This window comes from Callospermophilus lateralis, chromosome 14 (genome assembly GCF_048772815.1).
Source record: "Callospermophilus lateralis isolate mCalLat2 chromosome 14, mCalLat2.hap1, whole genome shotgun sequence".
NCBI lineage: Eukaryota > Metazoa > Chordata > Mammalia > Rodentia > Sciuridae > Callospermophilus > Callospermophilus lateralis.
The window spans coordinates 42,740,108-43,028,465 of record NC_135318.1 but is presented as its reverse complement, the minus strand read 5'-3'; the positions used below and the strand labels follow the sequence as shown (position 1 = coordinate 43,028,465).

At 35.8% G+C, this 288,358-nt stretch overlaps 5 protein-coding genes, 1 non-coding gene and 2 pseudogenes across 7 annotated transcripts in view; 4 read left to right on the top strand and 4 right to left on the bottom strand.

The window, feature by feature from the left end:
• The window catches only part of Psme4 (proteasome activator subunit 4), a 97,680-nt gene extending 7,055 nt beyond the window's left edge, over positions 1-90,625 (top strand). Inside the window, exons 2-47 of the mRNA XM_076833980.2 lie at positions 9,622-9,762; positions 10,342-10,458; positions 21,751-21,795; positions 23,868-24,017; positions 24,584-24,647; positions 25,369-25,443; positions 26,649-26,771; positions 28,782-28,874; positions 29,535-29,800; positions 32,272-32,458; positions 33,432-33,521; positions 34,308-34,372; positions 34,584-34,734; positions 36,767-36,865; positions 37,078-37,147; positions 37,602-37,669; positions 38,417-38,632; positions 39,635-39,792; positions 40,883-40,978; positions 48,045-48,100; positions 49,521-49,577; positions 49,804-49,859; positions 49,949-50,047; positions 51,438-51,500; positions 51,634-51,729; positions 53,072-53,203; positions 55,564-55,773; positions 58,598-58,734; positions 59,769-59,822; positions 60,201-60,330; positions 60,976-61,057; positions 62,931-63,084; positions 64,097-64,166; positions 65,484-65,609; positions 66,080-66,232; positions 68,690-68,794; positions 69,899-69,990; positions 71,595-71,726; positions 72,074-72,282; positions 74,594-74,679; positions 81,684-81,812; positions 82,693-82,848; positions 86,184-86,346; positions 87,563-87,696; positions 88,369-88,506; positions 89,160-90,625. Coding sequence (XP_076690095.1) covers positions 9,622-9,762; positions 10,342-10,458; positions 21,751-21,795; positions 23,868-24,017; positions 24,584-24,647; positions 25,369-25,443; positions 26,649-26,771; positions 28,782-28,874; positions 29,535-29,800; positions 32,272-32,458; positions 33,432-33,521; positions 34,308-34,372; positions 34,584-34,734; positions 36,767-36,865; positions 37,078-37,147; positions 37,602-37,669; positions 38,417-38,632; positions 39,635-39,792; positions 40,883-40,978; positions 48,045-48,100; positions 49,521-49,577; positions 49,804-49,859; positions 49,949-50,047; positions 51,438-51,500; positions 51,634-51,729; positions 53,072-53,203; positions 55,564-55,773; positions 58,598-58,734; positions 59,769-59,822; positions 60,201-60,330; positions 60,976-61,057; positions 62,931-63,084; positions 64,097-64,166; positions 65,484-65,609; positions 66,080-66,232; positions 68,690-68,794; positions 69,899-69,990; positions 71,595-71,726; positions 72,074-72,282; positions 74,594-74,679; positions 81,684-81,812; positions 82,693-82,848; positions 86,184-86,346; positions 87,563-87,696; positions 88,369-88,503 — 5,290 coding nt within the window. The 3' untranslated portion in view covers positions 88,504-88,506; positions 89,160-90,625. The remainder of the gene's footprint in view (positions 1-9,621; positions 9,763-10,341; positions 10,459-21,750; positions 21,796-23,867; positions 24,018-24,583; positions 24,648-25,368; positions 25,444-26,648; positions 26,772-28,781; positions 28,875-29,534; positions 29,801-32,271; positions 32,459-33,431; positions 33,522-34,307; positions 34,373-34,583; positions 34,735-36,766; positions 36,866-37,077; positions 37,148-37,601; positions 37,670-38,416; positions 38,633-39,634; positions 39,793-40,882; positions 40,979-48,044; positions 48,101-49,520; positions 49,578-49,803; positions 49,860-49,948; positions 50,048-51,437; positions 51,501-51,633; positions 51,730-53,071; positions 53,204-55,563; positions 55,774-58,597; positions 58,735-59,768; positions 59,823-60,200; positions 60,331-60,975; positions 61,058-62,930; positions 63,085-64,096; positions 64,167-65,483; positions 65,610-66,079; positions 66,233-68,689; positions 68,795-69,898; positions 69,991-71,594; positions 71,727-72,073; positions 72,283-74,593; positions 74,680-81,683; positions 81,813-82,692; positions 82,849-86,183; positions 86,347-87,562; positions 87,697-88,368; positions 88,507-89,159) is intronic.
• On the bottom strand, positions 55,990-56,488 carry LOC143380671 (cysteine and glycine-rich protein 2-like; annotated as a pseudogene).
• Positions 90,626-101,923: 11,298 nt separating the features above from the next.
• Positions 101,924-103,549, top strand: Gpr75 (G protein-coupled receptor 75). The gene has a single exon (XM_076833924.2). It carries the CDS (start codon positions 101,924-101,926, stop codon positions 103,547-103,549), a length of 1,626 nt encoding a protein of 541 aa, XP_076690039.2.
• Positions 103,550-116,299: 12,750 nt separating this feature from the next.
• Positions 116,300-142,583, bottom strand: Erlec1 (endoplasmic reticulum lectin 1). 2 transcript variants are annotated; one of them, XM_076832708.2, is made up of 14 exons: positions 142,244-142,583; positions 135,437-135,541; positions 134,229-134,309; positions 133,259-133,336; positions 133,063-133,126; positions 132,313-132,347; positions 129,878-130,101; positions 129,667-129,796; positions 126,363-126,524; positions 125,274-125,333; positions 120,774-120,898; positions 118,733-118,810; positions 118,436-118,511; positions 116,301-117,181 (listed from the first exon to the last, which is right to left on the bottom strand). In XM_076832708.2, the coding sequence occupies exons 1-14, from the start codon at positions 142,403-142,405 to the stop codon at positions 117,110-117,112; spliced, it is 1,452 nt and encodes a 483-aa protein (XP_076688823.1). In that variant the 5' UTR covers positions 142,406-142,583; the 3' UTR covers positions 116,301-117,109. The 2 variants fall into 2 exon arrangements, with proteins under 2 accessions (XP_076688824.1, XP_076688823.1); XM_076832709.2 differs by lacking the exon at positions 118,733-118,810 and having other exon boundaries at positions 116,300-117,181.
• Positions 142,584-142,661: 78 nt separating this feature from the next.
• Positions 142,662-249,334, top strand: Asb3 (ankyrin repeat and SOCS box containing 3). Its single transcript, XM_076833036.2, is given in 11 exon segments — positions 142,662-142,799; positions 174,585-174,793; positions 184,751-184,909; positions 202,288-202,400; positions 203,012-203,147; positions 208,843-209,020; positions 211,524-211,721; positions 222,607-222,864; positions 228,243-228,376; positions 248,677-248,838; positions 248,841-249,334. Coding segments are annotated over 10 exon segments (1,584 nt in total). The 5' UTR covers positions 142,662-142,799; positions 174,585-174,597; the 3' UTR covers positions 248,891-249,334.
• Chac2 (ChaC glutathione specific gamma-glutamylcyclotransferase 2) lies at positions 159,484-169,447 on the bottom strand. The gene is made up of 3 exons (XM_076833106.2): positions 169,203-169,447; positions 161,967-162,002; positions 159,484-160,917 (listed from the first exon to the last, which is right to left on the bottom strand). The coding sequence occupies exons 1-3, from the start codon at positions 169,335-169,337 to the stop codon at positions 160,534-160,536; spliced, it is 555 nt and encodes a 184-aa protein (XP_076689221.1). The 5' UTR covers positions 169,338-169,447; the 3' UTR covers positions 159,484-160,533.
• Positions 160,132-160,238, bottom strand: LOC143380802 (U6 spliceosomal RNA). Its single transcript, XR_013088686.1, has one exon. It is a non-coding gene; the product is annotated as a U6 spliceosomal RNA (small nuclear RNA).
• A 96-nt stretch (positions 249,335-249,430) lies between the features above and the next one.
• Positions 249,431-253,503, top strand: LOC143380215 (bolA-like protein 2 pseudogene; annotated as a pseudogene).
• Positions 253,504-288,358: the final 34,855 nt, after the last annotated feature.

Below are 288,358 nucleotides of genomic sequence, written 5' to 3'. Positions count from 1 at the left end.
GGGTGGTGGTGATGGTGGTGATTGAACCCAGGTGTGCTTTCCCCAGTTGGCTTTTTTTTTTTTTGGAGGTGGTGGGGGCTTGAATCTGTCATCTTCCTGCTTTAGTCTCCTGAGGCATTCACCAGGCTTACAGGTCTGATAATTGTGCATGACTTAAATTCTAAATGTATTATATATTTAAAAATTTGCATTCTGACCATGGGTTTTTGTTGTTGTTGTTGATTTTGTTTTGTTTTTGCAGTGCTGAGGATTTAACCTAGGGCCTCCTGCATGGGCATGCAGGGCAAGTGCTCTACCACTGAGCCACATCCTCAAACCTTGACCAGTGTGTTTTAATGCTTTGCGTTGAGGCACTAGGAAAGGAACTTAGAAAATAATAAATTATCATTTGATGATCTGAGAACTTAAAGTCACTTTAAACACTCCCCCCCAAGTGTTCTTTGCTTCATTGCTGTGTTGTAAAATAACATTGTAATTAAAATACATGTTATTAAGTGGAGGCAAATTTTTATTTTATTGTATTTTTATGGATGCTTATTTATTAGTAATACATCTTCTAAAATAGTTTTGAAACTTTTCTCTTAAGTGAGATTCTTTCCCCTCCTTTAAATATAGAATCCAAATATGTTTTCCTTTAACCATTGTATAAAATTAGTGTCTAAACAACAAACTGAGAACATGGTAATAAAAGCAACGCCACACAAATAAAAGGAGCAGCAGAAATTACAAGAAGATGATCTGATTGTTGAGACCCCTGCTGAAGTGTGAAAAGCAACACATAAGTCTTACCATTTGGAATCTTGAGGTTGACTACTTCCATATTCAGCCTATGTGGAGTATTTATTCCCTTTCAGTGCACTCTCTTGATCCCTTGTTCATGCTTTTGTATTGTTTCTACGCATATTCCTTTCTGTATTGAGTTTTTTTCACCCGTTCAACCTTCTACCCCTAGCATTTAATAGTTGGATATGCATTCATGGATACTCATTAATATTAGAATTATCTTTTAAGAGAGATAATTTTTTAATATTTATTTATTTTTTTAAAGTTTTCGGTGGACACAACATCTTTATTTTATTTTTATGTGGTGCTGAGGATCGAACCCAGCATCCCGCGTATGACAGGTGAGCGCGCTACCACTTGAACCACATCCCCAGCCCAACCTTTTTTCTTTATAAACTAAAACATTACAAAAATCTAGGAAATTGTTAATTTTGTATTCAAAATGAAGAAAGTGAATCTCAGAGATTGATTTTAATACTGGGCTCAAAAGAAAGGAAATGTATAAGATATATAACCAAAGGATTGGAGGGAATGAACATTTTGGTCAAGAAAGAGATTAGTGTGTTTTATAATCCAAAAAGAGGTATCCAAAACTGGAATTTAGCAAAATAGATTATGCAAGTGTTTCACTTTAAAATAAATCTATAATAGTTGTTGTGGTGAAGGACTTAGTGTTAGAAAATTTAGCTGTAGTTATAATTTTTTTGATAGGTAAACCATTATGTATTAGTAATGCTAATTTGGCCTTTTTTTTTTTTAACTATATCTGGCTCTTAAATATTTGAGATTAAAGATAAAGATTTTTCCTTTCTAAGAAAAAAAATTACCACTGTTAACACAGTGTGGAATGGGTATAAAAATAGTACTGTATTGCAGACAAGTTGAAGATTGCTTAAGAATTATTAAAAATATTTTATAATCTTCTGTTTTCTAATGGCAGGCAGTCTAAATGGAATATAGAATAGAACATACGTGGGTGTTTCTTTTTCTGGTGATTTTCTTTTTTAAGCAAATTATAAAGTAGAAGGTTTTAGAGCAAGAAATCATATTAGTGCAGTCTTTTTCTTGTGAGTGTGTATATTTGGACTTGTAGTTTTTTTCTTTGTTACTGTAGTAATATGATGAATGGATTGGGAAATTTTGGCAGATTCCTGAATAGTTCACTTGGGATAGTTGGTGTTTTGAGGGAGGTAGATCACTTCTAGAGACCCTAATTAATAAAACATCAAATATCTGTAAACATTGAACAAATGGAGTTGCCTCTTTTGTATAAGGCAAGGGAAAAGTTACCATGTAACTGATCCAGAAATGATTTAGACAGGTGATTTTTTAAAAAATCATAATTTAAAGGCAGAATTATCTTAAGATCTTTTCACTTTTTTTGCGGGCGGGGGGTTGTAATCTTTCATCTGCACATAATTCTTGAAATACTGAGTCATTACCAAGTGAGTTTGCAAATAAGTTTGATTTTTTATTTTAACCACTTCTTGTTTTGAGTGAAGTAGACTAGGATTATTAGAGTACATTCAGCAATAATAAAGATGACTGTTCATTTCCTTTGTTTTAGTTTTATATGGGTATGTGTGTGTACCAGATTATATTTGTTACTGTGGATTGTGACCAAAAAATTTTTTTAAAGCTACAGATGTAATGGGTATCATGCTGTAATTAAAAGTAATCACCTGGTACTTGTTGAGATACAAGAGATGAAAATGCAGTTACAACAGTTTAAAAATATCAGTAACCTGAGGGTTAGAGCATTAGTGAAATGTTGAATGAGTGACATAGATAGCACCTACCATATACTGAGAGGTCTTATTGTGGCAGCACTATGCTAAGTGCTTTGCATTCATTATTTCATTTAATTCTCACAAATAAGCCTATGAACTACAGATATATTATTCAAACTTTACCTCTGAAGAAATGAGGCTTAATGAAGGTGTCTTGAGTCTGCTTGGGCTACTCTCAGTATCATACATGGAGTGTAATCCCAGCTTAAACAACTTTTATTTCTCCCTGGAGGTCTGAAATCTTGAGATTGTAGTGTCAGCATGGATGAGTTCTGACCTAGTGGGGAAGGGAGCTTTTTCTGACTCTTCTTTATTGAACATTAATCCCAAGACTGATTACCTCACCAGAGACTAGTCTCAGAATACTTTGATGTTGGGAATTAGTATTTCAACATATGAATTGAGGGGAGGTAGTGCATAAGCATTCAATCATTAGTAGAGGCTTTTTAAAAATGTGTAGTTTACTTGATGACTACAGAGATCTTGCTCTTTACCACTGTGTTGGTTTTCAGAAAAAAGTTTTCTGGCTATGTGGCCTGGGAATTCCACCCAGGGGAAGGATCACAGTTAGCTTTCAGGTAGGATTTAGTTAGGTAAGGAGGAACTCAAAGAAAGCCATTTAATTTGGGGGCACAAAGATGAATGGGCAAATTGATATGACTGTACTCAAAGCATTATTGAAATAACCAATTACCTGTCTCTCTTTCTAAGGTGTATGCTCTAGGGTCATTTGTTATTTGTTTTTATGTTCCTTTGCCTGATGCCATGTCTAGCTCATAAATGACACAAGAAAAGCATTTCAAGAAGTTATTTCCTTTATCCATTCCTCAAGAGAGAAACAACTGGGAAAAGAATAATGACATTGCTATTATGTATTAATTGTAAGTGACTTTATTAATCTAGAAATAGGGTCAATTTAAAATAGTCACAGAGTATAACTCTGCTCTCTTGATACGCTGGAAGTCCAGTGAGTTTTGTGCAGCCTGTGGTGGATGGAGATAAAGAGAAATATGTACCTTTGGTCTTTTTGTCCATTTGGAGTCATCATTGTAAAGATGATAGTGGGCTGGGTCCCAGTGTCTTCGGAGTCTGAGGCAGGAGGATCCTGAGTTCAAAGCCAGCCTCAGCAAAAAAGCTCTAAACAACTCAGTGATACCCAGTCTCTAAATAATATATAAATTAGAGCTGGGGATGTGGTTCAGTGGTTCAGTGTCCCTGAGTTCAACCCGCCCCCCCCACCAAAAAAAAAAAAAGATAATAGTTGGTTTTAGGCATTTGGGAAATCTTTTTTTTTTTTTTGTAATTGTGTATGGACAGCATACCTTTATTTTATTATTATGCGGTGCCCCTCATGCATGCTAGGCAGGGGCTCTGCCACTGAGCTACAGCTCCAGTCCGGAAATCTCTATTTTTGAAATCAGTTGGTTTAATGTGTTCAGATATTTACTGTTGGTTTGAGTTCTTTTTTTGAAAATTAGTCCTATTGAGCTGTTTGTAATTATAGAAGCCAGTATATTCCTCAAAACACACTGGTAGCACTTTTGGTCATTTGGAAAAAGTGTCTCAAATGTTCACTTGGTTTCATTTCTGATTAGAGCTGTGGGTTCAGTAGGTGTAGAAGCATGGTCCCTTATACCAAGTAGCTGTCAGTCACCAAAGGAAACAACATAATGTGTGCATACAAAACTATAATATGAAGTAGAACATGAAAAATAGTTATTTGGTATAACTTATTGTGGGGCTAAGAGGACAGAGATAGTGCTTTTGTTTGGGAATGGAGGAAGACTGTGAAGGAGGGATTTGTTGAAGGATAGATAGGCTTCTAAGGATGTGAACAGATAATTCACATGAAAATAATTATATAATGAGCAAACTTCTTAAAATTATCTAGGCTTATAATTAATTAAAGAAATAGGAATTGAGTTGGATGTGGTAGTACACAGTTGTAATCCCAGCAACTCAAAGAGGCTGAGACTGGAGGATTGCAAGTTTGATGCTAGTCTGGGCAACTTGGTAAGACCCTGTCTCAAAGTCAAAAATAAAACAAGGGTGGGGGCTGCTGGGGTTGTGACTCAGTGGTAGAGTGCTTGCCTAGCACATGTGAGGCCCTGGGTTTGATTCTCAGCACCAAATATAAATAAATAAAATAAAGGTCCATTGACAACTAAAAAAATACTAAAAGAAAAAAAATAATAAAAAAAATAAAACAGGCTGGAGATGTATTTAGCTCTGTGGTAAAGTGTCCTTGGATTCAATCCCCAATACCAAAAAAAAAAAAAAGGAGATATTAATTTAAATGGATTATATTGATATTACATTTTTAATGATTTTCATGGACTTTAAAAAGCATATGTTGTTCTAATCCATCTGGGGAACTTATGAAAAACTGGTAATCAGAGCCCCACTCCAGTAATAGTTAAGTCATTATTTTTCATACATTCATCAGTTGTCTCTGTTTTCGTAGCCATATGAAGGAACCTGGGTTTTTCAGACACACAGAAAATTAAATGACTTTCCCAGTAGATTGACATAGAGAAGTTTGAATTCTCAGCAAATAAAAATGTAGAACCAAGCTGTTCTAGATTGCTTGGATACTATGTTGAAATCAATAAATATCCTTTCCAGGGGCTGGAGGTGGGGCTGGGGCTCAGTAGCAGAGCACTTGCCTAGCATGTGTGAGGTACTGGGTTCAATCCTTAGCACCGCATACAAAAATAAATAAAATAAAGGCATGCTGTCCATCTACAACTACAAAAGAAAAAAAAAAAAGAATCCTACCCAGAGTTGATTATAATGTTGGGAGTTGCAAAGCAAGTTTGAATGAAAACATAGGATACTCTTGTTTTTTTCTTTTCTTTTTTTTCCCTTTTTAGTACTAGGGATTGAACCCAGGGGTGGTTTCCCATGGAACTAACTAAGAGAGGAGAGATGGGCTTACTGAGTAAACCCTTACTGTGAGATAATTATGTGTAATTATATGTATTATATGTAATAGTGAGGGTCTTGTTCCTGGAATAAAATCAAAGTAATTTATTTTTTATTCTCTAGTTTTTCCCTGCTACTTTTGGCTCTCTCTCTTTAATATATATATTTTTTTGTTTGGTGGACCCTTGGAAAGAGAAGGAAAAGACTGGAACTGATACAGGTACAGGAAAGTGTATATTTATTTGCTTTGGGTATGAAGAGTGGTGAGTTGAAGTGAGTATATGAAATTATTTGGAGTTTTGTTCTTTTTTTTTTTTTTTTTTTTGGTGGCACTGGGGACTGAACCCAGGGCCTTGAGCATGCGAGGCAAGCACTCTACTAACTGAGCTATATCCCCAGCCCCTTGTTTATAAATTTCATGGGTCATGGGCTCAGTGGTAGAGTACTTGCTAGTGTGAGTCACTGGGTTTTATCCTTAGCTCCACATATAAATAAATAAATAAACAGATAGATAAATAAATAAATAAAAGAAATAAAGGTGTTGTGTCCATCTACAGCTAAAAATTCATGGGTCATGGTATCTCTTCTTATTGTATAATACTTGTCATTTAGCACTAGCCATGAGCTATTAAAGGATAATTTATTTCGTTTCATTTTATTTGTGGTACTCAGGGCCTCACACATGCTAGGCAAGTACTATACCACTGAGTTTTTTTTTTTTTATTTATTTTATTTTTTTTAGTTGTAGATGGACACAATAACTTTATTTTATTTATTTATTTCTGTGTGGTGCTTAGGATTGAATCCAGTGCCTCATCCGTGCTAGATGAGCACTTTACCAGTGAGCCACAACCCTAGCCCACCACCGAGCTTTTTAAATTTTATTTTGAGACAGGATCTCATTGAGTTGCCTAGGCTGATCTCAAACCTCCAGTCCTCCTGCTTTGGCCTCCTGAGTAGCTGAGATTATTAGGTGTGGCCCACAGCCTGGCTATAAGAGACATTTTAAAATGTCCTTAATATTATTATTTATTCAAATGTTTTTATTTTAGTAAGACTTTATTGTTTTAACATGTAATTCCTGCATTAGATAAGTTGCTAGTTAATCTTTTTTTAAAAGTATTTCTTTAGTTGTCAATGAACCTTTTTAAAATTTATTTCTATGTGGTACTGAGAATTGAACCCAGTGCCTCACATGTGCTAGGCAAGCGCTCTACCACTGAGCTTCAACTCTAGCTCTTCTTCTTAACTTAAAAGAAGACCCATTTATTCATTTTACTTTTATGTCAGTACTCTTTTGAGCTTTTGGGGAAAAAAAAAAGTCTTTGGGTTGTATTTTGAGTAATGCTTGAGAAAAGAACTGCTTGCTGGTTGGTGAGGAATTAGGGGAAATAAAAGGTTTCTGAGGAATTCCCCAATGTTTAGCTTTTTTCAGCAGCTCTAGTCCTTCAAAGAATACACCCCCCACCCTTAATTTCTTTTATAGTATCAAAATTTGGGTTATGTTAATTTTGTGTCTCTAGTGTGACAAAGGTGTCTGTCTATTGCAATAGAGCAATATTGTAGCTAAGTTATAAAGCAGTGTTGATCCAATTTTTTCATAAAAGTATTTATAGGGGAGAGTGTATAACTATAGGGGCATCTGGAATCTTGGCAAGATTTGAAGTAGTTACTAAATTAGGGAATATTTCTTTGAACTCTCCTGTTTCATCTTTGTGCCAGTTTTTTCCTTTTTAAGACAACCTTTTTTTTTTTTTTTTTTTTTTTTTTTTTTGTAGATGGACACAATACCTTTATTTTATTGATTTATTTCTTTGTGGTACTGAGGATCGAATCCAGTTCCTCACAAGTGCTTGGCCACTGAGCTACAACCATAGCCCTGTCAGTGCCATTTTTTAAGAATAGCTTTTGAATGATTCTTTCAGCTCTAATTTTAGAATAAAATCAAAGGTCGGGGGAGGCTTCAGGAAGTTACTACTGTGTTTATATAGCAGCCTCAAGTATCATTGGTAACCCTGGGATTGAGATTTTTAATATAATGTCTTTGCTAATCCATATGCTTTACTAGTATAGGGTGGTTAAGAAACTTTTATAGTAATAATAGGCAAAGTCGAAATGATCTGCAGTCTCATTGTTTTTCCCCATATAATGTTCAGTCTTTTAGGAACTAAGGTGAGATGATGGGATTATTCCTGAAACCACAGAAAAGAGCTGAAAAAAATTTAGAATTGTTTGAGAAAATAAGAAAGACTTCTCTGAGTGGACCAGATATTTTGAGTTGTTTCTGGAAGATAGAAATGCACTAAGGTGCCCTAACTTTCAAAATTAGGCATAGTTTTAATTTGATTTTTAGCTGTTGGGGGAGTATTAAAGATCATGTGAGGAATAGTAATGTTCTCATTTTTTTTTTTTTTAGAGAGAGAGAGAGAGAGAGAATTTCAATATTTTTTAGTTTTTGGCAGGCACAACATCTTTGTTTGTATGTGGTGCTGAGGATCGAACCTGGGCCGCACTCATGCCGGGCGAGCGTGCTACCGCTTGAGCCACATCCCCAGCCTTGTTCTCATTTCTTTTGACTTGTGTGTATTTGTAAAACAACCCTCCTCAAAGGGGTATGAATTTAAATAGACAGTGATTCGTTCTAAATAAATTTGAGTTTAATAACTTTTGACTCCTTAAATATTCTATGAGCACTCATTGAATTTTGAAACACCTTTTTTCTTAAATTTGCTTATGTTTGGTACTTTTGTTTACATTGTTTCTCTAAAAGTTAAAAATTTGAAAATGTATGTTTTTGAGGTAAAATGCTCAATTGTTTTTGATAGTAATTATAATTGAATTAATGCTTGGAAACATAACTGTATGTTCTGTAATTTGCTATATTGTTTCAAGATTCTAAGCAGACCATATCCATTCTTGCTTATTTTAATTTAATTAATTTTTTACAGTACTGGTGTTTAAACCCAGGGTTTTTGAATGCTAGGCAAGTGCTCACCAGTGAACTACATCCCCAGTCCTTATTATTTTATTTTGAGGCAGAGTTTCATTAAGCTGTCTATACTAGCTTTGAACTTGTGATCCTTCTGTCCCAGCCTCACAAGTAGTTGGGATTACAGGAGAATGCTACCACACTGGGCTAGCATATCTTTTTATTTTTTATTTTTTTGTTACTGGGAATTAAAGTTGGGTGTGCTTTACCACTGTGCTATATCACCCAGCCCTTTTTTATTATGAGAGGGTGTCACAAAGTTGTTGAGGCTGTACTTGAATTTGGAATCATCCTGTCTCAGATGCCTGAGTTGCTGGGTTACAAGCACACACCAGTTTATCATATCCATTCCTAAAACAAAGTGAATAGTACAGTAAACTGGATTTGTGCTTTTGTATTTTTTACCTTTAATTATGTTGTAGTATGCTGTTTTTAAGTAGTTTCAGGGACTTACAACTGAAGACCAGTTATGAAGACCAGTTATCATAGCAGTAAGACAGTATAGTTTTAATTGGCCATCAAGTAATGATGAGAACAGGTTTATTATAAACCCTTTGCTGTTAAAATACTTATTTGGTAATCTCTTGAAATACAGAATGATTCTTTGCTGTATATGATTAGAATGAAAAAATGCTTAAATCAGAGATACTTGAAATTAAGATGTCACCACACCTCTTATGTGTTTGTGGTTAAAAGAAAACCGCATAACATAAATATACCCTCTTAACAATTTTTAAGTGTATGGTACAGTATTATTAGCTCTATGTTTGTTGTAAACAAGTCTCTAAAATTTTTTAATCTTGCATGACTAAAACTCTATACCAGTTGAATAACAACTATTCCCCTCTTGGCAAATTCCGTTCTAGTTTCTGTTTCTGAGTTTGATTGCTTTAGGTACCTCATATAAATGTAGTATTTGTCTTTTTTAAGTGGTTGACTTAACTTCATTCAGGGTTCATCCATGTTATATTATATGACAGAATTTCCTTCTTAACCTGAACAACCCATTGTATATCACATTTTCTTTAATCATTCACCACTGTATAGACAATTTAATTGCTTATACATCTTAACTAATATAGATTATGTAATGAGGAACACAAACATCATTATTTGGCTTATCTTTTCTTGCAGATATATTCGACTTTATGGGAGAAAATTTAGCAAAGAAGATCATGTTCTTTTTATTAAGTTATTGTATGAACTGGTATCAATTCCCAAACTGGAAATCAGCATGATGCAGGGATTTGCCCGTCTCTTGATCAACTTGTTAAAGTAAGTTCATTTTCTATGATTTCTGCTAAGGTTTTAATTTTTGTTTGTTTTTCTTTTTGAGGTTTCAGTAAATGAGAGCCACTTTGGGAAAAGATCACAGAAAACATTAGCATAGATTTAATTTTGTGTATCAATTAACCTTTTAAATAAAAATTTTTATCTCTATGAAATCTTCTTTTCCATAGCACACATTCAAGTTTATATTGTGTGATTCTTTCATTTATCCTTATTATTTCCCCATATTGGTTATATTTTCCTGGAAGACAGGGGCCATTATGTTCTTTGGCAATCCAAGAGCACTCAGCACAGTGTTGCAAACATTAAATACCCCATAAATAGTGTGGTAAAATAGGAAATTTGTTTGTAATAGTGGTGGCATAAATTTAAATGCCCCTTTTAATTTAGTCCTTTTTGAGCAGCCGAAAGAATCTGGTGTATTGTTCTAATATTATGTTCTGCCAGTGAGTGTCTGAATGGGGAAAAGCAAAAGCTACTGTGATTAACTGTGCTTTTTATGTAGTATGTGTGACACACACACACACGCACACACGCACACACGTTTTTTCTCTTTTTGACTAGGAAAAAGGAACTTCTTTCAAGAGATGATTTGGAGTTACCTTGGAGACCACTTTATGACATGGTAGAAAGAATATTATATTCCAAGACAGAGCACCTGGGATTAAATTGGTTTCCTAAGTAAGTACTTCTGATAAAGTACTTCTTGGGGGGCGGGGCACTTGACTTGAGGGGATTGATCATGATTGAAGAATATTGGATCTCTTGAAATAAGCAATCAAATACACATTTTTATATGTTCATTTTAATGTAACTTGACTCCTTAGAAAATTCATTGCCTTCTTGAAATTATCTGAAAGCACACCTCTCAAGGCTTTCCCACCAAGATACCTCTAACATCCAGTGTCACATAATAACCGAAGAAAATAAGAGCAGTGGGATAGGCCTGTAATCCAGCAACTTTGGAGGCTGAGGAAGGAGGATTGCAAATTTAAAGCTAGTCTCTGCAACTTAGGGAGACCCTGTCACAAAATAAAAATAGAAAGGACTGGAGGTGTAGATGAGTGGTAGAGCACCCCTGGGGTCTATCCCCAGTACCACAAAAGAAAAAAGAAAAAAGACTGTAAAATGTGCGTTACTTCTAATGATACAAATTAGATTTCAAGAAATATCTCTTCCTTTCCTTTCTTTCCTGGCGATTTAACTCAGGGGGTCTCTATCCCTGGGCCATACACCCAACCCTTTTTTATTTTTGAGACCGGTTTTTGCCAGCTTGCTCAGGCTGGACTTGAACTTGTGGTCCTCCTGCCTCAGCCTCCTGAGTTGCTGAGATTACAGGTGTGCCACTATACCTGGCTTTAGCATTTTTCATTATATATCCGGTGTGTGTATTTCTTTCTTTCTTTTTTTTTTTGGGAGGGGGAGTCTTATCTTTTTTGGAACTGAGTGTTGTATTGAACCCAGGGCTTTTGTGTGTGTGAGGCAGGCGTTTTGCCACTGAGCCAAGGCCTCCATGTGTTTTAATTCTTCTAGTAAAATGGATGCTTCAAGAAGATTCTTTGCATATTCCAGAGCACTCATATTTCTAAAGACATACATTCCTAGTTAAAGAATGTCAGTTTGAGTGGTTGACTGTTTTTAGAATCTAAACACAGACCAGTCTAACTGCACAGACCTTGGTTTATACCATTTCCTGGTAATGTTCAGAATTGTTACTGATTATTGACTTCTGGGACATATGTTCCAACTCTTTAAGACTTCTACTTTTTGTAAGTTTTGTATTTTATTTTGAATGTACAGAGTACAATATAATCACCTGTCCTTTTAGGTTAATAGTGATTCAGACTTGACTGCTTAATGTCATTTCTCTTTGTTAACAGGGGTTCAGTTGTGACATAGCCCTTAATTTTCTCAATTTTAGCATTTTTGGATTTAAATGCTCTCAAATATGTGATTAGGTTTATTTTTAGGGACTTTTTTCTCCACTTTTTAAATAGCTATTGCCTTTCTTTATCTAGAACTGTCTAGAATTATTTGTCATATGTGTAAGTACTCATTACCTGAAGAGTACCATTTTATGTCTATTAATTTTTTTGTACTAGAGATTGAACCTAGGGTCCCTTAATTACTGAGCCACATCCCCAGCCCTTGTTTTTTTTTTTTTTTTTTTTTTTTTGGGAGACAGAATCTTACTAAGTTGTTGAGGGCCTTGCTAAGTTGCTGAGGCTAGTTTTGAACCTGCAGTTCTCCATCCCCCATTACAGGCATGTGCCACCATGCCCAACATCTTTTTTCTCTTGTCTTTAAATATGTATTCCTGTAGTTTATTTCTCAGTCTTAGACATGTATCCATTACCTCATTATTTCCTGTAGCCTCCTTAGTTAATTTCATTTAAACCAGGGTGAACTCCCAGGCTTCACTTAGATCAGTGATCTGTGTTCCTTACCATAGACTTTTAAAAAAATGACTGCAGATGGTAGATTATAAAAGATTTTCAGTTCATAGACAAGTGGTGAAAAATGAAATTATATAAATAGAAAGGGTTAAAAAATGACTATAGGTGATCCTGAACTTTGGCCCTAGCTGGATTTTGGACAGTGGTCTCAAGAAGAGTGATCAGAATCATTTATTTTCTGAAGGTTTTATATATTAAAACAAGGAAACTTTATTGCTACCATAAAGGTAATAAATCATCATGAAACTGATACAATGTGTAAAATATGCGTTTATAAATTTTGCTATGCAAACTCAAAATTTAATATAAAAGCATTATAAAGATTGGTTTTGAGGGGCTAGGGTTAATAAGTCAGTGGTAGAGTGCTTGCCTAGCATGTGTGAGGCATTGGGTTCGATTCTTAGCACCACATATAAATAAATAAAATAAAATTAGGTCCATAAAAAATTCCTTTTGAATACTCTTTCCCTCAAGGAGGATGGCATGAATTGACTTGATTAAGCCTTCTTTAAATATGAGCTCAAAGATTGATTGGCATCACTACTTCATGGATTTCAGGGACCTTAGCGCACTGAGGTTATCTTTCTGAAACTTTTCTGGCTTATTTTTTTGACTGTCTTTGAAAGTCATTAGTGAGAGGTAAGGGAATTCAGTTGGTTTGGTGCTTTCTTGTCCTTCAGTATGTCCTGTTCTTAAAACATCCTATGCCAGCATTATCCTTCTGTCTTGCCTCCTCTTATAAGAGGCAGCTTCTTCTTACAAAGTCCTGGGTGAGCACTAATAAATGTCTGGCTTTCTTCTTCAGTAAGTAGTCCCAACTGTTTTGCCACAACATTTTCTGTTAGTGCCTGTTGGTTGGTACTTTTCATTTTCTAACCCTGAAATTTTGATATCTTGCTTATGGTGTCTGAAGCATCAAATTGTCCTTGCTTTTATGGAAACCTTTCTGCTTTAAAATTTCACCACAAACACACACACACACACACACACACACACACACACACACAGTCACACACACTTCCTCCCTCCCTCCCTCCCTCCCTCCCTTCCTCCCTTCCTTCCTTCCTTTGTATTGGAATTTGAACCCAGCAGTTTGCTCTGCCTCTGACCTACATCCCTGGCCCTTTTTATTTTTTATTTTGATATGGTTTTGCTAGTTGCCCAAGCTGACCTGGAACTTGTGATCTTCCTGCCTCAGCCTCCAAAGGTATGTGTCATCATATCTGACTGCTCTTAGCATTGTATTTTTTTGGTACTTGGGATTGAAACCAGAGGTGCTTAACCACTGAACCACAACCTCAACCCTTTTTTTTGTTTTGTTTTTTTGGAGATAAGGTCTCATCAAGTTGCTTAGGGCCTTTCTAAGTTGCTGAGGCTGGCCTTGAATTTTCATCCTCCTGCCTTAGCCTCCTGAGTTGCTGGGATTACAGATGCTTATCACTGCACCTGGTGCTCTTAGTGTTCTTAGTATTTTAAAGAAATAGTGTGGTTCTGCTGAAATCTTTAATTGATTTAAATAAGTAACTCAACTCTGATTGATTCACCACTCCATTGTTGTATATTTTTAATTAATTATTTAAAATAAAATTTACAAATGATATAATTTTTAATAGCTATTTCCTTTTATTATCTAGAACTGTCTAGAATTATTTGTCATATGCTTAAGTACTCATTACCTGAAGAGTAGTACCATTTTATGTCTCTAGTAATTTTTTTCTCTTGTATTTTTTGGTACTAGAGAGTGAATCTAGGGTCCCTTAATCACTGAGCCACATCCTAGCCCTTGGGAGTGTGGTAGTGTAGTTCAGTATAGGATGTGTGGTTATTATTTTTTTTTTTAAATATTTTTTTATTTTTTTAGTTATCGGCAGACACATCATCTTGTTGATATGTGGTGCTGAGGATCGAACCCGGGCCGCACGCATGCCAGACGAGCACGCTACCGCTTGAGCCACATCCCCAACCGGATGTGTGGTTATTAGCACGTACCAGGGCATGGATTTAGTCCCCAGCACCTAATAATAATATCACTTAATATCACTACTATTATTATTTTAACCTACTTATGCTCATTATGTCTATTCAGTGGCAAATATTATTATTATTATTATTATTAAACCTAAAAAGAGAAATAATAGGAAAGTAGTTCATTATAAAACATTTATGTCTCATCATGCACATGTATATTGTGTCATTACATAAAAAGACACAATATAGTATTCATATTTTGCACCTACTTAATCTGAATATGTGGATATTTTTCTAAAATGCTTTCTAGACAAGTGCACAGACCCCAACCCTTACCCCTACCCCCACACCATGGTACTGGGAATTGAACCTGGGACAACCTAAGGCCTCATCCAAAATACTAGCCAAGTGTTTTACCACTGAACTACACCTCCATTCCCTTCCCCTCACTCCCAAGTACATTCTACATGTGGTTTAGGGACTCAACTAATTTTTGCTACCTTTTACCTTGGATTCAAATAATCAAAAATTTCTGCCTCATTCTTCAGTCCTTATTACTGGTTCAGTACTCTTTGCCTTATCTTACTTTTAATTTGTAAGACCCAGGCCTTCTCATTTCCAATCCAGTAGTCTTTTCTTTGTATCAGTGCTTCTTAGCATTTTCACTAACACCCTCTTCATGTCCCTAAGGTGTTAACTAAAGAGGTCCTGGAATGAGATATTTCTTGGAAGTTTCATGTATTCTCTTAAATATTCATATTTGCAGTAGGTTTATTAGGTAATGTTTTTATAAGCAAACATTTCTCTGTATATCTATGACTAAAATTGATGTTCTAGGAAGATGAGCTATATTGTTCCAGTGGTGTGAAGTTATTTCACACAGGGCTGTGTACCTTCACTATACAGAGTATATGTTATAAAGTACAGCATCATTGCTTGAGTATTTTCTTTGAAATGATAAGTTGTTCAAGTTTAAAGGGTTCAGAAAGAATACTGGTAATCTCCCAGAAACTCAGAAGCTGAGACAGGAGGATTCAAGTTCTAAGCTAGCATTAGCAAAAGCAAGGTGCTAAGCAATTTAGTGAAACCCTGACTCTAAATAAAATACAGAAATGGGCGTGCCCCTGAGTTCAATCCACAGTACCCGCCCCCCAATTAAAAAAAATATATTGGGAATCTGAACCTACTTTTAAGAGGACTTGGTGAGAAGCTGCACTATAAGAAAAAATTAGAAATTTAGTGTCTCTGTATAAGTTTAAAAATAGGCTAAGCATTGTGGTGCACATCTGTAATCCCAGTGACTTGGGAGGTGGAAACAGAAGGATCAAAAGTCCAAGCTAGCCTGGGCAAAATAGTGAGAACCTGTCTCCAAAAACAAACAAAAAAAGAATATGGTACTTAAAAACATTTTGCAAGACTGTGATTCTCTATAATTATTCTCTCTAGTCCTTTTACTGTTATATTTTTGTTTTCTTTTGAAAGTAACACCTTTATTTCTATTCAGATTATTCTGTATATAATTATAAAAATTCAGTTTGAAAGATTTTCACAGTGTTTTGGTTCTTGGTCTTTCTTCATCACACTTGCCTTGAATTGAGGATTCCAGTAGTCTTTGAAGAAGTGGGAAGCCATACAGTGACACTTTCTTCCTCACTCCTCCAAGCAATCCTTTGTTCTCTGAATTTCTAATAATTTTTTAATTGCTTTTCTGCTTAACGTTCTGTTTCATGCACTAATACAGCAGTGCTTTAAATTTACAATCACTGGATAAAATTACTCTTTACAGACATTTTATTTCCAAAACCCCTTAGCTTAAAAAGAGCCACTTATATGGCATGCTTATTTATACTGGTATTTTTGTTTTGAGTATTTTCATCTTAGATGTATTCTGACACATTTTACAACAGTTTTGTCAGCTGACTGCATGTGTTCATACTATTTTTAGAATACTATTTTTATAATCTAACTGAAAGATTGCTTCATTTGTTAACTATTTGTCTTTCAAATCTAAAAGTTGTATCTTTTATGTGTTTGTCTTTTCTGAAATGACTGTTTAGCTTGCCATGCATTTCAGGATTATTTGGAGCAAAGGTTAACTTCTTTCTCTCTGCTTTTCTCCTTTTCCCTTCCCTTCTTTTCTTCTCCCAGGCTCTTTTTCTTTTTCTCTCCCTTCTGTTTTTTTTTCCCTCTCTGTCTCAAGGGCAAAAGACCTTTTTCTTCACTCATCTATTTCTGCTTTCTACTGGAGAAAGAAATCATCAGGGTTTTTAATTTGATACAAAAAGCAGAATTGGAAAGGAGATAAGTAACTATGAACTTGACACTAGCAATATAACAAATGATTATTGTTTACTTCATAAAAAAAAGCACAAATTGAAAGTTAGGGGGCTGGGGATGTGGCTCAGGCGGTAGCGCGCTCGCCTGGCATGCGTGCGGCCCGGGTTCGATCCTCAGCACCACATACAAACAAAGATGTTATGTCCGCCGATAACTAAAAAATAAAAATATTTTAAAAATTCTCTCTCTCTCCTCTCTCTCTCAAAAAAAAAATTAAAAAAAAAAGAAAGTTAGAAATATAGGAAGCACACACATTATGTAGAGTATTGCTGCTAACAAAATGTATGGGAATTATACTTAGATCAATTTTTACAAATGGGTGCAGGTAACTCTTGTTTTTTTTTTTTTTTTTTTTTTAAGAGAGAATTTTTAATATTTATTTTTTAGTTATCGGCGGACACAACATCTTTGTATGTGGTGCTGAGGATCGAACCTGGGCTGCACGCATGCCAGGCGAGCGTGCTACTGCTTGAGCCACATCCCCAGCCCAACTCTTGTTTTTTTTTTTAAATATTATTATTATTTTGGTAGGATATTGAACCGAGGGTCACTTTGCCACTGAACTATATTCCCAGCCCTTTTTATATTTTATTTAGAGACAGGATCTCCCTGAGTTGCTTAGGGCCTCAGCCTCCTGAATCGTTGGGATTATGGGCATGTATCCAGCAGTAAATATTGATTATTAATATGGTATTTGCAATGTTTGGGGATTTTTTTTTTTTAAATGGTAGTTGTAGGGATTGAACCCAAGGCCCCCACATATACCAGGCCGTCACTCTTATCACCAAGCTAAGTCCCCAATCCCTGCAGTGATTTTTTTTTTAATATTTATTTATTTTTTTAGTTTTCGGTGGACACAACATCTTTATTTTATTTTTTATGTGGTGCTAAGGATCGAACCCAGTGCCCCCACATGCCAGGCGAGTGCGCTACCGCTTGAGTCACATCCCCAGCCCACCCTGTAGTGATTTTTTAATACATTGAGAAACATTCTGTTTACTTAAAAAAAAAGTTGTTTTTGTTTTTTGTTTTGTTTTGTTTTTTTTTTTTGCAGTATTAGGGATTAAACCCACTTCCATGCAAATGCTAGGCATATGCTTTATAACTAAGTTGTATTCTGAGCCCTTTTTATTTTTATTTTTACATTTTTGAGAGAGAGTATTCCTCAGTTGGCTAGGCTGACTTCAAACTTTTGATCCTCTTCTGTCTCCAAAGTAGTTGGAATTAGAGAAGTGGAACACCATGCCTAACTGTATAAATGATTTTTTAAATGATTTTTAATATGATATGTTGTGTCTGTGGTACAGTGATGTTTTTTAAATAACTGTTTCTTTCTTACAGTTTTTAGAATTAAACTTAGTAGGCAAGTGCTCTACAATTGAGTTATGTATCTAACCCTAAAAAAGCCTATCTTAGGGGAAAAAAAAGAATAAAAAACTTAGTAATTATTAGTTATTATAATCAGGTTTGTTATCACTTAGAGTAGTTATAAATGGTTTTTTTTACAAATGGTAAGATTACTATAGTTTTCTGCATTTGCCATAGAGAGGTACTTTTCTCTAATTTTAATGAGAAAACAGTGCTCGCTTCATTAGTGATAAAGATGTTATTTGTAACTTTGTTTATGGTGTAATTACCTTGACTTTAATTTCGTATGAAACGACTACTTGCTCATTTAACTAATATAAGATTTTGAAAGATAGGGTATATGGAAAATATTTAACTGATTTATGGCAGGTTTTGTTTATATTTAGAGAAAGTAAAACTGACTCCTCCTATGTGCTTGCATAAAAAAAAAAGAATACTGTATAGGCAATTCCAATTAAATTATGAGGAGATTAAGGCAGAGAAATGCAGAATGTTGTTGATATAGCTTCCCATTTCACTTATGAAAAAGTAAACATTATTCTGAAATCCTTTTTTAATGTGTGGTACTAAGAATTGAACCCAGGGGTTAATTCCCAGTCCTTTTTAAATTTTTTTTTGAGACAGAGGGTCTCTTAAGTTGCTGAGGCTGGCCTGGAATTTGCAGTCCTTCTGTCTCAACTTGCCAAGTCGCTGGGATCACAAGTGTGTACCACCACATCTGGCCTGAGGTCAAATTTTAGTTTAAACAAAGCTGCAAGTACTTCTGGCTATGAGCAGTTCAGTTTATTCTCCTATTATTTACTATACATTTCTTTGGTTTAGAGGTGAATATTGTCATGATAGTTAAATAAAACCATGGAGATAAGACTCAAAACTCAAATTTATATAAAATTCACTACATCAATAACTGGAGGCTAAGGTGATTGACTGTCTTCACGCTTCTTTGCTACATAGTTAGCATTTATTAGTGTGTCATAAGGAATGTTATCGTAAGGAGAAATTGCGATCCAGAGAGAATGCACTCAGTCAATGGTCGAAACTGGAATAAGAACTCACTTTCTGCCCCAATAATACAGTAGCATTTGAAGAATTTCCCATTTTGATGTGATTTCCTAAATCATTAATTAATAGCCACTCAGAGGTGATAGAATCAATGTAAAAACAAAATGAGCACAAAATTTCAATTCTTACAGACATCAAGAATGCAGTTTATTTTAGCTAAATGTGAAGCAGTAATTGTTAACATTTATTGTGTTTAATTCTGGGTCACTTAATAACTGACTTATATATTATCTTATTAAATTTTTGTAAAAGTTCTATGAGAGGTAGGTATTGTTGCTCATTGATGAAAAAACTGTGGTATAATATTGTACTACTAGGAAGTAGAAGAATTTGTATTCATATTCAGATCTGTCTAACGTAAGCCCAAACTGTGAACCATTATATGATATTCTTTTCAACTTAACATGCCATTTCTAGGATGAATTGGGGTATGAGAAAATCCATCCAAAGCTTAGTCACTCTGTAGATCCCTTTTGATTAAAAAAAGAGTGTTCTGAATTGTTATCACTTTAGTATTATAAATACTAAATCACTTTAGTATTATAAATTTCCAACAATTACAAAGTATGTAGTGATTATTCACTCCCTCTAAAACTTAATGAAATATAGTCTAGTAGCATCTAGCCTTAACCTTTTATTTTATTTTTAAACAGAAACATTGTTCCCTTCATCTTGAGAGATTACAAGAATCACAAAAGGTCACTATACAGATATCACAGGTTAGAGAGATTGTACCCTTTTCTGGATAAACAGCATAAATCCAATGGTACAGGCCTTATGTATAAGAAGGGGTTGAAATCAGCCTTATTTAGGTGAATTAAATCACATTCCCACAAACCCTAGTCCTCATAATAAGTGAAGTATCGATACCAAGTGTTAATTAACTAGTGAAAACTTGTAGCTGTGCAGCATTTTATGACTTGCTTTCTAGAATCAGTTTTGACATTAAGTCAAAATTCGTTGGTGTAGGAAGTTACTTAGAAGCAACAGGTTTTTGGGGTTACACTGTCTCAAACCAGTTGTCACAGAAGGAGTGTTAAAAAAAGTTAGTGGGAACACAAACATTAGGAAGTTGTAGAATTGTATATCTTCAGCTTAATTCTCTGGAAAGACAGTTTATCATTTTAGAATTATTTTTTCAAAATCCGCATTTAAATTGGCCTATTATTTAGTTTGGAACTATAGATGGCTCTTCAAACCTTGCCTGTTTATTCTAAAATTTGTTCCTAAATTGTTCTTCAATCTAAACTAAAAGAAGACCCAAGATCTGTGCTATTTGTTGTCCTGATAGAATTTATTTATTGAATATTGTAAATAAATGGATAAGTATAAATGTGTATAAATATATGAACAGACAGGCTTGTTATAAGCACCTTGGAAACGTTTGAAGTAAAAATCAGAGCCGTGGTCTTCAGGGAGCTTTAAGTGCAGTTGAGAGAAGTTTGCCCATTTTTTAACCTGGCAAACTTAGATTTTTTTCTAAACTGTGTTTCTGACTTGCTTAGATTTTTTTTTTCTTGTTGTTTTATTTGGTTTTGCTTTGTTTTCCCTGCAAGAAAGTAGAGAGCCTAGCTCTCTGTTGATCAGAAAAAGTGCTTCATGATGGCTTTCTGGTCATGTGGCTCTCTGTTTAATTTAGAAGTCAACTCATGATTATCTCCTGGTTTCTTCTTCATTTAATTTTTCTGAGTAGTTTTAAAATTAAAATGATTCTTATTGCTCCCAAATAAAGAGATTATAGTTTTCTGTATTGGTAGTATAATATTGGTTATGCATGCTGAGTCTGTTATTCCTTGAAACTAGTTTCTTTGCAGTTTAGTTCTTTAGCTTTCAGAGAAGTTAAACCTTTGGACTAGGGAATTCAAAGAAGGTTAATGAGACTGTTAGATGGAAACACTGCCTGAACATTACCTTTTTCCTCCATATATATACATATTTTTTTATTTGTTTGTTTGAAATTTGAGAACTTTATTTTTACTCATACCTACCATCCTATAAGCAATCACATTTATTTTAAAATTTCAGTTCAAAATTACCTACTGTCCCTGTTTGGCTTGTTTGCAATGTGACTTCTTTTGACTATATTTCTAGCTAATATTTAAAATATTCCACTCTGGTCATGTATTTAAACTAGTATACATTGGCCTTTTCATTAAAACAGAAATGTTCATTATAAGTTTATATGCTAATTTGTTTTGATATTCCCTTGAGGTTCTGAAATGTTGAAAAATAAGTTCCAGCTTTTCATTTTACTCATCTAACTTTGCTAGTAGCCGGTCAAAGAGATGGCTGCTGTTTTTGATAATTGTTGCTGGCAATAAAGTGCCTTGGAGGATTATGGAACTCTTGTTAATTGATTACAAAATTTATTTCTGACAGTTGCTCATAGAAGCTTACCGGATTTGGTATGTCTGCTGTTTGTATTTTGATGTACATGCAGCATAATAAAAATTGAAGTTTCAAGTCACTGAGCACACTTCATGTGTTGATAAGTATGCTCATTGCTCCCTACTTTGTAAAGATTGAAAATAATTTGGCCTTTTTCCAGTGTAATGTTTTCTTTATAGCAGAGAAGGAGCAAAATGAGGGCAGAGGAAATAGTAGATTAGGAGTTTAGGTAGTTAATCCTTGCAGTTCTATTGTAAGAAAGAGAAGGGTTAGTTATTACATGTAAACAAATAATAGCTGAATATATGAACATATCTTAGAAATTGCTTAAATACTATTAATGTTCTTTAAAATAGCCCAATCTAATTTATCAAATGGCTTTTTCCTCCTCCAGTTCTGTAGAAAATGTTCTCAAAACACTCGTGAAAAGCTGCCGACCGTAAGTAGCTTCTCAATTTATAAAGCCTCTTGTGTCTGTGGGCCTTCCCCCAACTTTAGTATGTTTTGAAGAGAAAATTAAAGGTATAAATAGTTTCCAACATTGTGATGTTAGTCACCTAATGTAGCATATCATTCCCAGCTCTTGAACTGAATTTTTCATGTTTTATTTATAAATTTAGAAAATTTTAAGTTACCCATTATAAAGGATACTGTAAATTATATATAGCTATCTTTATTTGAAAGGTTTTCCTTAAGTATTATTTGTTATTCAGATCAGAATATTTTCTAAAATGAGCACTTTAGATATTACATTAAAATATTATGACAAGAATGTAGCCTAATTTTTTCCTAAGTATGTTCTGTTTCAGAATATTTAATTCTGAATTCTTACATTCTTATGATAAATGTCCTATATTATGATTAAAAATGAATATGGATAGAATTTAAGTCACGTCCAATTTTAGGTATTTGATCTATAGTCTTGTTTTCTTTTGATGGTGGTGCTAGGGATGGAACCCAGTACTTCATTCATCTGAGCAACCAATCTACCACTGAGCCACATCCGCAGTCCTGAACTATATTTTTCTTATCCAGCCATTCTAAGGCTTTTTTCTTGCTATAGATACAGTGGTAGTGCAGATATTTATCACTGGCCTGTTATACTACTTAGTCTTGCGCAAATGTATTTTCAGCATATGTAATGTCTCCCTCATAAAAGGCTTAAGATCTAACCTAAGTCACAAGCCACCAATGAGCAGTGACGTTTTTTAGGCAGTTACCATATTAGCCTATGTTTCCTCACTGAAACTTAACTATTACCAAGGTACATACTTGTTCTTGGGTAATTTATAGAACTCCCAGTTTTTTTATTTTGGATTATTAGATTTATGTATGAAATTCTTGAAGTTGAAACATAGTGTTTATTTTTTGTTTTGTTTTAACCCATTACACATAATGCTTGGTGAACTCAACAGAAATATTACTAGAAATGTAATTCACATAAAAGATTGAAGTATGATTTACATTAACACAGGTTTAGGAAAATATAGCAGGATTCATAGTATGTTGGGTAAGCCAAAAATATAAGTAGATCTGCAGGATATTCCCAATTTCCTTGGGTAGAATTCATATTTCTCAGACATTATTTCTTGTTTTAAACCTCTTAAGTTGAATGGGCAACTATACATGTGTCATCTTTAGCCATTTACCTTAATATTGTACGTATATGCACACTTGAGAGTTTAATTTTGTTACATAACTGCCCCAGGATGCTTCTGGCCATGTCACATAATTGCAGAATATTAGAATCTTTAGTACCAGATTCTTAGTTCAGTCTTCTGGTACACAGAAGGACTTAGTAGTTCCATGAGGGTAAAAAGTGTCCAGAGATTCATCCAAAAGGGGTCAAGAGTCCAGATGTGGTAGCCCACACATGTAGTAATACCGGTGACTCAGGAGGCTGAGGCAGAAGGATCAGAAGTTAGAGGCTAGCTTCAGCAACTTAGTGGAACCCTGTCTCAAAATAAAAATAAGATAAAAGGCTAAAGATGTAGCTCAGAGGTAAAGCATCCCTTTGTTCAATTTCCAGTATCAAACAAATAAACAAGAATAACAAAGGGTCCCAGACACCTCTGGACTGATGCCAGTTTTACTCACTTACTGATTTCCATTTCTTATGTAGAATGGGCTCATATAAGACTTTCTTAAAATTACTAGTACATAATTTTGTGGGTGATTGAAGGGTTTTTAATCTAATTTTACCAACTTCACAGAAGTTTTTTAAAGATTTTTTTGACAAAAGAGAATTTATTTTATCCCAGGTGTATTAGGATATATATTTTATTTTTAGTAAAAATGTGTGTTATTTGTGGGCTATCTTGACATTTGTGGTATGTGATATACTTTATAAAATCCACAACCTTCCTTTTTGTGGTGCTAGAGATTGAACCCAAGTGCTCTACATCTGAGCTAAACATCTCATCTCTTCCTTCCCGTTTTTGGTCAGTCATGTATTGATGTTGTAGAGTTTTTAGCCAATGATCAGACACATGAAAACTTTCTTTTTTTTAGGTATTTTCCAGCAGATGCAACAGCAGAAATGCTAGAGGAATGGCGGCCTTTAATGTGTCCTTTTGATGTAACGATGCAAAAGGCCATCACTTATTTTGAAATATTTCTTCCTACCTCCCTTCCTCCAGAACTTCATCATAAAGGTTTTAAGTAAGTATATACGTATATTAACAAATTCAGTAACATAGCAGGAAATACACATATGAACAACCCAGTAAAGCAGTAAGTTTAAATTTGTAAACTCATCCATTATGTTTATTATAGAAGTGTGTGAAGGCTAAAAGAGTTGAAAAGAAGATTGTAAATGAAGAGAAAATAAGGCTGTGTGACAAGACAAATAAAAACAAGGGCTTTAGGAAATTAAGAAAGAAAGGAAAAGAAAATAGTAAGAACAAATAGTAACAGGAAGACATTAATGGACAGAGTCAGGGGAGAGAAAGAAAATTGGAAACAGCTATTAGGAGTTGACAGTAATAATTTAACAGTACAACAGATGTTTTAATAGATGAGATCACATTTTATAGCATAAATTAGGAAGGGAATATTCAGACAAGAAATATTCCATTATTTTGTTAAGTTTGTAACTTTCAGTATTATTTTTTCTAGGTTGTGTAGTTATCAGTAAGAATAATAGATTTAAAAAATACAATGGATACCTGGCTTTGAACCACTTTCTATAATCACTTGCTATTCATAACAACATTTTTCTTCTTCAGACTTTGGTTTGATGAATTAATTGGCCTTTGGGTTTCAGTGCAAAATCTCCCACAGTGGGAGGGGGTGAGTATCCTGTTTTTCTTGTTTTATTATGTTTTTGTTTGGAGATAAATAGATCACTTGACAAGTAACTTCAGTTTGTTAGAATTGCCGTTAGCAATGTTATGATCAATTCTTTTTCATTTTATTTACTATTTTTCTAATAAAAGTAGACATCTACTTATCAATATTTAGGAGTATGAGCATATATTACAAAGTGCATAAAGTATAAAAAAATATTTTCTTTGTAACCTACACTAGATAGTGTTGGACACATGATGGATTTTTTTTTTAAGTTGAGGAGCCAGCCTTTATTTATTTATTTATTTATTTATTTTACTTTTTAAAGAAAGAGTGAGGAGAGAGAGGAAGAGAGAATTTTTTCAATATTTATTTTTTAGTATTTGGCGGACACAACATCTTTGTCTGTATGTGGTGCTGAGGATCGAACCCGGGCCACATCCCCAGCCCACATGATGGATTTTTTTAAAAAACATTTTATTGGATTAAAATTTCCTTTTCTGTTTTGTATTGTTGATGATGTTTTGTCATTTCTTTTTAGAAGCATCTTAGATGCAAAATGAGTGACATAAATCAGAACTTAAATTTGGATATTTAAAAAAAAATCTGTCAAATTGTGCTAATGACTGCTAGTAAGAACAAATGATTAAGGGGGCAGGACTATGATATTTTAAAGCAGCAAGAAATACTCTCCTTAACTTTGTTTTGTTTTGTTTATTTTCAGCAACTGGTAAATCTCTTTGCTCGATTGGCTACAGATAATATAGGGTACATAGATTGGGATCCATATGTACCAAAGGTAATTAAAAACATTTTAACATATATACAACAGCACTGACAATCAACTTTGTGTTGTAAAGGAGAAGTGTTTTTTGTATACTAATGCCCAGTGCCACATAATTTTTTTTTTTTTTTTTTTTTGGGTCTTAGTAAAAATAGAGATGAGCCAATCTTTTCAGTAAGCAACTGAAACATCAGGGTATCAAGAGTACATGATTTTTGTCTTTCCTATAAGGACATGAACTATAAGTTTCAGAGTGAGTATAGAAGTACTAAGTATATTAAGGGTGTCATGGATTCATACCTTTGAAAGCAAATTTTGGGCATTATATTTGATTACTACTATTAAGGGGTTACACACTTTTTAAATCACAATATGTATTTTTCTATAGTAAACTAAGGTAGAGTGTCTCTAGGTTCAGGTGTTTCTTAATATTGCATCTTTGATATTTCACCTGTAGAATCACTTCTGGAACATTAGTAGGACTAGAGATAGGACATCCAGGTGTTTTTGATGTATATACTGATGTTAGAACAGGACTGGAAGTAAGAGAAAGGCTCTGGTTGCCTTGGTTTGTTCTTTCTCTTGCCATTGGCTATTAAAACTAATTGAAAGGAGAAGTACTTCCCCCCCATCTTTGGGCATCTATCAAAGAAGATATAGATTTAAAACATAAATTTAATTGCATTACAATGAAATTATTATGTGACTGATTAAAATACAAATACTTAAGGGAAAAATGAAGCCAGCATTAAAATTTTGAAATAGAAAAGTAATTGGCTAGAGATACTTAAATTTTAGTTGGTGTTGTTGTGCATCCTGGGCATGGAACAGGAGCATAGGAATGATAATTTGTGTATGTGTAGAGAGAGGCAGGTGGGTAAAAAATTTTCATGTCTAACCACATATTGTTTTGCCTTTTTATGTTGAACTATAAATCTCATTAATTTTGGGGGACATGGATACAGCTGATTATTATCCTTGTGCCTGTGACCTATGTCATATGGTGTATCTATTAATATTTATGTATTGTTTTTTAAAATTAAAGCAAATGACTAAACAATTATAATGTTGCTTAAAAACCTCCAAGATGAGATGAGAGTATACTCAATATCACTAATGTATAGCACTAAGCTATTTAAGAAATTAATTTTGATACCTGTAAGTATTTATTCTTAATTCTTATCCTTTAAAAAAAATCTTTTTTTTTTTTTTTTTTAAAGATATTTACAAGAATTTTGAGAAGTTTGAACCTCCCAGTGGGAAGCAGTCAAGTGTTAGTTCCAAGATTTTTAACAAATGCTTATGATATAGGCCATGCTGTGATATGGATCACTGCCATGATGGTTTGTAATAAATAAATTTGTCATCTCTATTTTGCCTTACCCATACAAAAAATTGAAGTCCATGTTTGTGGTTTGGTTGGTCACTTGAATCTTGGATATATTGTTTCTTGCTTGCTTGTTTTCATGTTCTGAGGATTGAACCCAGGGCCTGGGGCTTGCTAAGATTCTTGGATATTTTCTTATGTTGTTCATTTCTGATGATGTTCATGTATATCGGATCTAGAATGTAGTCATAATCTACCATTTGTAAATCTTCTTAACCAATGTATCTTACAAATAGGATGAAAAGTTTATGAGGAATTCAAAATGTCAAACATTTTTTACAGATGTGGAACCAGACTCAGATAAGACACTCTCCTAAGATAGGATTATAACTCAGAACTGACCAGAAATCCCATTATTCTTTCATTGTTAATATTCACATAAATTATTATTGAAAACAAAATTTTGCAATTATCTTAGTGAAGGGAAAAGTATGAAGGATGAATTTATTGTCATCATTGAAGAAAATAAAAAATATGTCATAAGTTTAGATTTTGGTGTCATCTCAGGAATGCAGTTTTAGAACAACTATGATTTTCTGACTTAAGGTTGATATATTGCTTCTAGAGCTCTCTCCTTGAATTGTTCTGTTTGACATCATTTTTGTGGAAAAGACCAAGTGATTGTTACAAGCTTATAGCAAGAAATCCAAGCTCCCCATTGTTCTTACTATTTTATTGTTAAGAGGGGAAATCCCATTTTCCTAACATTCAGTAAGAGATGAATACAACAACTTCATGTTTGCTTACTATCTTATATAGGCAATAAGGTGAAACTCACTTTTTGGGAGCCACATAACTAGATGGTGATTAATGTAAGCCTTGAGTTCATTTTGCTCTGCCTTCCCACACAGTTCTCATTGGTGGCTACATTTTGTGTTAAATGTAAAAAGAAAATTAAAAAAAATGAAACTGGTCATGGTGACACATTCCTATCATCCCAGCTGCTAGGGAGACTGAGGCAGAAAAATTGTTTGAGACCAGCTTGAGCAACAATAGCAAGACCTATCTCAAAATAAATTTTCAAAGGGGTCTGAGGATGTAGCTTGGTGGTAGAGTGCTGGCTTACCTGGGTTCAGTTCCCATTATTGGAAAAACAGCCCCAACAATAAAATCTATAATGCTAATTATTGCCAGAAGTTTGAAGATTTTTGCATTTTGCTATAAAATTATTATGGTCTCTGGCCTATTCTAGATACTGGATTTAGAAGCATGAACATGGATTTCATTTAGCAGCTAGTCATGTTCCTAATATAATTTGACATTTTAGTTTACTTTTGTGCTGTGTCTTGAAAGATCACCACAAGACAAAGATTTTAAGTTCAAATTGTAGTTCTCTATCAACTTGATAGAAGAAAGCTATCTTTTTTCCCCTCATTTTCCTTCCAAGTTATGTTGTTTGATTAATTTTTTTGTGTTTGTTTTAGTAATAGATTGAAAAATAAAAATAATTTTCTTATTTGAGTAAAAAATAGGGCCCAGTATAACAAATTTGGACATTTTAAACCTTTGGAAGTAACCATAAAATATATAACTACATTTATGTAAAGCATCCCTTACCATTCCAAAGGATGAGGAATTCATTTAATGATTCATTTAAGAAATGCCTTATGTGCTTCATATTAGCCATCATTAGTTATTTTTGGATAATGATCTTAGTAATAAATTTTAGTATGCATGATATTTTACTTCAGAACTCTAAAATATACTATTAAGTTGAAAAATACACTTCCCCCCCAAGTGTTTAATTTAGTTGCTTTTATTTTTAGTAGAATGTTTTAAATTGCTTTGCATGCGATTCATTGGGGAATTGTTTTGACCCTTACTTAGAGGTAGAATTGATTTTTGTCATCAATATGAGGTGAACCACATTATAGATTTGTATATATAGGCCTGGGCCTGTTGACCCTGTCTCCTTTTTTTGCAGTGTAATGGAGATATTGACATTTTTATTCTTTTATTTGAATAGGGTGGACCAAGTAAGCTAGTGCAAAAACACTTAGCTGGTTTGTTTAACAGCATCACGTCTTTTTACCATCCTTCAAATAATGGGCGCTGGCTGGTGAGTATGTTCAATTTGGTCTATAGTATTTAAAAAATTTAAAAATATGGTCATACTTAACTGTTGCCTAGTAAGTTATTACTTTCATAGAACATACAGAAATAAGACATACTGCTATGGGTTACTGATGAGAAACTGCAGTATTTTGCAAAAGACAATAACAAAAATGCCATAGGATCATCTTTTCTATTTTATCATGTCAGCAGATTTTTTTTTCTTTTTTACTTCCTCAAAATGACTTTTTATGCAACAGAAAATTTATGTGTTGCTAGAAATTCTTAAAACTAGAATTTGAAATTCATTTTTATTTTATTTATTTGGTACTTGAGAATTGAGCAAGGGACCTTTTTATTTTTATTTTGAGACAGGATCTCGCTAAAATTACTGAGGTTCTTGCTGAATGCTGAGACTGGCCTCAAACTTCCTATCCGCTGAGTCACTGGGATAACAGGCATGCACCACCATGCTTGGCAAAACTCATTTTTTATTAATTGTTCTCAATATTTAATTGATAGTGTTTAATTCTATACAGTTTTGCAATAATCTTTGTATTTAGAGCTGTTATTTCAAAAATCCTTTCTTGAGTGGATAGAAAAGAGCCATAAATATCTACAAGAGAAAGTTGCAACTACCTAGAACTTTTTGTTTCTTTGTTCCCAGAACAAGTTAATGAAACTACTTCAGCGATTGCCAAACAGTGTTGTTAGAAGATTGCATCGTGAAAGATACAAGAAGCCCTCTTGGTTAACTCCTGTGCCTGATAGCCATAAGCTTACTGATCAAGATGTTACAGACTTTGTACAATGCATTATTCAGCCTGTTCTTTTGGCTATGTTTAGCAAAACTGGTAGTCTAGAAGCAGCCCAGGCTCTGCAGAATCTTGCACTCATGAGACCTGAGTTAGTAATACCCCCTGTGCTTGAAAGGTAAGTGCTATACTTGTTTAGTGGAAGGTTCAACTATAGCTAAGTTACTCTTGTTATCTGTTCCTTTTCCTTTCTGTGGAATCTGTTTTCCATTTTCAGGGCTTTTATCTATTTTTAGAGGAGAAACGAGGTTTTAACATGATTCATAACTTGATAAAGGTTTATTAGGGAGAAAAAAATGAAAGGGAAAGGAATAGTGTAAGTATTTTGGATACCTGCATAGGATAGTTACCAGTTTTTTTTTTCATAAATTTAGATCTATTTTTTCCCTTCAAAATGTGTCACTAAGTATTGAGAATGTGAGAATGTGGCAGTGAATCAGTGATAACAGGAAAATTTCATTATCTTAATTATTTTTATGTACTGTATAATCTTTGGTGTATTGTATTTACAGTATAAATTTGATTGCATTTGTTTTATTTTGTGTGTTAAAACAGTATTTAAAGTAGCTCTCTAATTGCCTAGTTACTCTCATAATCTAGGAATAGTGTATCCTAAGAAGGAGATTTTGTTTTTTGAGTGTCCAAGAAATTATTACTTCAGCTTTCTATTAAGCGTTGTCTTTTTCTGCTATCTGAACTTGAACCTTACTGTTTTTCTCTAAAATGTCTTTGAAAGGTAAAAGGAAACATGGTAGTTTTTGGATCCCAGAGTGATTTACAATTGAATTTCATAAGAATTTATGTAGGGGTCCTTAGTGAAGGAATCCAGACCACAGTCTATTTGAACCTACTGTTGAGTCAGGATGTGTAATATGGTCACAGTTACTTGTGGAGGAACAAACTATTTACCAAAATGTGGCTCCATTACCTATACATTTCAGTTGCTTTATGATGCAGTTTCACCCTGTTTTCATTACAATGAATATTCAAGTTAGGTTGTACCTTACTTTCTAAGCCTCATTTCTTTGGAAGTGATGGGGGTGTAACTGAGAGCCCCCACCCAAATACATTCTAGGCAAACACTGTACCACTCACTTGGTGTACATGTCTTGGAACAATGAAACTCTTGAACTCATAGAGATAATTAGTAAATGGTATAGAGAAGGTAGACAATTTCCCCTATCTTCAGTTCACAGTGTCCTTTGCTCCTTGATCTCTACTGGGTAATAGAAGCTAATAGTTATGGTAGGTTCGTTGATGTTCCCTAGGGAGGAGGGACTTCAGCTATTTTCATAGCTGAAATTTTGGAGGAGGATTTCAGTGTTTTTTACTTTTCCTTTTTTTTTTGGTACCCAGGTTTGAACTCAGGGGTAAACAAAATTGTGTACATTGGTCACATCTTTCTTCTTTAGTTCTCAATGTTTGGATAAATTTAATATATTGAGCAATATTGTGTGGGCTTAGCCAAAATGTCATTTTTTTGAGACTTTGAACTGTAATTTTGTGCTGTGTTATGACATGACTTATTTTTAGGTTTTTTTCCTTTTATAAATGCAGAACTTAAAATAAAGCTGTAAGCCCCACATGGTAGTGTACACTTTAGAGTTTTGCATTTCGAAAGATTTTTCAGTGTAATGTGCTTCCTTCATTTTTTACAATAGGACATAGGTTTTTTTTTTTTTTAAAAGTCTTAGTTATAAATTTCCTTCCTTTCTCCACATAATACATAATGAAATTTCCCATATAAGTGGAATTTAAAATAACTATATTTTGGATACCCTTGCCCTCTTAAAATAGATTGATATTGTTAGCTTTTAAATACTTCGTGACGAAACATCACATTTTTCTTTTTTCTTTTTTTTAATTAAATCTTTGTTGTCAATTCATTAGTTACCTTGTTATTCACATTTGTCTTTGTCTTATTCCCCACAGTTCTCTCTCTCTCTCTAGTGCCAGGAATATTATCATGTTTTGTATAACTGATTTGTGATTTTAAGCCTTTTTTAAAAAGAGCAGGTTACATTTCAGTGAGATTGTATTTCCTATAAAAGTGATGAGTGGGTATTTGTACCTTATTCCTGTATTTTAATTTATTATTATTATTATTAGGTACTGGAGTGAATCCAGGGGCACTCAACCACTGAGCCACATCCCCAGCCCTTTTTTGTATTTTATTTAAAGACAGGGTCTCAACTGAGTTACTTAGGACCTTGCTAAGTTGCCTCAACCTCCTGAGCCGCTTGAATTATAAGCGTGTCCCACTATACTCAGTTTCTAATTTATTATTCTTAATTGAACCATTAGGTTAGTATAATGTGGATTAAGGTGGATAAAATAACTCAAGTTCATTAGTTTATGCTCTTCTTCATGTAGAATTTGCATGGATAGAGTTGACAATAATAGGGGAATGGAAAAAGATGTATCAGTCTATACTTTTTTGTGCATGTACTTTTCCTTTATATGTGTGATTCTATTAACATTGACTGCAAATTTTCACTCCAGATACTCTGTTGATTTATTTTTTACATCACAATGCAGTATATGAATTTAGTATATTTAATGTTATAAAATTCTGTTTTCAAACTGTAGAACATATCCTGCATTAGAGACATTAACAGAACCTCACCAGCTCACAGCTACTTTAAGTTGTGTAATTGGAGTAGCCCGAAGTTTGGTATCAGGGGGCAGATGGTTTCCTGAAGGTCCAACACATATGCTACCTCTGTTAATGAGAGCATTGCCTGGGGTGGATCCAAATGACTTTAGTAAATGCATGGTGAGCATATTGATGATTTTTTTTTTTTTGATTCTGTGTTTATATTTTGTAAAAGAACATCTTGAATTTAAAATCTGAAGTTCTTTATAACACCATTCATCATAAAATCTGTTAATGATAACAGCATTACATATGTTGGTGCCTAAGTTTAGATTTATGAGAAATTGTTGTAGCTTATACCTTCCTTTGTTATGTAATTTGCCTGTATATATTTAATGACAGTAAGAGGGTTTTTTTTGGGGGGTTTGGGTTTTTTTTGTTTGTTTGTTTCTTTGTTGGGTTGTTGTTTTTGTGGTGCTGGGAATTGCATCCATCCCCAGCCATGATCATATGATTTTTTAAAAAAATTTTTAGTTATATATGACAGAATGTATTTTGGCCAAATACACGTATATAAAGAATAACTTATTCTATTAAGTTCCCACTTTTGTGGTGATTATAATGGTGTTTTAAAGCTCATTAGGTATTTACTATTTTTCCTTAAACAGATATTTTTAAAACTACCCCATGTTTTGATCATTTACCTTTTCCTTCATCTATGAGCATAAAGGGAATGTGAAGAAAAATGCCAACTTCTGCTTATATACAGCTAGTATCATTTTTCTCATTTTCCCTTTCTGGTTTTCTAGGTTCTGCATGAGCATTTTATTTTTACCCTTAGTTAAAATAGTATTATACTTGAGGTGGAAAACTAAACAACTTTTCAGTAACAAAAGATTGGAGAACTTTGTGCCTAAACCTAATAAGTAACTATATGGAAAATAAATTTAGTATAACTTCATTATTGAAGTGACAGCCAGTTAAGTTTTGGGTACTTAAAAATGTGAAATTCTAAGGGAAAAATATTCAGAAAGATTGTTGCGGGATTTCCCTCAAGATAATTTTGGAGAGGGGAGCTGTTTAGCTTATGGTATGCTTGAATTGAAATAAAATTATATGATTAATGTTGAAAATTCTTTGCATCTTCCCACAGATCACATTCCAGTTTATAGCAACATTTTCTACTCTGGTGCCTTTAGTAGATTGTTCATCTGTACTGCAGGAAAGGGATGACCTAACAGAAGTAAGGATGCTGTCTGGTTAAAAATGATTAAATTCATTTCTAATTCTTAAAGCATGTGTGTTCTTAATGTATATTAGATAGTTTTAAAACAAACTTGGATAACTGTACAAAAGTTTCATTTACTAGAATGGTATAAATAAAATGCCAAACTATCACTGGGTAAGATAGTCTGTGTAGCACCTACCATAGGAAGTGGGTCAAAGTTTTTTCTATCAACCTAGGAATAAACTCTCCCAGTATTGGCATCTAATGAAAAGAGACTTTGCAGGGAGGGTTATGGTAGTTTTTTTCACAACTATTTTCTGTATTATAATCATGTTAATACTTGATTTGCTTCACTTGGATATCAAGTAGTGAGTCACCATTCTTTGTATACTAGCAGTTTTAACTCTAATTGGTAATAAAGTTGACTACTTTTTCTTTTTTTAATATTTATTTTTTAGTCGTAGTTGAAGACAGTTCCTTTATTTCATTTAGTTTTATGTGGTGCCAAGGGTCAAACCCAGGGCCTTGTGTGTACTAAGTGAGCACTCTACCGCTGAGCCACAATCCCAGCCCTTATGTTGTTTTTGACCCTTGTAAAATGTGTTAATTACCTTTTGTTTGGTTCCTAGAAAGTAGTGGATTGAGTTGTTCTAAATTGATGTGTGATTATGGTATTGTTTCTCATAGTATCCAACACAATAATTGAGTGTTAAATCTGTTTTAGGCCATAATTTGGTTTTGTTAGTTCAGAGAAAAAAAAAATCAAAGGCTATTTGTAATCTCCACATTTGGGTGTTACAGGTGGAACGAGAACTGTGTTCCGCCACAGCTGAATTTGAAGATTTCGTCTTGCAGTTTATGGACAGGTGAGCACCAGCTAGTAGCCTAGGCTTGTCTTTCTTTTGATATTTGGAAAATGGCTGTTCTACCCTAGACAGAAATTTCTCCCTATCACTTGAAAAGTGATAGATATTTAATTTGTAAAAAAAAAAAAAAGAAGAAGAAGCTTATCTAATTATCATCAAATGTTAAACCAGGTTTTAGTTGCTAAAATTATATTTTGTATGGATTATTTAGATGCTTTGGACTTATAGAAAGTAGTACATTGGAGCAAACAAGAGAAGAGACCGAAACTGAGAAAATGACTCACTTGGAGAGTTTGGTTGAATTAGGTCTGTCTTCTACGTTTAGCACAATCCTGACACAATGTTCCAAAGAAATATTTATGGTAAGAAGATTATTCCTTTTAGTTTTATTTGATGTTTTAGAATTGAGTGTCAGTTACTTTAAGTGTATATACCATGCCAGATCCCTTTCTATACTAAGGTTTAAAAAACCTATACAGTTGGTCCTTGATATTCACAAATTTTCAATTTGCAAATCTTCCCACTTGCTTAACTTTGTGACCCCCAAATCAATGCTTTTGTGAGAACTTGTGTAAAATGACAAAAAATTTGAATTAACTCATACAGGGTCCTGGCCTAAGGTTGAACAAGGCCACACTTCACATTCTTTTTCCATTCTTCTAACATTTATGTGTCCTTTAAACTTTTTAATGCCATATTGGTTTGCATTTTCATTAGTGATTTTGCTATTTTAAAATGTTAAAATGGCCAGGTATGGTGGCATACCCCTGTAATCTCAGCAACTTAGCGAGACCTTGTCTCAAAAAGTAAAAAGGGCCAGGGATACAGATCAGTAGTACAGTGCCCCTGGGTTCAATCCCCAGCATGGTGGGGGTGGTGGGGTGTTAAAAATGGTTCCCAAGAATGTAATGCTTAACTAAGGTCTAGTATTCCTAAGCCTAAGAGTTGTGCTGTGCTTAATGGGAAAAAAACAGGCATGAGTTTTACAGTTGTTAACTGTGCGTTCAATGTTAATGAATCAAAAATAAGTATTAAATGAGTGTCCGTAAACAGATACACACCTAAAACAGGTTTATGTACTGATCACTTGAAAAAAATGTTGTGACCAGAGGCTCACAACAACCTAATGCTATATTTATCTTAGAAGCATTCCCAGCAACTTTACAGAACATAACTACCATGAATAATGAGAAATGACTATTTTGTAAAAATTTACATTTAAATATAATTAGGAGAGGAGTTTTGGGAATTATTTATGCCATCACATGATAGAAATCATATCCTTTGAATAAATGGCAGGTGGTGGTAACTGGGGATTGAACTCAGGGCACTCGACCACTGCATCACATACCCAGCCCTATTTTGTATTTTATTTAGAAACAGGGTCTCACTGAGTTGCTCAGAACCTCGCTAAGTTGCTGAGCCTGGCTTTGAATTTGAGATCCTCCTGCCTCAGCCTCCCAGGCTGCTGAGATCTAAGGGTACGACCTGGCCTTTGAGTAAATTTTGGCAAATTAGAAACAGTTGTCCCCATAAGGCATTTGATATTTGATACTGGTTGATACCTAAATTTTTACAGTGTGGCCTTTAAGAATACTCTTTATGGGGCTGGGGTTATGGCTCAGAGGTAGTGTGCTTGCCTGGCATGTGTGAGGCAGTGAGTTCGATTCTCAGCACATATAAATAAATTAAATAAAGGCCCACCAATAACTTAAATAAATAAATAATTTTAAAAATGGTCTTTATTTGTACCTCTTTTATTTTTTCCTCTGAGATTATCACTGTTTAACATGTTCATCCTGGCTCAGAGCCAAACTGCCATCCAACTGCATGATAATTACTAAGATTATGTTAGTATAAAGAAATGAACATAAATCATCTCTTGTTTAACAGAGTAAAAGTTGTTTATAGTTTTCAGCATTGTTAATCCAAGTTTAGAACTCATTTCTTCATTTAGCCAACAAGTACAAATTCTGTGACATGATTATAAAATTAAACAGGCAGCTTCAAATCTTTTTAAAGCAGGGGTAGTTTTATAGTTGTTAGAAGGACAGATTTTAAGTGTTAACATACTTCAGAAATTTCCACTTTTTGGGTTAACCGTGGTAATTAAACAGCATTTGCTTCTATTAGCTACTGTTTTGTTCATAGGGTTTTTATAGCAAGTAAAATCTTATTCCTTAAATGTTTTGTTCAAGTTAGGATTGTCTTCACAGATTGTTCTTAGACCTGAATGTAACATTATTAAGCAAATTGTATAAAATCAGATGGCTACTTGCTTACTTGTTATTTTTAGTGTAGTATATTTATCATTTTCTTTTATATTCCATAAGATGTTTAATTTTCTTAAAAGTGATGATTAGGCATTTTCATTTTTTTAATATATCTTAACAGGTGGCCCTTCAGAAGGTTTTTAATTTTTCTATTTCACATATATTTGAAACAAGAGTGGCAGGCCGCATGGTGGCAGACATGTGCCGTGCTGCTGTAAAGGTGAGTTTAGTTTTTTGAACTAATGAATTAATGTCTCAACAACTAATAAGTTTGTGTGGTTAATTATTTCAGAAGTGCTTGTATTGAAAATACATAGTGTGTCAGTAGCTGCTTACAGCCCCCCTTTGCCACTAAAAACAATGCTAGTGTATATTTTGTGACTGTTAAATGTTTGCCTTTCATAAAAGTTATTTTTGTAAATATGTTTTCAGTGCTGCCCAGAAGAAGCTTTGAAGCTATTTGTTCCCCACTGCTGTAGTGTTATAACTCAACTTACAATGAGTAAGTCATAAAATTAATATTCTGTCTTTACAAGTCCAGATATATTTTTTTCTTCAGTTTTAGAACTCTGTTAATGAAAATATATTCCTTGAACCTCTGCAGCATTTTACTTTCTTTATTTTGGGGAAGGAATTGCCTCCCCCAAAATGACTCATCCTTGTTGGCAGGTAGCTTAGAAGTTGTACTCTATTTAATTAATATTTATTACTTTGTTAAAGTATCACTTATTCTTTGAGAGAGAGAGAGGCAGAATTCTTGTTTGGTATGTGTACTCAAGTTTATTTTCTACCTCCTAAGTTGCTATGGCAGGCCTCAAACTTGAGATCTTCCTTCATCAGCCTTTGAAGTCACTGGGATTATAAAATGTGTGCTACTGCACTGGCTAATTGAAATATTTTAAAATTATTTAGTCATATGCATATTTTTTTCATCTGATAGTATTTTGCTATTTTAGATGATGATGTGTTGAATGAAGAAGAGCTAGATAAGGAGTTACTATGGAATCTTCAACTTTTATCAGAGGTATTGTAAGTTTTTGGAAGAACATATTAACATGCTTTTAAGCCCTTTCTGACAAATTGGTTTTAAAATGTGGAAAGCCAAAAGTTTGAAGTTTCTTGATATAACTTGAAAAAGTCAGAACTCTCCTTTTATCAAAGAAGTGTACATTTTTTATTACTATTGCAGTAGTACTAATAAAAAACCTATTTGATTTTTTATTGATTAACTCTGGTGTGAACAACTCATTAATTGCAAATTTTTTTGGAATCATTCAGATATAAAATTTGGCCATCAGTCAAATTTCAGTTTCCATTATGAGACAGTTCAACAGTTTAAGTTTCGTCTCTTAAAAGATAGATACCCATTCTTTTTTCTTTTCCCATTTCCCCTTTTCATTTTTTTCTTTTCATCCCCCCTTCCTTCTTTCTCTCCTTCCCTTCTTTGTGGTACTAGGGATAAAAGCCAGGGCATTATATATTCCAAACAAGTACTCTACCTCTAAGCTACATCCCCAACCAGAGATAGACCCTTTTGAAAGGAATATTATTTTGGCACATGAAAGCCTAAGCTCAGAAAATGTGTTTTAATGTCTAAATAGAATTAAATTATTAGATTACAGTTTAAATGGCAATCCTAAATTAAACTCATTTTTAAGAAGCACTATTTTAAGGCTACTTTAGTGGCTAAGCACTGAATTTTGCATTAATTATTTGTTGTTGATCTTTTAACTAAAATATCTTCAACTCTTTTTTCCCCCCCTATTTTTAGATTACCCGAGTGGATGGGAAGAAGTTGCTTCTTTATAGGGAGCAGCTTGTAAAGATTCTCCAAAGAACCCTACATTTAACCTGTAAGCAGGGTTACACTCTGTCTTGTAACCTTTTGCATCATCTTCTTCGTTCTACTACACTTATCTACCCTACAGAATACTGCAGTGTACCAGGTGGCTTTGACAAACCTCCTTCTGAATACTTTCCTATCAAGGCAAGCATTTTAAATAATTTAGGATATAAGAATAAATTGGCTTCATTTCCTGAGCAATTCAAAATGTGTTTCTTTTCTTGTATATAGAGATTTCAGTTTTTTGTTTTAAAATAAATTATTAAAACTATTGTTATAATGTATTAAACTTGTGTCTCACTTCAAATAGAGCTAAAACTCTAGTTTTCTGTTTATACATAAAACAACTTGGTTTGCCATGTATAATTCTGTAATTCTGTGTAATTTTGTTGTTTCACTAACTAACTGCACATAAACTTGCTGTCACTCTTTTTAATATAATGTTAAGTGGCTCTTCGAGGTGAATTTTCTTTTTAAATGGTACTGAGTATTGAACTTAGGGCCTGTTGCATGCTAGGCAAGTGCTCTGTCACTGAGCTTACAGCATTTTAGATACTTAATTTATGTATTTATTTATTTTGTGGCTCTGGGGATTGAACTTGGACCTTGAGCATGGTAGCACTCTACCACTGAACTTCCCAAATCTTTCATTTTGTGAGGCAAGGGTGTATAGTAGGGATTGAATTCAAGAGCACTCTACCACTGAGCTACTTCCCCAGCCCTTTCATTTTTTGAGATGGGGCCCTTCTGAGATTTACAGTCCTCCTATCTCAGCCTCCCAAGTAGCTAGGATTATAGATGTGTGACATCATGGCCAACCCCTAGCTCCCACTCCTTTTAAACTTTTTTTGGGACAGCCTCTTACTAAGTTGCCAAAGCTGGCCTCGAATTTGTGATTTTTCTTCCTCAGCCTCCTGAATCACTGGGATTACACATGTGGGGGTGCCACCACACCAGCCCTGTGATCCTTTTTTTTTACAAGTGGTAATGAAAGGGTGATACGATGTTTGCGATGTTTATGGTGATATGCCACTCTTTTTGCATATTATTTGGTTAGGTTTGGATTATTTCTTTGAAGCCCTTTAAATCATTTTAGACATGTTTATTTTCAGCTTCTCAAGGTAATTAAGAAATGTTCTTTTCTAGGATTGGGGTAAGCCTGGGGACTTGTGGAATCTAGGAATTCAGTGGCATGTTCCATCTTCAGAGGAAGTTTCTTTTGCTTTCTATTTGTTGGACTCCTTTCTTCAGCCTGAGCTCGACAAACTTCAGCGTTGTGGGGATGGAGAACTTGAAATGTCTAGGTTGGCTTTCTTTTATAATTAATCAGTATCATTTAATTGCGATCTAAAAGAATCTTTATGCTTTTCTCTTTTCTGTGGGCATATCTGATGTATTTATATTCACTGTTTTGAAAACTGCCATAAATGTACTTAAAAAAACATTTGAAATAGTGTGGTATAACAAAGTTGAGCAAGATTTAAACATTTTAAAAAGAAAACTCAGGGTTTTTTCATCCTAATTTGTAGTAGAAACTGTTTTTTGTTTAGCAATTTGACTTCTTTCTTTTGAAAGTGCGTAGATATATACCTTTGAAAGAAAAATCCCTTTTTCCTTGACTGAGTTTAGATTTTGTTATTTCTTTTTAGTAATTCACATTGTTGATGTTAATGTTATTTAGAGAAATATTTCTGTGATTTTTTTTTTTTTTCTTGTATAGGTGTTTAACAAGAAATAGTTACTTTGAGACCATTAGACTTTGATAGTCTGAATTTTTGAAAGGTTCTTTCTTGGGGGGTACTTGAGATGGAATCCAGGGGTGCTTTGCCTCTGAACCACATTCCCAGCCCTCTTTATATTTATTTATTTATTTATTTTTTTCCTCTTTATATTTAAATGGAGGCAGGATCTAACTGATTTACTTAGCCCTTCAAGGCCCTGGGTTCAATTCTCAGTCCCCAGAATGGGGTGGGGGGTGATAAGGATTAAGCTGGAAGATCTTCTGCAGTGCTGTTTACCCCTATTGTTAGTGGTAGTGGTTGAAAGAGTCACTACACAAAGGACAGTTTCACTTGTTATTATTATTTAGAGCCTGTTTAAATGCAGGTAGGTCTAGTATTAACAATAAATATATTTAATTGTTCAATATTATTTGAAACAGAATATTTTGGAGGATCAAACCCAGGGCCTTGTGCTCGCTAGGCAATGCTCTGCCACTGATGTACATCTGCAGCTTTAATTATCCTATACTTTTAATTAAGTTGGTAAACTGAAGATGTAATTTTATATATCCCCTTTTGATAAAGTTTGTATGTTTTAAGACTCTAGAAATCTTATTTAATGAGAATTTTGGAATCTTCTAAAACATGATAATATTTTTTTCCTCTTATCTAGAGATGATATTCTACAGAGTCTGACTATAGTGCACAACTGTTTAATTGGCTCAGGGAACCTCCTACCTCCACTGAAAGGAGATCCAGTTACTAATTTGTAAGTAAAAATAACTATTTATTTAATACTGTTTTTCCATTTGGCATACATTTTAAGTTTGAGTCACTTAATGACCTACTGATGGTGTATTTTTGCTGTTGTTCCTGTATTACTTTAACCTTTTTTATTCGTAATTGTTAGGTCAACAATATCTAAGTCATAATTTAGGTCTCTAAACTTTTAAAGCCTTTATTTAGATTTTTATAATGATATCAAAAGAACAACTGGATGTTTGTGAGTTAAAAAGTATTAATGTGAGCTGGGTGTGGCAGCGCATGAGTATAATCCCAACAGCTTGGAGGCTGAAGCAGGAGGATTGCAAGTTTGATGCCAGCCTGGGCTTAGTGAGACCTTGTCTCAAAATAAAAATAAAAAGGGCTGGGACTAAAGCTCAGGCCGAAAGTATCCCTGGGTTCTATCCCTCGTACTGGCAAAAAAAAAAAAAAAAAAAGAAAGAAAGAAAAAAAGAAAGAGTGGATATACTCGGTTCATCTGTTAGTTTACTGAGTTACTAAGTAAATACTCTTTCTCTAAAATGGGGGAGCGAGGATGCTTCTTTCTTTTGCCTGCAGTCAACATTGCTTTAGAATTTTATAGCACAAAAATATATGGATTGTTTTTAATAAAAATTTCTTCAGTATTATGAATTTGAACTGTATTATTTTAATTGCTTTTCAGCATTCTACTATTATGAATTTCTCAATTCATTCTTCATGCTACCATTTAAGCTGAAAAAACTGAGTTAGAATGAAATCAGGATGTGATAGCTTAAGTTTTAGAAGCAGATAATTACTAGTTTCAGTAATCTAAAGAGCTTCATTTTTCAACATCTTATTACTGAGCAAGGTTGAAAATCACATTAAAATGAATAAATAACTCTTCAGAATACACAAAAAAGGGAGAAGTATTTGCTGATTTTGCAACAAAAATCTTAAAAAAGCTTCAAGGAGCTGTTTAAAAATATAGTTTACTTGTCTTTTTCATATTTTGTATAGACATTTTTTAGAGTCATAATCCCTACTGCTGGTCATTCCTGGTTTCTATAATTCCCATTCATGTCACTCTGAAAACTTTGTATGCACAGCCATTAAACTTTTTAGATTATTTGTTAAGTTTAAGAAGATGTAGGGTCATTTTAGGTTAAGGAAAATTGTTTTAAGTTTGCCTGGGAATTTTTTCAGATTCTTAAAATAACTTTTGGGTTTTATGAGTTTTATAATTGAAATTATATATATAATTTATTATTTATAATTGAGATTATATATAAAACTTTATTTTTAAAAAAGATTGATTTTAAACAATATTTTAAAAATAAGAGGCCTATAGACATTTCTTTGATCCTCTCTTTTCACCCCACCTTGATGATCTTAGTGTAAAAATAATAACTTAATCATTTTATGGCATGTAAAAAGTTAATTTACACGTAACAAATTTAGTATATCAGTAAATTGAGTTCTATATGAAATTATTGACAGTGAGAATCATGGTCATTTAAACCAATAACATATGTAAGAGGAAAAGCACGTATCTTCTGGGGTAGAAAATTTTTAGTACTGAATGATCATCAGGATGCAATTGCAAAAGGGTCAGCTAAAGATATTTATAGGTTTTCCTTGTGGTTTATATTAGGATATTGGTCTATTTATGCCATGTGCACTATAATAGTGAGCAGAAGTGAAAAATCTGTGTCCTTTTAAGTAGATGTTCATTATGATAGAAGCTCATGTATTTGATTATTTATTATAAAGCCAATTAGATTTTTTATATAATGAAATCCATTTTCAATAAGGAAAAGAATATATCCTGAAAATTTTAAATACCGTAGAATAAATAGTCCATATTACTATTCATTATAAGCTATGAAATTGTTACTATATCTTAAGCAGTTTTCCCAAAAAAGTTGAAAAGGGAAGATAAATTTAAATGGAAAAGTTTTGTTTCTTAAAATCTTCTGTAATATAATGAAATCATATTAAGTATATTCAATAACAAAAATAATAATATATTGAAGTGCATTTTAAAATAAAAAATATAAAATATTTTCTAAACTTCAATATTTGTAGGTTATCAACTAATATATATTAAGGTTTTTTTTTGTAGTTACTTTATGTAGGCTAATTATATAAAGTAGAATCTAAAATAAACAATCCTGTCTTTTCATTTGAATTGCCAAAAGAGGGAGTTTATAAAGTCTTCCTTTAACTTTTAAGTAGGTCTTAGCAGAATTCTTTCCATTTTATAGTTTGTGTCCTATATATAACATTTTGACTTTTTTTTTTTTGAAGAAGTTGTTTCATAAAAATAGCCTTTAAAATAGCTATAATGCTTATTCTACTATAGTTTAATACTTGGTAAAAATCTACTGTCTAGCTTTATTTGAAAAAAAAAATCTAATAAAATAAGTGATCACTTCATTGTTCCATGATATAAAATTGCACTGCTTAGTGAGAAGAAAGAATATGTGTAGTATAATTCATAGATTTTCCACAGGTCAGTTTAAAACAGAAGAGAAGACTTGACTGAGGACATTACTTACTCCATAGAAGCAGAGGACAATTGTGCTAGATGGGAGAGCAGAGGATGCATATTTGTTATGAATGCTAAAGTGTATTGCCTGAGATGCTTAAGAAAATACCTCGTTAATGGCAACTTGATTGTGGAATTATGAGATGCTATTTGTCTTCTGAAAAATTAGATCAGTTTTGAGAAGTACATAGCAACTCAAGTTTTTTTTTTTATTTAAACATTTATCATTTAAGTTTTAGTTGGGTAAAATATTCTAACTTCTATAATTACTGTCAGTCAGATTAGTCAGTATTGTTTCCCTTCTGTATGTATTTGTGGTATACTAGTTGTCTTCTGGGAAATTACAGTAATGATAAAGTAGAAGCTTAGTTTACTTTTGGGTTAACCTATAAGTAAATCTAATTTTCGTTCCTAATATATTTGAGTATGTGGTGTGGTCTTAATCTCCTTGTTAGGGAGATTGCTGCTAAATTTGAAAACCTATTTTATGTGCTGTGTGATTGGAAACTGACAAAAAATTAAAAGCTAAATCCTGAGTATAAAAGTGAATGACCTACCTAATGGTGTCCTCATTGTAATTTTGGGTCTTTAGCAGTGTAGAGTTACTAAATTCTTGTTCTTACTATAAACTTACAGTGTTGTCAAGTATGGGTATAATAAGGATCTTGAGAGTACTCAAGGGTAAAATTTTTTAGTTTAGTATACCTTAATTTAAATTTTTAACAGTTTTGTTAGATACTGCAGGTTGCTGAATTAATCTTAAAGTGGAATCTCCCTATTTTGCTCTTGGAACTTTCAGTTAATTTTTTAAGAGAATTGTTAGGGGTATAATTTATACTCATGGTTCTACCTTTGTAGTTGTGGAAGTTGGATCATGTCTTTCCAGTAATACAGGAGTTTTAGACACTTGCCTTTAATTCTGAAATTGTCATTTTCTCCTTTTTCAGTCCACTCTTGTTTAATCTCTTGAGGCCTAATCAGCTATCACAGCATACACAGAACTAACATCTTAAAAAAAACAGGGTTACTCAAGGTAGAGGAGTTACCATTTTTCATCTCAAAATACATCTTTACTTTGTGCCCCCTTTTCTCTGATAGATCTATTAAATCATTCTTAGTTAAATTATTCTTAGGCTCTCAGTTTTTACTAACTTTTCACTAAAAAAAAAAAAATAATAATAATAATAAAATTCTTAGGTCTAAGAGTGAGACCAATTCATTGATATGTGAAAGGATGTGTTGCTTTTGCAATGAGGGGCAGGGCTAGCTAACCTCTCTTGGCACCTCCAGGAAACTACCCAGCTCTGCTGGGGAAGCTGCACACAGAAAAGGAAACAGTTACTACTCCACGGTGAGTAACCCTGTTTTCTGCTTATTTCACCTTCTGACTGTTTTCATTGATTTTTTTAAAAAGCTTTGTGTGTCAGATGTGGAAATAGTTTCTATTTTGAGAGTAATTTTAAATCTCCTAGTATAAAAAGTTTCTCATTCCTTAACAACCCTTTGTTCACATGGTAGAGTAAGAACCAATTGTGTTTATGGCAGTGATTGATGCTCAAGGATTGAATTGGGAACAGAACACAAAAATAGGCCAACAGAGGCTTGTGAGATACTTGTATCTTTAAAGGGGGAAAAATCCTGTTAGTGAATTGGTTTTATGTCTTTTGTTTGTTTTCATTTGGAAGGGGAGGGATATTTGGGAAGGGTAAGATGTTCTTAAACAGAAACAGGAAAAATTTTATATTATTGCATATAGCTGTTACACGCCAATTTACTTAATCTTCATTTGCATTTTTTATTTGTATTGTGTAATTTGCTTTTGTGATTAGTTGGTACTTCCTTTTTTTACCATTCTCTCTTTCTCACCAGTGATTATTCTACTCTAACCAAATCTAAAGAAGATTGCCATCTAGTGATACAAATAACACAATAGTGGAAAATTCATAAGTCTTTTAAGTCATTCAAACATTTTAATCCATATTGTTATAAATTGGGTGGTCTGCTACTGTCTGGGAGCTGTGAAACTGGTTTAATATTATTATTGTATAGATGGTATTATTTATAGTATTTTACATTGGAGTTATTTTTTAGAATTTTGTTTAGTTCAAGAGGTCAAATGATAGTAGTTTGAAGACGAATGATGGTAATTGACTTAAATTATAGATGCTACTATACCTTTCAATCAGAACATAGATCTGCTCTCCAGCAGTCTGTTCAGCTAAGAACATATACATAATTGATAAGAGTAGTTTTATTTTTATTTTATTTTATTTGTGATGTTGGAGATCAAACCCAGGGCTTCAAACATGATAGACAAGGGCCATACCACAGACTAGATCCCTATTCCTAAAACAGTTTTAAATATCAGTGAGTACATTCTAGGTGCATGTAGACTTCTAAGGCAGCCACAAAGAAAGAGAGAGGGAGGGAGGGAAGAATAGATATGTATATATACAAATTTTTCATATATTTCTTGGGTAATAGAGATTTCTTTTACAAAATTATTTGGTTAAAGATCAGAAGAAATATTTAATTTAAATATCTATTTATACTTACCAACAAATGTTTGCTATAAAACATGCCAGTGCAGTTGGTGTTTAATTAATTTGGGGTAGATAAGGAGATCAAATTAAAACTGAATCTTAGATAAATTGGCATCAAAGGAACTTGTGGTAGATGACAGAATTATTGAAATGTATATCTGAACACATTATCTATCTATATAAATTTCAGGTTTTTAAAGCAGAGGAAGTAAATATTTTAAAGTCATGTACAAGGTGCCATCTTTTGAAAATAGCATAAATGATAATATTTCTTGAAATTTTCTGATTGGAAATTAATTCAAAGCGATACATAGATTAAAGAAATTAGCATTAGGCCTCTTAGATGAAACTTGTTTTGAATGTGATTACAGTACTGGAGCCAGAAATGCACTTCACATGTTTTTATTGTATGCATTTCAAGTGATAATATTAATGATAATCTTGTTTGATATAAAAAAAATTTTGGAGACTAATGTACTATAGATTGCTTTTTATTCTTATTTGTAAGAATAATGGGACTGATTAAAATTCATGCTTGATTCAGTTACCTATGGTATTAGGTATAATGCTGGGTGAGATAGACTTGTATTTCTATTTTAGAAAATCATTTAGGTTTGTAGCATCTGTGAAGAGGCATCCATGACAATATGTGTTCTAGCAGGAAAGAGGAGCATGTTACTCTGAGCACAGATCTTTTCTCTTTAATTAGTGAAATCTAATTTCAATAGACTTGAAGTTCATTGTAAAAGAAACTGATTTTACCTTTTAGTAGATAGATTTTAGATATATTTTTGGATTATATTTACAAGATGCTTAATTTTGCAAGTTGCCAGAGATTGAAACTTCTTAGAAGTTTAGTAAATTTGAACTTAAAAGTCTCAGAAAAGCAAATTAGCATATTTTACAATAAAGTATTAGTGAACTTTGAAGTGAATTAGAGAAAAAGAAGCCATTCTTTGTTTTTACTCTGTAGTTTGGTTTTGAAACCTGGGAAAGTGTTACTGCTATCCTAGGCACCAGATTATGTGAGGAACATATTTAAATAACTGTCATTTATGTAATCATAACGTTTTTAAAATAGAGATAACTCATAACTCATTTAATTTCAATACTGTGGCGGGGGGTATGTTGGGTGTATTTTCATGTTAAGAGCTGCACAATTCATTGATGATGAATAATAATGTTATAATTTCTATTTATTAATTAGCCTTGTATTGGACCTGCTCTCTGTTCATGCTTCTTTGGTGTTCATATCCATGTTCCTCGTTTTAGAAAGCATCATCTTAGTTTAAACCCAGCTATTAGATTGAATCTCATTATTTTGAAATAAAATGTTGAAAATTGAAGTATACTGTTCATTGATGAAAACATATATTTCAGATGCATAGATTCTTATTCTCTGTTCACATACACAAAGGTGACTTTTAACCTTTTAATGATTTGACTAGCTGCGTCTGGTTTTGATAACAATTTTTGTGGGAGATCTTTAGGAAATGCAGTATTTTTACATGTCAGTTTCTTAAAAAGCAGTAGCATTTCACTGTAGATATTAGGACATATCCATTTTTGCTAGTTTTAAAAGGGAGATAATAAGTATATAAAATTGTTCTGCTATATGTATATACTGGAATAAAATTTTGAGTTTTAACCATTATTATATAATTAATGAAGCCAAAATTTCTTTGTATAAATATTTATCATCATCAGATTTAAGCTTTTACATTTGAATATTGAATTAATGATATTCTGTTCCTTTTGGGAGATGAATTTTTACCCTGAAGACACTAAGTTTATATTTTCTTTAATATGGTTCTTACTGAAGTAGACAGCATTACTCTTCGGAAGTTTAAAGAATTGAAATATTGAAGATTGGAAGTCTTTGTGTTAAAAGATCATTATCTTTCTGTTATTTTAAATATTTTAGTGATGAGACTTTTCCCCTTTCATCTCTTTTATTGGTATTATCAATAAATGGAAGCACTCTTGTTTCTATACAGGGTACCAAGTATGGTGTCCTTGGAGGAGACGAAGTTGTACACTGGACTTGAATATGGTATGTGAGCCCTAATCTGAGTGAAAATGTGAGAACTATTTTTGTCTATTAGGATTAAAATTGAATAGTTTTGTAATTTTGATTTTCCTAAACTTTCTTTGATTCATAAAATGAATGAATTTCACAGTAATCATTTTTGGGTGAAAATGGAAAATTATATAAACAATAATTCGTAAAAGATAGAAATTGTGTCAGTGAATATGAATACTTTCTGAGCAGACAGGCATGTTTTCCTATATCAGAGGGTTTACTTATGTTTAAAATTCTTCTTGAGACTGATACACTTGATGTAAATGATAATATTATGACCCTTATTTTCTAATAATCTTTGTATCTTTCTGTTAAAGTAAGTTACATTTTTATTTTATGTGTATGTCATTCTGGGGAACAAACCCAGGGCCTTGTGCATGTTAAGTCAAGTGCTCTACCAGAAGCTACACCTCCAAATGTTAAATTTTTTATTAATATATATATGAAACTGGGCTGGGGATGTAACTCTATGGTAGAGTGTTTGCTTAGCATGTTCAAGACTCTAGATTCAAGCCACAGTGCCTAATTTTTCCCCTGAAATTAAGAATAGACTAAATATTTTATGTGTTAATATTCCGAATCCAACATTAACAGAAATTTAGCACACTTCTGTACAGGTGGATTATTACTAGAGTCATTTACATACATTAATTGATAAAGTAAAATTGCTTGATTTGGGGTCCAGAAATTCTGTACATTTGTGTTTTCTAGTTAGTGATTAGAGCATTGGAAATACCCACAGAGATGTTTTTTCTCTCCTTTTCCATCTTGCTTTCTTCACCTTCCCACTAACAAAATTTTGTAAGCTAGTCATCTTATGATATGTGGAATGTTCTATAATGTACAGGGGATTAAACCTGGGGCATTCCACCACTGAGCTATACACTCAGCCTGTTTTGTTTTTATTTTGAGACAGGGTCTTGCTGATTTTCAGAAGCTGACCTTAAACTTGTTATCCTCCTGCCTGAGCCTCCCAGGTTTAAACATGGCTGTTTTGAAAGTTATTCAGTGTCATGACTAGTCATTAATCCAACTGTGATAAAAAGCACAACCATTTGGATTTTGCCTATGTGTTATATTCATTTCCTTTTCTGCTTCTCCCTTCTTTTTTTCTGCTTTCTCTCCCTGCCCCCACAGTACTGGGGATTAAAAACAAACAAAGTCCTAGCATGTTAGATAAATGCTCTACCACTGACCTACATCTGTCAGCCTTTTTGTATTATTTTATTTTCAAACAAGGTGATCCTTCTGCCTCAGCCTCTCTAGTAAGCTAGCATTATAGGTGTGGGCCACAATGCCCAGCTTTATACCTTAACATAAACTATTGATATGAAATTCAGTAGTGTGAGGAACATTCTAAAGATCCTTCTCTTGTTTTTTTAAAAAACAGATCTATCCAGAGAGAACCACCGAGAAGCAATTGCTAGGGTCATAAGGAAACTTCTTAGTAAGTATATATATATATGTGTGTGTGTGTGTGTGTGTGTGTATATTCCATTTATCCATACTAATAGATGTTTATGAATTTAATTCTATAGCATGTGTTTTTGTTTAACATGTATTATTTTAAATTGTGAGGATATTGGGCAGTGTTTTCTTCCTGAATCAATGGATTGGGGTTTTTCTAGTAATTTAAAATATTTTAACCAAATATTTTTCTTTTCCCTTTGTAGACCACATACTTGATAATTCAGAAGATGATACCAAGTCATTATTTCTAATCATAAAGGTATGTTTTCCATATTATAGTTCTATAATTAATATGATCACGCTTACCTTCATGATTTGTAAATAAAATTTGAAATTCTTTTTTCACAGATTGTTGGAGACCTTTTACAATTCCAAGGATCTCACAAGCATGAATTTGACTCTAGATGGAAAAGTTTTAACTTAGTAAAGAAATCAATGGAAAATCGGGTCAGTCTGAGTAAATTTTTTTTTTTTTTTTTGAAGAGATGCTTAACAGCCCTAATTTGTATATTTTTATTTATCATACAGAAGAAGTTTCCCCTAGAAGTAAAAATAGATTTAAAATATTGCATAAAGGATAAAAACATTATGGTACAGATCACATGAATCCTAAAAAAATAGTGTATTTTACTAATTCAGAATCATCTGTCACTTTCCATGATCCATCTGTGAACTCTCCATAGGAATTTGGACAACAGCATTTGGGCTGTCTTGTGAGAATGTAAAGAAATAAAAAAACTAGGAGGAATTGTCCACAGGCATGAACTTTGTGTAATCTGAGGAAGATACATCTTGTGTTATATTTGAGCTCCAGTAGGAGTTATTGTAAGCTTCTCTGGGAGCACAGAAGAAAGAGAACCTAAGTGGAAAACTGTTTATAGCAATGTTCTTCTATGGGAGACTTTTACTGAAGTTGAATCTATAAAGCTTGTATATTAATTGTGCTAGCTGTTGTAGACAAGCAAATGTTCTTCCAAGAACTACGTTCCTAACCCTAAAAGTTCTTTAACTATCTAATTGAATATTGGAAAGCTCTGCAACCTCAGTGAAAAGTAAATACTAAGAGATTGAGAGTAGAAACTGAGAGTGCAGTTGAATCATAATAGGCAAGATGAAAAAAACAGAGTCTGTATCTAGTCACTGGTATTAGGATGGAGATAAGTGTGTTTTGAAAAAGATAGAACTATGGGTATTTTAATGTGGTAAAGCTGTGAGTAATAATCTGAGTCTCAAGTGTCTTATCTTTGGTGACTGGGTGGAAGATTGTGGGGGCAAAAGGTTACATGATGATTTTTAGAAATATAAAAGATATATTCCATAGTATACCTATGCACTTAACAAGAAGGGCTATTCATAGACATTAATAGAATTGAGCAATTTTCTTGAAAGGCTGCTTTTGAACTTTCAGTATTTAAATGAATAAGGATCAACTCTTGTTCTCCCATGCATGGGTTCTCATTAATAAATGGTCAGAAATAAGCAGCCTATTTAAAAGGGAAGAGATTTTTATTAGCCATAAAATTAATTGAGATAATATATATTTTAAGCATAAGTCTAATGACTTTTTTTTTTTTTTTTTTTTTTTTTTTGGTGGTGCTAGGGATTGAACTAGGGGCCTAGCACATGCTAGGCATGCTCTCTACCAGAGCCACATCCCTAGCCCCAGGCCTAATGACTTTTGAATGAAAGAAATACTTTTACCACGCACCTGGCCACCCATGGACCTTTTTCAAACTGTTTTTTGTTTGTTTTGTTTTGTTTTTTAAGTATTCAGAGGAATTCATTGTTGAAGTCATTTAGGAAAAAATGTTCAAGTGTTTACTACTTTATTTTCCAGCTTCATGGGAAAAAACAACATATCAGAGCACTATTGATTGACAGAGTAATGCTGCAGCATGAGGTAAATATCTTTTTGAGTCATGACAACTTTTTAAAATGCCAGTTTTCCAGATAAATATTTAGTTGTGATTTTCATAATTAAGTGAACTTTCAGTAAACATTTCAAGATCTGATTTACATCGTTGTTTTCTTAGCTACGAACACTAACTGTTGAGGGTTGTGAGTACAAAAAGATACATCAAGATATGATCAGAGATCTTCTCCGATTATCTACAAGTTCATATAGTCAGGTAAGGCTTATCCACATTCACATTCTAATTTGACTATATGGAATTGGTATATCCCTATTTTAACAATTGAGTTTAAAAATTTTCCCACAGGCAACTACCAAGAAGTTAGAAAACAATAACTGATATTTAGGCTCCCTGAAACTCATTGTTATTGAAAATACCTTTAAAATTCCACATATTTTCAAACTTTGTGGGTTTTTTTTGTTGTTGTTGTTATTGTTTTTGTGGGGGGAGAATGTACCAGGGATTAAATTCAGGGCCACTTGACCATTGAGCCCTATTTTGTATTTTATTTAGAGACAGGTCACCTTGCTTTTGCTGAGGCTGGTTTTGAACACACAATCCTCCTGCCTCACCCTCCCGAGTCCCTGGAATTACAGTCTTGCTCCCCTGTGCCCAGCTTAAGCTTTTTTTTTTCTTTTTCTTTTTTTAAGTAAAACATTACTTGTACTGTCGGTAATTAATTGCTTCTCCAAAAAAAATTTTTTTTTATTTAAAGATTGTATAGCATGAGATTGCTTAATTAGGTTTTGAAAGCTACTGTATGAAGGCCATATAATTCCTCCTCAGCATTATGCTTGTGTTTCAGGGAGCCACTATCAGGAGACTTGGGGGTCAGTTCTTTAAGCATAGGACCAAGAAATAACCTCCAAGCACAAAAACTAGAAAAAGCAGAGCGATTCATGTACAATGAACTGTTCTATCCCTGTAAAGTAATATAGATTAGGCGACTAGTTTTTCACAGATCCTTCTAAAATAATGTTTTAAGAATTTGAAATATATAGAATGTGTTTATTTTATTCTGATCACTTATCTGTTACTATTGAACTAGACCCATAGGTTACAATTTTTTACTGAATATTTGGGTTCAAAATGTATGAAGCTTATACTTAAGGTTTGCATTGAGAAGTCTGCAAGTTCTTTGTTTCTTTTGCACTTATGCTTCTCCTAGAAAAAGTCTTAATTTTCCTGTGTGGACAAAAGAGAAAATCTGACACTGCTTATGTAGAGTGACTCAGAATAAAATGTTTGTTAGTTTGCTGCTTAATTTTAGCCATATTTTTAGCTACATTACTTAACGAATGATTATTGATCTCATTCATTCTCCGCTTTATCAAACTATTTATAACAGTACAAATCTTTTAAACCATGAATGTGGTTGATGGCAATGTGCTTTTCTTTTGGTAATCATTTACTTTTTTTTTTTTTTTTTTTTTAGGGGAGGTGTATGTACTTCAACATATTTTTCTATTAGACACAAAAATTATCACTTTGGTTTTGATAATTCAGTTGGAATCTTTTGTAGTTTATCTATGTTCTTTGCTTTTAATACTTCCTCCAGGTCAGAAATAAGGCTCAGCAAACATTTTTTGCTGCTTTAGGAGCATATAACTTCTGTTGCAGAGATATTATTCCCTTGGTTTTGGAGTTTTTACGTCCTGACAGACAAGATGTCACACAACAGCAATTTAAGGTACAGGATTTCATGTTTTTGTTTTGCTCAGCAGAATTTCAACTATAGAGAAGAATTTTCCATGTATGCACCATTTAGATTCTATATTTTGGGGCTAGGGATGTCACTCAGTGGTAGAGTGTATACCTGGCATCCATGAAGCCCTTGGTTTGATCCCCAGCTCTGCAAAACAAAAGGCCAGTTCTATATTTAAATTTTATATTTGCTTTATCACATATTTACCCACCTACTATCTTATTTTTTGATATATTTAAAAGTAAATGAAAGACACTGGTACAATTCACCTTTTAAATAGTTACAATCTCATTTTTTCTTCATAATCATTTATTTATTTATCTATGATTGTAATCAGTATTATCATGGAGAAAATATAGGATGCAGACTTTTTTGAGTAAAACAGTTATGAGTGGTAGTGATTGAGTAGACTAGCTGAACCATGGGAAAGGTGGATGAAAAACTACCAAGTTGAGAGTAGCAACTGAGTGAGTTTATCTGACTAGAGCAGAAAAAGAAGGAAATAACTTAAGGCAAATATTACATCTCAGAGACGAAGTAGAGTCTAGATAAGATACATTGATTACTTATAAGAGAGAAATGGATTGATTGTTACTTAGGAGAGAGAATGGATAGGACTTGGTGAATTAATATGAGGGTACTAAAAAGGAGGTGTCAATTCTGGATTGTATAACTGGTTATTTGGCATATCAGAGAGGGAGAAAAAAACAGACTCTATTGAATTAGTATGTTTAATTTGGTTCCTGTTAACTAAGAGGCAATATCAAGAAGGAATTAGACATCTGAATTTAAAGATAACATTTCCGTATATGCTGATGATAATTGAAACCTTTGGATGTCAGTTGGAGAACCTAGAAATAGAATGAGAAGAGGACCAAGGGGTGTGTACTGAGAAGCTCTTTTAGATGCAAAGTCGAACAGGTACCTGTAGTCCCAGCTCCTCAGGAGGTTTAGGAGAGAGCATCACTTGAGCTTATGAATTTAAGCCCAGCCTGTACCTCATAGTTAAATACTATCTGAAAAAAGAACACCATCCTCCTGCAAAAAAAAAAAAAAAAAACCAAAAAAAAAAAACACACAAAACTGTTGGAAGCCAAGAGCTTGAGATGGAGAAGTCAGAAAATTATCATTATCATGAAATGAGGAGGAATCACAGAAGGCAGAGAGATCTTTCCAGAAGAATGACTCAGTAACAACAGCTTCCTAAAGTGAATTAAGATGAGCACTAAACATTCTAAACATGTTCCTTGAAGTTATATTGTAAGGCACTGATCATCAAATAGCCCAGTGTCAGTTACTACACTGCTTTTGTAAATAAAGTTTTATTGGAACACAACCATGTCCATTCGTTTTTGTATCATGTGTAGCTACTTTCATGCTGTAGTGACAGAGATGATAAGTTGTGACAGAGGCCTTGTAACAGAAGAAGTTTGCTGATCCCCAATATTGAATGTTGTAGAAAGTCCGACTCATTGGATAGTATATGGCCGCATTTATTGAGAACAGTATATATGGACAAAATTTGAGAGGTGAAATGAGATCCACATTGAAAAATATCTATTAGGTCAGCAAAATTGAGGTTATCAGTGACCTTAGGAAGAACTTGTAGAAGAATGAAATACATACGGGGCAGGTAAGAAAGGAGATTGGAATCAAGTTATAGTGAATGTTTTGCAAATAAAATGTTTTGATACTAATAACTCTTTTTTATGGAAAAGAGGTTATCTTAGAAAGGGTACCCTCTAAATAAATTGGACATTATGGCATAGGCCTGTGATCTTAAGTACTCAGGAGAATCACTTGAGCCCATGGGTTTGGGATCAGCCTGGGCAATATAGTCAGACCTCATCTTAAAAAAGAAAAGAAAGTGTAGTTGCTGCCATCAGATTCATTCTGTTATTGGACTTTTATGAGTAAAATGTTTATAGTATAATTAGCCAAGTTTTTATATACCTAGTAAAATACTTGCCAATTGGGTTTTAATTACTTTTAATAAATTATTTCAAGGCTTATGCCATAAGATACTGAATGGCACATTTCATGGCCTTTATGAAATAGTAAAAGAATATTAGATTGGAATCTGTGTTCTTAGAAACAGCCATATATTTCTGTATTACCTTATTAATAGTCATTGTTTCAGCAAACCCTCTATTAAATGACTTAGAAAAGGTATTAGTGGATAACACTAATTCAGGTTCTAAAAGTAACATGTTAAATTAGTGAACCTATTTTATGAACCAATATCAAGCATTTAATCATTGTAAATTTAAAAACAACATGAATATGTGTTTGTTGCTACTGAATAATGTCTCTTCTTTTCCATATAAATTTAATTTTTCCTACAGGGTGCTTTGTATTGTCTCCTTGGAAATCACAGTGGTGTGTGTTTGGCAAACCTTCATGATTGGGACTGTATTGTGCAGACGTGGCCAGCAATTGTTTCTTCAGGGCTTAGCCAAGCAATGTCACTAGAAAAGCCATCAATTGTGAGACTGTTTGATGATCTTGCAGAAAAGATTCACAGGCAATATGAAACAATTGGCTTGGACTTCACAGTAAGCAAAAACATTTTTTCATTTGAGTTTTTTTTTTTTTAAGCTAAAGTTTTATGTAAAACATAAAGAATTGCTTCCTGAAAATGCTGATGAATTAAGTAAAAGGATACAGTACTCTCTTCCTACAAGTTAGCCAACTTATCCAAGTACAGGGTAATATACAGCACTTAATGTTGGTAGAATTTCACAGTAGTGTTACAAAATCATCTGTCTAGATTATGAAGAGATTCTCAAGTGTCCGATGCATAGTTTTTGGTTACCACCTTTACTGAGCAAGAACAGGGCTCCTGCTTCTTGGCCATAGCCAAATCCCTCAGAGCCAAAGTTCTTAACATAGCATCTTTTTTTTTTTTTTTCTTTGTGCATAGCATCCTTTGCAGTAGATTTCACTTTCTTTCTCAGAGTTATTAATTTAAAACTCTTCTCACATTGGGCATGTTGAAAATATTTTTTGTGCCAGGGCTTTCCAGCTCCAATTATCTTCTTGGCGGCATAAACAGAATCCCCACATCCTGAACATTTCCCAGCACCTCCGTATTTCAGATCAGATTAGAAGTGTTTGGATTTGTTGTAGACCTGTGAGGTTGAACACTCTGTAGCTAGATGCCCAGCCTCTTACCGCCATCCATGTTGAGCGTGCCAGTGCCCTGGCTGTAACCATATCCTTTTGGCCCATACTTTTTTCCATAGCAGGATTTGCAGTACATCTCATCATGAATTGCCACTGTTATGCATTCTAAATTTTTCCTGCAAATCATGCACAGAAAGCAGCAGCTATGGAAGCTCCTCTCATCACACTGCATGGTACACTGCCCTCCCACAGGCCCCATACTTATTTCCACCTCTCCAGACAGGCATTCCTAGTCGGAGGTTAGGTGCAAACACTGTGTGGATGGGAGAAAGCTCCCAGCTAGCTGGGAGTCTTTCATTTGAGTTTAATGGAAAGACTGCCTTACTTAAATAAATGCCTTTTATTTTTCAGATATATTTTCAGCAATAATATTAGTGGCTTTTGCAGTGATTTTTTTCTTTGTGGGCTGGGGGGAACAAAGGGGATTGAACTCAGATGCAGTTGACCACTGGGCCGTCCCCAATTCCTTTTATATTTTTATTTTTAGAGACAGGGTCTCATTAAGTTGCCTAGGGCCTCACTAAGTTTCTGAGGGTGTCTTTGAACTTTTGATCCTCCTGCCTCAGTCTCCTGAGTAGCTAGGAGTATAGGCATGTGCCACTGTACCCAGCTGCAGCGATTTAAAAAAAGACATTTGTTTTCTGTTTCCATTTTGTGGTTTTATTGATCATTACTGTAAATAACAAGGTAGAATAGCAAGTTTGCGCATGTACAGGAGAGGGCCAGGCCATTTTTTACCAAAAGGCAACTGTGGATTATTACATTGTTGTGTTCTCTGTTATTTTGTGTGTGTTCATAGCCTCGTTTTTCAAAAAGTTGATTATATTACAGGAGGTTGGTCATATCCAATGTAGTAAAAGATTGGCCTCTGGGTTCATAATTTATAGTGTGGGATTTTTAAATAAAATAGTTTATTCCTTCATTTTGTTGGAAATTTGGGTTTTGTTTTTTTTTTTAGTTTTATGGATTTTATTTTTTTAAATACACGACAGCGGAATGCATTACAATTCTTATTACACATATAACACACATAAACAGATGAAAAATTGTGGTATATTTGTGTAATAAGAATTGTAATGCAAAAAAAAAGTACATGTATAAAGGCATGCATTGGCATGAACATACTCTATATAGTGTGGGGTATTAAAATTGAATGATTTTGAAATAGGTAAGAATATAAAGATATATAAAATATAAAAATATAAAGAATATAAAAATAAGTAAGAATATAAAGTTCATTAGTGTGCAAATGGAGAGATGTAGCAGATCATATTAAGAACTTCTCAAATGCCATAGGCATACCCCCTCAGAATGTAAGGGTGAATTAAAGAAGGTTGAAAGTAGCTGAATCCCCCTTTCCTAAGGTGATTATGATTCAGATCCCTTCCCACTGCTTTAAATGTATTTCATTTTGATCAAACTCAGTCTTGCTATTTGCAATTTTTACTAGATTGTGCTTTTTATTTTTTTTTATTTTTTAAATTTTTCTTTTAGTTGTCAATGGACTTATTTTATGCAGTGCTGAAAATTGAACCCAGTGCCTCACACTTGCTAAGGCAAGTGCTCTACCACTGAGCCACACCCCCACCCCTATGCTTTTTAAAAAAATTTAAATTGAAATATAAGTCACGGGCCATAAAATTACCTTTAGTAGTTATCTTATTCATGTATGTTCATAAAAATATATTCACACAGTCATATAACTGTTATTGCTCCAATTCTAGAAGATTTCATCATCCAAAAAGAAGCCTGAACCCAATAATAATTTCACTTCCCATTCCCCCATACCACTAACCCTTGGAAATCACTACTCTACTTTCTAGATACTTCAGGGCCGGGGTTGTAGCTTAGTAAAAGAGCACTTGCCTAGTACCTGTGAGGTGCTGGGTCCAATCCTCAGCACCACATATAAGTAAATAAAATAAAGGTATTGTGTCCATCTACAACTGAAAATATTTTTTAAAAAATAGATACTTCAAGGGCTGGGGTTGTGGCTCAGCAGTAGAGCACTTGCCTCACATGTGTGAGGCACTGGATTCTATCCTCAGCACCACATAAAAACAAATAAACAAAGATATAAAAATAGATACTTCATATAAATGGAATCATAAAATGTTACTTATTTTGCTTAGCATAACATTTTTAAGGTTCATCCATGTTGTATGTAACAGAATTCTCTTTTTTCCCAATAAGATTCCAAAGTCATGTGTTGCAATAGCAGAATTACTTCAACAGTCACCGAATCCTTCTATCAACCAGATATCACTTAGCCCAGAAAAAATTAAGGAAGGGCTTAAACGCCAACAAGAAAAGAATGCTGATGCTCTAAGGTAATTGATGAATGGTCTGATAAGATAGATGACATGTTTACTTGACTTTTGAGAAAATACAAAAGAGTTGGGAAATAATTATTGCAAAGAGCTCTAATTTTTATTTTTAATCTATGGAGATTGAAAATTAGCATTGTAAAAATAAAGGTTAATTGTATTCCAACTTTTTCATGGGAAGTGTTGTTGTTTCTGTTATTAAATCCTAAGTTGAAGTTCAACATATGTATTGCTTAATAGCTCTTAACAATAATTTGTTTTTTATCATATTTGGTATCAGAGTATTTTTGCACTTTTGAAAATAGAGTGGTTTGATAACATTCAAGCAGGAGCCTTTCTAACTTGATTTTGGCCATGCCTTGTAGTATATGTAGTATATGATTATGCCTATATACTTTTTTTTTAATAGACAAGTATCATTTTTTAAAAAAGCATTTTTTTTTTGTAGTTGTAAATGTTCAGAATGCTTTTTTTTTTTTTTTTTTTTTTAATGTGATGTTGAGGATTGAACCCAGGGCCTCACAGATGCTAGGCAAATGCTCTGCCACTGAGCTACAGCCCCAACCCGCCTATATACTTTTTGAGACAGGGTCTGTCTATGTTGCTCAAGCTGCCCTTTTACTCCTGAGCTCAAGTGATCCTCCTGCCTCAGCTTCTCTTGAGTACTAGAACTAATAGGTACACACCTCTGTTCAGGCTTTTTTTTTCTAAAAAGTCTTTAGAAACTCTTATAGCCTATCTAATTTCAGATAGCCAACATAACATATATGATAGACCATTCCTAATTGGATGCTAGTTATAGATTTACTTTTCACTTCAGAATGTCTGCTCAGAAACAACTGTTATTCTCTGTACCCAGCCCTTCTTGTTCTCCCAGTCTGTTTTTATTTGGCTGGCTTCTTACTAGGCCTTTTTTACAATCTGGTGTTGAGAAATATAGTAAGGATGAATTTGGTTAGAATTTGAGTTTATGTTATTTGATATTTTTCTTAGTATTGTAGTAAAACAATACCTCACCTGAATTTTATTTTATTAAGGAACTATGAGAATTTGGTAAACACTTTACTGGATGGTGTGGAACAAAGAAATCTGTGAGTACAAAAAGCCCCCCTCTCCACACCTTGTAACATGGTGCCAGCTAATCGTACTTAAAACCTTGTGTGTGCCAGACAAGCGTTCTACCATTGAGCTATGTCCCCAGCCCTTAAAAAAAAAAAAAAATGATGAAGACATTTATCTTAGATGTATAGAGAATTTCTACATGGAAGACTGTGACTGACTATGTCACAAAAAATCATAATCTGAATTGTGTGTTTAGAAGAAAACTAAACGGGAAAGGGATGGAGGAGAGGTTTGGGGTTAATTATGGCATTATTGTTCTTCGGTAGTTTAATTCTTGAGAAACTTTATATTGCAAATACCAATATTTTTTATGAGTAGTGTGCTTTTTGACTTGTCCCCCTTTTAAGGCCCTGGAAATTTGAACATATAGGCATTGGACTTCTGTCTCTACTCTTGAGAGATGATCGAGTATTGCCTCTTCGTGCCATACGTTTTTTTGTTGAGAATCTCAACCATGATGCAATTGTAGTTCGAAAGGTAAATACTTTTTTTAGCTACTAAATTGGGTGTGAGAATATTCATCTCATTGAAGCATGCAGTTTCTTTACATGCATATATACATACCCTATAAACACATTGAAGATTATTAACTTGAAATCTCTCTTTGTTGATTCAGAGACAATAGTAATTCATTCAGTAAATATGAGGGCATGTTCAGGCATTCTACATTCAACACTGAAGATACAGTAGGGAAAATGTTTGTAGGCTAATCAGAAAGACTGACTTTGAAAATTTAGAAAATTAGGTGTGCACAAGGGGAAAAATATACAGCATAACTTTTTTTTTTTTTTTTATTTTGCTCTCAAAGTATTATTGGCTTAAAGAAGGGTACTATCTAGTATATTGGAGAAAAATTCTTAAAAAGATGCTTAGGCTGAGATGTGAAAAATGAGCAGATAGTAGCCGAACAAAGAAAAGGTTGAAGTTCTAAAGAACTTGGGTTAAGATTGAAGAATGGCAGTTGCCAATGACTCATTCCCAGTCAGATCTCACATTCTTACCATCTGTTATTGGCGGAAGTGTTTTTGTAAGAAATAAAATCCAGCAGCTGTTTTGGGTAAAGCAGTCAGTCTTTTAAGAGGTTTTAAAAATTTTGATTCTTGTATGGCACCTGTTTTCTAGATGGCTATCTCAGCTGTTACTGGAATTCTCAAGCAGCTAAAGAGAACACACAAAAAGTTAACTATCAACCCTTATGAAATCAGTAAGTATTACCAAAAATAATTAGTAGTGCTTTTCAATAAAATCTATACATTTTTCTTGATATGTATAAATTATGGTTCTTGGTCTTAAGTATTGTTCTATAGATATTAACACAACTTATGAGAACAGTGACGGTATGAGACAGTGACAGTATGAGACAGTATGAGAATAGTAACGTAAGTATTTACAAAAGTAGATTGACTCTGTGTCTTCACTTTGTTTTTATTTTTGTTGTGCTGGGGGTTGAACCTAGGGAAGTGCTCTATCACTGAGCCACACCCCCAACCCTTTGTTTTTTTAATATAGGTATCTCTAATCTTATTTATTTATTTATTTGTTTTTTGGTGGGGTTCTTTTTTTTTTGTCTTTTTTGGAACTGGGGATCAAACCCAGGGCTTTGCCACTGAGCTACATCCCAGACCAAATATAGGTATCTCTAAGATGCACATTTGGGCAAATATACACTATCTACATTATTTTTTTCACTTACAGAACAATTATACTAATTATTTACTCAGCTGTATTTCAGAAGCTGTATTTCAGAAGATTAAAATAGCTGTTATCGCTTCATTAAAAGTTTTTCTTTGAGTGATGAGATTAGGGACAAATTTGATTTTCTTCTTTATACCTTACTGTATCATCAATATGTTTCAAAAGGAAAACCTTTCTTTTTCCTGATAAATGAACCAATCATTGGTTAAAACATTGCATTTAATGACCACATCTCCTTTGTTTATTTCTTTTCTTTCTTTTTTTTTTTTTTTTTTAATATTTACTTTTTTTTTTAGTTTTCGGCAGACACAACATCTTTATTTGTATGTGGTGCTGAGGATCAAACCCGGGCCGCATGCATGCCAGGCGAGCGAGCTACCACTTGAGCCACATCCCCAGCCCTCCTTTGTTTATTTCTAAATTAGAGCACAGATTGAGAAAAAAGCTTAAAATTTTTTTCCCGTTTATGAAGGACATTTACTGGGATAACTGACAATTTCAATAATATATGTTGCTAAAATGATTGTATAGGATCATTCATTGAAAGATTTGTTTAGGCTAGGAAATGAATATTCTTATTTATAGTACACACAGAAATACCTTGTAGGTAAAGGGACAATATGAGTTTCAACTAAAATTGTTCTCTAAATTTGTGTATATATGTGAAGAGAAAGAGAATGTCAAAATTTGAGGTATATGAGTGAAGGATATGTGGGGATTTCTTAAGGTCTGTACATTTAAAATTAATTCAAAGCTAAATTTTTTAACAAAATTAATCCTTCTAATTTTGCTGATAGGAAGAAGTTTGTTGCATAATTCTTCCCCCAAATAAGTATTCTAAAATCATTTAGTGGATAATCATATCTTTTTTCCTCTGGTTTAAGTTACTCCCTTAATTGCTCATTTATATGTAGGGTTTTTTGTTGTTGTTGTTGTTATTGTTGTTTTGTTTTTTGCAGTGCTGGCTATCATACCTAAGGCCTCATGTATGCTAAGCAAGTGCTCTGCCGTGGAACTGCACCTCCAACCCTATGTGGTCTTTTGAGAGAATTTTATTAGATGGTGCCTTGTTATAAAGACAGTTATAGTAGCACTATTGATTTGAAAATAATTTTATAAACATTATTTTGGCAGAGGGTGTTACCGGGGAAAACCCAGGGGTGTGTAACTGTTGAGCCACAACCCCAGCCCTTTTTATATTTTTATTTAGAGGCAGGGTCTTGCTAAGTTGCTTAGGGCCTCGCTAAATAGCTGAGGCAGGCTTGGAACTCGCAATTCTTGTGCCCCAGCCTCCCAAGCTGCTGGAATTACAGGCATATGCTACCACGCCTAGCTGTGTATAAATGTTTTTAATCAAATTTGATTGTTTTTTGTTTTTTTAGGTGGATATCCTAAACCCACCCAAATTCTTGCTGGTGATAGGCCTGATAATCATTGGCTGCATTATAATAGCAAAAGTATACCAAGAACTAAAAAAGAATGGGAGTCAAGTTGCTTTGTTGAAAAAACTCACTGGGGATACTATACTTGGCCAAAGTAAGTTCCAACTTAGCATATACCTCATCATTAAAAAGCTTTTGATGTGATTTATCAGAGTTGGATGTCTATGGAGGTTCAGAGACACTTGAAGGTTTTTCTCCTTCCCTCTTCCTCTCTTTCTTTTGCTCTGCCAGTGTGTGTCTCATTCTTGCTTCTTTCCTTGTATTAAAAGTCCTAGCCTTTTTTCTTTTTTTTTTTTTAAATAGGAAATATCATGCTCCAAACATTCCTTATTTTAATTATTTGTTTTTATGTGGTGCTGAGGATCAAACCCAGTGCCTCACACATGCCAGGCAAGCGCTCCACCACTGGAGTATATAACCCAGCCCAAGTCCTAGCTTTTCTTAATACCATAATTATATTGCAAAAGAGTTTATTAATAGCTGCTGTAAGGGCTGGGGATGTGGCTCAAGCGGTAGCACGCTCGCCTGGTATGCGTGCGGCCCTGGGTTCGATTCTCAGCATCACATACAAACAAAGATTTTGTGTCTGCCGAAAACTTAAAAAAAAAAAGCTGCTTTAAATATATTCCTATTTATAATGTGTCCACTTGTAAATTAGACCATAAAATACTTCACTATTGATTCCATTAATTTATGTCAGTCAAGGACACAATGATATGATAGACTTTTTAGACCAAGACTTTTTGGCAGGGGAGAGTGGTGTACCCAGGATTGAACTCGGGACACTTGGCCATTGAGCCACATCCACACTGACTTTTTTGGAATTTTATTTACAGACAGAGTCTCTCTTTGTTGTTGTTGTTTAGTGCCTCTCTTTGTCTCAGGCTGTCTTTGAACTCTCACTCTTCCTGCCTCAGCCTTTGGAGCCACTGGGATTACAGGCATGTGCCACCATGCCCAGCTTACACTGAGACTTTCATTGACATTCATAACTTGAAACTTAACATCACTTAGACTTTATTAAAAGTTCCTGCTAATATTTTTCATCTGTGTTGTTCTAATTTTTTTTCCTTTATATATTACAAATATAAACTCTTACTGTGTAGGAATATGGTTGTTTATGCTGGTGTGGAAGAGCAGCCTAAGCTTGGCAGAAGCAGGGAGGATATGACAGAGGTAAGCATTCATTTCACCATGATTTCAAAAAATTCGCATCTTACTGTAAGATTTATTTCAATTCCAGTTCAGATCATTTTTACTAGTTTAGATATCTCAGTGAATGTGTACTACTGTCCCAACACCTATTACTGCCAATTTACACAGGTCTCAATGTATCTAAGGCTACTCTGAATTTAGCGAGCGTTCTGCTTAGCACTCCCTTGGGTGCTGCTTTTGTGTAGTTAGTTGCTAGTTCTTATCAGTTTTGTCTGGTACATAGTTTTTTGTTTTTTCCCTCTATAATGGGATTTTACTCAGCTTTAAAAAGGATAGGAATTCTAATCATTTTAAAGAAACTATAAGTAAAAACCATAAAATAATAAGACCAAAACTTAATTTTCATAATAGAGAGTACCAGTACCAGTGAAATTCATAGAGTGGTGATTTCAGGGGCTGGGTAGAGTAGAAAATGAGTTGGCAAAAGGGTATAGAGCTCCAAGATGAAAAGACTTTGGGACATTTGTTGCACAATAATGTGAATGACCACCGAACTATACACTTAAACATTTATGAGGATAATCTCGTTATCTGTATTTTATAAGTTGTTTTTTAAAAATATAGTTCACAGTGATAAATCAGATCATATTTCTGTCTGAGGTTTTTCTATTTTATGTATTTATCTGGTGTGAATTTTCTGGGGCGTTTTTGGCTAAAAGATCTTCTGCACTCATAAGGCCTTTCTCCAGCAGAATTCTCCTGTGCTTAATGAAGCTGGAATTGATACAAGCTTCTTGAAGTCAAAGACACTTGCTGATTTTTAACCATATTGCATATAAATGATGGGTACTGAGTAAATAGATGTTCATAGATTAAAGCCAAAACTACTTACTCTTCCTTGAACTTGTTACATTTATCACATTGAGAAATAATGAGTTTTAAGTTTATGTCTTCATAATAATAGTGATCCAACTTAGCTGATTCTGAAGAAAGTTTTCCTTTTAATTTTTGGTGTCATGCAAATACAGGCAACATAATTAAGTTTTCATTTCTCAAGCAGAATGTTTGTTGATTTAATTCACAGAATGAGATATGATACCCAGACTTAAAGACGTCAAGAAAAACTTCCACCTATTCTTAAGGATGTAGCAATTTTAGAAGGGAGGTATTTATTTTGGTTCTAGAAAACATTATAGTTTTTGTGAGAACTAAAAATTCTTCAGAACAAAATAACAGCCTTCCATTGAATCAAAATCTTACAATTTTAAAAAGTTTTCAGAATCATGTTTTTAAATAGATTTTAATTCCTGAACATTGTTCTTTTTTTTAACTTTATAGGCAGAACAGATTATATTTGATCATTTTTCTGATCCTAAATTTGTTGAACAGTTAATTACTTTTCTATCTTTAGAAGACAGAAAAGGAAAAGATAAGTTTAATCCCCGACGTTTTTGCCTCTTTAAGGTAACTATATTATTTATATATTGTCTTCTTAAAGTTCAGTGACTGTTTTGTTTGTAGGTTTATAAGGTTTAAATATTGGATCAAAGTTTGAATTTAGCCATCTGTCTTCATAAACATGGCACTGGAATTTATATTAATCATTGATCTTGGCTTAACTTCAAGATTTTTATTTTAATGAATGCAGGAAACTTTTTAGTGTTGTAATGAAGCAAAAGTAATACTATGCATTTTATTCTTTTTTCGGGGGGTGTGTAATTTTTTTAAACAAAAGATTATTAATGTCTTATTTAGTTACATTTTAATGTGATAGGTAAAATGGCAGCCTTATCATTTTAACTCAGACATTGTTAAAGCAGTTCTAAAGGGGAGAATGCTTAGAATCTGAAGCACCATTATGTAAAAAATAATAATCACTTGACTCTAAATTAAGGAAGAATTACCTAATTACTGAATTTTCTTTGTTTTTGTAGGGTATATTTAGAAATTTTGATGATGCCTTTCTGCCAGTTCTGAAGCCCCATTTAGAACGTTTGGTTGCAGATTCTCATGAAAGTACCCAGCGATGTGTTGCAGAAATTATAGCTGGTTTAATCCGAGGTTCTAAGCATTGGACATTTGAAAAGGTGATGTAATTTTATAGTATATGTTTATATAGAATTCTTACCACAATTGTTATTGATACCTAAAAGTGAAATGATATTGATCTATAAAATGTGGTATATATTGTTTGAGCATGTGCTAAAAACTTGCGATCAATAGACAACATTCAATTGTCATTAAAAATTGGAGTTATTTGCTAAAATAGTGGAGAAGGATTGTCAGGATATATCATAGAAAAAGAAAATAATTCTGTTTTCTCTTAAAAGTAGGAAAATCTTGGAGACTGTTTATATTGTATTTTCATCATTTAGCTGGTGCTGCATATGGGCTTCTCCTTTCATGAAGCCTCTCTTGCCTCACAAATCCTTTTTGTAAGCATCTTTGCTCCTCTGTATTTCCCTTCCCAAATTGCTAACAGTTTAAGTTGGAACTCCTTTTTTAGAATATCACTCTTTTAATTGTAAGAGTTAGTTGCACACCCTGCCCTAAGGTTAATTGGTTAAGAAAATGCATAGACTGAAAAGAACATGGTCAAATATAAGGAATGCTTAAATATGAGATAGGCCACTGTTTCTTCAAAGAGAACATATTTGTTTGGGGCCATCTTTAGGAGTGTTAAACATGTTGCACATGTCTTTGTCCTATCTTTACTAGAGCACTTTGTGGTGGGGGGAGGGACGGGCAGTACTATGGATTGGACCTATGGTCCAAGCCCTTTCTGTTTTTAAATTTTCAGACAGGGTCTCTCTAAGTTGCCCAGGCTGACCTTGAGCTTGTGAACCTCTTGCTTCAGCCTCCCAAGTAGCTGGGATTATAGACATGCACCACCATGTTCAGCTTGAGCCACTTTTGAGTTACCTATTTTCCAAATCATATCTCATCCTTCTTTTTAAAAAACTGCCTGATGCTTTTGGCAGAAATTTTATCTCAAACCCTCCCTCCCTGTTTGTCTTAAAAAACAAACAAACAAACAAAAAACCCCAACTTTTTAGTCCAGCCAGACATGGTGGCACATGCTTGTAATCTCAGTGACTTGAGAGCATGAGGCAGGAGGATTATAAATTTGAGGTCAGCCTCAGCAAATTTTGTGAGGCTGTAAGCAACTTGGTGAGACCCTGTCTCAAAATAAAAAGGGCTGGCTATCTCAGTAATAGAGCATCCCTAGTTTCAATACTCTATACTACAAACAATTTAAAAATAATAATAATTAAATAAAGTCCAGTGAACTTGCAGCATGGGCATCATTTGGGAACTTGTTAGAAAAGGAAGATCTCAGCCCCTCACCCCCAGATTAATCATAATCTGCATTTTTATCAAGATCACAGTTGGGATTCTCATTAACTTTTGAGAAGCACACACATATATATTCAGTCTCTGTACAGCGAAACAGTTTTTAAAAGGCTATTTATGATAAATACTTACAATTTAAAGATTATACCCCAGGCTAAATCCTAAATTATATTAAAATGTCATTGCCTTCTATTTTAAGATTCAGTCAAATGGCCTTGATAAACATATAAAAGTTAAAAATTGTGATTTTATTTAGTCCAGTGTACTGTTACTAAAAAATTTAAGAGGACCCCCTCCACCTATTCTCTGAGAAATAAATGTACATCATAAACACTATACACTCCCTGACTTTTAGAATCTTATCCAGAAGGGGAATAGATATGTAAATAAGTATGTTGCATATAGTATGGTAAATGTAACATGAGACAGTCTTGGTTTAGGCCTGGAGTGGAGTTTTGGCATCACTATTAAGGCTCCCTTTCACTTTATTTTTTATTTTTTGTGATTTATTTATTTATTTATTTTTATTTTATTGGTTTATACTGTTCACACACACATAACAGCAGGATTCATTTTGACATAATTATAAATGCATGGGATATAATTTGCTCCAAATAAAGTCCCCAGTATTTGCCTTTACCCTCCCCTTCTTCCCTCCCCCTGTTTCCTTTTCTCAACTCTACTGATCTATTTATTTACCTTTTTTTGTGTGGGGGGGTAAAATTAGTATCTTGTGGATATACATAATGATAAGTATAGTATATTCATATATGTACATTGGGAAGTTAGGTCAGATTCATTCCACTGTTTTTCCCTTATTCTGTCTCCTCCCTCCTCCTCAATCCCCTTCTTCTTATCCCTGATCTTTTATTTTCACCCCACCCTCCTCACCCACCCCATTTTTTTCCCCTCTATTTTTCCTTCTAAAAAGAGGACTGCTCAGTAGGACAGATTTTATAAGGAACCATATGAAGTTTCTCCTCTTTTTCCTGTATAGTGTTTTGGGGAGAAATTTTGACCTGTACCTAAATATATACAATGAGAAAATGCTGAATTGCTTTCTTGGATTATTTGTATTTTCTAGAAAATAATTTAAATGATCTATCAGTTTATGCGTTTCCAGGAAGAGCTATTTAAGAAAAATGTTCTGAGTATTGCTCACTTTTACCCATGTGTTTTGTTTTGAGTAGGTGGAGAAGCTTTGGGAGCTTCTGTGCCCTCTGCTTAGAACAGCTTTGTCCAACATTACAGTAGAAACTTATAATGACTGGGGAACTTGCATAGCAACATCCTGTGTAAGTTCTCCTGCTTCCTTGTCTTACATAACTGCTCAGATTTTTTTATGCCCTGTGTCCAAATGTAAACCTCATTATGCCACTTGAATCTTAAATCTTGTTCATAGGTTTCTCATCCTCCAAAGGATTTTGATATCTTCTCTACTTATAGTATTTTTATTTTTTATCTTCTCTACTTATAGTATTTTTATTACAGTGCTGGGTTGGAACCCAGGCATTTGTGCATGCTAGACAAGTGCTGTACCATTGACCTATCTCCCTGGCCATTTTTGTTTTTTAACATTTTATTTTGAGACAGGGTTTCACTAGTTTGCCCAAGCTGGCCTTGAATTTGCAATCCTCTTGCCTCTGCCTCCTAACAGTTGGGTGGCACTCCACCAGCAGAATGCATTTTTAATTTGTCGAGTCAAATCACATATTTGAAATGTAGTTGACATATACTAAAATTCACACAGAACAAGGTTATAGGTGTTATTTTTGACTCCACGTATGTTCATAGCTCAGCACACTTCAATTTAAGGACAATCCATGTACCTAACAATTTGTCCCTATTGACATGAGCTATGAGAAGAATTACATTTGTTTGTTGTTTTAATGGACAGCATGCCTTTATTTTAATTTTTATTCTAATTTGTTATATATAACAGCAGAACGCATTACAATTCATATTATATGTATAGAGCACAATTTTTCATATCTCTGGTTGGTTGTACACAAAGTAGAGTCACACCATTCGTGTCTTCATACGTGTGCACATACATGTACATTACAAGGGTAATGATGTCCATCTCATTCCACCGACTTTCCTACCCTTATGCCCCCTCCCTTCTCCTCCCTCCCCTTTAGCATGAGTTTATTTTATTTGCTTATTTTTATGTGGTGCTGAGGATCAATCCCACTGCCTCACATGTGCAAGGCAAGCACTCTGCCACTGAGCTACAGCCCCAGCTGCAGCCCCAGCCCCTACATTTGTATTTGACTGATCAGTTTTAGTTTTAATCCTGTATGTTTATGCATTTTTAATATTTCTAAAATAACTAGATACAATTTATTTATAAAATTATAGGTCCTGGGTTTAATTATTACTTTATATCTTCTACACAGGAAAGCAGAGATCCTCGGAAACTTCATTGGCTTTTTGAGCTCTTATTGGAATCACCATTGAGTGGTGAAGGAGGATCCTTTGTAGATGCATGGTAAATAAAAAGAAGACTTAGTTAATACCAAAGATTTTGTGTTAGTGAATTGTCTATGGTCCTAAGTAGTAGACGAAGTAATTACTTTCTTCTGGATGACAGTGTGATACAGTTCATCATAACTTGTAATTCTTACTTAATCTATTTCTCAGTTAGGAACAAGTAGGAAAAATGTAGGCAACCCTAGCATTTCCAGTGTATGGCAGATATAGCCTCTCACTGTCATATCTTCTAATAGGATTCTTTTTTTTTTTTTCCTTGACAGTTACTAACTTCTTTATCACATCTTATTTTTCACTTCTCTTGTTAAGAAAAATATAAAGAAAAGTGGCTGAGGATGTAGCTTAGTGGTAGAGTGCTTGCCTAACTGCGCAAGTTCAATCCCCAGCACTGTAAACATAATAAATAAATAAAAATAAAGAAGAGAGTAATCGGGGCTTGAATTGTAGCTCAGTGGTAGAGCACTTGACTCGCACGCATGATACCCTGGGTTCGATCCTCAGCACCACATAAGATAAATAAACATAAAGATATTGTATCCATCTACAATTTTTTTAAAAAAGAGAGTAATTATTCCAGGCACAGTGTTACATGCCTATATTCCTAGTGAACTAGGGAGGGTGAGGCAGGAGGTTCATAAGTATAAAGCCAGCCTAAGCAATTTAGTGAGACCCTGTCTCAAAAAGGGCTGGGGATATGGCTCAGTAGCTCAGTAGTTAAGTACCCCTGGAGCCCCCACCCTCCATAAAAGGAGAGTAATCATTTCAAGGAAAACTGCACAATTTGGTAGGCCAAGTGAAACTTGAGAAAGATAGTTGACAATAGAAAAAAAAAGTCAACAAATCTCATTAAAACAAAGAATAGATATTTAGTTTGTGAAAAACCTTGAATGATAATTGTTTTTTCCAGTGGTACAGAGGATTGAACCCAGAGGCACTTTACCACTGAGGTACATCCTAGTGCTTAGTGCTCACGTGCTCCCCACCCCCCCTTTTTTGTCTTGAGAGAGATTATGCTAAATTGTCCAGGCTAGCTCTTCATACAATCCTTCAGCCTCAGCCTCCTAAGTAGCTGGGATTACAGGCATGAACCACCATGCCCAGCTTGAATTCTAATTTTTAAAGATTGTCCAGGGGGTTGTTTTTTGTTTGTGTTTGTTTTTGTTTTTATACCAGGGATTGAACCAAGGGTACTTCCACAGAGCCACATTCCTGGCCCTTTTTTTTTTATATGGAGACAGGTCTTGCTGAGTTGCTTAGAGCCTTACTGAGTACTGAGGCTGACTTTGAATTTGCAATTCTCCTGCCTCAGCCTCCCAAACTGCAGGCATTAGGGGCATGTGGCACCACGCCCAGTCAAGAGTTTTTTTCCCCAGTTGTATAGTAGTGGAAATTAAATGTGATACAGAAAAAAATGATGTAGGCAATGTAAAAACAACAACAACAAAACTTCATAAAGATGGCATTTTAAAAATATAGATTTGTCATTATCTATTAAGTGATTACATGGAAGGAGTTTTATATGAAATCCAGACATTGTTTATATTGTTGATACGTAAATGCAGAAAGGGGCAATAACACAATGCTTCTCTCCTTTAATTTTAGTCGACTTTATGTACTGCAAGGTGGCCTTGCCCAGCAAGAGTGGAGAGTGCCTGAATTATTGCACAGACTACTGAAGTACTTGGAACCCAAACTTACCCAGGTTTACAAAAATGTCAGGGAAAGAATAGGGAGGTAGGTATTATTTTCTCAGTGGTACAGCATTACTCCTGAGTTCTTTTTGTTAAAGTTTTAATATCTAACAATACATGCTCATTATTTCCTGGTGAGTTTCATTGTTTCTTCTTCCTCAAATTTTGCTTGCTGTTATGTTGTGGGAAACAAGACAAAGCACTCTTGAATATAAACTAGGAAGGCAGTCTGATCAGAGGCCAAAGGTCAACAATCACTGTACCCTGTGTTACACATAGAGACGATCTCCAGGAATTATCTTGGGAAAATTAATTTTGGTTGGGTCACAATTTTTGAACATCAGTTTGAATGTTAATATGGGATGTCTTATTATGTAATTCATTTAACAGTGTGCTGACCTACATATTCATGATAGATGTTTCTTTGCCAAATACTGCGCCAACAACATCCCCTTGTATTCCTGAGTTTACTGCTCGAATTTTAGAGAAATTAAAACCCCTTATGGATGTGGATGAAGAAATTCAGAACCATGTTATGGAAGAAAATGGAATTGGTGAAGAAGATGAACGAACTCAGGGCATTAAACTCTTAAAAACTAGTGAGTAGCTAAAGTTTCTAGAAATTCATTTGAAAACACATTTATTTTGATTCTCCTTTGGAGTTTTTTCCCACTATTTTTTATTTGCTAAAATATGCATGGTGTGAAATTTATGTATTTAAGCATACATTGGCATGAAGTGTATTCACACTGTTGTGTAACTATCACCACTGTCTGTTTCCACAGTTCTTTTTATTATGTAAAACTGAAACTGAGTTCCCATTAAAAAAAAAAAAATAGCTTCTCATTCTTCCTCCTGTAACTCCTACCCACCATCATTTTACTCTGTCTCTATGAGTTTGCCTTATGCTAGGTAGCTCATATCATACAATATTAAATCAGACAATATTGGTCCTTTTAGATCTGGTGTATTTCATGTTGCACAGTATTTTATGCTTAATCCATGTTGTAGCATGAATTAAAAAAATGAATTCCTACTATTTTCTTCATACATTTGTCTGTTAATAGGAATATGGATTGTTTTCTACCTTTATCATGAGTAATGTTACTTTCAGTGTTGGTATGTAACTATCTTTGTTAGTTTCTGCTTTCAGTTTTTTTGAGGGTATACCTAAAAGTGGAATTACTGGACTTTATGATACTACTCTTTATCTCTTTGAATGTCAAATTGCTTTCTACAACAGCTGTACCATTTCACTTTGCAGTCATCAAATGCACAAGGGTTCTGATTTCTCCATATCCTTGCCAACACTTGTTATTTTCTGGGTTTGTCTCGACCCCTCTGCCCACTTTTCTATATAGCCATAGTAATGGGAACAAAGAGATATCTATCATCTTTTCTAGTTTTGATTTACATTTACCTAATAAGTGATGTTGAACATCATTTTCTGTATTTATTGGCCATTTGTATATTTTCTTTGGAGGAATGTTAGCTCATGTTCTTTGCCCACTTTTAGGTTGTTTTGTTACTGGTTGCTATTTACCTGTAGGTTTTTGTGTGTGTGTGTGGGGGGGGGGTGCTGGGGATTGAACCCAGAGCATTGCGCATGTGAGGCAAGCACTCAACTGAGTGCATACCAACTGAGCTATATCCCCAGCCCTTACCTGTAGTTTTTTCCTTTGTTGTTTTAGGTGCTGGGAAATGATCCTAGGAACAGTTGACCACTGAGCTAGACTGTCCTTTTAAATTTTTTATTCTGAGATTGTCTGTCTAAATTGATGAGGCTAGCCTAGATCTTGAAATCTTTCTGCTTCTGAGTTGCTGGGATGTACAGGCAGGCATGCACCACCATACCCAGCATCTTGTACTTCTTTTAATTCTGGATATCAGTACTTTATTGGGTAGACAGTTCATAAATACTGTGTTTCTTTTTCTTTTTGGTACCAGGGATTGAATCCAAGGGTACTTGACCACTGAGCATTATCTCCTTTTTATTTTTTAAACTCTCTTGGTAATGTCCTTTGTTGCACAGAGTTCAGGGTTTTTGTTTTGATTTGATACCATGGATTACACCTAGAATCCTTTAGCCACTGAGCAACACCCCCCAGCCCTTTTTATTTTTTCAGGCAGGGTCTTACTAAGTTGTTTAGGGCCTCACTAAGTTGCTAAAGCTGGATTTGAACTTGCGATTCTCCTATGCACCCTACTAGATTGCTGAGATTATTGGGTGTGTGCCATGTGTCAGGCACAAAAGTTCAGTTTTGATAAGCTCTAATTTATCTGCTTTTTCTTTTGTTTCCTGGGACAACAAGGCCAAAGATAGTTTTGGTTCTTCAGGTTTGTCTTTTGTTTTTGTATCTAAAATACTATCAAGAATTCTTAGTATAAGCCACTTGGTCATTATTTTATCCACTTTAGGATTCTTAAATGTTAGTTTTAATATATACTGTGTTTTGGGTTGTTAATAATTTGTAGATTGTTTCATTCTCTCTTGAGGAATTGTGTCAGTATGCTGGATTGGTTGATGGTCTTTATTATGGGTTGTTATACTCCTGATCGATTAGTGTCTAATATGTGAAGTATCATATGTGATCTCTTTCATAACATGAAAGAGTTGTGGGTGTGGGCATATAGTACAGTGGTAGAGTGCTTGCCTAGCATGTATGAGGCACTAGGCTCAACATCACATAAAAATAAACAAGTAAAATAAAGTTATCGTGTGCTTCTAGAACTAACACTCTCTCTCCCCCCCCCCTCTCTCTCTCTCTCTCTCTCTCTATATATATATATATATATATATATATATATATATATATAGAAAGAGTTGTCAGAGTGACCATTTGACATTAGCATTAAAATATCACTTACTTTGTGGTCTCTAATTGATTCTGCATGTTTATTTCCAAATAGTATTGAAGTGGCTGATGGCAAGTGCAGGCAGATCCTTCTCTACAGCAGTCACAGAACAACTTCAGCTTCTGCCATTGTTTTTTAAGGTAAGGTTATGGTTGAAATCAGTACATCCCTTTTGACCTGCAAAAGGAAGTGTGCGAGAGTGAGGTTGGGGAGAAAGGTGATTTGAATCAATTTGAAACTTGTGAAAGACTTAAATCATTACATAATTACTAGTACTCATATCTTACCTGGGTATAATAATATTGAGGATGAGAATCGTCTTTAGTCCATCATGGTAAATGGGGCCTGAGATATAAAGTACCACAGCAGTTTGTTTTCCAGATAGATGAGTTGTATAGTATTTGAACATAGAGGCATTTAAAAGAAACTTGCTGCTTATTAAACTGTAGGAGGACCACATGAGTAATTTGAAAGGGGATCAGAATTTTCATTTTGAACATGTTTGAGATGTTTATTTTGTGATGATGCTTGTAAGTGAAGATAATGTTTGGGCATTTGGAGTTCAGGTATAAACATAGTTAGAGTTGTAGTTCAATGGAAGAGCACTTACCTAGCATATGTGAGGCACTGGGTTCGATTCTCAGCACCATATACAAATAAATAAAATAAACAACTAGCTGTCTATCAACAACTAAAAACTATTTAATCCATCCATCCATCCATCACACTGAATGAGATATCAACTAATTGGTGTAAATGGAAAAAAGAAGGTCAAAGATGGAATGAGTCTTCACAAACATGGAGAAAGTTCAATTTAAGTATGCCCCGTAACATTTAAAAATCAGTTATGCTTGTGTGATTATGGGTAGCCAACATATATTTCAGAGGAGAGACCAGTGAATAATAGCTTAACACATGGCTTCCCCCCCACTTTTTTTTTTAATGTAAATGAGTTTAAGGAAATTTTCAGTAATTATATATAAATTTCCTTTTCTCTCTCTCTCTCTCTCTCTCTCTCTCTCTCTCTCTCTCTCTCTCTCTCTCTCTGGGCAGGGGGAGTACCAGGGATTGAACTCAAGGGGCATTCAACCACTGAGCCACATCCCCAGCCCTATTTTGTATTTTATTTAGAGACAGGTCTCACTGAGTTGCTTAGCACCTTGCTGTTGCTGAGGCTGGCTTTGAACTCAAGATCCTCCTGTCTCAATCTCCCAAGCTGCTAGGATTACAGCCGTTGTGTCACTGCACCTGGCCAGCCGGACTGGCTGCTCCTCTCTCCCTCCCTCCCTCCCTCCCTCTTTCCCTCCCCCCCCCTTTATAAAAGTTAAATGTTTGTTAAGGGAAAATTTGGAAAGCTGAAGGGAAAAAAATAAATAAACCACCATCTATCATTAATTATTCCCCTACATTTTTTTTAACTTATTGTTATTTTATAGAAGTAATATATGCTGCTGGGCATGGGGGCATGTACCTGTAATCCCAGCAGCTCGGGAGGCTGAGGCAGGAGGATAGAGAGTTCAAATCCAGCCTGAGCAAAAGCGAGGCACTAAGCAACTCAGTGAGACCCTATCTTTAAATAAAATACAAAATAGGGCTGGGGGTGTGACTTATTGGTGGAGTGCCCTTGAATTTAATCCCAAAGTACCCCCCAAAGTAGTCCCCAAAGTAAGTACATGCTTAATTTAAAAAGTCTAGAATGTAAAGATGGGCCAGACTCTTTAAATTGTGTGTCTATACCTCAAAGAAAGCTGATATGCAATTTTTTATTTGTATTTCTCCAGATGCTATTTTTGTATACAGTTTTTTAAAAAATAAGATCATGCAGTTGTTCTTTAGTTCCTTTTTTGTACCTAAACTATATAGTATATGCTTTCCCAGATGAATAAGTAGATATTTTATACTTTCTTATGTAGCTCATAAAACTTAATACCCAATTTACCCTAAAGTAGTTTGTACTTGGTTTTATTGCTGTTACTCACTACGTAGGCAGCCAGAGGTGGAGAGTGTAGTGTTTAACAGCATGAACTGTGGACCCAGGCAGACTTGGCTGATGAATTAATTCTGTAACCATAAGCAAGTAACTTAACCTCTCAGAACATTTTTTTCTGCTCATATGTAAAAAGGGAGTAATAAAAATCACTCACCTCCTAGGGGTGTTATGAAAATTAAGTGAATTTGTAATAAGTATTCCTCACTATCCAAATTGAGAAGTGAGTGGCAGAATTAAATAACAGGAGTGCCATGTCATCTCAATTTTCTGTTCCTTGCATTGCTGTTAACAAATGCCAAAGAGTTCAGATGAAATATGATAATGCACTAATCTGTTGGATCTAAACAAAGAGTAAGGGGTACCTAGGTGTGCAAAAGTATTTGAGTTGTGTCAGGCACAAGATTAACATGAGAGTGCTCTTATTGGTTAGTGATTTAAAATAAATGACTTTTTACATAATATGTGTGCTGTACTTTTATTTTTGGAAGATAAGTCACCATAAGTGAAAACATGATACCAATTCCATTTTGACAAACTATTGTAAGAAACATGGTACATAGGCTGTTTTATTTAAAATGTTTATTTCATCCCAGATAAAGCAGTTTTATATTCATCAAAATCAAGAAATCTTTGAAATACATATATATCAAAGTAAAAGTTTGAATATTTTTTCCATTTTCATTTTAAAACCTTTATATTTATATATCTTAAGATTTTAAGGAAAATGATTTTGTAAACAAAAATAGTTGTGAGATCTTTGGATTTGGGGTGTGTAGACTTTTTGATTGTGACCTACAAGTTACTGAACTTATAAGACTGTCTTTTAACTTTTTAAAGTGATAATATTAGTATCCCTCATAGAATTGTTACAAGGATGAAGTGAAATAATTCCTATAAAGCAGAGAGCTCAGTTTGAAGTACATACTTATATTGCTATGTCAGTATTATTTAACTGAATCTTAATTTGATTCCCAGTACCACAAAAGAAAAAAAAAATTCCTCTACTGTAGAATAATAGTTTTGCATATGTCACATGTAGAAAAAGATTGCAAATATTGTGGTAATTGGTGTACAGTTACTTTTCGTGGATAGCATTTCTTTGGGAAAATTATTTTGCCCAAAAATTACTGAAAAAGAGCCTGTAATCCTTTGTTAGCTAAATAGTTTAATAGCTAAATAGTAGTTTCTTAGGGCTAACAGTTTACTGTCATTTTTTTTTTCCCCTGATGGTACTGGGATTAAACCATTACCAGAATCAGTGCTCTACTACTGAGATATACCCTCCAGCCATTTAAAATTTTGAAACAGGCTCTTGCTTTATTACTCAGACTGGTCTCAAACTTGCAGTTCTCCAGCCTCATTTATTTTGTAAGTTTTTAATAATTTAACGTTCTAAACTTTTGCTAGTTCAAAAAAAATTTTAAATAGCTTTTGTTTTTTATCACTTTTATATTTTTATTGCTTACATTTGTATTTGCTTTTTATTTTATGCCAGCTAAGTATCCCTAGTTTGAAAACCAAAAATGTTCCCAAATCCAAAACTCTTTTGAGTGTTGACATGTTGTCACAAGTGGAAAATTTCACGTGACCTCATGTGTTGATGGGTCAAAGACAGGCACATAGTTTATTCAGCATCCTCAAGGGAATCAGCTCTTTCAGCTGCTATAGCCAAACTTCATTTCATGCAAGGCATTATTTAAAATATTGTGTAAATTACCCTGGGCTATGTGTATATGAGGTATATATGAAACAAAAATGAATTTCATAGTTATACTTGGGTCCTATCTCCAGGATAACACATAATGTGTATGTAGATATTCCAAATTTTTAAAACTCAAAATTTGAAACATTTCAGACCCCAAACATATCACAAAAGTGATACTCCACATGTATAAAGTATTTTTGACCTCCATTTTTTTCCATTGATCTATTTCTCTTCCTCTGCCAATTACTGAGGTTTTTCTCTGGTAATATCTCGATATCTAGTTCACATTTATCTGTTCTTCCTCTCACCTTTCTCAAAATTAGTATATTGTTCAAAATGTCTTCACATATACTCTGTTTTTAAATACTATAGTATGAAGATATATATAAATGGTACAGCAATTGTTTATAAGAATTTGTATTCTCATGCCCCTTTCCTCTTCTACTAGTCCTTGGAATCACCACTTTTAAGCCTTTGTGTACTTGTCTGTAAAGAAGTACTCTTACTGCTTTTTCTTGATTAACCAAATTAAGACATGATGGTGTGGTTGAATTATAAGCCTGTTATATATTTCCTTGTCAAAAATCTTATTTATTTATTTTGGGGGAGTGGTACTGGGGATTAAATTCAAGGGCACTCAATCATTGAGCCACATCCCCAGCCCTATTTTGTATTCTATTTAGAGACAGAGTCTCATTGAGAGGCTTAGTGCCTCACTTTTGCTGAGGCTGACTTTGAACTCTATCCTCCTGCCTTAGCCTCTCAAAGTGTTGGGATTACATGTATGGGCCACCTTGCCTGGCTTTTATATGTGGTGCTGAAGATCAAACCCAGTGCCTCACACATGATACACAGTGTTCTACCACTGAGCTACAACCTCAGCCCCTTAAGGTGCTTTTTATTTACTGTTTTTAAAATTTGTTTTAGGGACAACTTCTTCAGTGACTGATGTTAAAGAATATACTTCTGGAGAACATAGCATCCCTATTTGTTTTAATGAAGAAATCAGATTTGTTTTGTACCATATACTGTTTAATGCCATTTTTATATTATATATGGTTTTTTCGTTTGTTTGTTTGTTTTGGGTGGTGCTAGGTATCAAATCTGGATCTCATATATGGTAGGGAAGCACTTCTCCAGCCACTGTCCTCAGCCCAAATCCCTTATATTTTTGGGGGTATTTAAAAAATATGGCTTTAAAGTTTTATTTAGTTCTTATTTGTCTAGGAAAGCCTTGTTTTAATAAAATTGATTTCCATCAAACCCTATACAAATTGTCATAGTGGATTCATATATTTAGGATTGTTCCTAGACTGCCTTCACAGAATTTTTGCTGAAGGCAGGCCAAGAGTGGTCAGATAGCAGTGGTGGGAAATGAAGAATGTGATCAGATGTGGCTGGGGGTTCTTATTCAACTGAATTAGTGGGAGTCTGCTAAAATTAGACACTGTAGGCCAAAAAGTGGAGATCATGGATGGAGCCTATTCAGAAAGAGGACTTCAAAGAGCCTAAAACTTGTCAAGGAGAGGCTTCCTACATGGTCAAATTCCTCTTTGTTATAGACATGCAAAAAAATTTGATAATACTGAACTTTGCCTGTTTCTCCTAAATTGATATAATCCCTGGTATGTTTGATGAAAATTTATTTCTTTTCACAAATTAAAACCATACTGTATAATTTTTCATTTTTCACCCATCCTAATTGTGAAAAAAATCTAGTGTTGGTTACCAAATGGTGTGAATCTCTGAAGAAATCAGCAATAAAGAAGGGCATAGGGCAATGTCTAGCAAAAGCACACACAATGCATTTTCATCATTTCTGATGACAATGAACTTCTATCTTTCTATACAAAGGTGTACCAATAAAGATGTGAAATGACTAGGCACAAAGACATGGTAAAAAGTCTGGAAACAGTTCTAGTGTCTATTGCCTCTGGATAGGACCTGGTGAAATGAACTGTGGAACATCCTTTTAGGTGGACACAATATCTTATGTGGTGCTAAGGATCGAACCCAGTGCCTCGTGTACTAGGCAAGCACTCTACCACTGAGCCACAATCCCAGCCCATGGAATATCCTTTTGTTTAGATATCCTACAGTTTGAATCATTCCATAGCAATAGGAATGAATACACAGAATAGTAATTTTTAATAATACAGAAAATCAGGTATGGTTTCTAAATAAAAAACAACCAGGTCTTAGAGAAATGACTCGTTTCATGTTTGGAGCAAGAAATGCACATGGTAAATCTAGGTCATCTTGCTATACCAGAAACCAAGATTCTTGTATTAAGGACTCAGGATCCAATTTGAGGTTTTTGATAGAGAAAAGGGAAATGAGCACCAGTGTACAGAGTAACTAAAGTGAACTAAAGCCATCAAATTTATTGAAATTAATTGATTTATAATACTTTTTTTTTAAACCGTTGTTCACATTTGTAGGACAAATAGGAAATAATTATTCAGAATAAGGGAAACCTTTTCTATTTATGTGTGTTTTAGGTAATAAGGAGGAATGATTATCACCATTTTGCAAACCTATACTACTTTTATAATGGTTCATCACAAAAAGAAAATTAAATATCTGTGAAGAAACATCGCTCAATGTTGTGCCCAAACTTCAATAAAATCAAACGTCAAGGTCCAGTGGGTCATTTACAGGACTTATTAGAGCCAGCGTGTGCCAATACAGGAGTAGAATCAGAGAAGGCCACAGTGGGATAAATTACAAAACAGGATATCAGGAAATTTTAAATGAGAGCTTTAAAACATTTCAGCTAGCCAGGAACAGTGGCACATACCTGCAATCTCAGCAAAGAGGAGGCTGAGGCAGGAGGGTCGTAAGTTTAAGGCCAGCCTCAGCAATTTAGTGAGATCCTGACTTAAAAAATAAAAAGTAGAAAGAACTGGGGATATAGACATATAAAACTATATATAGGGTTCAAAACTATCCCTCTCCCAACCCCCAGAAAAAAATCCAGCTAAACACAGTGTGTGACCATTATGTTGAATGGTTCCAGAAAGCCAATTGTAATAACATTGATACTATAATGGGGTGTGTGTGGGGGGGGTAGTTTGACCACTACCAAATATTTCATAAATAGTTTTATGTATGAATATGTACTTAACAGGTCTCTTTTTTAAAGAGATGTTTCAGAGATAATACAATGAAGTATTTATGGGTGAAGAATATCTGGGGTTTGCATCACATAATTTACTTGGGAGAAGGAGAGCCAGAGGGAAGAAAAAAATGAAAAAAAAAATAGTCACGAGTTTGTCTTTGTTGAAATAATTAGTTTACAGGGAGTTCATTATGCTTCTTTAGTTTTGGGTATGTTTGAAATTTTTCCATAGAAGTTGTTAAAAGTAAAATGTAATTTTGGTATATAGAATGCCCTTGTTTTTATTGGCAGTTATTGTTCAATTTATGTTGTTATTGTTGTTCTCTAGATTGCCCCCGTGGAAAATGACAATAGCTATGATGAACTGAAAAGAGATGCAAAACTTTGTTTATCATTAATGTCTCAGGGGTTGCTTTACCCTCATCAAGTGCCTTTGGTACTTCAGGTGCTAAACCAAGTAAGAGTGTTTAACTACAATATTCATATCTTTTGGTTAGGATCCTAGTTTACCATTCTAAGAATTTCACAGTATCAGCTGTAGTATACACAGTAACTTATTTTTTTTCCTTTTGTTTTGATTTTCATTTTAGTACAAGAAGCAATATGTGTTGACCAAAGAAACAGATCTGTATTCTATACCTAGCTCTGCCATCAACTTCTTTTACCTTGGTCAAATCACACAAGCCAAAAGTTACCTACATACACAAAGAACTAATTATTGAACTTCATTGAATATGAAATGCTTATGAGGGATGGGAGTAGTGATTCCCTTTTGCCATTTCCCCTTTATTTTATTCACTTTTATTTCCTGGTCTATGCTAGAGACCTATAGTGGTTGGATATATTTCTGGCTGCAATTAGTATACTGTATGTTTAGTTTTGTCTAGGGTAATATATGTGTTATATAATATAAAAATGAACATGCTCATAGTTTTTAGATTTTTAGTTTAATGGCCACTGAAAAATATTTTCAACAGACTAAAATGGTCCATAATTTTTGTAGTGGAATTTAGTTGTTCTTAATCTTATTTGCTTTTAGATGCTAACTGCCACTGAGAGTAAAATAATGTGCATTTCTTAGAAGAATTTATAGTCATTAATTGTAAATAATTCTCCTAAAATTGACTTATACCTTTGTGTTCATTTGCTGTTACTCAGTCATCATACATTCTGAATAACTACCTGAAATAGAACAACTTTTTATGCAGAAGGAAATATTAGATTAACTTGCCCTAACTATACTGTGAAAGTAGAATTAAATTAGAATATTATGTTATTTATAGGCATCTCATACTCCTGTTAGTACTATTATCATTATTTATATGTTTTTCTCACAGACAGCAAGAAGCAGTTCTTGGCATGCGAGATATACAGTACTGACCTACCTCCAGACCATGGTGTTTTATAACCTCTTTATTTTCCTAAACAATGAAGATGCAGTTAAAGACATCAGGTGGCTTGTTATAAACCTTTTGGAGGATGAGCAATTAGAGGTAAAGTTTATGTTACAACAAATTAAAATTAAAGAACCCATCATGGTCTTTCTTTGCAGAAATATTTGTACCTTATAAGATATAAATTATTAAAAGTAACTTGAATTTTAACAGATCTATGTGAGTAGTCTAATTGATTAGTACCCTAATCATGATTTTCTGTGGTTCAAATGGGAAAATAAAATACTGGACATACTTTTAATGTGTCTTCTCTTTGAAACTGTGCAAATAATATTTACAAACCGCAGAGTTTTCTATGTATTAGGGAATGATAATCACCCCACATAGTGATTTTTAAGAGATTAATGGAAACATGCATGAAAGCAATTTGAAGAGAGTACAAGCCTGCACTTTCACTCTCAAGTGTGTTGTCCAGTAAACTGAAGATAGAACTGCTATCCTTTTTTGGTTTTTCTTTGATAAAGAAATTCAAGTCAACTTTTATGGTGAGATTATATTAATGTTTGGTATAAAAAGATAGTTTTACTTCAAATAGCCTAATATAAGGAAAGCATGTTGTAATAATGGGGAATAAGACACTTTTGGGGCTCAAAAAAGTGGTAAAGTGCTTGCCTACTAACATGCCCAAGGCCCTGGATTCAACCCTTAATACCATCCAAAAAAGGGGGGAAAATATGTATATGCACACAAATACACGGAGTGTGTGTGTGTGTGTGTGTGTGTGTGTGTGTGTGTGTGTATTCATTTCTTGGGGAAAATGTAATTGAATTTTTGTGAAAATTTTACTTCTTTTATGCTTTATTTTATATATTTATTTTTGAGCACTCAGAATAGATTATTTCCATAAGTGCTGAGAGCCACTGGCACTAAGGCCAAATTTGGGGGCCAACAGAGGTGAGGCAAAGAACCTTACCCCCCACACACACTGTCACCAAGGCCAAATTTGGGGGCCAACAGAGGTGAGGCAAAGAACCTCCCCCCAACCCACTGGTGCAAAGGCCTATCCACAAGTATGGCTGTATGCTGAACCAGTAGTCAATGCTGGGTATGATCCAATTGCAGTGGTACCAACCTAAGACAAGAGGCTGACGCCTTGAGGTCAGCTATGTAGAATTGGACAACCTAAGACAGGCACGGTCCCTTAACTACATGCTTGGTGTTTAATTAAACAGAAGGCGGGGATGCTGAGAGCCATAGCTGAGTGGGAATGACACATGGCATTTTTGCCAGAAGGGAGTGGTGAGGAGTGATGAGAGGTGATGAGAGGTGACGCCAGCAAGCCATTGAGATGATGGGTCTTACTGAGTTGCTTAGAGCCTCACTTTTGCTGAGGATGGCTTTGAACTCTCTGTCCCTTGCCTTAGTCTCCAGAGCCACTGGAATTACAGGCGTGTGCCACCACGCCTGGCATAACGTCAGTTTTTAGAGTATGTATTAGTCAACTTTCTGTCATATTAACAAATACCCAAAACAATGTACTTATCAAGATAAAAAGTTTTGTTTTGACTTACTGTTTTAGAGGTTTCTTTCAGTCCATGATCTGTTGGCCCTGTTGCTTTAGGCCTCTTGCAGGGCAGTACATCATGGAAGAAATGTGGTTGAGCAAAACTACTAATCTCATCTCTACAAAGTGAAAAAAGAAGGAGCTTGAGTCCCACTATGTCCCCTGTGACATCTCCAGTGACTTAAAGACCTCCCACTAAGGTTCTACCACCTCCCAATAGGGCCAAGTGCTTTTTGGAATTTTTTGTTTTCTCTCTCTCTCTCTCTCTCTTTCTCCCCTTCCCTCCCTTCCTCCCTCCCTCCCTCCCTCCCCACAGAGCCACACCCCCATCCCTTTTTGTTTTGAGTCAGGGCCTTGCTAAATTGTTGAGGCTGCCTTTGAACTCAGGATCCTCCTGCCTCAGTCTCCCGAGTCTCTGGGATTACAGGCATGTGCTACTGCGCCCGACAGTGTCAACCTTTTTTTTTTTCCCCCTAAATTTTATTTGTTCTAATTAGTTACACATGACAGTAGAATTCATTTTGACACATTATAGGTAAATGGAGTGTAGCTTCTGGTTCTTCTGGTTGCACATGATATAAGTTACACAGATCATGTAATCATATATGTACATAGGGTAATAATGTCCTGTTCATTCTACAATCATTCCTGCCCCCATAGCCCCTCCCTTCCCTCCACTTTCCTCTATCTAGTCCAAAATACCTCTGTTCTCTGCTCCGTTGTGAATTAGCATCTGCACATCAGGGAAAATATTGAGTGCCAGGCTTTTAATACGTGGGCCTTTGGGGGACATTTAAGATCCAAACTCTAGCAGAACACTTGCATTAAAATTTACTGTTTTTTGCAAGTTTCTATTAGAACATCCTTATTATATACATTTTACTTTTTTTATATAGTAGGCTTATTAAACATATTTCTTAAATAAGCACAACCATGATATTTATTAAAGCCATTATATATGTTTAAAGCAACTGTGATCCTAAATAGCAGTGGTAATTAGCTAATCCTATTCATGATAGTATTGAGAAAAAAAAAACTGGGGGCGCATATGGGGGGATTAAACCCAGTGTTTTACCAGTGAACTGTACTTCAGTCCCTTTTAAAATTTTTTTGAGACAGTGTCTCACTAAATTGCTTATATTGGCCTAGAATTTTAGATCCTCCTGCCTGAGCTTCACAAATCAATGAGATTACAGGCATCTACCACTACACCCAAATATGACAAATATCTTTTTGAAGAAAAATCTTACTGAATTTAAAGGAAAATTTTAGAAGTGGAGGGGCATATCCTATATTTAAGGCTAAGTAAGGGGTCTAGAGATATGTAATTTGGTGGAGTGTTTGCCTAGCATGTAGAAGGCCCTGGGTTTGATTTCCCCAGCCTTGCCAAAAAAAAAAAAAAAAGAAGAAAGCTAAATAAATTATTTTTCCTCACCTTATAAAATTAATTGTATATACACGGTGAACTCTGGACAGAGCACCCCAGAAGTATACCCTACTACTAAGAAAGAGAATAATTCTGGTGGAGGTATTGAGATAATTTATTAGTATCTTGGAAGAAAAGAAAAAGAAGTTAGAATGTCTCGCTACAGTATATTCTAGATATAGTAAAAATGCATGCCTGCGTCCCATGCGTGTATGTGTGTGTGTGTGTGTGTGTGTGTGTGTGTGTGTGTGTGTCTATCTCTGTTGGGATTGAACCCAGAAATTGATTGTTAAACACTTTGATGAAATTTCCAAAGAGAATATGCAAAATTTGCATAACATTTCCAGGGAAGGTCCCCACCCCGGGTCCCATATTTCCCCTTTGTTCTCTATTGTTTCCTCAGGCTTAGAATCTCAGTTCTAATATAAATTATTATTCCTACAGGTTCGAGAAATGGCTGCTACCACCTTAAGTGGTCTGTTACAGTGTAATTTCCTTACCATGGACAGTCCTATGCAGATTCATTTTGAGCAACTTTGCAAAACAAAACTACCTAAGAAAAGAAAGCGAGACCCTGGTTCTGTAGGAGATACCATTCCTTCTGCAGGTAATGTTGCTGGTATACAACACCCATACCCTTTTGGAAGTTAACCAGACTTAAACTTGTATGTGCCCAGGTTTTTGCTAATACTGGGAATAGTTATCCCTGGCATGTAAAAGCTAAAATTGAGATAGCTATAAAGAAAACTGTATATGGCTACATAAAACTCTTTTAATAAATGAAGTCTACAACATAGATTGTATTTAAAACATACTGAAATGACTGTGACACTACAATCTTAAAGGATCACCATTGTATATGCAGACCATTAAAATGTCATTGTTAGCAGAGTTATACTTAACTGATCATTTATTGAAAGAATGAGAAGAGTCATTACGGAGTTTTCAATGTAATTAATATAAAGAAACCAAATGAGAATAACATATAACTACTATGTTTAAAGAGAAGTTTACATGTAAAGAAGCATCTGACCTTTCCACTGCTAACAAGAATAGAAAATACATGGGAAGATTAGTAAGTAGGAAATTAATTGAATTTGTGGAAAGTGCTTGGAATTGGCAGCTATTAAGTGCTGAGTATATTAATAATGTCATATAGTTAATAGCAGATTTCAGTAAAGTACCATTACTCTACTTTGTTTGCTTGAAGTCTATTATTTAATAATGAAGTACCAAACTCTTTTATATCAAATGGCATTGTTTGTTTATTTCAAAGTCTCTTTTTGTTATCTATACTTAACTGTCCATGTTTCGTGTACACACACACAATATTGCTTACAAAAACATGTGTACATGCAGCTTTGTTAAGTAACTGTGAGGTTTGAGTGGTGATGCACAGCCATAATCCCAGCAACTCAGGAGGCTGACAGGCAGGAGGATTCTAATTTAAGTCCAGCTTTTGCAGCTTTATGAGATTCTTTCTCAAAATAAAAAGGGCTGAGGAGGTAGTTTAGTGGTAGAGCTCCCTTAGGTTCAATGCCCAGTCCCCACCCCCCCCCCAAAAAAAAAGGGAAAAAAATTAACTTAGGGCTGGGTTGTAACATTTTGGTAGAGTGCTTGTCTAGCATGTGCAAGGCCCTTGGTTCCATCCCCAGTGTCCCCCCCCCCCAAAAAAAAGGTAATTTGAAGTGTGTATGTGCTTGAAGATTCATTTTAAATGCAGAAATTCACACTTTGAAAACATTTAGCATAATTTCATTTCATTGTAATGAATGCTATAAGGCCATACATATTTGCCATATATATTGTTGTTTTCTTTTCAGAGTTGGTGAAACGCCATGCTGGGGTGCTAGGACTTGGTGCATGTGTTCTTTCAAGCCCTTACAATGTTCCCACCTGGATGCCCCAGCTACTTATGAATCTCAGTGCACATTTGAATGATCCTCAGCCTATTGAGGTACGATTAGTTATTCCTTGTTTGTTTGCATGTATGATATCAATGTTTTATAAGAAACCATTTATATTTATAATTTTCTATATACCCTGAACTTGCTGCTTTGATACAACTACTGCCTCTGCCAGGACTAAGTCTGCTTTCCATTAATTATTAACTCTTGCAGAGACTTCAATCCCATGTTTATTTGAGATCTTTATATAGCAAGAAAATTACTGTAGCTTCTGCCCTTCAGTGGAAGTATTGTCAGTAGTGTCTGGATAGTTCAATTTTATCCTTCTATTTTTCTAACATATCTGGAAAGTATTTCACAGGAAGCTAATGTTAAATAGGAGATAGTGGTGGTATTATATAGTAGTGAACAGCTCTGTTCCTAGATTTAACATTTCAAAATACAAATGATTTAGTATTTCTCAACCTTTGTAAATAGATTTAAGTTGTACTGAAACTGGTCTAATAGTGTAAGTTCCAGTGGGTTGTCCTAAAGTGAAGTTAGTAATTCTACAGATGTGTAATGATTTTGGAAAACAAGATTGGCTTGGTTTTGTAGCATTATGTCACAATTTATGAGATCTGGAATCAGCTATGGATTATTACTTAGCTAAAGGTACAGTATATACAACCCTGGTTGTTCAGAGATGTTAAAATGTATGATGTGGGTTGCCTTCTCTACAGATGACTGTAAAAAAGACCTTATCCAATTTTCGAAGGACACACCATGACAACTGGCAAGAACACAAACAGCAATTCACTGATGACCAACTGCTTGTTCTCACGGATCTCCTTGTGTCACCATGCTATTATGCATAGGAGGTAAGTCAACAAAGTTCTGAATTTAAAGACAGTGAAATCCTCAGGCAAATGTCATTCTTTGGTGACTGAGAGGTGGATATTTTTATGTATGTGTTCTTAAATTTTTGCTGTCATTTTTATATTTGCTTAGATAAAGTTGGGGAGTATTTGTTTTTAAACATGGCTTTTGGGATTGGGGTTGTAGCTCATTGTCAGAGCACATAGCTTAGCATTTATAAGGCCCTGGGTTCAGTCCCCAGAACTAATATAAACATACAAACATGGCTTTTGCTATGGCCACTGGAAATAAGTTCCCAAAGGATTTTCCCTTCATGGCTTATTGTTTTAAATGTTAAGCAGAAAATTGATGTGACCTCTTTTGGATCTTTGTAAGTGAGTATTCTTAGTAGCATGGGAAGAGTAAGGTAAAAGATCCATACAAGATCTTTTGCCTCTTGTATGGAGGTATGGATGTTCTAGGTTGCCCTGAGCACTATGGATTCTACAGAGTTGTGAGAATATTTATCTGGCTTCTGAAGTATTTATTACCTATTCTTTAGAAAGGAATGGTCCAGAAGCCTTTTATTGGGATAGGAAAAATAAAATACAATTTATTGGGTTTTTAGGGTTGAGTGTCTTGTTACCTAATTGAAATTTTTTCCTTCCTGATACAGATGACTAGTCCTCACTTCAGGCTCTTTTCATCAAAAACTCCAGATCCTCAGGTACCATCTGTGGTGGCTCTCTGCAGGTTTAAAACTCTGCCTTTGTTGAGCTCTCATAATTTTGATGATTTCCATGTTTGGTCTCATTAGTCTGTGTCCACAGGTTCTCAGCTGCCATTTGGTTTCTTGATTTGTCCATAGTGTTTCCAGAATATACTTTTTGTTTGAGGCATCTGACAAAGTCACAAAGTCTCAGACTAGAAATTATTACCCAGTATGAACATGGCATCTAAGACCAAACAGTCTAGGAACTCATTAAGAAAAAAAAAAAAATTTTTTTTTTTTTGAATGGAGAAAACCCATCATTAATACAAGTCCTGTCATTTCACTCATCTCAAATTATTTTGAATTTTCCCAAATGGCTGTTGGATGGTAGTAGGGCAGTGGGCCATAAATCTGAAGCCTTGAGAGCATTGGAGAGCCAGAAGAGGAAAGGAAAAGAGGAGGGCAACTCTTGAACCTTACCGATGACTGATGAATTGCTGGACCAAGTCATAGAAGCAAAGTCTGTTTCCCAGACTGGAGTTTTTGGTGCTGAATAGAGCCAGTTGCTGAAAGAAAAAAAACGGGGGTTTGTTGAATAAATTTTTGATTGATTGTTGTGTGTGTATACAATGTGTGATTTTGAAAATAAACAGCAACAACAGTAAACATCCTGACTGGTTGGTTTTTACCTGTATTCTTTACAAATATTGTTTGACCCACTTTGAAAACTGTTATATGTTTCACCTAATGGAAGACTGCTGTGTTTGTGGAAATTCTGTGATTTTTTTTTCTTTTATTTTCTGCAGAATCGTTGAGACTAATAAGGCTTGGTATTTAATTGACTTGTTTAATATATGTTACATAGATGTAAAAGATTGTATAAACTATAGCGATAGCATTGGCAAGACTTTGTACAGATGCAGCCTTTCACACGACACCATTGTGTAGTTAATTTGTAAAGATTCACATGTAGCTCTTTATTATAGTGATTTGGGGCTTTTGTACCCATTGAATGCCTTTTTTTTTTTTTTAAGTTATTTTCTTCATGTTACAAAAACTGAAATGTCGGATTTTTTTTTTTAGTTCATTTATCATTAGAATGTCTGAATTTTTATGTAACTTGTGTGTGCATCCCAAATTGCTAACACATGTTTGCCTATAACAGATTTATAGAGTGCAAGGTATCTTCTAGATTGAAATAATTCACAAGTTGGTGAATGTCATAACACACCCTGTACAGTCTTCCTTAAAGGAACACCACAACATTTTTTAGTATCTATCTGCTGAATGACTCAATCTAAGCACAGCAGTGGTCCTGGTACAGTATTTAAGTGTCAGCATACACAGGTGTAATCCCTGTATAGAGTAGTGCCAAACTGATTATTTCAATTGTGTAACTAGTTAAAACCCAATAAATGTATTGTTTTTAACACCTGGCTTTTGTCTTCATTAACAGGAGAAGACAGTTCTGTAGGCAGTGGCTCTTGTGGATTCCTATTGCCATCCCAGATTTGGATCTAGAATTCATTCCCTCTGACCAAAATGAATTCAGATTATACCCTGTATAGTCCAGTAGCTTCTAGCCTTATGTGTCTTTACATTTAATCAAATGAGAAATTCATTTTCTCAGTTTCAACTAGGGACATTTTAAGCACTTTTTAGCCACATGACTAGTGGTTATTATCACATTGAGTAGCACAGATGAACTTTTCCATCATCACTAAAATTTCTGTTGAATAGCACTAACCTAGAAGATTTTTCCTCAAATCAATATGCCTGCCTAAGAATCATGAGGGAATTTTATTAAAATTCTTATTCCCATTTCATGGTATCAATGTCTTCCATTATATTTTGACCAGTTTAGCTTTTTTAACTTAAAACTATATGAAATTATACTTCAGCAGTGGTTCCTAAGTGGAAACTAATTTTAAAAAAAGATACTGGGTGCCCTAGTATGTTTCTCTTCTAAAATCCCTCCGGAGGGGGCTCAGGCATCATCTTTTTAAAGCTCTGATTCAGTTGTGCTGCCGGGATTGAGACCATTGATAAAATCCTTTAAGTCTCACTGTAGACTTAAAACAGGGTACCTTAGCCTGAGTAATATGCTCCCCAGGTGACTCTGATGTCAGGTTTGGATGCTGCTTATTATCTTGATATTTTCCCCTGTATTATAATGCAAATTTTCTATCAGTGGCCTCAGAAATGAAAGGGGGAAAGGAAGAATTGGATGGCTGATGTTGTCTAAAGTAGTTCTTAAAATGGGATTGGAAGCAGGCATGGAATAGAGTGTAGGTTTCTATAAGCTTCATGAGAAGGAAAGGAGAAAACCTCTTAGAGGTTGTAAAATTTTAATCTTAGTTTTTTTTTTTTTTTTAAAGAGAATTTTTTTAATATTTATTTTTTTTAGTTCTCGGCAGACACAACATCTTTGTATGTGGTGCTGAGGCTCGAACCCGGGTCGCACATATGCCAGGCGAGCGCGCTACCGCTTGAGCCACATCCCCAGCCCCTTAATCTTAGGTTTTGAATAGACCCTATGCAAAACAAATTGTGTTTCAGAATTTAGGAGGGAATTTTACTCATCTGACTTTTTGGTACTGGGGATTGAGCTCAGAAGCACTCAACAACTAAGCCACATCCCCAGCCCTATTTTATATTTGATTTAGAGACAAGGTTTCATTGAGTTGCTTAATGTCTCACTGTTGGGAAGGCTGGTTTTGAACTCACAATCCTGCCTAAGCCTCCCTAACCACTGGGATTACAGGTGGGTGCCACTGCTACTCGCTACTCACCAGTTATTTATTTATTTTGCTGGTGGTGCTGGGGATTGAACCCAGGGCCTTGTGCATGCACGGCAAGCACTCATATGAGCTGTATCTCCAGCCTACCACCTATTCTTTTTGTTATTGTTGTTTAAATATTTTTAGTTGTAGATGGACATAGTAACTTTATTTGTTTATTTTTATGTGGTACTGAGGATTGAACCTAGGGCCTCACACATGTGCAAGGCAAGCATCTACCACTGAGCTACAACCCAGTCCCTCACCTGTTCTTTTAATGCAAATGACTAATAATTTAGGTGCCACTGTGTACAGTACATGAGAAAAATGTTTTTGAATATACGACATACTCAGCATTGCCAAGCTCTTTAATGTTGTTGGTTTTGTTGTACTGGGGAATGAACCCAAAGATTTTTAATCACTGACCTACATCCCCAGTCCTTTTTATTTTGATACAGGGTCTGTCACTTAAGTTGCTGAGCTGAGGCTGGCCTCAAACCTGTGGTCCTCCTGCCTCAGTCTCCTAAATCGCCTGGGTTACAGGCGTGCTCTACCACATCTGGCAATTTGGGTGATTAGTGTGGTCAGAGACCAATGAGAATTTTGTTTTATTGGAAATATTTTTTCTTCTTCTACATAGCCATATTTATAAGTGCTTTTATGGACTTTTGTCTTAATATATCATGATTGCTTCTGAGTATTCCCCTATTGAACATCAAGGTTGTTTTCTGTTCCAATTGCATTGTAATGCTCATTTCCATACCTCTATGCCTTAAACCTTTTGTTGGAGCAATTCCAAGGAGTCAGATTTTTAGGTCAAAATCTAAACATTTAATAGCTTTTATGTGTTTTCTTCAAGTGGACATGTATCAATTCGCATTGTAATTACAGTTTGTATTTGAAAGCTGGTGTCACTGCAGATTGGTAGCCCATTTGTGTTCTAACATTATTATTTGCAGGTTTCCCATTTTTTGACTACTAAGACAGTGTTCTCTCCAGGCGTAGCACACTTCACTTACAGATTTTGTATGTATTCTTAGGTTAGGTGTAGCCTTGCTGAATGGTCCTTACCAGTTCTGGAACTTTGGTAGGTTTTAATTTCCTCTTTTACATCTTTAGAATGTTTCATAAAATGTGAAATACCCCCCCACACACACCCCATTGAGATCCTTTCTCACATAGGTGTAACCCATGGCAGCAATCCAACCTGAACCAATTGTAACCTCCGCCTCTCATATGGCCAAATGTCTAGAAATGAGCTAGCAAGATTTAACTCATTAAGAGGCATGTAACTTTGATCAGAATATCTATTCTAAATGCCAGCTAATGGGTCTTTTTTTTAAAAAAAAATATTTTTTAGTTGTAGTTGTCAATACTTTTATTATTTATTTATTTATTTATTTGGTGCTGAGGATAGAACCTAGGGCCTTGAATGCGCTAGGCGAGTGCTCTACCTCTGAGCCACAACCCCAGCCAGCTAATGGGTCTTTTTTGATTTTTTCCTAGAGCCCAAAGTCACCAATACCAACAACATGTTAGGCTGTTACATTGTATCAAGCACAGTGGCACATGCTTATAATCCCAGCAGCTGGGAGGTTGAGGCAGGAGGATCACAAGTTCAAAGCCAGTCTCAGCAACTAGGCCAGGCCATAAGTAATTTAGCCAGACTTTGTCTCAAAATATAAAAAGGACTGGGGCTGGAGCTCAGTGGTTCACTCCTTTGTACCAAAAGAACGATTACATTGCAAGTGTTTTGGAGAATGAAGCTTTATTTATTTTTTATTTTGGGGGTACTAGGGATTGAAATCCAGGGCACTTTACCACTGAGCTACAAACCCAGTGCTTGTTATTTTGAAACTGGGTCATGCTAAATTGCTGAGGCTGGCTTTGAATTTGGGATCCTCCTCCTGAGCAGCTGGGATTACAGGTGTGTGCCACCATGCCTGGCTGAAGTGTGGTCTATGTACAAATCATTTAGAACATTTTCTTAAAGTTATTTATAAACAATTCTGATTGCATAGTCAACCACTGGACAAAATAACCTAGGGAATTGGGAAAGAAATTTGCATAGGGCTGGGGATGTGGCTCAAGCGGTAGCGCCCTTGCCTGGCATGCGTGCGGCCCCGGTTCGATCCTCAGCACCACATACAAACAAAGATGTTGTGTCCCCCGAGAACTAAGAAATAAATAATAAAATTCTCTCTCTCTCTCTCTCTCTCTCTCTCTCTCCCTCAAAAAAAAAAAAAGAAATTTGCATAAATCAAATTCTTTGGTATTTGTTGGTTATGATCCTTAGAAAGAAAAACTCTTAGCCAAAATGGAGATTGCCCTAGCAACATTCCAACTAAGTATTTCGCCTGAATGTAATAAACGTTCCTGTTTTCTGGTACCAAGTGAAGGAAAGGGCAAATGGTATCCCTGAGGAGGTTAGAGAAATAGTAAACTCATTATGAATTATTTTGCAAGTTGTGTAGACTTAGGAGAATGGGAAGATGGCAGTTTTTTGTTCTTACCAAAGTAAGCCTAGCTGGATACATTGCATTGTTGCTTTTAAAGATTTTTTTTTTTACATTTTTTGATAGTATTAAACAACAAATATCCCATGATTTCTTATTTATTTCCATGGTCCCCCCCCCCAGTTCTTCTTCTTCCCCTTGTTAAGTTTCTTCAGTAAATTCATTGATATCTTGAGAGACTTAGGCAAGTTAGAGTTGGTTTGATTTAAATTCTGTTATAATGACTATAAATTCTATGCCGCCAGCCAGGCACAGTGGCACACCTGTAATCCAGGCTGAGGCAAGAGGATCGCAGGTTCGAGGCCAGTCTCAGCAATTTAGCGAGATCCTGTCTCAAAAGATTAAACGGTCAGGGAATGCGTCTTAGTTGTCAAGTGGCCCTGAGTTCCATCCCCTGTACCAAATAAATAAATTCTACGCCGCAAAGTTTCAAATTAGACGCCTCCGCCGATCTTGTCTAGGAAGAAAAAATACTGCAGCATATGGAGAAGCTAGACAGGCTGGCTTCAACACACAGGGACTTGGGGAGGTGGGCGGCGGGCACGGTAGGAATCCCTGGAACCCTGCTGCACTCCAGTCGGTCCTCTAAGGCGAGCCCCTTGCTCTCCCCCTCCTTTCTTCCCACTTCGCTTGCCCCTTTCCTGCGCTCTACTTCAGCCTCTGCCTATGGCGGAATCCAGGCTCCCCCCACGGCAAAACGGCGAGCAGAAAAGGGATTCTGGCTCAAGCGCCCGGCGAGCCGCAGAGTTGGGCGGCGGGAGCGGGCGACCTCGGGGCACCAGGAGACCCGCGCGGGGGACAGGCGGGGCTCGGCCTGAGTGTCGGACCGAGGGGGTGGCGCCCTCCGCGTCTCCGTGACTGCGCCTCCGCGCCCCCGCGCCCCCGTCTCGGCGAGGCTCCCAGGATGCGCGGAGGCGGCGGCGATGGCGATGATTCCTCCAGCCCTGCATCATCCAGGGTGCCGGGCGGAGCTGGGGTCCCGGCTGCGAGATGGAGGAGGAGGGGAGGCGCTGCGGCCACCCGGCAGGTGAGAGGTCGCGGGCTCTTTGGAGGAGGACGAGCCACCGGGACTGGGGAGGCCAGGCCTCCAGGAGGCCGGCGGGTGAAGGAGGAGCGCGGCGGTGCTGGGCCAGGCCGAGCCGCCCGGCGCACCTGTGCTGGTGCGGCCTTGGGAAAAGCCTTCTCTCCCGTCCTTCCCAGCTCCCAGGCCCTGCTGGACCGGTAGAAACCCCAAGCTACTGCAGGTGCCTGGACTTAGCTCTCCTCATTGCACCAACCTTCAGCTGATTCTTCTACAAGCGTCTTTGAATAGGCTTAGGCCCTCTTTACCATCATCTCTCCCACAATTCAAGATTCCTCACCCATCGCCTGTCCCTGGTCGGCGCCAACCTCCCCTCTCCCCGGTCTCCCACTCCACTTGTTCTCAGGCTGGGATCCTGCCTCAGCCTTCCCATTTCTCCCAGCAAGTGACCCAGATCTGACCTTACCTACCCCATCAGGTGCTCAGGGCTTCAAAAGGTACTTCATCTGGGTAAAAGAGGCAGAGATTTGAAATGATCCAAATCTAGCCTGAATCTTAGTGACCTTGGGCAAGTTATCTGACCTCCCTGAGGTTTTCCTGATCAATACAAATACAATGAGCATATTAAATTCACTATGTCTCTGTGAGGGTTAGGCTCTGAAAATACCTGCCTTGAGGGAACTTAAGACATTATGAGAGAAAAAAAAAACTTAGTTGGAAGAATCCAGATCATGATTTGTAAAGGCACATATAAAACATCTTAATGTTTACTAAAAAATTAAAACAGCACACTAGCAAGGGCTCTTCATACATTTTAATGAGAAATAATCACCTTGGTGTGATACATTTCAATTTTCTGTCTTACTAGTAGTTTATTATGGACTCTCCTCAGTAGTTAAAAAAAAAAATGCATGTAAATTCATTCTTATTGTGGCTAGTGTGCACACTTAAAACTGTGTCTCAGCTTAAAAATTTTTGGATTCTATGGCTTTAATCACATCTTCCAGGACCTGTTTATAGTCCCAAGGAGAAAAGAGTAGCTTGGATGCTGGCATTGAAAATAACCTTGGTAACATTTAGGATATTAAACAGATATTGATTTGCTCCCCTCCCCAGTTTTGTATTTCTGCCATCATAATTTTGTTCTCATTTTGTGATTTTGGTCTCCTCTTAAAAGTTCTAGGATTTAGTACTAAGACTTTCCCTCCATTTCCTTTATTGCTTCTACAATTCCTCTACCAAAACCTTTTCTTCTGTCTTCTTTTTCACTGGTTTCTCCTCCAAGCCCTTGATTCCTTCTTTTGTTCTAGTTATCCCAGTAAGAGTCATCTGTAATTACTTTATACTAGAACTGTAATCGTTAGAAGTTATACAGAAGTTTCTATATATCTAATATAACTATATATAAATATGTATATGCAAGTATACATATAAAGATATATGTGTATATTTATAGATGTATTAGAATTTTGTGTTCCAGGAATTTTTCAATTAAGAAGGGATTACAATACCTACTTCATAGGATTATTGTGAGGATGAAATAAAGTTTGGTAACTTTTATAAAACTTCTACCATGGAGCCTAGTGTATAATAACCACCCGATATACTATAGCTACTACTCTTATGACATGGGGATTCCTCCCTTGATCTCTTTATTCTTTTGTTTAGTATGGTGGTAAAGAATGTGGGGCTTGTGGCACAAGTGTGTAATCCCAGCACTCAGGAGGCTGAAGCAGGAGAATCCCAAGTTCAAGGTCAGTCTCTGCAATTTAGTGAGACCCTGTCTTGAAATGAAAAAAAGGACTGAGGATGTAACTCAGTAATTAAGCACTTCTAGCTAGGTTCAATTTTGATACCAAAAAAAAAAGGGCTGGAGATATAGTTCAGTTGGTAGAGTACTTGCCTCACATGTACAAGGCCCTGGTTCAATCCCCAGCACCAGAAAAAAACAAAAAACAGACTTTGAAAAGCAATTGCTTAAGCCAGCTTCAGCAAAAATGAGGCACTAAGCAACTCAGTGAGACCCTGTCTCTAAATAAAATACAAAATAGGGCTGGAGATATGACTCAGTGGTCAAGTGCCCCTGAGTTCGGTCCCTAGTACCCAAAAAATAAAGAAAAGCAATTGCTGGGCTGGGGATATAGCTCAGTTGGTAGAGTGCTTGCCTAGCATACACAAGGCCCTGGGTTAAAAGCAATTGCTTAGGTTCAAATCCAAACTCTGTTACATTGTTAAATGATATGTCAGTTTTCTCATCTGCAAAATGCTGATGTTATACAATTTCAGGATTGTGAGAATTTAAAATTCGTAGTGGAAAGCACTGAGAACAGTGCCTGGCACATCATAAGCACTCTGTAAAATAAAAATGCTAATAACAATACTGATGAGTACATTGCCATTATTATTTCCTGACATAGAATTTTTTATTTTTTAAAATTAATTGAAAAATTTAAAATTTATTGACAAAACATAGCTGCACAAAGTGAAAGTTGCTCTTCAATGCCTACAAATAATCTTTTTTTCCTCTTTTATCCTTGAGTAATGTTGGTGCCTCATCATCTCATTTTCCCGACCCCTTTCCTATTATCTCCTCATCTGGGGTCCTCATAACTTCCATCATTCCACATCTTCATTATTACCCATTTATTTCTCTGAGCACTCCAATTCCAGATGCTCTAAGTTTCCCAGGCCAAATTCTTGCTTCTGTTTTCATTCCTCTTGATTTGTCTACTTCCAAAGAGGAAACCTTTGGTTGGAGGCAGAGGGGTGGCAATAAGACACTAGTATTCTGTTCTTCCTGCCTCTTTAAATGGGCTTCTTCCACTTGCTTTTTCATAAATTAACACCAATCTTCCAATTCAGTTTTTTAAAAGGTTTGAAAAACTTATAAAATGTTTTATTAGTGTACATCAATTATATAGAATAATGGGTTTCTTTTTTACTTTCTTTCATTTTTTTTGGTATCAGGACTTGAACTCAGAGGTACTCGACCACTGAGCCACTTCCCCAACGCTATTTTGTATTTTATTTAGACACAGAGTCTCACTGAGTTGCTTAGAGCTTCACTGTTGCAGAGGCTGGCTTTGAACTTAACAGTTCTCCTGCCTTAGCCTCCTGAGCCTCTGGGGTTACAACAGGGCACCACCGCACCCAGTGAATAATGAGTTTCTTGGTTTTATTTCTTTTTTTGTGTTTTGTGTTTTGTTGTTGTTGTTGTTGTTGTTGTTGTTTTGTACTGGAGATTGAACCCAGGGATGTTTTATCATCGAATGACATTCCCAGTCCTTTTCTGTGAATTTTGAGATATGGTGTCACTAAGTTGCTGAGGCTGGCCCTGAATTTGTAATCCTTCTGCCTCTGGAGTCACTGGGATTATTGGCTAGAATAATGGGTTTCATTGTGTCATACTTGTATATGCATATCAATTAACAATTTTGAGAGGGTACTGGCAGTTTAACCCTGGGACACTTAACTGAGCTATATCCCCAGCCCTTTTTATTTATTTTTTATTTTGAGACAGCATCCTAAGTTGCTTAGAGCCTCACTAAATTGCTGAGTCTGGCTCTGAACTGTGATTACAAGCATGCACCATCACTCCTGGCAATAATTTTTTTACAAGCAGCAAAATGTCTTTTTTTTTTTTTTTGCTACAAAAATATTAGAAGGGCTCAGAAACAGGAATGCAGTCTTTAATTGGAAACAATAAGAGCTATCCATTATTATTTAATTCTAATTATCAAGAAATAGGGCTGGGGTTGTGGCTCAACAGTAGAGCCACTCGCCTGGAATGTGCAAGGCCCTGGGTTCGATCCTCAGCACCACATAAAAATAAATACAATAAAGGTATTGTGTCCAACTACAACTAAAAAATCAATATTAAAATAAATAAATAAATAAAATAAATATGATATTGTGTCCAACAAAAAAATAAATTTTTTTAAAAAAAGAAACAAAGGTTCAGGATTTACATTTTTTGTCCCATAGAATTTTTTTTTTCGTACTAGAAGTTGAACCCATAGATGTTTAACCATTGAGTCACATCCTCACACCTTTTTATTATTTTTTTTTTATTTTGAGACAGAGTCTCACTAAGTTGCTAAGGATAGCTTTGAACTTGTGATTCTCCTGTCTTAGCCTCCTAAATCCCTGGGATTACAGGTGGGCACCTACACACCCGGCTCCTATAGAACTTTTAAAAAGGAAAGCTGCAGAAAAGTTGGTTTCACTTTCCAGTGGAGAAATTCACTATTCTGTCAAGATCTGCACGCACTACAAGGCATGTAGTGGGAATGTAGAAGAAGCTATCTTCTCTCTTGAAAGACACCAGTCAGTTATATGGACCTTCTAGAGCTAATGTTTGTCTGGTACTGTTACATGATGAGAGGCTTCTGTTTTGGGTAGTCCACAGCTGCTGCTTGGGGCCCCTGTTACCCCTCACGGACTTGGCCCATTCTTCTGCTCCACCTTGATTCAGCGACTAAAGGGTTGACAACTAGAGGCCTCTGGGGTGTAGCTTGAGCTGGTGGTTAAATATTCTGAACATCATCTGTGGGCCTCCCCATTGCCATTGGTGGTTCCAACAATGTTGGACCGAAGCAAATGCTTGTTGGTTGGCAAGAATAACGCACTGAACAACTTGGTCTGTTCTGCTGGGAGCATCTTTGGGAGCAGGATGGACACCAGGTCACCACAGGTCTTTGGGACAATGCAGACGATTATGTGAGTGTACATTAGATTTCATTGTATAGTAGAAATAAAAAGGGGGCAAAGAGAGCAAGAGGCTGTGTCTTATCTTCACATGTAGCATAAGGCAGGTCCGTGGTGTGCATATAATTAGTGTGCTGTGGTGTGCATATAATTAGTGTGCATTGAGTGAGTGTGCGCTCCTGCTTTGTCAGGAGGATATTCCTGTTGAAATAATGGCAACTCACATTTATCACATTACTTAGAGTTTACAAAGTAGTGTGTGTTCTCTACACCCTCCCTTACCCCCCCATCCCTCCCACCCCCCATCCCCCCCACCCTCCACCCCCCACCCCCCCATCCCACCCCATCCCCTCCATCCCCCCCATTCCCCCCCCTCTTTGAGACACTAGGGATCAAACCCAGGGCCTTTTGCATACTTGGCAAGCTCAGAACCACATCCCATCCCCCTAAGTGGTTCTTTGAACCACTTTTATTCCACTTCTTAAAAAAAACTTTATTCCACTTATACTTTTTATTCCACTATATATTTTTATTTTTATGCCACTGTTATTCCAGATACTCTTTGTTACTTTGATTTTTCCCCCTCAGAAATGGAGGGAATTGCCCCCAAAATCTCAATATGGGAAAAGAAAGAAATATTGGAAAATAAAGGATTGTTCCTAGGAAAAGAAAGAGGATTTGTTAGTGATATACGGGAACCTAAATGTAAGGCCACATCATGCACCAACCCTGATCATATTTAAAGCATATGCTGTTTTTTGCCCCAGTCCCTCTGCTGCAAAGACCTCCTTCCCTTCTCCCCAGCCTGGGTCCCACTGCCTGCCCCTCACCTTTCACCCAGTTAGCTTCTACTTGCTACTCCCTTTCTCCTTTCCCAGCTCCTTCCTGGGTTGGATTAGTTGCCTCTTTTCTCCTTCCATAGCACACTGCAACCACAGTAGGCTGCAGTTACATTGTTAGATTGATTTTCTACAGCTATGCCATGATTTCTGAAGGAGAGGTTATGTTCATGTGTATTTTCAGTGCCTGGCATGGAAATGTTTCCAAAAGTATCATCTGCACAGCCCTCTGTCAGAATATCAAGGGGTGAAGCCCGGAATCTGCCCTGTAATGAAAAACTTTTTTTCTTTTTCTTTCTTTCTTTTTTCTTTTTTTTTTTTTTTTTTTTTTTTTTTTTGGTATTGTGGGTTGAAGCCAAAAACATTTTACCACTCTTTACCACTGAGCTACATCCCCAGCCTTTTTATTTTTTATTTAAGTTGCTGAGGCTCGCCTCAAACTTGTAATCCTCTTGCCTCAGCTTCCTGGGTTGTTGGGATTACAGCTTGTGCCACCACTCACTAAACTTTTTAACATGCTCCCCAGGTGATACTAAGTTAACCCTGTTTGGAAACCACTGTGTTGTAAGACTAAATTACTTGGATGGATATATTGGGAGGGTTCATCTCTTTATCTGTGTTGGACTTTGTGAAGAGAAGCTGCTTTCCATGTATGAGGCCGGGGCTGAGAAATTGTAATGCTTTCGTAGACAATAATGAGATCATGTAGTAACCCCTTTCTGTGTCTGGGTGTGCATTTTTGTGTACAGGCTTATCTGTCTTGGGCCTCTTTTGTCACACGTCGCTCATCTGTGAGTTGAGGCTCTGACTGTCTTCCCACTGAGCTTTTTTGGAGAACAGAAGGAAGAGACATTTCTCTCTGAAGATGAACTCAACAGACCCCCTTCAGGATGCCCCCAATGCCACCTTGCTGCACGTGCCTCACCCGCAGGGAGGCAATGACACCTCTCTCCGGGAGGATCTTCAGGACCTCATCCACATGGCCACCTTGGTGACCTGCACTTTTCTGCTTGCCATCATCTTCTGCCTAGGCTCTTACGGCAACTTCATTGTCTTCTTGTCCTTCTTTGACCCAGCCTTCAGAAAATTCAGAACCAATTTTGATTTCATGATCCTGAACCTGTCCTTCTGTGACCTCTTCATCTGCGGGGTGACGGCGCCCATGTTCACCTTTGTGTTGTTCTTCAGCTCAGCCAGTGGCATCCCGGATGCTTTCTGCTTCGCCTTCCATCTCACCAGTTCCGGCTTCATCATCATGTCCCTCAAGACGGTGGCAGTGATTGCCCTGCACCGCCTCCGCATGGTGCTGGGGAAGCAGCCTGATCGCACAGCCTCCTTTCCTTGCACCTTGCTCCTCACACTGCTTCTCTGGGCCACCAGTTTCACCCTCGCCACCTTGGCGACCCTGAAGACCAATAAATCCCACCTCTGCCTTCCCATGTCCAGTCTGGTGGCTGGAGAAGGGAGAGCCATTCTGTCTCTCTATGTGGTCGACTTCACCTTCTGCATCGCCGTGGTGTCTGTCTCCTACATCATGATCGCACAGACCCTGAGGAAGAATGCGCAGGTCAGAAAGTGCCTCCCGGTCATCACTGTCGATGCTTCCAGACCACAGCCTTTCATGGGGGCTCCCGCCAAGGGAGGCGGAGATCCCCTCCAGTGCACCGTGCCGGCCCTCTACAGGAACCAGAGTTACAACAAACTGCAGCACGTTCCCACGCACGGGTACACCAAGAGTCCCAGCCAGCTGCCAGCCCCTGCAGCCAGCCGACTCCAGCTGGTATCAGCCATCAACCTCTCCACTGCCAAGGATTCCAAAGCCGTGGTCACCTGCGTGGTCATTGTGCTGTCGGTCCTGGTGTGCTGTCTTCCGCTGGGGATTTCCTTGGTGCAGGTGGTCCTGTCCAACAGTGGCAGCTTCATCCTTTACCAGTTTGAACTGTTTGGATTCACCCTGATATTTTTCAAGTCAGGATTAAACCCTTTCATATATTCTCGGAACAGTGCTGGCCTGAGAAGGAAAGTGCTCTGGTGCCTCCAGTACATTGGCCTGGGGGTTTTCTGCTGCAAACAGAAGACCCGACTTCGAGCCATGGGAAAAGGGAACCTCGAAGTCAACAGAAACAAATCCTCCCATCATGAAACAAACTCGGCCTACATGTTGTCTCCAAAGCCGCAGAAGAAATTTGTGGATCAGGCTTGTGGCCCGAGCCATTCAAAGGAAAGTGTGGTAAGTCCCAAGATCTCTGCTGGACATCAGCACTGTGGTCAGAGCAGCTCCACCCCCATCAACACTCGGATCGAACCCTACTACAGCATCTATAACAGCAGCCCTTCCCAGGAGGAGAGCAGCCCACGCCACTTGCAGCCAATCAACTCTTTTGGATTTGCAAGCTCCTATATTGCCATGCATTATCACACCACCAACGACCTAATAATGCAGGAGTACGACAGCACTTCAGCCAAGCAGATTCCAGTCCCCTCGGTTTAAAGTCAGGGAGGCCAGAGAATCTTGTGCAAATGTTTTATTTTTATTTTTTGCCTTCTCACCCTGTTTGATTTTTTGAGAGCCGCGCAGATCAAAACTTCAAGATTCAGCCGAAAAGTTGGCAGTTGGGACTTTTCTTTTGTCTGAAATATTAATGTCTTGATTTGATTTGTAATTTCTTGACATTTTAAGATATGGTGTAAAAGTTTATTTAGCTTTTTAACCCGGACCTGTTACCCAGTCTTTTGTGCTGAACCTTTAAATAGAGGCCAGGAATGCTGATGGTTATATTCAAGTAGGAAATCCACGGACTGGTTGTAATTCTCTGAGTCAGTATTATGGGTCTATAAAGATATTGCTGGATTTTTTTTTTTTTTTTTTTTTTTTTTTTTTGGTGCTGGGGATTGAACCCAGGCCCTTGCACATGCTAAGCATGAACTGTAGCACTGAGCTGCACTCTCAGCTCTCGATATGGATTTAAAAAAAAAAAAAAATAGACGAACTTGAAGGTATGAGTTGATTTTTTTGTTTGGTTTGTTTTTGTTTTCTTGGTATGGGGGACTGAACTCAGAAGTACTCTATCTCTGAGCTACAACCTTAACTCTTTTTAAATTTTGTTTTCAGACAGGGTCTTGCTAAGTTGCTAAGTTGCTGGCCTCCAACTTATGATCCTTCTGCCTCAGCCTCCTGAAGGTGTTATTCTTTTAAGAATGTAAAATTTGATTCTTTGAAGTCCTGAAATAGGGATTAATACACTTTTTGGTAAGCAGGTTTATTTGAATAAAAATAACATTGTTAAAACAACAAAAAAATCACAAATATGTTACCTATATTTTTGTCCTTCTCAAAAATTCACACACAAGTACTTTCCTTTTATAAGACACTCAACTAAGAATTTAGTGTATGATTATTGCCATTTCTTATTAGAGACATTATTATTCTGTGTCAATTGGGGTAGCTGTATAGTTCTTTAAATTTTTTATTTTTTGGTACTGGAAATTTAACCCAAGGTACTTTACCATTGAGCTACGTCCTCAGCCCTTTTTATTTTATTTTTATTGAGACAGTGTTTCACTAATTTTTTGAGGGTTGACTAAGTTGCTGAAGCTGGCCTCAAACTTGTTATCCTCCTGTCTCAGCCTCCCTAATTGCTGAGATTATAGGTATGCACCACCGCCTCTGGCTGTATAGTTCTTTTCAAAAGAAAGATATTTTAGCTTGTTACAAGTGAATTACTATATTTTGGAACGATCTTATCCAAGAATCCTAGTGCATGGGGACTGCCCCTATAGTATAGGCGTTGTTCTTGGAGAGGGTTGTTATGTGGGAGACAGTGTGAACTATTGTGTCATTCATTAGGCTATCTTGGCATAGAGATGGGATTGGGAGGTTTTCCTACAGTGTAAGAATATTTATTAAGTACCTGTCAGTATTCAAGTAACTACTTAGAAATAACTCCTTTTTCTTTATTTTTGTATCATTGTGGTAGAAAAATTATCAAGGTGATATATTTTCAAACTGTTTATTTTTCCTCCCACTAATCTTTTTTTTTTTTTTTTTTTTTTTTTTTTTTGGCCAAATGGGGATTGAACCCACGGCCTTGTACACACTAGCAGCCACTAAGCAACTTCCCCAATACCCCACTCTTTTTTTTTTTTTTTTTGAGCCAGGGTCTCTCACTAAATTGCCCAAGCTGGCCTCAAACTTGTGGTCCCCCTGCCTTGGCCTCCCAGTAGCTGGGATTACAGGAGTACGCCCCATGACTCCCAGAACCTTAACCTGGAAAGTAGATTAAGTATCTCTGTACCTGAAACCAATTTTATTCTTTACTCTGTGATTCTTAGGATAACAATGTGAACTTACACTTTTATGTAAAATATTTTCATTATACAGTCAGTACTTGACCGCCCTGGAATTTTGGAACTGAACTATTAGACTCAAGCATCACACTCCAAAACCTATCTTTATAAATTGTTGTATTCAAGAATTACTGTTGCACATTGGGGGAAGTACTTTGTTCTTTTGAATGAAAGACACTCAATTCATAGTCCCCCTCCCTGAGCCTGTTCCTAAGTAGAGGTCCTGGGAGGCCTGGGACAGAGAGTAGATTTTCAACTAGTGTTCACTTTCACCTCATCTAGTGCCTCACACCCTCCAGTATTTACCCCGTCATTTCTATTTCTGAGATTGAAGTATGAACTATAGGATTTATTTGGTTTTTAAATTCACCTTTCAGGACTGACTACCCTGCCTTCTCCTTTTCTCTCTTCCTCCCTCCCTTCTCTTCCTTTCTTCCTTTGGTTTTGCTATCGAATTTTATAACAGAAGATAACATATTCACTCTCTCATCATTTTTTTTGGGAGGGGGGTAATTGAATGCTGTTTTTGGAAGTCACTATTACCTATTTCAATCGTGCTTTTATATTTTAATACAACACTGTACTTATTTATTAATACTCCCATGAGATAGGTTAATATATATCTCTTTTTAACAAAGAATTAAGAAATCTAACATCCTCTCCCAAGACAACTTGAAGGACTGTGTCAAATTAAGAAACAGAGCTTTGTCTTAAGTCAGAAGCTAGTGGTCCAATCAACCAAACACCTTTATAATTCATAACATAAGTCAAGAAAATACTTCCCACGTTTTTAAGGTATATGTTTTTGGACAGGCATTTCAAATGTGATTTCATAAAAGGTTATAACAAAAGCAATTTCTATGTATAAAACTTTAAATGTCAGATTTCCTGTGTGACCTTTGAGTTTGAGATATTTTGACCAGCATGGGGCCCTTCTTTGGGAAGTAAAAATTATAGCATAAAGAAAACTAAGCATGTGCATATAAGGTATTCAGTTCTTTATACTCATTAAGAAATTATTGATTTAACTTGCATGAAATACATAGTGAGCTAGATTCTTAGCTCCCCTTCACATCTATATCTGTAAGTAGATATAGATATTTAGACAGAACTTATCTCTACATAAGTTATGTATGTCTATGTATACTTATATAGTAGTTATAAGGTATAGATAGACATATATAACTTCTCTTTATAAGGGCTAAAATGAGAACTAAGAGTAATGAGAATTCAATTGAATATGATTAACTTGCAGGGTATATTAACTAGTTCTCTTGATGCTTTACTGTGATGCAAAGTATGTGAGGTCTTTAAAACATTTTATAATAACTGTTCTTATGTTAACCATTAGGCCAGATTTGTATTTCTGATGCTTTTAATGTACTTTTAAAATAAAGTTTGGAAAATAAAAATATTGAAAATCCTAACATTTTGAACATCACGTTTCAATATGATGACTTTCCTGTTCAAACATTTAAAAACCATGAGAGCATGGCAGTTGGCATGTTTTGTTTTGTTGCTACTGGAGATTGAACCCAGGGGCACTTTACTACAGAGCTACATCCCCAGTCCTTTTAATTTTTTATTTCAATCAGGATCTCACTACGCTGCTGAGGCTGGCCTTAGACTTAATGATCCTCCTGCCTCAGCTTCCTGAGTCTCCATTATTACAGGCGTGCACCACCACACCAGACTGAATACTCTGTTTTTTTTTTTTTTTAATTATTCTCCATAATGTGGCTTCTCCTCTTCCCAGACTGCCCTCTGTTCACAGTTCAGGGGCCATGTGTACCTGGAGACTGCAGAGGGATCTTTGACTCTCCCAGAAACACTCACTTTTTCTCTTTATTCACCTAAAGCAGTTGCTTTTCTTTTCCATTAAGGAAAAGATGCCTGGGAGCCTCTTAAAAGAGATCTGCTCCGTGCTCTCCTACTGAAGTGGAAGAAGGAAAACAAGGCTTAGTTAGACACCAAGCCCTGTGGAGTGGTGAGAGGAGAGGCTCTTCTGTCAGGGAGGGAGGCTTTAGAGAGGCCAGGCCTAGACCACCCAGAGGACTCTGCTTCTGCGATTGACTGGAGAATGTGCTCAGTGTGCATCAGCCCGATGTTGAGAATGTGCTCGAAGCTGTGAGGGGCAAGAATGGCGAAGACACTGGCCACTTGAAGTTTGATGGGTTTATTTTGAGGTGATGGAGAAAGAAAACAAGGAACTGAGAGGAGAATATCTCTTCCTTTCTGCCCCCAGCCCCAAAGATGACTCTGTACATTGAGAAGCAGATGCTGGCAGTGATTATGTTGATACTGAGTCTCTGGGCTTTCAATACCAGCATCAGTGAATGTATATCTCAAATGTATATCTCTAGTCTGACCTCTCCCTGGACTCCATGCTGGTCTGTCCAATTGCCTATTTAACATCTCTGCTTGGATCTCTAATAGGCCTCTCAAAATTTAACAGACATGAAACTGAACTTTTGGTTCAACATGATTCCCCCCACAAACTTTCTCCTCCCTCTATTTTGTCACTTCAGTAAAGGACACGCAGATACACAGCAGCACAGCTCAATTTGGTGTCCTTGACTCCTTTCTTTCTCCTGCATGCTGCATCCGATCTGTTGGACAAATGTTGAATCACCTCACAAATATACTCTGAATCCAGCTATTTCTCCTTCCATCCCCACGCCTTCTGGCCCATGTCTCCAAAGTCTCTCACCTGGACTTTTAAACTGGTCTCACAACAATGTACCAGCCTTTCTTTTTGTGTGTGTGTGTGCTATGGTCTCTTGCCTATGTCACAGCGATCCTCTTAAAGACATAAATGTCACTCTCCTGTTTATAGCCTTCTGGTGGCTTTCCAGTCTACCCCACTGAGTACAAACTTTGAGGTGCTTGTCATGGCCTGTGTTGCCCTAATCATCTGGTCTCTGGTTTCCTCTCTCTGTCCATTTCCTTTCTTTCACACCCTGCCCAACATGCTCAGGCTGCATAGGCTTTGGGGCCATTTCTCACATGCCTCAATTTTATCCCATGTCTGGGACTTCCCCCCCAAATCTTTCAACCTGGAATGATATCCCCAGGGGCCTTTCCTAGTCCCCTATTCAGTGTGGCTCTCTATTCCGTCAGTCTCTCTCTCCATCTCACCTGATTTTTTCATAGTCCTTATTTGTTTCCTGACATTATGTTACTCTGTTGGTCTGCTCAGGTTGCCGCGTACCATAGACTGGGTGACTTACACAACAAAAACTTATTTTCTCCTGGTCTGGAAGCTGGAAGTCCAAGATCTAGGTACTATCAGAGCTCATTCCTGATGAGGCTTTCTTTCTGACTTTTAGGTGACTGCCTTCTTTGCAGTGTGGCTTTACATGGCAGACAGGGAGGAAGCCAGCTCTTTTGTGTCTCTTTTTATAAGGGCGCTTATCCCATCATGAGGGCCCTACCCTTATGACCTCATTTAACCTTAATTACCTTCTTAAAGGCTCTCTCTCCAAATATAGTCACATAAGGAGTTACAACTTGAAAATATGAATGTGGGGGAACACAGTTCATACCTCAACAGTTATATATAATTGCTTACTCGCTGTCTCCTCCCTAGAATCAAGCTCTACTGGGCAAAGACTGTCTATTTTGTTCAGCATAATATCCTTAGTACCTTTCAGCCCTAGTGGGCTGTTGAATAAATGAGTCAAACAATAAATGAATGAGTGAATGAAGCCTGAAAGTCCTGTTGACACATCTATTTCTGGCTGGCTTACAATTTCCCCATGTTTGGTATTTTCTGTATCCTTCTCTATTTTCCCAGAGTGACTGTCAATCAGCAGGGTGACCTATGTCCTGATGTAGGAGGACTACAAGGTCCTGTTCCTGGCTCTTTACTCAGGGAACTGTTATCCAGCTCTGAGGGTATCTTTTTCTAAGGTACAGACCCGGCTGCCCAGAGGCTTCCAGACAATCTGTGTTCATTCACCCTGAAATTCCTTAACTCGTGATGGTGCCTGAAGTTATTGAAGATGAAACAAAATCCTTCTGCACCCACGAAGGAATTGCAGAAGAGAAGGGATAAGATTGGAGAGGGATACTACTGATTATTATAAAATATACCACAATTTGAATAAAGGTGAACATTTAGGGAAATTTTACTTTCCACAAGAAATAGTTAATAGGCAGTCTCTTTGGGTCCAATGCCTTTGAGATGAATTTTACCAAAGTATCACTTCATTACTTACGGACAACTCAGTCACCTTTACTTCCCCCCACCCAAATAAAGCAGAGTATCAACACCCTTCTCTGGTGTTGAGCTGGTTCATGGGTTTCTCTGAGTTCGTTTATGTGAAGGTTTGCTCTTTCGACATGGTGCTGCTCCTTCAGCTCCCTGTAGCGTGCTGATGAGTGGGGGATCTTTCTGTTGATTCTCAGTGTGGGAATCTTGATTTTCATGCCAAGTCTGGTGTTCTGCAGAATGCAGCTTGTTCAGATGCCAGGGAGGCCTTACAAAATTGAGCAATTCACAAAGGGTGCTCTATGCCTGTCTCCTGCGACCAACGTACTAGGAGAGGTTTCATAACCTGTGTCAATGCTGTAGAATATTTTCCACAAGCAGAATATCTGGATTATTTGGCTGTAGGAACAACATATGTCAAAGAAATTGTAAAAACTAATATTATTAATATGAATGAGGAAAGATAAAGGAAGCTTTTTGTTTTTTTAGGAGTTCGGAGTACCTCTGAATTGGAGTATTTTCAGTTCATAGAGTAGGGAAAATACAACAGAGGAAAGAATACATCCACTGTACTCTTTTGGTAGGCAACTACAAAGGTTGAATGTAGCTCGGTGGTAGAGGGCTTGCCCAGTATGTGAGGCCCTAGGTCCATCTGAAGCCACATACACACACATATACATGGGTATATGGAACCCCAAGAATATGGCTGTAAGACAGGGAAAAAATTACATGAAGACAAAACAAATTGATAAAAAATTCTATTCCTTTTCTTTTCTGAGTCATTGTAAAAATGCAGGAAATTTTCCCCCCTCAAACTACCAAACACAGGCCCCCAAAAGTGTTAATCTTCAGGTGTAGTGGCACCCACCTATAAACCCAGTGACTCAGGAGGCTGAGACAGGAGAATCTCAAGTTTGATGCCATCAACTTAGCGATAACTTGTCTCAAAATAAAAAGTTCTGGGGTTGTGGCTCAGTGGTAAAGCACCCCTGTGCTCAATTCCAGTTACCTCTCCCTTACCAACCCCCCAAAAAGTGGTATTTCATAAAAATAACATACTGGAGAAAAATGACTCTCTCTCTCTCTCTCTCTCTCTCTCTCTCTCCATATATATATATATATATATATATATGTATTTCTCTTGCCAGGACAAAATTAATTTCCCTCATTTTACAGGCCCTGTTGCTGAGCTTGTCTGTGTGTTCTCTCAGGTGGGAGGTGATAACAGAGTGGTTCCTGGGGCAGGAGATGTTTCTATAAATAGAAAGCATTGTAGCATAAGTTTATGAATATAGACTCTGGAATCTGAATGAAGAAAAGTGTTAGTTCAGCCACTTGTAGTTAGCTTAACCCTGAGTCTCATTTTGCTTCTCTGTGGTTAAAGACATAAGTGTACCTCATAAGATTGTCATTGTAGGCTATATGGTGGTTAGCCTAGTGCCTGGTACTTAATTGATGTTCAGTATGTGATAGCTGTCATTTTTGTTATTATAAAAGCACATTCTGGAAGTCGCCTGTCTTCCTGAAAGTCAGGAAATAATGACCTCTGGGTTTAGCTCAGCGGTACAGTGCTTACCTAGCAGCAAGTTCACTGTTTTGGGCTTTATTACTGAGTGATTTCAGAGAGTAGGTTCAACTTGCTGGGTTTTCAAACACTAAATTGTTGGACTTTTAAAAAGTTTGACTTTTAATATTATGTATTTACTCAATAAAAACTATTTTAAGAATAGGAAGCTATATAATATTTCTTAAATTCAAGGCAAAGCATACTTTATTAAATTGAAAGGTACTAGAAAGAAGTTTAACAGATTTGAAATATATAGTACATGATTAGTTGTGAGATTTAACAATATTTTACACTCTTACAAATATCTTTGGTTATCATCTCCAGAAAATTCTGTCTGATTTACTTGCTTTGGGTGGACATTTTTTGCATCAGATGTAAAACATACTAAAATGCTTTACAATTTACAAATAAGTGTGGATGCAGGACACGAAAGTCTTATATTTCATTTATTAATAATTTGATCTTGTTTCTGTTTTTTAAATTTTGAGACTGTCAGACTTACCTTCATTTTCTCTAAATGTTAAAGAGTGGAGTTCTAGTCGTCTTCAAACTATAGATTCTTCCAAGAGCTAACCATAAATATATTCTTTTTTCCCCATCAACGTGAAAAAGCACTGTGAGATACTAAGACCTCAGTGATTGGAGCCATGGTTGGTGAGAATAACCTTTAACCTCTATACCAGAATTCAGATTTGTGTATACCTGATAATGTATTCTTAATGCTAATATATAAAGTGACAATTCCATGTTTCTGGAATGTGACAGGGACATTAATTAACCTACAATGCTGTAATTTGGTGAAAGTGAAAGATAAAGGAAGGTATCCCCACCAACTCTTTTCTTCTATATATGTAATGCCCTCCTCAGACAATTTTGTGTTTCTGACTCATGAATGACAGCATCAGACCACATTACTATGTGATACTGTGGCTTAATTCTTCTTTAACAGATGGAAAATGAAAATTTCTAATATTTTCTTCTCACAACCTACTGGATCATCTTGCCTGCTTAAACAACCTGCTTTTGAGACTATTTGGCATGAGATAAAGCATCCCCTTCTGGTATAGTGGTTGATGGCTGCTCTACTATGCCTGCCAAACAAGTAAAGAAAAGAAGTGGAGAAACGAATTTTCTCTTAAGCCAGGTCACCATGGCAACATATTTTGAAAACTTTTACCTCAATAGCTCATTGTAATCTACAACATCCTAACTTGTTGAGCCCCTAAGCAATTTAGTGAGATCCTGTCTTAAAATAAAAAAAGAAAAAGGGCTGGGGATGTGTCTCAGTGGTTATGCACCCTTGGGTTCAATCCCCAGTACCACCACCAACAACAAAAAACCCCCAAATCCATGCATATGAAAGATAATTCTATTTTTACATTTAAATGAAAATATAAGAAACTAGGAATATTCTAGAAATAAAGTTGAAAGTCAGATTTAGGTGGCTAGTATTCATTTTAATTTGAAGCTCCAGTTGCAAATACTAACAATTCAAGATTTGGGCCTTGATTTTGTGGTAAAGAAAAAAGGCTTAAGTCTTTTTATGCTAGTGTTTTGGACCTACTGGGTCAATAATTGAGCCTTATGAAGTACTAGATAGTTTAAATGTGGTCATAAATGAGGCCAGGTCTGTGTATCTGATTAAATGCGAAGGTTATTTCACCAGGGACCGTACACAGGCGCACTATTCTGGTTTGAGAGAATTTGTTGCCAACATTCCTTTCATCAAGAATACAGACTATGGCTAGGCTATCAGCCCCACCTACTGGCATTTTGAGGAAGAGCAGATAAAGCTAAAAGAAAAGTCTTTTAGTCTTCTAAAGAGTCTGATTTGGTAGATCAACCACTTTAACAGACTTCACCTGGAGAGAGACAATGAGAAGGTTGACTCTCAAAAAACCTTTATTATTTTGAATTAATGACTCCTATTTTAAAGCATCTTTCTTGGTAAGCTATTCCAATACAGTATGTGTGTGTATGTATGTGTGTGTATACATGTGTGTGAGTGTACACACACACACACACACACAGTAATGGTCAATTTGAATCCTCAACTTGATTGGATTAAGAGATGCAGAAGATTAAAGGCTTCTGAATGTGGCCAGGGGGCTGTGTCTGGGAATGATTGGCATGTGGAATAGCCAACTGAAATGGAGATACTCCCTAAGCACGGTCAGCACCCTGCAATAGGCTGGAGACTTGTATGGAATAAAAGTTGGAAGAACAGGGAAGCAGAAGCAGATGCAAGCTCCTTTCTTGTCGTGGGGGTTCTTGATTGCTGCTGTGATCACCTGAGGAGCTCCTTCAATCTTCCAACTAGGACTCTGCCAGTGATTCTCCAGGGAGTTTCCAGAGCTTTTGTACTCGGACTGGGGAATCATCATTAATCTCTCTTGTTCTGAGGCTTCAGCCTCTTGAACTGCACTGCTACTGGTTCCTCCAGCTCTCCAGCCTGCATTGTGGACTATCCAGCTTCCGGTTGTGTAAGCCAATCTAATAAATCCCCTTTTTATAATCATACCTCCTGTTGGTTCTGTTCCTCTAGAGAACCCAAGAGTTTGGTCTAAATATTCTCAAATTGCTTTCTGGCACTGAACTTTCATAATTCTAATTACCTCCTTTTTATAGTCTAAATGTGAGGACAATTATATTGTTTTAATTCATTGATAATAAGCTGTTTCTGCCACTTGATGTCCCCCGAGATGATGTGATGTGCTGCCTCTTCACATCGACAGGTCATCTGTCCAGGGATGCAACCTTCAAATCTGTGAGTAAAAACAAACAAACAAAAAAACACAAAACCCCAATCCCCTTTTTAAGTTGATTGAGATACAGTTGGAAAACTGACCAACTTAGTAGCTTTGGTCTTCGATATTATTGTGTTATGGGAGACAAGGGCAGTATTAAGAAGGAAGTTAATCCTTATTAGGAAGTAGTAGGCTAGGCTTTTTCATAAAGTTAGTAACTGATACCACTTTATTTATTCTTTGAGGTTCTAGGTAATACAATCACCTTAAGAAATAAGTATTCTCTCTATAAAAGATGTATTGAAGCCTGAAGAGGCTCCACTGATCTGTCCAGGCTTACATAGTTGTTATAAGAAACATATTTGTTCTTTGTCCCAGAGCTCTTAAAACCCTAGTAATTTCCTGAGTGATATGAGTATCTTTTGTTAGTTGGGTGTAGTGGCAGTGCATGCTGTAAGCCCAGCTGTTGAGGAAGCTGAGGCAGGAGGATCACAAGTTGGAAACGAGCCTCAGCAATTTAGCAAGGCCCCAAGCAACTTAGCAAGACCCTCTCTTGAAATAAAAAGGGCTAAGGATGTGACTCAGTAGTTAAGCGCACCTGAGTTCAATTCCTGATACCAAAAAACAAAAACAAAAACAAAAACAAAAACAAAAAAAACAAAACAAAACAAAACAAAAACTCTTGTTATTCACAGTGAGCTCCCTGGGCTTAAACTAGAGTTTATATGCTAATGAGGTGACTTAGAGTGAGACTCTTAGCCTCTGGATGTTACTGTTCATCAGGGGGTAGGGGAGAGTCTAGAGACTCAGTTCTATAAACATTTGAACTCTTTGAGATCCTGTTTTTTGTGGTGCTTGGGTTTGAACCTTGGGCCTTGCACATGGTGCATTCCTTCTGAGCAATATATCCATCTCACTCTTGAGGTTTAATAAGCTCCCATATTATTGAACATATAGAGGTTCTTTTTTTTTTTTGTACTGGAACTTGAACTCAAGGGCACTCCAGCAGCCACATCCCCAGCCCTTTTTGATATTTTTTAGAGACAGGTCTCACCAAGTTGCTGAGTGCCTCACCCTCGATGAGGCTGGCTTTTAGACTCTTAATCCCCCTGAGAATTCTGAGCCACTAGGATTGAAGCTGTGGACCACCTTGCTTGGTTCTGGGAGGGTGCCATACCTAACAAGGGCATGGAAGCTCTATGTTCTTCTCAACCCCATTCCTTGTTTTATGTCTCTTCTGTCTGGCTGATCAGAGTAGTATCCTTTAGGACAAACTGGTAAACTAAGTAAGTTCTGTGCACCATTCTAGTGGTTTTTTGAGCCCAAGGAGGGGTCCTGGGAACCTGACATGGCTGGTTGGTCAAAAGTACTGGAGGCACAGACTTGCAACTGGAATCTGAAGTCGTGATAGTCTTGGGGGGGAAAAGCCCTTTTACTTGTGAGATTTGATGTGAAGTCCTAGTAGAGCTAGAATTGAATGGAATTATTGGATACCTGCTGATGTTGGAGGGAAAAAAAAAAAAAAACCAGACATTCTGGTGACATCAAATGTTTGTTCTATGCTGTGTGCAGTTGTTTTATCATAGCTCATACACAGTAAGTTAAAAAGAGAATCTATGTATAGGTCTGAATTTAAAGTGCATGCTCAGCGGGGGCTGTAGCTTAGTGACAAAAGTGCTTACCCAGCATGTGTGAGGCACTGGGTTCGATCCTCAACACCACATAAAAATAAACAAAATAAAGGCATTCTGGCATTCTGTCCATCTACAAAAAAAAAAAAAAAAAAAAAAAAAAAATTAAAAAAGTGCATGCTTTCTGTATTCTGCTTCCTACTAAAATCTACAAATAATCCTAAAATAGTTAATTTTTAAAAAAAATATTTTTTAGGTATAGATGAACACAACACAATGCCTTTACTTTTATGTGGTGTTGAGGATCCAACCCGGGTCCTGCCCGTGCTAGGGGAGCGCTCTACCACTGATCCACAATCCCAGCCCTCCTTAGCCCTTTTTATTTTTGATTTTTGAGGCAGGGTCTTGCAAAGTTGTTTAGGGCCTAAGTTGCTGAGGTTGGTCTAGAACTTGCAATCCTCCTGCCTCAGCCTCCCCAGCTGTTGGGATTACAGGTGTGTGCCATTGTGCCTGGCTTCCCACCCCCGCCCCCCCCATGCTAGGTATTGAACCAAGGTCTGTGCATGCTAAGCAGACAATCTAAGCAGACACTCTACCATTGAACTAACCCCAGTCTCATATGCCCACTTTTCTGTCCTTGTTCAGAAAGACGTGTTCAAAATATGTGCAATGGGATAAAGAAGAAAAGAAAGGAACTTAATAATCTTCCATTGATTACATGACAACACTGCTTGTGGACATTTTATTTACTTTAAAATAAATATTGTACTATAAAATTGTCCAGACCTAAGATCTGTAGTATACAGTAGACAAGTAAAATGGATAGCCAGCACAGTGTGTTTTGTTAGAGTAAATCATTTTAAATCAGGGATTAATCAATTGTCTACACCAGATACTCTGGGAGTAAACACACTCAAGATGAAGAAAGAAATATATAAAAGTTTGGAGAGAGAAGCAACCTATCACAAGTTAAGTTTCTTCAGAGTAACAGTGGTAAAGAAAACTCAGCTGTGAGACTACTGTGTGCCCATTTCTCGTTCAATGCCTGGCAGAGAGCAGCTGTTATATAAAGTTTGTTGAAAGGATTTCAGGCACTAGAATTTACATATTTTACAGGGTCTCTCATTTAAACAACCTCCTATATCTTTCTTCATTATCTTTACTTCATTAGCTGTTTATACATAATTACATAATAAATCTATTATTTAAAATCTTTTCAGTAAGTACAACCATTATAACATTTGAATAGGCTGGACTCCAACTTGCTTGGATGAGGTTTATTTCAGAATCACATCATCCAAGCAAAGACATAACATAAATCCATTCATAAGACACAACAAAAATGAAAAAAGTGAGACAAATGTCTGCCTTAGAAGTTTATCAATAACCTCTTATATACACATATATATTCACAAAGTGGTTTAGAGTCCTTTTAGATGATCCTTTAGATGAGGTTCAATGGCTGAGAACGCTATAATGAGACACATGGTCAGAAAGAAATCATGACTTTCAATGATCTTTTTTTTTCCTTCAGCTTTAATGTCCTTTAGTTGGGGAGAGAAAGAAGTCCATTTTCATCTGCTGTATCTAAGATTTTACAGATCACTGGAGATTCAACCTAAAGAAAAAAAGAACAACAAAGCCATTAAAAAGTTGCATACTTTATTTAGTATTATTTTGCTAAATGAATACATTTGCTAAATGTGTATGAGTCCTTGTTTTGGATAAACCATCCAACATCATACCTACAAAATTAAAACAATTTTTAGTCATGTATATAAAATATGAGATAGGAGACAAGGGAGAAAAAGTGTGAAGGACAGGAATAAGAAATCGCTAGATCTTATATGTCAAAAATGATAGAATATTATGGAAAAATAATTAGTTGTATTTAAAAGGCAAAGAAAAACGTAACTCAAAGATGGGCCAGATGTTGAAATTATCAGTTATAACAGTTATAAAAAATATGATGAAGCTGGGCATGGTAGTGCATGCCTAATCCCAGACCCTGTCTAGAAACAACAACAACAAAAGGGCTCAGTGGTTAAGTGCCCTGGGTTCAATCCCCTGTACCAAAAAAACAAAACAAAACAAAACAAAAAAACCCAAACCTATAACAGAAACAAAATATGATGACGACAACATTAGAAAAGGCAGATAACATGTATGACTGAAGGGAATTTCAGCAGATAAAAAGGAAACCATAGAAAAAGAACCAAATGGAAATTTTAGAGATGAAAAATTTATCACAGATGAATTCATTCAATGCACTGGACAGAGTGGGGAAATACGGGGAAATAATTTATAACTTGAGACTGGTTAATGGAAGGGAACCAAACTGAGCCAGATTTGTATCCCAGTGATTTGAGAGACTAACAGAAGGAGGATTACAAGCTCAAGGCCAGCTTGGGTAATTTAGCAAGATCCTGTCTCAAAAAAAAAAAAACTAAAAAAAAAAAAAAAAAAAAAAAAAAACAACAACAAAAGAACTCAATGGTAGACTGCTTGCCTAGTATACGCCAGGTTCAATCCCCAGTACCAGCAAGTCAGCATGGAGGAGGGATTAGAAAGCGGTATTTTTTGGAGAGGGGGATAAGGTGTGTTTAATGGAAAGAGATATGAGAAAATTTTCTTCAATAACAGATACTTTGTTTTGGATGACAATATATGTTAAAGTACAAATTCAACATTTAAGACCTGTACATTTTATTTGATGTAAATTAAACCTCAATTAGACATGTCAGGTCTTACAGAAGTAGTATGGGCACCATATATTAAGTCTTGGAGTCTAATGAAGGTCCTTTTCAGACTTAGTGCAAAAAATTAAAATGAGGTCCAAAACTGAATTTTTTATTATTTTCTTTTTACTTACCCCAAGAATATACTGACAGGAGTGAGGCTCTAGCATATACACAGTAACAGCATGGGGAGAATCTGATTCTTTACACCTAAAATAGAGAGTACTTTAAGGCACTGCCCAAATGATACAAAATAAGATTATTTTTTATAGTTATCAACTTAGCCTACAAAGATCTATTCAAGTGAGCCAGCATAATCTCATGCAATTTAAATAATATAATTTAATAATTATTCATAATTATATTTTATATTTATAGAAGACTTGGTAAAGGAGAAAGGTATAAAGCACGAGTTGATAATTTCAACTTACTTTAGTTTTACAGTCACCTGTCTTGGTTTGTCAGTTATATCACAAATATCCCCATTTCCATAAAAATGTGAAACCATCCTAAATTGGAGAAACAAGCTTTATTAAACTAAAAATATCATAATTCTGTAATAGTAATGGGTAAGGAATAACTGTAATGGGTTGGATAAGATGACGGTGATGAGGGTTTTTGGGGTTCTTTCACAGGGACAGTCTTTATATATTTATAAAGAGAATATAAATTAGAGATACTGTATTCAATTTGTATAGCATTTCTATATAAATAAATGAGGTTAGACTCCTTTAAAAAAAGTTGTTTTAAAAAGTTATCCATTTTCCCAACCAATTATATTGTTTGTTTTGTAGAACAATTGTTTTTGTCCCCCATCACGCTAATCCTGTTGCAATACTGTACTGTAAGTGATCCAAGAGATAAGTCTAGGTAGGCCAAGCTATAAATCTCAAATGTGCAATATCCCCCCAAAAGCTTTTGATTTTGTTAGTTTTATCTTCCTATACTTCAAAATTTGTTGTACATGATACCATAAAAAATTTTCACACAAAACACATATAAGCATAAAACAGACTATTGAGTATGTTAGAATATTTATTTATTTATTTTTAAAAGATCTTTCTTTTTAAAAAATTTTTTAGAAATTGATGGACTTTTATTTTATTCATATATTTGTATATGATGCTGAGAATTGAACCAGTGCCTTACAATGCTAGGCAAGTGCTCTACCACTGAGCCACCAACCCAGCCCCGTTAGAATATTTAAATGACTATATCATGATTTTGCTAACATTGATTTTTGGCTTGCCTGAAAAGTCAGCACATTCTGAAAACAATCTCTCAACACTACACCAATGTATCATCTGAGAAGGACCAGGAATGAGTATTTAAGCCAGAGACAGTGGTGCATGCAGCTTCCCAGCAGCTTGGGAGGCTGAAGCAGGAGGATCACAAGTTTGAGATCAGCACTAGCAACTTAAAATAAAATAAAAACAGGGATGGGGATGTAGCTCAGTGGTAGAGCACCTCTGGGTTTGATCCCTAACTCACCCCCCAAAATTTAAAATTTACTGGGCAAGAAACTACGAGAAAAATTAAAGCTTAGTTTTCCTTGGGGAACTGGGGATATAGCTCAGTTGGTCGAGTGCTTGCCTTGCATGTACAAGACCCTGGGTTCAATCTCTAGCACCATTAAAAAAACAAAAACAAAAACTTAGTTTTCCTTGGGAAATGAGATTAATTTATTTGTTATATAAAAATATACCCACATAGCCCAAAAGAGATATGAGATAGTTTTTTTTCAATTTAAATTTTTTTTTTAAATATTTACTTTTTAGTTTTCGGCGGACACAACATCTTTGTTTGTATGTGGTGCTGAGGATCGAACCCGGGCCACACGCATACCAGGCGAGCGTGCTACCACTTGAGCCACATCCCAAGCCTATGAGATAGTTTTAAATAAAGCTACTAATCAATTATTTTCAACCATTTATGTTACAAAAACTGCACAACAAAAGGAAATGCCAGAGTATATTTAAATAGAATAATAGAATTAAATAAACATTACCCATGAAAGAGGCAAATGCTTTATAGTCTCAGTTCTAATAGAACTGAGTCATTGTCACTAATACCACTGCCAATCATTAGCCTATTACCGCCATCACAAAGGCAGCAGCCAAAGTTTACTGCATGCTATTGCCAGGCACTGCCCTTCACAGGAATTACTTCACTTACATGTGATAAGGATCATATGCGGCAATACCATTAGACAAGAGAAATGAAACTAAAAAGATATGTAATTTACCTAAGGTAATAAGTGAAGAGCCAGCCAGCATTTCAGTCCAGGTGGCCAGGCTCCAGAGACTGTGGTCTTACCAATTATACTGTTTTGGTTCTCCACAAAAAGAAAATAATCTAAAAGATGACCCCTGAAAAAATCCTGACCTAGGATCTTGCTTATATGTTTATGTTTATCAATATTCTGGGTTTTAAAAGTTCTCAGATCCAAAGACAAATAAAGGTAGTCTTTACCTGACTGTTTGGGTGCCGTCGTCCTGAAGATGATATGCTCTAGCAGTATTCTTCTTGGCCCACTCAATATGCTCTTCTTGGTTCCATGTCCCCACAACCACCGAGGTTTTCCCACTATCTTTGTCCTAATACATGAAAAAATATTTTTAATAATGCATGCCTGACATCATCACAAAACGTTTATGCTGACAACCCGACCCTCTTACAGGGTCTAGTCTTTATTTTCATCTGTACACAGGATATGGGACTTAGATGTAACGATGTTAGTCAAACTCAGTGAGTAGACGTTACTTCTTCATTTTCTGTTTCTCTGAATAATGACAACTAATTTGTAGTTGGGCTAGATCTAGATGTAGCTGTTTCTAACTCTACATCTTCTCACTCTTTTCCATCTATCAGTCCTATAAAGTCTTTCCTGGAGATTTTTTTTTTTGGCATCAGATTCTTTCTTTACATTTTCACTGCTAGCACGCCATCCCTACAACCAAAAGTGTAATCTATCATTCCTAGATTTCACAACTACATATTACTATGATTCTTCCCCATCCTGCTTTATTATTTTTTAAATACTGTGTACTTATATGGATCTTATGTGTACACGTCCTTCTTTATCTTTTCTTCTTCTCCTTCCTATGTCTTTGCCTTCCTCTTTTTCTTTCCTTCAAATTCTAGGCCAGGCAACAATATACTCCTCATTAGTAGAATGAAAAATCCCTTCAATGGTAAATGAAACAGGCAAGGCCACTGCTTACAATAAGCTAATGAAAGACACAGCTATTATATATTTTATTTTTTTCAGCAACTAGACTTTAAGTTCCTAGACAGAGATTAGAGCAGCAAAATGAAGTGTTTAAGAGGTTAGACAGGGAGCAGAATTGCCTGTGTTTGAATTTCAGCTTTACTATTTACTACCTATGTGATTTTAGGCGAGTTACTAAAGTATGTTTTCTGTTTCTTCATCATACCTTGTTACGAGGATTAAATGAGATAATATGTATTAAGTTCTTAGTGCCCAGCAAAAAATGAACACCATATATTTTTTTGATACTGGGGATTGAACCCAGTGGCACTTTACCACTAAATTTTGAGACAGGGGGCTGGGGATGTGGCTCAAGCGGTAGCGCACTCGCCTGGCCTGCATGCGGCCCGGGTTCGATCCTCAGCACCATATACAAAACAAAGATGTTGTGTCCGCCAATAACTAAAAAAATAAATGTTAAAATTCTCTCTCTCTCTCTCCCCCTCTCTCACTCTCTCTTTAAAAAAAAAAAAAAAATTTGAGACAGTTTCTCACTAAGTTGCTGAAGAGCTCACTAAACGGTTGAGGCGGACTTTGAACTTGCCATTCTTCTGCTTTAGCCTCCTGAATTGCTGGGATTATAGGTGTGTGCTACTGCGCCTGGTGAGCACTGTATTTGTTAGTTACTATTATTTTTCTATCTCCCAAAGCACTGAACAAAGTCCCTCAGAAAGCTCTAGGTTATATGACCTTGGACAAATTAAGTTTGGTAAAACCTATAGTGTTGTTAAATGTATGTGAAAACCACCATTTTATTGGGAGTGTTAACTGCTGGTCTTCTGGGAGGTAATTTTTCATCATGCATGTACATTGCTAGAAATGTGTTTTCTGAATATACAGGCAAAAGTACAGCAACAGAACTATTTAAAAATTTCACTAAATCACTATCGCTACAAAAACTGAAAGAACTTAAAGGTCCATCAGTAGGGTCTGGTTAAATACACTGTTAAGCAGAGTCATAATTCTATGTAAGTGCTGGAAAGAATGAGATGTAAAAATATCTCCAAGATGATAAGTGAAAAGAACGAGTACAAAGTAGTGCATAATCCCTTCTGTAGAAATAAAAAGACCATACCAAAATTTAAGCACTTGCATTTTTTTCTTATAGACAGTTAACTATGAAAATGTTAACAGCACTTATTTTTGGGAAGAGGGAGGATGGCAAAAAAGAAATTAACTTTTTATTTTTAATTTCTGGCATATACTCCTTCAATTAAAAAAGTCATTGAGGGTCATCTGGATTTCAATTGTATGGCACTTCATCCTTTTTCTGTAGTAACAAATGTTTTTAGAAAGAAAACATGTGTGAAGAAGAACGAACAAATGGAAAGAATGCTTAAATGAAACTTCTCAAGTTTAAGTGAAGAAAAAATAGCTTATAAATGCCTCATGTTTTGGATAATTTTAATGTGGAAGGTGAATTGTATGATCCTTCTTATAATTTTTTTTTTTTTTTTGGTAGCAGGGATTGAGCCTAGGGGCGCTTAACCACTGAACCACATACCCAACCCTTTTTTTTTTTTTTTATCTTGAGACAGGGTCTCACTAAGTTGCTTAGGGTTTTTGCTAAGCTGCTGAGGCTGGCTTTGAACCTACAATCCTCTTGCCTCAGCCTCCCAGCCACTGGGATTATAGGCGTGCACCACCATGCTCAGCTTTTCTTGGAATTTAAGATAAGCTTAAAACATCTTGTATAGGAAAATACAATATTTAAAAAATACTAATTATAATCTTTTTCAGGGAATGAAAAAAAGCCTTTAGGAGCAGCCAAGCCAATATTTATTTATTTAGGTACTGGTAATTGAACTCAGAGATGCTTTACCATTGAGCAATATCCCCAGTCTTTTTATTTTTTATTTTGAGACAGGGTCTCGCCTAGTTGCTCGGGGCTTCCCTCAGTTGCTGAGACTGGCTTTGAACTTGTGATTCTCTTGCCTCAGCTTCCTGAGTTGCTGGAATTACATGTGTGCCCTACTATGACTGGCCCAGTATTTATTTGTTAATTTTTTGTGGCACTGTGGCTTGAACACATGGGCAGGTGCATATTAGGCAAGTGCTCTACCACTGAGTTACTTTTTTATTTTTTATTTTGAGATAGGGTCTCCCTAAGTTGCTGAGGCTTGCCTTGAACTTGTAATCATCCTTCCTCAACTTCCCCAGTAGCTGGGACTATAAATGTGTATCACTGTGCCTGGTGAGGCCAATTTTATTAATTAGAGTTTGTCTTCAATGTTTGCCAGTTACCTTAACAAACAAAATACAACTATCAACAAATAAAATTATTGGAGTTTGAATCTCAGAATTTAAGTAGGTTGGATCAACATGGGAGAATATACTATCTTATTTAGAGAAGAAAAAATAACAGGAAGAGGGCTGGGGATGTGGCTCAAGCGGTATCGCGCCCGCTTGGCATGTGTGTGGCCTGGGTTCGATCCTCAGCACCACATACAAGCAAAGATGTTGTGTGCGCCGAAAACTAAAAAATAAATAATAAAATTCTCTTTAAAAAAAAAAAAAAAACAAAAAAACAGGAAGAATAAAAACTTACATATGTACTTTTTTTTTTTTTGTACCAGGGATTGAACCTGGTACTGAGTCACATCCCTACCCGTTTTTATTTTTAAACAGGGTCTCGATAAGTTGCTTATGGCCTTGCTAAATTGCTGAGGCTGACCTCCAACTTGTGATCCTCCTGTCTCAGCCTCCCAAGCCACTGGGATGATAGGTGTGAGCCTATCATCATATGTAAATCTTATATGTAAATCTTAAAACACTTTAAATTTAGATGAAATAGTATCTTCTTTTTAGCTGAGAAACTTGCTAAGTTTACCCAATTTTACATATTTATATGTGTGTGTATGTGTAGTTAAGGGATTAAACCCAGGAGTGTTCTTCTGCCTCTGAGTTATATCCCCAACCCTTTTAAAAATTTTATCTGGAGACTGTATCTTGATAAATAGCCCAGGCTTGCCTTGAACTTTTGATCTTCCTGCCTCAGCCTCCTGAGTAGCTGGGATTGCAGATATGTGACCCTGTACCTGGCTGATTCTATGGTTAATATACCATTTTGCCATTCATTTTCTTAATTTAAAGGTGAATTATATAAATGATTAATTTTTTGATCAAAGCTAAGAAGGAACAGACACAATAGCCCATCATTCTACCAGGCTCTTAGTAATATAAGTATATGACTAGTTAGTAAGCAGTGTTACTTCAAGATGATTTAGTTACAATTAGGTTTTTTTTTTTTTTTTTTACTTTCCAAAATCTGGTAATACTTTGGTTAGTACTTTCCATGTTAATATCATCTCACAATTAAAAATAATATCGATTTCCCTCCTTTATTCTTTTCCCCCAATATCACTAGGGATTCAACCCAGAGAGGCTGTACTGAGCTACATCTTTAGCCCTTTGATTTCGAGACAGGGTCTTACAAGTTGTCCAGGCTGGCCTTAAATTTATGATCCTCCTATCTCAGCCTCCTGAGTGGCTGGGATTTACAGGTGTGCATCACTATTCCTTGCCTCTCTTTTTTTTTCTACAAAAGATTTTAAAAACTTTAATCCAAGGCAGGAAAAGTAGTTTAGGGGCATAACGCTTGTCTAGCATGCATAAGGCCCTGGGTTCAGTTCCTAACATTAAACAACAACAAAACGTCCTTTAACCTAGTGATAGAATGATATAGAAGTGCTTTTCTATACCTCATGGTACTGATGTACATGTTTTCCATAGCAGAATTCATATTTCCACCAACCAACACCCTAAAGGAAAGAAAACATAGTGTATAAAATGATGCAAAGACAAAGGGGTATTGTGGACTGACTTAACACTACCCATGATAGTGATGAAAATATAGGTAACTTTTTGGGCTGGGGATGTGGCTCAAGCGGTAATGCGCTCGCCTGGCATGCGTGTGGCCCGGGTTCGATCCTCAGCACCACATACAAACAAAGATGTTGTGTCCACCGAAAACTAAAAAATAAATATTAAAAAAAAAAATTATCTCTCTCTCTCTCTAAAAAAAGAAAATATAGGTAATTTTTATAACCTGTAACAGCAATAATATGGTTGAAAATTAGAAATCACCGAGAAATAAGAAAAGATAAATACAAAGAATAAATGCTGCAATGACTTTGTAAATAAGATGAAAAAAAATTCTACTTTTAAATGTATTTCCCACTGGTGCAGGGGCAAAATTTTACCTTTGTAAAGGAAGATGTTAACTCCAGTTTAAATTGTGATCTCTATATAACCAAAATGTAGGACATAAAATCAACCAGAATCATACATGATTGCCACAGGAAAGGTGGTATTTTACCGTGAATAAGGAGAATATATTGGTAATGGATTAGATGATAGAAACGTGAAGTATGAGATTCCACAGAGAAAATGTCCATCTGAATTCACCTGAAGATTCTGCCATTCCTGTATAGACATAAACCTCCCCCCACCCTGCTTTTTAATTTATATTTTTGGTACCAGGAATAAACCACACCCTGCTGCCATTTTTTTTTTTTTTTTTTTTGGTACCAGCACTTAACCACTCACCGCATCCCCAGCTCTTTTTGTATTTTATTTAGAGACACGGTCTCACTGAGTTGCTGTTGCTGAAGCTAGCTTTGAACTTGTGATCCTATTGCCTCAGCCTCTGGAGCCACTGGGATTATAGATGTGCACCACTGTGCCTCCCTGACATAAACCTTTTTGCAGTGTTGCTAGTGACCATTGATTAAATAACTGACAGGTAAAAGTCGTCAGATAAAATTTTAAACTGAAGGTCCACTTCTTACCCCATGGAAGCAGTAAGAACCACTAAGGAACTCTTTTATGAGTTGATCATCTGTCAGTTTGGATATGTGGGTTGTTCCAACAGTGAGCATTGGCTGAGAGCCAATAGCAATAGGTTTGTGAATCGCTGGAAATCTCTCTTCTTTAGTTGATTGCATATCTTCCTAAAATTAAGCAGACATATTTAAGAGATTTTATACCACATTTAATTTTTCAGTGATAATTTGTTATTTTTAAACTGTAGCACATTTGTAAAATAAGAGTTCTGCTTATTTTAATGTGTTACAAGAAAATGGACTTTGCAACACTTAGTAGTATAGAAAAAGTGCTAAATAAATGTTAGTTTCATCTGCCAGTTAGGAGTATGGAGACCATTCCAAACATAAAGGGAGAATTTTCATTTCATATATCTTGTCTCATTATTCTTACTAGGTACTTTTGATACTTGGTAGGCTTTGTGTCCATACATTTAGTTTTAGAGAAGCGTAAAATAATAATGAACAGAGTTAAGATGAGATGGGTGAGGGCTGGGGTTGTGGCTCAGTGGTAGAGCGCTTGCCTAGCGCGTGTGAGGCCCTAGGTTTGATCTTCAGCAACTTATAAAATAAAATAAAGATACTGTGTCCATCTACAACTAAAAAATACATATTAAAAAAATAGATGAGATGGGTGAGAATGAATATGAAATGTTGGTTACAGGTATTCAATATAGTAGAATCTGCTTGTTGCCCTGGAGGAACATGAAATTTAGTAGGGAAGACTCAAATGAACTTTGACCAGGATTGAAATATTAAGATTTCATGGGCTGGAGTTGTGGCTCAGTGGTAGAGTGCTTGCCTGGCCTGTGTGTGAGGCCCTGAGTTCAATCCTCAGCACCACATATAAATAAATAAATAAAACAAAAAAATCCATTTACAATTTAAAAAATATTAAAAAAAGATTTCACAAAGAGAAAACTCTTGATTAATTCTTAAAACATGAATAATAATTCATGATTTATGTCTATATCTGTGTATGTGTTTAGTGCTTACATGTACATACATGGGGACTGGAGGAAGAAGTAAAAGCAAAGGTATTTGACTATATTATTTAAAACTCAAGAAATAAGCAGGCACTATATTGTGGGTAACTACAGCTCAGATGTGTGGGCATTATGTTATAGATATTAAGAAAAGATATGCTGTGATCATTTTTAATTTTGGTGCAGAGGATTGAACCCAGGGACTTACTTATGGGAAACACATACTGTACTATTCAGCTCCAGTGCCGTGTTATCATATTTTAGGTATTTATTTAGATTTATTTTTATTTAATTAAATTTTTTTTTTTTTTTTTTTTTTTTTGTATTGGAAACTGAACCCTGAGGTACTCTACCAATGAATGACACCCTCAGCCCTTTTTTATTTTTATTTTGAGAGAGTCTCACTAAATTGCTGAGGTTGGCCTTGAACTTGTGATCCTCCTGCCTCAACCCCCTGAGTCGCTGAGATATAGGAGTGCACCACTGTGTCCAGCTTTATCTATGAAGGCTTTTAAAAAAATTGGTTTTTCTTAACTGACAGATAAAACAACATATATTCAAAGAAAAGTAATTGAGTACTTTTTCTTGGAAGATTAATGATAGTTGGGATTTATGATTTGGACTGGGTTAATTTTAGTACTTATGTCACTACAAGAAGGCCAGAAGAGAATTCTAGTGCAAAACTTTTAATATAGTACTCCAAAATCAAACCAGGAATTAATGTTAAGATCACTTTTCTTTTCCTATCGGATTGACAGTGTTGGTCAGAGTATATATGATGCAAAAGGTACTCAGGAGGAAGGGACGAAATAGGCCTTTGCTAAATAGTTAAACCACTGTTAAGTACTCATAACATACCTGGCATCTTGCAGGGAGCTGGAAATTCCACAGTAAATAAAACATACTTTCTTTTGCTCTCCAGTTTAATGTAATAACCATATGTAAAACAATAAGATTTCGCCATGGAAGTGCTATAATAAAAGACTGATAAAATACTAGGCCAACGAAGTATAAAAATTTCTCCCTTCTTGGACTAATCCAATGGAAATCCTGGCTCATTTCTTAAAAAAAAGTGTCAGTGAAATTACACCTTATATAAGTTTTAAGGTGAAAGGGAAGGAGGGGATGAAGCAATAGTAAAAAGAGGAAAACAGTATCTTCAAAGGCAGGGGGCCAGAAAGAACATGGTTCTTGTAGGAAACTCTAAGTTCTTTAAAACATCTGGGATAAAGCGAATGGTGATGAAAGATGAGGCTGAGACCAAATCACAAAGAAGCATGCATTTTTTGAACAGTGATTTTATCCTCCGGTATAGATCATGTTAACCACCAAAGATTACATATATAATAAAAGCTCATTTTAGGAAAAGCATTTTCATAAGCTGTGTGGGAAGAATTAGAAAGTGGCTGGGCACAGTGGCTCACATCTATAATCCCAGCAGTTTGGGAAGCTGAGACAGGAGAATTTTGAGTTCAAACAGCCTCAGCAAAAGTGAGGTGCTAAATAACTCAGACCCTGTCTCTAAATAAAATACAAAATAGGGCTGGTGATGTGGCTCAGTGGTTGAGTGGCCCTGATTTCAATCACCTGTAACCCCCCTGCCAAAAAAATAACTTAAAACAAAAACAACAACAACAACAAAAAACAAGAATTAGAAAGGGGATATGTGAGATTGGTTCTAGCCCTAGGAGATGAGGTCCTGAACTACTGAGAGGATTGAAGAGCATTTAGAAGATAACACTGATGGCTCTTAGTGAATGATAAGAGTTAGAGATAAAAGAAGAGATGGGTAAGACAAATGACACAAATATTTGACTTGTTCAATATCAGTATGAAAGAAAAAAAAGATGGAAGATGACTAAAAATTTACATGGCTAGGTCTAGAAGTGAAAAGTGATGAAAAGGGAAGATAGTGCATCACAAGGGGAAAGCAGCATACAGAAGTGGTTGAAGAACACTGATAACTAAAGAATAAACAGTATCAGGGGGTGGACATAGGGCTGTGGTCTGTTCTTCTAAGAGGCTTAGCTGGGACAACCACCTACATAATTAAGTTTAGTATAAGTACTATGAAATTTTAACTACAAAAGAATGTTAAAAATAGTTCCTGAAAAGTATAAGACTTAGGAAAAGAACTGAAATCAATGAAAGGAACTGAAAGTTAAAAATCTGTGCTAAAATATATTGTTTTACAACTATGCTATAGGAATCATCAAAATATTGATATATGTTCTGAAATCTGGAAAAGGAAGCATTGAGAAACTATCATTAGATAATTCTTATACCTCTTTATTTCTCCTAAAAGGCACCCGTAGTATTTCTTCCTGCTGCTCCAACTGTCTCAGAGTGAGGGGTTTAAATGGAGATCCTGGCAGTGATTGGCAAAATATGTCATTCACAGGAGATGCTCTGAACCTGTTCAGTAAGAAGAAAGCATTAAAGCGAAGCACAGAATACTTTAGAGCATGTGTTTAAAATATTAAATGCACATCCTACCTATATTTAGGATGATTGCACAAGAGTGGTGTCAAAATGACAACTTCATATTCACAAGTTGTAACTTCAGCTACTGAAAGAATTTCATGCTTAGATTCAGGATGACATATGTACATCACAGTACTTGATCTGGGCCGGTTCTGTTTCAAACTACAAGGTGTACCATTTCCCATTCCCACAGGATAGTAGGGTGTCATCTGACCTTCGATATTTTTAGTGGGAATCTTAAAAAAACAGAGTATAAAGACTTTTCATTAGAAATTGAGGTGGGGTTGAGGGTGGAAGAAGCACTTATGATTCTAAAAGGAAGAAAACTACATTTTACTTAGAAAGGTAACATTTATTTTCAAGTTCATTTTCTAATGTTTTGATTTTGAAGTTCTTATTTGAGTAAGTGTGTAACTTAATATAGCAAAAAGAAAAATCATTTGATGCTAAAATTAAGATGTTAATTTAATATGCATTTATATAAAGAGCTACAAGATAATATGAGTTATCCTCAATGATAAGATGTAAGAACTTACTATACTGGGCTGTTTATAGCTTTCACTGAACTCAATAGAGAATGGCTGTTGAGAGTTTAGATTCTACAAGTCTGAAGGTTTATTTATCAAAAACTTGGGTGAAACAGTAAAAACACGTATCTTCTAAAATAGTACTTTAACTCCTAAATTAAATCTATTCAAGTCTAGGAAAAGAAAATTAAGAGAAGACAAGGATTCTTTAAGAGTTATCTCACATGCTTTTTTCCTATAAGAACAAAAGTCTACTATAATGAACTTTTTTTTGTTGTTGTTTTGGGTACCGGGGATTGAACTCGGGGGCACTCGACCACTGAGCTACATCCCCAGCCCTATTTTTTGGATTTTATTTAGAGGCAGGGTCTATGAGGGTTTAGTGCCTCGGTTTTTGCTAAGGCTGGCTTTGAACTCTCGATCCTTCTGTCTCAGCCTCCTGAGCTGCTGGGATTATAGGTGTGGGCTACCGCAGCTGGCAACTTTTTTTTTTTTTTTTATAGCTTTATTTTATTTATTTATTTTTATGTGATACTGAGGATTGAACCCAGGGCTTCACATGTGCTAGGCAAGTGCTCTACCACTGAGCCACAACCCCAACCCTAATATAATAAACTTTAAAAAGATATTGTTAATAATCTGAGTAAGCTTTTAGAGGCAGAAATCTCATCTTGCATCACTTTGTACCATCAGTGCCTCATTCAAAACAGGCAATAAATGTTTCCTGGGAAAAATATTTTGAGAATTTCTCGTATGCTATTGTCTGAAATTAGAATCTTGGTCTTGAAGTTTTAAATTTACTGGCTTATTACTACCATTATGAATTTGATTAAATAAATAAATAATTGTTGGAAAATTAAACATTAGCTTTTGTTACAGGTTTGGCAGTGTCAGGCTTAAAACTGGGGCTCAACTAATATTAGTTTTCTGCCTTTACCCTCTTCTTACTTTTCCTTTATCATTTCATACTTTGAATTCCATCTTGCTATCCTTCAGAGTCATAGTGAATACATATTTTATCTCAAAGGTAGAACGTCAAATTAAATCTTTTGAAACAGGATTCAAAGAGCACTCCTTGAACCATACGGTATTTAAAAACTGTGTAGCTAATTACAACAAATAAAAAAAAATAAAAATCATGATTAGGCACTTTGAGGAATCATTCTTTTTAAATAATACTATTTTTTTTTGCCATTACTTATTCACTTACTTAATAAACCTTTATAAAGTACCTGCAGTATGTGTGACACATTGCTTTGCACTGTGGAGTGAAGAGATTAAAAAAAAAAAACAAAACAGTCTCTGCTTTGAAGATGCTTGCTGTCTGGTAGCTTGTTATTTACATATATAGTTTATCTGTTTTATAGGGGGTGAGGAGCAGATGGGAGGAAAAAAATACAAAAGCTCTTACTGTAATTTTTTTGGGTAGTGCAGTGTGTGAACCCAGGGTTCACATATATATATACCACTGGGCTATATCCCCAGTTCTTTTTTATTTCAAGACAGGGTCTCACTAAATTGCTTAAGGCCTTGCTAGACTGGCTTGGAACTTGTGAGCCTCTTGCCTCAGTCCTGTGTCATTGGGGATATAGTCTTGTGCCACTGCACCTGGCCTATACTTGTTTTCAGTGCTGAGTAGAGGGAACCACTGTTAAGCACTCAAGTGTCATACTGGTATTACAGAATCTTTTCCCAGACACATCATTGATAGATTTACCTATTTTGGTAAGTAAACAGAAGGATTCCAATGTAACTTTTCTCAGAAAAATCAAATATGTTGTATATTTTCTTGTACCTAATCCTTGAGTTATTCTATAGATAAAGACGTAAAGACTATATTCTAAGGTCAACTAAGTTGTATAAATTCATACCTCACAAACAATAAATGTTAAGAGTAAAAAATTAACATTTGTCACTTGCCTCACTGGATTTTTCCTTTTCTTCTGCTTCTCGCTCTGTGGAATAATACAACAGAAAGGGAAATGTAAAGAACGAGCAGTAACATATATAACATACAAATGACTAAGTTTTTAACCAATTTTATAATCTTAAACTTCCTTAAGAAGATCCAAAACATACATATGATTTTGTCTTACTACTTTTAATTTTGGTGGTGCAGGGAATTGAATTCAGATCCTTGTGCATGCTACAGAGTCACCCTACCACTGAGCTACACCCCCAACTACTTTCAGTTTCCTTGAAATAGTTTTTGTACAAAAGGATAGTCACATTAAATCTTCACAACTTTGCATAGGGAATACTCAATTTCATGAAGAAAATATGGTCATAATAATATTCTTTTGAAGTATTTTATCTTAGTGAAAAGTTAACTGACCAATCTGAACAATATAGAATAATAGATATATTTCAACATTTGAGGAATACATCTATTTCCATGTATAAAAACATTGCTTAAACCAAGCAAAAGACTAACACTAAGATGAATATTCTACTAGATTTTGAAAATTTCATTAATAAGTAGAAAAAAAGCATATTTGTCAAATTAGAAAATAACAAAAACAAAGACTTCAAAAAAGTTTTCTAAGGGACAGCTCAGAAACATGTTTTAAAATTCACACAGTCTCCAATTAAATCTCTTAAATTTCAATTTGAATGTTAATGTTAAACCAAATTCCAGAATTACTATCAAATCACTGTGTAGAGACCAACCTTTTTCAGATAGAAGGTTCTTAGCCAACATATTCCCAAGGTAGTACTCATGAATATTTATTTTCTATATTAAAAAAAAATACAGTAAGTATTTTGCAAATACATTTTTCAGGATACAACTTTAAAACTATCAATTTCATTATGAAACTTCTCATTTATTATGTTGTACACTTTATATTTTGAAGAAAAAATATACCTGGCCAGTTTCTTTCTCTTCATGGTACTGTCGAATGTGTTTTCCATGACATACTTCATAAGTCCAATAAGACTCAATCTAAGAAAGATGAATATATTTAAAAGTATATTTAAAAGTCATATAACTCATTTGAATTACTTTTAATTTTTATTTTATTTTTCATATTTTAATTTTTTTATGCAAATGCAGCACAGCACGACTTTTCATTTTTCTGGTCGTATATGATGTAGAGCCACACCATTGGAACCATCATACCAATGGTACAGGGGTAATAATGTCCATCCCATCCCACCCCCCCACCATCTCTCTTCCCACTCCTCAACCCAAAGTTCCTCCATTCTTCCCTTGTACCCGCCCTCTGCCCCCTTATGGCTCAGCATCCTATCAGAGAAACCATTTGCCCTATGGTTTTTTGGGATTGGCTTACTTCACTTAGCATGTTTGAATTACTTTTTGATACTTTAAAATGTAGTAGGTTTCCCTAAGGATTTACAGTAAAGTTTCATTAAATTACACTTATAATTATGCCTCAAGAAAAACTGAAATTTCAGAAACCTATTCATTATTTCCATTGATTAGCTCTATGTAAGAATTATATAAAGGAAATTGATCTATAATATACCTGAGTCTATAATAACTACCTTGTTTAGGGATAATTTTCTACATGCCTTAAACATAATAATTAGCATTTTAAATTAAAATTCGATTAGGTAAAGAAACTTCCTTTGAACTGAAAAACATTCAAAGTAGTTCGATAAATGATGATTTAATATTGGTATTATTAAACATCTGCTGCATCTACTGTTATTAGGAATTTAAATGAACAAAATTCTATTTAGCAATAACTCTGATTTGCAACTAACTTAAAATTTGATATAACAAAGTAAAAAGAAATGCAGAAGTAATTTCAGGGGTCTACTGGCTGCTCGAAATTTATTTTCTAGTTATCAAATGAACATAAAATACATACTCTGTAGGAACAACTGCTTTGTTTAAACAGGGGTTCCAAAAGCTCTCTTGGATTAGGGCCTTTATAATCCTTTTCTTCTTCCTAAGAAAGAACTATAGTTTAATACTTACAATTTTCTAGAACTTCAACCAACTCTGCTGTTTGGGTATTAACTCACTGGTTAAATCACAAATGCTTAGAAATAAAAGAAGAAAAAAGTCAAAATCTTTAACAAGATCCTATAGTATGCCACTTCTTTCAAATGAATTGAAGTATAAAGTATGGAGCCACAGAATACCATAGCTTTCATTATTTCAACTTTAAAAAAAGGTTTTTAAGATCAGTTTTCTGAATAATTCTTACAAACCTATTTCAGAAATTTTAAGTGCTGTAACTCAAACAAATTCTAGCTATAAAAAAGTTTTAGAATGGTTGGATGTTGTAGGATATACTGGAAAGTTTTAAGATACTTTTTGGTTTCCTATATTTTTACATTTCAGACTTGAATGCCATGTGTATGTGTGTGGTTATGTACGCGTATATTTGTGTCTTAAGGACATTTAAAACAAAATAAACAGGTGTCTTGGACAGATTTCAAATCTGAACAAAACTTGAAAGTACTGAGTTTAATGTTTCTATTTTACAGATTATATAATTGGCTTAATAATTTCATTGAGCGGAAGAATTAAGTTTCAGATTTGTTCAAGGTTCCACAGCTAACTATAGCCTATACCTCAGCCTCCTGGCTCCTAGGCTGGTGTCCTTTCCATTTTACCATGCTGCCTCTCCTGTTTCATCTTGAAAGAAGTCTTTTTTTCCTTTGCCTTGAAGGATGGATAAGAGGCAGTTAGGGCATTTTAGGAGAAAGAAAAGGGAATGAGCTAAGGTAGTGAGAATGCATAAGGTACCTAAAGATTTATTTATAAGAAATTCTTTATAAAAACTATCATATATAATATTAAAAATTATATCTTGTTTTAAAACCCTCATTTCTAGAGAAGAAAGCAAGTGTGGAGTTAAATTTTCATCTAAAACACTAATAATTGACTACTAATTTTTCCAAAATGAATCGCAAAATCAAAGAATTCAGGAATAATAAAAGTGAAAAAGACTTTCATGCTAAAACAGGGTATTACAAATCTCATTACTCTCTTTTAAAGTATGTGGTTACAATGTTTAAATAAGTATCTTTGGTAATAGGAATTATCAATCTATTTATAAAAACTTACCTCGTCCCCACTTGTCACAAGGGGAAGTATGCATTTATATTTTTCTTTATGTGCAGTTGTCATGATGACATAATTATCTTCTTTGTACAAAACTCCAGTTGTGGGCTAGAAATAGAATAAAAAATAAACACTACTTTCCCCAGTTAAATTTTATCATATCAAATAGAGCAAAGGTTCCTCAAACTAATTTATCATTTCAACAGAAGTTTTTTTCTTTTTTAAAAGGGGCACTTGATCAGTGAGCCACATCCCCATTCCTTTATTTTTATTACTTTTCATAAATCTTGAGATAGGGTCTCACTAACTTGCTTTGGGCCTTGCTAAGTTGTTGAGGCTATCCTTGAACTTGTGATCTCCTGCCTCAGCCTCTTGGGTCACTGGGGTTACAAGAGTGCACAACTGTGCCTGTCTCAACAGATATTTAACACACATTTTCAAAAGTAGGGAAGACAGTCTTAAAATGTTAAGATAACAAAATTTATTGTGATATTACATCACAATAGGAAAAAAATTTAGGGCCTCATATATGCTTAGCACATATCAACTACTGAGCTATATCTTGAGCCAAAGACAGAAGCACCATCACTTTATTGCTCCTATCAGCAATTATGATCTGTATCAATTATCATTCTGTATTCTCAAAACAATCATTATTACATTTACTTAAAAACTCAATTTTGTTGGATGGGATACTTGAATATAATGTAATACAGTATTTTTCATATTTGGAGAATTTACGAATTTATCCATAAATAAGTTTCTGTAAAAAGAAAATCACTATAGATCCTCCGTGCTGACCTAATTTTGTAACATACATATCAGGAACCAGCAAACTTCACTTCCTCTGTGAAGAGTCAGCTAATAAATATTTTAGGTTTTGTGGACCATATAGTTTCTTTTGTAACACTGTCACTTCAGCAACAGAGGACATAGACAATGTGTAAACAAATAGGCATGGTTGTGTTCTAATAAAACCTTTTAAGATTAGATGGTGGGACAGTACAATAGCTGTAGTTTTTTGATTCCTGGCACATATCTGTGAAACTGTCCTTAAAGTTTTCTACACTATAAAACCAAACAAATTCACATGGTTCATATGAACTGATATAATTCAAATGAACACTTCAATTAATGTAACTGCTGATATTTTACTAAAAAGAAAATTCTGTCTTCTGGTACATATTCCATTTTAATTCAATTCTCTCTTCACTTTTTTCATAGTATGGAGAAACCAATGTACTATTTGGCTCTTCCTAGCAAGGAAAGAACTACTACTTACTAAGTACCTCTGTTCTTTTCTAGTTTAACAATAACAACTCTAACCTATAATAAAACCAGTATAGCTTGGAACCAATGTAATCCTAAACACAAATTCAAATAAGGGCAATGTTTTTCCAAGACAATAAAACAAACGAACAAAGCAGCATTAGCTCTATGACATATCATCATCCCTCAGCATTTTGGGGGGTTTGCTTCCAGAACTAGCCCCCAGACAGAGCCAAATTCACAGAAGCGAAAGTCTTTTGTATAAAATAGCATTAATATTTGCACATAACCTATGAACACCCTCCCTTATATTTCAAATTGTCTCTAAATAACTTATAATGTTAAGTAAATAGTTGTTATATTGTTTAGGGAATGATAAGAAAAAAAAAGTCTGTACATTTTCAGTACAGATTTTCCCCTGAATATTTCTGATCCAAGGTTGGCCGATTGTGTGACTACTATTTTAAGTGCTTTACATTTATTAATTTGTTAATCCTCAAAACAATCATTATACTCATTTCTACAGAAAACGCCAGAGGCCAGAGCATAAGCAATTTGTCCAAAGTAATTCAGTTAGAAGTAGCAGAGCCCAGAGAACCCAAGTGGATTGTCTCCACATTCTGTGTGCTTATAACTTTAAACACATTCATATTAGTTTTTATTAACTTTGAAATGATTACTATGTGGACTTCTGTTTTATGGTCAAGAATCATTATTTTAAAAGACCGTTATAGAAGATAATGGAATCAAAGAAATTGGAAATTAGGAGTTGCAAAGCCAAATTTATGATGAAGGAATCCTCATAAATATTCATTTGGGCCAATAATTTGCTGTTAAGACATAATATTTGCTGGGAATCCTGGTGCATACTTGTAATCCCAGTGGCCTGGGAGGCTAAGGCAGAAGGATCGTCAATTCAAAGCCAGCCTCAGCAATTTAGCAAGGCCCTAAGCAACTTAGTGAGACCTTGTCTCAAAAACAAAAAAAAGGGATGGGGATGTAGCTCAGTGGTTTAGCGCTACTGGATTCAATCCCTGGTGCCAAAAAAAAAAAAAAAAAAAAAAAAAAAAAGACATGTTTATAATGTCTTTTGATGCTTTCCAGATATATCCAGAATACATGATCAATTGTGAAAAGCATGCTTTCCATTCACTCTGTAGTGGATGGCCTGAGTTTTGTCAAATCATTCATATACAGAAGTGAAGGCAGACAGCAGTAAGTGACTTAAATGTATGCATGTCTATTTGTGAAGTACCTGCAACTCTGATTTTCACAGCTGAATTTTACAGCAGTATTGACTAGCTTATTAAAATGTTCATCACAATGCTAATAATGGAAAAGAGAACTGCTTTTTTGGAACTTCAGCAAAGAAAGACAATTCTTTTAGTTTTTGTAGTACTGGGGATTGAACCTGGGTCACTGTACTGCTGAGCCATTCTTGGCCTTTTTTGTTTTATTTATTATTTTGATACTGGGGATGGTACTGGAGATTGAACCCCGGGGTGCTTTACCACTGAACTACATCACAGTCCTTTTAAATTTTGAGACAGGATCTCACTAGGTTGCTTAGGCCCTTACTAAGTTGCTGAGGTTGGTCGCAAACTTGCTATTCTCTTTTCTCAGCTTCTAGAGTTAATTGGATTGTGCCACCATGCTGGCACCCTATTTTTCTTTTTTTTGAGGCAGAGTCTTGCTTATTTGCTGAGATTAAATTTGCAATCCTCTTGCCTCAGCCTCCTGAGTCTCTAGGACTAGAGATTCATGCTCCACTGCGCATGGTTTGGAAGACTTTTTTTTTGGTACCAGGGATTGAACTCAGGGGCACTTAACCACTGAGCCACATCCCTAGCCCTTTTCTTATTTTGAGACAGGGTCTCGCAAAGTTGCTGAGGCTGGCTTCGAAATTGCACTCCTCCTTCCTTAGCTTCCTGAGTTGCTGTGATTACAGGCATGTGACAGAAAGGCATTTCTTTCTTTATATATATTTAAGTTGTTGATAGGCCTTTGTTTAATTTATTTATATGTGGTGCTGAGAATCGAACCCAGTGCCTCACACATGCCAGGCAAGTGCGCTATGGCTGAGCCCCAGCCCCAGGAAGACATTTCTTAATGCAACAATTTATCTTTCATTAGTTTAGGAAGGGCTGTTTTTCTCTTCAATAACATAGACCAAATGGCAATTCTGCCCCAAAACACGTTGCTGAAATGAGTCAGATATTCGGATCATATATTCAGGAATTTTTATACTTCTATATTTTAGAAGTATAAAAATTCCTGAAATAGGATGTAAAACATAGTCAGTGACACGTCAATATATATAAAATGATATTAACCATGGAGTCTGTCACATTTTTTGCTAGTGCTTGGGGAAGGTTTTTCAATAGGAATTAGTATTTAATTAGTATCACCCTACTTTTTGGTAATAGAAATAACTGGAAAAAAACTAAAAAACTAACCTGTGATTTTCTAAGTTAAAAAGAAATTTTTGATCTACTATTAATATGCCTCCTTATAGCTGGGTGCAGTGGCACATGCCTATAATCCCAGTGACTCAGGAGGCTGAGGCAGGAGGATAGCAAGTTCTGAGATAGCTTCAGCAATTTAGCAAGACCGTGTATTAAAATAAAAAATAAAAAAGGACTGGGGATGTAGCTTAGTGATAAAGCATCACTGGATTCAATCCCTAACACCTAAATAAATAAAATTCGAAATGTATCGCATTATACACAGTATAAAACTTTTTTTTAATATAACTTAAAAGACATTATTTCAATGTAAGTGGTAATATCTACTAGTGATTTAATAGAAAGTCAAATTTTAATATGGTGAAATGAATCAAAGAGTGGGGTACTTTAAAGTAAAGGAACTTTAAAAATATCTTGTCTGGGATAAATTCCTCATGTTTGACATGGTCTGTAAGAATCAAGATTGCTAGAGGATGAGAAGGAAAATTTCTTTCCTGAAATAGGATGTAAAACATAGTCAGTGACACGTCAATATATATAACATGATATAGCCATGGAGTCTGTCACACGTTTTGCTAGTGCTTGGGGAAGGTTTTTCAATAGGAATATATTCTTTTATACACACACACACACACACACACACACACATACACACATACATAAAAACAGTAGAAGTAGAAACTTAGATTTATTTTGTGGTTCAATTTGATGAAATCCATGAATTCTATGAAATAATAAAAAATCAAATACTTTAATGACATAGAGATGACAATTTCAGAAGAAAAATATATACACAAAAAGTGGATGATAAAAACAAGTAAAAAATATCATAATTATTAGTTATTACAAACATGAAAAAAATTATACCTTTTTGGTGCTTAATACTATTTCTAAGTAAATATGAAAGCAAGAATTATAAAACATTTATTTTGATATATCTGGATAGGAAGATAATTTAAAGCAGATGAGAATTTTAGAGATTAATAAAATAACTTCCAGGGCTGGGGTTGTGGCTCAGTGGTAGAGCACCTGCCTAGCACATGTGACACACTGAGTTCAATCCACAGCACCACAAAAAAAAATACATAAATAAAATAAAGGTATTGTGTCCATCTGCAACTAAAAAACAAAACAAAACAAAAAACAACTTCTAATCCAGTCTCTTCCAATTTCAGATGGTGGAGAGGCAAAGGACCTTACCCTAGTTCATACAGCTGCTTAGTTATATATAAATATACAACCAACTGTCTCATTAAAAAAAAATGGCAGTGCCAGGTGAGGAGGGCAGTTGTTTCAACTAAATAGAAGTATTAAAACAATTTAAAAAGACCAATGAAAATGACTCTTAAGGTTTATTTCTGCATGAGGGTCATAGACCTTGTGCCACATCCACAGAATAACTATATTTTTTTCAAAATACCTCAGACTTAACCCCAAGTCTTCAAATGTGTCCATCTTAGATTATACCTTATTGCTGGAGAAAAGTAGTTCAAAACAAAATTTCAAAATAAAGTTGATAGACATGTGAAACATTGTTATAGCATAGCATACATTATGACTGATCTTTTTCCTTAACTCCTTTTTAGCCAGCAAACACCAGGGCCAGAAAAAAAACTGAATGATAATTTGGTAGTAACTCCTAAAAAGGCTAGATTTAGTCATCCAGTATATAGGTCTTTGTTTTCAGATCTGCATATAACCGTGCATGCTGTTCTTAATTAAACACAGGTGCAAGAGTAAAAAAAGTTAATGACTTTTTTTTTTTAAACATTTATCACTTTCATTCCAAGTGTGCTTTTTGGAAAAACAACCGAGACTGGACTAGAGTATTCTCATCCCAATCCTCCCATGGTTGTATCTGACTTATAACAAAATTAAAAAAAAGACCTTTTAACACTGAATATCAATAGTTTATTGCATTGATACAAAAATAAACCTGACTTTTCAGTTAAATATTTACTAGGTAAATTTGAGAATCATTGGGCTATCAGGACATAACAGAAGGGTGGAGAAACAAACCAAATGTGAAATACAGTATAAGCAAAAGCGAATATTTGCAAGTAGAAAGCTAAGAGGTTAGAATAATATTTGCCTTGTAAATACTGTCTCCCTGTCCGGTGCTGGGGATTGAAGGAACCCGGGGCCTTGTGCATTCTAGGCACACTCCGACTGAGCTCTACTGCCAATTCTTAACTTGATAAATCTTGTTTTGGTATTATGATACCGCTTAATAATGTCTCAATGAAACAGTATCAGGGTAATATAACAAAACAGTTTCCCAACTTGAGTGATTGCAGGTAATTAGAAATAGATTTTTTTTTAAACATTAGAATTAATTACTACACAGTATCACAGGAGCACAAGTTTCATTAGCTTAAGTAGCTACAGGTGAACAGGAAGACCGTCCACTAGCCCCCAAAGGAATTTCATGCTAGTAGGGTTATAAATATGTGCTTCACTGTATGAAAATTCATCATAGAATCTCATGAGATCTTAAGTAACAGTCGTAAAACTGCAAGAGGTATTCCACATAGAGGGTTGTTAACATCTCACAGTCACATGGCCTTTTTAGGAAACAACTTTTAAGGGAGAAGGTTCCTCTGGAGCTGCGCATTTGTGTATGTTTGGGTGTGGAAGCAAGACAGGAAGAACGAAAAGGAGAGGGAATTCGAGTTTGCAGTAGGGTTGTGTCGTTAGGGTGGTAATACTGAAGGCTGCTGCTGAAGGAAGAGCTGCAATTGGTTCTCCAAAGGAAAGATGAAGTATGCCTGACGGGATTATAAGAAAGCTTCTTCCACAAGGCGGGAATGTAGGGAAGCAAGGTCTACTGCGGCAGGGTTAAAAAAAGGGACAGCAAGTGATTGCTGGATCCTAATGTTAGCATGGAGGGCACCTCTGCATAACGTGCTGAATGAATGAACGGATGGATGAACACGGGGCAGAAGAAACTTGGATTTAGGGAAGGTAAGAGCTTGCAGAAGAGGTTCTGGGAAGGAAAAAGCAAAGGAAACCGAAGGATGGGGTCTAACCCTTAGCGTCAGAAAGATGAAATGGCTGCGGGATTCGCGACACTGACCAGAGAGAACTCGGTGCCGGGCCAGTTGACTCGGAAAGGGATATCATCGCTGAGCTGGGGAAGTGCTCGGCCGCCGCCGGACGCCTCCAGGAGGCCGCAGAGGACCAGTAACACTGGCCCTCCGGGGACCAGACTCCGCACGCCGCCGCCTCCTTCCTCCATCCTCCGCCGCTTTCTCCAGCCGCCGCCACAACCTCCTCTGCCCAAAGAGGAGAAGAGGAGGAGGAGGAGGAGATGGAGGAGGAGGCGGCGGGACTACAAAGCGTCCAGCGAGCCTGGGACCTAACCGCCGCCACGTCTCCTTCCGGAGAGCAAGGCAACGCCGCCTCCGCCCCCCGGGCCTCCCGCCACCGTTTCCGGGGCAGGTGGCATATCAACATCCGGGGCCAAGGAGCCATCTGCCTACGGAAGCCGGGACGCCCGCTGCGTTTCTGTGGTTTCCGGCAACTGCAACCTGGTGGTAGAGCTCGAATGCGTTGGGCTTTGGGGACTCGACTCTCGGTGACTTGGTTTCAGACCGGCCTTTCTGGCAAAGAATTGGCCGCACGGCGAGCCGGTGAGTTTTAGTGGCGCCGGCCTCTCTTTCTGGCCTCCTGCGCGACTTTCCAAGTGGGTGGGTGGTGGTTTGGCCCGCACTATTTTGAGTGCGGGAAGAGTGAGAGCCAAACTGGTGCTGTTCCGGAGATGAGAAAATTCTAGGTAGCGACGAGAAGTGGGAGGGACACAGTCATCTGCACTTTGCTTTTCGTTTCTATTTGTATACTCACCTTCTCTCCGCCTCTTCTGCTGTGCGATGTGTTCATCTCAGTACTTAGTAGCTTCTGACCGCGCAGGGCGGTTTTGGGAAACCTGGGGTGAGAAAACCTGCTGTCCCCCACGGCAAGAATACCACGGTCCTCCAGAGTTGGCCTGGACCGAGACTCTGGTGGGGGAAGGCAGCTAGACATTGTAACCCCTGCATTTTTACCTCACGTGGGGCTCCTCCATTCCAGGATTGAAATGTTATTTTATCATGGAAGTTTCACACATTTCTTTATGGAAGGGGTCAGGGCCAGGTGAATGTGAAGTTATGCGCTAAGTCGCGCCAGACTCATTCTGAAATTAGACAAAATGTCTTGGTTTCTTCTCTCTCTCTCTCAAAAAAAAATGCCATTATCTGTTTTAATCTCTACCATAATAGGTTGTACAGTGTTGGTCATAGACCACTTATCATTCTCAGGCTGGAGAGTGAGAGAAGCTAGACTGTCTTGCTAAATTTGTTAAAGACTGCGTGGCCCTCTTCCCAAATTTAAGCCAAATAAAAAAGGAAGAGTAGTTCATTTTCATCTCTATAAATTTTCTTTTAACAGGAGGAATCCACAGTATAAAAGGCAGCTTCTATTGTTCCTGAATCCAAATGTTGTTCATAGAATTGCTTAGCATTTCTTAATGCTGATGTGTGTGTGTCAGACCATTGAGACTGGTAAAATTGGCACAGTTCAGCAAGGTAGATTGAACAAATAATTGCAAACTAATGTGGTAGTTATAAATTAGTTAATCTTTATTTAAGCATTTACTCTGTGCTAAGTACTTAAATAAGAACTTTTTATGTATTATGTCATAACCCTTATGAGGCAGGTACTACTATAAATTATATAGTATAAGGATGTTAGGGTAGAGATTAAAAATAGGAAAGTGAAAAACTTGTGGTGGTTAGAAAGGCCTTCTAGGAGAGATGACTATACAACTGGAGTTTTTAAGAATTTATAGGAGTTTGTTAGGCAGATGGGGAAATGCATTTTAAGCATAAGTTGGCCCAGATGGTCCATTAGGGCTTTTTGGTGAGAGAAGGGTGGGTAGGATGGAATCAGCAGCAGGAGACTGGTGCTATAGAGGAGGAGGGGGTCAGTTCAGAGAAGGCTGCTTATGTCTTGGGGAAGTATGTGAGCTTATGTTGAGTACATCAGAACTTGGTAGGGTGGTAGATTTTTTACATTGTAATCACCTGAGGTGACACCTATTTTTCAAATATACAAAGTGTATAAAGAATAATTACAAATGAATTAGGTATTTATTTATTTATTTGTTTTTTTGAGTGTTGGGTATCAAACCAAGGGCCTTGTGCAAGTCAAGTGATGTGTCACTGAGCTGTGCCTCTAGCCTGGATTAAATGTTTAAATGCACATTTTTTTTTTTTTTTTTTTTTTTTTTGGTGGTGCTGGGGATTGAACCGAGGGCCTTATGCATGCAAGGCAAGCACTGTACCCACTGAGCTACATCCCCAACTCATAAATGTTTAAATAAATAACAATAACAACAACAAAAAAATAGAAAACTTAGGGGAGTATTTGAATGAGCTTGGTGTTTAATAGAGATAGGAAGTCCTAAAACCATGAAAGCAAAAAGGTGTTTTTGATTAATAAAAATGGAAAAAAAATGTATGGTCTGTTTTACTTTCTGGGACTGTAGAGATAGAGTCTGCTTTCAGTGGAGTTTATGATTAAGAAGACTTAATGATTTCTGGCATAGATAAATGCAGCAGAGAAACTAGGGTTATGTGAAAGAAAACCTATATAGGATGTGTTAAAAATTGATTATCAGGGGTTTTGTAGATTTAATTGTGTTCCCCACAAAGATATGTTGAAATCCTAATCCACAGACCCTCTGTGTGAACTTATTTGGAAACAGGATATAATGGAGATGTAATTCAAGTTAAGCTGTGGTCATACTGATATAGGGAGGTCTCTAATCCAGTGATTGTTGTCGTTATGAGAAAAATGTAGTCAGGGAGAATGCTGTGTGAAGGGGAAGGCAGAGGTTGGAGTGATCCTTCTACAAACCAAGGAACAGGATTGCTAGCAACCACCATACCAGGAAGAGGCAAGGAGGGAATGTCCCCTAGAGCTTTCAGAGACAGTGCATGAGCACATGTGAGAGCATTGCTCTTCATGACAGCTTGATTTCAGATTTCTAGTTTCCAGAACTATGAAAGAATCAATTTCCGTTGTTTTAAGCTATCCAGTTTATGGCAATTTGTTATAGCAGCCTTAGGAATCTAATATGGGGCAAACTTATCATTCAGGAGTCTGGAGTAGAGATGCAGTAGAGATGGAGGAGTGGTCTGATTTGGTATTTTTTTTTTTCAGGTAGAATATCTTGAACTTGCTGGTAGATTAGATGTGATATGATTTTACAGGGATGAATCAGTGATGATGTCTAGATATCGTTTCATGAGCAACTGGTGTAGCTTACTGAAAGAGGGAAGACTGATAAAAGAACAGAATGCATTCTGGTAGGAATCAGCGTTTCTTGTTTTACTTTTTATTATGAAATAATTTCAAACTTACATAAAAACTAAGAATTATGTAATGAATTCCTAGATTCCCCAGTTGTTAATATTTATCTGATATGTATTTTCTACATACATTAATAATAATAACAGTTTCTGAATCAAGGATCAATTTTAGGTCCGTTAAGTTGTACACGTCAGTTAGACATCCAATTTGGTTAAATAACTCTGAAACTCAGTGGGAGGGGAAGTTCAGGCTGAAGTTCTAAATTTAGGGTTATTGGCCTGTAAATGTAGTTAAAGGCATGGTACTAGCTGAGATCATCTAAGGGAAAAATGAGGATAAAGAAGGGAAGACAAAGGAGGTTGAGCAGGAGGATTGTGAGCTCAAAGACAGCCTTAGTAACTTAGTGAGGTCCTGAGTAAGTCAGTGAGACCTTGTCTGTACATAAAATATATTAAAAAAAAAAAAAAAAAAAAAGGTCTGGGAATGTGTCTCAGTGATTAAGTGCCCCTGAATTCATTCCCCAGTACCAAAAAAGAAAGGTGGTGGTGGTGGTGGGGAGACAGAGGTCATTACATCTCCAAATAGCAATGAAGAATTAACAAAATAGACTAAGAAAGTGTGCCCAGTTAAAGCAGAAAGAAACCAGAAAACAGATATTAAGGAAATCTGGAGAAAGGAATGTTGTAAGGAGGGAGTGAATAGCTAAATGGTTGAGATGTTGCTGAGAAACTGTATTGGGATGTAAGGGATGGTTGAATGTGGCAACATGGAAGAGGAGTACAAGGAAAGGTAGGCCTGATTGGAGTAGATTGAAATGGGAGACTTGCCAAGGTCTATATTAATAAAAACCATATACTTTTGTACTTCAGCAGAGTTGAGAACAGGGCTTCTCAATCTTGGTACTATTGATAGTTTGGGCTGGGTGATCCTTTGTTGTGGAGTATTATCCTGTGTATTGTATGATGTTTAGTAGTATCTTGGCTTATGTTCAGTAGACGCCAGTAACAACCCTTGGCTCTCCCCAACCCCCCAATTTGTGACACCAAAAATGCAGACATTTCCAAATGTCCTCATGCTAAATGACTTGGGTTGAGAACCACTGGTTTAGACTCTTAAGTAAAAAACATGAATATTAATGATGAAGTTTTAAATATCAGTGGAACAGGAAAATGTTCAGGGATAAGCAGAGAACCTTTTTTTTTTTTTTTTTGCATTCCAGAACTTATACAGCTATTCATTACATTTGCAATATAAGTAGTAAATACCTACTTTGCTTTTAATGTAAGTGGTCCTGCATTTCATCTTTAATGGTCAAAAGTCACTTAATATTACCCTGCCTTGGTGTCATTATTATGTATGTCAGTTATCGTCATAGAGGATTTTGGATAGAAAGTTGTGGAAGTTTGTGCTGAATTTGTATCAATTCAAAAGTTAGCCTTGAATTTGTTATTTTGAAAACATATTACTTTTAGTAGTCTCTTGACTTTCTCTCATATATATATATGTTGTACACGTCAGTTAGACATCCAATTTGGTTAAATATATATATGGCACAGAATATACAATTTTAAATTTCATTTAACTTTCTGATTCTTAGATTCTAAATCAATTCCCCTTTATTTGTCAGAGGTACCCTTTTCTCTTAGTGAGGGAGTTGGTCGTTTTTTTTTTTTTTTTTTTTTTTTTTAACCAGGGATTGAACCCAGGGGCATTTAATCACTGAGCCACATCCCAAGCCCTTTTTTGTATTTTATTTAGAGACAGGGTCCCATTGAGTTGTTTAGGGCCTTGCTAAGTTGCTGAGGCTAAATTTGAACTTGTGATCCTCCTGCCTCAGCCTCCCAAGCCACTGGGATTAGAGGCATATGCCACTGTACTTAGTTGTGTTGTTTAACTGCAACACTGCAGTTCTGGGCAGAGGTCAAGCAAGTTGTAGTTATCATCTAACATATTGTTTGGAGGTACTGTTATAGATATTAAGGATACTATAAAGGTGATATAGTATAGATTAAGTCTCCCAAATCATTACCACCTAGGCAGGAAGATAGCCTTATGTAACTAATTATATTAAAAAGGTACAAAGTAAGAGTATGTTAGAAAGGTACTGTGCAGTATTGTGGACATTCATAGGACGGGGTGATTACCTCTGGCAGGGGTGAGAGGAAGAAAGGGTAGAAATCAATAAAATAGTCTTGGCATTTGCATAGGACCTTAACAAATGGTAGCATGTGGTCTTACAGAGCTTCTCCTTTTGATTTCCTTTTTTAGTGTTGTGGTTTTTGTTTCTATGGTTTCTAGTTTCTCGTTTTCATGGATGCCACGTCTTCATGAATTTCTTGGAGGATAACACAACTTTTAAATATTTATCTTCCCTTCTCTCTCTGCTTGCTTGCCACCATGAGGTGAGCAGTTTTGTTCCACCAGGTACTCTTTGCCCCAGTGTTCTGCCTCACCACAAGCCCATAGCAATGGGACCAAGTGACTATGAAATCTCTGAAATCATGATCCAAAATAAATCTTTCCTTCTGTTAAAAAAAAATTTATCTTCTGTTCTCAAAAATAGCTCTGATCCCTTCAGGTCAGTTGTTTGTTTCCATCCTTTTGTGTTTTAAAAGCTTTTCCTTTTTTTTTTTTTTTTATAAATAATGAGCTTTTCCTAAGTGGGCAGAGTTTTAGCTGTAGCTTCACTTTAGGATGCTTTGGGTGAAATGTAAGAAAGGAGTTGCCTTTTCCCTCCTTTCCTTCTACCCTCTACCTAAATACAGAAGGAGAACGTTTTGTTGTGGAGTATGAGAATGCTCCAATACTTCCTTGGTAGACTGTTAATTTAAACAACAACAACAACAACAACAGATGTGATTTTAGCCAAAAGCCAATAATGTTGGTGCTAGACTGTCTATGGGTGATGGAGTGTAGTAAAAGGTTTGTTTGGACATTTTATATAAATATTTTAATTCTGATTTAAGTTCAACAGTCCCTCCTTCTTTCTATTCCTACTGTCTCTAAGGTTGGTACCTCTCAAGACTCTGCTGTCTTAGGGGTCTGTCTCTGAGTCTCTCCTATATTGCTGTAGCCTTCCCACATGTATATGCATGTGTATTTATTCTGGGTTGCAGTTTTCTTTCCACCAGATTATTTCTCAATGTAATTCCAACCACATTCTTTCTTTATAGAAGAAAGAATGTTCAGCGGGATTTTGGTAGGAAGTAAAGGAAAAATACGAGTGCTTAGTTTGTCTTAAACAGGAAGTTGTTGAATGAGTACTATTGAGAAAGTTGGGCAAAGCATATTTTTGTTTAAACATTTGATTTATATTGTGGATGTAGGATGTAGGTATTTAAATTAATCCTTTTATCCTATTTAAAAAAAATTTTTTTTATTTTATCCTTTTTAAAAAAGGTGAGATTCTTTGGGGTTAAAACCTACTAGTTAAGGTACAAAATGAAATAACTGCAATGTCTTGTTTATTTAAATTAAAAACCTTAATTCAGTTTTGTTTTCAGTGATTAGCACAGTGCTTGGCATGTTGTATGTATTCAGTTAATGACAGTTGTTACGTTTGTTCTACTTAAACTTTTTATCTTTTTCTATCATCTAAGAAGATGAAAATTAAGTGAGTTAATGTATGTCAAGTGCTTGGAATAGAACATGGCATATATAGTAAGTGTTACATAGATTTTAACATAGATTTTGATAAATATACTGATGCCTAATTTAGGTAGGTGAATGCCAGACTAAAGAATTTGAATTTATTTTGTATGCAGTGGGCAGGTATTTTTGATAACTGACCAGATTAGTTGTTTATTATACAAATATAATTCTGAGTGCAGAGTAGAGAATATACTGGAAAGAGAAAAGAAATTGGAGACAAGGAAAAGAATGTAAGAACTCTTGTTCTTGCTATATTTATTGTAAGGTTCCTACAGCATGTAACTTTTTTTTGGTACCAGGGATTGAGCCCAAGGATGCTTAACCACTGAGCCACATCCTGAGCACCCCTCCACTCCCCTTTAAAATTTTTATTTAAAGACAGGGTCTCACTGAGTTACTTAGGGACTAGCTAATTTGCTGAGGCTGGCTTTGAACTTGCGATCCTCCTGCCTCAGCCTCCCAGGCTGCTGGGATTACACACATGTGTCCCCATGTCCAGCTAGCAATAACCTTTTACCATCATGTAACTTTCAAGCTGTAAAACAGAGAGGCTTTCAGTCTTCCTTACTAACTTTGTTTTGACTTCTGTTAAAAACTTGAGAAAAAATAAATTTATTGGAATTTATTTGAGCATTAAAAGATTATGAATGGAACTGGACTTGATAGTGTGTGCCTACAATCCCAGTGATGTGGGAGAATGAGGTAGGAGGATTGCAAATTCAGGGCCACTCTAGGCAATTTAGCAAGATCCTTTCTCAAAATAAGAAATAAAATGGGCTTAGCTCACTGATAGAGCACCTGTACACCTGTATATTCTTGGTGGGTATATAAAGTAGTATAGTCATTATGGAGATTCCTCAAAAATTAAAAATAGAACTACCATATGACTCAGCAATTCTACTTTTGGGTATTTACCCGAACTTAGGCGGTGTTCTAATACTTGCTAAATTGCTTAGGCCTCAAACTTTCAATCTTTTTGCCTTAGCCTCCTGAGTCCCTGGGATTACAGGCATGCGCCTCTGAGCTCAACTTCCCCAAAAGACTTGAAATCGGTATGTAGAAGAGATGTCTGCACTCCCATGTTCTTTGAGGCACTATTCACAATAGCTAAGATATGAAACCAACCTAAGTGTCCATCAATAGATAAATGGATAAAAAAAGTGTAGCATACATATGCAATGGAACACTATTTACCCTTAAGAAAAGAAAATTTGTCATTTATAACATCATAGATGGAACTGGAGATTATTATGTTGAATCACATATGCCAGGTCCATAAAGAAAAATGTCATATGTTCTCACTTGTATGTGTAATCTAAAATAATCAAATTCTAAGAAGCAGAGAATAGAATAGTGGTTTCCAGAGGACAGCGGGTATGATAGTAATAACAGAGAGATGATGATCAAAGGGTACAAATACTCAGATAAGGGGAATTTTTTTTGATATATATTACATAGCATGGATATGTGTGTGTATGTGTGTGTGTGTATGCAGTAAATTATATTTATTGTACATATTCAGATTTCTTTCATCTGTCTGTCCTGTCTTCATTTCTTTTGTTGAAAATATTTTTTTAGTTGTCAATGGACATTTATTTATTTATTTATTTATGGTGCTGAGGATTGAACCTAGGCCTCACACATGCCAGGCAAGTGCTTGACCACTGAGCCACAACCCTAGCCCTTTCTTTTTTCTTTATTCTTTTTTTTTTTTTGTGGGGGGGGGCAACTAGGGACTTAATCCAGGGCATTTTCCACTGAGCTACATTCCCTCTCCCCCGCTTTTTTTTGGTATCAGGGATTGAACCCAGGGCACTCAACCACTGAGCCACATCCCCAGCCCTGTCTTATATTTTATGTAGAGACAGGGTCTCCCTGAGTTGCTTAGGGCTTTTCTAAGTTGCTGAGGCTGGCTTTGAACTTATGTTCCTCCTGCCTCAGCCTCCTGAGCTGCTGGGATTACAATAAGTTTCTGTGCTTGTATAGCTCAGCTTTTGTCTGTCAGACATAGAGCTGTGGGTTGAGAGAGTAGGCTAGAGATTGGAATCTATCAAAATAAAAATGGTAATTGAAGCCCAAGATTAGTGTATCCAATAGGGGATAAAGAGTTGTAAATAGAAGTACCATGAAATGTTCTGCCCGTTTCGCTTTAGAGGCCTGCTATGCTTGGTCACTAGTGCTTGATGCGTCAGAATGGTAAAAAGGAAGAGAACAGAGATCATTGGATTGAATCAGGAAGTAGTCATTGGAGAGTTGAGACTATAGTGATTGGGTGGAATATGAAAGGACACTCACAGAGTTTACACGAAGTTCAGAGACTACACCACACTCTAGAATCTCTCACAAGAGATTTATTGTGGTAACAGGAGGCAAATGGACAAGGCTGCCCCTCCAAGGAAAGCAGCAGTGTGTAGGCAGCTTTATGGCCTGCAAAAGGAATTTCATAAACTGCTCAGGAGTTTAAGCTGGGTGGGGTTGAATGTTTAGCGGCACTATTCTTACCAGAAGTTAAGTAGCACTGCTCAGAATCGAAACTTTGGAACCTCTAGATAAAATGGCTCTTGACCTTAAATGGCGAATCTGATGCCAGTATTGGTCTAATGCCAATATTGATTTGATGTCAATAATCCTCCCTTTTTGTTTTTATAGATACCAGGGGTAGGGACAATGGTCATTCTTCTGTAGCTTCTTCCTGCTGGTTAGGGGCAAAGAATCTCATTCCTGTAAAGGGGGTCAGGGAGGGCTTTAGGTGGGGGCAGAATCTCTCCAAACCACTTAAGAATCCTATCAAAGTATAACAGAGTAAAGTTGGATTGGAGAAGCATATGAATTGATAAGGAGTTGGAACACTAGTTAAAATTTTTCTGTGAAAGTAAGAAAGCTGGAATAAGAGAAATTGTAGGGTTTAGAGGAGGTTTTTTTTTTTTTTTCAATGAAAGAAAGTTTGTTATAGGTAAACCATTTACGAAGAGGCATTTCAATATAATTAAATAAAACAACCAAAAAAATGATACTGAAGTATAATATTTTAGAAAGATAAAATGAATCTTAAGAGTAAAAAACCCCAGCTAGGCATGTTGATGCATGTCTCTAATACCAGCAACTCTGAGAAACTGAGGCAGAAGGATCACAAGTCAGCAATTTAGCAAGGATCTCAGCAATTTAGTGAGCCTGTCTCAAAATAAAAGGACTAGGGATATAGCTTCATGGTAAAGTGCCTCTGGGTTCAATCCCCAATATTTCTCCCATATCCCTCACTACCCCCTCCCCCCCCCAAAAAAAAAAAAAAAGATGAGAAGAACTTCCATGTTGCAGAAACCTAATCAGGATGGGGCTTCAACGATCCTAATATAAGCACTATACAGATTTAATGCATTTCTGATAAAAATCCCAATAATATTCCTCTTAGAAATAGAAAAAGCAATCATGAAATTCATCTGGAAAAATAAGAGACCCAGAATAGCTAAAGCAATCCTTAGCAGGAAGAGTGAAGCAGGTGGCATCACTATACCAGACCTTAAACTATACTATAGAGTATTAGTAACAAAAACAGCATGGTATTGGCACCAAAACAGACTGGTAGACCAATGGTACAGACTAGAGGACACAGATATTAACCCACAAAACTACAATTATCTTACATTAGACAGAGATGTCAAAAACATGCATTGGAGAAAAGATAGGCTCTTCAACAAATGATGCTGGGAAAACTGGAAATCCTTATACAACAAAATGAAATTAAGCCCCTATCTCTCATCATGCCCAAAACTCAACTCAAAATGGATCAAGGATTTAGGAATACAACCAGAGACTCTGTGTCTAATAAAAGAAAATGTAGGCCCTAATCTCCATCTTGTGGATTAGGCCCCAACTTCCTTAATAAGACTCCTGTGGCATAAGAATTAAAATCAAGAATCAATAAATGGGATGGACTCAAATTAAAGTTTCTTCTCAGCGAAAGAAACAATCTGTGAGGTGAATAGAGAGCCTACATCTTGGGAGCAAATCTTTACCCTTCACACATCAGATAGAGCACTAATCTCTAGGGTATATAAAGAACTCAAAAAGGTAAACATCAACAAAACAAATAACCCAATGAATAAATGGGTCAAGGACCTGAACAGACACTTTTCAGATGATGATATACAATCAGTCAATCAACAAATATATGAAAAAATGTTCATCATTGCTAGCAATTAGAGAAATGCAAATCAAAACCACTCTACGATTTCATCTCACTCCAGTCAAAATGGCAGCTATTATGAAGACAAACAACAATAAGTGTTGGGGAGAATGTGGGGGAAAAGGTACACTCATACACTGCTGGTGGGACTGCAAATTGGTGCAGCCAATATGGAAAGCATTATGGAGATTTCTTGGAAAATTGGGACTGGAACCACCATTTGACCCAGCTGTCCCTCTCCTTGGTCTATACCCAAAGGACTTGAAAACAGCACACTACAGGGAAATAGCCACATCAATGTTTATAGCAGCACAATTCACAATAGCTAAACTCTGGAATCAACCTAGATAGCCTTCAATAGATGAATGGGTAAAAAAAAAAAAATGTGGCATATATACACAATGGAGTATTACTCAGCAATAAAAGAGAATAAAATCATGGCATTTGCAGCTAAATGGATAGAATTAGAGATCATAATGCTAAGTGAAGTTAGCTATTCCCAAAAAACCAAATGCCCAATGTTTTCTTTGAGATAAGGAGGCTGATTCATAGTGGGATAGGGAGTGGGAGCATGGGAGGAATAGACGAACTCTAGAGAGGGCAGAGGGGTTGGAGGGGAAGGGAGGGGACATGGGGTTATTAATGATGGTGGAATGTGATGATCTTTGTTATCCAAAGTATACATGTATGAAGACATGAATTGCTGTGAATATACTTTGTATATGACCAGAAAATATAAAAAAATAAAAAATAAATAAAAACATTGGGGTTTCCTAAATTCGGGGCTCCTCAGCTGAGGAAAAAAAAAAATCCTAATATAAATGGATCCCAAAAGTAAAATGTTTTCTGTTCAGAGGCATTTGGATTTGGCTGGACTATGAAAACTTCAGAAAGTTATAACTGCCATCTAGGGAGCCCAGAGAACACAGACCTGAGTCAGGTGGGTATTGTGTGAATGGACTTTGCTACAAATACTGATGAAACCAATTTTAGAAACTTCAGAAATCTAGAATCACACACTGTACAGAACTTGTGGAAATAATTTACCTGCCGAGCCTTGATAGTACAGAACTTTGAGCCTTGAATCTTATTAAAAGACCCAAAGAACTTGATATGGCTTCACCTCATGACCAAATCCTGGTTAGAAGAGGATATTCTTGAATGCATGCAGAATGAAATCCCACCCAAGCCAAGTGTAGTTGCACATGTCTGTAATCCCAGAGGCTCAGTAGGCAGAGGCAGGAGGATTGCAGGCTCAAGGCTGGCCTTAGTAACTTAGTGAGACCCTGTCTTAAAAAATAAAAAGGTCTGGGGATGTGGCTCAGTACTAACATGCCCCTGGATTCAATCCCCAGTACTCTCCCCTCCCAGAAGCACAAAACAAAAAACTCCCACCCGATGACAGCATCACTTCAAAGTAACAGAGTCATCCTCCGAAACATATCTCTCACTCTTGATATGGCCCACATTCTCCCTTGAATGTGTATTCCTTGCGTAATCCCAAAGGTGTCTCTGTCCTGAGATTGCCACTATTCTTTCTTGGATATGTATCTGCTTCCCTAAATAAACCTCTGTGTTTCTGGAAGGAAAAAAAAAGGAACAGAGTCATGTGTAGACTAGGAAAAAGCAGCTTTTAAGGGTTGTTCTTGGGAAATGTGCACATTTAAATGGTTAGAGATTTCTTGAATTGAAAAAGTATTGTACTTAGAAAGAATTAGATGCTAAAGAACAAGTTAACAATTCCTGAAAATAATAGAAAAAAGTATGTAATTATGGACTTCACAAAGAAGCACTGGGGCTGGAGTTGTGGCTCAGTTGTAGAGCACTTGCCTCACATGCATGAGGCTCAGGGTTTGATCCTCAGCATCACATAAAAATAAATAAATAAAAATAAAGCTATTGAGTCCATCTATGACTAAGAAAATTAAAAGAAAAAAAAAAAAGCACTGGGCTGATTTCGCAGTATAATTGGGACCTAATCAAAATCCCAAGGAAGGGGACTGGGGTTGTGGCTCAGTAGTGGAGTGCTTAACTCGCACGTTGGAGGCGCTGGGTTCGAGCCTCAGCACCATATAAAAATAAATAAACAAAGGTATTGTGTCCATCTACATTTAAAAACAAAACAAAACAAAAAACCCCGTGGAGGAGCTTCTAGAGCAAATGAAGCAAAAGTATATATATTCAAGATTTCCCGGAGAAATAGTAGTTTGAGGGAATACTTATCATCAACCCAATGAAGATTTTCCTACTGTAGTTCAACACTCAAAGAAATCTTTTATCCCCAATGTCTACTGAACTGAATGCCAAAAGAAGTTTCAGGAAATGTGGAGGAAGTGAGATATCATCTGGAAAACTATGTTTTTATTTTCCAAGAAGATGAAATTTCAAGGAGAGCCAAAGAGGCCATCCTTGAAAAGATACCACATGTTCTATCAGGATTTATATTTAAGAAGGGAGCTGCAACAGGAATTGCATGGTAGAGATGGGCAGCTCTTCTCCCAGGACCCATAAGAACAATATAAGAGCCAGGCTGAGGAGCTGTGGAAACAGTACATACAGGTTGGACATGGATCTCTGGCTTGAGAATTGTTTGCCTAAGGAGTATGCTGCATGTGAAGAGGCAGGACCAAGTTCAGATGTACAGTCCTTATCAGCCAGGAGTCTGCAAGAAAAGATTGGAGAGGAGGTGTGGCTCCAGGGTCCAGGGACACATTTGGCAGACTGTTTAGGTTAACTGTCATCCTTTACCATGGCCAGAAGAGAATAAGAAGGAGATGGAGAGGAGGATGATGGGAGCAACTCCTTAGACTGCAGCATTGAATAATGATGAAGACTGAGTCTGAGGGCAGTGGCTCTAGCTTATCTTCCTTAGAACACCCCTTCCTTGGACTCCATCTGAGCTTGGTTCACACCCCAAGGTTTGGACAAAGAACTTCCCAGCAAGTCCAGGGCATCCATATCAAAGGCAGGGAACTTGATGTCCCTCCCCATTTTTATTTTCTTGCTTTTTTCGTTACCTCTTTCCCCTTCTTCCTCCTTGATACAAATAAGAGGTTGGGAAGAATTTGTAGCAGTACTTTATATATCAGATCCATAAGCCTGAGAGCAAGGGCCCTCTTAAGATAATGTAAGCATTAGCCAGTATCTTCCCCTAATACTATCTTCAGAGGAACTCCCTGCAGTGAAGTCTTGAAATACATAATGAAATGATTAGGTTGTGGGAGCTCAGAGGACTAGACTGAATATTCCTGATATAAAAAATTTTGCTCTAATTTTTTCCCTGTATGTGGTGGCTGTGACCCACACCCCAAACCCCTTCTCTCTGAAACTGTCCCTTAGGACTTTTACACTAAATTTAGTCTGAGGAGTATTTCTTTTTCTTTTCTTTCTTTTCTTTTTTCTTTTTTTTTTTTTTTTGGGGGTAATAGCAACTGAACCCAGGAGCTCTTAACCACTGAGCTACATCCCCAGCCTTTTTCATATTTTATTTATTTATTTATTTATTTTATTTATTTTTTTAAAGCAAAGGTTTGTTCTTCTCATGAGACAAGTTACCAACTGCATTTTTTTTAGGAGAGAGAGAGAGAGAGAATTTTTAATATTTATTTTTCAGTTTTCGGCGGGCACAACATCTTTGTTTGTATGTGGTGCTGAGGATCGAACCCAGGCTGCACGCATGCCAGGCGAGCGTGCTACCGCTTGAGCCACATCCCCAGCCCTTATATTTTATTTAGGGACAGCATCTCACTAAGTTGCTTAGGATCTCCATAAGATGCTGAGGCTAGTCTTGAACTTGCAATCCTACTGCCTCAGCCTCTTGAATTACCACCACTCTTGAATCTCTGAGGAGTATTTCATGGAAGGTAGGATAGATGCCCTAAGAAAAAATTCAGACTCAGGTATTTCTTTCCCTACTACCTGAAATAAAGAATTGAACATTCTGAGGGTGGGTAGCAAAAAAAAAAAAAAAAATATATATATATATATATATATATATATATGCGCATATTTAACTCTTTGGACTCAATGAAACTGTTTTTACTAATTTAAAAAATAGAAATTAAAAAGTTAAAGCATGTTTCTAGTTAAAAACATCCAATTTATTTGAACAAGCTCCTCCTTAGGGTTAGTGTCTCATGATTCTGGGAACTGCTTTTCCAAGTGATGTCCGAATTTATTCTGGGCAGAATCTTCCAATCCTTTCAGCTGTGCCAGGTGAGTGAATGTCACCTTTAGTATTCAGGATAGGAACATACATAGAAACATATAGATGAGTGCACTATTCTGACATTATCAGGTCTGACTTGTATTTATATACCAGTATCACAGTACTTTAATACTTTTGTTTTGCTGGTATTTTAAAAAATCTACCAGAGATCAGTACATTCTTACAATTTCCCTCTCAATATTTCTGTTTTCATATTTTATTCTCATGAATATTAGCATCATAATAGTTAACATCATTTTTATACAAAACCCATTGAGTTTTGAGTATTTTTCCTAAGTATCTTAGTGAATTTTTATTTATAAGTATTTTTTTTAGGTAAACAATCACTTCCAGGAAATAATGGCAATATTTGTTATACTTCTAATATCTGTTTCTAAATGTGTTGGATGGAATATCCAGAATGATGTTAAGTAGTAATAGCAGTGATATGTTTTTAACTTCCTTCTGACTTTCAACTTAAGGCTTATAGGATTTGTAACCATGAAAATTATGCTGACTTACATATTTAAAATAAATTATGTCATATTAAGAAAAAAGTTTCTTTTCTAAATGTACTCATACTTTTTTGATTTCTAAAATGTAACACCTAGCTAACATTTGTACTCTGAAGAAGAGAACCCTAGTTTCATGTATGTAAGTTATGGCAGAATGAAAAAAAATGTTTTGAAATTAAGATTTGAGGGCCATTAAGAGAGACTTGCAGCTTTGCTAGGAAGACTTTCATTCTAGATAATTTTGTGCCAGAGTTAATAGTTCTTCCTAACTTGTAGACTCCAGACCCCAGCTTCTCTCTAATATAGTACTGTTTAACTTCTTCATTTTATTCTTATTCAGGTTTCTGCCCATCCTAATGAAAAATCCTGGCTCTTTGGAACACAGCCTTACTATAAATGTTGATGTTATACCATGAATATGTTCATATAGTTTCTAGTCTAACTTCTAACTGAAAGCCTAGAAAAATATGCAATTGGATATTCCCCCAAATAACCTGTTTTTTATAACTTATTTGTACATGTTAAATGGTAGAAGAATCACTTTGGTAAGTCCCAAACTCCTTTGGGCTTTGATTTGTTTGTAAAATGAAAAGCTGCTCCTCTGTATTGACCTATGACTCTGAGCTGTAGCCTGTGAATCTTGGATAGGCTTATTATATGTGTGGGAATAGAAACATCTGTTGAAATTAACTTTTTTTTGTGTAATAATAAGTTATATACTGTTTCATTATACAAAAATGTGAAAGTGTTTTACCTCTTGGAGAAAAGATACAGGATGGTGAAAATGTGGTTTTTAAGTTCATGTGGTTTTTAAAAGAGCGATCTGGATTTCAGCCATTTACTAGCTGTGTAACTGAGTGCAGGTTACTGTAAAAGCTAGCTCAGAGGAGTTATACAAAAAAATGGGACATATTGCCTCCATAAGTAAAATGCCTAGTGCAGTCTATGTATCCTAGATATTAATAAATGCTCGTTTCTTTTCTGTAGTACTAGACATGTGAAATGACTTTAGGAAAATTAAAAATTTAAAATATTAGAAAATATTTAAAATGGTTACTAAGAGACTAATAAATAGAAAAATGGGGAAGGACAATTGTTCGTATTATATAAGACAACAGTAATTTGTGTGAAAAACTTCTGTACTAATTATTAGTCATGTGTAGATTTGAGGAGTTTTATAAAGTTTTCTATTACATTTAACATGATACTGAAATTCATTTCATGTTGAAAGATTCTATAGACTGTATTATATTGAGAAAGAAATCTCTTACAACCTTACAATTTAGCTCCTAAATTAGGGATAATTTTACATGAGTTCATAATTTAAGTATGTTTTTTCCTATGTGAGTAATAGCACAAACACAGTTGTGACAAGATTTAGGTGACAAGATTCAGGAAAGAAAATAAAGTTGTGTAGCAGATAATCAGGTAATACCATTTAATTTTTTAAACAATTATAATTCCAAAGGCTATTTTAAACACGCAAATTTCATTATATATATATGTGTATATGTTTCTGTTAATCTATAATTATCAGCCTATCCCTTTTTTTCCACTTCAGAATAAGTACAAAATAAATGACATTATTATTAGTGGATGTGATTTGCACTATTATTTTGTACTGTTTAGCTAAATGAATTATTTTCTATGTAGTGTAATGTATTTATTCAAGAAAGGAGAGATACAGCAGACTAAAATTCCAAGGATATTTTTATAATAAAAAAAAAAAGCCAATTTCTTTTGGCCTAAATTTGAAAGTCTCATTTTATACTTGAATAACAAGGAAATTCACATTCAAGGCCAAAATAAAATGTTGTCTGTATTAACATACATTTAAAATTGCACATCATTTTAAGCTTACATATTCTAACCATGGTTATAGAATTATTTTATAGGAACATATTGAAGGTATAGTAATATTTTATAATATTTATTGGACTTTTGGCTTAATTCTCTATAACCTCAAAATAGTATTGTGAAATGAAATAAGATTATTTTACTCCGATACAAACAAGAACTGAACCAAGTCTTTCTATATTTCTATATTTTGCTTCTTTAAAAATATGGAATGCTTCACAAATTTGCCCGTTATTCTTGTGCAGAGGCCATGCAAATCTTCTCTGTATCGTTCCAATTGTAGTATATGTGATGCCGAAGGGAGTACTTTGTATGTTTCTAAAGAATTCACTTGTGATGAGCAAGTGTTCAATATCATATAATTAGGAAATCATTATATTATTAAAACTTGAATTTTTTCTTTCTCTGTATGTCAGTCTTCTGAATATATGTCTTTCAGGACACCTGCACTTAAATTATACATTTAGATGATATCCTGGCTATAACATTAAAAACAATAAGATCTTCAACTAAACAAATTTCCAAAATATTGTCATTGTGTGCTGAAGTTACTCTTTGAAGACTAAATGATCTATTATTTAAATAAGTTAATGATTAGGTCTTTATATGCAACTGAGATTCTGTTTTTCTTCTAAACGTTCCTTTACTAATTTTTCCAAGGAGAAAAGATGCTCATCTGCATCTTCTGGTACAAGGCTTCTAATAGAATTGGCAAGCTCAAAAAGATACTCTGTATTTCTTCCACTTGGACCAGCTGCATTAAAAATTTGTTCAGCAATGTCTTCCAGAGGGGCAGGACCAAGATAATTAGGATTATCACATGTTCCAATATATAACAGCACACTGAATGGTTTTGTTGTGGGATCTTTTGGATAAAAAATGACTGTTATGTTTCTGTAGCCTCCTTTCTCTCTGAAGTCAAGGTATGCTTTTACTTCTTCTTCTTTTCCTGCTGGCAGTTTGTAAGCAACACCCCAAACACAACCCTGTTGGAAAATAAAAGAACACACTAGTTAGCATTTACAAGCCTAATCAAAATAGGTAAAAATGTGTTATATCTAAGAAAATATCTTGTATAGGAAGAAGAAAATGCAGTTGTTTTGTCTTACTTAGAGTTCATTGAAGAGGTTATACTAAACAATAAAGGAAATCAGCATAAATCTATGTATCATAGGCATAACATTTATCACAATAAACTTTAAATCAGATTTTTTGATCAACTAATGGGACTGAAATGAAAATTTCATGTTTTCATTGGGTCATTAAGAAATTCTATAAAAACATTTGTTTTTTTAATACTGTTTGATTAGAAGTTATAGTTACCAGCTTAAAGCTGTTTTCATAGATGATTTTCCCTAGTGTAAATTAGGAAAGCATTTCCTAGTCTATACCATTATTGATCTGTTATTGGTAGCTGCTTTATTTTTGTATATCAAAGTCCTTTGCAAAATTTAATCTTTAATTCCACAATATAAAATTTTAGATCTGTATGCAAACAAAATGATTAAAAATATTTAAGAAACTGAGAACTATAATTTAAGAGTTCTGACACTTCAAACCTGTTAAAAACACAAGCCTTACTTATAAAATTAGGCAACACAGAAAGTAAGAATTCTTTACTTAGTTCTCTGCTGAAAATATTAGACTTCTAGCAAATGGAAGAGAGACTTCACAGTTATATTTGATTCTTAGTGGTAGTGTGGCTATCTGTGGGCTATCTATTAATGTCAAAGGGGACCACAAAATTCTCAAACTATTAAAAAAAAAAAAAAAACTTGCCAGAATGAAAATACATGTCATTTGGTTGTGTTTTGTTGTTACTTTTCATTCTGCATTCTAACTTTTTCTACTGGCCTAATTTTCTACAAACATGAAAAACAAAGCCAAATAACTCACGACAAATACAGAAGAGTTCTAGACTTAGTATAGTTTCAATAGTCTGAAAACTATTCATAAAATTTAATTATTAGAACTAAGAAACATCTCAACATTTTTACAATTAAAATCTATATAAAAAGAAATAATTATATCATACCCCAGGATCTTCAACGAGAGTCACAACTCTTCCAGGCTGTTTTGAGAAAGGTAAAAAAAAAAAAAATTCTGAATCAAATAACCAAACATTAGTGGCTTAATGTTGACATGGAATATTTTAACTATATTTACTCTAAGAAGCACTTTTAAAAAATGTGGGTGTTTTTTGTACTAAGGATTGTTTTTTGTGCTAAGTGCTTAACCACTGAGCCACATTTCCAGACTCCTTTTGAAATTTTTTATATAGTAACTGGGTCTCGCTATATTGCTGAGACTGGCTTTGATCCTCCAGCCTCAGCCTCCTAAGCCTCTGGGATTATAGGCATTTGCCCCCACACTTTGCAAAACATACTCATTTTTTAAAGATAAAGTTTAAAGTGAGCTAAGTAAGAGAGTCTACCTTTATTCTAAAGTAGAACAGCTTTCTAAAATATTTCCATCAATTTACATGTATTAGATAAATTCATTTAAAATTAAAGAACAGCAATGATTAAGGCCTATCTAGAATGAAAGGCAAATAGAAGCAGCAATTATAAATAAAAGTTCTGGTTTTCCCCTTGAGAAAAACAAGATTTTTAATAGTTTTAGTAAGGAAAAATATAGATAATTCAGGGTGTTTGCCTTTACGGAAGTATTTTTCAGACTTTGATCAGATCACTGAAGGATTTGATAGACACGTATTATTGATAGGCCACACCTAGGTCTGAAGCCTGAGAATGTTCATTTGTAATCCACTTCCCATGTGATTCCAGTGAAATGGTTTTGGGTATATACTTTGAACTACTGCTAACAGGGTATATATACCATGAGATATCAAGTGCAAGTAAATGAGTAATTTGCACCTGTGAGTTAAGAATTGCCTTTACCTTTCTATTTACGGCAGTAGGTGCTTCAAGGTAGGTATCTGTTTTATATTTCTAAGTGAATTTTACATTGCCCTAGTGAGAAGTTAATATTAGAACTAGTCTGCCCAAGGCTTCCATTAGCTCAGTGATAGAGAACTTACCTAGCACGTGATGAGGCACTGAGTTCGATTCTCAGTACCACATAAAAATAAATAAATTAACAAAAAAAGAACTGATCTATCCATACAGTTTCTCTTATATGGGACAGTTAGACCACCTGTGTTCTAGGCAATTTTATTTTTCCATATTGGTTTTAACACAGGTCAAGTTATACTCCATCTATGTCTAAATATACTCTCATGCTTATCTAAAAAGAAGAAGAAGAAGAAGAACAACAAAAAGCCATAGCTATTGAAAGGGATAAATAGCTAGTAGACTACAAGAAGCAACCTGAGGAGCTATGAAATTAAGAAATGATGGTATTTCAGAAAGTTTTTTTTTAAAGTAAGCTCCCTGCATTACCATGCTCTCTGTTTAGAGACAGCTCATAAAGTGGGTATTCAGGAGTAGCTTCATAAAATAAGGTTTGTTGAGACAGTGAGCAAGACAGACAGACACACACACACGTACACACACACACAGACCTGTCACATCAGGGTTTATTGTTGCTGCATTTTCTCTTCGTTTTTATCTTATCTACCGGGTCTAAAGTTTTCTATTATCCACTTCTTATCTTCCTCAGAATAACTAATGTTTTCCTGTGAAACTTTAGTGAGCTTGGGAGATGGATATTTCTAAAAGGCTGTGAAAACCTAAGAAAATTACTGTACCAGAATGAGCTGATGTAAGCTGGAGTAATAAAATTAGTTACTCTGAGGAAAAAAGAAAAGCTGGCTTTGTATCATTCCACTTGAAATTGAAATTATATATTATCAAGTCAAAACAAATTTTATTTGTTGTTCCATTTCAGTGGCTGAAAAAGTAATCTTTATTTATAAATTGAAAGCCTTAGAGAAAATCCAGACTTGGAATATTCCATAATTTAAGTCACAAAGATGATTTAAACCAACGTAAGCTTTTCTTTTAAAATTTCTTGAGAGCATTATAATTTACATAGTATTTGGGTTCATTGACAAAATAATACACGTAAGGAATTTTGATTTCAATCCTTATTCCCCTCTTTTCCTTCTCTCCTTCCTCCCTGCTCTCCTTTCTTTTATTGATCTTCCTTTCACTCCTTTATTTATTTATTTTTGCCTAGTATTTCTCCATATATATATACACACAGGTATGTTAGTTTTTCCTTATGAAATTCTTACCTAATGCCAAAGGTTGTCTACTGACATGTTAACATTAGCAAGAATGCTGAGTTGCAAGCCACAAGTTTCCCTACATGTATGCCTAATGACTGACACACAGCCTAAATCATTCAGATATTTGTGTCATCTTTGTTCTGTTTGCTTCTTGTCTTTATCCATTTGTATAAAGAATTTGTAATCAAAGGACACATGGGATTTTGAATTATGATTTCTTAGTATTTGTATTTTCCTGTAAGTCTTGTACATTTTAATAGCTGTATAATATTTGCAATAGATGAACTATAAATTAAAAATTCTTGTGTTCTTGGAAGTTTAAATTTACAATAATACAACAATGAGGATGCATATATTGGTGTGACTCATTAAGTACTGTCACATTACTTCTAATTATTTTCAAATTTACAGTGAAATTATTTCTAAGAAATATACCTCTGGAATACAAATCAACATGCCAAATAAGTAGAGAATACTTGAGGGCGAAGATACATATATATATCTATTAAATATACAGTAAGAATACTGACTCTTAGGTGGCTAGCTAGAAAGATAAAATTCTTGCCAAAAAGCATAATGAATCATGATTTATGAATAAGGGCTTAGAGGCAAGAGTAGAACAGGCCAGGGGTTTTTTAGCAGAGGGTCACCCATATAGGAGATGATTCAGAAAGTTGACCAGAGAAGTTAGAGGCAGATTTGAAAAGTCAAAGAGCGAAGTTGAGGGCTAGGGAACTCAGGGGTAGGGTGCTTGCCCAATGTTTATGAGGTCCTATGTTTAAAAAAAAAAAAAAAAGTAGAGTTTAAATCAGGGTCAATGGAAATAAGCCACTAATATTTGGCAGAAACAGGAAATAAGGAGCTACTAAGGCATTTGAGTAGGAGGTGGCTAGTATGTAACTTTTGTTTCCCTCCAGTCTGTTCTTTACTTGGGCCACAAATGACTTTCTGGCTTTGAATTTTTCAGGGCTGTTAAGTCTACAGGATATAATTAAAGTTCCTTAGCATGATTTAACTACAAACCTCATTTCTTCCCACTTGTCTCCTCAAGATGTACTGAATTATTTAAAACTCTGTAAATGTATTGCCTAGTGTGCATGGAATGCCCTTCTCCCTTCTGTTTACATGGCGTATCTGGCCACTCCCTCCATAAAGTTTTGGCTCAGTTCCTAGGCAAATTTAGAAGCTCCTTCTCAGAATACTCTAAATGCTTCTTTTATTCATTTCTTTTCCAAGTATTTTTGTTTGCACAAGAGTCTCCTACTTATGTAGATACTCAGTTGTAATTGTTGAAAGGAAGATGTAGGGTAGCTGAGTAGCTGAAGTTTTGATTTGGATGGTGGTGGGTGGAACAAAAAACTATAGGAAGGGCTGGGGATGTGGCTCAAGCGGTAGTGCGCTCGCCCGGCAGGCGTGCGGCCTGGGTTCGATTCTCAGCACCACGTACAAAACAAAGATGTTGTGTCTGCCAATAACTGAAAAATAAATGTTAAAGTTCTCTCTCTCAAAAAAAAAAAATATATAGGAAGTCATTTTAAGGGTAAATATTTGTAATCTTGTGACTGTTAATGAATGATACAGACATGGACTACTGGCACTACTGATAAATTTACTTAAAAATCTTTTCTAAACCTTGAGCTCTTTGTTGCTAAGATAAATGTTACTGAGAAACAATATAAATTTGTAAATTTACTTAAGTATTTTTTGGGGGGGGTGGGCAATGAAACTGAAGAAAGGGCATGGAGAATGTGAAATGAGGGTCATCATGAGACATATCAAGGGTGTTTTCTTAGGGTAATGAGTGGTGTTTCTGATCCAAAAGAAAAGTTGGGGATTTAGTTGAATGTGCACAAGTTTGTCTCACCCATTAAAATTTAGGCTTTTTTTTTTTTTGAGTTTGTGATACATTCTATTTGTAGGGAAAAGTATTTCCCATTTAAAGAAAATCCTTTGGTGAGAAACTGCCAGTTTTATTATATATAAATGAAATTATTAATTAAACTTAAAAATAAATTAATGTTTAATGAAGCTAAAAAGTAAAATTTAACAAAGCAAGTATGTTCAGTATTTTTCCAAAAGATGTCACCTTGCACTATGTATATGTATAAATTAATGATGCCTTTTTTGAGGACTAACTTACTAGGATAGGTTGTTGTTAAAAAAAAAAAAAAAGTTTATGCCCTAAATAGTATCTAAATCATTCTAATTTGCTGGATATTTCTCTAGCCATTTGTATAACTGTCAAACAATTAACATTATATAAGGCCAGAAATACATTTTAATAAAAAATGTGAAGCAAATTATGGTTTTTTGGGGGGGCTGTCATGGGGTTTGAACTCAGGGGCACCTTACCACTGAGCTACATCCCCATATCTTTTTATTTTTGAAACAGGATGTCTCTAAATTGCTGAGGGCCTTGCTAAATTGCTGAGGCTGGCCTTGAACTTGTGTTCCTCTTGTGTCAGCCTCCCAAGTCTTGGGGATTATAGGTGTGGACTACCAAGCCCAGTCCTATCTAGTTTTTCAACAGAACACCAGGAAAATACTTTAATTAGCAAGGATGAATTCTTTAAAAGATGTAAAACTGTTAGCCAATGCAGTTTTCCCCTCTAACTTTCTATATTTCAGTACTTATTATTAGTATTTTCTAAGTACTGGGAATTGAATCCAGGAACACTTTTATACTAAGCTACATACTTTAATACTAAGCTACATCCTCATTCCTTTTATTTTTATTTTGAGACAGGGTCTCACCAAATCGCCCAGGCTGGCCTCCTGCAGCCTCCCAAATAGGTGTGTTTGGCTTATTTCAGTAAATTTAAATACAAAGAGATACTGGCTTATATAGTTACTTCAGGTGCATTGGGGCACTCTGGTAATCCAAAGGATTTAGGAGGCTGAGGCAGGAGAACTGCAAGTTTAAGTCCAGCCCCAGCAATTCAGGGAGGCTCTAGGCAACTTAGCAAGACCCTGCCTCTAAGTAAATAAATAAATAAATAAAAGGGTTGGGGATGCAGCTCAGTGGTAAAGCACCCCTGGGTTCAGTCCCTAGTACCACCCCCCCAAACCCCCCAAGCCCAAAACATGTACTAGACAGTTTTTTTATTGGGGGGGCGGGGAGTAGGGATTGAACTTGGGGCACTTGACCACTGAGCCACATCTCTAGCTACTGGGATTTCAGGCCTGTGCCACCTCGCAGGGCTGGACAGTTTCTTATAATCGTCTGTTTCACAGTATACATATCTCTGTGTACTATGTAACAAACATATTTTGGTTGAGACCAGAGTAGTAAAATATGCTATTAAAACCACATACAGAACTGGGGTTGTATCTGAGTGGTAGAGTGCTTTCCTAGCATGTGTGAGGCACCGGGTTAATAAATTAATCAATTAAATAAAGGTCCATCGATAACTAAAAAAAAAAAAACAAAACAAAAAAACCCACATAGATACATTTTTTTTTTGCGGGGGGTGGGTGGGGGGGTTACTGGGGACTGAACTCAGGGACACTAGACCAGAGCTACATCCCCAGCCCTATTTTGTATGTTATTTAGAGACAGGGTCTCACTGAGTTGCTTAGCGTCTAGCTTTTTGTTGAGGCTGACTTAGAACTTGGGATTCTCCTTTCTTAGCCTCCCGCCACATAGATACATATTTAAAATTTATTCTTAAAATGAAAGCCCTGGCTAAGCCTTTCTTTTCAGAATGGCAATTTTAAGTGCTCATATAAAAACTGGAAACTCAAAGAACAATTTATTTAGCTTAGATTTTTTTTTTAATGTCTTGAATACTGTTGTATAATATTCTTAAAAATACTTAGGTCATGTTTCTCTTGGCCTATAAATGCACTAAGCCATTGTCTTTCTTCAAATTTTTCTGTGCTTGTTCCAGTAGGCTAGTATAGTCTACCTTAGAGCCAAATTCTTATTTTATTTTTTGCAATACTAGTTTCTGTTTTATTCTGCTGCCCTTCCTATCCCCCCTATTTGATTTTAATTCTGTGTCATACAAGCTACTTTAGAATCCTGATTTCTTCCCCTTTCCACACTGCAGTGTTTCTTTGGAATTAATCTTAAACACTTCCTCTGTCAGATTTCCAGTGTGTTAGATATCATGTTTTTAGGTCAATATTAATTTTTTTAAAACAGTAGTCAAGCTTCAATTCCCAGCACTGCCAAAATCACAGTAGCATCAGCAAACAAAAATATACTCCTTCAAAAGTTAGGAGGCTAACTTAAGTAAGTGTCCAAGTTCACATTGGAGTTACAGTTATCACAGATTTAGTTTTCTTCATGGATTAGTTTTGTAGCCCATATGCTGTGTAAATAAGCTGTTTCTGATTCTCTGAATACATTGAGTCAAATGTCTTTTTATGACTGACTGAAAAAAAAATCAAAGAAATTTTATTTTATATTTATTATTTATGGGAACTATCACGAAATAAACTTAAATAATGCTGCTTTGGCCCTGTTACTAATATAACAAACAGGGGACTTCTAACTTCGGGGTACCTGGCAACTAAAATGATCAATAACTTGATGTGGAAACCAGTTCTGTAATGTTAGGTGTTATAAAAAGAGTTGGAAAGATATTAAAAAAAAAAAACCTTAGAAATTACACACACATTTAAACTCAAACCAGTGAAAGTCTGGCAAAATGCAGACATGTCAACAAACTTATTGCGAAAAAGCTGAATTTGCAAGTTGATTTTACTATTTCACCTCCATGGTGACATGAAATTTCATTTTCCTGCCACTGTTTTTGTTTTTTTGGCAGAGGCTGCCAAGAAATGGAACCCTCTTGCCAGGCATATCAGGCTAGTGAAAGCTTATGTGCTGGTGCTCATGCTTTTTGTTTCAAGAAACGAATCGTCAGCATCTTAACCGGCTTCAAAGGAGTGTTCTGGTTTGGAAGAGAAGTAGGGGGCAGGTGGCCAAGGAAGATGCATAGATACAGCAGTTTTACCCCTGACCCACGTGTTCGGCCCTCGGAAAGCATTTGGGTGTGGGTCCCATACAGACCTGCCTGGAGTTGGGGAGCGGTGGTCTGGGGGCTTTGTGGGAACTGACTGGCTTCTCACCTTGCCGGGGACCCCGCGGTGGTCAGTGCTGCCCTGCCAGAAGCGCCTGCTGTAGTTTGTGATGTATCCGACCAGCTTATCCTGATAGGGGAAGTCCACCTTCCAGATCAGGGACCCATAACCAAAAACCCACATCTTGCGGTGGCTCCTGGTGGTGGTAGGGCCGGCAGCGGTAGGGCCGGCAGTCCCAGCTGCGGTCTTGACCGCCGCCTGGGACTGCAGCCTACAAGAGGCAAGTAACCGGCTACGCGGGGCGCAGGCGCAGTGGCTGCGTTGCAGCTTAGGGTGCAAAGCATACTGGGTTTGTAGTCCGTGGAACGTTTTCCGATTCCGTTTTAGGTGGCATTATTTTATTCCCTGACTCTAGGGGTCAGGAATCATTGGTCTTATGTATATTAAACAATGGATTCTTCTGCAGCCTTTGTAAATCTCCATATTCTTCCTCTAGTGCGCCTGTGCAGAGGACTACAATACCCACAATTCTTTTCGGAGATCCGTGGCTCTGAAGTTGGAACTGTGAGTCCCGGAGGGAAGGAGAAGAGAAAGGGCAGGCGTGGTGGCTTGTCGGGCTTGTCCAGATAGGAGGACGTGTACCTGCCCAGAGTCAACACATAGAAAGGCATGCTTTCGTGCTTTGAAAATTGATTTCTGCCCATATAACAGCAGCCAGAGTCGCTAAAGCCAGAAATGTAATCCATATTTGACTTTATGAATCTGTAAAAAAGTCTGCCAGTTTGCCTTTTAAATGAAAGCAAAAAATTTACAGACGCTTTACACCTGTGAAAAAGCAATGATTTTTTTCCCATGCAAGTTGTTTACATATTTAAATGTTACGCGAAAGATAACCTTTATCTTTTTAGTCTTTCCTGTTTATGCACTTTTCTGGGGAGAAATTTTATAGCTTTTATGAGTTTCTTGAAGGGGTTAAGGATACTAAAAAATGTTAAAATCTGGTGGTTAGAGTTATGCTTCCAAAATATTTTTTTAGGAAGAACACTTTGAACTATCATAGAAGCCTTACAAAATGATTGCTTTCTTCTTGAGAATTTCTAACTATTTCATCGTCTTTAGTTTTTAGTGTTTAATTAGAGAAGAATGCTGAAACACCCAGGTTCAGAAACTATTATTTGTGTTCTTAAGAAGTCAGCAGAAGCTACTAAAGAAAAAGAGTAAGAAGTTTTCTTCGTATTTCTCCAAATCGTAGTTTCCTATTGCCTGGAATTGTTCTTTTCCCCATACTCTCCTCTTTTTTTTTTTTTTTTTTTTTTTTAAATACAAATATACCCCCCCCCCCCAAAAAAAAAAGAGAGAGAGAGAGAGAGAGAGAGAGAGAAAAACAAGGGCAGTGACTATCTAAATACTCTCCATGTAGTTTCAATAATTAACAGTTGACAAGTTTACTATTTTTTTTTGTTTATTCTCATTTATTTATTTGTGGTACTGGGGCTTGTACTTGGGGCATTCTACCTCTGAGCTGTGTACTCAATTCTTTTATTTTTTTATTTTGAGACAGGCTTTTTCTTAAGTTAAACAGTCTAACATTGAATTCATGATCCTTCTATCTCAGCCTCCCAAGTTCCTGGGTTATAGGTATCTCAAAAATATTTTGGGGGGAAGGGGTTCTTTTTTTTTTTTCCCTCTAGAAATTCTGAATCCAGTTGAGGTTTTTATTTTTTATTTTTTTGAACAGTGCTAAGTATCTGACCCAGGACCTTTCACCACCTAGCTACACTCCCAACCTCAGTTGAGGTTTATATATTGCATTTGCTTGACTCTGTACTGTTACCCTGAATAAGGAAATTTTGAAAAAGGAGGAAATATCTTGTAAATAGTTTACTAACATTTAGCTAGTTAGTATAGGAGTCGAAAGGAATGATCCTGCTGTTATAGCACATTTCTTTTGGCCTCTTCTTTCTTTTAGTAGCTGAAAGAATGCCATGTGCCTGGGCTCACATCTGTAATTCCTGGAGGCTGAGGCAGGAGGATCACAAGTTCAAAGCCAGCCTCAGCAATTTAGTGAGGCCCTAAGCAACTTAGTGAAACCCTGTCTCAAAATAAAAAATAAAAAAATGGCTGGGGATGTGGCTCAATGGTTAAGCATCCCTAGTTCAATCTCTGGTACAATCAAGCAAACAAAAACAAACCTGAAAGAATTATCTAATTTTTATATATTTTTAAAAGATTATCATCTATTTTTTTTATCTGAAAAATATATTTTACAAAATTATTTTGTAACTGAAAGAAAAACCAGTAAAATTTGGAAAGGGCACCATACTTATTTTTACTGAAATGTTGGAATTTTTTTGTTTGTTTTTTGTGATACTGGGGATTGAACTACTGAGAATGCCTGGCTCTTTTTATTTTGAAATATGGTCTCCTAAATTTTCCAGGTTGGCCTTCAACTTGAAATCTTCCTCTCAGCCTCCCAAGCTGATCCACTGAAATTACAGATGTGTGCCACCACACTTGGCTCCAAATCTGTTTTTAGTGTTTTTTAAATTGTTGTTTGTGTGTGTCTTTATGTATGCGTGTTTTCTACATAAAAAAGTTTTCTTGTATTAAATGAACATTCTTACAAATCGCCATAAAGTGTGTAATTTGTTCTTTTTTTTTTGGTAAAAATTTATTGTAATTGTCTTGGCTACATGTTATTATCATAGTTTAAAAATATACCTTGTCTCAAGAGCCTCCACAGTTAGCTTTAATAACCCATTTTGTCCCATGGTTCCAGATGTGGAACACCTATAAAAACTTAAGATAGGGCTGGGGTGTGGCTCACGTGGTAGAGTGCTCACCTAGCACATGTGAGGTGTGGGTTCAATCCTCAATACCACATAAAATAAAGATATTGTATCCACCTAAAACTAAAAATAAATATTAAAATAAAAACTTACAGAAAATTTTAAAAAAGGACTGGGATGTGACTCAGTGGTTAAGCACCCCTGGGTTCAATCCCTGGTACCAAAGAGAAAACAAAACAATAAACCACTTAAGATATATATAATTATATAATATATAATATAATATAATTATATAGAATGACATAACAATATAATTATGATAACAGTGGAATTATTATTTTATTTATTCATATATATGTCTAGATTTTGATTTCCCACTTATTTTTATGCACCTGTGTTAATTTTGTTGAAACATTCATAGAATTGAGAACTTGAAGCTTAATGGGATTTAAGCTACTTTAGTAATCTCATTTTCCTATTATTCTTTTTTAACCTAATCCTTCCAAAGTGAATGAATCATTTCCTTATTCACTGTCCTTTACTTACCCTTGCTTATTCATGTCCACATTTTTTGGTTTTACCTTTCCTTCTGCCTAGGAGTATTCTTTTGTCCATTGTCTTCATTTTCAAATCCTTCATATCCTTTAAGGCACAACTCCTGTTGCTATTGAGCTGAAGCAGATTCTTTTTTGATTTCTGTGGCTCTTTATCTGTATTTCTCTTATGGTACTTTCCATTTTTGTTCTTTCTTTTTTAAAATTTATTTAAAATTTTAAATTACTTATGGCCTCACTAAGTTGCTGAGGTTTACCTCAAACTTTTGATCCTTCTACCTCAGTTCCTGAGTCATTGGGATTAAAGGTACACATTTGCCACCATGCCTGGCTGTCCTTTCCACTTATTTTGGTACCAAGGATTGATCCTATGGGAACTTAACCACTGAACCACATCCCAAGTCCTATTTATTTATTTATTTATTTATTTATTTATTTATTTATTTATTTAGAGACAGGGTCTCACTAAGTTGCTTAGGGTTTTGCTAAATTGCTGAGACTGGCTTTGAACTTAAGATCCTCCTGCCTTAGCCTTCCAAGCTGCTGGAATTACAGATGTGTGCCACTGTGCCCTGCTCCACATTCTATCTTGAATCATATATATTTATCATTTCTACTAGGTTGTAAACAACTTGAGATAGAAATTATGTCACTGTCATCTTTATATACTTCTCAGGGCTGATCATCTAGTTGGTGCTTGATATATAACTGGTAGTTGTATAATTAGATGTTCAGTAATAAATGTCTTCACTTATTCCAGTAATGGATCAGTTAATACAAATAGAATAATCCATTGCTAATATTAGCTGTTTAGCCTGCTACAGAATCAACTTCTGCAGTTACAGTTTTGTATTTAAGGTGACCATGGGTTAGTTAAATTTGCTATAGGAAATGTTATGCACTTTCTTTTAACCTCTTTCCTAAAATCTTTTTTTTTTTTTTCCTGTATAAATTACGTAGAACATGGTTCTTGAAAATTTTCACCTGTGTTGGGCTAGACATGTTGGCATTTCTTGACTACCTCCTAAGATTATTAGAGACTATAAAGTGATATGGTGGCATAGGCCTATAATCCCTCAACATGGGAGGCTAAGATAGGAGGATCACAGGCTGGAGGCTAGCCTGGCAACTTAGACCCTGTCTCAAAATAAAATAAAAAGGGTTGGGGATGTAACTCAGTGGTAGAGTGCTTGCTTAGCTTAGCCTGTGCAAAGCCATAGTTCAGTACCTTTAAAGCTTTTTTTTTTTTCTTTTCTTCACATAAAATAAAAGAAAAAATGTTATGGGATTTTTTGAGAAGGACTACCCCTTAGGAAATAACTGTTTCTCTGAGAATCCTGAATTTAAGCCCAACCTGCTTCCTAGTGTCACTAAAAAATTATTGTTGTGAGAAAGTCATAAACTGAGCTGTGCTCAACTCTGGATGCAGGGGAACTTGAAGGGAGATGATGATGAGGGCAATAATGCCTTTAAAGAACTTTCTGTGCTAGTTTATGAAAGAAAGCTCAGCTTTTTGTGGCTGTTCTTTGTTTTTTCAGTGTATTTAGTTAGTGGAACTATTTCATAGAGACTGAGAAACCTGAGTAGGACCAGAAGGGCAGGAAAACTAAAAGGACTGCTTTTCTTTGTTTTTCTCAGTAAATGCCCTTCACTTTTTATTTTTTAAGCTGTTTTAGACTTAGCTGTTTCCTATAGAGTATGTATAGAAGCTAGGCATAGCTAGTAATTAAGTAGTCCTATTTGCCTAATAGAGCTTACATTTTGATAAGTAGAGTTATTTAGCTCTCTCAACAGCAGTGCTCCAAAGAGTATATTTTGGTAGGATATGAATAGGAGCAGAAGCCTGCTGGAAAAAGCTACAGATACTTCTGGAGGAAGAAGAAAAGAACACTTAAAAGTTCCTTGGTATTTTAAATACTAACAGTTCAAGGAGTACTGATTTGAGAGACTCCTGATTTAGGCTCTAGCATGACAGTAGATTTCTCTGTGGTCATGTGAAAGGTGCTAGACAGGTCTTCTGTGACCTGCTAATCTCTAAGAGTGCACTGTTGTTTTATTGACCATAGTATTTCTACCTTGTTTTGTAGATTGGTCAAAAGAATGGATTTTACAGAAGCTTACTCGGACACATGCTCTACAGTTGGACTTGCTGCCAGGGAAGGCAATGTTAAAATCTTAAGGAAACTGCTCAAAAAGGGTCGTAGCATTGATGTTGCTGATAACAGGGGCTGGATGCCAATTCATGAAGCAGCATATCACAACTCTGTAGAATGTTTGCGGATGTTAATTCATGCAGGTAAAGTATATTCAAGTTACGGAATACTGCTTCTACATGCTGGATTAATAAAAGGGTGTATTTGTTTCCCTTTCTATAATTCTAAAATAACTGCTTATCAAGGTTGATAAGAATACCTATCTTGGATTATGTGAGCATAATGTTCCATCTAGACATCTGTAAATATTGTCCTTTATGTGGCAGTGCTTGTGCCTTGCTTACTTTTATGGACTATGCTAGGTGATATGGCAGAAACAGTCTTTTTTTTTTTTTTTTTTTTCCCTTTGATTTGGTACCAGGGATTGAAGTCAGGGGCACTTAACCACCTACCCATATATCAGTCCTTTAAAAATTTTTTCTAATATATATGTTTTTAGAGACAAAGTCTCTAAAACAATATTTAATAACAAGGTTGCTTAGGGCCTTGCTAAGTTGCTAAGACTGAGTTTGAACTTGTGTTCCTCCTGCCTCAGCTGCCAGAGTTCCTGGGATTACAGGCATATGCCACCACACATGGTTTAGTCTGCTGTTTTAATTTAAGCATTTGGTAGTTGCTAATCACAATTTTTTTTTCTTCCTTTCCGAACAAAAGGAGTGGTACAACTGAATTTGAGGTTGTTTTGTTTGAATTAGTCCTTTTTTTTTTTTTTTTCTCCTTTTAAGAAACACTTTTAGTTCCTTAGTTTTGGGAAACTTTCCCATTACTTGGGCTTTGTATTTGCAGAGGATATAGTAGGGCATGAATCATGCTCTGTCTTCATGGTGCTTACATTCCTGTCAAGGGAGACAGATGATAAATACCTAACCACTTAAATAAGAATCTTTCAAAAGGTAAAAGTGTTGTGAAGAAAGTAAAATAGTAGTGGGATAGAGAGTAATGTTGTACTCATCTTTGCAATGCTGCATTTAGTAACTCCATGTTTGTAGCTTGGGACCATCTATGGTGGGATTCATTCAGATCAGAGAAGTCAGCTGGTGCTGCACACTGGGTTTAAATGTTAAATAGCACACTACTAAGTGAAGGGCATGAAGTGAAGAAGAGGTTCTGACACTCAGGAGAAGGTGGATGGGAAGAAAACTAATAGTGATTGTACACTGATTTCTAAGTTACTATATCAGATGCTTGATTTACATAATTTATCTAGTATATAAATATTGCTGTTAGAGGCCCTGTTATACTTATCGTTTTATTTTATGAAAAGACCAAGGCTCACAGAAGTCAACTTGGCAAATGTTACCAGTAAACTAAGGTATTTAATAATAAACAAACGTATTTGATTTGAACCCACTTCTGATGTTAATGCTCTTGTTTTTTCCTACTAGATCATGCTTCTAACATTTAATTGAAGAAAACATTTATTGTATTGAGTTAATTTAAGCTGAAGGTGAATGTAATACTTCATGTTTTAATACTTACTAAACTATTTACATTTCTTCCCTGTGTACTTCCAGTCAGGTATAATTTCTTAAAATTTAGACTTCTGGGATCCATAGCTTATCAGAACTACCAATCATTACCTTGTGGACAGGAAAGGAGATAATCCTTACTTTTTTTTCAGTAGTGATTTTTTTTTTCTTTTCTTTTTACTTTTTTTTTTTTAGAGACTATTTTGTACAAGATGATTGTTTAAAGATAATTAGAAAAAGAGACTTTGTGCTTCAAATATCAAAAGCTTAAGATATGTTTGTAAAACCCTGTTTGAAGTTAACTATAAAGATTGAATTCTCAAATTATCTCTGGTGACAGAGAAAGGCATTGAAAAACCAGCCTCTACCTCAGAGCAAAGCCTGTCCAAGGAAGGGACATTACCTTTGTCCTTGGAAAGACCCACTGAGCACTCCTAGGCACATTCCCACCCTGCTAAGTTGTTTATCTACAAACAACAGGAGAGATCTGCTGCACCAGGTGTCCCTGACTCAGTCAGGCTAGGTGGGGATCCATAACAACCCCCTAGCAGCCACCAATCAGCATGAGACAGGGAAATACCTGGGATGCCAGATGACCCTCCCAGTAGTTTATGGTGGTTGATAACGTGTTGGGAAACCATGTAGTTCAGCACAAACACCCCTTTTGTCTTAAACCAATCAGTTCAAACAAATCCCCCTCTTGTAGTAACCAATCACCCCTACCCAACTTGTTCCCGCCAGTGAATGTGCTAATCATGTTTTAGAGTTGTTATTTGATTTTCCCGCGGTGTGTGATGATTTGCTATATGATGTATATGAAGTTCCTGCCCTCTCCAAAGAATGTATAAAACTGCTGCAAACCCTGGGCTCGGGGCCTCTCAGCATTACCAGTTGCTGTGTGTGCGCGCGGAGGACGAGCTAGCTCACAATAAACACCTCTTTGCTCTTTACATCAATCTTGGTCTCTGGTGGTCTTTTGGGGTCCTGAATTCGAGCATAACAGCATGAGTTTGAATGTTCTTTTCTATCCTAAAAGCTCATTTATAATATAATGTTATATCACTTGCCCACATCAGAATAGTGATGTATATATTACAGATTTTTTTTTTTTTCCTTTAGCTACTGAGTGATTTTGGGTATGCTTTCAAATAATGGTGTTTGAATTGGCTGTTCAGGTTCATCTGTATTTTCTTTTAGAAATTTTAAGAAACAATTTTATCATCAGTGATTATCCTTTTTCTGAGCTTGATATTTTGGAGGGTAAAGTAGCCAAACATAGTTAGCTAGATGAATAGTTATTATAAATGTTTAAATACAATTTTCTAGCTCTTTTTGTGTTAGAATTGAATATTATGAATTAAACTTAATTTATGTGTATTATATGTAGAGGACTAGAGTAAGGCTATGAAGATAGGAAGTAGGGTTTGTAGAAGGTAGGAAAGCAGCCATATGAATTACTTTAGGAGATGATAACAATTTGGGGCTCAGTCTTCAATGCATTTGGTTGTTTTTTTAATAGCATTCTTAGAGTTGGAACTAATGTCCAGAAATCATCATATTGGGTTATCTGTTTTACCAGCTAGAAAAACTACATTAGAATGAGACAGAAGGCCTTTTAGTTGCTTTAAAAAAATGTTAATTTTAGTTTTAAAATTATTTAAATTATTGTCCTAGACAAGTGCTTTACCACTGAGCCACTACCTAACAAATACTTTTTATTTAGCAAATAAGTCATCTGCTTGTAGTAACTTTTACTTAACTTCATGTTAAATAAGAAAATATGCTGAAATACAAGGAATAGTTGAGAAACTAATGTGACTCCATTTTTAAAAATAAATAAATAACAGCAGCTTCTACCTCAAGGCCTGTCCTAAGGAAGGGGGCGTGACCCTTGTCCTTGGAAAAACCCACAGAGCACTCCTAAGTACATACCCACCCTGCTGAGTTGTTTGTCTGTAAATAACAGGAGAGGTCTGAGGCACTAGGTGTCCCTGACTCAGTTAGGCTAGGTAAGGTCCCATGGCAACCCTCCTAGCAACCTCCAATCAGCCTAAGACAGGGAAAATACCTGGAATGCCAGATGACCCTCAAGTAGTTTATGGTGGTTGATAGCATGTTGGGAAACCATGTAGTTTAGCAGGTACACCCCTCGTGGCCTAAACCAATCAATTCAAACAACTCCCTTCTTGTACTAGCCAATCACCCCTACCCAACTTGTTCTGGCCATTGAATGTGCTAATCAATGTTAAGAGTTGTTGTTTGATTTTCCCGCAGTATGGAATGATTTGCTGTGTGACGTTATGGCACATAGAGTATCTTCCCAAAACCTGTAAAATCTCACTGAACAAAGAACCGGGACTCACTCCCTGGACCGCTGTGTTGGAACGGTTGTGAGTCCAGGCTCGAGCTTGTAATAAAGACTCTTGTGTGCTTGCATCGGATTCGGCTCCTGGAGGTCTATTGGGGTCCTACGAATCTAGTATAACACAGTAACAGAGCTAGAGATGGTTAATGTAAAGCAGAAAGGGGCATGCGAGATCAGGAACCACGGAATGAGAATGAGGCACCAAAAGAAGGTTTATTGGGAGGCGTTCCCAGCCAAGATTCACTGGTCAGGGAAAGGGTGAGGGCCCGAAGACAGGCGCAGAGTGGGGTGGGGGGTTGGGTGGGTTGGCAGGGGAAGGCGAAAACAATGCTAATAAGGGAAACCGGAGGTAGGAGGGCCTAGGCCATCTAAATTGCATCTAAGGACAGCAGGTTGGTCCAGCCAAGTTTAGGGGGATCAAGTTTGTCCTGTGTTCGTCAGGGCTGATTGAGTTGACAGGGCAATTGCATCAGCCTGTAGGAACCTGTGTTTGTTGGTGTCCATTGCCTTGTCAGCTTCTGGGTTGGCCATTTCAGGTCTCTTCAGTCAGGTGGAAAGTTTCCATGCAACAGCCGCTGGGAAAGGGGAGGGGGAAGGGAAGAGCCTGCCGACCTAACAGTTAAATAAGATAGTGAAATAGAGTGATTATGGTTGGATGGGTTCTAGTGACTGCCACTGTTTTGGTATGATGTTGGACAGGTCTTTTAATCCCTTAGTTGTTTACTTGTTCGTTTATTAAGTGGGAATACTCCATTGTGAGACATCCATTCCTTCTTGTTTCTCATGTCCGTCATCCAATCCTTAAACAGTAAATTCTTATGTTTATGTGTCTTATATACCTATGAGCATGCGCGCGCGCGCGCGCGCGCACACACACACACATACACACACACACACACACACTCACACTCACACTCACACACAATCAGACCATTTCTCACTACTATTAATACCTTGGTCTTAGCCACATCATCTTTTCTCCAGAATGTTGCAATAGCATCCTAACATATCTTCTGTTTCTGCCCTGGCTCTGTTCATTCACTATGTCGGAGGGATATATTTAAAATATATCAGAAGGCCCAAGAACCAGGGAAACCATTGTGAATTTAATAGTCTGAGGCCAAAGGCCAGACAGCTAAGGGCCAGGATAGGGGCATGGGTGTAAATCCAGAGTCTAAAGGCTTAGGAACCAGAAACTCTGATGTCCAAGGGTAGAAGATGGTTACTTAAGATAGGGAGGTTAAGAAGAGCAGAAATTTTCCCTCTGCCTTTTAGTCCTATTGGGCCTACTAACAGATTGCATGATTCTTGCTTAATTCTGCACTTAGTCTACTGATTCAAATGCTAATCTCTTTTCAAAACATCCTCATAAATACACCCACTAATTGGTATCATTGGCAGAGTGTTATAGCCTAGTCTTGTCACTGCTGCACAGATGGTTGGCATTGGTCCAGTTTAGATGGACCCAACCCTCAAAGTGTAAGCAAGAAAGATATGCTCATCATGTTTGTCTATCAGGGGAGTCTTTAATTCTCCTACCATTTAAAGTTTCAGTAAGTAGATGAGAAATAGAAACCACTTTGTCTTCCAGTGAGATTAAGTAGACGTTCAAGTATTAGGAAGTTTGATGGGCTGGGGTTGTGGCTAAGTGGTAGAGTGCTTGCCTAGCATGTGTGAAGCACTGGGTTCAATTTTTATCACCACATATAAATAAATAAAACAAAGGTCCATCAACAACTGAAAAAAGTATGATCCATTTCTTTTAAGAAGTTCTCTTGTCAGGCAAGGATGAAATTGAGAGAGTAGTTGATGATGGTCTAGTACAAGTTGGGTAAGATGCCTTTGGAAAAATTCACACATTAATTAAGGGAAGCAGTTTTGTCATTGGAACTTCCATACCCAATTTAGATTGGGTTCTGAAGACTTTCTTAAAATATTTTGGAGATTTTGTCAAATTGACAATGACTCTTACAATCCATAATATTGGAATGATTATAATATATATTTATTAGTGTCTCACAAAAACTCAGGAAACTAAATATATAATTCTGTTGAGCCCCACTGAATTACTGTTATGGAATCTGAGCTCCAGATAGTTCAAGTAATTTACCGAAAGTGTAGTATAGATTATAACTGGCAGAGCAAGAATTGTAGCCTAAATCTTGTAACTCTTAAGATGTTACCTTTCTGGTCCAGTGTTTTAAAGTTAGCTGAGTATATTTGTTTTTCTATAGGTAAAAATTTCAAGGTCTCAGGTTAGTAGTAAATTAATTTCAGTATTTCTCATCTTGAGTGAGAAATGCCTATTCTTTACTTCACAGATAATTGTATCAGAGGTTTTGTTTCTCTTTCATAGGGTAGGTATGTATATATGTCACTAAGGGTGGCCTGCACTGAAGAGATGGGAATTAGGAGTTGGGGTTGTAGTTCAGTGTCAAGAGTGTTGGTCTAGATGTGTTGAGGCCCTGTTTAATCTCCAACACTGGGTGTGCAGTGGTGGAGGGAAGAGGTGGGGATTAAGCTCTATTTCCTTGATGGTGGAACCTCTATATAAATTATTTGGAATCTTCTGTTTGGGAGATTTAGCTCATCTCCTTCTTTCTTCCTTCCATCCATCTGTCTGTCCATCAATAAAATGTTATTTGTTTCTCAAATTGTTTCAGCCATTAGATGCCCTGTCAGATTGAATCCCATGTCCCTTTGACATGGTTTGATTTTTCTTTATTTTTTTTTGAGCATTTTAAAATTTTCTGAACCTACAGTATGCACTGGCTCATTTTATATATTCCTTGCCCTAGCCCGAGAATCAACCATTCTAAGAGACCTGTTTTTTTTTTTGTTGTTGTTGTTGAATGATATTCAAAACCAAGATCTGTGGACTGGATGTTTTCACTCTTACTAGATTGTCACTCATTTTGAAACCCTTTCAGTAGACAGAGTTAGAAAATATATTTATGGATATTTATGTATATACATATATATGTAGTTAAACACATAATTGTACATGTATAACTATAACTATGATTGTATAACTCTACATAATTGTATCTAGCCATCTATACTTATATTGTTAAATTAAATGGGTTAATCCTGATGTCTAGACCCTAGTATGACATTCTAGGTTCATTTTAGCCTTTGCTTAAGAAGCTGGGCTTCAGATTCATAAGCCATTTATTTATTTATTCCATTTTAGTATGCACGTACATAGTGGTTTCAGAATTGCTAAATCTCTACATCTACAGGAAACATCTTTATCAAATAGAGTATAGTGTTTATGTATAGCTCCTTTTGTATTTAGTCTTACAGTTTTTAGTCATAACATTATTTCTCAAAATTATGTGGACCAGCATCTTTTTCCTACCTCCTCAGAATACAATTAAATTTTTATGTTACAATCTGCATTCTATCTTAGTGATACTAGGGTTGAGAATTCTTGACCCAATGACAATAAAAATGAAATTTGGCCAAAGAACATGAACACAAAGGCAGTATGTTGCGGGAGGGGCTTCACCTTGAGAAGAAAGGGAACAGCTCTGATAGATGAAAATCAGGCGGGGCCCCAAATAAAAGTGGGTAAGTGGTTCATGGTAGTGCACATCTGTAACTCCAGCAGTTCAGGAGCCTGAGGCAGGAGGACCCCAAGTTCAAGATCTGCCTTGGCAGCTTAGCAAGAACCTAAGCAACTTGTTAGTAAGGCTCTGCCTCAAAATAAAAGATAAAAAGGACTGGGGATATTGTTCAGTGGTAACATGGATATAGTTCCTGGGTTCAGTCCCAAAAACCAAGGGTTGGGTATGTCTTGCCTTTTATTGAGTTGTTGAGGTAAGGCGGGGAAATATCTTTGAGGTGTTTTGGTCTCTGTGGTCAATTTGATTAGAATATGAGGGTGGGGAAAGGTATGTTACATAAACTGTTGAAAGAGTGGAGAGAGGCAGGGAAAGATTTCAGTGGGTAACAAGTTTGGATTAAAGTCCTAGAGCCTATATACCCTTTTGTCCCAGACTGTCTCCCTAGGATTTCCCTTTCCACCTACCTCCAGATTGATTAAAAAAAAAAAAATTAATTCTGCCTGCTGTAAATTAGTATACTCTTTTGTCTTAAAGCATAGTACTTAAATGATTGAGATTATATTCTCTTTTTCCCCTAATGGAAGAGAATATGTATCCTTCTTTCTCTAACAGGGACTCCTTTAAAGTTGGTTTACAGGTTTAACTTTCCAATTGTCATCCTTTTCAGTCTGCTTTTCTTCTACTTTTTTTTTTTTTTTTTCTTCTACTTTTTTTTTAAATTAATTGTCATGTTGAGGATTGAATCCTGGGCCTCTTGCCTGCTAGGCAGACACTCTACTACTGAGCTACTTCTCAAAACCCTCTTCTATTTATTTCTCCTCTACTCCTGTCTGCATTGTAGCAGTACCACATTATTTTACTGTTTTTAACTTGAAGACATGATTTAATGCATAAATCCAGGCTACCCTACAATGCTTGTCTTGTTTATTTTTCTAAATTCTTTGTTATTATTACCTGTCTTACTTCACACTCAAACATCTGGAATCATTTTACCAAGTATAAAACCAACAAACAGTTCAAAACCAACAAATAGTTCTACTGGCATTTTAATTATAATTATATTAAATGTATGAATTATTTTGGGAAGAATTGGTGTCTTCATAATATTGAAGTTTCCCACTTAAGAACTCAATGTATATCAATTATTTATATACATATCTATGTGTTCCTAGTTGTTCATATCATTTGTATTCACAAAACTATAAGGTTTTGTGACAAAAAAATCTTAATTGTATTCCACATGTAATACATTAAATACTAATCTCTAATTGATCTAAATAAACTCATCTTAATAAATACCAATTTCTGACTAATTTCTGAAACACTTTTTCTGTGATAAGGCACTTTAAAATATGACTATTCTGCTTGCCATTTAGTATTCTGTAAAGTCTGAGATTGTTTTCTTTAAATACTTATAGCTTGCTTTTGAACTTTATAGCTTGGTCTGCCTATTTTATCAGTGAGTTATAATTACAAGAAAAGCTTAAAATAGATGACTGCTTTAGGATCATTAGTTTCTATTCTGGTATTTCAGGAAAATATTTTAGAAGTTTTTTTGTTTGTTTTATTACCACTCTCAGAAAAGCCTTCACCATTCAGCCTCTACCATAGAGTCCATTCTTCTGATATGGGCTTAGAATTTTATTGTTTTGGTAAGTAAGTCACCTCTCAGTATTATCTTTTGCTGTATTTAAAATTTTTTAATGTAGATATTATTTATATAATTTGAATGTTACTTGAACTTTTAGTTTTTCATTACAAATGCATTCCTTAAATTAATTCAGAAGTTTCTCTTAAACATATGTAATTGGTTTGTTTAGGGTGTGTTTTATTCTTTCGGAAAGGCAATTTTCACTAACTAAGGCTACCTTAAGTTAGAAAGGGTATATTTAAAATTGCCTTTATAGTGTTAGTTAAGTACAGTGCTAGAGGTGAGACCATTTTCTTCCTCGATTTAGAAATAAATTTAAAAATTGAACCAAACTTATTAATGTTTCAGTAAATCTTGCTTAAGCAAATATTTGGTGCTGCATCCTCCTTAGATCTTGATGTTGTGTGACCTTTGATTTTCTGCCCCTTCCCTCCTGCTCCCTACCAAGAATTAGAGAAGAGAAAATTAAAGTGAATGGGCAGAATTTGTGTGGTAAGAAAATCAAAGAACTGTTGACAATAGGATCCCTGTAGAACTTCTCCTTGGTTTACCAGAGTTTTGAACTATGAGACCTATAATTAAAATATCTTTTTTTTTTAGTTGTTGATAGACCTTTATTTATTTATATGTGAGGCTTGAACCCAGCGTCTCACACATGTCAGGCAAGTGTGCTACCGCTAAGTCCCAGCCCCAGCCCTAGCCCCAGACCTATAATTTATAAGTTAACTTTTAATATTTCATTAAATTCCTCTCATAATCTTTTTTTGTTATTGTTGTTATTGTTTTAAATTTTTTGTTGTAAATGGACACAATACTTTTATTTAATTTATTTTTTTTGTGATGCTCAGGATTGAACCCAGTGACTCATGTGTGAGGCAACGCTCCACCACTAAGCTACAACTCCACCTCTCCTCTGATAATCTTTGCTTTTCAAGCAAAGTAGTAAGTAATAATCTTCTGATTGATGAGATTTTGTTCTTCCATAGATTCTTCTGAAAACTACATTAAGACAAAGACTTTTGAAGGCTTCTGTGCGTTACATCTTGCTGCAAGTCAAGGACATTGGAAGATCGCACAGATTCTTTTAGAAGCTGGGGCAGATCCAAATGCAACTACTTTAGAAGAAACCACGCCATTGTTTTTAGGTGATGTATGCTATTTAGGGTCTAGATGTGATTTATTGTTTTTTAGAGAAACTAGTTTAAATTTATAGTATGTTGGGGCTGGGGATGTGGCTCAAGCGGTAGCACACTCACCTGGCATGCGTGCGGCCCGGGTTCGATTCTCAGTACCACATACAAACAAAGATGTTGTGTCCGCCGAAAACTAAAAAATAAATATTAAAATTCGTTCTCTCTCTCTCTCCATCTCTCACTCTTGCCGCTGTCTCTGGCTGGGCACAAGATCACGAGCCACTCAAACAGGAACAAACTTTATTTGAAAGAACCGCCAATAATACGTCCGTGCCTGGGAAGCCTTTTTATCCACCCACGCGGTGTTCTGCCGGTTCCTTCCCGGAACTCTAGCGCAAGCGCCTCCCCGGAATTCCCTCCTACTGCACTTTCCCAACCAATGGGAACTCTCCAGGAGTCCCGAAGCAGGAGTCCGGTATCCATATGAATGTAATTTTTAACATAATCGTATCATCTCAATGGCTAGCTGGCATCACCTTTCAATCAAAAATGCCATGCATCATATTAATTGGCTGTGGCTCCCAGCACACTCTCTCTTTAAAAAAAAAATTTATAGTATGCTTCTATTATATTACCACTTATATGATTCTAAAACTGAAGTATTTTGATTGGTTCCCTCTTATTTTCTACTCTGGGTGGTGGTGTCTGGAACTTTATGTTTATTTAAAGTTGTAAAATCTGTTCTGAATTGTGGTCACCATCATTGTTCTCAGTGTAGTTCTGAAACTAGGTAGTACTGAAATTGTAGCAATAGTTACAAGGTTACCTGTGAATGTTTTATGTTGCATTTTCTTTTTCTGAGCATTATGAATTTAAGCTTTTATGGAAGAAATCACCAGCTAATCCCTTAATGACAGCTCATTTGTTGCTTATGTTGATTACTATGCAGACTTCTTCAATTGTGAAGTACTTTATTTAATTCCTTAAGTATGATGACCTGAATATGAGTGATACACTTCTAATCACTGTTTTTTTCCCTCCTGCCTTCCTTTGATCCTGTTTATCTTCAGGGACATTTGTCTCAGAAAGTTGAATGGAACTGAGAAAATTAAGAGAATAAAACATTTGGGATAGAATCAGTGTATCTAAGACTATAGTTTTGGTCCTGGCACATATAGTTTGTATGTTCACTTATTTACCTTATGCTTCAGTTTTCTCACTTATAATAGTACCCACCTAAGCTTTGTTACTGGCCTGAGAATAAAATTAAATGGCTCTGGAAGTATCTTTTTTTTCTTAGGAACTTAAAAATATTTATTTAAAAATTTTATGTATGGTAAAATTCACTCTCTTTAGTATAGAGTTCTATGACTCTTGATGTATGAATAAAATTCTATAATGATAACAAGTAAGATATAAAACCTTTCTAGTACCCCAAGATTCCATCTTGCTGTTTTTAATCAACCCGCCCCACCTCAGTACCCACTCTTTTGTTCTCATTCCTGTAGTTTTATTTTTTAAAAATATTTTTTTAGTTGTCAATAGGCCTTTATTTTTATTTATTTATATGTGGTGCTTAGAGTCAAACCTAGTACCTTACACATGCTAGGCAAGTGCTCTACCACAGAGCCACAGCCCTTTAGTTTGCTTTTTGCAGAATATCAAATATGTATATGAAATAACATACTGTGTAACCTTTGAGACTGGCATCTTTGACCTAGCATAATGCTTTTGAGATTCATCTTCATTGTTACATATACTAGTATTCCATTCCTTTTTATTGCTGAATAATATTCTATCGTATGGTGTCTCATTCTTAGGTATGGTCACCATTGAACTCAAGTCTAAATGTAGACCAAAACTTTACTATTCCACTGTTTCTAATGGGAATATCTTCCCTATATAGAACTCACCAGCATATAAATAAAACTGAGCTTTGGAAGGAACTCTTTTCTTTGATAGCAGGAGGAATCAAAATGAGAAAAGTCCACAAGAAAGGGGAAATTCAGGAAACTTCTAATTTTTCTATATGAAAAATTGTCCTTCTGGAATTTTGTTACCTAACACATAGTTAGGAGTTTGTTTTAGTAAGGAAGTCAGCTCCCTTTTTTCTTTTCTTTACCTTGCCTTCTCTTTCTGCTTTCTGTCCCTTCCTTTTGCTCCATACCCATGTACATAGTAAGTATTCTAAGGATAGTTTATAAAACTGCTTCCAAAATAAAAACACCTCTGTCTATGTCTGTCTGTCTGTCTATCTATCCATTCATCCATATTTTTTTGGGGGGGATTCCAGGGATTGAATTCAGGGGCACTCGACCACTGAGCCACATCCCCAGCCCTATTTTTTTTTTTCTATTTTATTTAGAGACACGGTCTCTCTGAGTTGCATAGTGCCTTCCTTTTGCTGAGGCTTGCTTTAAACTCATGATCTTCCTGCCTCAGCCTTCTGAGCTACTGTGATTACAGGGATGTGCACTGTACCTGGCAACATCTTTATTTATAAATAAAGTGAAAACCCAGCTAGTTAGGTAGTAAATTCTTTTCTTATTTTGTTGGAGATAAAAACAAACAAACATGGATAAGTTGTAGACTCAAATCCAATCCAATGTGCCTTTATAGAATGATTTCTATGGGAACTGCACAGCATGTACTTTTTACTTTTGATGGATTATTTTTCATTTCTTTGTTTTGAGTCTCTGATTATTCTGTGTAACAGTTAGTGTTAAACATAGCAGTAATATTTAATGAAAGTGAAGTGTTTTTATACAGTGTTATGTAAGATTGCCTATTTCAGTATTTAACTGTGAAATGTGTTATTCTTTAGCTTTCATGGCATATCTTTTAACTTCAATTCTGTAGCTGTATACCAAAATTGGAACAAATCACCATTTGTTTCACTTTTCACTAATATCTTTATGGATAAGTGATCTTGCCTAAGGCTATTTGTAGAGAAGCCAAGAACTTTGAAATTTAATATGCATCTATCTTAATATATTTTATATTGATCTTTATTCTTGGAGTTATTTTTTTCAATTGAAAGATCAATCATCTTTCCTAGGAATTTAAGCATTTTTACTTGAGGACATGTTAGTTTCTTAAAAATATGGGTTTGAGTTTTCCCAGGTCAAAAGTATGGAATTCACTAAAAGTTGTGCTTGCTTTACATGCAGAAGGCCCTGGGTTCAATCCCCTAGCATCACAAAAATAAATAAATAAATTGAATAAATAAAAGTACTGATTTTATGTTCAAGTATTTGCTTTTATCTCTGTTTATATAGTCTTATGTTTCTTGATGTAACTTTTTATTATCTCAAACTCTTTTGTGTTTTAAGACAATATCTTTTAGTTCCTTAATATAAGCAGTTATGAATCTAGGATATTTATTATTCTTGTTTTGCTTTCATGCAGTAAAATTTAGTTATACACTCTATCAATTTATTGTCATATTTGATAGATTAAAACCTCCAGCATTTAAAGATCAGATCAGTGTTCTTATTTTCTTTCTTTTTAAAAAATTTTAATTGTTGATAGATCTTTATTTTATTTATTTATTTATATATGGTGTTGAGAATTGAACCCAGTGCCTCACACATGCCAGGCAAGTGCTGTACTACTGAGCCACAAACCCAGCCCTGTCCTTATTTTCTTATGTAACTCTTTTTTTTCTCCTTTTCTTTTCCAACTTTTGTCATCTGTCTCATATTTGCATTGTCAGTTGAAATAGCATTTTCCTTTATGTTCTGTCATCTGAAATAATTTTATTTTATTTTTAGTTATATAGTTAAACAGCTTAGAAATGTATCACCAGTTATTTTGCTGTGGTTTTTCCAGCTTTACTTGATTAACTAAATTCTTCCTTAAACAGAGCCTTCCAAAAGGATTTATGTAAATAGTATTGCCTAGGTTCTGGTCAAAATTGAAATAATTATTTCATACTTGAACAACAGTTTGTTTAGGCACAAAATCTTTGAGTCACACTTTCTTTCCTTAAGAACTTTCTATGTGTGTACGTGGTTATGGGAGATCAAACCTAGATTTTACATATGTTAAGCAAGTAATCTCTCTACCACTGAGCTACATTCCAGCCCTTTCTTAAGAACTTTTTTTTATACAATTACATTTAAATAATATTTTGTTTTTCTAGAAGATGAGAATATTAATGCATTGAGAAGGAAAAGCTTATATGAATTATTTTTGGATGCATTCTTATTTTGATATACTGTCCACATAAACATTAAAGTTATATGTAAAAATTTATATAAAAAGAAAGTAATTTAAAAAAGAACTCTTTTTAAAACTTTTTTAAAAAAAATTTGTTCTTTGTTCTTTTTAGATATACATGACAGTAGGGTGTATTTTGACATATATAACTGGAGTATAACTTATACTATTTAGGATCCCATTCTTGTGGTTGTACATAATGTGGTCATGTATTCATTTATTTATTTATTTATTTATTTTTTTAAACAGAGAGTGAGAGAGGGGGAGAGAGAGAGAGAGAGAGAGAGAGAGAGAGAGATAATTTTTAATATTCATTTTTTCTTTTTTGGCGGACACAACATCTTTGTTTGTGTGTGGTGTTGAGGATCGAACCCGGGCTGCACGCATGCCAGGCGAGTGCGCTACCGCTTGAGCCACATCCCCAGCCCATCATGTATTCATTTATGAACATAGGAAAGTATATCTGATTCATTCTATTGTCTTTCCTAATCCCATCTCCCCTCCCTTCCTGGTGATCCATTCTCAGAGCTGAAATCTGAGGCTAGCCTAATTTTCTTTTCTTTTTTGTGTCAATAGTTTTCCATGTCTGTACTATATTAGTTTTCTCTAAGACAGGGTATACCCTTTCAATATTTGGATGCAGATTTTTAGAAAACTTTTAGTAAATATTTGTAGAATTATAACTTTAAATATTAATCTGTTCAGTTATTATGTTGGTGTTTTGAGTTCAGATTATTCATAAGTTATTATCTATTTGTTAATCTTCTCTCTCTAGTCTGCTTTCTCTTTATTTTTATTTTACTTTTCCTGTTTTTTTTTTTTTTTTTTTTTAAAGAGAGAGTGAGAGAGGGAGAGAGAGAGAGAGAATTTTTAATATTTATTTTTTAGTTCTCGGTGGACACAACATCTTTGTTTGTATGTGGTGCTGAGGATCGAACCCGGGCCGCACGCATGCCAGGCGAGCGCGCCACAACTTGAGCCACATCCCCAGCCTACTTTTCCTGTTTTTAAAAAATCCTCTCGGGGGCTGGGGATGTGGCTCAAGTGGTAGCGCGCTCGCCTTGCATGCGTGCGGCCCGGGTTCGATTCTCAGCACCACAAACAAAGATGTTGTGTCCGCCAATAACTAAAAAATAAATATTAAAAAATTCTCTCTCTCTCTCTCTCTCTCTCTCTCTCTCTCTCTCTCTCTCTCTCCTCTCTCACTCTCTCTTAAAAAAAATAAAAAATAAAAAAAAAAATCCTCTCGGGGCTGGGGATACAGCTCAGTTGGTAGAGTGCTTACCTCACCTGTACAAGGCTCTGGGTTCAATCCCCAGCACCACACACAGATACACACACACACACACACACACACACACACAAATCCTGTATGTTCCTTTCTAGAAATATTTATAGTGTTTCTTCAATTTCAACTGCATTTCTATGATGATTTTGTTTTCCTAGGTCTTTTGTGAATTCTTTGAGTTTGCATATGTCATTTCCTATCATATAATAATCTTTTACCTTGAACACTTTTATTTTGGTGTTATGCTGTGTTTCACAGAGGCAATTGCTTCATTCACTTCTTTTTAAAAAACTTAAAGCACAAGTTTAGCTATAATTTTCATTCACTTATTGGAAATATTTTATGATAGTTTTTATTAAGTATTTTTCCTGTAACTTTCTTTCTTTTTCTTATATCTTTTATTGGGATTTGTACTGATTTCTTTTGTGATAATTCATCTTAGCAATATGTGTTATATTGCTTGACCAACTATTTTCAGGAGGTACATAATGGGAAGTAGCTGGAGTTGCATACCATACTAGCTAGGGTTTTCTTTCAATTCAGAGTTTTTGAGTGTGAGTTTATTTAGCTAGTATCTTTTACCAATCAATGGGGATTGGCTGCTTTGGGTTTTTGCAATGCATTTTCCCTTCTGTGATAGTAGAAGCAGACTGTTCTCAAAAATATGGCTTTTTAGTGTGATTGCCTGTTTAGACCCAACTCCTTCGATTTTCATATTTCAGTTGAATCCAGAGAAGTTCCTGCTTGGCAGCCCAGATATCTCTTCCTACTACTGGGGATTTATATTTTACACCTCAGATGGAATTTCTCACCTTAGAGAAGTGTTGGTTGCTAGCTTTTTCTAGCAAAGAAAGAAAGACATTTGTAGCTAAGACATTTCCTCCCTTTTTCCCATAAGTACACAGAATTGATCTTTATTCTTTTGGAGGTACTTTTAAAACTATTTTTGATCTAGAGTTCAAAAATTTAAAACTAGGATGAATCTTTGTTTTGCTAAAAACAAAGTATTTTTTAATTTCATTTTCCTTTGCTGATTTTGCATTAATTGGGTTTGGATGATTTTTAAGAAAGTGAGTAGAAATGTGTACATTGTGCTATAATATTAAAATTGGAAGTCCATATTAATTTTTAACCTAAGACAGAAATTCTTGATTTTAGCATTTTTTCAATAATTGAGTAGTTTATTTTATGGAAACTGATCTATAAACCCCTAGATCAGCTCTGATACAGTACAGTCTCTGTTCTAATTAGGTATCATGCAGCAATGCTACTGAAAATATCAGTCTGTTTGTATAAGAGACTTGAGCCAGAAGTTATTGTGTTGTCTCCTTCATCAAGGAAGTCTTATCTCAAGAAAAAAATGTCCGCTGAACTAAACAGTGTGCTTAGGGATGTAGTTGGTTCATATTCTTTTTATTTTTATTTTTTTATTGTTGAAAATGATATTGGTGGTTTATTTTTTTATTTTTTATTGGTTGTTCAAAACATTACAAAGCTCTTGACATATCATATTTCATACATTAGATTCAAGTGGGTTATGAACTCCCATTTTTACCCCAAATACAGATTGCAGAATCACATGGGTTACACATCCACAATTTTACATAATGTCCTATTAGTAACTGTTGTATTCTGCTACCTTTCTTATCCTCTACTATCCCCACTCCCCTCCCCTCCCATCTTCTCTCTCTACCCCATCTACTGTAATTCATTTCTCTCCTTGTTTATTTTCCCATTTCCCTCACAACCTCTTATATGTAGCATTTTATCTGATCATAATGGAATGAAACTGGAAATCAATGATAAAAGAAGGAAGGAAAAATCCTACATCACATGGAAAATGAACAATATGTTACTGAATGATCAATGGGTTACAGAAGACATAAAGGAGGAAATAAAAAAATTCTTAGAGATAAATGAAAATACAGACACAACATATCGGAATCTATGGGACACAATGAAAGCAGTTTTAAGAGGGAAATTCATCGCCTGGAGGTCATTCCTCAAAAAAAGGAAAAACCAACAAATAAATGAGCTCACACTTCATCTCAAAGCCCTAGAAAAGGAAGAGCAAAACAACAGCAAATGTAGCAGAAGGCAAGAAATAATTAAAATCAGAGCAGAAATCAACGAAATTGAAACAAAAGAAAATATTGAAAAAATTAACAAAACTAAAAGTTGGTTCTTCGAAAAAAAAAAAAATAAGGTCGACAGACCCTTAGCCATGCTAACGAAGAGAAGAAGAGAGAGAACTCAAATTACTAACATACGGGATAAAAAAGGCAATATCACAACAGATGCTACAGAAATACAGAAGACAATTTGAAATTATTTTGAAAACCTATGTTCCAATAAAATAGAAGATAGTGAAGACATCGATAAATTTCTTAAGTCATATGATTTGCCCAGACTGAGTCAGGAGGATACACACAATTTGAACAGACCAATATCAATGGATGAAATAGAAAAAGCAATCAAAAGACTACCAACCAAGAAAAGCCTAGGACCGGATGGGTATACAGCGGAGTTTTACAAAACCTTTAAAGAAGAATTAATACCAATACTTTTCAAGTTATTTCAGGAAATAGAAAAAGAGGGAGCTCTTCCAAATTCATTCTATGTTGGTTCATATTCTGATCAAACCTTTATACCTTTTTAAGGACTGATAACAGTCTGCAGATTGATAGCCAGTTTGTGGATGATATTAAGTAGCATAGTTATACAGTATGCCTATGTGGCAAATTGGGTTATTAATGCAATTGTCTCTTTGTTCTTCATGATTATTATTGCTATCAGTCAACTAATTTTATGTGATTATTACTGGTTAGAATGACTGAAATACAAGGATTGCTTCTACATAAATAGCATTCCTTGATCCATATACTTTTTCTTTGATAAGGAATCCTCAGTAATCATTTATTTCTCTAAGTCTTTTATTTTTGTTTGTTTTTTGTGATGCTGATGATAAAATCCAGGACCTTGCATATACTAGACAAGCATCCTAGTCCCATTTCTATGAGTCTTAATATGGATCATATTTAGAGAGTTGGCTCCTGTAAAGAGAATCCTGCTGTATTAATGCTTCAAAAACTTGAATAATTACCAAAAATTATAGAATTCAGCGGTATACCCCTAGAATAAGATATAAATGTAGGGATATGTTTTCTTTTTTCTTTTTTTTTTTAAGAGAGAGAGAGAGAGAGAGAGAGAGAATTTTTTAATATTTATTTTTTTTAGTTTTATCGGCGGACACAACATCTTTGTATGTGGAGCTGAGGATCGAACCCGGGCCGCACGCATGCCAGGCGAGCGCGCTACCGCTTGAGCCACATCCCCAGCCCAAGGGATATGTTTTCTTAATCAAATGTTTCTTATAACTTTCTGTTGCTGTGGTGACACATGGAAAAGTAATCGCTATATAGTAGGATAGTGAAATTTTAGGTTTTTGTCTTCTAATACATGTGGTTGAGGATGTATTTTTTTTGGATGTGGTCTTTGATGTCTAATTGCCCATTAGACTTTTTCCTCCTAGAAGCCATGAGCCATGTCAGTGATAGCATGTAGAATTCAATTGGGTATTTTCATTATGTTACTAACATGAGTTTTGCCCATGAGGTCAGGGTTTTCCCCATCAGTATACATCTTTAAGATTATTAACCAATGGGAAAACATGAGGAAATTAATAATATATAACTTTTCATTATAATTCTAGAAAAAGATTTTCTACATATCAGTAAAATTCACTTTAGACTAAAGATAAACATTTTTTGAATACATCTAAAACTATAGATAGAGGATGATTTGACATTATGTATCCGTCTTTGGTGGCGAAGCCTCAATTTATAATCATTCTGATTATAAGCTTTAGTTATTAAAAACGTAACTGTGAACAGAATCAGTGACATTCTTGAAATAATGGAAAATTCTGTATCCTTGCCGGTCACGTTCCCAGAGAGAAGGATTACAACTAATACATGACATCAATAGGAGTTATATTGGCACTTTATTAGTTTTTTTGTCTTGAATATTGGTAAAATCTTACAAAAACACAAACTTGAAATTATATAGAATAATACTAGCAATGCTAGAAAAAACTGTCATTGTAACATAGTTTCTATTCTAGTGCCACCAGATGTCAGTGTAACCACAGGACCAGAGAAAAACTGTAGTTAAATGGCTTATAAATGGTGCTTTTGGTTCATAAAAGGGGTAGTATGAGAAAAGTTTTACATAATCTAGGATTACAATCTAGGATTACAAGACCATTTTATTGTAAATTGTGTAGAAAAATGAAGTAAGTACTTAATGGAGAATAGAGTATATGTAGAACTCAAAAAAGCATAAATGTAATTAAAATTCATACATAATTCCAATGTACTAAAAGAATACATATGTGATCTCTGGGATTCTCAGAACTATTGGCAATTCCCTGCTACAACTAGGGGAGTTGGAAAACTCACAGTTATGCTGTTCATTGAAGCCTCATTGACTGGTGTTTCTTAGAATCACTGTCAAAATCTGAGCCTCAAAATTTTATTTTCTAATATATATATAGAACTCACTGTACTGTAATTTGTGGTTGGTACAAATTATCTGTAGTACACAGAGGCACATTAAGCATTTTTTAAAAATTAGTGCTTTATAATTATACATAGTAGTAAAACTCATTGTTACATATTTTTACATTCACACAACAGAACAATATAATTTTGGTCAAGTTTGTCCCAAGTAAGCATTTTTCAAAAGAGCATTCACTAAGATAATTATATTCTAAAAATATCTGATTTTTTTGTAAGTATTTTTTAGTTGTAGTTGACATAATACCTTTTATTTATTTATTTATTTTTTTAATGTGGTACTGAGGATCGAACCCAGGGCCTTGCACTTGCTAGGCGAGCGCTCTACCTGAGCCGCAACCCCAGCCCCAAAATATCTGATTTTTAAACGTTTACTCTTTAACAAATGCTATATTGAATAAGATTATTATTTACTAATAATAATTTAGTACTTAAACACATATGTGTATATCAGCCCTTATTTTCCCACATGGAATCTTGAGTCCATTTCTTCATGAAGTCTTCATATAGGGCTTGTGACTGAATCTAATGTGTTACATACCACAAATGAGTTTTATCTTTGGTTGAAAGTCTTGGGTGAGACAAAGGGTACTTCTGGTTCTTCCATTTCTCATTTTCAAATAATTGTTGCGATGTATATGCCTACTTAGATTACTTTTTATTTTCTTCTTTTCCCCTCTAATTTAGGAAATGTAAAACTTTTTTTTTCTTTAAAAATATAAAGTGTTTCCCAAGAAATTATTGTAGGAAATGATAGTCTCATGTCATTCTTGCTTTCTTAAACTTTTGTACTGAAAGCTTCCTTCAGTACTATGATGTGTGGTTGGAGGTACAGTGTTTCTACCCTCGGAGCTTGTGGTTTTTCTCTTCTGTCTCAGCTGGATAAAGTCTTACAGTCATTACCTGTCTGAATTGAAGACAGGATAATTTTTCCCACTTCTCTCTGTATCTGGGACATTTTGAGCTCTACCCCCCAAAATATTTTGTTCCTATTCCTTATTTGTGGACTCTGGATACTGGTGAAATACCAGATATTATGATTCTTCCTTTTTTTTTTTTTCCTTTCTAGGAACCCATGCTACATTTCTAAGTTCTAGATTTACACATTTCCTTTCTCTAATTGAACATTTATCACAAGACATAGTGGTTGCAACTGATGACATGGCTTCTTGTTTCCAATTTCAGACATATATCTTGGAAATAGATATTTTAAGTTAAATTCCAATTTAGTTATATTCTAAATGTTAGACCGGTTCTGTCCAATTGGAAAGGCTGAGGAAGTTGAATTCAATAGTAATTCAACTGCTTAGCCAATCAGTTTTGCTTATCAGTGGAATAGTAGAAGTTGTAGCTGAATTTCATTATGTTGTCCTATGTTGATTAGGTGATTATCAGACCTTTGCACTATTAGTATTAGTTCCTGATACCAAGGGCTTACTATTTAATTGGAAATATTTTAACTAGAATTAGTTATTATACAAGGCAAGCTATAGTACAGAGCACAAGAGCAACAGAGTGTTATGAAGGTAAGCTTTGTCCCAGTTACTATTATTATTCTGTTATAGATTCATTTATTTTTTTGACTTATCTTCCTCTCCCCATTTTTTAAGTTTTAAAGTAGGTTTCAATTAATATGTATAAAATGTGACTTTAATATTACCAAGTAAGTAGAACATAGTTCAGTTAGATTTTTTTTGATATGTTTTTGAAAATTTAGTGTAGACTGTATGCACATTGGAAATATTTCAGATATTTTCTGGGGCTGTAGCTCAGTGGTAGAGTACTTACCTAGCATGTGTGAGGCCCTGGGTTTAATTCCCAGCATTGACAAAAGAAATATTTCAGATATGTGTTTTGCGAATTCCCATATTGAAATTACCTTTATAATTTATGAAAGTCTCCTTTAAAAATTCACAGACAGCTGGTGTGGTGGCACATGTCTGTAACCCCAGCCACTTGGGAGGCTGAGGCAGGAGGATCACAAGTTCAAGGCCAGCCTCAGCAACTTAGCAAGGCCCTAAGCACCTTAGCGAGACCCTGTCTCAAAATAAAAAAATTAAAAGAGTTGGAGACATAGCTCAGTGGTAAAACTCTTGGATTCAATTTCCAGTACCCTTCCAACCCCCAACAAAATTCATGGACAATTTTAAACATATACAAAAGCATAGAGGAAAAATACAGTAAATTGCCATGTACCTAACACCCAACTTTAGTAGTTGTCAATTCAGTATTAGTATTGTTTCTTTTACAGTCTTATTTATTACCCCCACTCATTTTTTTTAAGGAAAATCCCATTCATCATATAAAAATACTTGCATATCTGTCTCCACAGGATAAAGATACTTTATTATAACTAAATTATCATATCTAAAATAATAATTCATTAATATCATCAAATATCCAGTTAGTATTGAAATTTCCTTTATTGTTATATATTTGTGTGTGTATGTGTGTGTGTGTGTGTGTGTGTGTATTTCAATTTGTTGAAATCTTGATCCAAATAAGGTTCATGTAGTTTAATTATTTGATAAGTTTTTAAGATCTTTTTTAATATAGTGCTTTATCAATTTTGCCTCATATAATATTTGTTACCTGTTCATATTGATTCTGAAACAGTGTTCAAAGGATGAAAGACCATTGATCTTTTAAGTATCTGCCAGGTTTGATAGTGGTGTTTCTGAAAAATGCAGTTTACAAGAGTTGAGTCAATTTTCTGTTGTTCTCCAGATGCCATCTTGTGCACAATTACTAATGCTTATTTTTGTACATGTTACTTTAAGATTTGAATTGGGACATAAGGATGATTATGTTACTGCTGATGTGATAACAATGGGGACATACAGTTCCCTGGTTTTGAAATGATTGGTTCTAGGCATTTGTGCCCATAAAATAATTTCTTCCTCTTCCTTTTTCTCATCTTTCCCTTTTCTTCCTCAAAATATTATATAATATTCTTCATATGTTTATGATCATTTTCATATCATGTATAAATTAATTGTATTTGATGATATTCAAATATCAAAGCGATATGAAGAATTTAATGTCACAGGCAGTAGAAACTGAATAGGAAGTTACAGCTTGAGAAAAGGTCATTGAATTTGATGACCTGGGTGTCACTGATGATTATTATCAAGGGAATAATTACAAATGAATTATGGGAGTGAAGTTTGCATGCTACTATGGATAGAGACTTTGTAAGGTCCATGAAGGCAGGAATTTTGATCTCTCATTTGCTTCTGTATTTTTAATACCTCGAACATTGCTTGGTATGTTGTAGACAGTATTTGTTAACAGCTGATTGGAAAAATGAAATTAGTGAATGTAGACTTAAGGAGAGTGGTCTTTGGGTGAAGTTTAGTGGCAAAAAAAGTAAAAGAAAATAGCATATTGATAGCAGGGGTCATGACAAATTATTTGTTTTATTTTTAAGACTAAACCAGTTTACAGGTTGAACAGTAGAACCCACCAGAGAATGGGTGATATGAGAAATTAGAGAGGAGGCAATATAACATAAAATACCCTTGTGTAGTCCATTTCCACCAAGTTAACATCACTGATTCAGTCAGGTAGGGATAATTTGCTATTATTACTTATACATTTATCATTTCTCTCTATATCTTGGTAGGCAGAAGTATTCTTTTTTTAAAAAATATATATTTTTAAGTTGTTGATAGCCCTTTATTTATTTATTTATATGTGGTGCTGAGAATCGAACCCAGTGCCTCACACATGCCAGGCAAGTGCACTACCCCTGAGCCCCAGCCCCAGCCTGGCAGAAGTACTCTTAACGCTTTGATATCCTTCTCTATGGTTCCTTCTTTACCTATATCCCCACTGTCCCCATAGAATACAAAAATACTCGGTGTTATAGTTGCTTGATGGTTGACTCTATGTTTTTGGAAAAGATTTGCATAGTCTTATTTTAGATGTGGGATAGTTTCTAACCACAGTACTATACTTGCTTTTCTCAGAAGGATTGAGAAAATATGTAGAAAATAATGACTTCCTTTTTGGAAGTGTACTGTTCACAGTGTTAGATCCCTTCTTCAATTGGATAAGGACAGTATTATTGAATTTCATACAAAGCAGAGATTTTGGTAGTAAATGTAAACTATAAATATACTTTCATAAGCTACTATTTCACAATTATTAATCATTAAGTTTATTTTATTTTGAAATAATTAGCAAGAGCTGTTAAAATGTTATTTATTTGCTTATGTACAGGTTTCACTCTTGCTATTAGGAAGTGTTTTCAGTAGAGATCAGCAATTTTAATTTATAATATTAAAAGTGAAAACAGTTTTTCTGTCTGACTTCTATACTGTATTTAATAATCACAGTAAAGTTATTTTCTTTTTTATAAAGTCAGCCTAACTCGTAGAAAACAAATTTATCTCCATCCTCCTTCATATATCATCACCAACAACCTGATAATTTTCAACTCAGGGTCTGGCTAGCTATAGACTGATTTTTTGCAAGCAATCACTGCTAATGATAAATGACTTGGATTTGAAACAGATTTTCTTCCTTTTCTGTCATGACATCCACCCCAAATTAGATTGACTTTAGATTGAATATAGAAAAATAACTTAGCTTGAAAAACTTGTTGTTTTTTCCTTGATAAAATGCTTAAATGTTAACTTAGAAATAAAGTAAATAATGTTAAATTTATTGGTTACATTTCTGAACCTGCCCAGAATGAGGAAATTTTTGATTAAAAGACTTCCTAGAGTTCTTATGAAGAAATAAGCTTTGCTTTGCATTAGTCAGTTTTTCATTGCTATAACCGAATACCTGACAAGAACAATTTAAAGGAAGAATGACTTATTTTGGCTCACAGTTTCAGAGCTTTCAATCCACAGTCACCAGCTCCATTGCTTTTGGCCTGAAGCAAGGCAGAACATTGTGGTGGAAGGATATGCCAGAGGAAAGCTGCTTTGGGACCCAGAAGAGAGAGAGATTGGGATGGGGTGGGGAAAGGGCTGAAGAAGATAAACTTTTCCAGGGCACAACCCCAGTGATCTACTTCTTCCCCCTAAGATCTACTTGTCAGTGTTCCATGTAGTCTTCAGTGGATTAATACATTAGATCATAAGGTCAGAGCCCTCACGATCCAACCACTTTTCAAAAGTCTCATCTCTGGACATTGCCTCCTTGGGGACCACACTTTCAGCATAGGGAGATTTACATTCCAGATCCAAGCTATAAGTATAAATTCAATATCTAAAACTAATAGAATATTGCCAGGTACCATGACAAACACCTATAATCCCAGTGACTCAGGAGGCTGAGGCAGGAGGATCACAAACTGCAGTTTAGCAAGACCCTGTCTCAAAAACAAAACAACAATATAAAAGGGGCTCAGGGTTGGGGATGTAGCTTGGTAGTAGAGCACCCCTGGTTTCCCAAACAAACAAATCCCCAGTATCACAAACAAACAAAACCAACCTCACTGCCAGTAAAAAACTAATAGAATATCAATGGCATGTTACTTATCTTCAGTAATAATGAGTATGCTTCTTGCTTTACATTTTAAGTATTTTATTTCCCCCATTGTTTCATCTGTCTTAACATTTTTCAAGTGTAATTATCATCCAAGTATCTAATGCCTTTCTCTTTAATGCCTGAGAGTTGTTGATTCCTATATTCCCATTTCCATCCTCTACTCTAGTAGGAGATATAGAATAATTGTTTAAAATAAAATATATACCCAAGCACATGAAGTTAGGCCTTCTTATACATATCTCAACTCTATTGTAGATATTACTATTTCTCCAAACTTAAAATTTAGTAAAAGAATTTAATAGGTGTGGGGCTATTAAATTTTATCTTATTTGCCAATGATTTATGAGTATGTGTGTTTGTGTATGTGTATACTTACTTTATGTAGCACTACATTAGTAACCCCTAAGTATCCCCTCATATGCAGGGAATACATTCCAAGATGCCCAGTAGATGCCTGAAGCTCTATGTTTTCTACCCCCTTCCCTGAAATGAAATGGCTAAGATTACTAAATGACTAATGGACAGGTCCTGTATACAGTGTGGATATGCTAGATGATTCATGTCATGGGAAGGAGAAAATTAACAGCCTGAGTTTTCATGATACCATTCAAAACAGTAAGCAATTTTAAATTTACACACTGTTTATTTCAGGAATTTTTCCATTTAAAAATTTGAGCTACCATTTACTGTGAGTGACTGAAAAGTGTAGAAAGTGAAATTGGATAAGGAGAACTACTGTATATAATTATATTCTGGCATTCTGTTTTTCATTAACTCCATGCTTAAACTCTTCCAGAATTATTGTCTTCTTCTTAGCAAAATTTTCTGGTGGATACATTGTGGAAGGTTTAGCCCTACTTGCTTGTTGTACCAACTTGATAACATGTTCCCCCAAGTAGATTGTTCATTCTTACTAAGTAGTATTTATAAACTGTTATATGTACTTGATATTAGACTTAAACATACCTTGTTTTAATGTTAAGTTACATATGTAAATGGAAGTCGTCCAATATTTGTGTGTACCCTTTTGGGGGGTTATCTGTAGGCATATAGATTATTTCTTTGGAGCTTCTACTATACCAGCAATTGGGAGTAATCAGTTTTAGTTATTAGTTAAATAACATATTTCTCTAACGACAGTTTTTGGTTTATCTGGAGTCCCCCTTTAATTCAAATATATGAGAAGATTTTTATTGGTGGATATAAGAATATCTTTTTTTAATATTTATTTTTTAGTTGTAGTTGGACATAATACCTTTATTTTATTTATTTATTTTTATGTGTTGCTGAGGATTGAACCCAGGACCTTGCAGATGCTAGGCAAGCACTCTACCACTGAGCCACAACTCCAGCGCATAAGCATATCATTAGTTGTTCATGGTGGTGAAAAAATGTCCAAAATTGAGAACTTATCTTTCACTTTGTCAGTGATTCTTGTAATTTTTGATCAAATGGTAATGATAGCAAACCTTTCGACCTTTTTGAGACTGTTTCTCCAGACTGGTACTATTTCTTCTGAACCATATTGTCTTCGTTTTCAGAGAGAATGTTTGCTTTTTGTCTCCATTTCCTCTGTGTCTTTTGGCACACTATTGAAAATAATTTTGTATGTGCACAGAAAGGATTAGGTGTATGTAAATGAGTTTGGGTTAAGACATGATTTTGTGATAACTATTTAGGAATGGTCACAGCATTGTGAGTTCTGAGGTGAATAAGTGATAAGAACATTACCAAAGTGTCTAGTCCTATAAACATACCTTTTTGCTGACAAAAATTTTTCTGACTCCTGTGTATCGCAGCTGTTGAAAATGGACAGATAGATGTGTTAAGACTGTTACTTCGACATGGAGCAAATGTTAATGGATCCCATTCTATGTGTGGATGGAACTCCTTGCACCAGGCTTCTTTCCAGGTAATCTCTGAATTTATTATTTCATTTCCATGTAAATTGTGTGTTTTACCCTTTCAAAATGACAGTTCTGTACAGTTTTTGCTTTCTACTTGCCTGTGATTTATGATTGTTAGTGCAGCACAGAAAAGGCAGTCTAAATGCTAATGATCATTCTGAATAAGCCAACTGCTATAGTAGCTGTAGCAACTTTGGGCTATAAGGATTATTTAAATTTTTCAAATGTTGATAGCATAGTTAACAAACATCAGAATATATGGGATGTAAATTGATAAAGAGCAATGGCTTCTTTATAATGGTGTGTTTAGAACCTGTGTTATCTCCTTAGTGCTGGGTTAGTAAACTAATTTTGCAAAATTTCATAAGGATTATAATCCCTAGAGATCAATATTTAATCTGTTTACATTTATTGGGCTAGCTAAAAGTATGGTATAATTTCATTGTTTGGTCATTTCCTTCCCAATCAATACAACCATAAATTGTTTCGTTGATTTTTTTCTTCAAGTTTTCCTTTACTGAGAGGATTAAAAAGAAAAACAGAAAAAAAATACAATAAGAAAAAAAGATACCTTCCACTTTTTTCCTTTTATTTAAAATATGAATCTGTGCTTTAGGAAAATGCTGAGATCATAAAATTGCTTCTTAAAAAAGGAGTAAACAAGGAATGCCAGGATGATTTTGGAATCACGCCTTTATTTGTGGCTGCACAGTATGGCAAGCTAGAAAGCTTGAACATACTTATTTCATCGGGTAAGATTAATTCATTAGCCTTTGCACTGTTGATCATAAATTTTAACTTTATATCTTCTTAGGAAAAATAATTCTTGACCCATATATAAATAAGGTTATGAAATTAATGGTTTTATGTACATGGTAAATAAGCATATATATATATAAGTTGATTTATAAGCCTGATTATTGACTGTCTATTACTAGCTGTGCAATGCATAGCTACTAATTTTTCTGTGTAAGAACATTCGTGTAAGATCTGTCACTAAAGCAGGTTTATTGGCAGTTTGAATGATGGAGCTGCCCTTTCATTTAGGGACCAGAGCACTTCCAGCTTCCTAAGGTACAAGACTAGTTTAGGCCTAATTAATTTATTATATGGTTATTTTATATATTAAGCCTTTATATTTATGTTTTAATAATTGTGTATTTATTTGAATGGGTTTATTTCAAAGCATGCTTATACTTTATTATGTTAATAGCAACACAAGTCTGTTAAGGTTTTCTCTGTGATAACCATTACACATTTAGCATTGCCAGAGAGGATGATGCTAAGGGGGCATTCTTAATTTGTGTGACATTTCGGTGACTAGAAGTGTTTGTTATTTGGGGCTTTTAAAATCTTGACTGTGTACTCTCAAAATTCAAATCTGATGAAGCATGGATAGTTGTGGGGAGGGGAAGTATCACCAGATTTTTTTTCAGGCAATTTATTTCAGTATCTGGGCTTTTAAAAGTTACAGTTATGGTAATATGCAACTGTAGTCTCAGAGTCTTGGAAGACTGAGACAGGACTGCAAGTTTGAGGCTGATACCAGCAATTTAGTGAGATCTTCAGCAATTCAGTGAGACCCTGGCTCAAAATAAAAAGGACTGGGGATAAAGCTGAGTGGTAAAGCACCCCTGGATTTAATCCCCCCCACCAAAAACAAAAACAAAAACAAAAACAAAAAAACAAAAAAACCCACCCTACCTTCAAACAGACAAAAAATCTATTTAGACACCAGGAAACTGATTTTCTTAACAAACCTTCAAATATTTAGTTTGAAATATGAAAGGGAAAAAAGCAAATTAACTGCTAGTTTAAAATGTCTGTTATAAATAATGAACTTATAAATATTAGAGTTGAAAGGAAATTCTAAAATAATTTCTTTCTTTCTTTTTTCTGGGGTGGGTACTGGGGATTGAACTCATGGGCACTTGACCACTGAGCCATATCCCCAGCCCTATTTTGCATTTTATTTAGAGACAGAGTCTCACTGAGTTGCTTAGGGCCTTGCTTTTGCTGAGGCTGGCTTTGAACTTGTGTTCCTCTTGCCTAAGCCTCCTGAGCCTTGCGCCACCATACACAGCTCCAAAATAATTTCTTTAAATATGTTTTCTTTTTAGGTTAAGAATCTCAGACTCCAAGTGTTAAGTGCCTTGCCAAAAATCTAGAAACTTATTTCCTGACAGAATAAGAATCAGGGTAGAAACTTTTCCTACCATGAGGCAGACAGTGGTTGGAGAGGATGGCTTTGGGGACTTTCTTAGGGTGTTGAGTTTCCCTTCTGATTTATCTGATTATGACCATCCTCTCCCTCTCCTTAGTTTTATCCCAGGCATCTTCAGCTAGCATAGGATTCAGATCTTCTGACTTCTGACGTTCCTTCCTTTACTCCTTAATACTCCTGAGGACTATCCTAATTCTATTAATGACTTCCAGTCCCACAAGTTTCAGTTATTAATGTTCAACTAATATTTTGAATAAAATAAGTTAAACTGCACCTCAGAGGTTCTCCCCTCATGCCAAGTCAGCCTCATCACCTTTTTTTTTTTTTTTGTCCCTTTTCCTTCTTCTTCTTTTCTCCTTCTGAATTATTATGAGTTGCAAGTTGAAAAGGTATTTAGGTATGTTTATAATGTAATTGTGTGTTTCCAGTTACTTAAAGTGACTTTCCTTTTAGTGAAATATCTGTTTTTTTTCCCCCAACTTTTCCACCTGTAGTCTTATAGAAATGGGTTCCTTACATTTTCTAATACTTTGAAATTCTCTTTCAAAATGGAAAATTGATTTAAAAAAAAAAAGTTAAGCAGGGCTCTTTTCTGATTTAGTCTTTTCTTTTTATTTTATTTTATTTATTTATGTATGACAGCAGAATGCATTACATTTCTTCTTATACACATAGAGCACAATTTTTTATATCTCTGGTTGTATACAAAGTATATTCACAACAATTCATATCTTCATAACTGTACTTTGGATAATAATGACCATCACATTCCACCATCATTTAACCCCATGCCCCTTCCCTTCCTCTCCAACCCCTCTGCCCTACCTAGAGTTCGTCTATTCCTCCCATGCTCCTGCTCCCTATTTCACTATGAATCAGCCTCCTTATATCAAAGAAAACATTGAGCATTTGGTTTTTTGGGAATGGCTAACTTCACTTAGCATTATATTCTCTAACTCCATTCATTTACCTTCAAATGCCATGATTTTATTCTCTTTTATTGCTAAGTAATATTGTGTGTGTATATGTATGTGTATGTATGTATGTATATGTATATATATATATATATATATATATATATATATATGCCACATTTTTTTTTTATCCATTCATCCACTGAAGGGCATCTTGGTTGGTTCCATAGTTTAGCTATTGTGAATTGTGCTGCTATAAACATCGATGTGGCTGTGTCCCTGTAGAATGCTGTTTTTAAGTCCTTGGGGTGTAGACTGAGGAGAGGAATAGCTGGGTCAAATGGTGGTTCCAGTCCTAATTTTCCAAGAAATCTCCATACTGCTTTCCATGTTGGCTGTACCAGTTTTCAGCCCCACCAGCAGTGTATGAGTGTACCCTTTTCTGTTGAGAGCTACAGCCAAAGGGGCCCGAACAAACTTTCAGACTACCAGCTGATGATTGGCTCACAGCGGCCCCAGCAACATCTAGTTGATTGGCTCCTCTGCGGTGATGCTCATTGGGCTGTTTCCCTGCCCTTTCAGGCCACGGAGCTGCTCATTGGGGGACTTTTTTTGGCTCCGCCCACACGACCCAGCCAATCGGCCTCAAGAGCAGGAGGATTGTGGGAGGTGAAGAGGCTGGTGGTTGGGGGAGTGGCTTGTGGGAAGCCAGTGGTGGCAATTGGGCTCTGAGGGTTTTTTCCTGAGGAGCTGTTTTGTTTGGCGTGTGGTTCTAAAAATAAAGTTAGTTTCTTTTGACAAGTGGCTCCTGAATTGTGCCCAGCCAGACTGCGGCACTTTTCTCCACATCCTCACCAACATTTATTGTGTTTGTCTTCATAATAGCTGCCATTCTGACTGCAGTGAGATGAAATCTTTGAGTAGTTTTGATTTGCATTTCTCTAATTTCTAGTGATGATGAACATTTTTTCATGTATTTGTTGACTGATTGTACATCATCTTCTGAGAAGTGTCTCTTTAGGCCCTTGGCCCATTTATTGATTGGGTTATTTGTTTTTTGATGTTTAGCTTTTTGAGTTCTTTATATATCCTAGTGATTAGTGCTCTGTCTGATGTGTGAGGGGTAAAGATTTGCTCCCAAGATGTAGGCTCTCTATTCACCTCATAGATTGTTTCTTTTGCTGCAAAGAAACTTTTTAGTTTGAGGTCATCCCATTTATTGATTCTTGATTTTAATTCTTGCGCCACAGGAGTCTTATTAAGGAAGTTGGGGCGTAATCCCACATGATGGAGATTAGGGCCTACTTTTTCTTCTATTAGATGCAGAGTCTCTGGTTGTATTTCTAAGTCCTTGATCCATTTTGAGTTGAGTTTTGAGCATGGTGAGAGATAGGGGTTTAATTTCATTTTGTTGTATATGGATTTCCAGTTTTCCTAGCACTATTTGTTGATGAGGCTATCTTTTCTGCAATGCATGTTTTTGGTACCTTTGTCTAATATAAGATAATTGTAGTTTTGTGGGTTAGTCTCTGTGTCCTCTATTCTGTATCATTGGTCTACAAATATGTTTTGGTGCCAATGCCATGCTGTTTTTGTTGCTATTGCTCTGTAGTATCGTTTAAGGTCTGGTATAGTGATGCTACCTGCTTCACTCTTCCTGCTAAGGATACTGGGTCTCTTATTTTTCCAGATGAGTTTTATGATTGCTTTTTCTATTTCTATGAGGAATGTCATTGTAATTTTGATCAGAGTTGCATTAAATCTGTATAGTGCTTTTGGAAGTATGGTCATTTTGATGAGATTAATTCTGCCTGTCCAAGAGCAAGGTAGATCTTTCTATCTTCTCAGGTCTTCTTTGATTTCTTTCTGTAATTTTCATTATATAGATCTTTCACCTCTTTCGTTGATTCCCAAGGGTTTTTTTTTTTTGTGGCTATTGAAAATAGGGTAGTTTTCCTTGTTTCCCTTTCTGAGGATTTCTCACTGATACACAGAAATGCCTTTGGTTTATGGGTGCTGATTTTATATCCTGCTACTTTGCTGAATTCATTTACTAGTTCTAGAAGTTTTCTGGTGGAACTTTCAGGGTCTTTCAGGTGTAGAATCATATCATCAGCAAATAGTGCCAATTTGAGTTCTTCTTTTCCTATGTGTATCTCTTTAATATCTTTCGTCTGTCTAATTGCTCTGGCCAGTGTTTCAAGAACTGTGTTAAATAGAAGTGGTGAAAGAGGATATCCCTGTTTTGTTTCAGTTTTTAGAGGGAATGCCTTCAATTGATTTAGTCTTTTCTTAGTAATGGTTTTCACTTCCTTCTGAAGCTGACAGCAGGGATTGCACCCACCTCTTGTAAGTAAGAAGATTCTAGTTGTCTAGCATGTTTGGAATTCCTGAAGATTCCATAGTCTTTTTTAACTTGCCATTTGTATTTTGCATAGTTTTTATCTATCTCAGGGCTTTGGTTTATTCAAGGTGCATTTACAAATATCCTTTTAAATAAAAAAGAGTTTGAGTTTCCCCATCCATTATGATTTTTCTATTGAGTTATATTCCATAAAATTTAAAATAATCTCATGAACATGTGGTAACACAATACTTAACATATTTAATACATTGTTTGCCAATGAGAAAATTTGGGGTCTATTTTCAAAACTTTCACAAAAATTAAGGTCATTCTCAACCTTTTAAAATCTTTATACACGGGTATTGAAACAACTTGATTAGGTTTATGATTATAAAGCTCAGAAATCTATTTAAAAATACCTTTTTATTGTCAGCTTTTCATGCAATAGTCATGAAGGAAGAGGTGTAATAAAGAGCATAGTTAATATTAATACTAGTTTTAAGTCATAGATTCCATGTATGTTTTATCTATTGGCAATTTTTTTCATGAATCTTAGCCTAAATCAATTAGTGGCATCTATAATGTCTCAAAACTTGGCCTTTTCTCATCTTTCTCAGTAAGTCTCAGAAATGTTACCCATATTTGATGGTTTGCATTTTACATGTTTACATTTTGAACCCAGAATGCTTGTTGGAGGAGGGTTCAAAATGTAAACATGTAAAATATTTCATTGAACAGGAGTTGTGTTTTAGTTAAAAATGAATTCTAAAATATGATTGTTTTCTTGCTGACATAAGAGCAAAAACAATATAAATGATTCTTAGCAAGTTAGCAATATGTGTTTATTCAACAACATCCATGGAGAGAGAAAAGATGTACTGTCAAACTCTTTTATGGCTGTTGCTTTGAATTTTATAATTTTTTTTAACATTAGTGAAGATTTTCTCTTAAATGTTTTGTGTTAGGAGCAAATGTAAATTGTCAAGCGTTGGACAAAGCTACTCCCTTGTTCATTGCTGCTCAAGAGGGTCACACAAAATGTGTGGAACTTTTGCTGTCCAGTGGGGCAAATCCTGATCTTTACTGTAATGAGGACAACTGGCAGTTACCTATTCATGCAGCTGCACAAATGGGCCATGCAAAGTAAGTGTTAAAAACAGAGAATAAAAATAATCTCCTAATTAAAAGTTAATAAGGGGGGCTGGGGATGTGGCTCAAGCGGTAGCGCGCTTACCTGGCATGCGTGCGGCCTGGGTTCGATCCTCAGCACCACATACAAAACAAAGATGTTGTGTCCGCCGATAACTAAAAAATAAAATATTAAAATTCTCTCTCTCTCTCTCTCCCTCTCTCACTCTCTCTTTAAAAAAAAAGAAAAAAAAAGAAATGTTCAGGGGCTTTACCATTAATGTATATTTAAAAAAAAAAAAAAGTTAATAAGGAATAAATCTGGGCCAGACCTTTTACCTCCAGGCAAAATCCTTGGTATTTCCCTCCCAATCCAATCTGCTTGGTGACTAGGTCTGTTCCTAATCTGTCCCTATGTTATCTTTAGCTCTTCTTGATCTTACTTTCCTTCCATGAGGCAGAATGGTTAGAGATGGGGTACATTCTGAGGCTTTCTTAGGGTGTAGTGTCTCCCCTCTGATTATGACCATCCTTTCTCTCTTGTTAGTTTTATCTTCAGCTAGGATTCTGATGCCCTCATTCACTTACATTGTCTCCATAACCCCAGAATGTATTTGAGCTTGTGACCCCTCACAATGGAGTCTTTCATTTGTATATGCTGAGTAAACCTTCCTATCTTGAACCCTTTGGTTGGAATTCCTTTTATCTCATCTTTCTTAAGAGTTCCTGTGAATTTATAGGTGTTTTCTGGGGAGAGGAAATCAGTAATTATAGGAATCTTAGAAACTGGTAACCTAGTTCTATAAGACTATGGCTGCCTATTATATATAGACATCTAAAAGTTTTTTTAAAAACATGTCTACAATCTTTAGAGTCATAATTCAACCATAATACTTTTTATAGCTGTTGTTGGTATTATTTAATTTAAAGAATAAAAATGGTCATTACTTTGTTTACATACTAGGAAAACAGAGTCTACAATTTGCTTATACAATTTACCACTAGGTGGCATGGTATTTCACTGTGTCTTTAAAGATTTGTAAGCTTATTTGTGCTTTGGGGAAAAGAGTAAAAATTTTCAAACCCATTTAAACAATTAGACACATTTATTCAATTTAAGAGCTATTAAGTAGACCCTTTATTTTAACAAGATACTTAGGTTTTAGAATTTTATATTTTTCACTATGCTTCCTCCCCACCCCTTTTCCTGTGCTGGAGATTGAACCCAATGACTTAAGTCATGCTAGGCAATCACTCTACCACTGATCTACATCTCTAGCCTTCCCATTTCTTTTTTTTAAGCATAACTCTTAGATGCAGTTATATGCTGAGCTTTATAGTTGATACCAAAATTCCTTTAGGAATTTACCCTTAATTGTGCTCAATTTTGAGACTTCTGTTTGCTATAAATGACTCCTCCTAGCCTACTTCAAAGGTAACCCGTTCTGTGAAAGTAAGTTCTCCTTTAATGTTATCTTAGGTCTAGTTTACATAAGGAAAAATCGCAAAGAGAAATACAGTGTTATAAAGATACTTTGGAGTAGCCCTGTCTTTTCCCAGAAGTGGGGAAATTTCCTGACTTACTTAATCCTTACAGTTTTATTTTCAGTTTTAGAACAGAACAATAGTTCTTTTTTCTCCTCACCTGATTACTAGACCTAACTTTACAAATAATCTAAGAACTTTTAGTGATTGTCCTTAGAACTTTTCTCTACCTATCATCCAGCTTCTTTATAATTTGCCTTAATTTTTTTTTTTTTTTTTGTGTGTGTGTGGTGCTGGGGATTGAACCCAGGGCCTTCTGCATGCGAGGCAAGCACTCTACTAACTGAGCTATATTCCCAGCCCCAAATTTCAATAAGCACATATTTTTTCAAAGAATATCTTAGCAGAAATTTGAATTTCTTCCTGATAAAAATACTATTCTTTATTTCATGTCACTCATTATCTTTAAAAATTTATACTAATTGGAAAAACAAAATTAATTGGTACTTTAAGAAGGAAGGTACTTTATTTAGTAATATATATTTAATCATTTAAGATCCTAAAATAGGTAATAGAATTTGAATTTTGGAGGGAAGATGGTAAGTCAGTAATTTGTTAAAAAAAAAAAAAAATAAAAAATTTACCTGTTGGGCTGGGGATGTGGCTCAAGCGGTAGCGCGCTCGCCTGGCATGCGTGCGGCCCGGGTTCGATCCTCAGCACCACATACAAAACAAAGATGTTGTGTCTGCCAATAACTAAAAAATAAAATATTAAAAAAAAACTTACCTGTTTACTTGTAGGAACATTACATAATTCTGTTTCAGGTATATTTAAGGACCTTTATATTATGCAACTACAAGTGTAACATTTGGACTAGTTAGTCATGTAGTAATTACCGGAGATAGCAAGTATACTAAAGACAGAAAGACTTCTTTAAATCAATAAATGTCTTAAAATACATGCAATGGAAATGTTGCTTACCCTCATATAAATATGAAAACATTAAATCCTCCTGAATTTGTTTATTTGTAGAATCTTGGACTTGTTAATACCACTTACTAACCGGGCCTGTGACACTGGACTGGACAAAGTGAGCCCTGTTTACTCTGCAGTGTTTGGAGGACATGAAGAGTGCCTGGAAATATTACTCCAGAATGGCTACAGCCCAGATGCCCAGATGTGCCTCGTCTTTGGATTTAGTTCTCCCATGTGCATGGCTTTCCAAAAGGAGTATGTATATCTGCTATATTTTAAGTCTTTTTTGCTATATGGAGATGTATTCCCAAGTAACTTTTTCTTGTGGTGATATTTGGTATCTTTGTTAGTGCCAAATTGCTAACTTTAAAAACAGAGGGCTGGGGTTGTAGCTCAGTGGTAGAGTGCTTGCCTAGCACACATGAGGCCCTGGGTTCAATCCTCAACACCACATAAAAATGGAATTAAGATATTTTGCCCACCTACAACTAAAAAATAAATATTAAAAATAAAAACAGAAAAATCCACTGTGTACCTTATTTAGTATAGCTATAGAAAAAATGAGGTTATAATGTCAGATTGTTGTCCCCTCACCGTCTTTTTTTTATGCTACTATGAATTTAATCCAGAGCCTGGTCAATTTTCCTTCCTCTTTGGATCTAGGTTACATTTTCAGTGTGGCAATTTCAGGGATTACTTGAAATGTTTTAACATAAAAGTAGGAATTCTCTGATTATCTTTATTCCTTCAAAACAATTCAAAAATTAAAAATGGGACTTTATCAAGTATGACAATGATTGTGTTTCTGGTTATTTTTCATGTGAAATTTATAAGATTTATTGTAAACTTAAAAATAAAACTTTAGTTTTGTAGATATTGCAGTTTATTATAGTTGATGTATAGCATTTTTTCATGTCAGAATAGTTGAATTTTAAAAGTCTAAAAAATATTTTGTTAGCTGCAATGATCCTATGAAGTAGAATAATTAAAGAATTAATCTGGTTTTCTAAGCTTCTGGCCAATAACTTGTCTATAATACTACTAAAGTTTTAAGGCTGACATTAAGAATAAACTTTATGAGTAAGAAAAGCTGTATTGAGTAATATCTCTTCACAATCCAATAATAGAATGTTTAGTTGCTTTTATTTTTAAGGAAGCAGAAGAGGTTATAGGTGTATTTCAGATTTCATTGGCTTTCCTGAATTCATCATTATAGATATCTAGTTGTGATTTAATTTAACTCTTTGCTGAAACTTAAGTTGTTCTGTCTTTATATCTCTATATCTCTTAACATTTGCTATGTTAAATACTAGTTCATATTATTTGTTCTAAATTAAAGCTTTAATAGCAAATGCTCTATCACATTTTAGTTTCAAGATCTGGTTAATCTTAGTATATGGGACTCGCTCTATGTATAACACTCATGATTGCATAAAGTTTTACTACATAGTCCTGAAAGTTTTCCCTTTTTGAACAGAGGAGCCCTAACTACTTTAACTCATCTTTGGTAACTTTGTTTTAGTTGTCTTTCTCTCTATTATATCTAACATACCCCCAATGTAATGATGGTTTTCATTTTGGCCTTTGTCTTATTTTTCTTGAGAAACTAGTAGTTTTGGTCATTTTGGTCACAGCAGCTGAGCCATTGTCTTGTAAGTGTAGTTTGAATGAGACCATATGATACATTGCTCAAGTTGTCCCTGAAATACCTTAAAATTAATGGTATTCTTTGAGAAATGGACAGTCTTTGTTTCATGCCATTTTTAGGATTTAGATAAATGAAGATTGGTGGAAGAGTCTTAAAGAGTCTTCTAGATTTTAATAGTCTTCTGGATTTTCCAAGATTAGTTCCTTTTTCCTTTGATTTCTGCAAAATTACAAAATTAGTCAATAACATTAATTAGCCAGTGGTTTTGTAGGGAATACTAAAGTAGATTTTATCAAATGTATTGAGGAAGTTGAAACATGGACTCCATCCTTTAAGAATTTAAAACCTAATGGGGAAAAATATAATTTAGTAGCATTTGCTCTACTGTCTTCTACCTCTTCACTAAGAAGTGTTTTTAATGTATCCATTTATGGAAGACAAGGTTGGTCTGTCCGTCTGTCTGTCTCTCTCTCTCTCTCTTATCTAGGATGACTGTAAACATGTGCTATTATCTTATTGTTAATAACACAAATGGCTTTTCATTTTCTTTCACAAGTACTCCAAAGTTGTATTTTTGTGTTTTCTCTCTCTCTTTTTTAAAAGTAGTTTTTAGTTATAGATGGACACAGTACCTTTATTTATTTTTATGTAGTGCTGAGGATTGAACTTAGTGCCTCATACGTGTGAGGTAAGTGCAGTGCTGTATCACTGAGCTACAACTCTAGCCCCTGTTCTCTATTTTTTCCCCCAGTGTTAGGGATTGAAGAGCCAAGTGCTCCATTTTTGAGGTGTATCCCAGTCCACCAAAGTTGTATTTTTGAGGAACTCTGGTTGATTTGCTTTTTATATCTAAGTTACTTTGTAAACTTCAGTGCTGCTAAGACATTATTTTTTTAAAAAAAAATATATATATATATATTTTTAAAGAGAGAGAGAGAGAGAGAGAGAGAGAATTTTAATATTTATTTTTTAGTTTTCGGCGGACACAACATCTTTGTTTGTATGTGGTGCTGAGGATCGAACCTGGGCCGCACGTGTGCCAGGAGAGCGCGCTACCGCTTGAGCCACATCCCAGCCCGCTAAGACATTCTTAACATGCATTATGGGTTTACTTCTAGCTTAGGTGGCATAATCCCACTAATGCTCCTCTCTTGCTCTCTAACTGCATAAAAAAAATGGTCAAAATACGAAATAGAACTTTCTAGGGACTCTGTCAAATAGACCAAAGTAGACAGATTATGGAAGGTAGTGGTAATTTGGCGAAGTGACCCTTCTGGACATGAACTTTTTTTTTTTTTTTTTCTTTTGCCATATTGTCCTGATGGCAGACCCCAGTCTGGAGCTAGATAGCAGCAGTGGCTCTAGCAACTGGCGTCCCAGTAAGACCCCCATGTGCCAGAAAATATAATGGAAATTCTGGAGAAGAGAGAGCTGGAGAGGGAATCCCCTTATTCAGTGTATGAGTCTGTATATGTTCAGACTATCCAAGCTTCAAATGCACAAAACAGACCGAAATTATTGAAAGTATGATTTAAACTGTCACCAGCATTTCAAGCTAAGTGCCAAATTGCACATTCATGGGACTAGGCCCAAAGCAGCATAGCAGACTTTGAGAATGAACTGTTGTTAGAACCACTGTCTATAGAAGTTGAAGCAGAAATTGTAGTCTGAATCTAACTATGTTATATGCCTGCTAAAATAAACAACAACAACAACAATAACAACAAAAATCAGTACTCTTTAAAGGATTATAACAAGACACAGGACCTGGAGTCTGTAAATGTAAGATTTACAGTGTACCAGAGATAGTCTAAAATTACTTGATATATGAAGAACTAGTAGAATGTGTGACTTAATCTCAAGGGAATAGGCAATTAGATGTCAATCCTGAGAAGATCCAGATGTTGGAAATAACAAATAATTAAAAATGGCAATTATAACTCTGGTTCCTGAGGTAAGCTCGCTTGAAATAATTGAAAAGGTAGAAATTCTCAACTGATTAGTGACAATTAGAAAATTCATTACATGAGTTCCAAAGCAGAATGGAAGGGACAGAGTCAGTTAACTTAAATATAGACTAATAAAAATTATCTACACGGAGAAACAGGAGAGAATAAAGATTGAATGGGAAAACAAAAATAAAAACAAAGCCCACCTAGAGCCTTGAACATGAGGAACAACATCAGTATTCATTAAAATGCATTCCAGAAGAGAGGAAAAAGTGATTAGCATGGAAAAAGTATGTAATTTATTAATGGCTCCAAACTTCACAACATTAGATGAAGACATAAATTTATAGATTTGAGAAGCTCAGTAAACCAAACAGGACAGACCAAAGAAAAACACAAACACCATCATATTAAATAAATTTAAAATGAAGAAGCAGTGTGATGTGTAGTAAGTAGCCCTTGGTCATCACTCACACCAGCTAACAAACTTTGCTTTTTGCTCCTCTTGGAAATTTTGTTCTTTAAAGTGCCTGGTAAAGTGTAATTGAAATGTAGTGTGATAGCTCTCCAAAAGGTGAACTGAGCTATTTTCTTCCATGTGGGAACTTTTGTTAGTTGAACTAGTAAGGTAGGTTTTCAAAAAGAAAAGTAATTGGAAAATACTAATTGTTAGCCTCTAGAAAAAATACCAAAACATCAAAATATCTGTTTTATGAGGTATGGTCTCCTGTTCTTTCTAATTGACTTTTCATTTGTTTGCCTGGAACCTGTGACAGTAGGCTAAATTTTGAAACATTTTTGTCATTATTACTTTTATAGGGAGTTCAATTGAAGGGAACCTTTCCCAAGGAACTAAATCTAAAAGATGGTAGATCATATAATCATTTAATATACATAAATAAAGGAGTTGACTTAAGAATAGTACATTGCACAATTTTTGGTACATAGAAAAATGTCTAGATAAGTTCTCTCTCCCTGCCATCTTCCATTTATCTAGACAACAACATCAATTAAACATTTAGTCTTTCTATTACATTTATATTAGTTAATATCGGGCTGTTGGCTTGCATGTCAGTCACTGTTCATGTAAAGCGAAAATCGCTTGAGTATTTTGGGGCTTAGTATAAAGCTTTACTAATTAAGCAACATTTTTAAAATTTTCTTAATAGGTTTTGTTGTATATTAAGAGAGTTGAAACAAGTAAGCATCTTAAAATTGGGAGTCTTTGCAATCAAGTGTAAACATTTATTAAATTAATTAGAATCACCATTTACAAAGCAAAAATAGTTGAACATAATTTTAATTTAAAAATAGCTATCATATTTTATTTTTCCTTAATTTTCTTAATGAAGCAATGCAAATTTTATTTATCCCATTTACCAATTATTAACAAAAATTTAAATTTTGGTTACAAGACTTGGTATCAGGTAATTTAGAAGATGCCATTTTATAAAATCAACTTGATATTTAAGTTTTCAGGGCTTTGGTAATAGATAATGGAGTAAGATTGGTGGTATGAGTTTTGAACTTATATATCAATATGTTGTTATGTTAATTTGGTGTAAGACTGTGGTATAAAAATGATTTAATTACCACTTATCTGACTTAAGGTGTTAATGAGTAAGAGACTTGTTTTCTCATTTGCATGTTTTCTGGTATTTCTCTGAAATCTATAAATCAGTACATGTGGCCTTTCTTACATTATTGGCCTCTTGTGATTAACAAACTTTTATTGCTTTTATAAATAATATAATTAATATTAAAAGGTGATAAAAATAAATATAAATAATAACTTTGGACTTTAAGTTTTCTCTGCTATGTTACTAAGCCAACTTGACTTTTTAGCTCTGAATTTTTGGTGGATGTTTTGAAAGGATAGTTTCCATCTGAATCAGTGACCTTTAGCTCTGTTCCCCACTTTGCAACATGATAGAAAAGTGTTTCCTCTGCAAGGTACAGATCTTGAAGCAAAAGCAGTCTTTGTTCTTGGGACTCAAAAGTTTATACCTGCAGTGATAGGAAGCCAGTCTTTCAAGGGCACAGTTAAATAGTTCAACTTAACTGAGAAAATATAAGAAAAAGAGTCCTTTAACTGGAATGGGGAAGGAGGAGGGAAATTGAAAATTTCAGGACAATTTGAACAAATATGAATGCCTTTTATACTTGGTATTGATGGAGACCGTATCTTAGCTGACTTGATGTCTGTATTTCTAATTGATAATGAGCTTTCAGAGAAATGGACATAAATGTCCATTCTAGTCATCACTGGTGTATACATTGGACTCATCTATTTTTGTTTTGTTTTTAGCCAGTGGCTGAAAGCCATTCAAGTAAAACTTACCTATGACTTTTTGATAATTCATTTAATAAGTTGGTTAGATATTTTGTTGGCTTATTGAACATAAAATGCTCAACATGTTTGCCCATTTCTGTCTGTTTAAAATAAATAGTTTCAGGGGCTGGGGTTGTGACTCAGTGGTAGAGCTCTTGCCTAGCACGTGTGAGGCACTGGGTTCGATCCTCAGCACCACATAAAAATAAAATAAAGGTTATGTGTCCACCTACAACTAAAACAAATATTTAAAAAATAAAATAAATAGTTTCATTATGAATTTTCTCTTACTCTGCTTTTGCATAGATACTGTTTTTCTCCACGTTTTTGAACTTCAGAAAGTGGAGTGGTTGAAAATGTATATGCCCTCAAATAAGATCTAGACTGCTTTTTAGTTTTTTAATATCTCCTCTTAGAATCTGATGATGTTCACTGTTTCTCTAATGAGCTAACTCTGTGTGTGTCAGAATTAATTCTTGATGTTTTTGTTAAACAGTGTTGATTCTTTATTTCCCGCTAGGTGATATAGAGAATTTCTCCAATTTGCTTTCAGGGTTGAAGAGAGAATTTGTTGGAAGTGTTAAGAAAAATACAGAGATATTTCCATATAATTTATATTTTAACTAAAGGTTACCTAAGCTTAAGAATTTATTATATACCTGGTGATATGTAATAATCAAGGTCTTATAGAACACTGAAGTTTCTTGCATTTCTAGAGCATGCCCACATTGGATAACCTTCCCAGAACCTCAGGGCATGCTGACAAAACTCTGTGATTCTCCGGTTTATTTCACAGTTATTATTCTCCTTATAAATAGTAGTTTTCTTGGAAAAGGGTCTACATTGTAATACCACGCCAGTTTTAAAATTATGCTCTTGTCCCTTCTAAAACAAGGCAGCAAGACTATAGTGTTTGAAAGAAGGTTAGGGTTGTTTTCCAAAACATATTTTGTAGAATCCTTATTCTGTAGATTATTAATAGATACTACATGGGATGAAAGTAATTCTGTAGTTAAATAGGTTCGGAAAACATAGAGTTAAATTATATTAATAGTTCCTTTTCTGGAGGGCTTCTGATAATTTTTGTTATTACAGCATGCTTTATGAATTCTTTAGAGAGCAATGAATCTACAAAGATTTTTAGAATCCTGAAGTGAAGGATATACTCACATTTATAATAAATATACTACTTCTCCTGTGTTTAATAGACTTTGTAGGTATTTTATATTCCATTTATTATTCTTTTTTCAGATTAATGATTGCTTTAATTTTAAAGGTACTTCTAAAAAGTGTATGGAGGTTGAAGAAAATCATAGAGCATATAATTTGAAAGTGTAACTTAACATTCTGCTTAAAAATAAGTTCATTCTATTTTTTCTCTCTTTTCTTGACTCACTGTATACTGGATAAGATTTCTCCAGTTTTTTCATTAAAGAACCTTTTTTCATAATGGATTATTTTCAAGGACTAAAGTTCCATGCAACATAGTTTGGGAAACACAGGCCTAGTCTCAGAATTTTTCTCAATTTCATTAAGTGTTCAATTTTCATAATAGAGGAGAGAGATTTCAGGAATTTGCTGTATCCTATTCACTATTAGATTTTGGTTTGATATTATTATCCTAGTTCTATCAATTATTGGCTTTGTAACTAAGCTTCAGTTTTTCCATTTAGAATGGAGATAATGATAATAGGACTTACTTCTTAGGGTTATAGGATTCAGTCAAATCTTGCTTGTAACCCATTTAATATAGTGCCTGAGACAGAATAAATACCCTGTTAAGTGTGTTAATATAAGAAATTACGTGCATACATGTTCCTCTCACACTTAAAGATGGATGATTTATCTTTTGTCCTTGACCTTAAATTTTTCTAAGCATGAACCCATGTCTAGGTGCTATACTGAAATTTTAATAAGAAATCTTTTTGGTTTTGTAATTTTTGCTAAATAAAAAATGGTTACAGTACCTATCTGTAGCATTTTCTCTAATAAGGTGATTTTAGAAGATAGAAATACTATGTACTTGAGTTCTATAGCAAAAATATGTCTTCCACATTGGATTTTTAACTTCTAAGTATATATGGTTAGGTTATTGATGGTTTCAAATGCTTGAGGGAAAAATTCAACCAGTTCTTAAATTGCACATACCAATAATATGACTGGAAAATTGCCAGGTTTCTTGAGAATTGCGTATCATATTTAGAATGTATCTCAAGCTTTTTGTGCAGTTTCCCTTCATAATTATTGGAATGTACTCAACAGTTTGTGTGTAGTTTGCCTCTTCTGTAAGTGGAATCAGCATGTAATAATTGTAGGCAAAATAATGAGAGCCTAGTTAAATGAGGTCAAAGTGTTTGAGACAAATTGGTGATAACTATTTAGAACTGTCCTTCAGGATTTCCTGTGGTGTAAGATGGCTGGCAACAAATTCTCAGTATATCTTAAAGCAGCCAGAGGAAAAAAGCATATGTATAGGGTTGTTTTCAGGAACAATGACAGGAATGATGGCAGATTTCCTATCAGGAACAAATAGAAATATAGTAGACAGCAACAAAGTTATTAATTTTATGAAAAAATTATAGAATTTTAGATTTTCCTTTCTAATTACTATACAAATGATTAACAGTAAAGAGAATACTGTTCGATTTTTTAATCAAAGAAGCACAAATTGAAGAATAAATAAGAGATTTATAAAGATATATGGGGGAGCATGGGAGGAATAGATGAATTCTAAATAGGGAAGAGGGGTAGGAGGGAAAGGGAGGGGGCTGGGGATTAGCAAGGATGGTGGAATGTGATGGACATCATTATCCAAAGTATATGTATAAAGATGCAAATTGGGTGTCAATATACTTTATATACAAACAGATATGAAAGATTGTGGTATTATGGGTAATAAGAATTATAATTTATTCCACTGTCATGTATTTAAAAACTAAAATCAATTTAAAAAAAAGATATACATAGGTAGAAAACATTCGTACCTCCACATATGGTAGCTTAACTGCTAAAAACATATGAAGTTTTATATATAGGTCCTTAGAAGTAGTTGGTCTCATTTGACTATGGGTTTAGACATTTTATATTTGTTTTAACTAAACTTGAAACTCTTGTTTGTTTTGATTCTATAATACTATGATTTTGATGTATTTCTTTTTAAATTTACAGCTCTTTAACATTTTTAGTTTTAAAGAAGAATAATTTTATTCTTGGCTATCTTCTTTCCATTTGTCTGTATAGTGAACATATGTTTGTTAAGTTAATTACAGTTAAAATTTTATCATAAATATTTTTTAAAATGTTGTTACATAGCCATCTTTTTTCCATATTTTTTATTGATGCATTATAGTTGTACGTAATGGTGGGATTTGTTGTTATATATACATATATGCACACATATAAAAATGTAATTTGTCATTCCCCAGTATTTCCTCTTTCTCTTCTTCCTCCCTTACTTTGTCCCCTTTCCTCTACTTTGCTTATCTCCCTTAAATTTTCAGGAATCCTCTCACCTCCCTGGGTCACCTTTCTATTTTCCACATATGAGAGAAACAGGAGACCCTTGACTTTCTAAGTTTGGCTAATTTTACTTAACATAATGGTATCAAGTTCCATTCATTTCCTGCAGATGACATAATTTCATTTTTTTAATGTCTGAATAAAACTCCATTATACAACCATCTTAACTGCAGTTTTTGATAACAGTATAATATATATAATACTTGTTTTTCTGTTATTGTCATTTTTTTAAAAAAATATTTTGTAGATAATACTGTGGTTAACAATTTTGTAGAAATGGGTTATCATTTCTTTTGAATTTTATCTCTTTACTAAATTCCCAAGGATTACATTGCCAAATAAAAAGAAGTCTAAACATTTTAACACTTACTTACATTTTTGTGTTTATGTATATATAAACACACACATATTCATATATATATATGAATTTTTTATGTATTTTTTATGTATTTTTTTTTTCCATAGTGGGGATTGAACTCAGTAGCCACATCCACAGCTCTATTTTGTATTTATTTAGAGACAAGGTCTCAGTGAATTGCTTAGTATCTAACTTCTGCTGAGGCTGGCTTTGAATTTAAGATCCTCCTGCCTCAGCCTCCTGAGCTGCTGGGATTACAGGCATGAGCCACAGTGCCCAGCTAAAAATATGTTTAGATATATATTTTATTTTAGATGGTATTTTACTTAATATTTATTTAGTTTACAAATGTTTACATACTGCCAGTTCTTTGTTCCAGAAAGGCTAAGTAACTTACTCAGTGTCTGACTTCAGAGTTGATGCTCCTTATACTTTGTAATGATACTTGTTTTAATACTCTTCCCCTTTGCTCTCATAAGAATTTCATCATTTTCAGTCAGTTTTATCATAACCTATCATTATTGGATAATAAAAAAATTTTTGATAAGTTTTTTCAGAGTAACCAATTTAATAGGTATAATATGAAATCTTTTTTTCTATAAAAATGCTTGAAAAGGAAGATTAATTTTAAAATGTAAAGCTCTAAGTTAAATTTTTGTTCATTTAAAAAAATTTTCTATATGGTGTTTTTCCTCCATTATAAATCTAAAAGTAACAGGTGGTTGGTTGGCCAAGGCTATTGCTAAAGAAATGATATTTTGGAGATTCCCAGAATAAATCATTACTCTTCATGGACAGATAGAATTGTTTATTGATTTTGTTTAGCAAGTGTGTTGTAGTAGGGATTCTTTTTTTTTTTTTTGAGATTCTTAATTGTGCAAAAATATTATAATTGAGAACGATTTTGTCAATGTTTATTTCTTAGATCAAGTATTTATTGAGGTCAAATGTTTTAAATTATAAGAATAGTACTTGCTCACAGTTGAAAATTACAAACAACACAAGAGGGTTGAAAAAGAGTTCCCATCACCTAATCTCAGTTCACTAGATATATAAAAACCATCCTGTATCCAGCTACCATTCTTCTTCAGCTATAATACTATTAACAGTTTTTAATAATAATAGTAATTATTATTATTATCCAAAGTATAAGTAAGAAATGAATTGATGTGAATTTATTATGTATACAACCAGAGATATGAAAAATTGTGCTTTATGTATGTAATAAGAATTGTAATGCATTCTGCTGTCATATATAAATTTTAAAAAATTAAAAATTATTATTTGTTATGTAAGCGCCTAACTTTTAATTTTTTTTTTTTTTGGTGGTGAAGCTGTGAATTCTTTGGAATTGTGAATATTCTTTTGAAATATGGAGCCCAGCTAAATGAACTTCATTTGGCATACTGCCTGAAGTATGAGAAGTTTTCAGTGTTTCGCTACTTTTTGAAGAAAGGTTGCCTGTTGGCACCATGGAACCATATATCTGAATTTATAAATCATGCAGTTATTGCACAGATAAAATACAAGGAATGGTTGCCACATCTCCTGCTTGCTGGATTTGACCCATTGACTCTACTCTGCAGTTCTTGGTAAGAAATCCTATGTTAGTGGGCCTTAATTCTTATTTAAATAACTAAGCTACCATTAAGGTTCCCCAGTTTCTTGAGATCTCTGGGTTTGGAAGAGGGAGTGTATATATGTTTATGAGTTTTGACTGTCATGATAGGGTTAAAATGAAGGAAGGAGTTGGGAGCTGCAAATAGTGAAATTAAGCATAGAGGCCTAGAAAAGGTGACTGGTAGAAGTGGGTAGAAAGAGATAGATGCCAGTGAGAGGGATATTTCTTCTGCTTCTGGCTATCCCTTATGCCTCTCTTAAAATGCCTGTGACATAAAAAGGAATGATTGTAGCTGCTTTGAAGATTCTGTTATCTTTCCCCAAACTATATTGGATACTCCTGCCCTACAGCATCTTGTCATTTTGAAATTTTTCTCCCTTATTAAAATAATGATTTCTGAAGTGTCTGAGGATATAATGTGTTTATTTGATGTAGTTTTGTAGTAGGCAGTCCTCTATGAGGGATTATTATTAATGTTGAGTCAGGATTTTTGTTGGGCAAGAAGAGGAAGACTATTTGTGCAGGCCTCCAGCCTTTGCAGAAATTGTTAATGACCTGAGACACGTAATTTTTTCAGTGAAATGACCCTTTCCTGATATTCAAGTCAAGTGAAAAAGTAGAATAGAAGTCTCCAGGGAAATAGAAGACATTATTTTGTAGAATTTCAGTAGAACGTCTACTCGTTTTCATTTTGTACTTTGAAAACTAGCATTCACTAAAGTAAAATTTAGACAAATGCTGAGACATTTCAGCTTTTTCCCTCTCCAAAGAGGCTTTCTTTGAGAGTTTAGGCATATAGTGCCTGTTGCCACTGCTGGTCAGATTAATTTGTATTTATGTGAACACCACCTTCCTCCGAGTGCCGCCGCCTTTATATGAAGATTAGGTCTGTATTTGGCTGTATACCAGTATCTCACGTTTTTAATGTGTTTGCCATGGAATTCAAAAATTTTCACTAATGGGACTGTTATCTTTCTGACACTATTGATTTCAGACATGCGGTTTGTGAGGAAAAAAGTACTTTCTGTTAGATGGTTTGGGGCATATGGAGTAAGAGCAAAGTTGAGATAAATGTTCTGATCTCACCTTAACTTTTGTTTATAGTTTATAACAGTTCAACACCTTAGTTATATTTTTTTTCCATCAGCTGTTTAATAAATAAATAGTTGTTTGTCAAATGCTCATGGTTGCTATTCCTTTTATACCTTTCCTAACATATTACTTTTTGCAAAGCTTCACTTTTTTTTTTAAGATAATTGAAACTTATGGCTGAGTTACTGATGTATTTCTGATTTTTTATTTTTTGAGAGCTTTATAGTTATGCAGTAATTGGGTTCATCCCAGCAAACTCATACATGTGTGGAATTCAGTTTCAGTTCATTTGTCCCTCTGTCCCCCTTCTGTCCTTCCTTCCCTCCTGTTTTCCTTCCCCTGCTAGACTTCCTTTTGCTAACCTATTTATTTATATATATTTGGTTCTTTTTAATTATATATAAAGGTGAAATTCCCTGTGGTATATTATACATGCATGTAACATGATTTTTTAAAAATTAATTTTACAGGGCTGGGGTTGTAGCTTAGCGGTAGAGCACTCTCCTAGTACATGTGATGCCCTGGGTTCGATTCTCAGCACCACATAAAAATAAATAAATAAAATCAAGATATGTGTTCATCTACAACTAAAAAAAATATTTAAAAAAAAGAATTAATTTTGCATTGCTTTGCCTTTCCTATCCCGCCACTTTGCCTCTTGGTCTCCTCCTCCTATGTTACTGATCTTTCCTCTATCTTTATGATCCCTATCCTTCTTTCCCCCTTTCATTTCTTTTACTCAGTCTTCTATATATGAGAGAAAACATTCAGCTTTTGAGTTTTGAGTTTGGCTATTTTCACAAGCATCATGTTCTCCATTTTCATCCATTTATTGGCATGTTATAATTTCATACTTTTTTATGGCTGAGTAGAACTTCATACTTATCTATTTGTCTTAATAGCTCCCCCTTACATGCACACATGTGTTATTAAGGACACAGCTAGTTATTAAGAAAGTTATTTAAGTATTCTTAACTGAATTTCACAATTGGTTTTGGTGTCTGGACAGATAGCTGCAGTTGCCCCTCACCATTTTAGGATTCACTCCCAGACAGTGCTGTAAATTGAACTGAACACGTGGGGTAGCTGTGGTCAGTCCGGACAGTCTGATCCCTTCATCTTTTACCCCACGAAGTGCTTCCAAGGCATCCAATTTCTTATCAGTCATATTTACTGTGTTTCTCTACTGAAGCTATAACTCCGGGGAAAAGCTCTACTGCTTGTCACTCCCCTAGAAACTTGGGAAACAGGTGGGTGAAGAAAAGGGTTTTATGCAAAGCCAGCTTTTAGGTAGATAGAGACCTTTATGTTTTAAATCTTCATCTTCAGGGGGCTCAGAGGCCCAGAAAGATTTTATAAGAGAAAAAGGTGGCACAGTGGAACAAAAGGCAAGAATTACACATAGGTAGACTTAGCTAGAGAACCCCAGTTTCAGCCTCCTTGGCATCTTTTCTCAGCAGGAGGAATTAAGGCATGGAGGAAAAAACGGTTACCAGAAAGTTGCTTTTAATTTCAAAGGAACTGTTTCAGAGCTATTAACTGACACCATGTGACTTGCCCAGTACTTTCAACCTTCATGCTCTTTCCGGTTTTTATTTATTTATTTATCTAATCAAAACTAAGGATACTGCCTGACACCCAGTAAGCATTATTTTAAGTTTCTGTACTCCTGTTAGTTCATGTATAATACAAGGGAGTAGGTGCTATTGTTATCTTTATTTTACAGAGGAGGAAATTGAGGCAGAGTGTTCAACATTCTTGCTCAAGCTCACAAATTAGCTCTGGAGTTTTGAGTTAGATTTGAACTCAGACTCCTACAGTATGGCTCACACATATCTGTGTTCTTAACCACTGTGCTGTGCTACCTTAGCCTTACGAATCCACAGCAATGAAGTAGTATTATCACTGATTATAAGTTTTTTTATTCTTTGCCAAACCTGGAGGATTTGTGCCAATTTTTCTTGGTCCTCTCTGCTCCTAAGTTATGAAAACCCACACAAGAAAAGAGAATTAAACCTTGTGTCTTTGTCCAGCCAATTAGATAAACTGTGACTGCCTGTATGCAGAGGGACTGTTTAGCTTTATTCTTTTATAGGGTTTTGTAAAGTATATTCTCATTTCCCTAGTTCTGATACAGCTTCCCCACCCTAAATGTAAATAGTTGAGAATTTTTGTGGTTGTAAACCACTGGTTGTAAAGCTGTATTTATTGAATATGTTGGAATGCAGAGAGTTAAGAACCAATAAGCTACAAATTATTTTAAAGTAAGTTGTAAAACTTTCAGCTGTCTGAATTGAGAAAGCCAATTGCATATATTTTGCTACTAAAGACTAACTTTAGTCACTTTATATTCATTAGAAAAAATACAATGGAAAATTTCACTTTAGAAATGAAGATACTTAATATGGTCAAATTTTTGTTCACTGATCTTTTATTTAATAGATAAAGCCAGTGTTTACACTGAATATGATAAATGTTTTGCTTTCTTTGATCAAATTTACACTCAAAGAGCCGTTATAAGAAAAATTCTCCCATAAAAATTCCAGTATGTTGTTAAAGTAGATTTTGGTTGTTTCTTATTTATATTGCATGCAAGCCTGTCATGTAAATTATAAATATCTTTCTTAAACAGTCTTCAAAATGCATCTGACTGAATAATTGCCTGTCACAGTATAATCTGTGAAGTAGAAATATTTTTATCAACTTTAAAACAAGAATTAAGTCTCCCCCTCCCACCGGAAAGTAATGGGAGAATAATAGAAAGCAAATGTCATCTGTGCATTTTGTTGATTAACTGTCACTCATTTATCCTCATACAACTGCTTTGTACAATGTAATGGTCAATGTAGTGCAATAACAATACATTTTAGTGGCATTATCAGTGTTGGTAAAATAAACTCACCATTATATTAACTAAAGCTGTGCAAACAGATTTACTTCTCATGTGTGTTCTGATAACTGAATAAAATGATTTTGTGTTGGGTCACAGTGAGTCTGAAAGCACATTAAGGCAGAAAAATGAAACCATTAAAAAAGAAATAAGGAACCAGAACCAAATAACCTTTGGTATGGTGCTCCAAGAATGCCAAGGAAATTGTTTGTCTTTGAATGTATTTTATCCTTTTATTTATTCTCAGTATTCCTGATAAGTTGTGATTTCACTGAGAACTGAGAAGTAAAATCTTTTCCCAAGGCATTTGTCTTACATTTATTGTATATTTGCATATCTGAGAATTAACAGTTTAATAATTCTCATACTCTAATCAGTCATTTCAGGGATACTTTGACTCTAAATTACTAAAAATAAGTTGTGTTTGAAATGACAAGTTTGGAGTATTATGTAGTTTCTGTTTTTTCTTCTCCGTCTTTCCCTTCTTCAGTTGTTACTGTAATGTCTCCAAACAATTTACCTTGGGAAGATTTTCTGTTTTTGTAGTAATTACTAGAGGTCCTGTGTTAGTCAGCTTTTCTTTACTGTGACCAAAAAACTTGACACAAAACAACTTAGAGGAGGAAAAGCCTTTTTTGGGCTCATGGTTTCAATCCTTGGTTGGCTGACTCAAATTGTTTTGGGTCTTAGGAGAGGCAGAGAATCATGGTGGGAGAGCATGGTAGAGGAAAGCTGTGTGTCTTTTGGGTGTGTTGGTAGGGAATCTGTATAATTTTGAAAGAACAAAGGAAGAACTGTTTGTATGGAATCACTTCTTTCAATCCTTAAAGACAAATCTTATTCTAGTACATCTTTTATGTCTGAATCTATAATGAGAAATGTTCTTAGAGAATAGCTGTACATTCCTGGAAATTGGGTATAATCAAGCCATCTGTCTTGTATACTCAGTTTAGCAGTAACTTGAGAGTGCTTGGGCTTTGTCCTTTCAGGATTGTTAAATGATGTGTGTAAGGATGACCAAACTACATTTGGCAAGATGGTTGGGAGGAGATGATGGTAAGTCCACTATGATACTCGTACTGTTTCCAATGAGAAGGGAAGTTCTACTCTAGTAGAGAATAGAGCTTCCTTTTATTATCTCTTGGACAACTACACACACAGTCAATTTCCTTTCTAGTAGGAACCTGTTGATGATTATTCGTATCCACCAAACTTACCTTTAGTTACATGAATTCTTTCTGTGCCCTATTTTTTGTGCCTTCCTCATTAAGATATAAGCATAGATTTGTAGTATATGTTTCTACAACATAAGGTGAAGCCTATGTGTATTTTGTCTCTGATGACTTCTTAACATCTTATTAATGTAGGATTGACTCAGTCAGCGATGACATTCTCATCTTCACTTTGGAATTTACTAATTGGAAGAGACTACCTCCAACTGTTGAAAAGATGCTCTCTGCTCGTGCCTCAAACTCCTCCTGGGCTCTGCAGCAATGGATTGGTAAGAAAGAACAATTTTAAACATACTTTACTGCTTTTCCTTCTCATGCTTCTCTGTATTGTAATTTTAAGTTAAAAGATTTGTTGGAGAACACATAGTAAATTGGATATAATTTACATTTTCTTATATGGAGAAAGGATTGAATTGTTGGGGAAGATAATTTCCTTTAAAAAATGATATCTGATTTTTATTTAAGTTTAGCCTAAAGATCATGTAAAGAAAAGTAGATGTTTACTGACATTTTAATTTTTAAATAAGTGTTATGTAAACAAAGTGGATCCTAAAAATCAGCTTTTTAAAAATTTAGTTTGTGATCAGACATATGCTAAACTTAGTTTTGCTTTTTGGAATATGGGTGGATTTATGTTCTTTCTGTACCATTTTATCATCTCTAAAAGGAAATGACACCATCCTTTACTTACACCTCTCTACTGATTCTGTGTCTGTCTGTTGTCTTTACTGATTCTGTGTCTGGCATAGTATAATTATGGAGGTAAGCTGGGTGAAAATTCTGTAAATTTGCTGATATTTTAAATGACAGTTTTAAAAACATCTTCAACTTACCTTTACTCATTAAAACTTTAAAGCTAATTTAAATCTGATTATCAAATTTTTGATTAAAAAAATTAAAGAATATGCAGTGGGATTTTGCACAAGAAAAGTAGTTTAAACTAAACATGTATGTAAAGTTTTCCTATTTTTCAGATTTATTTTACTTTGACTATATTTTGTTAACTAGATTATATGTCTTATGTTAGAAAAACTATTTCTTCACTGCTATTTTTACTTAAAATAACTCATCATAAAACATTTTTCAATAGGCTTTTAACAAGTGAACATATGCATATGTAGAAATGTATCTTCTAATTTATTGGAAAACTACATGTAAGTAAATATTTTTAATTCAAAACATTCAGGAAAATATGCTCTTGCACCGAGGTATATTTAAACTGTTAGGTTTTTTTTTTTAAAGGAATCTGATAAGAATCTCTGAGTCTTCTAGTTTAGAATTTCTTACTGATAATGTTGGAAAACTGACTTGCATGTAATTTTTATTTTCTTTTGGTGGTACTGGAGATTGAACCAGGCATGTCCTACCACTGAAGTATATATATCCCTAGCCATTTTTTTTTTTTTTTTTTTTAGTTGGTGGACCTTTTTTTAAAATTTATTGTATGTGGTTCTGAGAATTGAAACCAGTGCCTCACACATGGTAGGCAAGTGCTCTTTCACTGATTTATAACTCCATCCCCCATTTTTATTTTTAATTTTATCAAAGGTTCTTGCTGAGTTGCCCAGGCCAGCCTTGAACTTGCCATCCTTCTGTCTCAGCCTCTCTAGTAACTGGGATTACAGGTGTGTGTCACCACATCCAGTCACTTGCATGTAATTCTTAATGTTAATTTAAGAATGTACTCTGATTTTAACTAATTATGTATCTGCAGCAGAACAGAGCAAATATCTATTCAGAACAGATAGAATATGTGACAGTGGATTTGGGACAAACAGTCAAAAGAGGGAGCATATACTTAATGGGGAAATTATTGCAGTGTTATCAGTTAGTAAAGATATGTGAGAGTTTACTCTGAAGATTTTAACATATGGCAGGCTTGTCCAGATGAAGGTAAAAATTGAGCACGGGTATATTACCTTGCAGTAGACTAAATCCATCAAGAGCTTCTTGTTTAATTAGGCACTAGGCAGACCTTGTGTAGCGTAATCATCATCATCTCTTCTTAAGAGGATTTTATGCTGGCTGAAGATTTGCAAAAGCCTTTCTCAAAGGTATTAAGATAGCTAATGCTTTTCTAGTCTATTTCTCTAGCTAAGACCGTTTTTCTTGGTTCCAGTTCCATATAGCCAGTAGCCATTTGGATAGCTTCACTTGGTATCTCACATTTTGACATATTCAAAAATTGAGCATTCATTTTCCTATAAATTCTTCTGTTCTTTCTGTCTGTTTCCTGGTTCAGAAGGTGAGATGGTTTGGGAGTGATATTTACAAAGAGAGTGAGTTTAAGCCAGGCAGCCATTCAGAGCAGTGGTTTTAGGGTTGAGAATGATTTTTGTCCCCAGAAGAAATTTGACAGTGTCTGCACACAGGTTTTGATTGTTACAACTTATAAGGGTGCTCTTGTCATCTAGGGGGATGTTTAGCAGCCAGGGAAGCTGCTAATCATCCTACATTTCACTGGACAGCCTCCCACAACAGGGTTATTCAGCTGCAATGTCAGTAGAGGTGAGGTTAAGAAATCCCAATCTAGGGACTGGGATTGTGGCTCAGCGGTAGAGCGCTCGCCTAGCACGGGTGGGACCCGGGTTTGATCCTCAGCACCACATAAAAATAAAGGCATTATGTTGTGTCCATCTACACCTAAAACATAAATATTAAAAAAAAAAAAAAAAGAAAGAAATCCCAATCTATTGTGACTCTCCAGTCCAGGCTTTTTAACCCTGTCCTGGGATGGCTTTTTAACCTTATAGCAGATTACTTGTGTTCTTTCTCCTACTTGGCCTCTCAGGGTGTTTTGCAGTATCTCCTCTCATGGAGATAGTAGGAACCATTACAATGCTGGAGTTTTAATAAGTCTGGGAAGAAAAGATCTGCCCAGTTGCTTGCCTGGGTTTCAAATGGATTATGATTCTCTTCCTTTCTCTAGTTCAGGGCTGTCTCGGTATATCCTTTTTCTTTTTGGCTTTTCAGTACACTCAATTTCTTTATGTTGGTCTTCTAGACTTTCTCCTTTCCCTGGATTTGAGCTGTAGGATCTCAGAAAGTGGAACATGGGCAAGATTTTAAGTTGTAGGAGTGAGTCCTGAAGAACAGCTCCTTGTTTACCTTTCTTCATATGATACTCTTGTTTTTACCCCGTTTTCTCCAGTACTTATCATAATATTAAATAACAGCTGCCTTTTCAATATATTTTTAGAACATTTTATGGGAAGATGCATCTTGCACCTCTGCTGCTGTTGGTATGCCCCTAGGTAATGCTCAGCTCCTTAGCCCTATTAAGTATGCCAGTAGTATCTGTCCCTATGGAAAAGTTTTCTCCATCTTTTTAAGAAGCCCTTTCCAAGTCCTGAAGGTGCCTTGTTTTTGGTCAAGATTCTCTTTTCCTTATATTTTCTACCCCAAGGAAGCACTAACTTGCTGTGGTCATTTATAAACAAAAAGGGCAAACCATTCTTTGTTGCTTATTTTTTAACTATTCAGTTATCTTCAAAAAATTTCTTGCTTAGGAAAGGTAATGTATACCAGGTAAAATTTACTGAGTGGTTATAGTTTTAGTGACAATCTTTTTACCATGTGCCTTACACATACCTCTTTGAAACATCACTCTGATCCCATACCAGTAGACTTCTTAGTCAAAAAATTCCAGCTGGGCCAGGTGGCACATACCTGTAGTCCCAGCTACTCAAAGAGACTTAGGTAGGCAATCACCTGAACCCAGGGTTTTTAGGCAATATAATAGTTTGGGCAATATAACAAGACCCTGTCCAAAACAAAACATGTTTAAATTTACCAATTCCTGGTCATCTGCTCAAGATCACATTTAAGTAATTAAATTCTTTTGGATAAAAGCACTTGATTTTAGTTCATTCTGAACTTGTTTTTTGATGGGATGGTGGGCAGGCACTGAGGATCGGACTCAGGGCCTTGCATATGCTAGTCAGATGCTCTCATGCTGAGCTATGTTCCAGCCGTTTTTTAGTTTTATTTTGACACAGGGTCTCTCTGAGTTGCCCAGGCTGGCCTTGAACTTGGGACTCTCCTACCTCGGTCTTTTGAGTAGCTAGGATTATGGGTGTGTGCCACTGTCCCCGTCTAATTCATCCTGAACTTTTTATTTTATTTTTATTTTTTGTAGTACTGGGGATTTAACCCAGAGGCACTCTTCCACTGAACTGCATCCACATCCCTTTTTATTTTTTTTCTGAGACAGAGTCTCATGAGTTGCTGAGGCTGGCCTCAAATTTAAGATCTGTCTGCCTCAGTCTCCCAACCAGTTGGAATTAACAGGTGTGTGCCACTGCACCTGGCTATTCTGAATTTGTAATAACCAAATATATTTAGTTCTACCCAGAGTGTTAAATGGATCTGAATACTATAAAGGATCCTAAAAGATCCCCAGCAAACTCTTGTAATCTTTTTATGCCAGTGTTCTTCTGCTTTGTTCTAAACAGGATTTACAAAGTTTATACACAAAACAGTAAAATAAATGTTAAAAATGGAAGTTAATGAAAAAGGTGGGAATGGATTTTTTTAAAAAGGTTGATCTGTGAGGAAGAAGTATTCTTTTGTGAAACCCAAGGAACATTGTCAGGACTCTTTCCTAAATATGGTAGGCTGAATAAGTATCTACAGTTTGAATCAAAGAGTAGTTTTGAAACAGCAGTGTTCCCAGTTTTGAGCAATGCTCTTTTCTTATGTACTCTTCAAAATAAACCATTTTTGGTTAGGATGCCAATGTAACTACATTGGTAACTTATTTTATGAGATTGGTTGTTATATAAACAAAATTTAAGTTTAGAATAGTTGATCTGTAGTGCTTTCTGGTGCAAACTAACCACCAGTTTAATTGTCTACTCAAGGTATTTCCAATTTAAGGTAGTAAATATTCTGGCTTTTAAAGACTATTTAAATTTTTAGAATATATGTTTTTCTTTTTTCTTTAGCAAGAGCATGTATCTTGCCACTTAACAAGATATCAAGTTACTTTTTAAAAAGATGGGAGTTGGAATATAATCTTACTTTTATGCCAGTGAGATTTTTTTTTTTTTCCTTTTAAACCAGGGATTAAACCCAGGGCTTCCAGAATGTTAGGTAAATGCTCTACCACTGAGCTACCTGTCCATCCCTGCCAGTGAAACATTTTAACTTCTCTGTTGACTTTGACTGTGATAGTAATGATCAGGTGCAGGTTCTTCTTGGATGTCAGACAGAGTACAGTAGTTAAAGGTTGGAGCTCTGGAATTAAATAGACATGCCTCCAACATTTTCTAGCTATAGAGAATTACTTGTATCTCTGAGCTTTGGTATCCAGTTATAAGAAGAAGAATAATAGTACCTACCTCATATCATTTTTGCAACAGATAGTATAATTGTAACAGACAGACCTTGGTTAACTAAATTGCATTTCATTTTTCTCTTCCTTGGAACAAAGGAAGACTTTACTTATTTATTTTTTTGCCTTGATTATCGTGTGATTTGGGTAAGTGGTAAAAGCACAAAGTACTCTGTTTTCACTTACTTTGTGGAGGAAATCTGAAAGCCATATTTTGACATGACATTGACACAAGATGGATATAACTGGGAACTCTTAATTTGTCACTTTAGGAGAATCACCTCACCTGCAGGGAATTTTGCAAATTTGGCAAGAAATAAACCTTTACTGTATTAAGACACTAGTTATCACTAGTTATCACAGTGTAACCTAGCCTATACCCAAGCTAACCCATTACCAGATCCTATCCCAGATCAGGGACCAAGGAAAGGTCCATAAAAGCTACAAATATTGGAGTAGTATACTTTGTAATGAATATTCATATGAATGCTCAACTAAAGCCCATCTGCTACTTATTTTTTATTTATTTTTATTTTTTTTTTGAGATGGGAGGCTCTCACTATGTTGACCAGGCTGTATTTGACTCCTGGGCTCAAGTAATCCTCCCACCTCAGTCTCTGAAGTAACTGGGACTACAGGTAAATACCACCACTCCTGATTTTTCTCCTTATTTTAAATATGAACTTCAAAGCACTAACTTAAAATTTCTAAATAAAATGTACAATAAACTAAATGATATGTAAATATGGTGGGGAGTAGGGCAATAAGGGGACTTTTAAAAAAGTTATGTCTGGCCATGGAAGCTATGCTTAATATTTAAACATGCTTAAATATCTAGTGAACATTAAAGCTTATTGTTCTCAGTGGTTCTTAATTTTAGGAGCTTTTCCTCTGGATGCTTTTCATCTGGGTGAGGCATTATTACCAAGAATTCAATCAGTAATTTGCTTGTAATCTTCAAAAATTGGACGCATGATAATCTATTTGTCAAGTCTAGTCTCTCAGACATTAGCCATATTATGAACCTTTACAACCTTTAACAGATTCATGGCTTGGTTTTAAGTTAACTATGAATTTATCGTTTAAAAAAAACCAACTAAATCTGGCTCTTAAATATAATAATAAGGGTAGACTGCAGGACTGAGATTACTAGATTTGAGAGCCAGATGAAGGAGTATTTTTTTCCTAATTTTTTAAGTGAAAAATTAGTAGTTGATTAAAATTTTAACAGGATTCCATCTGCACACTTAGTATTTTAGCTTCATACAGCCTCTAATTTAAGTTTTTTATTTTTATTTTTGTGGGGAAATCCTTATTCAAATAGGCACTAATGAGTTGTATTGCATTTGCTGGGATGTTTTGCTCTTAAAAACAGTTTTGTGGGGCTGGGGTATAGCTCAGTGGTAGCGCTTGCCTAGGGGTATACCTCAATGCTAGCGCTTGCCTAGCATGTGTGAGGCTCTGCAAATAAAACGAACAAAACAAAATTAAAACTACTTTGAAATTACCAGTAGTCTGTTGGTAAGCTAGAATAGTAGAAATTTTTGTCTCAAAACACTTTAAGTGGAGTTTGTTTTGTTTTAAATACAAATCTCAGGTCACCAATGTTATTGGAAAGCCCATTTCACTGTTCCCTCAAATCTACTGCATTGGATATGTGTGCAGGAAGATCCCTGAAAATGCTACATCCCAATTAAAACAAAAGAATACTATTTTCTGAATCTCAAATATCCCTTTTAAGTATAGTAAAGAGCAAAGAAGAGATTTCTCCTAATACAGAAGAACTATAATAGAGTTTATGTTACCCCTGATATCAAATGAATAGATGTATCCTTAAATTTATTCTACTTTCAAGACAATTTTTAAGTTTTATTTATAAAGTAGTTCACTTAGAAATATTTTTGTTGAAATTAATGCATCTATTAAAAAGATATTCCAAACAGGGAAGCAGTTTATTGAGTCCTCACTGCTTCTGGATGGGATCCACATAGAATTCTACCAACCTTTTCATTCAGGTCTTCCAAAATGATGAACTTTATATGTGAACTATATAACGTAAAATTTAAAGAATCATAAAAATATGATTATTAATCTGGGCTCTGTGAAGCAAAAATTGTAAGTGGGCAGATGGAACTTTGTTAAAACATTAGCTATAAGTTTCTCATTTAAAAAAAACTAAACAAAACTCAAAAACAAAATCCTGAAGACTGGCTCTTAAATCTAGTAGTAAGGAAAGACTATAGGACATTAACTAGGTTCTTGTCTGAAGTAAGTATTGTAAAAACTTACAAAATGTAACATTTTCTGCCTTCATACACTTTCCTCCTTCAGAAACATCAAAATCTATAGTTTACAACTCCTGTACTATGAAGGTATTTCCTAGGTATTCTTTATGGCAGTTTAGTGTAAAAAATACACCTTTTTTTTTTGTTATCATTCCTGTTGAAATTATCTATATCTGTTTCTTACATTGAACCATTTTATTGTTCCCAAAACCTTTGTTGGGTTACTTGCCTCTGCCAGCACGAGCCATTGATGTATACCCCAGCCCTGCAACTCCTTATGCCACTGTCCATGGTGCTGAGCTTGGTGTCTGCCCTGCTGAAGGCAGGAGCTGAGATTTGGCCTCTGGTTGTGGTGATGGTGAGTGGGACTGACTACAGAAGCTAGAATGTGATTGGTAACTAGACCAGCAGCAGTGGGTGGGGCTGTTTAGCCCCCTCCTCTGGGGTTCACCCTCCACTCCAACACTGCTAATTGAACTCCACATGTAACATGACTCCCTCAAATTTAACTATTAATAACATGCTGTTGACCAGAAGCCTTACCAATAACAGTAGATTAGTATATATTTAGTATGTTGTACATATTATATACTGTGAAAAATATTTATGGATAGTGAGAGAATATTTATGGATAGTGAGAGATTACTTTTGTAAGGAAGTATGCAATTTATAGGAGGAAGGAACTGCTCACAGGGAGAGATTAGCATCACATGGCGTTTTTAGGAATACTTGCAACGTGTGAGCTCACTGCAATAGCAAGAACAGGTGGACATGAAATTACTCACTAGTTAATGTACTACTATGAAGTTTTTGCAGTTATGATTTAATAGTTCATCTTTAAGTTTGCTTTTTTTTAAATTGAGAATGGTGCTATGTATGGTTTGTTTGTGTACCCCAGGTTCAGTAAATTTTGACTTTATATAATAAATTTTGTATATATTTTATGGTATATTTTATGTATATTTGTGTATATTTTAAATAATAAGAGACATTTTAGGCATTTGTATCTTAACTTTTTCTTGATTTTTAAAAATATTTTTAGGTTAAGTCTGCATTGTTTTTCAAATTGTTGCAAATCTAAATAAATAAATAAATTTAAGTGGACTTGTGCAGTTTAAACCTGAATTGTTAAAGGATCAACTTTTTATAAAAGGCATAGAACCATGGCTATGAGGAGGTTGTTGGTGCCAGGTGTAGAAGATTGTTAAGGGGTTAAGGTAGAGTTCATGGTCCTTGATTTGAAAATGAGATATACCTGTTGTTTTCTTGATGATCAGTCCTTCTTGGCAGGCCTGAGTTGCAGAGTTTAGAACCTTAGAATAAGGTTATTCTGGGCTGGGGATGTGGCTCAAGCGGTAGCGCGCTCGCCTGGAATGCGTGCGGCCCGGGTTCGATCCTCAGCACCACATACAAAGAAAGATGTTGTGCCTGCCGATAACTAAAAAATAAATATTAAAATTCTCTCTCTCTCTCTCTCTCTCTACCTCCCTCTCTCTCTCTCTTTAAAAAAAAAAAAAGGTTATTCTAAGTTAAAATAACTATCTATAAGTTAAAGAACTGGCCCATTCATAAGAGCTCTTGTTTTGCTTAGGTTTCTTGTTGGTTTTCAGGATGATGAAAGGAAGCTATAGAGATATGTGCTGCAAGAGGCTTCTTCTGTAACATTCCAGAAAGGGAAGGGGAGCTGAATCTCCTGGTTATAAGGAGGCATGAAAAAGGCTGTTGTAGAGATAGCACCAGAACCTGCTGCTGAGTCCCTCTTGCCTTTTCTACTTGCCATGACTCTTTTGGGGGTTTCCATTTGACAGTTCTTCATCAGGATTAGGCCATGGGCACTAGATGAAACCTCCATTGAGCACATCATTTGCTCCTGGCTCATAGCATGTACTGGAGATTGTGAACATTTGGGATCCACCATTTGTATGTAAAGAAGAAGACGATGTGAAATGTCAGCCTTTACCTCCTCTTCTCCAAGTTGTGTATGTGATCTGCACTAAGGTGTATGTGATTCTGGGGAGAATGCTTTTTAACATTTTGGGGAGACAAATAAGTAGATGCAGATAGATAAAGAGACAATAACCTTAATTCTCATCTTTTATTTTTTAAGGCATTCTTTCTATACTACATATATTCCTATGACTTGTTTCTTAGTGGCACATTAAGAGGCCACAAAATTGTAATAAAGGGAAGGTTAGGAGGTTAGAATATGTTGAAAGTAAAACATTGATATAGGAAAAGACTGTCTTCTGTGATGATATTCTTCATTTTCTCTTGTGGTGTAGAGAAAAGTAACTGCTCAGTTGTTGCAGTGGTAGAAGATGTCCTTCCATCTTGGAGAAACACTATTTACAGTGTGTAGATTACCATTTACTGTCAGTACTGTTTTGTTAATAACTTCCAAAGCCATTCCTATTCTGTCCTTTCCATGGCTTTTATTTCTGGTAACTATCATTTCTGACATGCTTAATTTCAGTACTCTTTTAAATCCCTGGCTTCTAGTATTATTCTCACAATCACCATTAAATAAATCAGAAGTTTGACTATACCAGGTCTCTTTTTAAAAATCTATATAGCAATCTAATTTCTCTCAGAATAAAAGCCAAACTCTAACAAAGCATATAAGGCCTTTCATAATCTGGCCCCTGCAATGCCTTCCTATCCTATCCCACTCTGAGTGTTATATATTAAATACTTGTTTTCCCAAATATACCTCACAGATTTGCTAATATATTCTTCATGACTTTAAGGTCCTCTGATTGGCATGCTTCTCTTAAATCTACTGACTCTTATTTCTTAAAGTTCGGCTCTAAATCATGTCCTCTTCCACATGTTTCCTGATATTCCTCTAGCCATTTCTTCCCTCATCAGTATATTGGCAGAGTTAATGCACTTTTCAGGTTTCTTACATTTGTTGATTTTTTGAAAAAATATTTTATTAGTTTTGATAGACCTTTATTTATTTATATGTGGTGCTAATACTTGAACCCAGTGCCTCACATATGGTAGGCAAATGCTCTACCACCGAGCCACAACCCCAACCCCATTGGTTGATTTTTTTTTTTTTTTTTGAGAGAGAGAGAGAGAGAGAGAGAGAGAGAGAATTTTTTTAATATTTATTTTTTAGTTCTTGGCGGACACAATATCTTTGTTTGTATGTGGTGCTAAGGATTGAACTCAGGCCGCATGCATGCCAGGTGAGCACGCTACCGTTTGAGCCACATCCCCAGCCCCCATTGGTTGATTTTTGAGAGCATACCCCTTAAAAACAGAAGAGCATTTTTCACAGTCTCCACATCTGATCATAAAAATACTTTTTTGGCCTAAATCTATGAGTGGGATGTTTCCTGTTACATAAAGGGAAGACAAGAGGACTGCCCAAGATATTCTAACTCAGTCCAAAAGCTTTTGAGGACTAAGTGGTGGAAGTTCACCTTCTACTTAATTGCTTCCAATGACAGTTCATTTTTTAAAGAAACAATTCTCTCATAATCAGTGAAAACCTAAGAATTATTATGTAAGACTCCTAAGAACTGTTCATCTTATTTAAGTTCTTATAATCTCCTTTATTTGTGAGTTTGTAAATTATAGAAAATAATATTAAGAGAATACTAAGGAATTTGTTTTGATATGATTAGGTAGAGTGGCCTAAATTGAAGATGGAAAGGTGGCTTAGGCAGAAGCTTCTGATAGCTTGTTCATTTGAGAACTTCTAGCCATTCAGTCTGTAATTTTACTTCCAAATGTGGGGCACAGGCAGAAGTGTTCAATGAATAGAGTCTATTTTGAAACATTTCTATAGGTAGATACTTATAAATCTAGCTGTTTAAATTCATTAATTCCTTAATTAGTTTTAATAACCTGTCATCTGTGTATCAGTAAAATTTTAAGTAAAAAATTATGTGAATTAAGGGCTGGGGTTGTGGCTCAGTGGTAGAGCACTTGCCTAGCATGTGTGAGGCACTGGGTTTGATTCTTAGCACCACATGTAAATAAATAAAAAATAAAGATCTGCCAACAACTGATAAAAATATTAAAAAATATTTTTAAAAATTATGTGAATTAAAAAAATAAATAAAATGTAGATGTTTAGTGCAATGACTAAAAGAGAAGGATGTAGGGTCATGGGAGGATGTAGTGTTTCAGAGAAAGAGAGCCTGGAAAATCTTGTATGTTTACTCAAAAGTAGAGGTAAAGTTTTGCTAAGAAGATTGAAGTGAGAGCTGAATAGGAGACCTGATGATTTGGAATTGTTGCAGAAAAAGACTTTCCTGATGGAGGTTGGAAGTGATAACCATTCATGTGGTTATGTAATCTTTCTTTTCCAGTATGGTTTAGTCTTCTCTATATTGAGGGGCAGTAGGAAAATGTTTAGATCAATCCTGGGGATTGTCAGAACAGGTACAGAGGAATTAGTACCTGCCAGAGCAGGAATTGATAAAATAGTTGAAGTGATGGGCCCAAGCAATCTAGTCGAGATAGAAAAAAAACCCCTGAAAATTGAAGGAACCTCATAGACTATCTGGGGGGAAAGTCAGAGCACGTAAAGTCTCAATAGGAGGTAGGAAAGGAGAACAAACTTTGGAAGGATAGGAAGTAGTGCATGTTGGAATATAGAAAAACATGTATCTGAAGTGTTGTAAAACAACTTTGAGAACTCTACAATTATTTCGTAGACCTTGTGTCAGATGTGACAAGTGAGTGGAAAATGAGAAAATTCTATTTTAGAAATTGGTCAAGGAAGTAATTTTCTTAGGAGGATTAGACTTCTATGAGGACAGGAAGGGAGGGAGAGTGTTCTATACAGTATTAATGGTAGAATGGGGAGTCTAGAGGACTTTATGGAAAGGTTTTGGAGAGAGTTCTTATGTTCTTTGTAATATTGAGCTTGATTATTCTCCTATTGTCCCAGATTTCTGTGTTGTAGTTTCCTAAACAAGTTAGGGAAGTGAAGAATAGATTTTTAATTTGGGGGAGATTTTGAGGCCAAGATTCATTCTTTCATTTGATAAATACAGGAAAATGCTAAAGCTAGATAATATTAATTATTCCTCAAATATTCCAGGCTCCAGAGAGACATCTTAAAGATGGAGGGAAGGAAGATGTAATTGCTAGTCATTGATTACGTTTCTTTTTATTTTATCTAATAGGTCATAGTTATAAGATTGAATGTCTGCCCCGCCCCCATTAACAAACATGACCCAGAACTTGAACATATGTATTTACATGAGTTAGCTTGATGCTTCCTAAAAAGTAAGGTGCATGTGGTTGACCATGCAACTGTATGTGTCGTGCTTTTGTGAATTATAGTTAACATATGATTGGTGGTCCTGATTATCTAGTTTTAACTTAACCAGTTTCCTCAAATTGATTAAGTGTCTTTAGAAGATTTCTGCAGAGAAGTGGTATTTTATATGGATAATACTAAAAGTGCAAGCACAAGTGAACAATGAAATAATTGTAGAGCTGCTTCCTCCTGCTCTTTATGAGCCATGTTAAATGGTAAAAATGTCAACCCACCTAGGTCACTAGGGACAAGGGTGATGGTGATGGAGCAGATGGGAGGATATAGATCAAAGGGTATAAAGTTGCAATAATGTGGGATGAATAAGTCTAGAGATTTACCATATGACATGAGCACTACAGTTAATAATGTTGTGTTGTATATTGTACATTTGCCAGAAGAATAGATTTTACGTACTTTTAGCACACACAAAGGGTACATATGAGATGATGGATATATTAATTTGCTCAACTCTAGTTATTACTTCATTATGATTATCTATATTAAGATAAGTGTAACAAAATTTTCTGCACCTTAAATATGTACATTAAAAATAAAACAGTGAAAAAAGAGCTAAAATAAAGAGACTACCATATAATTGGAGCAGACAAGAACTTCAGAATTATCAAGAAAAGTATTTAAAATATGATCTCACCTTTACTAATGTTTCCAGTAAGCCCTGCCCTTAAGGTGTCAGTTGGGCTGGGGTTGTGGCTCAGCAGTAAAGCGCTAGCCTAGCACGTGCGAGGCCCTGGGTTCGATCCTCAGCACCACATAAAAATAAATAAGAGAAATAAATATTAAAAAAGAGAGAGAGAGAGAAAAAGGTGTCAGTTGCCTGAAGATGTTAGCTAATAAAAAACTCATAGTCATCAAGATGCTAATTTAAGCATCCAGAGCATGAAGTCAAAACCTGTGATTTTTTTTCATCAATGTTTAATTCAGTATTTACAAAATTTACTAAACATAATGATAAACTCTTAGAACTCTTTGAGCTTTCTTATTCAGTAGTAAAAAACAAAAACTCACATATCTTTGGGGACACACATTTTTCTTGTCACAATAAAGCTAGCAGTAATAATACAGGGACAAAGTAAAATGCATTCCTTGTTGGCATATATTGTTTAAAGCATCATAGATAGTATTGTTAAAGAGTTAAGCAGGGGAGGGGTGGAAGACGGGATCCTGCAGGTAGAAAGTTTGGTATACTGAGATGGAAGATGATTTATGATATTTATAACACACTTCAATTTAGATATTTGTTAAGGTTCTTTTTCAATACGAGGATAGACAGTTACATTTTTGAGGGCCGCTTAAGGAAAGATACACCAGAGATGTGTTTGCAACAGTCATGACTTTCTGGAGGATGATTTTTGAAAAAGTTAGGTAAGAATGACCACTGATAGAGTGGCTAGCTTTTGTATAAGAATAAGGTAATGGAGATAACATTAAATGAGGTTAATACAGAAAAAGGGCTGAAACCAGAATTGCGTGAAGTAATACTGTCATGGGTGATTTAATAAAATATGACCTTTAAAATATGTGAGTCCTCAGTACTTTAGTGAGATGAAAGTGACCATTGTTATTGTTTACACCTCCCACAGTTTGTTCATTATCATGGAACATGATATAGGAAAGAGTCCTTGGACATAAAGATGAACTAACTACCTGCTTTGCTTTTATGAAAATATAGTTCTTCCACTTTTCTTGCCCCTTTTTATCTTGGTGATAAGTAGTTATCAGTACTATGCAACCTAACACGTATTTTGTAAAAATTCTGTTGATTTAAGGAAGAAATGACATTTTAACTGAGTGAGAAAAATAACTGCTTTATAAAAGGAATTTTTGCTATGTGGAGATGATTTTGAAAATAGGTACTAGGAAGTATTTCTTTTGTTACATGATTTTCTTGCTAAAAATAAGATACGCCACCTAGAAAAAACTCATGTTGTCACACTTAGAAACAGTCCCCCTGGACTTTGAATGCATTTACTAAAAATTTTTAAATGTAAAGCTTTTTAATTAGCTTATAAATTGATTGATATTGGGAACAATAGAATTATAAGATGAATTTTGGTTAAAAGCTTTTTCATGAGGTAAATGGGATAGAATGAAGTCCTTATTTCAGTTAGGACACAATGTACTTCATCCATTTGGGTTTATCTGCTTTTTATAAGATATTTTTTCAGCTGTGTCAGGCTTTACAGCCCAAGGATCTGGACCCAGAATTGCTAAATTTTGCAATTGCTAAATCACTAAGAACTAAGTTAAAACTTGGTCATTTTTGCTTTTGTTAAAATGTTAATATCTAAAGAGTTTTAATGCCTTTAATAAATAAATGAAGTTATTTAAAACATACCTTTTTGTATTTTAGCTTATTCTTTTAATTCTATGTTTATTTCAGTGTGCAAATAAAGTTACTCTAATAGTATACATGTAACTTTTGTATAAATAAATATTCACACATTGGGTTCTCAAATACTTTTTTCCCAACTATTTTTCGTGGGGGGGGCACCAGGAATTGAACCCAGGGGCACTTAACCACAGAGTCACAACCCCAGCCATTTTTTAAATTTTTTATTTTGAGACAGGGTCTCACTGAGTTGCTTAGCACCTCACTTTTACTGAGGCTGGCTTTGAACTCTCGATACTCCTTCTTTAGCTTCTTGATCTGCTGAGATTACAGGTGTGCACCACTGCGCCTGGCTCCTTTATTTATTTTTGATTGGTCCTTTCTACATGTGCATAAAGGTAAAATTCTCTTTGGTAACCTTATGTATGAATATAACATGATTTTGTAAAATTCATTCTATAATCTCCTTTTCCTTCCTTCCTCCCTCTTTCTTATTTTTCTTCTTCTACTCCACTAATCTTCCCTATATTTTTATGATATCTGATCTCCTCTCCAACCACCATCTTTCCCTGATTTTTCTAGCTTCCACATATGAAAAAAACATTCAACCCTTGATTTGCTCTCAAACACCTTTTACTGATTGGGTGTGCAGTCAACACATTTGGAGATCATTAGACTTGATCATGCCTAGGATTTATATGGTATTTTGTAATTAATAAAATGCTACAGGGTGCTCTGGGATACATTTGTAATTCTAGCTACTAAGGAGGCTGAGGATTGTGAGTTTAAGACCAGCCTGAGCAATTTAGCAAGACCTTGTCTCAAAAAAATAATAAAAAGGGATGGGGATTTAGCTCAGTGGTAAAGCATCCCAGTGGTCAGTCCATAGTACCAAAATCAATCAATCAATCAATCAAAGTACTTTTGCCAGTGTGTCATAACTTGAACCTCACTAATAGCCCATTGATACAGGGAAGTGTCATTATGTTGATTTTATAGAGGAAGCCTTATACTCATTTTATGGTGGTGGGGGAGACTGAAGGTCAGAATGTTTAAATGACTTTCCCAGGGTCACACAACTAGTTAATAGTGGCTCCTCAACTCCAGCATAGGTTTTAGTATTGGATAGTGCCATTTCCATTTATTGCCACTATACTAGTTACTCTTTGACTGCCTGTGCTGATCTATTATTTGTTTTTCAGAATTCTTAGGTAGTCACTTTTTATATTTCCTCTAGAGGTTTTAGTTGTTATCAGTGGTGGGGAAGGGGAGAGATACTATGAATAAAGAAAATAGAGAACAAAGGAGTGGAAACCAACTTCAAATACAATATATTAATGATGAAAATATAAATGTTAATAGAAGACCCAGAAGTCAAATGAATCCCTTTGATGTGGAAAGCAATACAAAAGAACCAAAGAAATAACAGTCCAGGTAGATTTTGACAATTGTGTGAGGGCAGTCTAGTGATGAATGATTGTGGAGAATATAGTGGATGTATTTGATGTAGTTCTGTGCTATAGTAACTGTTGGCATTAATAAGTACAGTTAATTAAGGGTTGTGGAGTTTGTTTTAATCGTTGTGTCCAGTTTTGATTTTATTTTATTTTTTTATGGTGCTGAGGATTGAACCCAGATTCTTACACATGGTAAAAGCAAGAGCTGTATCACTGAGCTCCAGCTCCAGCTTCTTCTGCTTTTGCTTTTAATAAAATTTCATATAACATGTAGCTCATTTTGATTATTGCCAATGCATATAACAAAATGAACAGAATTGAAATATTCTATATAGAAATAAAAAGTTAAAGGTTGTTTGCCTGCTAGATCTGTAGATAAATTGGACTTAACATACCAAATAGAAAATAATTGGGTCAGAAAAAAAGAGTTAAAAGTGTAGCCTAGTTTTCAGACATCATTTTCTAAGATATGATCAGTACCACAATCTAAGAACTATAGAAATTTATGTAACAGATTAACATATATTTTTAACAGATTTCCTTGAATATATGTTTCAAGGAAATTTCCTACAGCTTCCACAGTTTATATGGTAAACTCAAGGCATGGCTTCATCTTCTTTTAGCCTCGTGGCAACATGTCTAGAAATACTATGCATCACTGAAACTTTTGTAGGAACTTTGTGTGCTTTGTAATTTGCATAAATGGTTATAAAATTCCCTTGTTGTTCACTGTCACATTAAGCCCAAATGGCAGTTAATGGCATAGTTTTGCCTGTGTTGATAATATACAGATGAAAGTCTTTCTCAGTTCAACTGAATACAGTTCTTACCTGTATTTTTTTCATTAGACCAGTGATCTATTGTACTATCAGCATGGTGCATTTAAAATCTGAAGTAAACATACTTTTTTTTTTTTTTTTTTTTTTTAGTTTTAATGATTTAGAAGATGTAGAGAATAATTCTGGGCTTTTAGACTTGGAATTAGAACATTTGGATGTAGTTAACAATAGCTGTCTTGTTGATATATGGTATTATGTGGGAAAATTACTTAAGCTTCCACTAACAGATGTATACTGGTCCAATTTGGTTTGCTCACAAATGGCTAAGCTTCCACACACCTTAGAATAACCATATGATATTAAGTTGTGACGATGGTGCTCCAGTGGTGTAGTCTGATAACCTGGAAAGGCTTGGTGGCACTGCAGGAGGCTTTGGGGCAGACAGAGAAACTGACTGACAGTGTAGTCTGTCAAACCAGAGAAACTGGGGTAGCATTAAGGATCCCCTATCCCTGAGTGAGCAGCTCCCATCCTTTATCTTCCTTCTGTGTGTGCAAGAAATGTCCACATTAATAAGAATGTACAGAATGAAGATTCTAATTGAATCTAAGCTGATGTTCTCTTAACCATCCTCACTTTAACCCACAAAGTAGATTAGCCACTGTTGTCATTTCCTCTCTCAGGTCCATCTGACTGTGCCCATGGCATGCTCAGTATTTGCAGTTGGTAGGCTACTCCCTAGAATGCCAACATACTTTTGTCCCTACTAACTGACTTGTGTGCTTACCAAGAATTAGTGTTATGCTTATTTCTGACATTTTTATTACATTTGTTCATATTATTTTATTTAAGTAATTTTATTACAAATTGAATAAACCATTGAATTATGAGTATGAAAAGAGAATTATTATTTCTATTAGGGCAAAGTGAAATGTGGTTACTATTATTATCATCATCATCATTATTATGTATTTGTGTTTTGAGATGGGGTCTTGCTGTGTTACCCAGGCTGGCCTTGAATTCTTCAGTTAAAGCAATCCTTTTGCCTCAGCCTCCTGAGTAGCTGATGGTATAGGTGCTGACCACAGTACTTGGCTTAAACATAATCAGTGAACAGAAATGGATGTTGAATTAGATGTGGGTGAGACAACTAAAAGATATGAAAAAATATTGTAAAAATATAGAAGGAGTGTGTATTCACCTTGTCTCATACATATCTTTAAATTGATGCTGTAACTTAAAGAAGTAAAGCTGCAGGCTGCAGATGAGCATTATGGATGTGGTTTATGTATACATTTTCAAATTAGAGTGTTTAAAGTATATATGGTTTGTTTCCTCCTTTAAGATGACTTTCCTCTAACAGTTATTGTTCCTGATCTTACTGTGTAAAAGTTCGCTTGATAGTTTGAACTCAGTCAGCCTTCTTGTACCTCTGGGAAACGGGTGTCTGCAGTTTGGGCATGCCCTCTTGACGTGGCTCTGCTTATTCCTCGAGTGCTCCCTTATTTGTTTTCTCATATTTCAAGTGAAAACTGTTAGTCAATTTTCCATTAATTAGCTTTTGTCTACTGTGGCTTTAGCAAACACCCACCCATACATAGAGGCTTTGGAGTCAGATGGATCTGAGTTTAAAATCTGGCTTTGCCACTTATTAGCTCTGTGACCTTTGGAAAGTGTAGTGATTTGGATATGAGGTGTCCCCAAAACTGCCATGTTAATGCAGGGATGGTCAAAGCTGAAAAGACTATGAGAAATGTAACCTAATCATTGATTAATTTGAGGGATTAATAATTTGAATGAACTAATAACTGGGTAGTAACTGTGGGCAGGTGGGGTGTGGCTGGCAGAGGTGGGTAACTAGGGGCCAGCTTTTGGGATTTAAATTTTATCCCTGGTATCGTCTCCTCTCTTTTTGTTTTCTGACCACTATAAGGTAAGCAGCTTTCCTCTACTATTGCTCTTCTGCCATTATGTTGTCCTTCATTCTGAGCCCAGAGCAGTGGAGTTGGCCAACCATGGACTGAAACTCTGAAACCATAAGCCAAAATAAACTTTTCCTCCTCTGAGTTGTTCTTGTTGGGTATTTTGGTCACAGTGATGAAAAGCTAACACAGGGAGTTACTTTTAAATTTCTTCTTAAACTTAGTTTTTTAAAAATCTTTAACATGGTAATATATAACTCAGGATCTGGGGTGTAGCTTAGTGATAATGTGTTTTCAGCACACATGAGGTCCAGTGTTCAATCCCTCACACCAAAAGGGTACATAAATAAATCAAAATACACACATATATACACCCTTCATAGGCCTCATAAATATAAAAAGAGTATATGTGAAGTGTATGGCATGTGACATACAAGGCACTCAATGAATGTTTCACTTTTCTCTGTGCCACTATTGTCACATTTTATGTCATATACAAAAAGAAGAAATTTTGCAAGCCACATATGTAGTGAATAAATCTAGAGACCATTTGCAATGAAGCAGACTAAGAGGGAAGTGGCATTGTTGCTTTGAACTTCTATCTTTTCTAAAGTTAGTTCATCCATTCTTAAGTGTCAACTAATATTGTCAGATATTTAGAATTTGAAAATTTAGATTTTAAAGTCTTGGGAAGCCAACTTTGAATGTGTGACCAACAACTGGAGAGAGAGGAGCCAGATGAAGGCTGTAGTGGAAAAAAATGAATAAGGCTTATGTGATCATCCTGGCCCCAGCAGTTGTCTTTCAAAGTCTAAGCAACATATCATTTCTCCTTTGCTTCCCAGAGGGCAGAGGGGGAAGGCATTTGTCTTAATATACAGATACATCTTTTTGTTCAAAAAAAATTTTTTTCAGCCAGGCATGATGTAATCCCAGCAATCCCAGTGACTCTGGAGGCTGAGGTAAGAAGAATTGCAAGGTCAAAGCTAGCCTGGGCAATGTAGTGAAACCCTGTATCAAAAAGGGCTGGGGATGTATCCTGGTGGCAGAATGCTTGCCTAGCATATTGAATGAATGAATGAATGAATGAATGAATGAATGAATAAATAGAAATTTTTTTTTTGTTGTTGTTCATCTTACTTTGTCTGTCTCTCCAGCTGCTGTTCCATCCCTAACACATCTTTGTCGTTTGAAAATTCGGTCCAGCCTAAAGCCAGAGCACCTCCTCTCTGACAGTTTTATCCAGCAGCTGCCACTTCCCAGAAGCCTGCATAGCTATTTGCTCTATGAAGAGGTTCTGAGGATGAATGAGATTCCAGAACTGGAGTCACTCATGATGGAGAAGTGAGGCAACTTAACACAGTTCACTGAAAACCATCAAGACAAAAGAGCTGTGGAATGCAAAAGTGTTCATGATTTTATTTTACAAAAGGTGATGTTTGTTTGTGTTGTTGGGTAGGTTTTGAGGAGAGTAGTAAATAAATGTGAATGTTTACAAGTGGGCTCAGTAAAAACATATTATAAACATCACTGATGCTACTTTATTGCAGTTCATCACCAGTGCACATTTTGTGTTGTAAAACCTAACCATTTTCTGCTTTATTCTGCTAATGAACTGTGATGCTGCTTCTAGTGCTAGACATGGCATATTTCTACCTATGATTCATGTTTACCTGGTGCTAGGAGCTAAGAATGGGATGTATAACACTTCACTTGAAGTGTATACAACTATGGTTTTGAATCTGTTATTATTGTTGTTATTATTTTAGTTGGGGCTGAATATCTTTTGTTTATTAAAGTTTTTCTATCTTGTCACATTGCAGTGTCATCTCTTAAGACCGTCACATTTATGAAGAATTGATATTCATTGCCTTTTCACATATAAACTCAGGGAGAAAATTTGTTTTAAAGGAAATCAATCATATTGCTATTCTCCCCTCAAGACATGCTCAGTTTTTTTTTAAAAAAAAAAATTAGGTTAGATTAGGGATAAATGAGCATATTACTGTATTTAGAATATTAATGAGACTGAGAGGGGCATTTGTGTAGCACCATCTTTAAAGAAAGGTGTGTATTCTTGAGTAACTTAATATCAAATATAATATTTACATTGCATTCAGCCCCATAATCAAAGGGCAGCTTTGTTTCTATGAAACAGTAATAATCGGTTCTATTAATTTTTTCCTTCTTATCTAGATAGATTATTAAACACCCATGAAATAAAGACCTCAGAATCCTAGGTTAATGAGGTGTCATCACCTCATGGGCTTTTACAGTTGCTTACTTGAAATCTAGAGTCAAGAGGAAATAAACGTAGGACCAAGTGCACTGTCAGAAGAGGCCGTGGAGACTAGCCTTGGGAGTGGTCTGAGAGCATTGCTGTCATGAGAGACAACTAGAGAGGGATCTAAAGGAGACAAATCTTCCATCCTATTGGGATCTAGTGATTAAAAGAGATGGTAGTATATCAGCAGAGTCCTCCTCTGATAGGCCTTTGCTCTTTGATAAAAACAGGGATGATGGTGGGCTGACTCAGGGCAGCATTACCAAGATCACAAGGGATGACTGAGCTTTTACCTTAGATTTAGAGCTACCAGTGGTGTGGAGGTAGAGTTTGTAGGTATAAAGGCAGAAATAAGGTTAGATATGGAAAACAAGTGGAGGTTCTGATAATTTAATTAAAAAACCAAAATTTTATGTAATGTGGTACTTTTAAAATGTTATAACCTTTATTTTGCAAACCTTAAGTCTCTGATTTTTAACATAACACCAAATTTTTGTTATGGCCAAATGTATATAGATGTTTAAATTTTCAGGTGAATCTTTTTTTGTTGTTGTTGTAATTGGACACAATACCTTTATTCCATTCATTTATTTTTATGTGGTGCTGAGGATCGAACTTAGGACCTGCAAGCGCTCTAATGCTGAGCCACAATCCCACCCTGCACTTGAATCTTTTTATGTGTTTGTGTTCAATTACACAATAAAAACAATTAGGGAAAGCAATGAGGGCGGGTCCTAGGTGGAATTCTGTCCCTGCTGGGCTGCTGCTGTGCCATGGAACTCAGTGCAGACTACCTTCAGGAGAATTGCAGTAGGACCTGGAGTCAGCACGAGGAGGTGGAGGACATGGCTCTGAGTGGTTGCATCACAATCCCTGGTGGTATCTGCTAAGTTCAAGGGGATGCTACTGCTTCAAAGACATCAGCTGGTGAATAGATTTCTAGCAGAGGAGCTCCTGCATATTTATGCCTATGAGCAGGAAACCTTGACTGTAGACCAGTGGTCCCATGAGCAGTGGAAATGAGGGACTGAGTCCTATGCAGCCATTAAATGATGAATCAAGACAAAATAAAAATAATCCACAAGTTATCCTCATGTTCACTTTTGAAGATCTGAAAATCAGTATAGATGGCCCCTGACCATTTTTCGGCTTTACAGTAGTGCAAAAGTGATACCATACTTTGAATTTTTTCAGGCTGGTTGTATGCAATATATTCTCTTAGGATTCTGGAAAGGCTGGGCAGTGGCAGTCAGTGAGCCACAGCTCCTAGCGAGCCATGTGATCATAAAGGTAAACAAACAAATGATATTCTACAATGCACTTTGTTGCTAAGCTAGGCTGTTCAGTAGGTTAGGTATAGTAAATGCATTTTCAGCTTAAATGGTATTTTCAACATACACTGGTACTTTTGAAACATTTAAAAGCCCTTGGTATTTAAAACTGGTAAGTGATTTTACCTTATTGTATACAATGTATCTTTCTTTAGACAAATTTGTTATAATAAAATACTTGCAATTTTTATGAGAACTATAATCTAAAAGCACATAAAGGTAAGTGATTTGTAGTTATAGCTTCTAATTGCAGTGCTACATCCAGTTAGTGCTAGTTCCCCTTAAGCTGTGCCCCACATGCCCAATAATGTTTGATGTTGCAGTTTAAGGTCACAGTGAACCATATGAAAAACTCTGATACAATAGTTTTTTAATAGTGGCATGCACTACCAGAGCAGGGTTTAAACTAGAGCTTTTAATAGAAATGGCCAAGATTTTGCCCCACCTTGGTCCCATGTTTTCCTTTAAGTATATTGTCTGCTGATCTTTTCTATCAAATATCTTTCTGTGACCATTTCATGTAATAACAGTAATGTAGACATTTTTTCTTACCTCCTTTTTCCAAATAACAAGTATCCTGATGTGCCGCTTTCTCGTGACCCTACTTCCCAGAGGTCACCTACACCCTTCTTGTAGGTCATCTTCCTATGGCTACCTGTAACAATCCTTGACTTGCAGCCTGTGTCATATTTATCACATGACCAGTTAACATCTCTTACTTAAGATCTACTCTAACTATATCTGATATGGTGATATTTTATGAGTCTTTGAGTGTTGAATGAGGTACAGTTTAAAGACATGAGTACTTTTGATTGGTTACTCCCTGATATTCTTATATTTTTGTTGGTCTTCAAAATATACCATGATTTATAACTGTAATAAGAATGTTTATAGATAACTACACGTCTTTTCTAGAATTTGATGGTTCTGTCAAGTGGACTTGGTGGTTCAATCAGAGTGGCCTCTAGAAAGAAGTTCAGAATATTCATAAAAGTTTGCCTTTGATTTTATACTTCTCTATATCATCAAAGGTATATTGCTTTTTAGTTATTTTCCTTGATAAGTCATAGAAATGTTTATTTAAGAGGAAAATCTAGCATAATTATTGCTGGCAGGGGCCTAGTGCTACTGGGGAAAGATTTTATGGTGAGGAATGTTGAAGGGCTACTGAAAATGTGGCCATTTTAAGATTTATGACCAATTTTTAAAAATCTAACAATTTAGGGAAACAGCTTGTAGAATTACACACTAAGTTCTTCCAGTTTCATGAATTCATCCTCTCTATAGAACAAATGGAAGCTCAATTCTCTGGCTTCTCCAGATATGCAATTTAAAGAGATCTCTGTGCCAACTGGATCCCTACAGCTTTTCCTGTCAACTACAAACATCACACTGGCACCCTGTGTACCATATATTCTCCTACACTCAGCACTTTCCTCCTCCTTTCTCTCTTATCCCTGTCAGACATAACTGAGGTGTCAGGACTAATGTGAAAATGGGGCCCAAACCAAGAGATTACATTATTCACAACCCTATAATACCTGGGATAATTATTTGAAAGTGAGAGTGGGTGCACCTGCTTTCTCTTAAGAGCTAATGTTGGATCTCTGATGTCACATGTATGGATTCCCTCTGTGAGAAGGCCATGTTTATGACTTCAGGTAAATATGGCCCATATTTGGTGCCTTCTACACTGTCATGATAGTTTTAGAAGTGTATTTGGTTCTCTTTTACCTTTTTTTATTCTTAAAATTTTAAAATTTTAATTTTTTGTGTTACTAGGGAATTGAACTCCAGGGCACTTTACCACTGAGCTACATTCCCAACACTTTTGATTTTATTTTATTTTGAGACAGAGTTTTGCTAAGTTACTGAGGATATCACTGAGTTTCTGAGACTGGCATTGAACTTGTGATCCTTCTGCCTCAGCTTCCTGAGTTGCTGCGATTACAGGTGTGCACCACTGCACCTGGCTCACTTTATTTTTTTAACAAAACATTTAAGGAAAATGTATTATTCCTAAGTTCATCTATTCAAGTTTCTTGTTTTTCTTTCTCTTTTATTGTTTTTCTCTTTGAGGTAGAATTTTTTATGTGTATTTATTGTTACTATTATGACAAATGGTCATTGAAACAGTACCTTGCAGTAAGAAAACCATTTTTCCCCCAGTAAAATCCTGTAGTTTTAATGAGATAGAACTGATTATGCTTAGTGTTTCTGTGACAAGCTGGTTGAAAATGTATAGCCTCTATTTGCAATAACATCAATAATTTATACCGAGAGCATGCCAATCTGAGTTATATTTTTATGGAGAAATACTTTGAAATATCTTGGGCACAGATTGTATATATCTCCTGGAGTTGGTTTAGTGGATAAAATGTATCTAAATTTTAAATAAAGGATATCTTATTAACTTGTGTTGTTATTTCTCCTATAGGAATAGCAATAATAGCACATTTTAAGTATTTCATTTAAAAAGAAATGCATGATACTCAAGAAAAATAAAACCCAGAAAAAAAGAAAGGGAAGAAGGAAGATGGAGCTGTAGTCCTGTCATCCAGGCCCATTATTGGTTAACCTTTGAATTGGAGTATTTTCTCTCTCAGGTTTTTATTTTATATTTTTAATCTGGATACAAATTTGAGGAAGTTTTTTAAAAAAATATACATGTAGTTCAAATCAAACTATCTTTCACAATTTCATGCCCAGCTCGATTCTTTTCTTTACAATATTAATGAAACATACAGCCAAGGTAAGCCCAGGAGTTACCACAGATTCTGAATTGATGAGAATGAGAAATGAGACATCACCCGGTTGATTCTTTACCTAAGATATCTACACAAAGCAAACAACCCCTCCCTCCTAATTTCGAAGGAAAGAAGAGGTAGATCTTTGTTAACCTGCTCAAGCATCTGGTCTCAGCCCAGGGTAGTCATACAATTGCATGTCCTGTGCATTACTCTAGTATGTATGTATGGTATATGCTTTTAATGAAGAAATTTAGAATACAATTGTTGTAGTAAAGATTCATACCTCTTGGCTCCTTTTTCATGCATAGCACTAATAGATGAAGCAGAACAGGTGGTAATTGCCATTGGCGCACTGAGACTTGTGAATGGCATCTGTTTATGTCTCTTTTACCATCAAATGGTTAGCATAACCTTCTCTTCACTGCTTTCCTATGTGAATGATAAAGTCTATCATGAGTCATTATAAGGTGCTAATTTACACTCTGTAACATGATGAAATAGGTGAAGAAGAAAGTCCATCTGGTGACTAAATATGACTATGGTTTGAACTGAACAATTAAAAAGAAGGCATAATACTTCTGAGGTTATTATGGATTATTGGATCAAATAATATGTGCTGAAGTTAGCAATCCTGAGCCTGGATATTATTGTTTTTGGGGTGTGTGTGTGTGGTGCTGGGATTTAGGCGAGTGTTCTACTACCACCGAGCTATATCCCCCGCCCCCAAATATTTTCTTAATTAGATAACACTAGTTAATAATGTGCAGTCTAAATTTTGGTTTTGACACTTAAAAATTCTTATTTACTTTTAATTATATTAGACAATAAGATGTTCAAACCCTTATGGTCTTCATCTTGCTTGTAATTATTTGGTTTATTAAACCCAATTTTAAATGTCATGCTGTGGTATTTATGTGTGTTGATGTAAGTGCATACTTATTCTTTTTTATCTTTAGTGGGAAATATCAAGCATATTTAAAGATAGAAAATTATATATTGAACTTCCTTTCCTCGCCAGTTTTTTTCCTCCCATGGCATTTTAAAGCATACTGTAGACATATACCACTTGTAAATGTATTAGTATGTGTCTATAGAAGTCGAGGACTCTCCTTTTAAAAACAGAATGCAATCATCATGTCTTTCTAAAAAAAATTATAGTTTATTAATTCCATCTAATATCCAGTCAGTATTTACTATTTTAATTATCCTCTAGTTTTTTGTTTTTTGTTTTTTTTGGTATTGGGGATTGAGCTCAGTAGAATCCATTTGACCTAATTATATAAGCATGGAAGATATTTAATCCTGACCTTAGTACCTCTCCTTCCCCTCCCCTTTACACCCCTTCTACTCCCTTCCTTTCTGCCATTTACCAATACTTACTTTTTAATTTAATTTCTTGTGGCTGTACATATGGTGATATTCAGTCTGGTGTATTCATACATGTACATAGGAAATTTATATCAGAATCACAGTTTTGCAAGGAATCTTGTCTGTCTTTTGAGTAAAATACATATGACACACATGAAAAGTACTTCAGTTCAGAACTACATTTTTTTAGTGATCTTAAATCTGTGTATTTTATTTCATATATGCTGAAAATCTTTTCAATCACACTAAAATTACTAATTCGTCTTATTTAAGATTCACACAATAGTTTCAGAATAACAATTTCTATAGTATTAATAATATGATTATTATTCTCTCCCTCCATGCCAATTCTTTTTGTCACTTAAGCATATCTCACTAAGGATGTAGAATTAAATTGCTATGTTATAAAGTAATTTGGATGCAAGGGATCGGATCACGTGTTTCATTTTCATTGTTAGGGATTTTTAATTTCAATTTTTGTGAGAAATATTTACATGATTTCAAAGTCAAATTACAGAAAAAATAAACATATTCAAAGAAATATAACTTATATTCCATCTTCTCCATCCTATTTTCTTCCTCTCACAAAGGAAGCCTGTTTCTAGATTATTTTAAAATTTATGGGGTCAGGGTTGTGGCTCAGTGGTAGAGCGCTTGCCTAGCATGTGTTAGACACTGGGTTTGATCCTCAGCACCACATGAAAATGAAATAAAGATACTGTGTCCATCTACAACTAAAAAATAAATTTTAAAAAATTTTTATTTTAAATATAAGCATTATATTTTGAAATCTCTATTTGATAAACAGAATGGTGGATAGCATTTTATTCATAGTGCTTTTATATCTTGGTGATAATTTCATAGTAGTTTACAGGGATATCTCTCATTTCTCTATCATGGTATTCCACTGTGCAAATATGCCAGTTTATTCAATATGTCCTATGTTGATGGGCATGTGAATTGTTCCTAATCTTTTCCTATTGAAAATGGTGTTGCAATGAGTAGCTTTGCACTTTTTGTATTTTTGCAAGTTTAGCTTTGGGAGATTATTAGAACTGCGATTCCTAGATCAAAAGGTAAGTGCATGTAAGTTTGTCAGATGTTGCCAGATTCCCTTCCACAGGCAAATGGTATGTATGTTAGAAATGTATGAGAGGCGTGAGTGCCAGTTTAGAAAGTTGTCAAATGTGGATATTTGCCAGTCTCATAATTGAGAATTGCATGTAAACATAGGGTTGTGTGTATATGTGATGTTAGGAATTGAACCCAGGGCTGTGTACATGTTAGGCAGGAGCTCTGAGCTACACCCCAGACATCCATTTAGTTTTTCATTTGCCTTTCTCTTACTATGTACAAGACAGAGTATTTTTTAATACTGATGGCAAAAATTGATCCAATTTCAATTATTTCCATGTGGCTGTCCAGTATCCCAACAACATTTACTAGGATATCTATCTTTTCCCTATTGACTGAGACATTGCCATTACATTTCTATATGTTCTTTTCCATTTGCCTGTCATTAATTCTGCACCTGTACAAAACTGCTTTAATTATCAAAGATTAATGAAGTGTTTTGATGCCTGGCAGGAATTACTCTTCCTTATTGCTCTCTTGGGATTTTGCTGGTTATATTTACTTGTTTTACTTCTGCCTGGTAAACTTTAATTCTTCTAGCTCTAGTAAATTACTTTATGATATTTTTCTGCCATTAGTATGTACTAAAAATTTAACAGATACTAGTATGTGCTAAAAATTTATTAACTAATTCAAAGAGGAGTACCTAACATCTGTGTGATGTGTCTTCCTATGCAAGAACATGGTATGATTTTCCTGTTGTTCACACCTACTTTTGTGTCTTACTGATGTGCTTCTAAACAACAGAATGTATCAGAAGCCTGGTGCAGTGCCTGTGGTCCCAATTCCTAGGAGGCTGAGAGGGGGATTTCTTGAGCTTGGTAGTTCAGGGCCAGCCTGGGTAATATAGTAAGACCCCATATCTTAAAAAGGAAAAAAAAAAATAAAAAATAAAAAATTCCTGCAAAAACTCTAGAATGTGTTAGAATTAATGATTTAAGAGGCCAGGTCATAAAAAACAATACAGCTTCTGCTCTATTCTCTGTTTCCTCACCTTTGGAACTTAGTTTGGAAGAAGTCTAGGCTACTTAGAAGCCACAGATGGGTTTTCTGGCCAGTAGCCCCACTGATCGTGTTAACCACCAGACATATGAACAAGTCTGTGGATGATCCTAGCTTTCCTTTTTTGAGCTACTCTAGCTAACACCAAGTGAAATAAATTTGAGTTATCCTCACCAATCTTGCTTAGGCTTTAGGAAGTTTTAAGGAAAATTGATAGCCTTCATTTCATATACTATGAAATGAAGAATAATGTGATAGAAAATGGGTGAATAAATTGCTGTAAAATTTGAGAAAAGGAAGAAAACACTTTTACCATCTTCAGAGTGATTTCAGTGTTCAGAGAGGCCTATATAGGTATCCTAGTCAGTATGGGCTGCTGTAACAAAATACCATAGACTGGTTGGTTTAAACAGCACACATTTTTCTCATAGTTCTTGAGGCTGGGAGACCCAAGATCAAGGTGCTAGCAGATTCGATGACTTGTGAGATCCCAATTCCTGATTTCGAGATGTCCTCGCTTCTGACTCTCCGCATGGTAGAGCTCATGTCACCTCCTGTATTTATAGGATACTAATCCCACCAGGATGGTCCTATTCTCACTGTCTAATTAGCTCCCAAAGACTGCATGTTTATAATATCATCAAATTAGGGTTTACTATGCAAAATGTGAGTCTTGGAGGTACACGAACATTCAGACTATGAGATCAGGGCGGAAAACAGACAAGAATGTAAATCTCCACCAGGTTCCTAAGACCTTTTGTCAACTTAAAAGGTGAATTGAGTTATAATAAGTGTGAGAACAGAGTTTACCTGAGCCAAAATGAGGATGGCTGCCTAAGGAAAAAAAAAAAATCTAGTTGCTCAGGATAAGTGCTTCCAAAATGGTGTCCAGGGGTTCTGGTTTTATAGATTAAGAAGAAGAAGAAAGAAGTTGCAGCAAACTGGTTGTTAACAGTTTGGTTAGCAAGAATAGCACTGGACAGTGGCTGGCAGCAAGTTACTTCCATTATACATTCCAGGTAAGAATTTTGATGAGCAGGAATAAGGCATTCTCCAAGGTAATAAATACATTCCAGGTAAGAATTTTGATGAGCAGGAATAAGGCATTCTCCAAGGTAATAAATAATGGTTGTCAGTATGTCTATAAGAAATTACATTAAAGCGGTTAAAGGTTAAATTAACCAGATCATGAGACTTTGGAATGGAGGAGGGTGTAATTGCTACCCACACCCATGTTTGCCAGACTTAATAGGAGTTTTCAGACATCACCCCAACGCCCAACACACACACTATTTATGTATTACTAGTAAGCCAAAGGAGATAAATATTTTTCATGATTTCTCTTAGACCAACTTCACTTGAAATTATTATTGATCCTTGCAACCAATTTGAGCTTTCATTCTCACAGTCTTTAGTTCTCCAGCTGCAAGAGCTCCTAAGATAATTTGCATCACAAACTCTCAGAATTACCAAGGAGGAATTCTTGAAAATTGAGATTGTACTCCAGGGAAAATGGATGTGAGAGCAGTTTTACTATAACAAGAATAACCATCAATATTTTAAGTGTGACTCAGACTGAGAGGAGGAGACCTCAGCAGAAGGAATTTTTTGCTCATTCTGTATTAGTGATGCAGTGTTTGGGCAATACAAGACAAGAATTAATCATGATTGATTTCTTGGTTTGCAAAAAAATGCAAATAATACTGATCTTGACTACATTTCCAGAATATTTATAAGGCTAAACCAGATGCTTTTAACTGTTTCAGAGGACAGTTTATTCATTTTGTCCTATTTTAATCCCCTAAAGTCTGACTATAAGAAAGAGGGGACATTTATGACCCGTAACTAATACCTAATAATCATGATGGACAATGGCTGTTTTCATTTAAGAACTACTTGAGGAAGGGGAAAGACTTCAATGGTCCAGTAGGGTATTTTAAAAATTTAATAAGCTGCTATTACTGCTTTGGTAATAAAATGTAATGACTTGTTAGACATAAAAATTGCATGAAATTTATTTGAAGACAATTTTGGTTTCCAAATGGGGGATTTACATGTGTAATTATTCTATTGGTCAATGTGAAAAGTAATAACTTTCTTATATTAAAAAAAGTAAGAGGGCATGCTTAAATTTTCTTCTTTTTATATGTTATAAATCTTGAAGACTATATTTCTACAAAGTATGTGGTTGTGCTTGTTTCTCTATGTCTTTTCCAACATTAAGTGTTATCATTTTAGAAATCTCTGCCAATATGATAGCTTAAAAATTATCAAAGATTTCCCTGTTTAGAGAAGTTTATATAATATTTTAAATTAACATTCTAAAAAGTTATTCCAAAACTGTTTTTTTTTCTTTAGACTATAGATCTAGGTGTCCTAAGCATAGCTGAAATGACTTGCAAATATAGTCAAGGCTGAGGGCTACTTGAATATATATATATATATATTTTTTTAATTTTTTTTTTAGTTGTAGTTGGACACAATGCCTTTATTTATGTATTTTTATATGGTGCTGAGGATCGAACCCAGGGCCCTTCACTTGCTAGGTGAGCACTCTACCGCTGAGCCACAACCCCAGCCCGAGCTACTTGAATATTAAGAATCCATAGCATTATGTTAATGTCAGCTTCAGAAGATTATTGATTAGAAGACTGACTGGTAAAGCCTCTGCCAAATGAGCCATTGGAATCATATCCCTAGAAAAAAAATAAGTTGGCAAGATAGGCATTTATAGGACTTAAGGTAAATTGTTACTTATGCCCAAGAAACAGAAAATATGAAAAATTAAAACATTTAAATTTATATTTATCCATATTTATTATATCAGTGTTTGATTCTGATTTTCCCCTAAAACTCAGATATGTCACTTCTGTTATTAAAATATTTTCTAATTCCTTTCTTACCATCTGAAATCCAGATTTCTTAGTATGGTATCACAATTCAGAAAAATCTGTTCTTAATATCATCTCCTTTCCCATAGAACATAATAAAATAATAAACATTATTAAACTTTAAACTATGTACCAGATATTGTGGTGGGTGTTTCGAGTTACATATTATTATTATTACTATTTTAAAGATGAAAAATAGGTTTAGAAAATGTAAGTGATTTTTCCAAGATCAAAAATCTTCTCCCTTCCTTGCTTTACTACTTGTAATAATTAATCCTTTTTTTTTTGCTGGGTTAAGGTCCTCAGTTGGCAGCTTCTTCCAGCAGAATATGGCATGGCTTCAGAGAAAAAGATGTATTTGCTCTTGGCCTTGGAGGAACCATAAGAGTTCCAGTTGGTTCCATAGCCTGTTTATTTCAAATAATAGTGATGGAAGTGAGCTTTAAACAACAAGCTAAATATCCCTCTTTTGGACACTAGGAGAATATTACAATGCCCAAGAAGGGAAATACAGTTCCCTCTAGAATATTTCATTGGATAATAAAATTCTTGAGCTGCTTGCTTTGAGTTGATGATCTATGACAGTGTGTGTATATTATTTTTATACTCCATGGTGAAATATAGCAATAATAATTCAGGGCATAAGGGACAGTAAGAGATTGTCAACTATTATTGTCTTTAATAAAATGAAAATCTCATTGGAAAATGATGGAGAATTAATGACTTAATAAGCCCAAATCACTGCACCCTGAACAAAGAAATGAAAAGAACATCTCCCTTCTCGATAGCTTTTCTTCCTCTGAGTCAGAAGAAATGGTTTGGAAGCCAAAGGAAGATCTAAGCTCATTAGGGAGAATTCTGTGACAATACCAAGTGCTAGGATCCCTGGGTCCCTGCTGTTGTATATGAAGGGCCTCTGAGCTCTCCAGAAGGTGTCAGTGCAGCATAGTGTATTTGGTTGCCAGTGGCAGTCTGATGTCCAAACTCCTTACCAGTGTGTGCATGTGTATGCTAACAAAATTTTTTTTTAATGCGCCATTATTTTTAAATGATGTATGAGATCCACTAATTTATTTAATTTAATCAGGTCCCAAGGGAAATGAGTCAGGCACTTGAGGCTCGTCCTAGTAACAAAGGAATAAAGGAATTTTCTAAGGCATTACAGGTACTAGGTTGAATATAGTTTCCCATGACAACCATTTAGTAAGTCTGAGATTAATGGTTACATTCTGCAGGAGATAGCATTAAAGTTTTGTAGTTTTGATGTCTTAAAGAGACATAATACAAATACTATAGCAAGGATACATTTCTTTTGATTATAAAAGACTAAGCAGGGTAGTTATAGAGATGGAACAATCTATCTAATGGCCTCTGTCTAACAGGTGATTGGAATTTTCATCCTTTTGAATATTCACAGCCTGTGTCTTTCTCTAAGAAGTTCTTCTAATGGTTATACCACCAGAATTTTGTCTTCATGCTATACATGTAAGAACTGTTATTGATCTTAGCAGCTATTCATAGGACCATACAGAGAGTAGCTAGAATTCAGAAAGTTTTTGTCTTAGCTATCTGTTTATATTGTTCTTATTACCTTGAGTATGCCACCTAATAGTTCATGCTTATTTGAAAAGTCAGAAGCTGAGCTTCAGAGGTTCTTTTTTTTTTTTAAAAAAAAGATGTAATAATTGTAAATTACATTGAAGAAGGAAGTGTTAGATAATGGTGAAGTCTGGATGAATGATGTTTATAATTCAACCATGTATGATCATTATCTTAGCCCATTGGGCTGCTATAATGAAATGCCACAAACTGGGTAGTTTATAAACAACACAAATTTATTTATCACAATTCTGGAGGTTGAGACATCCAAGATTAAGGCCCCAGCAGATTCAGTGTCTGGTTCGGACCTGGTCTCTGGGGCATAGATGGCACTTTCTTACTATGTCCTCACATGGTAGAAGGGGTCATGGATCTTTCTCAGGAATCTAATTCCATTCATGGATTCTGCCATTATGACCCAGTCACCTACCAAGGGATCCACCTTCTAGCACATTCATTTTGGGGGCTAATATTTCAACATATGAATTGTTGGATGGGGGTGGGGCACAAATATTCAGACCATAACAGTTGTTATTTCACATACTTCTTTTGCAGTTTTTTTTTTTTCTGGGCCACTTTTTCTTTTATTCTGAACAAAGCTTCATGCAAGATCTCTAAAATTTTTGTTTCCCCAAATCAAAGATTTTGAAACTATTTATAGTTGCAATAAAGGCTTAAAAAAGTGTGTATTTGGGTGGCTGGGGTTGTAGCTCAGTGGTAGCACGCTTGCCTAGCATGTGTGAGGCACTGGATTTGATTCTCGGCACCACATATAAACAAATGAGTAAAGGTCCATCAATAACTAGTAAAAAATTTTTTAAAAGGCGTGTATTTTTTCTAGGTATCAATTTCAACATACAATTTAATAAGAGATACTCTTCTGCTATGTAAATGCAGGTCTTAAAATGGCCAATTTCTCCTCATGGAAGCATTTATTCCCATTAATTCATTCTTTTGTCAAAATCCTTTACAGTTCTTCAATATTCTAGGGTCAAAACATGGTAAACTGATGTCAAATAAATCTGACTTTTCACCCCTAAATATTCTTTAGTTTATCCTGACTTTATTTCTCTCCAATTTTAACTCTACTCCAGTTGGACTAAGCTACTTACAGTTTTCCAGGTATAATTGCCACATGGTAGCCCTTGCCCCTCCTTGAAATGTTTCCTGCTCTTTCCCTCTGTCTGAGCCTTTCCATTCTGCAAAACACAGTTCTAGGCTGCTCTGACCTCCCCTCCACATGAACTCTCCCTCTTCGAGTTCCTATCTTGTCCTTCATTCATCCCCCTCTCATTTTTGTTTTATCTCCAGTTTAGATTGGGAGATCTTTTATGAATAAAACTCTAATTTGCACATCCTTGCATCTCCCCAGTTTCTAAGTATTGCAAACACATGCATAGTTAATTGGCAGGTATCATGGATCAATTGTTCAACTCTATCCTATAGTATTGGGAATAATGTTTAAAATATATCTAATGGAAATGTTTCAGTGAAGTCATACATGATTACCAAAAGCAGACAAAAAGATAAGACAGATCAGCTTTTTAAATAGCCATTTCCAATGAAATTATAAATTAAAAGTTTGAAATTCTTACTACAAAAGAGGCCACAAAATTGTGTTATTTATCTGGAACATGAATTTTCTCTTTCGTGCCTTTCAGGGGACAAGAAATGAAAAATTGCTAGTACAATGTAATTTCTAGTGCAATTAAAAAGAAGTTCTGCATAGCTCTGAAAGGGGCTAGTATCTATTTTGGCAGACAGTTATCAGCTTAAACTTGAATTTTCCTTAGCTATTTGCTTATTTATTCAAGTATTTCTCCACAAATTTACCATTCCTTAAGTATTTTATTTCATTCATTCATTTGTTCTGTATTTACCAGAGGCTAAAACCAACCATGGTAACAAATGAACAAAGTGATAATTCTACAGGGAGTAAGTAGGGGGCTGAGATATGATGAGTCAGGGAAGAACATTCCGAAGGAGAGGAATGGTAAGCCAAAGCTTTGCAAATGGAAAGGAGGCCAGTGTGATGGTCCCCTGAGAAGGAGGAGAAAGGTAAGAAGAAAGATTGAGGAGCATGGAGAGAGGCCTAATTAATCAAAGCCTTTTATGCCACAAAGGAGTTTGGATTTTACTTCAAGGGCAGTGGGAAGCCTATTAGAGCATCGATAGGATTGACTTACATTTTCAAAATCATCTCTCAACCTACTGTGGGAAGAATGAATTGGAAGGGTCAAGAGTAGAAGGAAAAAGGTAAGTTAAGAGGTTGATGCCATAGTGGGCTGGACTAGGCCATCAGCAGTGGGCACAGAGAGAAGTGCATGGTTTTGAGATAAATTTGGAGATGGAACCTGCAGATACTGGTGACAGATGGAATATGGGAGAGAGGTGTAGGAGGATTCAAGGATAAATCCCATGACTTTATGTCTATATGCACCCTGCCCTCAAGTTTATGGTTACTTTTACTAAAAGCTAAGTCTTTAAAATATTAAGTAATAATAATAAAAAAACTAATAAAATGAATGTATGAAAAAAATGGATTTATAGTTTTAAAAATGTTGTGAATCTTGCTTCAAATTCTGAACACTTGGTTTTGCAGTGGCTTTTGTCCAGAAGCAATAAAATTACAACATGTACATTGGGTGCATAGCTGGCCATATTGTGGGATCATTTAGAAAAGTATAATGAAAAATGGTTCTGTCTCCTGAACCACTTCCGTTTGTAATATAAGTTCTACCAGTCCAGCTAATTTTATATGCACAGAAAGTGGTACAACTCCACGGGAAATATAAATTTTTCATTGACTAGCAGCCTGTAACTGCTTTAAGTGTAATTACACATTTTTCATTTAAGATCAATTTCACAAAATCGTTTTTATGACCTAAGGCTGCCTTCTTAATAATTGGGTGCAGCTAATTTATTAGGGTTTGCATGTGGTGGTATCGGTGTCGTTCTTACCTGGGTTTAATTTAGAATCAGGCTTCATGTGGATATGTAAAGGACTCTCTGGTTTCATAATTTTCCCCTGTGCTGATCCAATGATCCCTGTTTTGTTTCTCAGCATACAGGATCTGTAGAAAGCCCATGATAGCCTGTCCTTAAAATAGCTTAGTAGACAAATGAGGATATTTTCCATTTAATTCTAGAGAAGATGCCCCCTCAGAACATAATTAAATCTGGTCTCTCTCACTTGAGGCAGCATGAATAATTCATGGAGTTTGGGCATAATGAGGTTCTAGGCTTTGGGAAATTTTTAGTTTATGTGCAAAGGTTAATTTTTTTTTTTTTTTTATTAAAGGAAAAGATCCTATGGAGTTGCCTTTTAAACCAAGACTCAAGTGCCCAAGGAGACTGCAGTAAAGGAAGTTAAGGGTGGGGTGGAGGACTCCGTCATTTTATGTGGTGGGAAATGTATTTGTGTACACACTTAATTCAGTATGCTTATTTGAACTTGCATCTCCTCAGCAGCTTCTACCCTTAATGTAAATATGGGCTAGAGGACTGATCTTTTTACATGGCTGGAGTTGAATTAAACAGGGGCATCGCAGAGCTTGGGTTCCTTTTGCTCCTCCCTAGGAAGAGCTTGGCTTTTGGGAGACAGTCCTCTGGCTGTACTCTTAGTCAGGACTCCTAGAGAAGTAGCTAGCAGATTTGTCTTGGCAAGCTCTGTGTGGGCTTGGACTTCTCTATTTCCCTTTAATATTGACAGCCTGGATTTTTTAGTCTTCTTTCTATAAGAAATAGTCTTCCTTTTTTCTCAAGGATGCCAACAGGGAAACATTTCAGTTTCTAAGAAAATGATGATACCTAGATCCTGCCTTCAAAAAGTTTGCAATTGAATTAGGAGATAAGAGAGAGAGATCTGAATCTCACCAACAGGATAGCCGTCTAAGGTGTGGGCCAGGGCAAAACTGATGCTCATGGGAGGGAACGATCACTTTATATTGACTAGAGCATGTGGAAAAGGCCCGTTGGTGATGGTACTTTGCATAGGATTTGAGTGATTTAGGGGACTTTGGATGAATGGTGAGAAAAGGAAAGGACATCTTAAAAGGCGCATGATGGGAATGAACATAGCCTGGTAGGTGACAGAACAGGGGTTTCAGATTAGAGAAGTTTGAGGCCAGTGTATGGAGACTTTGAACACTGGGATGAGACATGGGCTTTCTACAGACTGTATATGCTGGATCATGCATGTGTGGAGGCAGGACATACAGAGATGAGGCTGGTGACTTAGGTTTGGGTCTCATTGTGAAAAGTCTCGTGTACTTCAGGAACTCAGACTACCTCCACAGGAAACAAGGAGGAAGCTATTGAAAATTTTAATGTGGGAGAACTGAAATTCTCTAGTACATGTTTCAGAAACATAACAGGATTGAAATGTGTGTAGAGTTGAAGGGGAAGAATATGGAAAGCCGAGATACCAGGAAGAGTGCCATCACCATGCCCAAGTGAGCAGCTCTATGGGCTGCAGGTGATTTTTCAGAAAGTTTTCTCTCACAGGTGTTTTTGTGGGGATGCAGATGGGCTCATGATGCAACTGAATATGAATACAGAATTCTTCTGTATTTACATCATAGAGCAGCAATTTAGGAGGTTAATTATACCTGTTAATGATTCGACAGATTAAAATTCTGAGAGTTTGTGGTCTGGCAGAATTGTACCTCCTTATATTTTGTTGTTTGCCAAAAGGAATTTTTTTTTTTTTTTTTTTTTGGCTATCCTGATTGCCTTCTTGTAAAAGTTTAGTTGGAATCCTATAAAAATATAGTGGAACATTATTTGCTGCAAATCACTAATATAATGGGTCTCTGGTGTCTTAAAGAAGTTAGTTTATTCATCAAAGAACCTAAATTATACCCATGAAGGAAGTTAGAAGCTGCAGAATTGGGCTCACTTTCATAGAGGATAATAAACACACACCTTCTTGAGGTTTGGTCAGATGCAGTGTGAGGATTATTATTTATTTAGTCTATGGGGGGTGGGATTCCTTTTCCCTCCCAATCATCTACCTTCAATTATAACAATTCCTGGGACTGCCTAGGTGTGACTTGAGTTTAATCAGGGCTAAGTATGTGGAGTAGCTTTTTAAACATAGGTTTAGACTGAAGATTCTGAGAATTTTTGTTTAAAAGGAAGGAGAAATCCACCATTCTCATTTATCTTTGTTTTCACTACACAAGTCTCTGGTTTCTGTGGTACCAGAGTCACAGCTTCTGGATTCATCCTTAAAGAAAGGGAAAGAAGTAGCCCAGTTTGGACATAAGCATAGTGATTAGGAAATGGAATTTTCCTGTTATCGACTGAGGGGTCAGCTGCTAGCCTTGGCTTCCTGCTAAGTTGGACATTTTACCTGCAAGACAAATCTCATACAGGGTCTTTAGGCCAGGAGTTGGCAAGCTTTTTCTGTAAAAGGCCATGTAGTAAATATTTTACGCTTTGTAGACCATATGGTCTCTGTCATATCTATTCAACTTTGACTTTGCAGTAAGGAAAGAAGTTGCAGTCAATATTCAAACAAATGAACATGGCTGGGCACCAATAAAACTTTATTTACAAACTAGGCAGTGGCAAGATTTGGCCCATGAGCTATATAAGTCATTGGCTGATGTCTAGGCAATAAATATTATTAGAGAAATGGGTGGAGATGATTGCATAATTAGACTACTATATTATATTTTCCATCATGGCTTTCATGTTTTCCTCTGGGCACCTGCCCACAAATGTAACTGAAATTTATAGAACTTTCCAAACCCTACATCTTGTTTTACTTAAGAACTCAATGCTGCCGGTTGCGTTGGCACATGCCTGTAATTCCAGTGGCTTGGGAGACTGAGGCAGGAAGATCTCGAGTTCAAAATCAACCTCAGCAACTTAGTGAGGCCCTAAGCAATTCAATGAGACCCTGTCTGTAAATAAAATATGAAAAAGGGCTAGGGATATGGCTCAGTGATTAGCCCTTGAGTTCATCCCCAGTACCAAAACAAAAAAAAAGAAAAAGAAAAAAAGAACTCAATGCCATGTCAAGGTGAATAAAAGTAGTGTCCAAAGTGCTAAAAGTCATTATGGGTATCTTAGTGAATTTCATTTTTGTTGATGGACCAAATAAATGACTTTTAATCAAAGGGCAGTGCATGATCACAAAAACGTAAATATTTCATATGCAGGTAGAAATTTTATATTTTTAATTCTCCTGATATACCCCAAAGAAGACTGGTTCTGTTTTACATGGCTGTGAACCCTCAAGTTTCTCTGTTCACATGCCATTGATTTTCCAACCTCTGGTTTTATCATTACCCAGAGGTTATGATTCTGTACTCCAAATTGCTAGTTGTTGGTCTGCCTTTCTACTCTCCTCCAAAAATCTCAGAAAACCCATCATTTCAGGTGCTTTGATGCACCTGCTCATATTTTCCCAGTCTCACCTGTCTCATGCTCCAGCAGCAGGGTTCTGAGTGAATTTACCCAGATACAATCTGCTTTGGCAGGGGCCCTCCTATCAGCCTTCTGCTCCCGACTCTGAGCTTTCTAATGGAATATTGCTGCAGGCACTCAGGCCTACTCCTCCACAACAAATAGTAAACTTCTAACAAAGGAGAGTGGGAGCTAGTGCATCAGTTCTCTCTGTGATGATGTCCTGAAAGACCGTTGATGTAACTTCTCAGGAGTGCAGTCCTGCAAATCAAGCAAGCAGTCATTTAGTACTGGCCAGTTCAACCATGCATCAATATAGTGGCTCTTAGTTCTGTCCTTCACTCTGCTTGCTCCTCACTCCTGCTCCCTGGGAATGTATTCTCTAAAAAAATGCTTGCATACAGATTTTCTGACTTAGGGTCAGCTTTCTGGCAAACCCAGATTAAATGTTTGACCTAGGGAGAAATAGCTGACATACCAAAGGAATTGCAGGACTTGAGGTCACATGTGCAGGAGGGCAGCTTATGGGTATTTGGTCTGAGAGGAATGTGTGGAATATAAACCTGAGGGATGCAGCCTTTCAGCTGATTCCTCAGCAGACTGATGGCACTAAGAAACTGGTGGTGGTGGTGAGTTAGGTGGGGTTGACCCTGGTATTGTAATTGGTAAAGGTTTCTTACACTGTGTCTTACTGGTATGCTCTCCTCTATCCCAAGAAGAAGGTGAAGCCTGAGTTAGATATTGGAGCTGTTATGTGTGTGACAGTTATGTGTGTGCAAGGGTGCTATGGTTTCTGCTAACAGCATCGTAAACCTTAAAACTATGCTGTACGACCAACTCTAACCCATGACAGGCACTGAAGCCAGAAGGCCTCTAAGACAGCTCCTGAAGGAGACTGTGATCTCCTGAAGCTACAGGGGATGCTGTATTGAGTTGTTAGGATCTGGCTGAGCTGTCAAAGAGGCTGAAAAAAAAAAATAGTCCCTGCAGGTCTTCGGTATCAGAGTCAAGGCCTGGATGAGAAATGAGTAGGACCCTGAAACTTGGGATGGGGACATTTTGTGGATTTTCCCAAGAAAATTGAATCCCCAGATTTTCCTGAAGCCTCGTGGGCAGCAGAAGCAGCCCCTTTCCTCCTGTGGTGGAGTGTGCATTGACCTCACCTCCTCAGACCTTCAAGGTCTGCTTCTTCTGCCTCCTGTTGTTTTCAAGTTGATAAATAAAGGAAGGTCTCCTAAAGTAGCCTAAGCATAGAGGAAACAGCTTACCTGTCAGAAGTATTGGAGGTCCTGGGAGGTTCTGCACAGGAAGGTCTTTGAGACTGTGTGGGGAGTGGTGTGTGGAGTCAAAGGCTGGAGGGGGAGACTTAATTAACTGGGGGCCTCTCCTGAGACTCTGGACTTACTGTCCTGGCAGCGAGTTCTGGAATCAGCACAGAAAGCCACGTGCACAGTCTCTGCTTCACTTCTCTCAGTGCCAGCCCCTCACCACATCACTGCTGATTTCTGTGATGCCTGGAGGGCCCATTTTGCTGCCTGATGGTCTCACATTGCAGGGTTTTTGCCCAGAATGCAAAATAACTTCTGGCTGAAATTTGTTCTGCCTTATTTTTCTGAGCCCCTGGGGAGGAAGAATGGCGTGCACTGCCCTACATTTTCTAAAGCATTCTCATCTCAGCACCAGCAAGGATGCCTCCCTTCTCTGTGAGCAGCCTTGGCTGGCAGCCTTGGGAGACTCTGAGGATATCACTCATAGAAAGCATAATGTGGCACTGTTGTGGAGGCTCAGTGTTTCCAGCTGGGTTAGTAGCATCTCTGAAGGTGGCAAGAATTCCTAGGAGTCCCTTCTGACCAAGCCACAGGGTGGTGGGGGAGAAAATGAGGAATGTCATGGCAAAGCAGCATGCCCTCTGCTCACTCTGGCCTTGTGCCCTAAAGGAGAGGTATGTTACCCACGGCTCACTCGGATCAGCTACCATTGGTGTGAATAATTATCACTTTTTCTCCAGTAATGGTCCTTCCAGCTCATTTACCCAGCAGTAGAGATTCCAATCCAGTATTATCTTTTTCTTTTTTGGTTGTTTGTTTCAAACCAGCCTCTAGGATTTTTCTATTACTTTTCTTGATCACATTAGTTTCATGCTTCAGCTGTTTGTGCTTCTGTAACTGCATCTGCATTTTTGTTTCCAATCCCAGGCTGACTTCAAACAATATCATCAGAGTTAGAGCATTAGAAGGGGGAAAAAAAAGAAGTCTCTGAGTCGACTGAGTGGAAGAAAAGGAGTAGGACAACATCTGGCCATCAAAAGCCCTGATAGCTCCAACCTCCTGGTTCGCAAGTGAATTTATAGACCGAGTGTATTTGTATGTTTTCATTTGCATGTGCCCCCAGCCTCTTTAGTTCTGAGATAATGATAACAGATTCCCCACCCCCCCAGCTTAGTTTTCTTGTTTTTGTGAGGACTTACTGAAAAAGTGTGTACTTTGTCACCTTAAAACCTCTTCGAGAAAAACAATGGAAACACCACTCCCGAGCTGTGTTGTGCTGGGTAAATTATTTTACTTCTCTGAGCTTTATTTGTCAAACATAAAACTTTGTTGGACTGATTCGAGGTTAGAGTGTATTAAGGACTCACAGAGAACACATAGTAGACACATAGTAAATGATCATTTTTTAGTTGACAATAAGGCAGTTTGTGTATACTGTTAACACTTTCCCGCTTAGTGTCTGTTAACTTCCCGTCTCGGACTGGGTGGCATAGACCATCAAATTAGATTTTAAAAGCTCAGTAATGATCCCTTGGAGGGAAGGAAAGAGCATAGTAAGTTCCACTAAAAAGAACCCCCACCAAACAACATTATCAATTAAATGGACAAATCACTGGGAGACATACCAGCCAAACAAAATCAACTTATTTGTCTATCACAACTATTATACAAGATACAGAAGCATGACAAGTAACAAATTTGTTGGTCACTTAGTATTGCCCTGCGCTTGACCATCAATATTTCATCTTGTCCTCACAGCACCTGTGAGAGGGAGGCACCACTGCTGTCCACCTGTTATGCCTGAAGGAGGATCACTTACTTGCCCCACAGTGTGTGATTGAGGGGAAGGGCCTCTGCCCAGGTCTGATTGACTCAAAAGTCCTGCTTCCCATGTCCTGCTGCCTCCATCCTCTGTGCTTTGCCTGGGTGACCTTTAACCCAATGCAAGCATGCACGCTCCCTGAGCTGCAGTGCCCTCCCAGCCCATGGGAGCCTGAGGCTGAAGGGAAAATGTGCACCATTGGATGCACAGATCAAAAACACCTCCCATATTTTGAAACAAGTAGAAAAAATTAATAAAACTCTACAATTGAAAAAAAATGCTGCTGGGATATAGCTCAATGGTGGAGCACATGCTTAACAGGTGTGAGGCCCTGGGATCAGTTTGGCCCCCAACACCACACACATACACACTTCCCCAAATCCCCCATGACTCTATATAAAACCAAGTGTAAGCAAAAATAACCAAAATGGTTTTGGCACCATAATGAAAGCATAAATAACTGTGATGGGAACAGACTTCATGGATCAGCAGTGCCTTTTATTTAGCAGCAGAATCAGGCATCAGAGGGGTTCTCTTTCTGGGTAGAAAATGGCCACCAGTTACAGGAGGGGTCTGGATTCTTCTAGGTTACACTGAGAGGTGACTTAATCACTTCAACAGAATGTGTCAGTTTGGCCATTCAGGAAAAAGGTTGTAAAAATTTGAAACTTGTTTTTATTGGGAAAGGATGGAAGGTCTCCATGCTTATCCTTTTCCTCCAGGGGGTCACTGTATTGTAATGGATCAATGTTTATCCAGGGACTGCCATTTTAGGAGTGATGTGTGCTTCTTTCTCAGGGATTGTCTTGTCACTGGGAAAGGATTTATTGGGGAAGGATCAATGTTTTGCTTTCTTTCTCTCTCCCTCTTTCTGTTCACACTATATTGGGAGTTTAGTTCTCCACCAACCATTGCCCCAATCTGTTCTCACCACTGTTCTCAAAAACCTGCCAAATGGGAGATACAAAGGCCCCCTGACCTTGTGACCTTGGGCTGATTGGGAATGAATGATTCTCATTATAAAAGAAAGAAGGTAAGGGAGAAAAGGAGAAAGATCTGGAAAGTAGAGCCAATGATCTGCAGAGAGGCTGTGGGGTGGGTGAGGAGAAAGGGCGGGGCACCTGTAGGCCTATCCTGGCTCAGAAAGCTATAAGATGCTACTCCATTTCCATTTGAAGATATGTATCCTTGGAGTGTAAACTGTTTTTGTCTTGCTGAACTCTTCAGTAAATTATGTTAAACCCACATGTTTTGGGTCACAGGAAAAAAAAAAAGTGGCTGAGCTCATGATTAGTGAGTGTTGTGAAGAATAGCTCCATTTCATCAGGAGCCTGGAGGTTGGGGGCCATTAGAACCTGACCCCTAGGAATTTGCAGAAACAATGGAGGTACTCTTAGGATCTCCACAGAGCAAGGAAGTAGGGGTTTGAATCAGCCTTATCTAAATCTCCAGGGGAGGGAAGCCCCCAGCAAAATTCTGGAAGAATCTTAGGCAACTAGAATATTCTAGATAGGGTCCTGCCTTGAATCTAGCAGATGCTCACAGGATTGCAGATTTGCTAAATGTTTTTTCTGTTTCTCTTTTCTTGATCTTAGGTCCAGGGTCACTGTCTTTCTCAATACCTATTGTATCACCTGCTTTCTCAAAGCCTAGGGAGTATGTGAGTCGCCCCCACCTTCCTGGCTCCCTTTACTTTTTATACCATCGCTTCTCCCAGCTGTAGGAGGGGGATGTCCAGCCTATCAGTTCCTGTGTGAAGGAATCAGCACCCCTATGTCCCATCCTGAAGTTTGTTTCCCCTTAACCTGAGTTGGGGGGCAGTCGGGACACAGCATTCCTTGGTGTCTATGGCTCTGTTCTGCCACTGTCCATCCAGTTAGTAATGGCTTTGGAGAAGCAGGGGAAGATAGTCCTCCACATTCTCTCTAGTGAGCACTGATGGAAGGGAGAAGTGGGTAAGTCTCCCTGCTTCCTGAATTTCCCAGGTGCTCTGATCTCTACCAGAAAAATCCCATAGGACTAGTAGGCACATTTATGACATTTTAATTGAAGGGACAGGGGAATCTTAGAATGGCAGTTCTGTGTGATCTTTATCTTACTTGAAACTGTCTAATGTTGGGACATCTTTTCAGGCCTAGAACTTTGCTAGGAGGGTATTCCCCTGATCTATCCCCCTTCTTTGCAGTCACAGACCCACATGCATCCATCTTCAAGTTCTTGAGTTGGGTATACTCAAGAATCATACTCCATGGGGTCCAGGCAGCAGGTCTGCCTCCTGGGAACTTCCTGAGATTGTATCAACAAGCAATGTCTCTGGCTTTTGTTAAGGGCCTGCGGTGGCAGTGGGATAGGTGGCCTCGGGTCCTATAGGTGAGGGTCAATATAGATCTTCTAAAAGCAGTTCTGTTTTTCTACCAAGAAGGCCTAGCAGCTAGCTTTTTTAGTTTCTCAAGAGGAAATTCACCTTATAAAGGTAATAACTCATTTTTCTTAGGGACAACACAGTTGAATCTCATGGGAGGGAAAACATTTTCCCCATTCTGCATGGCTCTGGTCTTGCAGTTTTAAAAATTAGTTCCATTGTTACTGTGTTGGAAAACACTTAACTCTTTCTTGCTTCAGCGGACGTTGGCTTACTTTACAAAGAAAGTACACTTGCTTTTTTCAATACTATTGTTACAACTGAGGTATGGCACCAATTTTTATGGCTTAAATTCCACATTGCCAGTTTATAAAACCTGCATGATTTGGGAGTGAAGAATATGTTACTGTCTGACACATTGACTAAATCTGTTTGAGCTACTGTAATAGAATACCATAGACTGGGTGGCTTATAAATGACAAAAAATTATTTCTCCCAGTTCTGGAGGCTGGTAAATCCAAGATCAAGGTGCCAGCAAATTTGGTGCCTGGAGAGAGCCTGCTTTCTTGCTCACAGATGGTCATCTTCTTGCTGCGAACTTACAGGGCAGAAGGGACAGGCAGCTACATGAGACTTATTTTATAAGATCATTAATTCCATTCTTGAAGGAAAAAGGTCCCATCTCCAACTACCATCACATTGGGTGTGAGGAAGGATTTAACTTATTAATTTTTTGGGGGACACATTCACTGTGTATCATATACGTTATCCAAAAATAAATGTATTTATAAGTACACAATTCTGGCCTGCCATTGTTAGGGGCATGAAGTAGAAGATATGATTCTTGTCCCAACTTATTTTTTCTTGAAGAAAATTAAGCACACAACAGAATTACAGAGTAGACTTGTCTTTCCCAGTAGATCTTTTAGTACTTAATATTTTCCTTTCACTTCCACAGCCCAGTAGGTGTATTCTGTGCCAATCAAGCTGTGTTTCTTCCTGTTCCTCCAATGTACCCTGTCTGTTCATTTACAGATGAGCATAACCTTTGTTAACAGCAGAACCTACAAACATAATGTTCTTTTACCACTCAGAACAGATGCGTATTGTCTTCAGAAATGATTGGTTTGAATTATGCTGCCTCTTTTGGCACTTTCCAAACGTTTCTAATCTCTACCTCAAGACTCTCCTCTTTCTTCAGTGAGATATGACCATTAAATAGAATGTTTATGGTGTGCCATCCACCGGGCCCAGCCTCTTGTGTATTGAGAGGTGTCCTAGTTAAAAAACAAAAACTCTAGAGTCAGACAGTCTAGGTTTCCAGCCTTGGCTTAGGTAACCTTGAGAAATAGCTAACTCCTTGGCACTCATCTGAAAAATGAAGATACTTACAGTGTTTTTCCTCATGGAATCCATGAGACAATTAGGTAGGTGATTACTCCTTAAGAGTTAGCTACGTTATTATAAATAATCTTCCTAGAGTCACATGACTATGAGGTTACCTGGCAGGCCTAGAATCCAGGCCTGGCTGACTGTTTCACAGTCACTATCCAAAATGAGATATTTTTTTTTCATTGATTGGAGAAAGGAGGTCTTTTCTCCCTTAAATTTCCATTCAGAGGGAATCTCATTAGATGCCCTCTTTTTTTTTTATGGTTTCCCCTTCCCCTCCACATATATTTATGCTTGCTTGTTCTTCCTTGGAGGAAGAAGAACAATTCATCTGGTTGGTTAAGTGTCTATGAAGGACCTGAGCATATCCCTTCTGCCTTTCTCTGCAACCTCTCTGCCAGTAGAAGATTTTTAGTCTCCTTGGCAGACTTGCTGCGGGGGAGAGTGTGTCCCCCAGGTGTCCAAAACTGCCAGTTCCTGATGAGTATGTATTTATTTCTTGTGTCTGGTGTTAGTAAGCCCACTGTGGCTACCTGCCCAAACATGTCCTTCTACCTAGGCCTTATCAATAGATAAAGCTGATGTCTTGATACTCATATGCCTGACACCTGTGACTGTCTCCTCATTAGTACTGGACTCAGATTTGGAAAAGGGAGATGAAGTTAATTAACCCTTCAGACCCCAGTTGTATCCTTCAAACAGACCACCAAGTTCTGCTGATTCCTAGTCTTCTAAACTTGATTTTTTCTTTTGGCTTTTCTGCCACTTCCTTAATGTGAGCTTTCATCAACATTGTGGTATCTTCATAACTTTTGTCCTTGCTAATATAATACTCTTGCCTCTGTTTTAGCCCAGTCCTCTTTACTTCCTGTACTCCGGCTTAGCCCCAGAGTGTGGATATGATCTTGACACCCTCCCATCATCAATTCTTAAGGGGCTCCCCTTCTTACTGACATGTCTGCCTCAAGTAGAGGAAGTTCAGTCAATGAGAGCTCATGGTGATATTCTTGGACTTATCAGATTCTTCCTTTATTCTACAGCTTTACAGATAATGTTTCCTCACTTTACACTGTTCTTTTCCCCTTCTGCATCTGGCCACCAGAAGTTCTTTGGCAGGTGACTTAACGGCCATCTTCTACAGGAAGTCGTCCCTTTCCACTCACTCCATTCTTCTTCTTTTTCTTTCTTTCTTTCTTTTTTTTTTTGGTACCAGGGATTGAGCTCAGGGGCACTGAGCCACATCCCCAGTCCTATTTTGTAGGGTCTCACTGAGTTGCTTAGTGCCTCACATTTGCTGAGGCTGGCTTTGAACTCACAATTCTCCTGCCTCCCAAACTGCTGGGATTACAGTGTGCACCACTGTGCCTACTCACTCCATCCTTCTTGTGGGCTCTATAATGTTTAACTCACAGATTCACCAATGTCTGTGTTTGTTTCTCTACCATCTTAGTGAGTGAGTGTCTTTAGTACTGAGCCCAACTTTTTCGTCCTTTAAAGGAATTGTGCTTTCATGACTTCTTGGTTCAAGTTGACAGGCACATTACAGAGGAGGAAATCTGAGTAATGAATAAACATATGAGAAGCAGCTCAACCTCACAGTGATTCGGAAACATTCAAATTACGACCCCAAGTGGATGGGGTCTTAATTCACTTTAAGGATTGATAAAAACTAAAAAGTCTAGAATCAAGTGCTAGCAAAGACATGAGCAGTAGATCCTGTCATATGCTGCTGATAGGAGCAGTAGTTAGAACAATGTTTCTACAACATCTAGTGCATTTGAAGGTGCATGTGTGCTGTGACAATTCTATTTCTAGCTATATACTCTGGGATAACTTCTTGCACACAAAAAATGCAAGAATGTTCATTGCAGCATTAATTATAATAGTAAAAGTTAAAGGTGTTTAAATGTCCATCAACAGATCACATAAAATAATAAAACAGTATACTCCTGACATAGAATATGATTTAGCAGAGACTATAAGTAAATTAAAGTAAAGGCTAGCAATACGAATACATCTCATACACTTATCATGAGTGAAAAAGCCAATTATAAAAGCATACTTACAGTATCCCATTTATTTAAAGCTTAAATAAATAATCAAGAAAAACATTAATACGTAATTTAAGTAAAAACATGTGTAGCAAGAACATAATGGAATATTTGTGAATGATAAATTTACTCCCAGAGGTTTGTGGAATTACCTATGGCAGGAGAGAAGGCAGGGGCCTTCACTGTATTTCTAATGCTTTGTTCTTAAGCTGAGTAACTGAGACAAATGTGTTCACTCTCTTGTCCTTGATTACTCTATTATCCTCTGTATCTAATTTTTGAGCAGAGTCTTTCATTACTAAAAGAAAATTAAAAACAAACAACAAACAACAATTAAGTATCAGGGTTGGACTTGAATTCAAACCCTGTTCTTCTCCTTACTAGTGTGAGAAAGTGCCTTAAACCCTCTGAACTGTTTCCCCATCTGTAAATGGAAGACAGTAATTTCTTAGAGTTGTGTTAGAATCTAATGAGATAATGCAGGTCAAGCAGATAGCAGTGTCTGGAACATGTATTGAACATTTCCAATCAATGTTGGAAATGATAATTCTAAGAAAGCTCCTGATACACACTTGCTAAATTTTAAGTGAAATAATGTCAGTTGTTAATAGTAAATATATCATCTGTTCCCTTCCTGCCTATCAGAGTCCCCCAGATCTCAACCCAAAAGGTGAATGATCTATTCAATTTTTCATGTTTAGAGTTTAATTAAGTTTTTCCTTTAGGTTATGGCCACACAAGTCAATATTTGTTTTTAAGGCTCGGTTAATGTCCCTGACTTTTTCAGATAATTTAGATAGATAATTGAGGTGCTTCAGGCAGAGCCTGTCTAAACACATAGTTTGTCTAGCATAGAGGAATGCTTGTGATACATTAAATCTCTCTCTCTTTGTCTCTGTCTCTGTCTCTCTCTCGCTCTCTCTCTCAAACACACACACACACACACACACACACACACACTGCAGTCTATCCTGCACACTACATCACACTATTTATTTATGTATTTTGGTACTGGGGATTGAACCAGGGGTGCTTAATCACTGAGTCACATGGGCAGTCTTTTTATTTTTTGAGACAGGGTCTCCCTAAGTTGCTTAGGGCCTCAATAAGTTGCAGTCCTTCTGCCTCAGTCTCTGGAGTTGCTGGGACTACAGGCGTGCACTATCTTGCTATGATGCATTATTCTTCTTGCTTTGAAGTTTTCTAGTGGGTTTTAGGTTACTGTACACTAACTGTAAGCCAAGTCCTGCAAACTGAGCCCCGACAGCCCAAGTCATCTCTACTGCCCAGTGTAAGCCTGACTTTTCAGCCTGTCTTTGCTCCAGCCAAAGCAAGTGATTGTCTTGTTTCACCTCCACACCTGTGCTGCTGTATCAGGCCTAGGACAGTCTTGGAACATGCAGGCCTTGTCAGTCTGACTTCCTTTCCCATGGGAGAAGGCAAGGAACAAAAGAAAGGTTCCCTGTATGGGCGGCACAGGAGAATAATGCCCCAAACCAGCATGGTAGAAAGAAGGCAGGTATCAGAGAGCTGGGATAGAGCAGACAACGTGCAGGATTTATGTAATAAATTTTGTAATAATTCCCTCCTACCATAAAATTGAATAATAGCTGTAAAATCAATTAGGAACATCATGACTTAATGTTCTAATTAATTAAAACCCCATGGAGATTCTAAAAGTCTAGTAAACAATTCTTTCTGTGTTGCAAACCTTGCCCAAATATTCTGGAGCTAGAATTCCAAGGTTTGAATCTTAATTCTGCTGCTGCACAGAGAGGTTAAGTAGCTTGGGATCCTTAGTAATTGCTCTGTTTTTTTTGCCTCTCTAAGATGAGGGGCAATAAGAGTGCCTATTTTATAGGATTGTTGTAAAGATTAAATCAGTTTATGTCTGTAAATCCAATATTCCTCTTAATAGAATGCAAAAATTATTTAGTCATTATCCTCTGCCTAATTTGGTCAGGCTAGAAATGGTCTTTGGTATATTAATATAAGTTGCTGGTATTTTTATAGGATGGTAAGAGAATTTGGGGTGCTTTTTATGCAGTGCTGGGGATCAAACCCAGGGCTTTCCCATGCTAGCTAGACATCTGCCCTACCATTGAGCTACATACCAGGTCCCAGTGGTTGGTATTTTTAAAACACAAGCATAATTTGACTGTTTTAACAGGATTATTGTTAGTAGACTGACAAAGATTAAAAAAAAAACAACACTTGATGGTAGATGAAAAGACCTGATAGCAGGCTTTTGTCAGGATCAGGGTGAGATGATAGCTTAGACAAGGTGGTAACCGTTGAGGTGGTAAGGAGTCTGCCCATCAACATCAAAATCATCTGTCTATTCCTTCTTTACTTTGTGGTACCCATATTTACAACAAATGAAGTGTCTTTGTGTGTGTGTGTGTGTGTGTGTGTGTGTGTGTATGTATGTCTTTGAGCTCTACTATATTCATTTTATCTATGTGTTTGTTCTTTGGTGAGCACCACATTTATTTTTAATAAGGCTCTGTGATATGTATGAACATCTGACAGAGTAGGTCCTCATTTTTGCTCTTCATTTTCAAGGTTGACTTGGATATTTATGTTCTTTTATTCTGCCATATGCCTTTGGGAGTAAATGTATGAGTTCCTCAAATCAGAAGTTTTGTTTGGGATTATACTAAGTTTAGGAATTAATTTTTAGAGAATTGTCATCTTTGCTATTATTTCCATGCATTCATATAATTTTCTTTATGTCCTATAATTAAAGTTTTAAAATATTCTCCATAAACATCTTATGTATTCATCCTTAGGTTGAGTATGTTATTCTCTATTTTATTATGGCTGGAATAAAGGAATATTAGTTTTTTAAAATTGACCCTATATCTAAAAATTTTGTTGCAGTTTCTCTTTAGAACTTATATTTTTTTTCTGTTATTTTTTGATTTTTTCTATTTTCTGTAATTCATTATAGTTTGGAACTGAAGTTCATAGTTATTTGCCTGCAAGTTGAATTCCTATTTTAGTAAAAATGAAAAATTCAAGATCCCTTCTTTTTTTGTAAGGATAAAAAAACCCTATAATTTCAGGAACTTAGCAAAACTACAACTAGAAATAATAAACATTTTTGTTCAATTTAAATCACACCAACCACATTATCAAACACAATATCTTTCTTATTGGTAATTATAACACCAGCAATAATAAAAATATGCATCTTTCAGTTCACATATATTCTTAGCATAAGAATTCAGAAATATATATGGAGATCTCAATCACTAATTCTTAAGTTTATTATAGTGCAGGTAAGTGTTATTTTTAAATTTTGTTCATAATACATACCCATCTGATTAACATTATATTGTTTTCTATTTTGCTTATATATCACATATATCAGTTTAACACATGGCAGGAAATATATATCAATAGTAAAATTCACCATGTATTTAAATATTTAAGAAAAAGACTGTAAAAGGCATTCATTTTCAATTTTGTTTATTTACAAATTCTCTCACATAAAAGGATGCAGAAATTCATCAGTTTTCAGTCAACTCAGAATTATAGTTTTTCAGATGAAAAAAAACCATCCATTTATGTGGGTTTATAGAGAAAAATTGTAAATTTCTGTGAGCTACTCAAATAATAGTATGTGTAGTCATATTACCTTTTAGTGAGTATAAATATTCAAACTGGAAAGTAATTTTTAAAATTTCTAACATCAGGAACTATTTTTCAGCCTTATAAAATACCAAGAAATACTATTTCTGTTGGGAACAGTCCTGTGGAAACACTGGCACACTGTTTTCTAGATTGTACATAAGAACATACAAATTCATTGTCTATTACATGATATTCTCTCATTTAGGAGTTTGAAATGTTCCAAATGAAGGAATAAATTGTATGCTAACCATGTCTCCTGAAAAATTAGAAGGCACATAAATCATCAAAGGGAAGAAAATAACTACATAAATTATGGAATACTTACTTGATGGAATATTAGCAGCCATTGAAATTTGAAAACTATACAATAAAGAAAGAAGTATCTATGCTGTTAAGGAGAAAAAATCTATATAAACAAAGATCTTGAATAGATCTTTTTTTAAAAAAAAATACTTTTATCTCATTTATTTATTTTTATCTGATGCTGAGAATTAAATCCTGTGCCTCACACGTGAGAGGCAAGCGCTCTACCACTGAGCAACAACCCCAGCCCCTCTTGGCTAGATCTTGTTTTGGGCCAAGTAAGAAAAATTAATAGTTACTAGGGTGGTAAGATCATGGGAAAACCCTTCAATCTCCAAATTTCCTGTGGTAATTATAGTCATAGCTGCAAAAACATCTTGAGTACCTGTTTTTGTGCCAGGCATCACACACTTGATACATATTTACCCCACCTTTCTATACTGGGAATTGAGCTCAGGGGCACTTTACCACTGAGCTCTGTCCTCAGCCCTTTTATTTTTTTGAGACTGAGTCTCACTAAATTGCTGAGGCTGGCCTCACACTTGCTATGTTCCCGTCTCAGCCTCTGGAGTAAATGGAATTACAGGTTTGTGCCACTAGGCTTGGCTATAATATGATTTATAATCTTGGAAAAGAAATCTGTATCAGCACATCCAACTTTTAGTAACACCAAGGAGGTCTTGTTCCAACACAGATTTCAGGGCCCTGCCTTCAAATATTACCATCCAGCAGGTGTGGAGTGGGATTGAGAATTATACCTAATGAATTCCTAGAGATGTCAGTGCTGCTGGTCCAGGGTCCACACTTTTAGAACCACTGACTTGAGAAGAGGAGAATGTTGTGAATGAGAAAATCAGAAGTCAGTGCTTAAATAACAAAGCTAGTAAGTCTTAGGACCAGCATTTAACCACAGGTTTGTCGAACTCCATGGTCTGTCCTTTTTATGCTCCATTTGCCCATGGAGTGCCTTATTACTCAACCACAAAGTGTCTTGGCTCTCTTGTCAGGCTTATCCTCCTAGGCTGCACCATGGCTGGCCAGTTAAGAAGAGACACATGTTTAGCACTCTGGGCTCCAAAATTCAGAAATTAAGATCTCATTGGTATTCCTGAATTGAACTGAACTTAGGGGGGATTCCTGACATGTGCAGAGCTCTGGACCAGCTGGTACATGAAGTCGGAATGCCAACTTGCATAAGAAATAGAATTTCCATGGAAGCAGACCTGCCTGTTTGGCTTGACCAAGAATACTCTCCCTGGAGATATGTTCTGTGCCTGAGAAACCCAATTATCAGGAGACTGCTTGGTGACCATGGAATCAAGACTAAGGGACTTAATGAATGATTCTATGTCACCAGGCTATGCCAGCTCTACCATACTTTGCATGACTTTACTTTCCATACCTGGTGCATACATTTCCAGAAAAGAGACTGCCATACCAGGATATTGGTATGGGAACTGACTGATCATGCACTAACTGGACAAGTGCTTCACAGATCCCTGGATGAGGTCCAAAGGGACCTGACACTCCTGGTCCCAGATGCATCCTTTCTCCTCTGTTCCTAAGGCCATTTAGTCCTCCTTTCTGTGTTTTGAGTGTCTTAATATCTTCAATCTGATGAAAATCAAAATCTGTAGATCTGGGAACCGCTTTCCTCTTCAAGGTGACCTTGCATGTGTCTATTCTGTTATATTTTTAATTCATAATTATAGTTTAACTCTCAGTGGGCAATCATTCCTATCTAACTAATGGCTTGCTTTTTGGTTTGTATTATTAAATTCATGGAGATACTGTTTTTTTTGGGGGGGGCTTTATGGATATAAGCCCAAAAATACTGAAATAGGATAAAGATTATAGTCAACATCTAGAGTGTTAGTGCAAAAAGACTGGCACAAACGCAAACTTCACAAATCAGCTCAATGCTTTATTCAGGAATGATATTTCTCACAGGAGCAGGGGATGCAGGGACAAAATGACGCTGTAGTGGGACCCAATTTCCTGGTGGAAAATAAGCTCCCAAACAAAGAAAGGGCCTAGGCTTATATAGGTTATTCTGAGAGGTGGTCTAGTGAGCATATAAATTTTCTTTGGGCACTCAGGAATTTGAAGTTTGTTCTATCAATCAGTGAAGGGGTCAGTTTTAGTGCTTAGGAATTTGGGGTCTATTTTATGGGGCAAAATGGAAGGGAGTTTAGGATCAGTGGTCAGTTTCTGGGGTTTATCTTACTGGACCTGATGGAGGGCCTGGGGTCAGTGGTTGGTATCTGGAAAGGATTTGTTTACAGAAAGATTAATGCTTTGGCCTCTTCCCAGAGACTGCCTTTCCAGAGTTGATGGACACCTCTTCCCTAGGGTTTGTTTTATCACCAGAAAAGAATGTACTGGGAAAGGATCAATGCTCTCAATGTACGCCTTTCCTTCTCACTCCCATTTTCTCAGGTCTCACTACTTTTGGGGTTTGTCATTTTCCATATCTAATAGGGAGGAAGGGCAGAGAGATCTCTTCTCTGGTTAACTGGGTAAGATGTGGATGGAGAGACATAAGTTTTGTTCATGAATAAAAATCGATTCAAATAAACACAATGAATTTGTTGACACAAGTAGATGTTTGCCCTCACGGGGTTCCTGGCCAGAGTAGGACATTTGCAAGCCCCTTTTACATTCTCCAGATGAGCAGTTCTCAAAGTGTGGCCCCATTCAGCAGCAGCAGCAGCAGCAGCAGCAGCAGCAGCGAGATTGTTAGAAATGCACATTCAAGGGCCCCACCCAGAACCACTTAATAGGAAACCATAGCAGTGGGGCTCAGCAATGTGAGTTTTAGCAAGTCTTCTAGGTGATTTCAATGCTTGCTACAGTTTGAGAACCACTGCCCTACACCTTTATGTGTAGGTTACTTGGAGAAGGAGCTTCATATGTTCTAATGTACTCCATGTGCCGACCACATGGAGGTTAATATTACATTGTCTGTACAATCCTTTCTTGGAGAGATATATACATTTGTATTAGTAGTCCTGATGAAAGGTAACTAGGGCCTGTCTAGGATGCTCAGGACAAAGAGGATTATCGGGCAGATAAGAGGGTTATTGGGCAGATCACACCCATGGGGAGCTCCATGGGCCCAAGAACCTGAATGTTTTGCATTAAGATCACTTATGGCCTGTGTGACTTAGGGAAATTACTTAGTCTTTCTGTTCCTAGTGGCCTTATTTGTAAAATAGGGATAATAATAGCATCATCCAATAGGCTTGTATAGAGGAATAAAGCACTCAGAGTGCTTGACACATGAGTGCTGTATAATGCATATTAGTTGAAGATAAACACTTAGAAGATGTCATTAAGTCAAAGGAAGGTTTTACAGATGGTTTCAGAAGTAGCTGGGGAGTCTGAGAGGGCTGTGGAGGATCTTCTTGGAGATCATCCATGAAGGTGCCTCTGCGTTTTCCACTCTATCACCTCCTAAGGTTGGCTTGCTTGCAGCACTTGATGGTCAGTGCCTGCCTACAGGTGCCCTAGTGGTGAGAAACCCACCAACACCAACAGTACAAAACTGTTACCATCGTTTTTGTCCAAGTATTACATTCTCCAGATGAGCAGTTCTCAAAGTGTGGCCCCCTCCAGCAGCAGCGGCAGCAGCAGCAGCAGCAGCAGCAGCAGCAGCAGCAGCAACAGCAGCAGTTTGATTGTGGGGAAAAGCCACAAATCTTCCTTCATGGAAGATAGTTTCTTGGTTATTTAGGATCATCACAGGCATTTGTCTCTAAGGTAGGGCAAACTCAGGAGGGTCCCCACTTTTTCCCCCTAGAATTATTTAAAAGTTACCTCTTCCTAGGGGAGACCACAAACAATACATGAGGCAGTTTTGCTGTTTTTTCAGAAAGAAGACCTGACCTAGTTACTTCCCACTGAGGAAATGTTTGAGACTTGAATTACAGGACATTCAAGTTTAGAAGTTTCTTTAATTTAGAAGTTTCTTCCTTTATGTCTGGGACTGCATTTTTAAATTTTAAATTTAATATCTTGGCAGGTGGTATATAAGCACTCAGGAATTTTACACTCACAATTTGTTTGGTGTGCTGGTAAGGTGTTTCTTCAGGGTGTAGTTTTTCTTTCTCCTGATTATAGCATAATTGAAAGATTTTCATCTATCAATTCATAGGAAGTTGGGTATATCCTACCTGTCTTTGTGCATTAAGCAGTAGTTTCTGGATCTTATTTCTTACAGTTTAACAAGGTTTTTTGTTTTTTGTTTTTGTTTTTCCTTTCAATGGAATCTTTCAGTATTTTCCATAGCTATTTCATTGAAGGAGAACAGACATTTAGTTTGTGAGTATGTAAAGAGTGAACTGATATCAAATTATACTCAAGGTCTTTAGGTGAAAATGTGTTTTGAATAACAAAATAGAGGACTTACGCAGTAAGAGAAAAAGGCTGCATGTCTTTAATTTAGATTTGGAGTATAAAGATTTGATTTGAGATCCAGGTCCATGCTGGTCAACCTACTGATTGAAACAGATTATTATTTCTAAAGTTTATTTGCTTTTATACAGATGTGAACAGAACACTTTGTACAACTCCAGCTCTTGCCAACAATCCTTTAAAAGACAGATATTTATGGGGCTGGGGTTGTAGCTCAATGGCAGAGTGTGCACCAGGCATGCTCAAGGCCCTGGGTTCAATCCCTGGCACTGCAAAAACAATGAACAACCAAAAGATCAACATTTATCTTACCCACTCCTCATCCAGTATTGTATTTGCTCGTGTGTGGGACACAGGCTATTCAAGGCATGGTTTGTATTCTAAATAAGCTTTAAAAATTGAGGTAAAAAGAACTAACATGCATGCAGAAATTTCACGAAAAACTATATATTAGAGGAAAGTATATGTTCCCCACCTCTGGCTTTGTTGAGGAGGAAATCTTCTGAGCCCACCCCAGGCTTCTCTCCTATTTTTTCAATCCATCTTCATGGAAGGGGGAGAGTGACTCATGTAACAGATAGAACATATTCCATTCTTCTTCTTCTGCTGAGCCAACTTGTCCACATACAGTATGAAGCCAACTTGTCCACATACAGTATGAAGCCAACTTGTCCACATACAGTATGAAGTCTCTTCAATGCTTCTCTTCCAAAGTGTGTGTCTCATCTGGGTGTACATCCTCCTCTTGCCCAGGGTCAAGGCTGCCTGAGATGGGGGGTAAGTCTGTCTAAATAGATGAGGGGTGGGTCTTAGCACACCCTCTTGGTTATAGATTAGATATTTTCATCTCCATATTTAATCTTTGTTTTAACTCTCAGTTTTTACAGTAATCAGATTAGAAAGAGACCTGAATAATACATGATACTAAAGTAAATATCCATGGTGCACCCAGGTGGATCGTGAGTGGTTGTGGAAGACCTTGTGAAGATTCACTGAGGTTGGATTTTAAGGAAAGAAAATAGAAAGGAGAGGCAGTCTTTCAGTCTTGTTTGCAAATTGCTTTAACTTTTAGGCTAGTGAAATAGCACAATTATTTTCCTATGTCAGATATCTCCATGGCAGTAGAAAAAAGATTTTCATGCATATCACAAAGGAAAGGAAATAGAGAGGGAGAATTCCAGGTTTTCATACATTGTCAGGTTTGTGGAATAAAGTAAGATTATATTCACGAATGGTCTAATAAAAGATCCTCTAAAAAAGTGTTAGTTGCCCAAATTCAGCAGTCCATCTCATGCTAGTCCTTGGAGAAATGAGGACAGTCTGCCAGGGGACAATGGTGTGTTTCCATCTTGCTAATGGTGCAGAATCAGAGGCCGAACATGGAACACAGCCTTCTGAAGACAGGTTTGAAGGCAGCTCTTCCCAGGCAGTGTGACTGTAGGCAAGTCATCCCAGTGCCCTTCTGGTCCCTCGGAAGCTGGGATGAAGTGGATGTTTCTGAAGGCCACTGACAGCTCTCGGAATTTCTGTTAGAAAATTTGTGTTAACTAACCCGGGAGCTCTATAAAACCTTGTGGATTTGAACACACACAAAAGAACAGAAAATGTCTATTATCTCCAAATTAACCTTCCTACTGTGTTTTCAAATAGATCTCAAATCCCCATTTACATGCTGCAATGGTAAAAAGTCCCTAGAAGGTTATTTGAAATCTGAGCTGATAACGAAAGGAATTGATTTTCAGTAAATATGACAAAATGACCAAGAGGGATTCAGGACAGTGTCTTGCCCGCTGTGATGTTTAAGAAAAGGTCATTGACTCCAGATGAGTTTAAGGCGTCTTTGGCATGTCACAAGCATTCCTGTTCCTTCCTCTTTCCTTTCTCTTCTTCCATGTTCTAAACATCCCCTAAGTCTATGCCAAAACAAATTACCAAACGTTGGAAGAGGACAGTTGGGGTCCTGATGTGTTTATTTTTGCTTTATTTGTTCTGGATTTGGAGCTAAACCTTCCAGTAGATGAACTGTATCAAGGTCTTTTCATTTCATATTGTGAAATATGTTGTTATGCACCGTTCATTCTATCAAAAATAATGAAACGAGTTTAACCTAAATTAAAATGCATAGTGTGGACCCCTCAGAGGGGGCTTTTGAAACACCCAGGCACAAAATGTTGCACAGACTTCTTGTTAACTAAAAAATCATTTTAGCAAGCACCCCTTCCTGAGGCCTTGTGTAGGAGCTGGGTCGTTGTGAGCCTCCCAAGCTGTAAGGTAGGTGCTTGATATTACACGCATTTATCTCAGTTGCCAGGAACTCCATATTGCCATCTGTCTCAAGCTTTGCCAGAAGCTACCTGTGGTTTAAAGGCCAGAAAGGTCTAGACAGCAGGGGGGCTTAGGGAAATAATGTGGAAATAAAATACTGCCATTTTTTTGGTTAACTCTCCTCTTGACACACCGTGTGGGGTGTTCAGCTTTTTCTCAGGTTTCATGCTGCGAGGATACTTTCATGATGTTATTTAAAAAAGACAAAACCAACTCCCTACAGTGGACCCAGTTATAACATGGTGTCTAGAAATATAGTTGTCAGCCCCTGTGCTTGAGCTGTTGGCTAGAGCTCGGGATGAAGAAGTGAACCTCTGGACGCAGAGCTTTCCTTATGGAAAGGCTGAGTTTACTGAAGTTTAGACCCTCTATAGTCAAAGGAGATGATTGAACTAAAGCAGTGGTCAGGAAGGGTTCAGAAGGATCCTCTTTCAGGCTGCACTTCTGGTAATTGTCTTGGTGCATTGGAATTAATGCTGACATCT

Bases quoted from the DNA above. Each gene is read 5' to 3' on its own strand.
- Chac2 (XM_076833106.2), bottom strand. From the start codon at position 169,337: ATGTGGGTTTTTGGTTATGGGTCCCTGATCTGGAAGGTGGACTTCCCC. The intron at 162,003-169,202 runs GTGAGAAGCCAG...TTCTCAAAACAG, and splicing joins ACCGCGGGGTCCCCGGCAAG to CCTGGAAGAGTTGTGACTCT. The intron at 160,918-161,966 runs GTATGATATAAT...ATTTTCCAACAG, and splicing joins CTCTCGTTGAAGATCCTGGG to GGTTGTGTTTGGGGTGTTGC.
- Erlec1 (XM_076832708.2), bottom strand. From the start codon at position 142,405: ATGGAGGAAGGAGGCGGCGGCGTGCGGAGTCTGGTCCCCGGAGGGCCA. The intron at 135,542-142,243 runs GTCAGTGTCGCG...TTCTATTTCTAG, and splicing joins CCGGCACCGAGTTCTCTCTG to CCCACAACTGGAGTTTTGTA. The intron at 125,334-126,362 runs GTAAGAAGTGGA...TCTTTCCTTTAG, and splicing joins GTTCTTACTGCTTCCATGGG to GGTGTTGGTTGGTGGAAATA.
- Gpr75 (XM_076833924.2), top strand. From the start codon at position 101,924: ATGAACTCAACAGACCCCCTTCAGGATGCCCCCAATGCCACCTTGCTG.